At 35.7% G+C, this 230,743-nt stretch overlaps 1 protein-coding gene across 1 annotated transcript; it reads left to right on the top strand.

The window, feature by feature from the left end:
• Window positions 1–31,987: 31,987 nt before the first annotated feature.
• On the top strand, window positions 31,988–203,630 carry Snx1 (sorting nexin 1). Its single transcript, XM_090393610.1, has 10 exons — window positions 31,988–32,138; window positions 50,469–50,541; window positions 62,931–63,148; window positions 72,679–72,922; window positions 81,839–82,113; window positions 117,751–117,844; window positions 133,663–133,868; window positions 161,983–162,126; window positions 176,919–177,071; window positions 203,135–203,630. The coding sequence occupies exons 1-10, from the start codon at window positions 32,025–32,027 to the stop codon at window positions 203,183–203,185; spliced, it is 1,572 nt and encodes a 523-aa protein (XP_090249736.1). The 5' UTR covers window positions 31,988–32,024; the 3' UTR covers window positions 203,186–203,630.
• Window positions 203,631–230,743: the final 27,113 nt, after the last annotated feature.

The following is a 230,743-nucleotide window of genomic DNA, read 5'->3' as shown; positions in this document are numbered from 1 at the left end:
AAAGTTCCTGTCACATAAGTCAGCTTGTGCTCTTAGAGAATATAGAGACAAATGCAAGAATGCTAAACACTGTGTAAAACTAGCTAAACCAAAGTCATGGGAAGACTTTGGCAAGAATATAGAAAATAAATATCAAGAAGGTGGCAAAATATTCTGGAGGTTGTTGAAGAAGCTTAAGAATGGAGGAAAGAGTGCTGTAAAAGGAGTTAGAGATGATAAAGGTGACATGAAAACGGGAGAAAAAGATATCCTTAAAGTATGGAGTAATTACTTTGAAAAACTGCTAAATGAAACAAGAAGTGATGACAGCACAGTGGTAAAAAACACTGACCAGGCATGCAGTCAGGAATACATATCCATACTTGAAGTAGAAAAAGCCATCAAAGGCTTGAAATGTGTAAAGGCAGCAGGAGTAGATGATATTCGACCAGAAATGCTGAAGTATGGTGGTATAAGAGTCTTACGGTGACTGCACTGCATAGTTCAGAAGGCCTGGACAGTGGGACGAATTCCCGATGATTGGAGTAGAGCTCTCATAGTACCCATATATAAAAAGGGAAATAAAACTGCATGTGAGAATTACAGAGGTATTTCCCTACTGAGTGTTCCTGGCAAGATCTATGCAAGTATACTTGAGAAACGGTTGAGAAGAATTGTGGAAGAAAAGCTTAGTGAAGAAAAAGCTGGATTCAGGCCAAATAGAAGCTGTCAGGATCAGATCTTCACTTTATGACAAATAGTCGAGAAAGCATGGGAATATAACAAAGATCTGTATTTAAGTTTTGTCGATTTGGAAAAGACACATATGACAAGGTGCCAAGAGAGAAGCTGTTCAATACACTGCAGTTATATGCTGTCAATGCGGCATTATATCAAGCAATACTTAGTCTTTATTTGATTTGTAAGTCAGCAGTTAGAATTGAAGGAAGTACAGGAAGATGGTTTAATGTTAAATCTGGTGTGAGACAAGGATGTACATTATCCCCTCTCTTATTCATTATCTATATGGATCACATTATGAAAGAAAATAGAATTAAACATGATATATCAGAATTGGAGATGTTAATGTCAGCTCTTTGCTTTATGCAGATGATGTTATATTCTAAATAAATCCACTACAAGTCTACAAGATTCTCTGACTAAATTGAATAGCTGTTGTAATAGATATGGTATGAAGGTCAGCAATAAAAAGACAAAAACAATGAAATAGGCAAAATCATTGAAAATGTCAACTGTGTTGTGAATGGAGAACCAGTGGAACAAGTAAAACATTTCAGCTATTTAGGCACGATTTTTACTGAAGATGGTAAATTAAATATAGAAATAGACAACAGAATCAGCAAAGCTGGTATTGTAGGATGTCAATTGAATAAATACATGTGGAATAAGAGAGAAATTAGTCGGAACACTAAATTAGCTGTATACAAGACAGTGTTCAAACCAGTTTTAACTTATGGATCTGAGAGCTGGGTCAGAAGTAAAACACTTGACCAAAGACAAGAGACCACAGATATGAGAGTCCTGAGAAAGATTAGAGGCGTGAACAGATGGCATCAATGGCAATATCATATTAAAAACGAGGATATTAGGAAAGAACTTGACATTGTCAGCATCCAGGAATGCGTTAGCAGAGCTAATCTCAGGTGGTATGGTCACTTAAACAGAAAGGGCGAGCAAAGATTAGCAAAACAAGTATTCTCTGCCGGGTTGGCAGCAAAACGACCCAGAGGAAGACCAAGATATAGGTGGATTGATACAGTACAAAGTGCCTTAGACGATAGAAATATAAGATCTGATAATGTTGGAGTCTTGAAAGGTAACAGACTGATTTGGAGGAAAATTGTAGAGAGGAAATTAATAATGATGTAATTTTTTTCATGTAGTACTATCATATCCTATACACCCCTTGAGGGTACATGGCAGGAATTTGATGATGATGATGATGAAGTATCTTCAGGTCTGGGGTAAAGTGGTACAACACTGGGCAACTCCTTGCAAAGGTGGAGCAAGCTACCAACACTCCTATCTCAGTATCTCCCATAATGCAAAACACATCTCCTTGCAGATATCTATAATATTTTGCATTAAGGGAAGGGCCACTGACCAAGTGAAAAATAAACTTTCAACATCTTTCTCTAAATCCAGAGTAATTTAATAAAAAGGTGGCACACCGTTTGGCAGCTCCTATAGGAGGAGATTACCTTGCTAATGCTTCTGCCTTGGTGTCTCCACTTGGGCCTGGCTCCCACTGAAGAGACCTCTATAAAGGTCAAAACTAGTCTGGGTAGTGGCCCTTCCCTTAATGCAAAACATTATACATATCTGCAAGGATATGTGTTTTGCATTATGGGAGATACTGAGATAGGAGTGTTGGTTGGTAGCTTGCTCCACCTTTGCAAGGAGTCGTCTGGTGTGCCACTTTACCCCAGTCCTGAAGAAATTTAACCATAGCTACTTAGGTGGCGCTTTGTGAATATAACAGTTATTGTTTAATTAACATTTTTGCCTGTACTGATGATGCCTGTGATACTCAGGCGAAAATTCCACGAATAAAGAATAATTTACGTGAGTTAATTCTGTTATTATAATAGTAAGTAGATGAATTCATTTAACTACCTAGCATGTATGGTTAAATATGAAAATGAAGATATAAACCTAAAAATAGTAAAATATTTAAAAATAACAGGTGTGATTAACTTTATATTTAAACCTAACCTAGTTCAAAAACAAACCGGACTAAAAGTATACGGTACATTAGCCCTACAAGTCCTATTGTATAGAAGTTAAATCTGGACAATAAAACATAAAGACAAAGATTAATAACAGCTGAAATGAAGTTTATGAGAAAAATTGCAAAATATACTTCTTGATCACAAAAGAAATGAAGAAATTATGAAAGAATTAAACCAGAAATCAGTAATAGAAAAAAAAAAAAAATTAAAACAGAAATATCTGTTGAGTAGCTTGATATCCAGATAGTTCATGCTTAAAATAATGTTCCTTTTTTTTCTACCTCTTGAAACGAATTTTTTCAAGAGGTCTCAGGGGCATATATTTCTCAGTCAGTATCCAATGAATGATTTTATCTATAACAAGTAGCAAAAATAAAATATCATGTGGATGTGTAAGGATGTTGCATCAGTTGAGTATGACTGGTGACGATACAGAGTCCATCAAAAAAATGTATATACACACTTCAGAAAAAGAAAAACCTGTATAAAAATTGCAATACTAAATTTATACAGACATCAAGGGATGAATACAAGTTACCTTTGACTTCTACAATGATATGAGGTGCTCAGAGTGATTATCATTAGCGTTCGGATACTTATTACTACCGAAATGTTGGCCAAAGTGTCCAATGGGGATTGCTGTGCATGCCGTTTCAATTTCTTTCTGAACGGCCATCAGTGTAATTGGTTTTCTGCGATACTCTACATCCTTTAGAGTCCCCCATAGGTGGCAGTCCAGGGGTGTTAAATCAGGAGAATGTAGGGAAGGGAAGGGAACTCAACAGCACTTCTTTGTCCTATCCATTGTCCCTGTAAACTCTCATCGAGGTAAGCTCTCACGTCTTGGCAGTAGTGTGGTGGTGCGCCATCTTGTTAGAAGAGAAATTGAATGCATAAATGGCAGGTAAAATGGATGTGCATAACATGTCTAGGTACACTTGACCAGTAACAGTGCCTTCAAAGAAGAATGGTTCTATTAAATCCATAGATGACAATCCCAGACATTGAGCCCCAGTATATTGACTGCTTTGTCCACATGAACACCTGGATTTTCTGGAGCCCAGTAAACACAGTTATGCTAATTCAGTCTTCTATTAAGCTTAAATGTGCTTAAATCAGACCAAACCATCTTTCCTCACAAACTCCTCATCCTATCATGTGTTGAAACCACTCACAATACTGCATTCTTTGATCAAGGTCGTCCTCATTCATTACATGTAATAATCTTGGGATGTAAACTTTCCATTTAACTGCTTTAATAATGTGTATGCTTGCATTGCTAACTCCTGTTTCACGTGCACATTGTGTGGTAGACTTCTGTGGTGAGCTTGTAAACTGTTTCAACACCATAGCTGAGAAAGCAGGACTTGTTGCTGTGCAAGGCCTCCCGGATCTTCCCTTCTGCACATCATGCACGGTACCATGGATCTCAAACTTATCACAAATACATGCAGTTGTCAGGCATGTTGGAGATTGTGTTACAAACTCATGCCTCTATTGTTGTTGAACTTCAACAACATTCTCAAATTTGAAATACCACTTTAAAATGGTCTTGCATTCCTCGCACAACAAACGTGCCTCGGCCATTTTGTTTGACTGTCCTGCCGGTCATGTGCTGCTGCTAGTATTCACTTGAGTAACGACATCTTTTGAGAGAACATCATACTACACGTTGCTACTGTAATTCGATCCGACTTCGAAAAAAGTCCATAGATGACCTGTTAAGCAAGTGTGTATACATTTTTTTGACGGACTCTGTATACCTGACAAGAAATTTTGCCACGACACTAATTTTAAAAATAAATGAGGAGGTTGCACTTATGGAGAGAAAAATAAACCGTTTTCATGTTCACTAAGGTACTTTGCACCAAGTGTTCCTTCTGCAAATTACCCAAAATATTGTATGGATTTGCATCTCCTATGGGAAAAAATGGAAGCGAATTGTGTTTTATAAATAGAAATAAGGAGATAGATATACTGTAGAGATTTGCATCTCCTATGGAAAAAAAGTGTAAGCTATTTGTGTTTTGTAAATAGAAATAAGGAGATAGGTATAACCAGCACTTTTTGGGAAACAGTAGGTGCCAGTATGTAGGAAAAATTCAATAAAATAATATGCATCTGTATGTAGCTTGTCATTGTTAAAGGTGGCAGAACACCATACCATTGCATACTGTCCAAACAAAAAAAATGGACATAACTACTGAGCTAAGAGCTGGTCATATATAGCACACACTACGCACTGAAATAGCTGTAATGGAAACCAGTGATTTGGGGCAGTAGAATACAGCTGACATTAATGACTTGCTAACTTTGTACTAGCTAACTTCTATCCTGTAAGACAAATATACAAAAACGGTAAAATATATCTTTGTTCATATGATTTCTAAGCAGATTACAACCAACTGCATATAACACTAATCTGTTTTACTTATTATATGTATACAATTGAGCCAAAACATTATGACCAGGCTGCACAATTTTCCAGAAACATGCTAGTGATGGCAGTATCTTGGTATAGTGATTGTTTCATGGACATCAATAGGTCCTTTCATCTCTTTTGAAAACACCTTGACCACTAATTATTATCTGGAGTTTGTTTCAGACCAAGTATTGCCCTGCCTAGTGACAAAAAATGGGTCTGAATTCTTCCATCATGATCACGCCTCATGTTACAAGGCTCACATTGTGCAAGCATGGTTCGAAAAGCAAATCCAACCATTCCATATACTCCCCTGGCCACTTCATTCTGCTGATATAAATCCCATCAAAAGTGTTGGATTATGTGGAATGTAGCATTTACTGGTAGATGCCATTCCCTCATGCAGTCCCTGACTTCAAGAATGTTCTATCTAGTTAGTCAAGAATGCCTCAGGATACCCATGGTCTAGTGGAGTCGATACCAAGAGGGGTACAAGTGGTTATCCCAGTCAAAGGAGATCCATTATACTACTTGGTAGATGGGCATGATGTTTTGGCTTGTGTGTGTGTGTAGATTATTTCCTCACACAGCAGCTTGATTGAATGAAAGGTAAATGGCAATTGCTGGTTTTGTACATTGGAAATTTAGCTGTAAATTGCTGTTGTATACCTCATCAAATGTGAGCAGTATTCCTAAGTTGGGTTGAACTGGTAATTGGATATCTAAGCTTAGGTGGCCATTTACACACACACAATAAAGTTGAATGGATTGAATGCAGTATAGTACAGAAAAATAATTAAACAGGAGTGATTGTGCCAATATTTCATTTCTGACACAGACATCTTCAGGAATACAGTATTAAAATTATAACACAAAAACAACTCCATTTATCCAGGTAAAATAACCGGCTAGCCTTTTTAAAAAAGACACAGGGGCACTGGAATTATACCTACTAGTGTCCAGCTTATAAAATAAAATTTCACTTGCCTAAAACTTTCTGAATCTACAGACGCAGTAGTTTTGTTTGGAGAACAGATCGCTGTTAACTTATCGTCTATTGCTGGAGCCATTAGCTCTCCAAACTGAATTCTCTTCTATTCTTAACATTCAAACTTGGAATATTCTCTTTGATATTTCTGATAAATCTCACAAAGAATTCAAGAAAATAAAGCAAAAACATGCTGTTAAGTGTCTCCTTTGCCTCTGTCAACTTCAGTTGCTCCTTGTCAAGTTCGAATTATAATTATTATAATATGCCACGATTATAATCATATTATAATATGCCACGACTTTAGAAGTTGTAGCATATTAAGCATGGTGTTCCTAACTTACCTCCAAATATTGTCAACAACATCAGGAAAGAAAAATCTCTCCAACAGCCAGCTCTATACTCTCCATCAATTATGAAACAATAGAGTTAAGAAGGGTAATGCTGACTGTTCACAATACCAGTAACTATAATATGAAAATAAATGTGCTAATCAAAGACTGCTTTACTTATAACTGCTAAATTACCACCAATTCTCAGAAAAACATTAAAAAAGCTTCTGAAAATTGCATGTTTTGCCTCCTAAAAACATTAAAAATCAGTTAATGCCTTTTATTACCTTATAAGGGAGTAGGCGATGCCATTTTAGCTTTTTTCACCATTTCAGACATTAAAAATACTGTTAGGGCCCACTAGGCTGTGGCATTGTTAACTATCTTGTTGGATTTAGTTATTCACATGTGCCATTCTTGCACCTTGGGGTTTTGGGAGTAAAGCCTACTAGAAGAGGTGATAGTGTCACTGATACCTTTTCCACAACGTTAGTAGAACAATCACAAACATCCATGTTAGGATTCGAATTTGCAGCCTCTTGGCTGAAGAGCAGGTATGCTAACCACTCGGCCTAAAATTAGTGATAGTCTTGGGTGAGCTATCTGTGATTGGCTACCAATGGAGATTGAATTGTCCCAAGACTCACTAATTTTAAACAGCATCCATTGAAGAAACAGCTAACAAGGGCTGCCATCTCATGGTCCTTAAAAATATTTTTAAAAACTTCAGTTTCTGTGGGTGGGTGTGGTGGTGGCAGATGGATCGCTTTCTGTTCCAGAGATTGACTAACTCGGAAACCAGTTGAAAAAAGGCTTAGAAAAAGTTCCTAAGCCTCCTAAATTTGTTAGGAAGTAGCCGAGGTCTTTATACCCTATCTAGCTTTTGGAGACCGTTCAATCTCCACCAGTAGCCAATCAGAGATAGCTTGCCCATGTCAATCACTAATTATAGGCAGCCACTGATGAGACCAGCAAACAATTGCTGCCATCTCTTGGTGCCTAACCCTACCAGGATATGTTACTGTCTGAAATAATATAGGTACTACCGTTGATTTTCTTGAGTTTAGGGGACAAAAAAACCCAAGTTTTCAGGAGAAAAAACCTGCCTACCCATGCCAGAGATCGACTAACTCGGGAACCAGTCGAAGATAGGCTTAGAAACAGTTCCTCCAGTCGGCGACTAGACGAACTTAAGTCTGACTTGAGCGATCCATTGCCACTTCCACTGGAAAATTCATAAACCTAATTATCTTCTACTTACTCCTCCCCTTTAAATTAGCCAAACAGTTATCTAAATCTTTATCTCCATTTACTGGCCACATTTAATCCTGCATTTAAAAAAAATTCCACTCTTCAAATCTTTAATTCAAAATTTATACTTAAAACAGTAATGTTAGATGAGCTTTGATATTGCCTCCTTATTTACAAATATCCCCCTTTCTGATACTGAATTTACTGATAAATGTTTTTAGCTCGACATTATTGATCTCTTTAATTTCAATCCATACCAGTTACTTCACTTCGAAGGACATCTTGTCCTTCAAAGATTGGAAGTTCAGTCATGGGTTTCATTTCGTGTAGCCAGCTTGTATGTGAAACGTTTTGAAAAACATGGTCTTGATATTGCCCTACTCAAACCTTCTATCTGGCTAAGATATTGATGTGTTCTCTATTTGGCCATATGACTCAGACAGTCTCCTCGACATCAACAGCCTGCACCCCAGAATTCAGTGCACTATAGAAAAAGAAAATAACATTAGCCTACCTTTTCCAGAGACTAATCACACATCTACTCAATGGCACCCTTTGTTTCTCAGTTTAGTTTACTGAAAACCCACCCACATAGGCAGGTATATACACAAACTTTCCCCATCATTACCTCACCTCACCGATACGTTGTCATCAGAACTGTTGTCAACAGAGCCTCTGAGTTCTGTGTTACCCAGGCTTCCCTCACAACTAAATTGACAACAGTTCTGATGACAACATACCGGTGAGGTGGGGTAATGATGAGGAAAGTTTGTGTATGTACCTGCCTATGTGGGTGGGTTTTCAGACCTTTCTCTCCACTGGTTTTAATGCCAAAAAGCAACAAATTAGCTACTCTTTACATCTTTTTCAACATGCAGGGTGCAAAATAGTAATGCTATTACTTGGTATATTCTGTTAATTGGACCACTTTTTTTTAATAAGCTATATAAAACACAATGAATTAATAAAAGACCCGACAAGTTTCGTAAGTCGTTTAACTTACATCTTCAGAGGTAAAAGGTAACTGAAAGTTTAAAACACGAAGAAAAGAGAAATTATTAGTAATAGTTCATGCTATACAGTTGTAGCAGTCTGACTATTCATAAAATTAAAAATCAGAATGCAGATTCAAAGCAGTGCTGAATTTAAACAATGCTGGATGATATCACGTTCTGTTGTTCACGTTCATAATGTCCGAGCTCTGACAGGTATTTTTTTAATTAAAATTTCTATTTCTTTTTATTTCTACTGCTGGAAAAAATTTTGAGATTTCTACATCCCCCAAAACCTCCTCATCATCCTTTAAAAAAACCAGGTGTTTACAAAATTTATTATTCTTGCGGCATCTGCTACGTAGGACAGACAGGAAGATCTGGGGAAATTCGCATGAACGAACACCAAAAGGATGTGCCAAACAGAAAAGAACACAAATCAGGTCTAGCTTTCCATACCACTTCCACCGGCCACAATGTACTCTGGCAGAAAACAAACATGTCGTACAAAGAAAATAGCTGTTACATAAGGAAATTTAAAGCAGCTGCAAACATGCTTAAAATACCAACACAATGCAATAAAAATCAAGGATTAATTCTCCACCAAGTTTGGTCAGCTTTAATAAATCCATCATTTACAAAGGTGGAATCCTTTTTTTTTTCTTTTTTTTTTTGTTCACTAATTACACAATGGACAAAACAGAAATATCTACCCAATACCGTGCTGGTCCTCTAGCCAGAATAACAGACTGTATGGCATTGAATCCATCAGATGCAAGAGGATTGCTAGAGGTAATTCCAACCATGCCTGTTGCAGTATTGTCCACAATTACGCCTTAGACGTTTGTCAGGGATATACGGATCTGATATCTCGCTCTACATCATCCTAGAGAGAGATTCGATTGGATTTAAATCCAATCGAATCTAATCGGGACCTGGTAGGCTACTGGATGTTCCTAAACTCAGATGAGTGTTCCCTCGAGCCATGCCTGGGTGGTTGTGGTCCAGTGCATTTTCCTGCTGAAACAAACCATTGGTTGCAGGATGCTTGAAGGATATGAAAGTGTGTAGGTGATCAGTCAGCACATTCTGGTATTTGCAGCATTTAAGGACCTCTCCATGAAACCATCACAGAGCCACCACCTTGAACAACTGACCTGGAATGACAGGGCCGTGGCATGCTATCGATTCTACACCTGCACCCTGTCATCAGTTATACTAAGCAACGGGATTCATCAGACCATGTGCCTCTGGTCCACTCTGCAGAAGTCCAGTTTTGATGGTCCTGACACCAGGCAAGGTGCAATGCCTGATGACAAGCTGTCTATAGTGTTACATGATTATGGCGTCAGCTCCTATGGTATGCAGGGTAGACTATACAATTTGCTCACTGATGCTGCTTGACCTGACATTGAACCGATGTGATTTGTGCTACCTGTGCTCTTCAGTCGATCTGTACAAGCCTAGACACTATATGTCGACCCCTGCCACCACTTGCTTGTTGGGTGATGGTACGTCCTTTGATGGTATACTCGTAGACCCTTGATATGGTTACCCTCCAGTACCCTAGGGCAGTGCTTCCCAAACTTATGGATGCAAGGCCCCGTTTGGAAAAATTAAAATATTCCACGGCCCCCATCGAAAAAAAAATCGTAAATAATATTTAATGCAATTTATATTCAAGATTTTGCGTTTCTTATCAATATCTTTGAAATGAAACTTATATGAATATGCACATATTTACTAATATTCATTAATCGCCGAAATACGCAAGAAGCAAAATTTGTGAATCGACGGCAATGTGTGATTTTTTCCATTAAAATATAAAGAACAAAAAATAAATAAATAATAAAAATTAAATACGTTTCTTTTAAGAGTTAAAAAATCTAGTCTTAAAACATTTTAAATTTTCATTATTTCTCGGCCTCCTCAACAAAACGTATGGCCCCCAAGGGGACTGCGGCCCACAGTTTGGGAAGCGCTGCCCTAGGGTACTTGCCACTTGGGCGATATATAATGACCTATCTTGTCTTGCGCCGATAATACGTCTACAATCGAAGTCGCTCAGATCGCCATATTTATCCATGATGGTCAATTGCAGCACACCATTGGGAATCCCTGATGTCTATATTTGGTTTGGGTACGTTTCACTCTGCATGGGAAAGTCATTGTCAACTTTCCATCACCACTATCTCTAATGTTTTGTCCTTTGAGTGTAGTTTACAATTCTCCAGCTGTTGGTGACCTTTGTTATCACTTTAGACAGCACTGATCTGAGACCAGTATTGACGTTCGTCACTTGTCTTCTTTTTTGGAATTTGTTGTATATGGGTTTGGTTTCTTTGCTGTGATCTGTTTGATATTAAGGTTGATCTGATGTTTCCAGACAGCCGTGGCAGGCATGCAGTATAATGTTTGTGCTATAGATAGCAGTGATTTGCTTATGTTATTTATTCAGAGAAGAATGATCCAGGGAGGTCAGTTTTATTTTCAAGTGGTGTACTGCCATCTGGCTGAGAGTAAGGCGATGCATATATGTTGAAAACTTGCCTCTTGTGTTTTCATTTCTGAAGGTCTGTGGCTTAGTAGAAGTGGTGCTTGCATCCTCTGAGCTGGGCTGCCTGAAGAAAGACAAAGCATCTCATAAACTCAAGAAAATCGAAGTAAATAGAACCCGCGCTATTTCAGACAACATATATTGTTAGAGATAGAAAGAGATGACGTTTATATTAGTGGTAGTCTTGGGCCAACTATCTCTGATTGTCTAGCAGTAGTAACCTTTCCGAATGATTCGGGTGCAGTCTATCGGTCTTACACAGTTCAATTTGTTCCTCAAACTCATCCACACATTTTCAAACGGGACTTATCCCTCAGTCTTCGAAAGATAAAACAGCCTTACCAACTCCCTATAAGGGAATAAAAGGCATTAGCCGATTTTTTTATATATATTTTCAAGTGTTGAGGACTCGTGTAGCTTGCAAAGGAGTATTCTTTTTAGCGATGTAGTTTTAAGGATATAAGGTCATGAGTAGTGATGTTCCACTAGAGATGAAACTTGGTGAGATTATAATATGAATTATCGAAAAAAATGGTCATCTCTTCAAAAGAGAAGTATTTAAAAAATTATCTGAATTATTTGATCAGCAGAGAGGAGATATCAGGAAATCCAAGATCAACGAGAGGTCAGAAATATTTTCTGAATTGATTTCAGATTCATGATATATAATGGATCAAGGACCCTAAGCCACAGAACCTCAAGATATGAAACGCAGGATTGGGCATTCGCTATTGAGGACTATCTCTATGCACAAAGGGGTTCGTACTACAATTTTATACGAAAGAGTCATATTTTGGACAACTAAGGTGGACTGTGGCTATTTGAACAGTAATTGGCATTCACCTAAAAAGTGAAAACCGATTTGGATGTCATTGGGTGGTAGTGCAAATCATTCGAGTTGGTGTTTTGTTGCAAAAATAGTTGAAGTATATGTGGAAGAGATGTTTTGAAAGGATTGTTTTATTTTAACTGCGATGGCACTATCCGATTGAGTTCACCGTTCATATTAGGTTTCAAAGGTAGTAAAGGGAAAGCAGTGGGATGAAGGATTTCTGGTATGTACTATACCATATCTGAAATCACTGTATATAACTAACTGCTATTCTAATGGTTTGACCATAAACACTGCGAACACCACAGAGAGTTTCCACCTTCGTCATTACGTATGTTTCATATTGTTTCGTGTTGTAATTCCTCGTAAATAATGTTATTTATTGACTACTTCTGCTATTCTCAAATCTAAATTAGTTGGTTTCTATTCCCATTCACGATAAGAAGAAAAGGAATCTTCAGAATTTTCTTTTCTTTTTCTTTCTCACCTGTGTAGCTCAGTGTCAGTGGTGTTTCAGCGCTAAATCGCCGAAGAAAGAGCGTCACGAGTTCAGTTCTAGTCGCCGACTAGAGGAACGTTTTCTAAACCTTTTTTCGACCAGTTCTCGATTTAGTCGATCTCTGGCACACGTAAGCGGGTTTTTTGTTCCCGAAACTCGGGATTTTCGTCCTATAAACACAAGAAAATCGACTGTAGAATCCACACTATTTTCAGACATTAAACATATTGTGTTATGGTTAGGTTCCATGAGATAGCGGCACTTGTTAGCCCTCTCTTCACTGCATGCCGCTTAATTACTGATAGCCTTGGGCCAGCTATCTCTGATTGGCCACCAGTGGAGATTGAACTGCTACTCAGTCTCCAAAAGTTCAATACAGCTAAAATGTCCTTACTAGCTCCTTATACTGGAATAAAAAGGCGTTAGCTGGTTTTTGTTTTTTGATTTCTTTTTTTTTTCTCTTTTTTTTCTTCCCCAGCTGAGGGTGAGTTAGACATTTTAACAAGCAGAAGGAAGCGAGAAAAAAAGTATTTGCAGGTGTTCATTGCATGTGCTCTCTATCTGCTTTGCTGGAAAAATTCTAGGTCCCTGGGGAGGGGGGGGGGATAACTTGATTGCTGTTGTTTAGGCCAGAAGAATTTCTGGTGAAGCAAAGAGGCTAGTGTATTATGTCTATTAGATGCATGTGTTCTCGCCAATTCTCCTGTTTTTTCAGATTCCTCGAGATACGACGAGACTCGAACTAAAGTAGCTTTCAACAGAAGGGCGCAGATCGCGTCGTTCTTTTAAATGCCTAATTTATGTACCAAATAAAAATTAATAATGATCTTCACTGAGGAGGGAGCGAGTACTTTCAGAAAAGCGGTTGTCCTAAAGATGAGGGTGAGTTAGACATTTTAATAAGCGTATGGAAGCAAAAAACTGTATTTTGCAGGTGTTCATTGCATGTGCTCTCTATCTTTAAGTCCCTGGGGAAAAAACAACTTGGTTGCTGTTGTGTAGTCTGTAAAAATTTCTGGTGAAGTAAATAAAGCTATTAGGCTAGTGCCTAGATAGCGAACCTATAACACGCGTGCCAGAGGTGGCACTTCCAAGAATTTTGCCGGCACGTCGACGATTTACAGGTAATATCGTTTTACGCTTATAAATTATTCAACCTTTTTTTTTTTAATTGTTACAATGCGTGAAAGTTAAATTTTGTTTTACACGAGAGAACAGCTATGAAAGCGTGCATATGATTGGTGCGGTATTAACAAAAGATCGCGCGACCGAAAGACAATGACATTTGTTGAGATGAAATGCTAATTCTCTTCAACCGAATTCCATAACAACATTCACTATATATTTCTTAGTTTTAACACATTCACGACGGGTGTCGTTTATCATTCCGACGGAACTTCTCATTACCGGTGAGCTCAACTCAAAAAAAAGTTTCAACTCTTGGTTGAAACTTTGTGTGAGTTGAGCCCACCAGTCATGTAATTGAAAAATTGGACAATAGTTTTTCAGTTAGATACTGTGTTTCCTGTGCAACATATGGTTTTGCTTAAGACTATACAGCATAGATTCTGTGTGTGTGGGGGGGGGGACATGTTATTCATTAGGTCAGACAGAAAAATCCATTGAGTTACATACAGAAAAGAATATATGAGCAGTGGCGCACTCAGGATTTAATCTTGGGGGGGGACCGAGTTGGGTAGACGATTTACGAATACACACTACGCATTGCTTACGACCTATGACTGAGCATCTGCAGTGATCGCAAATGCATGATAAGTGGTATAGAAATAGAATACACAACATAAATTAAAAAAATTAATTTTAATTAGGAAAAGATTTTTTTGAAAATTTTCTAGTGTTTATTTCCTTTTTCTTTTTTTTTTTGGGGGGGGGGGGATAGGGTCCCTTGGCCACCTCCCTGGGTGCGCCACTGCATATGAGAGATATTACATATAGGAGAATGAGAGTCAGGGCACTATCTAATCACGTTTCTAATTCTACTCGCCCTGACGAAGAAGATTCTATCATTCATCCAATGATCTGGAACAAATCAGAAAACAATTTTAGATGCTACAATGAATTGAAGAGAATTGTAGAATTAACAGAAATTATCCTCAGTCTGGTCCATGTTAATAATAACATTCGCTATGACCTATTTGAATTTCGCTCTTCAGCTATCCAACATTGGCAGACATGAGAACATGCACAATAATACAATGGCATCCAGTTCGGCTTCAAATATTAGCAATATTTGCAAGTTAATTTATACTGCCTTTTGTAATGTATATTTTTGTATTTCTCCTTTCATGTTATGTACTCGATGAAGTTCTCTAAGAAAATGAAATTTAGTTGTGCAATCAAATAATTTTAGTATCTCTACTTCTAGTCATTAAATTTATTTAATCATGTCATATTGTCTATATATATATATAGTCTGTGTATTGTCTATATATACAGTATATATAGTCTGTGTATTGTCTATATATATATATAGTCTGTGTATTGTCTATATATATATATAGTCTGTGTATTGTCTATATATATTATCTATGTATGTATAGTGTGATTGTCTGTGAAAATACTAGTGGTGATAGTGGGCGGTAGATGGCGTTAGTATAGATGATGATGATGGTGGTTGTTGCGGTTCCTTATAGTTGATGGATTTGAATGGTGGAGAGAGAGTTGTAGATCAGGTGCCCTCCCTCAATGAGTCTTTGGACTCCCTGGAGGTGTCATTTAATAATAATAACAATAATAATCACAACAATGATAATACCCTCCCACCCAAAGGAACACGGCCTTGTCGTGGTGGTGGGCTTCCATGCTTCAATAATGTTGAGAGCTATTCTGGCGGTAGCATAGTGCCAGAAGGGCCACCCTTGTCAGACAGGTCTCAACTGAGGAGCCAGACTAACAGTGTTCCATCCCCCATCTTAATGGTGAAAGGAAGAAGAGATCCATACCGGATCAGTCAACGCCTGAGTCATCAAGCACTGCGTCAGATGTTGGGATCCTGGACATCAGGCGACAAGTGGGCTACAGGACTCAGTTTTCCTTGCTGGGCAATCAGGGCAGGAAGCTGAAAAGGCAATTGGAAGAAACCAAACGTAAAAAATGGACTGTAGAAGAAAACAGAGAAGTTATAAAATGTTTTTACAGATCAACACCAGAAAAATGAGATTTCAGAAAGTGTATGCATTTAATTTGGAAACAAAAATACCCAGAATCTGCAATAAGAGAACAAAGACTTATGGACCAAAAGAATTTCATTTTCCGTAACAAAATATTTACCGAACTTCAGCTGCAAGAGGAACGCAATAAACCAACAACTGCAATAACAGCAAATCATCAGGAGGTAGCTATATCAAACTTTAGAATTCAACTCAGTAAACATCAAGCTGACGACATACTTTAGAATGTTTTGACAGAAGTGCAGTATAAAATGAGGTCAGGGATATTGGAACATATGAACTCCATAAATGACCGTACAAGACTGACCATTAAAAGCTTTACAACAATCTAAGCTAAAACAGCTCCTCTTAGACGCAAATCTGTAATTGAAACCATCAACCAACAGCATAAAGGAAACAAATCAGATCCTATACAGCACAGCCTATATCATTTCAGTGAAGCTTGGTTGCAAACCGAAAGGGCAAAGGCCGAGAATGAAACAATCTGCACCATGGAAAATCCGGTTAGAACGAAAGGTCAACAAACTTCGAGCTGATCTAAGCAACTTAAAGAGTTTTAAAGAAGGAATGCTGAAAAATAATAATATTTAAAACAAACTGATTAACACGTATAATGTGGCCAACAAAACAATTGCTGAAGTTACCGAAGAGCTAAAACAAAGAATTACAGCGACTGCACAGAAAATTAAAAGATATGTACAAAATATGCAATTTCGACAGAACCAACGTCAGTTCTTTCAGTCTCTCCAGAGAAATACAAATTCAAATCATCATTCACCAGGAAAAGAAGAAACACTCAAATTTTGGAAGTCAATCTGGGATAATAAAGATAACAATAAAGATGCTTCGTGGATTAAGGAAATAGAATTAGAAATGAAACAAAAACAAATACAAAATATCATTATCACTAAAGAAATGGTCAGTGCTCAAGCTAGAAAATTAAAAAACTGAAGTGCACCTGGCAAAGACGAACTACATGGATTTTGGTTAAAACATCTAACCAGTCTACGTGATGGAATGGCAGAACAATTTAATTATTTGTTGCAGTCAGGCTCAGTGGAAGACTGGATAATATATCTGGGCGCACTTTTCTCTTCATGAAAGATAAGGATAAGGGTGCAGACCAGAGTAACTATCCTCCAATAACATGCCTACCAACTATGCTTAAGCTGTTCACTGCAATCATAGCAAATTCCATATATCCGTACTTATCAAATAATCAGATTTATCCAATTGAACAAAAAGGCAATTTTCAAAAATCTAGAGGAACAAAAGACCAGATTCTTATTAATAAAATGATTCTCAGAAACTCAAAAAGACAAAAAACTAACTTAAACATGGCATGGATAGACTACAAGAAAGAATTCGATTCCCTCCCACACTGTATCTTAAAATCACTACAAATATTTGGAATTAGCAAAAACATATGTTCATTTCTGGCAGCTGCTATGAAATCATGGAAAAGAACATTAATAGCGAATAATGAAGGATTTGGAGATATCAGCATTAAACGTGGAATATTCCAGGGTGATTTCTTGTCACCATTGCTCTTCAATATTTCTTTGATACCTTTATCTATGATTCTGAACAAAATAAAATTTGGTTATTAAATTCCTAAATGTAATATTAAAATTTCCCATCTGCTGTATATGGATGACTTGAAGTTATATGGAAAATCGGCCCAGCAAATAGATTCTTTATTGAAGACAGTTCGTATTTTCAGACAGGATATCAAAATGGAATTTGGTTTAGATAAATGCGCAATTTTATCTATTAAACGAAGAAAAATTGATGACACTAGCAATTTTAATTTTGATCAAGTGAAATATATAAAAGCAATTTCAGCTGACGAACACTATAAATACCTAGGAATATTAGAAGCAAATGATATTCTCCACTCGAATGTTAAACAACATGCAGCTCAGAATACATCAAAACAGATCGAAATATTATGAAACAAAACTAAATGGATTAAACACAATTAGAGCAATGAATTCTTGGGCTATACCAGTGATCCGATACACAGATGGCATATTAGATTGGACAAAAGAAGACCTGGACAAACTAAACCGCAAAAACTAGGAAAGTAATGACTATGCATCGTGCATTACATCCACAAAGTGATGTTAATCGGTTGTGCCTACCGAGGAGAATAGGTGGACGGGGTCTGCTGTAATTGAGACAGACTGTGGAAGAAGAAGAAATTGGTTTAAGAAATTATATCGACAATAGCTCTTAGCCAATCGAGCAATTTCACAAGAGGGCAACAGGAAACGAATCCGATTACAAAAAGGAACAACAAAATAACCGATATGCTGGAAAAATAAACCCTTGCATGGCCAATTTCTTCAAGATACTGTGGAGAAAATTGACGTGAACAAGACATAGCAATGGCTACAACAAGGATACATTAAAAAAAGAAACAGAAGGATTTATTCCAGCAGCTCAAGAATAGGCATTACAAACTAATGCAATCAAAGCAAAAATTCTGAACATCAAGAATAAAAGCAAATGCAGATTATGCGATCAGAAAGATGAGACTGTAGAACATCTAATCAGTGCCTGCAGCAAAATAGCTGAAATTGACTATAAATACCGCCATGATTAAGTGGCCGAAATACTTCACTGGCATGTATGCAAAAAATATGGCTTCCCTACTTCTTATAACTGGTGGCTGCATAAAATAGAGAAGACTGTATTGGAAAACGAAACAGCAAAAATTCTCTGGGACTTTCAAATACAAACTGAACGGCATGTGGAACACAATAGACCTGATATCACAATTATCGAACCTCTACAGGTTTGGATTATTGATATCGCAGTAATCAGTGATAACAACATTAACAACAAAGAACTGGAAAAAATTACTAAACATCGAGATCAGCCAATCGAAGTTTGCCGACTGTGGCTTAAACACATCAAAGTTATTCCAATAGTTATCGGTGCACTTGGTGCAATTTCAAAGAAGCTATCCAACTATTTACAGCAATTAAACATCAACAAAGTGACTCCATATGACTACAAAAAACATCATTACTTGGAACAGTCTCCATATTTTATGACGCTACCTTACAGACTATTCTTAAATTCTTGGGTAGAATGTGAATTATTCTGTATCACCAAAAATTTTTGTTTATATGATATCTTGTTTTGACTGTATCATTTATGTGAATAAAATAATAATAATAATAATAATAATATAATATCAGAAAAGAAATCAACTAACTCCTCTTATTCCCATATAGGGAGTTAGCGATGTATATTGTTATCGTTGTGTCAAAATTTTTGAGACTGAGGAGGAAGTTAAATCTGCACTAGTAGCCAGTCAGAGGAAGCTGGCCCAAAACTATCACTAATTATACATGTCATCTGGCTAAGAGAGGCAGATGACAAGTGCTGCCATCTCGTGGCAGCACTTATCATCATGGACTTTAATCCTTTACTCGTGGACTTTAATCCTACCACTATGCTTACTGTCGGAAAATAGTGTGGGTACCACTTGATTTAACCTGGAAATTTTTTCACCTGGAAACTCGGACTTGTCTGAGTTACCAGGATATACACTATTTCATAATACAATGGAGTAGAATGGTTTGCTGTATGTGCAGTGCGATCAAACTGTATTTAGTGATAAACAAAGCAACTAATTTTTCTTGCTTGTGCAGTATACCACCTGTTAAGGTAGAAAAGGTTTTTTTTAGGGACATTTTTATTCTAGACTTAGGAAACAAGATACATAGTAAAATGTATCTATTCCTGAATAAAAATGAATACTGCTGTGTATTATAAGAAGTTGTTGGTCTACAACAAAATAGTAGCATATGTGAGATATATATTATCGATAAGACAGAAGAGCCGCTGACACTAAATAAAAAAAATGATAAAAATATAAATAAAACTACTGAATGTTGGATTCCCGAAAGTGTGGATAATTCCGATATTGATCGGATATTATGTATTCTGAGTCTCAGTAAACAAAAGAAAATTCGTATAAAATGAAGCGAAATTTACATAAACTATAGAAATACACATAACATGCACAACAAATTTTAGGAGATGATTTGCTGTTCCATCAAACCACGCATTCCTGCCACGCCTAAATGAATCACCTGATGAACATCATTAGTTCATTGGATTAACCTTTTCCTATAGTTTTTAACTGAAGTACTGAAAGTATATAGTGGCTGTTTATTATTTGTTAGTTATTTATACTTTTCAAACAAATCAAAATCTTTTTCCCTCTTCTTGTAAGTTTTTTTTAAAATTATTCCTTCATAAATTCACTTATTCATGTCTAGACTTTATGGGATCACGTGCTATTCGCTCTACCCAACAACTTATAAGACACACATATCCAAAGGTTAATTATTAATAATTCATTTGTTAGTAATGAAAGTATATCTACTCACACTCATTCTTTCCATTACATGACTTTTCAGGACTTGAAAGTATTGTTAAAGGTAGCGAAAGAAGAGAGTGACAGAGTTAGAATGGTGAGTCTGTTGCCGCGGTATGACAGAGAGGAGTTTAGAAGGAGGGCCATAATCGCAAATGACATTATACGCAGGTTATGCAGACGGTGTGGTGTGGAATTCGTGGACGTGTGGAATGAGTTTGATGGGCGAAAGGATTTATACAAGATGGATGGCCTGCGTTTGAATGGACTTGGTGTGTGCGGAGACTGGAAAAAGTGTTGCCGAATGAAGTGAAAATGGATGTGCAGAACCAGGGAAACTAGAACTACCAAGGAGGGGGTGGGGAGTGGATATGCGGACAACGATGAGATAGTTGAGTGTAAGAATGTATATAATGTAACCGAGCCAGCACTAAGGACAAAAAATGGGAATGGGACATTTAGAATAACGTATCAAGATAGGGGTGGGACAAAGGGATCACTGCATTTCATGTATATTAATGCCATGAGTATTAGGAACGAGAAGGAAGAATTTTTGGCCTTGATGGGCTCTTCCTGGCCACAGGTTATTGGCATTAGTGAAACATGGCTGACAGAAGATGATATAATTAGTGGGATAGAATGTGTAGGATATAGTGTGTTTAGGAGGGACAGAGAGAATAAAATGGGGGGGGGGGGGTGTTATTGATGATAACTGATGAACTGCAGCCAAGGAGAATTGAAGTTGTATCGCAGGATAGTGAAAGGAGCTCATTTGAGGCTATTTGGTGTGAGATTGAGACCGGCAGAATAAAATATACAGTTGGGTGCTGCTATAGACCACGTGATGGAATAGATGGTGGAGATAGTATACATAAACAAATTGATGAAATGAGTGGGAGGGTAATTATTAGGGGGGGGGATTTCAACTATGGTAACATTGATTGGAAGGAGGAGAGGACACATGTGAGGAAGGAAATGGATTTTATTCAATTATTAAGGGATAACTATCTGAGACAGCATGTAATTGAAAATACTAGGGGTGTGAGAGTGCTTGACCTGGTAATAGCATCTCAGAATTTGACTGTAATGAATATGACCATATTGCCACCTATTGACGAGAGTGATCATAAGGTCGTGACCTGGAAGGTGGCTAAAGGTGTGGAATATTCGATTAAGATAGGGTATATGTGGAATTACCGTGGTGGCAAGTATGACAAGCTTAGGAGATTGCTTGGATCAGTGCCATGGCATGTACAACTGCAAGGACTGGACATCGATAGAGCATGGGAAGTGGTCAAGGAGCATTTACAGGAGGTTATGGCTGATTGTATAGCTAGGATCCGAATAGTAAAACAAGTTGGGGTTAAATGGATGAATAACACCATTAAGCTTGAGCTGCAAAAAAAGAAACAACTGTGGAGGGAATTTAAAGAAAGGGGTAACCTGCAGGCACACGAACGGTATAAAGCGCAGGCCAGAAGGGTAACGAGTGTGGTAAAAAAAGCAAAAGCGGATTATGAAAAGAAACTAGCTATGCAAGCTAAAGAGAATCCCAAACGGTTCTTTCAATATGCTGCAAGCAAGAAAAAAACTGTACACGGCAAAATGATTTTAAGGAATGACGATGGTAAGGAGGTCACTGAATCAGTCGATACAGTGGAGTTACTGAGCGAGCACTTTGCAAAAGTATATCATCCTGGTGGTGACATTGAAAAAATGAAGGAACCATTAGTTTATACGGGAATTGTGATGAATGAAGTGGAGGTGAATAGTCTATTACAGAACCTAAATGTAAATACATCTGTGGGATTGGATGGTATACCGACACGGGTCTTGCGTGAAGTGGCTAAGGAATTATCAGTGCCTTTGACCATGTTGTTTAATCCGTGTCTCGGGTCTGGTTTAGTCCCGAAGGTGTGGAAAGAGGGGAAAATAGTTTCACTGCATAAAGGAGGATCCAAGACTACGGTTACAAATTACCTGATATGCAAATCAGCATATCAGGAGTCGTTGTCAAGGTCTTGGAGAAAGTAGTCAAGGGAAAAATACAGGAATGGATTGATGAAAATGAGATACTGTACAGGGGACAGCATGGCTTTGTGAAAGGTAGATCATGCCTCAGTAACTTGCTCAAGTTTTATAACAAGGTGTCGGCTGAACTGGATAAGGATAATGGGTTTACAGTGGTACTGCTGGACCTATCAAAGGCGTTTGACAGGATACCACATGGAATTCTAATCCGTAAACTACAACATATGGGAATGGATATAGGGTTGGTGAGATGGATAGCTGGGTGGTTGATGGAGAGATATCAAGGAGTAGTTTATTCAGGAGTAGGGTCCAAAAGATGGCCTGTGACTAGTGGTGTGCCGCAGGGTTCTGTTCTTGGACCACTGCTGTTTAATCTGTTCATTAACGATATAGGGAAGGATCCAAGAGGAACGGTTCATTTGTTCGCTGATGATGCATAGCTGGGTAGGGCAATAGTGAATGCAGAAGATATCAAAATCTTGCAGGATGACTTGGATAGATTGGAGTTCTGGGCTAAGGAGAATGGATGTCAGTTTAATGTGACAAAATGTAAGGTTATACATTTTGGGGTGAAAAGATTAGCAGCAGTATACCACATTGGCAGAGCTGTACTCCAGGAGATTGATGAGGCCAGGGACTTGGGAGTGTTGGTGGATAGGGAGATGAAGTTTAGGTGGGACATTGCAAAAATAGCTAAATCAGCTCATCAACTCACTTGGTTGTTGAAAAATACCTTGACGAGCAGAGACAAGCAAGTTATTGTACCTCTGTACCGAGCCGTGATAAGACCTCATCTCGACTACTCTGCCCAGATTTGGTCACCTTGGTTCCTTCTAGATGGGGAGGAGGTGGAGAGGATCCAGAGGCGAGTGATCAAGATTATAGCAAGTCTATGGAATGAACCATATGAGAACAGGTTGAAGATTTGTGGGTTGCAGAAACTAGTTGATAGGCGGAAAAGGGGAGATATGATTGAGACATTCAAATTGCTAAAGGATTTCTATAGGATAAATTCAGAGGATATTTTGGAGATCAGGACAGGTGGTAGGAGAACTAGGGGACACCTATGGAAGCTTGGCAAGATTGTGGTTAGCAGGGGTGTTAGAGCTGGGTTCTTTCCTTTTAGAGTGGTAAATGAGTGGAATAAGCTGCCAGAGTCTGTTGTGGGTGTTATCACGGTGAGCGAGTTCAAGGCAAGGTATGATAGATACTGTGAGAATGTCGTATAGTTGTGTGGACATGATGTTTAGGGCCTCCCTCGATGAGTCTAAGGACTCCCTGGAGTCGCCCGAAATAATAATAATAATAATAATAATACCTTTCCCATTCTCACATGGCTTATAAATGATTGTTCACATATTTCCACCTTTAAGTAATTCAAAAATATCAACCAAATAGTGCAATCTCCTTCATTATTGTTTTCAAATATATCTTTAAAAAACACATTATGCCCCACTCAACGCAGATTTCGTTAAATTTAATTGATAAATTAAAGTATTCAAAGTTTTCCTACATTTGATTATATTGGACCAGTTAAGATAAGTTCTGATTGACTATGCACTCTTTAAATTTTCGTAGATCAATAAAAGCGCAAACATATGGTCAAATTGATGTAAATTTTCTAGCACAGGTTGCAAAGCCAGACAACAGCACACCCATCGAAATTTGGCACGCGACGCCACTGATAAAATCAGCTATCTTTTATTCCCGTAAAGGGAATTAGCGAGGCTGTTTTAGCCTATCTATAATATCATAGATAGCTAAAGCAGATGCCCAAAACTATCAGCAATTATACATGGCATTTGGTGAAAAGAGGCGGATGAGAAGTGCCGCCATATCAGTGTTCCCTAATCCTAACACTATGTTTATTGTCTGAAAATGGTATGGGTTCTATGATTGATTCCCTCGAGGTTACGGTACGAAAAATGCGACTTTCCCGGAACAAAACGTAAATTTCCCATGACAGAGATCCACAAACTCTGGAATCGGTCGAAAAACGTTTTAGTAAAATTTGACCTAGCCCGTGACTAGAATATAACTTACTAATATAACTAGAATATAACTAGAATATAACACACACACACACACACACACACACACACACACACACACACACACACACACACACACACACACACACACACACACACACACACACACACACACACACACACACACACACACATATATATATATAAGACATCCGAAGCTCAGTCAATATAGACAAAGCCCTTTGGTCGGAAAGACCTGGGTTCAATTCCCGTTCAGTTACGTAAGGAACCCTTATCTGATCTCTTTCGACTAAATGTGAGTTAGCCGGTCTGATATGGAGTTAGGGATTTTTTACCTGGAAACGTGGGTTTATCGTTCCCTCAGAACGGGCAAACCATTCCCTAAACAGACACACACATCTTCAGACATAAGATATATCTTACGTCTGAAGATGTAATAAATATATATATAAACACTATCAGGATTTCCAACATAATCGTAAATGATATAAACCATATTTTTAGTGGTCGAATAGAAGTCTTTCTATGGTACTCTTGTTACTGGACTTCTAGCACAGGCAAGTTTACCATCCCCAAAACTCGTATTTTTAATCCTAAGTCTCAAGAAAATCGACTGTAGAAATCACATTGTCACAAGTAGTAATATGAGTGAGCAATTAGGTGTGGAAATGTCTGCAGTTGTCGGCAATACTATTCTCTCTCGTAAAACTTCATTTTATTAATAGCTTGGTTTCACTATCAGTCAATTCTTACATGGAGACTGGTTTCCACTGGTCTTGAAAGTTATTCAGATATAATGAAGATCTACTTTACTTCTTCTAGTAAAATGCATCAGAGGAGACTATTTACAATCTAAACTCACAAAATCAGATATAACAATGTTTAGTTGATGCCCTACTAATAAAAAAACACTGAAACACACAGATATGAACCGTTCTCTCTCTCTCTCTCTCTCTTTGTCACCCAACCTAAAGACCAAAAGAAAATCTGAAATGCTCATATCACTTACTTCTTTAATAAATAAAAAAAAATCAGTAACGCCTTTTATTCTAACTTTTGGAAACTGAGTGGACAGTTAAACCTCTACTCCTAGCCATTCAGAAAAAGCTGGCTCAAGGCTCTCATTAATTTAATCCTTACGCAGAAAAGAGATGGCTAACCATGTAGCTATCTCATGAACCTTAACCCTAACACAATATTTTTTAATGCCTGAAAATATTGTGGTTTCGACGATCGATTTTCTTGAGTTTACTGGAAGAAAAAATTTGGGTTTCCGGGTGGAAAAAACCCGCTTGCCCGTGCTAGAGAACGACTAACTCGGGAACCGGTTGAAAAAAAATTATGGGGAAACATTCCTTTAATCGACGACTAGATTTGGACCCAAGTCTTCCTTCGTAGAGTAAAGAACGAACACTCCACTTCCACTGAGCTATCCAGGCTGTCTTCTTTAATAATTTATAATAAATATTAAATAATACTGAATCAAATGCTAATTATAAATAAGCGTCCTAGTAACACAGTTAAAAGAACAAGAGGCCATTTCGCCCTTCTACTGTCCAACTTTTCAAAAACAGTCATTGAATTTTCTTTTTGTCGTCGTGAGAAGAGGAATCTTTATTTGGACATTTTCCATTGAAGTTAGCTGATCTCATACAGAGGTAGTAGCGTTTTTTTCTTCCAAAACGCGTTTATCATCCCCACGTACAGGCAAATCGACTGAGAACATTCGCAATTTACAGACAAACAACACTGTTGGTATTTTTGGTGGTGATGGTGAGCATACATGGCTTTGGAAGTAGCATTGCCGTTGTGTGTAGTTGGAGAATTAAACTGTAGGGCAGACGGACAGATGTGTGTAGCGTAGTAGAGTAGAGTGCCCTCTTACGATAAGTCCTCGGTCTCCTTCGTGCTGTAATGTAATCATGATAATAACAATTACACAGAGGAATCCATCTCTGTAGTACATGCTAAACACTTCATATACGAGGGTGGTCTGAAACATTCGCGTCCTCGACCATAGATGGCAACACTTTCGGCAAGAATTTTTTCTAACTTGCTACATCTGTCATAAGCATCCGTGCGAAATTTCAAGTCATTCTATCAAGTAGTTTGTTTTATACAGCTGTCTGAACCAAAAGCTATCTCTGTATCAGTTGAAATGGATAAAATTAAGTATCGTACGGTTATAAAATTCTTTGTAAAAGAAGGTTTAACGCCAAAAGAAATTCATTCGAAGTTCACAAACGTTAATGGGTACACTTCTCCTTCGTTTTCGACAATTAAGAAATGGGCTGCTGTGTTTAAACGTGGCTGTACCAGCCTTGAAGATGATCCACTTGAAAGACGTCCAAAAAAGTGTAACAACACCAGAGATCATTGATCAAGTGCATGATATGGTATTTGATAACTGGCGAGTCAAAGTGCGTAAAATTGCTGAGACTATAGGCATTTCAAAAGAATGTGTAGGATATGTATTTTGCATGAAGAATTGCTAATGAAAAAGCTTTGAGCAAGATGGGTGCCACGCTTGCTCACAGCAGATCAAAAATACACTCGCATGAAAACTCTGAACAGTGCTTGGAGTGTTTAAACAAGAATAAAACTGATTTTGTGCATCTATTTATTACTATGGATGAGACGTGGATTCATCATTACACACCAGAATCCAAACAGCAGTCAAAACAGTGGACAAAAGCCGGTTGTTCAGCGCTAAAATGGACAAAGTCGGTTCCATTAGCAGGAAAGGTCATAACATCGGTATTTTGGGATGTTGAAGGCATTTTTTAATTAATTATATTGAAAAGGGTAAAACAATAACCAGGGAATATTATTCCGATCTTTTAACCAGACTAGACGAAAAAATCTGTGAGAAAAGACGCGGTTTGCAGAAGAAAAAAATCATCTTTCATCAGGAGAATGCACCTGCCCACAAAAGTGTTTTGACAATGGGAGAATTAAAGGATCTGCACTATGAATTGTTGGAAAACATCCACCCTATTCCCCAGATTTGGTTCCCTCTGACTTCTATCTCTTCCCTAAACTAAAACTCTTCCTCACTGGCCAGTGTATTACTTCGAATCAAGAGGTGATTGCAGCTGTAGATTGGGTATTTTGCAGATCTTACTGAGAACCACTACAGGGACGGGATAATGGCATTGGAGCATTGCTGGAATAATACGTATTAGTCTTAATGAAGATTATGTTGAGAAATAAAAATAATAATAAGAAGCGCCACTTCCACTGTGTAGCTCAGTGGAAGTGGCGCTTGCGTCTTCTGCGCTTGGCCGCTCGGAGTGAGACTTAGGTTCAAGTATATTCACCGACTGGAGGATGTTTTTCTAAGCCTATTTTCGACTGGTTCCAGAATTAGTCGATCTCTGGCACGGACAAGCGGGTTTTTCCTCCCGGAAACTCAAGAACATCGACCGTGGTACCTACATTATGTCAGACAATAACATATTGTCCTGTTAGGGTTATGCACCAAGATGGCAGCACTTGTTTGCTGGTCTCTTTATCAGTAGCGGCCTATAATTATGATAGAAATGGGCCAGCTATCTCTGATTGGCTACTGGTGGAGATTGAACTGCCCACTTAGTCTCCAAAATCTAGATAGGGTATAAAGACCTCGACTACTTCCTATTAGGGAATAAAAGGCACTAGCTTATTTATTTATTTTTTTTATAAAAATAATTTTGAAATTATTAATTCGTTTTTTCATTGTTAGGCCAAGAACCCTTCAGACCACCCTCATAGCTTGGCACATTAAATAGACGAATTTTGTAGAATACGATAGTTAAAGACAAAACCCCAGGACTGTATAACCCTCGAGAAGTGGGATTACTTTCTTAGGAGGGTTTAATCTGTTCTCAGTTTAAATCTAGTCGCTGACTAGATGAACCTCTAATCTCTGTTCAACAAATTTTCGAGTTAGGTGATCTTGGGGGCAAGCAAGCATTTTTTTTCTCCTGGAAATGAACTCAAAAAAAAAAAAATCGACTGTAGAACCGACACAATCTCATCATTAATATACTTCATTACAGTTAGGGACCAGAAGATGATTCTTTTCTGTCTGCCTATCTTCACTGATGTCGTTTATAATTAGCGATGGTCTTTGGCCAGCTATCTCTGACTAGCTACTGGTGGAGGTTGAACATTTTCACTCCCCATCGGTCTCCAAAATGTAAGATAGGAGTTAACGATCTCTCCTAGTCCCTATAGTGAATAAAAGACATTAGCGGATTTTATTATTGCTGAAAACATTAAAAGTAGCATCTATTATAAGATACAGTGTGGTGGTGGTGGGCGGTAGATGGAGTTGATTGGTAGTAGAGGTTCGGTGTAGTGGTGGAGACAGTTGTATAATAGGTGTCCTCCTGCAATGAGTCTTCGGACTCCTTGGAGGTGTCATGAATAATAATAATATTAATGATCTATTTACAGTCATCTGTTAAAATTAGGCTTGCCAGAAGTTCCGTATTTTACGTCGAAATTATAAAAATGAAACTCAGCTAACGCCTTTTTATTCCCGTATACGGGAGTAGGCGAGGCCATTTAGTCCGATCTAACTTTTGGAGACTGAGTGGGCAGTTCAATCTCCACTGGTACCCAATCAGAGATAGATGGCCCAAGGCTATCACTAATTAAGCGGTATGCAGTGAAGAGACACGGCTCAAATGTGCCGCCATCTCCTGGTCCCCAACCCTAACACAACATATTTAATGTCTGAAATAATGTGGGTTCTACGGTCGATTTTCTTGAGTTTACAGTTTCCGGGAGGAAAAACTCGCTTGTCCGTGCCAGAGATCGACTAACTCCAGAACCGGTCGACAGAACGCTTAGAAAAATTTCCTCTGGTCGCCGACTAGACTCGAAACCAAGTCTTCCTTCGTGCGGCCAAACGCCACATCCACTGAGCTACACAGGCTCGTACGTCGAAATTTGCTGTCCCTTATTGTACTTTTAGGGACAGCCTAATGTCCCGTATTTTAATGAAAAGATAAAATTATAAATATTATGTTAAATAGTTATAATTTTCAATATTCTTTTCAAATAATCGAACTTAAATTGATTTGTAAACCATGAAACTGATATTTTTTCGAGGAAATTAATTGTGTTTACAGTTTATGGCGGCGACGGTCCCTTTCATTGGTCGCTTTTTATTTAGTATAATCATTTTATTTATAATTCTGTACAGATATATTGCACTTGCTGATTTTCAAACAGTTCTTATTTGGACATTGTGCTGTGAGGTATCGGACCAGTACGTGGATGTTATTTCAATAATTATTAAAAAATAATATCTCGCCTTTTTCGAATGTGCGATATTTGGTTAATACATAAGATATATAATTAAAGATAAATTAATTTTCTTTATTAATTATACAAAGGTAAATTAATTATGTTTCTTTCCTTAAGCCCTAAACAATGCCAAAACAAAAGTGCGTTTTTAACGATAGTTATTCGAAAGAATGGAATTTTATTGCAAAAGTAAAACTTAAGGACGAATTTGAATGCAAAATCTGTAGACGAACGTTTAGTATTGCCCATGGGGGACGATCGGATAGTACACAACGCATTAACAGTCAGGAACATAAATTGAGCATTTCGATTTCCAAAAAGTATTGATACTTATTTTGTAAAACCAAATACCAGCAGTAAAAGTAAATTTATTGCACCCCGAATAACTATGGCATAAAGCATCATCATTCTTTTAATTCTAATGATTGCAGTAGCAAACTTGTTCCTATAATATTTTTGCACTCATCAAAATTGTCCCGTATTTGGTTTTCCAAAATCTCTCAACCCTAGTTAAAATTAGAAAAAAATTAGAGAACCAACAGAAAGACGGATGGGCATTTATTTGTATATCTGCATAGAAGGACTCGGCTCAGCTCGTACTTGTTAGACTGAACTTACCCGAAATGCAACAATATGCTGACTGGAAGACGTCAACAGCGCTGATAGTTTCAGATTGTGAGATACGTACATTTGCTCTGAAGTGATATATGGCGCTTGTTGCGGAAGAAGTGAAATCTGACGTAAGCGAACACATATGGATGGTGTTGGAATAGAGAACTGATTTTTAAAACATAATTTTGCGCTTCCCCTTTTATGGGGCCATTGTGCGGCGCACAACTGGCACACCTGCTTGCTGCTGCCTTGCGCGCATGTTTCTATTAAACAACTGGTAACAAAGGTAACTGTCCCAATCAGTTATTAATTAAAACTAGTCATACTGTGTGAATACAATGCGAGTTTTATCACCGATTTTTTCTGTAGGTTGCTGAGTTTATCAACCGAGTATGTTTTAGATCAATATTTCTCAAACTCTTCAAGCCATGGTCCACTAGTCCTTATACCCCACCTGTTACTGATAGGTCATATTTTACTACCAGAGGTTTGGATATAGAGTGTTGAGATATATAACGTGTGGCAAAATATTATGCATATTATTATATTGTAATTAAACGAATTATTATGTGACACCTCCGAGGAGCCTAAGGACTCATTGTGGGAGGGCAACTGCTCTACTTTGCTAATCACATATCTCACCATCTCCCCTACTACTTAATTCAATAAAAACCCGCAACACTACTACTACTACCTCCCGTCATCACCGATACCAGCATTATTTGTCTGAAATTACCGGCTTCGCTGGCTGAGTGGTTAGGATATCCGCTCTTCAGCCAAAAGGTTGTGGGTTCGAATCCCGCTGTGGATATGGATGTTTGTGATGGTCTGTGGAAAAAATAGTGATGGTGGTCGACGGTAGATGGAGTTGGTGTAGTTGCGGTCAGTTGGTGGATTGAGTGATGGAGACAGAGCAATAGAGCAGGTGCCCTCCAGAGGGAGGGCACCTGCTCTATAGTTCTGTGAGTGATAGCCCATAGCCCTGCTCTATGAGTCTTTCGACTCCCTGGAAGTGTCAAATAATAATAATGATAAAAATGGGTGTGTTCTCATTGGTGATTTGCCTGTACGCGGGATGAAAAACCAGAATATCCGGGCGAAAAAACCTGGTACCTCCATATGAGATTGGCTAACTCACCTCCTTGAACTGAAAAAGTCCATATAAAGATTCCTTTCGTCACGACGAGAATCGAACTCTGGTCTTTTGTAATAGAAGGGCGCAATGTTCCGCTATTATTCCTATTGTTCTATGGAGGCAATTATGTAAAAGAAATTTTTCTAATAGAATTTTTAATATATGCATGAAAAATTTCAAAATGAGATAAATGTTTATTTACTAATGACATTTTGTCATGCCTACCCCACCAGGAAAACCACACGATCCACTAGTGGACCACTGATCACTCTTTGAGACATTATGTTTTAGATGATAGGGAAAAAAATTTTTTTTTTTTTTTTCACAATATCTTTCTTTCACCGATCTAGCAACATGATGTACTTATGCAAGCATTAAAAAAAAAGTTGCATCCCCTGAAGAAAATTCTGTATCTTCCATTGAAATCAATGGTATTATTATTATTATTATTATTATTATTATTATTATTATTATTATTATTATTATTATTATTATTAGCTAAAAGCTAAACTTACAAACTAATAACGGAAAATCTCCCACAGAAAATGATCATTGAAGAACAAGCACAAAACAGGATATTAATAAATGAAGTGTAACCAGATTTTGGAGTCATTTATATTTTTCGCTATACTGGCGGCGTTACATCTCTGGTTTTCGGCGTATCTGATTTGTATGTCATTTTTATTAGCTGTCAGCAAGGCAGAATATCTCGTGAGTGTCATTTTGCAAAACGCCCCCTAATGTATGTTGATATTTGTGTTTGTTAATATGGCGGATGATAGGGAACCTCCTCCTTTTGGCGACGATGAAGTTTTAAAAGGGGATGATAATGAAGATATTTTTAGTTCGGCGTTAGAGGTAATTATGTTTTCGTATTTTTATTTGTAAACAGTTCTAATTTTATGACCGTAATAAATAATAAAATTAAATAATTGTACGTCGAGGTGTTGTTTATATTGAAATGCTTAGTTATTTAAATCCCTCTGTACTTGATGAGCATCTGGTTTACCGGTTTTCCTGTGTTGGGGAGCAGAAAACAAATAAGCGCGCTAATACAGACTTTTAATAACTTTTGGTAATCTCCATTAAGCTGAGTACAACAATTTCTTTTCAGTGCATATTAAACTATATTTATGACCTTATTTTCTTGCTTCCCTATGTAATATTCTGGTTTTCATCCGAGTATGATTGAAATTTGATGTTCCGATTCTCAAGCGTTCTTCCTTGTAATTATCAAGTAGTGAATTTCATTTTGATTGACAAGGGGACCTAGGGGGGGGTTGAGTAGTCATCATCATCATCAAATTCCTGCCATGTACCCTCAAGGGGTGTACAGGATATGACAGTACTACATGAAAAAATTACATCATTCAGAGTAGTCTAATTTTTTTAATGTTCAGCCTTTATAAAATTGAATACACGTGTCTCCTTCAGTAGATCCTTGCTAATTAAATATAAAAATAATATTAATGTAATAAATATAATATAAATAAATTATATAAATATAATAAGAATGGATTAAATGTCAATTTGATTGCTTTATTTTTAAATTCATGCAAGTTTCTCCTCCCTCCAGATTACGCAAACATAAACGAAAAATTGTAATTAAGTAGTTCTTCCCCCCCCCCCCCCCTTGATATCTTTCCTTGTTGATTTGTAAATGAAGCTATATGAAAAATTAAGGTACATTTGACCACATTCATTCACATCTACTTTATTTCTATTAATTTCTTTTGACTTACTTTTGTTGTTCGGTGACTACAATAAATTTACGTACTTCATTTTTGTATAAGTTCACTAGAATCGCTGTTGTTGGAGAATTATATTCTTACTTGGCAACATTCATCAGTCATGGGGGAATACCAAATACATCCAATAGTTTCCGTTTGTTTGGTTAACTGTCAATAAATATAGCTTAAAAAAGGGGCATGAAATTCCTAAAAAAAAAAAAAAAAAAAAAAAAAAAAAAAAAAAAAAAAGAAGAAGCTTATCTTATGATTTTCTTCAGGAATTATCATGGTTCAAAATTCAGTACTTGTAGAAAATTTATAATTGCAGAAATACTGCAATTTAAACTTACATTTTGATGCCAGAACTTGATCAACATCAGTGGATATTTAAAAGAATATTGGCTTATCTGATAATTTCTGTTTTTCATTTTTTTTTGCATATGAGATGTTTTTAAAAATTTATTTTATTTTTTAGAAAAAGTAGTTATACCATTATTAGAATAACTGGTTTAAATTGGTTCTACAATGCAACATGTAGAGGTATATGTCTTGTTCTCTAAAAATTAAAGGTATACCTAGAAATTATATTTTAGTTTCATCTTTAATCCAGTTGAAAGCAGACAAAATTCGTGTATGAAGTAAGGTCACAAATGGGCACTCTTTATATAGAGCAGTGGTCGCCAAAGGGGTCGATATGACATTGTTAGGAGTCGATTCGGGCTCGACAGAAAAATATAAGACATCATTGTATGGGTAATATTTAATTCGGTTAACTTGGATTACCTCCATGACAAAAGACATGAAGGTAATGACAACGCAATTAAGAGTGAATCGTGTGATCAGTACCTCCATCTTACAGGTCCATGAATAGGACCTGTAAGATGGAGTAAGATCATGAAAATAGTTACTGAGGCCAATCAAGTAGGCCAAAATTACGTATTTACCAATAAACGGATGTTGGTGGATCCTGCCAGCCGGCGCAGTGGGAGCGAGATTGCAACACGTGCGCGATTCTTATTTACTGATACTTACAAGTATTCGATCCCAGTCTCATTTTTGCACATTGACATACAAGTGAACATTAATGTTCTAAAATTCATCAACATACGTATTATAATTCAATCATTTTTCATTCACGAACTAAACTTCTCTATGTTGAAGAGTTGAGCAGCGCTGGTAGTAATACCAGTGATGTTAATACCAGTAGTTTATTAATGTCACTAGTAATACTAGTGATAGTAATAGTAGTAGTAATAGTAATATAATAATATATACTATATTATACATACAATAAACACTGTAACTATAAAATAAACAATCTAAAAACTCACAGCGTCTTTTTTTTTTTGCTTGTCTTATTATGATTACGTAATGGTAAAATATAGGGGGTCGATAACAAGTCAAGAAACTCTTGAAGGGGTCGATGGGGAAATAACTTTGGCGACCCATGATATAGAGGCTAATGACTTCACATCGTTTCCCTTGGTATTCCATAATGCAACACACACACATCATTATGGAAAGGGCTGCTATCCAGACTAGCTTATTGAGGTCTCATGAGTGGGAGCCAGACTGTTTGCTTCATTTGCATGTAAATGTTTATTGCTGAATTTATGATAAATCCTTGTTCTTAATTTGTGAAATCTTGTCATAGTTAAGCTTACACACTTATTTTTTTGTCATAGTCTTATTCCTGTTTTATGATTTAACCCTGGGGAGGTTGCAGTAGAAAAAATCTGAGAGATAAGTTCATTACTAGTATGTGCTAAAATGCGATAAAATTAAAAAAACAAAAAAACACTGCAAATATAATACATGATGGTTTATTTATTTTCAGTTACAATCTAGAAATTATTGAACAAAGAAAAAACAACTAAACCAATACTATACTGACTTCAGAGTTCGTGGAATTTACTATAAAAAAAAATTATTTTCGCAGTCGATTCTATCATTCTCATCATTGGACTCGAGTAACAAAATCGCTGAATCTCTTCAACATCTGATGGATTATCCAATCGATATATTTTTCCAGCCATTTTCAACAGTAAATAAAAAAAACAACTAAATCAATACTATACTGACATTGGAGGTCGCAGTATCTCTCAGATCCAATTTACTATGAATTATCACATACCTTTACATAATGTGCTAAACCAAAACTGACCACATAAACAGTGTGGAATATCATTTGTAATATATGCATGCGCAGCTATTCGTGATCTCCAAGCTATACACTGGATATTTGTAAGAATATTTATATTAAACAATTTGTTTGTATCTGTCAGATCAGCCACGACCTCTGCAGGGTTAAAACTAAATGAAACCATTTGCTAGATTTGTCAGTTTTAAAGTAAAGTACTCTTTAGACTACTGATAAGGTTGATTATTGTTTTGGCAAGTAGTAGTAGTAATTAAGGTTGTGAGGCCAGTGTATTATGTCTCTTAATTGCGTGTGTTCTTTGGGCTGCTATTTCTGTTTTGTAGGATGAAAAACGTGTCTCCTGCGAGAAACTCTGCTGCCATTAGCCCTCGCTCGAAACTGAACTCTTCTATTCTCAACTCTGAAATTATCTGAGAGAAATTCTCAGATATTTCACATTAATCTGCCTGAAAATTTCATAAAATAAAGATGAACATTAAAAAAATGACAACCTTCAGAGATAATTTTCTCAGCTGCAGAGCAGTTGTGAACCTTTCATCAAAAAAGACGTGATGAAACATCCATTAGCATGCTTATCCTCAGCCACAACTTTGCAGCAGTACCTTGTGAAGTTTCAACTTTAGACCTCACATTGCATATAGTATGGTGTCCTCAACTTGCCTTCATACGTTTTCAGTATCAGGCTCAATGTAACTAACATCGTTTGACAAGTGTCACTCCCTGAGATAGAGTTTTAGAGTTAGTACCCTCCCTTGATGAGTCTTTGGACTCCCTGGAGGTGTCACATAATAATAAAAGAAATCTCTTTAACTAGCTGTATACTTGCTTTCTCTGTAGATAATTTCTAGAGCTTATAAGGGTAATGTGACTGTGGTCCTCTGTATCATTGATTATAATCAGAAAATGAATGTGTTGCTCAGAGATCTTGCTACTTATAAATCACTTAGATTGACCCAACTGTTTCTCAGATTTAACATTAAAAATACTTCTAAAAATGTCACATCTTGTCCTCCAGAAGCAGTTAAAAAAACATTCCAACTTTTAGTTCCCCACCCAGATATAAAGCTTACCTGAAATCCATAAATCCAATAACCCTCTGTCTCATAGTAGAAAATACTGACTTCTGTCCCCTTCCTCTTTTCTAGCCAGTCAGCTAAATCTTTAACATCTACTGCAGATTTAACCATCTTTCATAGTTGAATATCATCTACTCCAGCTGCTTTTCCACATTTCAAGTTTTTGACTCATTTTTCTATCTCAAGTATTGAAAAAAATTTTAGTAAGTTTCTGTCATTGCATGGTTTGTTTTAATAGTTTTTCAAAATAATTACTCCAGACATCTAGGATATCCTTATTTTTAGAATAGTACTATAATTCCTTTTATAGTACTCTTTTTCTCCATTTCTAAGCTGCTTCAACAGACTCCAGAACCTTTTGCCACCTTCCTAATATTTATTTTCCATGCTCTTACCAAAGTTTTCCCATGAGTTTAGCTACTTTTACACATAGCTAAGCTTTCCTACATTTTTCTCCACATTCTTTTAGTGTATCTGCTGACTTATTTGCTAGGAAATTTTGGTATGCTTTCTTCTTTTCCAGGACTGCTTTCTTGTGTCTACCATGGTGTTTTTATTTTTCAATTATAAATTTTTTCAATTATGCTTGTTTTCAGTTTGTTTCATTTTTTTCTACAATTTACCCATAAAAGCTGCTCAACCTTAATTCTTTTTAAAATTTTCTTACATCTGTTCTTTCCAATGTGATATCTATTTTTATTCTAATTAGTGCTAAGTATGGTAACTTCCAATTTCAAGTACTCCTTACACTCTTGTATCCTGAACTCGCATGTTAATATCACTATTAACAATGATGTAGTCAGTGAGGCTTTTCTTATTTCTTATCTTCTCTCCATGTGAACTTTTGCACATCTTTGTTGAAACGTGGTGTCCTGAACAGAAGTCCAATAAATACTTGCCATTATTATTAGCTTTGCCCTTTTCTCCAAATTTTCCTAAAATGTTCCTATATGCTTGGCGGGATCATTTCCTACTCAGGTGTTCAAATCCCTTGTTGGGGATTTGAACACCAGAGTAGGAAATATCAGCTTTGTCAGCTCCATATTTTAATAATTCAAAAAATTCCTCCACTTTTTCCTTAGAAGAATCTTCTTTGGGACCATAGGCATAAAAAAGTTTCATTATCCATCTTCCCATTTTGAAGTTTGCTCACATAACTCTATTTGAAACTCCCTTTCAATCAAGAAGTTTATCTTCATATTTGTTATTGAATGCTATTGCTAGTTTGAACACTGATGCGAGAAATAATTAAACATATGTTATTAAACATGTTTAATTATTTCTCTGTGCTGTATTCATTCTATTAAACCTAATGAGTGTAAATTAATACCTAAGTCTTAATACTCAAAACTGTGCTATGTCTGTATTGATGAGCTTGTGATGCACATTTCCTCTTCCAGAATAGCAGTATGATTTTTTTTTTTTTAAGAAATGGAAATTCTACTGCACCAAGCAAATATTGATTTATTTCATCACCTGGTGAAACACCATCTCCTTTCTTGTTAGATGCCTGAAGTATTGCCATTTACAGTCTTCTACAAGATCTCTCCCATTCTCTTTTGTTCTTACATGAAGTACAATTACGTTACATAGTGATATTATTACCCAAGACTCCATGGAGTCAGACTCATCTGGGAGGTCCTTTTATCATTTACACACACCTCATCACACCGTGCTTTAAACACACTCAAATTCTCTGCAGACACTAGGCTACACTCTCAAGCAAGGCATTCCAATCATTCACAACTCTGCTTGAAAAAAACTTGCTTCTCACTCCCCTACTCACCCTTCTTTATACAGGGGATGACTTCTGGTTCTCCCCTGATCTCCCACTATTTTCTGTAGAACCTCTCCAGCATTGATCTTATAACAACCCCTTACTAACTTGTAGGTCTCTATCATATCTTCTCTCTTCCTCCTGTTCATCAGACTCTGCAAGTTGCATCTTCTCAATCTTTCCTCATACTCGACACTCCAGAGGTTAGAAACTACCTTAGTCATTGCCTCTGGGCCCTTTCCAACATCTCTTCATCCTTCTGAAAATCAGGTGACCAAATCTGAGCGCAATAGTCTGTGTGGCCTAATCAAAGCCTTATACAATGGAACAAGAATCTCTCTACTTCTACAAGTCAGTGTTGTGTCCTATGAATCATTCCCAGAAGCCTTTGTGTTGTCTTCTTAATTTTGGCTATGCGTTCCCTAAATTTCAGATCCTTATCCACTATCACCCCCATTTCTCTTATTTCCTCCGCCTCCGACAATATATCCTCACCAAGCATAAATTCTGCATCCCATCTTTGTTTCCCAAATTTTAAAACCCTTACATTTTGCAACATTGAACTCGCATCCCTATTCTCATGCCCAATCACTCAATTTATTCAAGAATTCTTGTAAGGCCACAACATCTTCTCTACTCTTCATGCTTTGTCCCAACTTTACATCATCTGCAAACAACTGAATATCTCCATTCAAATCTTCACCAATATCATTAATATACAAGTTAAATAGTAATGGCCCTAAAACAGACCCCTGAGGTACACCACAGTGACTTTCCTTTTCCTGGTTATCCCCCCCCCCATACACAACTTGTTGATAACATGCCATGAGTAGAGAGTAGTAGCTGACTATTAGATAATATACAAGAATCTCATGGCAAATGTACTTGATCAGTAAGTGAATAATCATATTGCTGCTTACTTTGCCAGATCATACTCAGTGCTAATTTGTTTCTAGTGATGTGTGTGGAGGGGACACTTGAGGCCACTCAAAGATGGGGAAACTAGTTATTCTCTATGTGGGAGATGCATCTTTTCTGAGTCACTGCACTGCATACCCCTACTCTGTAATTAATTTTCTGACATTATCCATCATTAAAAATTGCCAAAACATGGCAGGTCATAAAAAATTGTTTCAAAAATACAACAAACAAAAAATCAAATAACAAAAATCCCTACAAAAAAATTTATTTCACCAATATTTGTTCTTGACATGACTATACTAGGACATTCAAACACTTCACACAATTCCTTCTCTAACAAAGGTTATCACATATGCATTCCTCAAATCTAATATTCCATGTCAGAATATTCAATCAGAATCCTCCTCTTTATGATTTATTCTTGCTCATCCTTGCCATATTTCATTACATTTATTTGTCTTTATTGCTTTCCAGATTCTTCTAACCACTCTGATCTTTTGATTATTCATTTCTGATGCTTTCATTCATTGAAACAGTGATTAGCATTCATTATAATAAATTATGGAGACACCATGTTAAAGTAATAACTTTGGTTTAATATAAATTAAATGATATATCATGTGGACTCACGGAGGATCTTCAGTTGTTTGCTAATGATGCAAAGTTGGGAAGAATTAAGTAGGACTGCTGATGTCAATTCCTTTTGGTGTTAATGCATTTTGGAGTGCAGAAATATTAAACCTGTGTACTATATTGATGGTGCTGTACTGTAGGAAGTGGATGAGATTAGAAATTTGGGAGTGATGGTTGACAGTAAACTGAAGTTTAGAAGGCATAATGCTAGTGTTGCAAAGGCTGCACATCGTACTGCTGCTATGATAAAAAGTACTCTAACATGTAGGGATAAGGAAGTGGTTCTGGCATTGGTCAGGCCAGCCACACTTGGACTGTTGTGCTCGGATCTGGTTTTCAGTGTGATGTGGAGACATTGGAGAATGTCAGGCAAATGATGAAAACAATCAGGACTTTGGAATGCTGGCTATGGAGAGAGGTTGAAGAAATGTGGATTGCAGAGTTTGGTGAATGGAATTCATTACCAGAATGTGTTAATGTAAGGAGTGTTAAGGATTTTAAGATTCTATACGATATATTGTCAGTTGAATGAACCTCCCATGATGAGTCTGCCGATTCCACAAAGCATATAATAATAATAATAAACCAAAATAATCATCCAGTGTTTTGACCTTCATATCAAGGCCATCAGCTGGCTGGCTACTTATATGTGTGAGTGCACACACGTGCACACACTCAGAGAGAGAGAGAGCGGCTATATTACAGTATGCATAGTAAACTTAAGTCACACTAATTTAGTCACCCATTACTGCTACTGTCCTGACCTCTGGTGGAGAAAACACTAAGACATCAAAGTAGTCCTGTTGTCTGCTTTGCTACAGATTACTAACAGATAAATTAGAGGAACAGTATTAATAGTGGCCAGTATATGAAATGAGTTGCAATTATTGCTAATCAAAGTGAGAGTTTTCTGCAAAACTTAAAACAGAAGTTACGTGGGCTGAATGTGTGCCATCCATATTTTTGGGATTTTTAGGCTACCATTATCGTGTATTTTTGTTAATTTGATGTGTATTTTTTATGGATTGGAATTATTATTATTAGAACGGGCAACTGCAAGGAGTCCTTAGACTCATCGAGGGACGCCTAACATCATGTCAAGAACAACTATTCAACATTCACACAGTATCTATCATACTTTGCCTTGAACTCATTTACAGTCATGGCACCCACAACAGACTCTGGCAGCTTATTCCACTCATTCACCACTCTCCAAGTAAAAAAACCTAGCTCTAACACCCTTGCTAACCACACTCTTGCCAACCACACTCTTGCCCACCTTCCATGGATGGCCCCTAGTCCTCCCACCACCACCCAGTCCTATTCTCAAAAATATCTTCTGAATTAATCTTATAGAAACCCTTCAGTAATTTGAATGTCTCAATCATATCACCCCTTTTCCGTCTATCACCCAATTTCTGCAACCCACAAATCTTCAACCTGTTCTCATAAGGTTCATTCCATAGACCTGCTATCATCTTGGTCACTCGTCTCTGGATCTACCTCCTCCCTATCAAGAAGAAACCCTGGTACCCAAATCTGGACACAGTAGTCTAGATAGGGTCTTATCAAGGCTCGATACAGAGGAACAATAACCTGTTTGTCTCTGATCGTCAAAGTATTTCTCAGCAACCAAGTGATTTGATGAGCTGATTTAGCCACTTTTGCAATGTGCCCCCTAAATTTCAACTCCCTATCCACCAACACTCCCAAATTTCTGGCCTCGTCAATCTTCTGGAGTACAGTTCCACCAGTGTGGTAAACTGCTGCTAATCTTTTCACTGTACTGTGTCCAAAGTTACAGATGCAGTGGATTCATACCCCATTGAGGGACAAGGGGAGGGTTGGATAGGAATGAAGAATCCTTGAAGGAGCTGAATGTTTTTTTAATTTTGTAGTTGGTTTAAAACCCTATTACATAAAAAAAAAAAAAAAAAAAAAAAAAACAGAATGTAGTACTCTTTTTTTTTTCTGTTTTTTTTTTCAACTGAAGTCAGGCCTGTAGTGGTAATGGTCGGCCAAATTAGTATGACGTCAGCTTACTATGTATATTGTAATGTAGTTTGTCTCTATATGCGTGTGCAATTGATATGAAGTCATAAAGTGACTTCATGTGCAACCATTGTTTGCTCACACTTTGATAAAGGATGAAACAAAGATATAAATTAAAGAATTATATAAAATATAATTTCTTGGCATCTTTAATTTATAGTAAAACCAAGTGGAAAAAAACTTTAACTGTTCTTCATCACTATTTTGATGTGAGGTAACACTAATTATTTTGTCTACATATGAAAATAAAGCAGAAGTTATGTATGCTATCCATATTCTTTGGATTTTTAGGCTTTGTTTAGATTAGGATGGATAATCAATTTCCCAGCTTCCTTAAATTTATGTTCATATCAAGTTTTTTGTATGATGTAAGGAACAGATTCCTTTTCAGTCAGTTTGGTGTAGGTGTTAAGAACATGATCAGAGATGCCTGATTGCCAGAATAGTTAAATTTGATATGTATTTTTTATGGATTGTAATTGGAAAAACAATCTACCTGTTTGGCCAAAATACGATGATCCACACTGGCAAGGAATTTCATATACTTCAGTATGGTCTAAAAGCAAATGTTTATCTTTAGCTGAGCTTAGAAAAGTAGATATATTGTTAATAGGATGTTAATATATCCTACTTATTAATAGGATATATTAACTATATCCTATTAATAAGTTAATAGGATATATTGTTAATAGGAACTACATATTTCCATTGTAGATCAATGGAAATATGTAGTTTGGCTATACCTTTTGTTGATGCCTTTAACATAGCGAATGGTGACATGACAAACCACTCTGTATCACTATTTTGATGAGAGGCAGATGACAAGGGAAGAACTCAATTATTTTGTCAACATATGATTTAGTAAAACCATTAATGAGGAAGACAGGCTTGATGTGATTTATTTTTTGAGTGAGCAGCAATTCACTGGAACAAAAGAGAGTGTGCTCGATGTATTAGTCTTAATGGTGCCAGATTTTTGTTGACAATTATGATGGTGTGAAAGAGGATGAACGAAAAGTCTAGTATGTGTTTTCTTTTTGAATACTGAGAGGTGAAGGCTACCATCAAGAGTTATTCAAGATTAAACTGAATATGATGAAGGATGTTAATGTAATTGACAAATTCTTGAAGGTCTGTACTGGACCCATGCCAAACCGCAAACATCAACATTTCTGTAATATAAGGATGGTTTAGGAAGGATTGTGGTTCAGTATGTGTTGTTTAAATCTTTCCTTGTAATTAGCTAGTTTGGGAAATTCATTCTGAAATTTAATTATATATTAATTTATTTTGCTTTATTTTATTTATTTTTTAAATCTTGTTAAAATTATAATTTTACTACAACCTTAATATAATTGGACCATGATGCTTACATCATATACCTGCATAACTTGTGTCATTGTGTTGAATATACTAGTTTCTGTTCTTGTTGTTTAATTTGAAAGTTGTACCTGCAGCACACCACTAGTCACCTGTTTTCACCTCAATTCTGCCCTTCCATATACTACTTTTTACTATATATCACAGTAACTCAACTATTGTATCTTCTTCTGTCTCCTTGTGACCATCATCGCTCATTAAAGGTTAATCTTCCATAGTCATTCTTCCTCTTACTTTTCACATAACGAAAGAACTCTGGGATTTCCTTTGGCCTGCTCAGCTAGATTCTTCTTGTAATCTGATTTTTGTCACCTTTCTTGCCTGAGTCTTGTACTGTTCATGAGTTTGCTGGACACATACCCTCCACAGCCTTTCTTCTTCTGCAGCTCATTCTTAATGATATTACTCATTCATCTAATTCCTACCTGATTAACCCTCCTTACCTTGGGTATACGATTTAATATTGCTTCCTCTAGATGACCCTTAACTATATCTCATGCACTACTAACGTTATTATCCTTCAGTGTTTTATTTCATGACAGAGATTTAAGCTTCTTCCTAAGCTTGTCATAATCATAGTCTTGTAATTCCATATACCCCTTGACAGAATATTCCTCATGTTTTACAATCTCCAAAGTCAAGACTGCTTGGTCACTTTCACCAATTGGAGGCAATGCTATCACCTTGTTTATGGAGAACTCTTCTGATCCTATGACCAGGTAATCAATATTCTCCCACCCTAGTCCCCTCCATCACATTCTGCCTTAAGTTATCTCTTAGTAGGTGTATAAATTTTCTTTCCTTCCTGCGAAGTGATCTTTCTTCCTTCCAGTCTATATCTCCATACTTGAAGTCTCCCATAATAAACGCTGAACCTACTCATTGTACTAATTTGCATGTCTTCCAGATCATTTGTGGAACTTCCTGGCCTATAGCAACAACTGACTGTATATATTTTGTCTTACTGGTCTTAATTTCACAACAGACTGTTTCATATGAGCATCCACCCCCCTGCCTAGCTCTTATTCTTTTTGGTTGCAATTCATCCGTTATCATCAGCAGTACCGCTTCCCCCCCCCCCCTATCCTATCTTCTCAGTCTTCACTAAAAATATTAAACCCTTCATATTCTATCTCTGTAATTACATCTGCTGTTAACCAAGTCTTACTAATGCTCTAACTTTTTTGTGAGGTTACAGTTACACTAGCCAATGCCCCTCACACTCCTCCCTCTTGTTCCTGATACTTCTGGCATTAGTATATAGAAACTGCAGCATCCCTTTACTTTCTAAACTTACTAACCTATTCAATATTTTTGCTTGAGAGACTAGATTCCTTATTTGGTCATTATCACACTCACTCGCTTCATGGGTTCCTTCGTACAAACTCGCTTGCTTCTGCCTTAATTATTCAAGTTTCCCTGAATTTGCATGTCATCATGCTTAGTGAACAAAGCTCTCTAGACACCTAACACCAAAACCATTTAGATGCAGTCCATCATCATTGTACAACTCCTTCTTTCCGTCAAACACAGACCACAAATCCTACATCATTCCTTCTGCACAATCTACGTATACTCATTGGCTATCATTGTTCTTCTCCTCAGTTTTCCTCTATCACGGTGTAGTAGCAGACTTAGTCTTCACCTTCTTGCTCTTCAGTTTTTGCCTCTTCTCACAACTCCTTTACATCCTCCCTCATAGAATACTTGTTGCTTCTCAAATCATTTGTACCAACCAAGACAATTATTTCCTTCGACTTAACTTTTTGCATCCTGATGTCATGGCAGATTTTGTAAATTTTCACACCTAGAAAACACAACTTTGTCACATTTTCATTGAGTACTCCCCTGATCATTGGGTCTTCATACATAATTTTCTCCTTAACTTGTTTTTCTTGTATGTTCGGTCAGTCTTTATTATTCCTTTGGACCGCCTGCTTCTTTCTCTTTTCAGTCCTGCTAATCTCTTGCTGCTTCTGTAATTTTTCAATTTCACCCAGATAGTATACACCCAAATGTTTATAAAAAGGTACTTTGTCTGTAGCACAGAAAGCTTCATAAGATGTTGACTGCTTTTAATATTTTGGCTATTTTTCTTGATGTATTGCCAATAGATACATTGCCTGCCTTTCTAATTAATTTCTGGGTTCTCATGAGATGGTTTATCAGAAAATAAGTTTCTTTATTTTCTGATAAACCATCAGAAAATAAAAACTTTTTTTGAGAATTCATTTTGGAAAAACTGATTAAATAGAATTTGAAGTTCTTGTTTTCATTTAATTTCATAATTTTTTAGTATGTTTTCAATGTTTAGATTATACTTAATTTTCGTTGAAGATGAAATGAACTTTCTTGTAGGTACCTATGTGGTTTCCTTTCCTATAGACTTCTAATATAATCCTCCAGTGATGTCTAGGGAATGGTAATTTTCTGTTCATTTCTACTTCTGATAGGGATTTTATTTTTGGATGTTGATTATTCAGAAAATATACAAAATCTTTTAGGTCTTTGTAGGTGTGTGTTTCCAGATGATAAAGATGTCATCCACATATCTCCACCATACATGTGGTTTTAAGGTTGCCTGAGCTATAGCTGATTCTTCAAATTTTTCCATGTATGAGCTGGTGATTGAGGTGAGCCCATTGGAAAACTATGTATGTATATATATGGGTAAAATTTTCCTTTCCAAGTGAAGAATGAGGATTTTAGGCAATGTTGGAAGAAAAAAGTGATGTCTAGAGGAAATTTTTCAAGTATATCTATAGATTTTTCAACCGAGACATTGGTAATAATCAAACTACATCTAAATTAGCTAATATATCTGATGCAGAAATTTGAATGTTTGAAAGTTTATCTATAAAAAAGGTCAAGTTTTTCAGATAGGAATTTGTCTTATGTGAGGCTTGAAGAGGTTGAATAAGTGTGTAGAGAGAAGTTATGTTGGTGAGACATTGAGAGATGTCTGTCCTATGGACTTTTGGCATGGTATATAATCTTGGAGTGATTGGATGTCTGTATTTCAGTTTAAGTTCTGTAAATTCAAAAGGTACTAGAGATTAGATCATTAGTTTTTAAGTGTGACTATTGAGTGGGATCATGATCTATTTTCAAATACATGGAAGAATCCAATAACATAGAGGTGATCTTTGTCATACTCTGCACTATTTAAAATGGCTGTTGAATTCCCTTTGCCTGCCTTGAGTATAATTTCTTCATTATTGTGTAAACTTCTTAAAGCCTCTTTCTCTAAAGCAGTGAAATTATTTTTTGGAATGCAACTGTTTAATAAAGCTGAAGCACTAAGCGATCTTGTGGATAATGCCTCTTCCCGAGATGACAGAACACCGGTCATAATGTCTACCTTTGGGATGTGACTTGGAGTGATGGCATATTAAAGTATTTAATACTGAAGTTTCTATATTAGTAAGATTATAGTTTGAAAAATTTAATACAACTTTATTAGAATTCCAAATGGTTCTGTTTTTATGAACATAGGTATTGTATAAATGCTTGAATTTTTTTTTGATGGTATGTGTACAATCTGTCTATTCTTCTCTGCTTAAATGAGGAAATCAAATGAAAACACTAACTTGAAATCCTATCTAATCAGTTCCTCCAAAATGGACACTTCAAAAAAGGCACTAAAGAAACTTTTTCCTGGTGAACCATCCCATGAGAACCCAGAAATTCATTACAAAGGCAAGGTATCCATTGGCAATACATCAAGAAAAAATAGCCAAAATGTTAAAAGCAGTCTATCAGAACAGCCGTCAAATCAATCAACATCTTACGAAGCTTTCTACACATCCCTACAGACAAAGTTCCTTTCTATAAACATCTGTTTGTATACAAGATTGTACATTCTTGTGGAAAGATTATACATAGATCAGACTGATAGAAGTTTCAAAATCCACAACAAATAACATTTAGGCGATGTTGAAAACAAAAGGGAAGAAAAAAGCAGACTTGTAGCACACATCCTCAGAAAATATTGTTATCTGAGACCTCCAGGGAGTCAAAGACTTGAGGGAGGTTATAAATCACCCAAACCAGCCATCATCTTCCCTTAAATTCATTCACATTAGATGCACTCGCTACCCTTAAGGGCAAATTATTCCACTCACTCACTGCTCTCTGGGAGCAAAACCTAGCTCTTAGTCCTTTCTTGACTGTGAAAAAACTTAACTTCCATATAACGAAATATTTCATCAGTTGATATTCTGTAAGACCCATTCAAAAGTTTATATACCTCTGTCATATCACCATCACCCCTCTTTCTCCTGTTAACCAGATTCAGCAATCCACATACTCACAATCTGTCCTCATAATCCAAATCCCATAATCCGAATATAATCTTTGTAACTCTTCTTTGCACCCTTTCCACAGCTTCTTTATCCCCTTGGAACCCGGGAGACCAAATCTGTGCAGAATAATTCATGTGTGGTCTTATCAAAGCCTTATAAACAGGCAAAATGACTTCTTTATCCTTACATGTCACGATTCGCTTCAACATTGCAATTATCCTCTGAGTTGTATTTGCAACTTTTGCTATGTGACCTTTGAACTTTAAATTCCTATCCACCAACATGCCAAGATCCCTTTCCTCTTCAGTTTCTTGTAGTATAACCCTGCTAACGTAATATGCTACTGAAACTCTAATCATGCCAAAGTGCATAACTTTACCCTTACTAGTATTAAACTTACAGCCATTTTCGTTTGCCCAATTTTCCCATCTATTCAAATCATTTTGTTCCTGTCATTAATGTTGTTAATGTATAGATTAAACAATAATGGCCCAAGGACTAAACCATGATGTATACCACTGGTCACCTTAAGTTGGCAGATTCACACCCTCTATATACCACTTTTTGATATGTCTTTCAACCTTCCTCTGATCCAAGTCAAGAGTTTATATTCCAATCCCATATTTTCCACTTTATGCAACAACCTTTCTTGTGGTAGTCTGTCTTTATTATCCTATCAAATGCCTTAGAAAAATCCATTGTATTCATTCCCTTTATCCAACTGTCTGTAACATGTTATAAAATATGAGAGCAAATTGCTAAAACATGACCTTCCTTTAGTAAACCCATGCTGTTCCTTGTAGAGTATAGCATGTTTGTCTATCTATTTCTGTATGCGAGTTCTTACCAACTTCTCTAAAATCTTCACTACCACACCAGAGATACTGATAGGTCGGTAGTTAGACGTATCGGTTTTTGCACCACCCTTGTACATTGGAACTATCATACCTTCCTTCAATTCCTGTGGTATCATTCCTGAGCTGAGAAGCAAGTTATACAAACACGTGAAAGGCATAGCCAATTTGGCTGAACATTCCTTTAGCAAACTGGCTGATGTTCCATCTGTCCCTATATGCAAATTCTTATCCAGATTATGCAGCAGCTCTTTAACCTCATTTTCATGAACCTCTAACTCTTCATCCAATGTAGCAGTAGCACTGTGCACCATGTTACATACATCTAGTTGATATATCTTAGCAAAGTGAGCACTCATTAACTGAACAATCTCATTAGTTTCCGACACTCGAGTGGTACCATCTGCATCCATAAAGTTATTCTTCCACGTTCATTCTTTCTTTTGCTTGCAGCATAACGATAAAATTCTTTTGGATTGCCTTTAGCTTGCATGGCCAATTTCTTTTCATACTCTGATTTAGCTTTCCTCACAATACTCGTTACTTTTCTGACCTGAGCTTTATACCTTTCATAACTCTTCTCACTCTTATTCTCACAATATTCTTTCCACATCTTCTTCTTGTGGATTTCTTGTTTATTAAGGTTACACATCCATTTCACTATTATTAACCTATTTATTCTTTGAACACTAGGGATGCATTCAGATACTGCATTTAAGCACTTTTTCAAAGATTCTTGTGCATTGCTGACTTTTTTTCCATTCATTAACTGATACCATGGGATCAAAGATAGTATTCTCCTAAGTTGATCATAATTTCCAGCTTTGTAGTTCAGCATGTAATCTGTTTTAATCAGAGCATCAATACAATTAGATACTTCCCAAGAAAGCACAGCATGATCACTGTCACCAATTGGTGGTAAAATAGCCATATTCTTGACCGAGATCCCTTCTGATGCTATGAGCAAATCCACACTTTTTGACCTTGTTACTTCTTTCACATGCCTGTTGATAGGTGGAAAAGGGGTGATACAATTGGACATACAAATTACTGAGAGTGTTTTTTTTTTTCTTTTTTATAAGATTAATTCAAAGGAAATTTTTCACAACAGGTGTGTTGGTGGAAAAACTAGGGGCTATCTATGGAAACTTAGTGAGAGTATAGTTAGCAAAGGTTTTTTGCTTGGAGAGTGGTGAATGAGTGGAATAGGTTACCAGAGTCTGTTGTGGGTGCCATGACTGAATGAGTTCCAAGAAAAGTATGATAGATACTGTGCAAATGTTGGATAGTTCATGACATGATGTTTAGACCCTCCCTCAATGAGTAAGGACTCCTTGGCCCCTAATAATAATAATAATAATCAGCTGTATGAAATCATTCTTTGTTTGAAAAGTGAGTGTTTTGATGTCCTTGGGATTCATATTCAGGATATTGCAATGAACCTTTTGTTCAGAAACTCATTTCTACACCTGCTCTTCAGAAATGTATTGAACACAGTCTTGTCATGTTTTGTTTGTGGCTGTTAAGAAAATGTATCTTTTTTGCTTCTCAGTAAGAACCTCCTCCCTCCATTTTTAGATTTGAAATTTAAAGAATTTGCCATTATAGAAATTAAGTTGTAATCGATTATAATACAATGCATCTAAATCATTCCTTTGATTAGCGATAATTTAGGTGTTCAAAAATTTCAAAGTAGCATTTAGGAATTAGTGGATAAGAATACTTGTGTGGTCTGTCTGGGCAGCACAACTTTATAGAGGGTAGGTCCTGCATTGGTAATTTACTCATTTTTTATAAGTGAGAATTGTTGGATATAGAAATTCACTATCTTGAGTTTTGCAAAGGCATTAGACAGGATACTTCACAGAAACTTGTCATAAATTGGAGCAAATAGGAATGGATTTTGAAGCTGATGGCATGGATAAGAGGGTGGATGGTTTGACAGACTTTAGAGAATAGTATATTGGATGCTATAATGCAAGTGCCCAGTGAGGTGTTCTAAGAGTCTGTATTGGGGGGAGGGGCAGGGAAGGCAGTGTAGAGATCTACTGGAGCTTATGTGTAGATTAACAATGTGAGCAAAGGATAATTGATGTCAGTTTGGTATGGCCAAACTGACATCAATTTTTTGGACTGCAGGTAGTTAAATCAGTCAGCATTACTTATAACCTCTCAACTTTGCATCACCAGAAAACAGCTGAAGATTCCTGTCATTCCATATGAAATATTCAATAATAAATAGTTATGTAGAAGAAATTAACATGTCATAAGTTGTAATTTCTTTTTTTGCTTTATTACAGTCTCATTCAGTACTAAAGCAAGAGGCAATTACAAGTCATATTCCCAGGGATTCATTCCAAGAAATTATGGCAGGTAGGAAATAGTTTTTCAGTAATTCAGAAGAAAAACAAAACAATGAGATGATTTTAAAAAGTTTCATTTTGTATTTAATGTAATTCCTCCATTTAAGTAGTATCAGGTTTAAAAGAAACTGTCTTTGTGTAGTAAAAAATTTGTTTCAGGATATCATATATTTTCATATTTATTGGAAGCACTTATTTTGATAAAGCAGACATTTTACTTTTTTTGAATTCAGTAATTAAGTGAACTATTTTTGAAGTATTTCTTGCAAGTGTAGCAAAAGTCTCGTAATATTTTTTTGTTGGTTAGATTTTTATAAATATATCTATTTATAAAATAAAATAGATATATTTATAAATAGATTTATTATTTATAAAATAGAACTTCTCTGAATATGTATGATGAAAGTTAGTATCAGAGATCATCACTCTAATATGATTGGAGGGCTTAAACCCACATAAAGTTATAAATGTATAGTGCATTTGTACCATGGGTATACTAAGGATTAGATAATGTGGGCAACCTGCTATAGCGCTCCTCATGAACCACTTCATGCATACAATAAGTGAGGTGGTCTCACAGTAGGTGATAATGCAAGACATGAAAATTTTTGCAGTGGGATTCAGAATTATTTAGCTGACCAGACAGCAAATATGCACAGAAAATATTTTAAGTACTGTGCATCCATTTATGAAGTATTTCCTTTTTTGAAAAATACATATACTGAAAATACACCTGCCTCATTAAAAAAAAAAAAAAAAAAAAAAAAAAAAAAAAGCAACCCCACCCCTAACACTCATGGCTTTCACTTTGATTAAATCCAATGAAAATCATATTACCAGTTATGTATTAAAATACCATTTGTTATTTCTCGGAGAATTTTGATATTATCAACCACTTTTTACTGCACTTATCAAGACTATTTTATAATGCCTTTAAAATTGGCTGTATCTTCACTCCCTCTTAATGATTTTCTCCCGCTCAAAATTTTGTCGCCACACTTGTTGCCTTCATTTGCTAACTTTGCTGTTGAAATATCCAAAACCATTCTGACCTTTAAGTGCATTCTTTGAAAGTTAATATTCTGAGCTAATTCTCTAATTGCTAAGATCATCTTCCTTAGGCACTTCAACATTTGTAATTCAAATTGGTTTCTCTATTTTGACTTACAGTTAATGCTCTAAGATAAATTAGACTGCAATGCTTAATTGAATAGCATATTTTTTCAAAGTAAAATGAGATTATTAGGATCAGCCCTGTGATAGAGGATCACAGGGCTGAGAGATAGCATGCATCAAACAGGTACATATTGGCAGTATGAATATCTTCCATTTGCTTATACACAGTGACTCGCTTTCTAAGAGAAGTCCTCTCATTTTTGTGACATCTCTAAATAAAAACATCAAAATACATTTTAACTTATGCATTTGGTGTTCTTGATTTTAGAAAGTTCAAATAACTGTAGGCTAGATGCAGTTGCTTTGCAACTCAAGGAATAATGACCTTGTAACAACATGCACTTAGGTAACATGAGAACATAGATACATGCATTATGCATTATACTATGTTAAGCTGTATATACAGTATTTGTATGTATGGGGGTAACAGCTTCAAGAACCAGCAAACTGAAAAGTTTCTTTAGTCAAATTTTGGGGAGGGGGGGGAGAACTAAAATAAAAACTGTTGAACTGTTACAATATGTGTTAGAAAATCCAAAATTTTATGCTCAGATTAGGTATGCTAAAGAGTAGTATGTAAACAAGCATTATATAATTAAATGTTATGGTCTGTAAATTCAGACCTTATTATAACACTTAATTGTATAATGCTTATTTGCTGATATTGGTGATCTGACAAATTGGTTCTTCTACTAAACAGAATATCAGATAATTCTCATTCTCTCAACATCCTCAACCTTCACAGCTCTCCTAAATGTCCTTGAACAAAGATATGAGTTATTTATCCCCCTCATCCCTGCCCCCCAGGTTTCCTTTTTCTGTGGATTGACTTTGCCATAAGTAAGCTGTGTGCCCTCTGGCATTAGAATGGGATGACCTTAATGATTTATACACCTTTTCCATTATTTGGTTACGCTTTTTGCTCTCCTGATCCAAACATCTTCAAATGAATAACTGAATTCTTCTGATATGTGAGGATCTTTGTTCCCACTCCTGACACCTGACTACTGTCCAAACCTTGGTTTTACATCAAGTGTGCCAAAACAGTTCAAAGCTCAGCATATCTCGAATGGCTTAATTCATGTCCCCAACTTTACATTTAGCGTGTGCTATAGCCGACACACAAAATCATCAAAAAATCTTGAATACCTTTTGAAACGGACAAATGCCTCATGGTGGATGTTTTTTCTCTCCTCAGATTTTCCCACTTATGCAGGTGTGACCAGAGTTCTGTTCTTTCACTCACTCTCCTCCTCTAGTATATGAATGACCTGCTTTTCACAGACATCCAATCCTATTCATAGCTTTGCTATGAATGCCAATGATACTGCACTCAATTCCTGCTTTTCATTTGACTTTATACTGCTCAAGTATTAGGATCCTCAAGATTTACCATGACCAGGGGCCTGAACTCTGATCTCCTAGCTATATCTCAATGGGATGACAACCTTGTACACTTCTGGGCTGCCAAAACTCAGTCATGTCTGATCTCTTACAAGAAAGAGCTTGCATCCATCTCCTTTACCTTCAGTAATATTGAGATATCCAAACACAATCAGATTTCCCTTCTCAGACTGACCTACACCTCTGACCTTTCCTGGCACAACATTTCAACTATAGCTTCTGCACAAGCCAAAAAACTTGGTATACATTTTTGTCCTAGATACTACTTCACACTTTCAACAGTTGCTAACTTTGTACAAATCCCAAATGTTATGGGCTACTTTATGGAGTCTTCAGATTCATCAATGGAGGCACTAAACATAATGTTCAAGCACTATCCGACATTTGTGCAGTAGCTATTATGCTTTTCTTTGAACTCATTCACAGTCATGGCAGCCACAACAGACTGTGTCAACCTATTTCACTCATTCACTACTCTCCAAAAAGTAAAAAACCTAGTTCTAACACTATTGCTGACTACACTCTACTCAGTTTTCATGGATGGCCTTAGTTCTCCCACCACCACCACCAGACCTGTTCTGAAAAATTTCCTGTGAATTAATCTTGTAAAAACCTTTCAGTAATTTGTATGTCTCAATCATATTGCTCTTTTCTGCCTGTCAACCACCACAAATCTTCAACCTATTTAAATTATACATTTTTGGTCGTTTTATAATAGAAATACAATTTTATTAATACAGACCAGTATTTTACAATAAAAACATTTATTCAAACCTACCAGTTTCGCCAGCAGACTGTCTGGCTTTTTCAAGGCATTACGGAGATATGAAAGTTAGTAAATGCAAATTAAAAGGAACATAATAAACGTTGTAAACCAAACTAGTATCTATGGTTACACTTTTCGCGTGACAGAGATGACTTATTGTTCTTATTCATTATCACGCATGCGTGTTTGTTGTAGACTTGTAATGTGATTACTGGCTAGCTGTAGTTCAGATTGATTGAGAGAGAGGATCAAGTTTTTCCACGAACTGTTTAGAATTACACCCTGATTTCTGTTGAGGTTTCTGCCGGTTATTAGTACTATTGTGGCTTCCTTAAATACACGATGCCTGTAGTCGTCATCGAGATATGGCATGGAGCTGTTTTGTCAATCTATCGTGTGGTTAGACGTGCAGAAATTATGTGCTAAGCCGGAAGAGATGGTTCTGTTGTGGTTTACATCACCAACATGTTCTTTTTGTCTAATTTCTAAACTTCGTGAAGTTTGTCGATGTAGGCAAGACCACAGGAGCAGGGAATGTAATATACTCCTGGATATTTGTACAATGGAACTTTATCTTTTGGAGATCCTAAAACTTGTCTGATGTTGGTGGTTGGTTTGAAGACCACTCTGATGTTGTGGGCTCTTAGTATTCTTGCTATTTGATAAGAAATTGACTCGATGAAAGGTATCACTACAGTAGAAATGTGCTGACGGTGGGATTCTTCTTGTCTGGGGTTGTCATTGTATAGATATTTTTTGATGATGTTTTGAGGATATCCATTTTGTGATAATGTGTTGGTTGTTAGTGAGAGTTCATTCTGTGTATCCTCCTCTTCTGATATAAACTTTTTGGCTCTATGTTTCAACATGTGGATAATACTCAGTTTGTGTGACTTGTGATGGTTTGAAGAATAGTGAAGATATCTTCCAGTATCTGTGGGCTTTCTGTAAATGGATAATTTGACACTGTTAGGTTGTTTTTTTATCAAGATATCTAAAAAATGCAGTTGGTTGTTGTTTTCTACTTCCAGAGTGAATTTTATCTTGCTATGTATTGAGTTGATTTTATCCACAAACGATTTTAGGTTGTCTAAGCTGTCTTGCCATATGATGAATATATCATCCACATATCTCCACCATGTAGATGGTCTCGGAGAGATTGCAGAGAGAATAAATGTTTTTATTGTAAAATCTGGTCTGTATTAATAAAATTGTATTTCTAAATCTTCAACCTGTTCTTGTAAGGTTCATTCCATAGGCCTGCTACCATATTAGTCACTCACCTCTGGATCCTCTCCCTTCCTCATTGCCAAGAAACTCTGGTCCTCAGATCTGCATGCAGTAGTTAAGATGGAGTCTCATCAAGGCTTGATAAAGAGAAATAATCACCTGCTTGTCTCTGCTCATCAAAGTATTCTTCAGTAACCAAGTAATTTGATGAGCTGTGTTAGCCACTTTTGCTATGCACCCTCTAAACTTTAATTCCCTATCAACTAACACTCCCAGATCTCTCATCAGTTTCCTGGAGTTACCACACTGATGGAACTGTACTCCAGGAAACTTCATCAGTTTCCTGGAGTACAGTTCCATCAGTGTGGCTAATGCAATGGAATATTGCTCCTATATTTGAGACCAAAATCCTGTCTGATTGCTCGATTTTATCCAGAAGAGATCATTCTGGCTAATATATATATATATATATATATATATATCTCACATATCCACTTCAATTCTGCTCTCACAGACCTTCAGTTTCTGTGTTATGCCTCTTCTACAGATACTTTCATAGACAGTGCTCTGCTGAATTGGCCACTGTCATTCTGTCACTTTCCTCCAAAATCATTAAGAATAAAAGCCACTGCTGACAAATACCCTTTACAGTCCATATTGAAACTCACTGAACTAACTTCACTGCCTCCTCTTTCATTCCATCTATTTCTTCTTTGGAACAGTCTCTTCTACTCTGCCTTTTTCAAAGAATATAACCTTCAGTTGTTCAAACAAAATGTGAACAGAGGCCTTTCTTCTTGCCAACACTTGGCACTAATATGTTTAGGTCTTGTGTCCCTTCTTGTGTGGATTAAATAAAAACAAAAAAAGAAAATGTAGAAAGCTTGCTCCCTATTTAAATGGCATTCAAATCTCTGTTTCATGATCAAAGTTATTGGATATAACTTCTGCCTCTCCATTTTTTCATCTCTCTCTCTCTCTCTTTCACACACACACACCCATCCACCCTTATGGTACCATGCTAATATCATTCAGATAATACTTACCTTTTTTGGTATCAGTCTTTTCCATTCTTATATGGATAACCAAGAAAAATCATATGAAAGAGTGTTCAGCTGAATTGGCTATCCTTTTGACCAGACTGTTTAATATGAGTCTCAGAACAGGGAAGATTATGCAGGAATGGAATGAATGTATAGTAATTTCATTGCACAAGGGTGGTGCAAAGACTGATGTATCCAACTATCAACCAATTAGTATCTCAGGAGTTGTGGTGAAGATTTCGGAAAAATTGGTTAGGGCTCACATTCAGAAATGGGTTGACAGTGAAACTCCACTTTGCAATGAGCAACATTGGTTTACTAAGGAAAGGTCATGTTTTATCAACTTGCTCACGCTCTTCACCATGATACTTTTGGATTTTGCTAAGGCTTTTGACAGAATACAGCATGGTAGACTGTTGCATAAATTGGGGAAGATGGGTTTGAATTATAGAATATTAGAATGGATAAGAGGAGGGCTACTGACAGGTATCAAAAAGTGGTATATGGAGGATATGAATCTGTAAGATTTAAGTTAATCAGTGGGGTACCACAAGGATCAATCTTTACATTAATGATATTGGGAAAGATTTGATGAGCGTCACATAGCTATTTGTTGATGGTGCGAAGATAGGTAGGATAATCAGGAATGCTGCTGATATGCAGCACTTACAGAATGATTTGAATAGGCTGGAATTGTGGGCATTGGAAAATGGATGTCAGTAAATGTAAAGTCATTCACTTTGGTGGGATTATGCTAGAAGAAACTGAGGCTAGAGATCTTGGAGTGTTAGTAGATAAGAAGTTGAAGTTTAGGGCAATATAGCAAAGATTGCAAACAACTTAAAAGATAATTGCAATGTTGAAACGAATGTTCACATGTAAAGAAAAGGATGTTATTTTGCCTCTTTGCAAGGCCTTGATAAGACTTCACTTGGACTATTGTGCGCAGGTCTGGTCTCCTGGTTTCCGTTGTGATTCTGATATATTGGAGAGAGTGGAAAGGAGAGTGTTAAAAATTATATCAGGATTATGGAATACTAATTATGAAGACAGATTGAGAATTTGTAGACTGCAGACACTAGCGAACAAGAGAAAGATGGGTGATATGATTGAGACTTACAAACTTCTGAAAGGGCCATACAGGATTTCAACTGATGGAATTTTTCAATTTATGGAGGGTGGAGAAAGGACAAGAGGGGATCCTTGGAAGCTGAGAATGAATGCCTCTAAGAAGGGGTGAGGGCTAGATTTTTCTCTCATAGGGTGGTGCGTGATTGGAATGGATTGCCATTGGATGTTGAGTGCAAACAGTGTGAATGAGTTCAAGAATAAGTATGATAGCTGGTATGGTAGTATGTGGCTTCCCTTGATATGACCACATTGCCATCAATTGGTGAGAGTGATCATATGGTCTTGACCTGGGAAGTGGCTAAATGTGTGGATTCAGTTAAGACAGTATATGTGGAATTAAGAGATTGCTTGGATCAGTGCTGTGGCATGTAAAACTGCAAGGGCTGGCTGTTGATTGTGCATGGGAAATGGTAAAGGAGTGTTTGAGGGAGGTAATGGCTGATTGCATACCTAGTCAGGAGAGTAAATCAAGTGGGAGTTAAATGGATGAATAACACCAAGCTGGAACTGCAAAACAAAAAATTGTGGATGGAATTTATGGAGAAAGATGACTTGCAGCCACATGAATAGTGCAAGGCACAGGCCAGTAGGGTAACTAGTATGGTAAGAAAGGCAAAAGCAGATTATGGAAGGAAGTTAGCAAAGTAAGCTAAAGAGAATCCCAAACAGTTGTTTCGATATGCTGTAAGTAAAAGAAAAAATGTATGCAGCAGAATGATTTTAATTAATACCAATGGTAGGAAGGTAACTGAATCAGTTGAAATAGTAGAATTACTAAGTGAACACTTCACAAGAGTATATCATTCAGGCAGTGATATTGCAGGAATGAGGAAAACAATGGCTTGTACAGGAATTGAAGTGAATGAAATGGAGGTGAATAGCATATTACAGAACCTTAATGTATTCACATTAAGGTTCTGTAATATGTTCTGTAGCATATTACAGAACCTTAATGTGAATACATCTGTTGGATTGGATGATATACCAGCTCAAGTCTTATGTGAAGTGGCAAAAGTATTGTCAGTGTCCTTAACCATATTGTTTAATCTAAGTCCCAGCTCTGGGTTAGTCCGAAGGGGATGGAAAGAGGAGAAAATAGTTATATAGCATGAAGGAGGCCCCAAGACTGCTGTTGCAAATTACTGACCAATCATCATATCAGGAGTTATTGTCAAAGTATTGGAGAAGTTGGTCAAGGGCAAAATACTGGAATGGATGGATGAAATGGGATACTGTATGTGGGGGGGGGGCATGGTTTTTGTGAAGGATAGATCATGTCTCAGTAACTTGTTCATGTTTTATAATACGATGATTGGCTGAATTAGATAAGGGTAATGGGTTTACAGTGATACTGCTGGACTTTGCAAAGGCCTTTGACAGGATACCACATGGAATTCTAATCAGTAAAATGCAGCACATGGGGATGAATATAGGGTTGGTGAGATATCATAGAGTAGTTTATTCAGGAATAGTCCAGAAGAAAGCCTGTGACTAGTGGTGTGTCTGCAGGGTTCTGTTCTTGGACCACTGCTATTTAATTTGTTCATTAATGATATAGGAAAGGATCTGAGAGGAACTGTTCAGTTATTTGCTGATGATGTAAGTTGGGTAGAGCAATAGTGAATACACATGTCAAAATTTTGTAGGATGATTTGGATAGATTGGCAGACTGCTAAGGAGAACAGATGTCAATTTAATGTGGCAAAGTCTAAGGTTATGCATTTTGGGTGAAAAGATTATCAGCAGTATACCACATTGGTGCAGGAAATTGATGAAGCCAGAGACTTGGGAGTGTAAGTGGATAGGTAGTTAAAGTTTATGGGGCACAAAGCAAAAGGGGATGAAGCAGCTCATCAGATCAATTGGTTACTGAAGAATACTTTGACGAGCAGAGACAAGCAAGTGATTGTTCCTCTTTATCGAACCTTGATAAGATCCCATATTGACTACTGTGTGCAGATCTTGGTGCCAGGGTTTCTTGGTGAGGGAGAAGGTAGATAGAATTCAGAGGCGAGTGACCAAGATGGTAGCTGGTCTATGGAATGAATCTTACGAGAGCAGGGTGAAGATTTGTGAGTTATAGAAACTGATTAATAGGTGGAAAGGGAGTGATATGATTGAGACATTCAAATTACTGAGGGATTTTTTACAAGAATAATTCAGAGGAAATTTTTCATAACAGGTGTGGTGGTGGGAGAACCAGGGTCCATCCATGGAAACTGAGCAAGAGTAGTTAGCAATGGTGTCAGAACTAGGATTTTTACTTTTTGGAGAGTGGTGAATGAGTGGAATAAGTTGCCAGAGTCTGTTGTGGGTGCCATGACTGTGAATGACTTCAAAGCAAAGTATGATAGATACTGTGCAAATGCTGAATAGTTTGACATGATGTTTAGGGCCCCCTCCCTTGATGAGTGTAAGGACTCCTTGGAGTTTCCCGTAATAATAACTCTTGTCCACGATCACATCTTATTGGTTCTATATGTTGGGATTGATATATTTATAAACCACTGATCATATAGTGCTCAAATTCTCAAGATCATTTTGTTAACTCATCTGTCCATACAATATCTTCATGACAAAAAAAAAAAAAAAAAAGACCCTAAACATCGAAGTTAGTGGACTGATATTGAAAATTTTTTCACTTGGTTATTCTATTGACTATGCTACCTGTATATAGAGGCTAATGACTTCGTATCAAGTGGCTTAGTATCCCATAGTGCAATGCACATATTCTTAACGACGTGTATAATACTATGCATTATGGGACGGGCCATATAATGCATAGCTTTATATATATGCTCTTAAGGATATGTGCAACGCATTATGGGATTCTAAGGCAATCGTGAAATCATTAGCCTCTATATACAGGTGGCCCAGTCGTGAAGTGACTTTCATGCTCAAACTTCGTTTGTTGACATTTGGATATTGGATAAAACCAAGAATATAATTTCTTGGTATCTTTAATTTATAGTGGACTGATGATTTCTCTGTATAAGATATCACTAACAGGAAAGTGAAGTTTTGTTTTCACCTGTGACTCATTAGGTGCTAAGAACTTGAAAGAAATTCCTTTTGGAAATGTCATCTAGTTTTCTCATCATTAACAGAACCCGCTTACTTCAATTTTTTTTTTTCCCTAGTAGTGCAGGTTAATATCTCAGGTACTCGGATATTATCCTGCCTAATTTGAAAGCTGGAAAGTATTTTAACTGAAACTACCAAGGACTGCTGCATGTTCTGTTTGCAAATCTATTTGTTGACAAGTCATTTGAAACAAATATAATGGTATTTTTTTTTTTTAGGTTGCAACTTGTTTTTTTCTCTAAAGGGTTCCACATAATTTCTGTTAATTTAAATCATATCTCAATTTGAATAATAAGTGTTAATTTTTTATGACATGAATCACCACAATGAATTTTGAGGCACATTTCATGGCATTTGCTTTTAGATTGTATATTCTTATCCATTCGAATTTTTATTTGAAGTGATTCATATTAGCTTTGTAAAACTCAGACATTCTTGAAATGCCATTAAGTGCCTTCTTATACTTATTTCCTTTAAGTAGCTGAATTCACAACAAAATATTTGAATGCAGTCTTCTAGAATATATGAGGGTGGTCTGAAAAATTCTTGGCCTCAACCATAGATGGCAACACTATTGGCAAGATTATTATTATTATTTTTTTCTAAGTTGGTACATCTGTCATAAGCATCCATGTGAAATTGCAACTCATTCTACCAAGTAGTTTGTTTTATACAGCTGTCTGAAGCAAAAGTGTTGTTTGTATCTCTTGAAATAGATAAAATTGAGTATCGTGTGGTTATAAAATTCTTTGTAAAAGAAGGTTTAACAGCAAAAGAAATTTAAAGTTCATAAAAGTTTATGGGCACTCTTCTCCTTTGTTTTTGACTTAAGAAATGGGCTGCCCAGTTTAAAGTACCCAGTTTGCGTTACCGGCCTTGAAGATGATCCACGTGAAGGACATCCAAAAGTGTAACAACACCAAAGATCATTGATCAAGTGCATGATATGGTATTGGATGACTGGCGAGTCAAAGTGTGTGAAATTGCTGAGACTATAGGTATTTCAAAAGAATGTGTAGGATATATTTTGCATGAAGAATTGCATATGAGAAAGCTTTGTGCAAGATGGGTGCCGTGCTTGCTCACAGCAGATCAAAAATACACTCTCATGAAAATCTCTGAACAGTGCTTGGAGCATTTTAACAAGAATAAAACTGATTTTGTGCATCGATTACACACCAGAATCCAAACAGCAGTCAAAACAGTGGACAGAAGCCGGTTGTTCAGTGCCAAAGAAGACCAAAGTCTGTTCCATCAGCAGGAAAGGTCATGGCATCGGTGTTTTGGGATGCTGAAGGCATTTTGTTTATTAATTACCTTGAAAAGGGTAAAACAATAACCAGGGAATATTATTCTAATCTTTTAACCAGACTAGACGAAAAAACTCGTGAACAAAGACCCAGTTTGCAGAAGGAAAAAATCATCTTTCATCAGGACAATGCACCTGCCCACAAAAGTGTTTTGGCAGCAGGAGAATTAAGGGATCTGCACTATGAATTGTTGGAAAACATCCACCCTATTCCCCAGATTTGGCTCCCTCTTGCTTCTATCTCTACTCTAAACTAAAACTCTTCCTCGTGGTCAGCGTTTTTCTTTGAATCAAGAGGTGATTTGCTGCTGTAGATTGGGTATTTTGCAGATCTTACTGAGAACCACTACAAGGACGGGATAATGGCATTGGAGCATCGCTGGAATAATATGTATTAGTCTTAAGGAAGATTATGTTGAAAAATAAAAATAAGTTTGAAATTATAAATTCTTTTCATTGCTAGGCTGAGAACTTTTCAGACCATCCTCTTCCTCGTACCTTTATAAGATCTGGAGTTTCTATTTTCAGTCAACAGCTACCAAAAAGATTTTCTGTTTGAAAGTTAACTAAACAATATACTATTAGTCATGGTTTTCTGTATTAGAGATACTAGATCAATTCTGATCTAGTATCTTCATGTGAGCAAACAACTTGCTTTCACTGATTTAACTTGCCAGCTCTGACATGGTTAGATGTCAGCAAAAACATGGTTGCAAAGCAAACCATTTGAAATTGAAATAACATGGATAGGAAGCTTGAGATGGTTGATATATTTCATCCATTGATTGGAAAGGTGGTGATTAAACCCTGCCAAACTGCCCTTCATAAATGTAGTAGTAGTGCAGATTGTTGGAGAATAACAAATCTTATTTACAGGTGAAAGTTATATTTAAGACGTATAAAAACTACACAGAATGTTACTAATGTTCTCTTTGGAGGTTGCAATTTACACTGAAGCAGAAACAAGAATCAATGATGCATGTTTGAACTCTCAGTTTGAAATGTGTTTCTCTTAATGATATTTTGATTAATGGTTTATTTTAATTTCTGTTAATTTATTTCCCCCTCCTCACTCAGTTGCATCTGTCATTTAAGTGAAACATTTCTCTCATTAGCACAGTTTTGTCTGCAATCATAACTTCAGTTAAGGATAATAAAAAAAAAAATTAGGTAAAAACAATGAAAAACATTAATATTAAATAATTATATTATACTTTTTTTATAATATAATTATATTAGCACTTTTTTTTTAATAGGAGGTGGAGAAGAGGTAAATTTAGATGATGATGATGACGTCCCACCACCAACTCCACAGTCAAAATTGGAGTTTTGCACACCAGAAGAGGAATTTAATAAAGATATTTCAACTATACCTACTTCTATGTCCATGTCTTCTCCAGAAGCTTCATGTCCTGCAGAAATTATTCCATCCCAGCCACCTAAACCTGCAGCTCGAAAAATGAAAAGTACAGAAGTAAGTGGTAGAGAAATGATTATGAAAATTAATAAATGAAAAGAAATAGTAGATAATTTTTGTTACTTGTTGTTTAAGAAAAATCTTAAGATTTAGCATATCTATGTTATGTAACAGTTTACCTTAGTTATTAAAAAAAAAAAATTGTTTCTCTAAAAATAAGCATGTCATGGGACTTAGTTTATAACCGTAATGTAGATTAGCATATGTGTTTGACTCTTTGAGCAGTAAAGCATTATGCATACTTCATCATCATGCTTCTATCCCAAAAACAGTACCAATGTGTATATAAGTTCAGATTTTAATGTAATAAAACCATAAATTTGTATTAGCTTTTGAGTTTTTGCAAGAAGTTACTGTAATCTCTTAGCAATCTTCTGAGTTTTTTTTAAAAAAAAAATTTTTTTTTTACATATTTATACTTAATAGAAGATTTGATTATATATTTTTAACTCACTGCTCAAAGGATTAAGTATTTGTTCAGCCCACTATGAACTTAATGTAGAAATTAGAAATACGCTGCCTTGTTTTTCATCTGCTAATGATGGTTTGTGAGTACTTTATAGGAGTTAGCAAATTTTCTCAACTTCAAATTGTAGTAATTGACAAAAATGAACACAGCATGAATCATGTGAAGGATTTTTCAATTTATTTTATTTTCTAGGATTACCTCCTTCCTTTTTGATAATATTAATACCTCCAAACAAAATTAGATTTTTCTTTTGATAAATTACACTTCTAGCATTTTCCTGCCACAAACATGTTGCAACCATAACCTCTTCAGTCTCATAAATTAGGAATTTATCCATCCTTAAGAGTATTCTTACATTTGGATTGTGTATTAGAAACTTCTTAATGCTTGGTGCTATTTTGAAGAGGGCATTTCTGGTTCTCTCTCTCACACTCACTCACTCATTCTAATCACTTTCTATGAGAAAGTGATTAGAATTTCTCATAATTTCTCAATTTTGCTGTAAGATGAGAAATTGCTGAGCAACATCCATATGCTATCCAGCTTCAAAACTACTGGACCAAATTCTTTTTATTCCATCTTCCTTGATTCTTTGGAATATCCTGCTCATGCTGTCTCATTAAAAAAAAAAAAATAAATAAATAAATAAAAATAAAAAAAAACAGATGTTAAAGAAACGCATTAACAGATCTTTACTTTCTTTCTCTTGGTAAAGGTAGATTCCTACATTGTTCACATATGACACTGATGTTTGTAGGTTTTGCAATCTTATTTGTGTGCCTGATATAAAAGTGTTCTTGTTATTAATATGTAACATCACTTTTTAATTAAAATTGGCATCAACATGAGAATAAAATAGATAGAGAATATAGATTCTTTGGTATCAACTCACCTCTGTCATGCTACATCCACTCTTCCTTACTGTATACCAAAAAAAACAAAACAAAACCATCTTTTTATCGGTATTATTTCTGGGAAAATTCCCATTTTACTCCTCTTTAAAAATTACTATTTTTAGGCTATTTCACCTGCTTTCGTTTAGAAGGGGCACTCCTGAATGAAAGCAGGCAAAATAGCCGTAAAAATAACATCTTTTTATATAATTCCCACCATGAAAGGTTGTATGCCTATAGTACATTAGTCCTGTTAGTACATTATGGGATTTTATTTTTTATGTAGTTCAAAAATCCAACTGTAGAGAACTTTGAACTTTTTCCAGCCATTTCAAACCTCCAGTAAGCAGGGCAGTGATCTCACACCTATAGACCATTTATCCATGTTTATAGCAGGATTTCAATCTGACCTAAACATCCTTTCAAAAAAAACCAGGCTAGGCATCTATGGTATTTACAAATTATGGCTTTCTGTAATTTGTAATGTGTGTTGAGTGAGAGACATGGTCTCTTTCTGAACCAGATGAGTTTTATCTAGATTAGATAAATGCATTAGACTTTGAATGTTATTTTGCATGCAATAAATTGTTCCTTCATTCAGTTTTTAGTAGTTTTTTATGTTATAAATTTATTTTAATTTTTATTTTTTTAATAATCTGTAGTTCAGGTGGTAGCACTGATATCCTTTTTGTTTGGAAATATTGAAATTTTGGTCTTTTCAAATGAAAAGAATTTCAAATATGTAAACGATCACCAAAATTGTGATAGTTTACATATTTCATTATAGAAGTAGTTCCCCTTTGCTAAATTATGCATAAAGAAGGATTAGTTTAGAGCAGAGTTTCTCAAACTGTTCTGCGGAATACAGTGTTCTGCGGAAGGTGAATAGGTGTTCGGCGAGAAGTTCTGGAATTTGTCATTTTAGTTTTCTAAGCATTTTCATGAATAAATATTTTATAGTAGAAATATTCTGAAGAGAATAATATTCGTGAATATATCAAAGCTCAGACCCAGAACGCCTAAATAACATCTGTGTATCATTAATTTTCACACATCGAAACCTTTCAACATTTGGGAAAGGGAATACTGCTGTTTATGACGGGTCATAAAAATTGCCTGCAAGCAGATTATAACAATGGACACCGTATCCTCTGTTCTCAAAACTGAACGAAATAACATCTGTGTGGCAAATGTCAGTGACCAAGTGGCTAAAAACATGGAAATATTCATGAATTATCGTTAATTTTCACACATCGAAATCTTTCAACAATCGGGAAAGAGAATACCGCTGTTTATGACCGATCATAAAAATTAACTGCAAGCCTATTACAACAATGGCAGCGTGTTCTCAAAACTGAATGAAATTACATCTGTGTTGCAAATGTCAGTGACCAATCAGCAAGGAAGTATAAAGAAAATTTTTCACTGAAATTGAAGATCGAGGTAGTCTGTATCCTGTTCTCAAATCTATTAATACTGAATACTTTCTTCGCAAGTTCGTATTGCAGTGTGTAAGTGCAAGTGTAAGTGCTTGTTCTGAAACCGGAGTGCCATGATTTTTTTAAAAGTAATAGAAATACAGATTTAAATTCTAATATGAATAAGAGACAAGGCACTTTGTTTAATTTTGGTATTAAGAAATCTCTTATTGAAGGTATTTGTAACGGAACAGATAGTGAGTCATCCACCTCAAGCCTACAAAGATCTCCAGGATGTACAAAAGGAGGGAAAACTACCAGCACACAGGAGAAAAAGTCTGCATTCACTCGTAAGTACTTATAATATAAATTTTGGGTGATCAGAATAGAATGTCAATGAAAATCAGCACAAATTAATTTAATGATGGTTTAATTGATGTTTAATTAATAATTAATTATTAATTATTAATTAATAATAAAAATCAGCTAAATTACCAATTAATTGTTAATTAGTACATTACAAAATAACCAAGGTGTTCCGTGAAAATTTCAGGATTTGTGAAGTGTTCTGTCGTAGAAAAAGTTTGAGAAACCTTGGTTTAGAGTAAATAGTTTAAATAAAGTTTTCTTTTCCTTTCTAATGTTATGAAACCTTAGAAAACAATAGAGGCAATGACTATGAAGAAATAGAATTTGGGTTAAATTGATGATGATGATGACCTAGTGAGATGAGTTGGTTGATTAGATAGATGACAAGAAGTAGTGTTTGCTGTGTGTGTGTGGGGGGGGCTAGGTGGTTGCTCCTTACATGTTGTTTGAAGTAAGATACTATAGGCATTGATGTTAGAACCCATGTTGCTTAATATGTTCATAAATGGTTGCAGTTCAAATATTAAAAGTAAAATGTCTTTCTCAGACAGTGATGTATAGTTCGGTTCATTGATCAGTTTGTTTGGATGATGTAAGTTCTTTACAGGACAATCTTAAGAGTTGGACAAGGAAGTGGAGTTTAAAATTTAATGTAAACATATTCAAACATCCATTTTTTAAGAAGATAATGTTAGATGGAAATGGAATGGATAGGCTTTAGAAACACAGTTAATGGAATACAAGGAATTGGATAACAAGGAATAAAACACTTGATCTCTTTGATTAAGTGTTTTATGTATAACTTAGCTCTCAGATCCATAAGTTAAAATTGGTTTGAACACTGGCTAATATACAGTTAATTTAGTGTTTTGACTAATTCCCTTCTTATTCCATATAAATTTATTCAGCTGACTTTCTCTCATACTAGCTTTCTCAATACTCTTTATTTTCATATTTAATTTGCCATTTTCACTAAAAATTGTGCCTAAATAGGTGAAATGTTTTCTTGTTCTATAGGTTCTCCATTTGGGATATTTTTTTTTTCCCATGTTTTTGCCTGTTTTCATTGTCCTTGTTTTTTTTTTATTCTCGATTTTCATACCACATTTATTACAACAGTCATTCTGTTTAGTCAGGTAATCTTGCAGACTTGTACAAGATTTATTTAGAATGTATAGCATCATACGAAAGCATATCGAAGAAAGTTTCTACCAAATAAATTGGCAGATGCCACAAAAGAATACAGAGAAAATGTAAGAGCTAAACAAAAGTCATGGGAAGACTTTGAGGATATAGAAGGTAAATATCAGGAAGGTAGCAAAATATTTTGGAGGCTATTGAAAAAGCTTAGAAATGGAGAGCGGAGTACTGTAAAAGGAATCGGATGATAAAGATGATATGAAAACTGAAGATAAAAATATATCTAGAGTAATTACTTTGAAAGATTGTTAAATGACACAAGCAGTATCAGTATAGTGGTAGAAAACACTCAACAGAATGCTATCAGGAATACATATCCATTGATAAAGTACAAATAGTCATCAAAAACCAGAAATGTGGAAAGACAGCTAGAGTAAACGATATTCTCCCAGAAAATTTCAAATATGGAGGTATAAAAGTTTTACAGTGTCTGCACTGCATAATTCAGAAGGTCTGATCAGATCGTTGAATTTCAGGTGATTGAAGTAGAGCTCTCATAGTACCCAATCTATAAAAAAAGGGAATAAAGCTGAATGTGAGAATTACAGAAGAATTCCTGTATTAAGTGTTCCAGGTAAGAGTCATGTAAGCACACTTGAAAAAAAAGGCTGGAAATTTGGAAGAGAATTAAGAGAAGAACAAGCTGGATTCAGACTAAATGGAGGTTGTCAAATTCAGATTTTCACTTTAATAAGAGAGAAATTAGCCAAAGCACCAAACTAGCAATATACAAGACAATGTTCAAACCAGTTTTAAGTTATGGATCTGAGAGTTGAGTTAGAAATAAAACACTTTGAACAAAATCAGATCATGATTAGTTCTTAAAAAATTAAAGGGGTGAACAGATAGCAAGCAACCTTGGTGGAATCATATTAAAAATGAAGACATTATGAAGGAGTAGTTTGACATTGTTTGCATTTAAGAATTTGTGAGCAGTACTAATCCGAGGTGGTATGGTTACTTAAACAGAATGAGAGGAAAGGTTATCAGAATAGGTGTTTGATGCTGAGATGGGATTGCAGCAGAAAGACTGAGAAGAAGACCAAGATCTCTAGGTGGATTGATTCAGTCAGAATTGCCTTAGATGAATGAAATGTTAGATGCTACAGTATATCAGGACTGACAAGTAATGGACTAATTATGAGGAAAACCATAAGAGACTATAGTAATGATTTTAACTTAATTCTTAGTACTGTCATGGTATCCTGGACCCCCCCCACTTGAGTGTACATATCATGAAATTGATAAAATAAAAAAGCTACTTGAAGTAGAAAACTGAGATTAATATCTCTAATTGTAAATCAGGTTTAATACCACTTTCCTTCATTCATTATCCATGTAGATAATGAATAACAAAGGATGATGTACACACTGTTGTCTCACACTTATCATTGTATACCTAATTTAACATCAAACCATCCTCCCTGTACCTCCTTCAGTTCTAATTGCTGACTCATAATCCAAAGACTAAATATGGCCTGATATAATGTCACATTTACACCATAAATGTGACATTAATTCTGTTGACCCTGAATCCAGCTTGTTCTCCATCAAATTTCCTTTCCATAATGCTTCTTAGCCATTTCTCAAGTATGCTTGCTTAAATCTTACTTGGAACACTTTGTGAGAATTACAGAGGAATTTCTCTACTTTCAGCTTTATTCCTTTTTTTTTTTTTTTAATATATGGGTACTATGAGAGGTCTACTTCAATCTGGAAATTCAACCCTCTGACCAGGCTTTCTGAATTATGCAGTGCAGCCACCGTAAAATTTGCATACCTCCATATTTGAGCATTCTTATCAAGTTTAATCTACTTCAACTATCTCACATTTCAAGTTTTTGATGCCTTTTTCTACTTCAAGTATTGATATGCCTTCTTGATTGCATGCCTGTTGAGTGTTTTCTACGACCATGCTGTCACTGCTTCTTTCATTTAGCAATCCTTCAAAGTAATTACTCTATACATCAGGGATATGTTTATCCTCCAGTTTTCATGTCAACTTTGTCATCTCAGATTCTTTTTACAGTACTCTTTCCTCCATTTCTAAACTTTTTCAATAGCTTCTAGAATATTTTGCCACCTTTCTGATATTTATTTTCTATGTTCTTGCCAAGGTCTTTCCATGGTTTTTGTTTAGCTAGTTTTGCACTGTTTCACTATCTTACTTTTTTTTTTTTTAAATTTTCCTCTGTTTTCTCTAAGAGGACAAGCTGACTTATTTCCCAGGAATTTTTAATTTGCTTTCCTCTCTTCCTTGATTGCCTCTTTAACTTTCTGAATCTACCACGGAATTCTGATTTTTTTATATTGCCTCTCTGACTTGAATCGATGTTTTTTTATTTTTCTTCTTAAAAGCAATTTAAGATTATTATCCTTGTATTTAGTTTTGAATACTACAGCTACTCCTTTTCCCTGATTTATTTCCTGAATATACCATTTTGTATTTGTTGCTTAGAAAGATCTCACCTGTTTTTTGCTTCTTTGTTTCATTGATGCTTTTCACATTGATATTATTATTCTTGAACTGTTGTATGCAGCAAATACAACAGAATCCAAACATGAACTATTGTGGCAGTGAACTGAAATGATCTACATAGAATGCAGTTTTTACTCCAAAGCTTCTGAATAATGGTCTGAAATATTAAAATACCTTCAACAGTGCAATGGGAAATATGGCATCTCACACCAAGTTTTGACTCCTCTCATAAAACGTGGGGTGCATGCAGATGCTAGTAGCACACACACAGCATCACTACCATCAAGTTAATATGTAATACATCTACTGTTAGTCTTTTATAAATATTTCACAATATGTTTGTTACCTGCTTGTAGCTGAACTCTTTTTTTTTATTTACTATTATCTCCTGATGAAGTTAACCATAGTTATTTCACGAAACTAGTTGATTGAACAGATTGGTAGTAAAAATATTTCTTATACATACTGGGTTGGGGTTAGGCACCAGGAGCCCCCCCCTAGTAATTCAATAAAAAGCTTAGAAAGATGGGAAAAAGGAACTTAAATTACAGATAAACCCAGAAAAAACAACTGAGCATCTTCTCCAGTGAAAAAAATCCAGAAAAAACAGACACAATTACAACCCTCAAATCAATATATGTAATACCAAAATAGACAAGACAGTCTCCAAAATACTTAGGCCTAACCCTAGACACTGATAGCAACTCATATTACAAATCTATCTAATATTTAATATATAAAGCTCTTAAAAAGCTTAATATCATCAAAAGGCTTTGTGGAACAAAGTGGGGTGCAAAACCGAAGACACTCAAAACTACATATACAACACTCATATGCCCCACTATGGAATATGCCTCATCAATCTGGGCTTTAGTTTCTGCTAGCTCAAAAGAAAAATTGGACAGAGTACAATCAAGAGCAGCAAAAATTATAGGTGCAGTCTCACCCTCAAATAATTTAAAAGCTCAAAAAGAGTGTGGGCTTCACATACTAGAAGACAGAAGAAAACTCTCCACAGTTAAATTCACTAACAGGATCACATCTCGCTCAGGACTTTCGATGCCTGGACAAGAAAATCTAGACTAAAGAGATCGTCATCACATCCTTTTTAGAAAACAAATTGACTTAGGGCACCTATCCATTGAAATAAACAAAGAGCCATTCTTTTTCACTATTCTACCAAAAAACACAATGATAAACTTAAATCTCCTCGAATCTTGTTCAAAAAAGGATTCACAGCAAAAAAAAAAAAAAAGGACTTGACACTATACATCACTTAAATAATCCAAACTATGTCATTACCTCCACTGATAGATCATCTGATGAAGCATTCTCAATCCAAGGAGGTTCGGGGGGGGGGGGTCTAACTCTACCTGGAGGTGAGGAAATGCAAATCAAAACCACAGCTGGCAAAATAGCTTCAAACTTCATTTGTGAATTAACAGCCATACAAACAGCTTTCAAATTCTCTCTCTCAAATCCAGTAATAAACATTTACAGAAGGAATAACCATCTACAGCAACACACGATCTGCATTTGAGGCATTAAAAAATGGAAAAACAAAACTCACACAGGAAATTCATGAACTACTAACAACATTAAATTTGAAAAACAAGAACTGCACACTGCAATGGATACCAGCCCATGTAAATATTGAAGGCAATGAAAGAGCAGACAGACTAGTCAAAGAAGCAAGATACTTACCTCAAAATTTAGACCTGCTATCACTAACTTATGCTAACTCTCTCGCCAAAATAAGATTGGTAAAACAAACTATCAAGAAGAAGAATAAAATCAGTGAAATTAGTGAAACTAGAGAAATAACCACAATCATCACCAGACTAAGGACGGAACATTTTAAAGGCATAAAAATTCAGCCAGACGGTATTAGGAGCTATGAAACATGCAAAAACTATCCAGGAGTTGACCTAACACCTGTCCATATTTATTCTTGTCCAGCAATTGCTGCTGCTCTACAGAAAATTTGCAGTAACCCTAGAAGAAAAGCTCTACTCCACCAAAGTTCAAGAGATTGCAGAAGCAGTTCTACAGATTCACGGTCATATCTAGAAGCTCTTCAATGGACTCGACAACAACATTCCCTCTCTCCTACTGAAATTGCTAGCTTATTCTAGTGTGTTCAGCATCCAGGCACCAGACATCTTAACAGAGACTGAAAGTGTTTTAGAAGGAATAGTATTTGTATTCTCTTTGTATGATATGTGGAGGTCTGCCCTTACCCTCCATTATCTAGTTTTCATCCTTGACTGACCCTTTCAAAAGATTATATCCCTAAGCAAAATTACCAAATTAAAAGTTGAAACCAGTGGCCTGTTAATGGAAGTTTTTTTATGAATCCCATTCACAAGATTGTAAGCCAATATATAGTGCATTAGTATTATAGATTGGTTATGAATTAATAGTAAAATTTGGAAATTATGTTTGACTGGCTCAACATGCAACTCTTTCACGCTAATTCAAGCTTCCAAAGCAGAGTGGTGGCCTTGTACCATTCACTGGAAATCGTCTATAATACTGACATTTACATCAAATATCAGATTCGATCATAGTCTCTTGCTGGGAGATGTTATCCACCTGGAAAACCGGGGTGAATGGATATTATATATCACTGAAGAGAATAATTTAAAATTATATAAATTATTTAATTAAATATAAATGATGTTTGAATTTAATTACAGGTAGATGAAGAAGGTGATCAGTATTTGACAATTATTGTGACTAGTCCTTCAAAAGTTGGAGACGGTATGGGTGCTTATGTTGTTTATAAAGTTAACACTAAGACTAATCTACCATATTTTAAAAAGAAGAATTTTAATGTATCCAGAAGATTTAGTGACTTCTTAGGATTGCATGACAAACTTGTTGAAAAGCATCTACATTTGGGAAGGATAGTGCCCCCTGCTCCAGAAAAAAGTGTTATTGGTAAGTTTCTAAGACTAATTAAATTAGTTCTTAGTTAATCTTTATGTTTAAACATTAATATTTGTTGTCATGAAACTCCTCCGACACATACGCGTTAGCAAGATATATGGCCCTGAATGGCTTGGATCATCCATCTAGTGGGCTTGCATTGGTCACTGGTGTTTCAGGTAGTCTTGTTCCCCATGGTCCATGGTCAGGGTCCAAGGTTTTCTTTAATACCAATATGGCATCTTAGTTTGTCCTGTCATCCTCTCATTTAAAAGTGCATTTATTACTTTTTGGTTAGTGGGCATCCATGTGTGTCTATGGTGGAGCTCTGACATTGAATACTCTTAAGTATGAATCTATCTCACATTCACCAGGGGCTTTTACAAGGTCCCAACCATGTTTAGAAAACTATGGAAACAGCAAATGATGGAAAACGTTTACGCTGATGTAAACCCACACTGTGATACTAATTAGGGGAGAAGGTTGTTGAATTCTTGCTTGCTTGACAACTTCACAACACAATGAATAATATCTAGGTACCAGGGGCGAATATTCCGGGTGTGCTAGGTGTGTGGTGCTCATCCAAGAAATATCTGTATCACTGATATTATATTTTTGCATTTATTCTTGTTAAAGACTCCCCTAATTGTTTGCAGGCTTTGCGTGATTCCTAAAATTAAACACAATATACTAATGTTTCATTGCCCTTTTCATGAGGATAATGAAGCATTAGTGCTTCATGAAGAAGGCACTTTTCGATACATAAACATTGCGTCACATTCATGTTAATAGCCTGGGTATGCTTTCAAAATGCATATACACCTTTGTGCCCTTTGAAAATATGTAAAGAGGGCGCAGCTGGTCAAATTCTTAGCGTCATAGTATTTTTAAATCGCTGAGAAGGTGTGGCTAGATGAGCTAACATTTTGAGCTCACCCAGCACCTAGTCTCTGTGATTGGTTATTGTGTCAACCAATCCAATCGAACATTGTCACTTGTCATGAGTTGAGCACTTTTTGTATGATGGCTGTATTACAAACAGCTGTTACACATGTTTTCTGGAACTGAAAATTTGAAAGTGGTTGTTTAGGAGAAAAAAACCGAAATGTTTCTCTTGCTATGCAGTATAGTATCTGTTGAGGTTGCAAAGTTTTTTAACGGTATACAGGCATTTTTATTCTAGTCTTCGGAAACGTTGTTGATCTACAAAAAAATACCAGCAGATGTGAGATTGATAAGACAGACAAACTGCTGATACTAAAAAAAACAACTAAGGAATGTAGGATTTCTGATAATGATTGGATGTTATGTACTCTAAGTCTCAGTAAACAAAAGAAAATTATTGGAAAACGGAGCGAAATATACACAAACCAGAGAAATACACATAACATGGGCAACAAATTTTACGAAATGATTGGCTGCTCCATCAAACCATATTTATTCCTGCAATATTCTCTCTCTCTTTCTTTGTTTTTTTTTTTAATTATGCCATCATAAATGCACTTATTCATGTCTAGACTTTATAGGCTCATGCTATTCGCTCTACCCAACAACTTATAGGACACACATATCACAAATGTTAATTATTAATAATTCGTTTAGCATTAATGAAAGTATTTCTACTCACACTTATTCTTTTTTATTCTTACATGTCTTATAAATGATGGTTCACATATTTTCATCTTTGAGTATTTCAAATATACCAACCAAATATAGCATTCTCCTTCATTGTTGTTTTCTAATAAATCCTGAAACAAACAGATTGTTCTCCCACTGCAGAAGTATTCAAAGTCATCCTGCAATTAATTGCATTGAACCAATTAAAATTAGCTCTGATGCGCTATACACTCTGAAAACTTTCATACATAGATAAAAATGCAATCATACGGTCATGTGCTTCCACGGGGGGGGGACAACGGAGAACTCTCTCACCGGGATCGAGTAAAAAACTCCACTAATTATAATCGTAAAAGTGATCGAGATATGTAACCTTACACCCTCGACCATGGGATGCTTTTTCTGTCTTAAAATTTTATTATGGGTTGGTCTGTTTTGGCCTACAGCCGGGTAGCCATAGAACACATGTTTTATTGCAGCAATACAGCACATGTTCCTGTTTTTGGTGCATCTTTTTCTGATTTGTGAACAGCGACCAGAGTTCATTTGCTCTCTGTCTAGTGAATCACTGAGTGAAGTGTGAATTGTAAATTTATAGTGAATCAAATTTAAACAGAAAAATGCATTTTTAAAACATAAGTGTATGTAATTTAATATTATTAGTTTTATGATTTTTTTTTACTTTTAAACTGAAATAATTTGATTTAGGATTTTGGGATTAATTGGTTGATTTTTAATAAAATATGCCGGTCAATTTTTTTATATATGAAATTGTGCTAAATCCTGTATTAATTCCGGTTACTTTTTTTTCTCAAGAATTAAATATTAAAATCGACGTAAAATGAAAATAATGTATTTATAGTTTACATCGACAAATAGTTAAATAAAAAAAAATGCTAAAAGACTTTTATTGATGTAATTATTTAATTATATCAATAAACGGATGGATGAAATCACAGAATTTCATCCATCCTTTCACCCCTCTTAATTGCCATAGCCACATTTTCTATCATCCCTCCAGGCAAACACACCTCTGGCATCCTATCTTGCACACCAGAGTTCATCGAGTCTCCATACATCACACCTCTAACCACTCTGTTCCTTGATTGCTTGCCTGCATCCCTCACTCTCTCTCTCTCCTCTAACCCTTTCTCTGTGTGTTCCTCTACTTACCTGGTGTTCTTGCATCACTCTGTCCCTGGTTCCAGCACTCCCTCGCATTCTTCTCATTTCCTCTTTCTGACTGTTTTCATTCTCCCCTCTATCATTCCCATAACTCTCTCTCATTCCTCTTGTACTGCTTCTATTCTCTCCTCTTCTAACATTCCCATACCTCTCTATCATTCTCTCTCTCCTACTGTTCTCTCTTCTAGCATTCCCATACCTCTCTCTCCTTCTCTCTCTCTCTCTCTCTCTCTCTCCCCCCCCCTACTGTTTCCATTCTCTCCTCTTCTAGCATTACCATACCTCTATCTCATTCCCTCTCTCCTACTGTTTCTATTCTCTACTAGCATTCCCATACCTCTCTCTCTCTCTCCTATTGTTTCCATTCTCTCCTCTCATTCCAAAAACTCTCTCTCCCTCCTACTCTGATTCTCCTTGCATTTATCTCTTCCATTCTCCTAATCTCATCTTTCATACTTCTCATCTCATTCACAAGACATTCCACCTCCTCTTTCAGCTCATCTATCTCTCTCTGCAAGTCAGTCACTCTTAATTGAAATTCATTCTCCCAAACAACACCACCTCCGAAACTTTCAATCACTCATGCCTTCCACACTATCGACTATTATTTTCTCATTCATATTTTTTTTTCTTCATTCTCTCCTATCACACTACTAATCATCATCATCATCATCAAATTCCTGACATTTACCCTCAAGGGGTGTACAGGATATGATAGTACTACATGAAAAATTTACATCATTACTAACTTCCTACCTACAATTTTCTCCCAAATCAATCTGTTACCTATCAAAGCTACAACATTGTCAGACTTATATTTATATATCAATCTTCTAAGGCACTTTTTACCATCTCAATCCACCTATATCTTGGTCTTCCTCTGGGTCTTTTTCCTGCCAACCTGGCAGAGAACACTTATTTGACTAATCTTTCCTTGCCCATTCTGTTTAAGAGACAATATCACCTGAGATAAGCTCTGCTAACGCATTCCTGGATGCTGACAATGTCAAGTTCTTTCCTAATATCCTCGTTTTTAATATGATATTGCCATTTATGCCATCTGTTCACGCCCCTAATCTTTATCAGGATTCTCATATCTGCGGTCTCTAGTCTTTTGTCAAGTGTTTTACTTCTGACCCAGCTATCAGATCCATAAGTTAAAATTGGTTTGAACACTGTCTTGTATACAGCTAATTTAATACTTTGACTAATTTCTCTTATTCCATATAAATTTATTCAGTTGACTTCCTACCATATCAGCTTTTGATTCTATTGTCTATTTCCATATTTAATTTACCATCTTCACTAAAAATCGTGCCTAAGTAACTGAAATGTTTTACTTGTTCTATAGGTTCTCCATTCACAATGTAGCTGATATTTTCAATGATTCTGCCTATTTTCATTGTCTTTGTCTTTTTATTGCTGACCTTCATACCATATTTATTACAACAGCTATTCAATTTAGTCAGAGAATCTTGTAGACTTGTAGTGGATTTATTTAGAAGTATAACATCATCCGCATAAAGCAAAGAGCCGACATTAACATCTCCAATTCTGATATCATGTTTAATACTATTTTCCTTCATAATGTGATCCATATAGATAATGAATAACAGAGGGGATAATGTACATCCTTGTCTCACACCAGATTTAACATTAAACCATCTTCCTGTACTTCCTTCAATTCTAACTGCTGACTTACAACTCAAATAAAGACTAAGTATTGCTTGATATAATGCCCCATTGACAGCATATAACTGCAGCGTATTGAACAGCTTCTCTCTTGGCACCTTGTCATATGTGCCTTTTCCAAATCGACAAAACTTAAATACAGATCTTTGTTATATTCCCATGCTTTCTCGACTATTTGTCGTAAAGTGAAGATCTGATCCTGACAGCCTCTATTTGGCCTGAATCCAGCTTGTTCTTCACCAAGCTTTTCTTCCACAATTCTTCTCAACCGTTTCTCAAGTATACTTGCATAGATCTTGCCAGGAACACTCAGTAGGGAAATACCTCTGTAATTCTCACATGCAGTTTTATTTCCCTTTTTATATATGGGTACTATGAGAGCTCTACTCCAATCATCGGGAATTCGTCTCTCTGTCCAGGCCTCCTGAACTATGCAGTGCAGCCACTGTAAGACTCTTATACCACCATACTTCACACTATACCACCATACTTCACACAAAAGAATTCACACTATACACTTTTTATAAAAGTTTTTTTAACAACAGCTAAAATCCAGAGCCGTGTGCTTCAGCAACCCTTGCGCCCTCTCATATATATTTGCATATATCTTACCAGGAACACTCAGTAAAGAAATACCTGTGTAATTCTCACATTCAGTTTTATTTCCCATTTTTATATGGGTACTATGAGAGCTCTACTCCAGGCCTTCTGCACTATACAGTGCAGCCACTGTAAGACTTTTATACCTTCATACTTGAGCACTTCTGGCCGAATATCATCTACTCCTGCGGCCTTTCCACATTTCAGGCTTTTGATAGCTTTTTCTACTTCAAGTATGTATTCCTGACTGCATGCCTGGTTAGTTTTTTTGCCACTGTGTTATCACTGCTTGTTTCATTTAGCAATTTTTTGAAGTAATTACTCCATACTTCAAGGATATCCTTTTCTCCGGTTTTCATGTGAATGAAAAGTGCCTTAGATGATAGTAATATAAGATCTGATAATGTTGGAGTCTTGATAAGTAACAGACTGATTTGAAGGAAAATTGTAGACAGGAAGTTAGTAATGATGTAAATTTTTCATATAGTACTATCATATCCTGTAAACCCCTTGAGGGTACATAGCAGGAATTTGATGATGATGATGAGCAACGAACCAGATTTTTAAATCATCCAGTGAGATTAGCAAGTTCCTCTTATTCATTTTATTGATGAATTTGCTGCTATTAAATTTATTAAAGTAAAAGTTTGTTAGTTTGTCTGGTTTTTGTCAGTGTAAATTAATTATAAATTTGTTTTGTATGACAGTTTATTTTTTTTTTCCCACTGTTATATTTTGTTTATTATTAGGGATGTGCTGAATTTGCTTTGTATTTGGGTGATTCGGTGTGTTTTATCAAATATTCAGATTCATCTGAATCAGTGCAAATATTTGGTAATTGGCTGGGTGAAGCAGAAAAATTTGTTGCATGAGTCATAACAAATGAACCATTCTGGAAAAGTCTCCTCTTATTTTGTGCAACCACACACAAAGGCTTGTTTGCAATAAGAACTTTCATTGCTGTTCTTAATTTAGTTCATACTATTATTTTTACATGACACCTGCAAGGAGTCCAAGGACTCATTGTGGGAGGGCACTCTATTCTGCTACACACATCTCACCATCTCCTCTACCACTTAGTTCTCCAACCACACATGTTGTTTATATTATGTAACATTACAATTTATTTTAAATTAATGAAAAATAGTAGTTTTGGCCATAAATAACCAAAAGCAATATTTGGAAGTTCTAAGATTTATTTGCAGATTTGAAATGTACAAAATATAAAATATGCAAACAAAATATCTGGATGATACAGAAGAAAAGGAAGTACACACCTATGTATAATAAAAATGTAAGAATAGCAGTGAATTAGTAAAACTAAACAATGAAATTTAAAATCAAACCACACACACACACACACACACACACACACACACACACACATGAGGTTGGGGGCTGAAGTTCTCATAAACAACTAGAACAATAATATTAAAGCAGCTGTGATATAACCACAAAAAAGAAAGAAAACATATCTTAAAACCCTTTAACTCCCATGTTTCATCAAATTATGATTTGTTCTTTTCTTTTAGGATATATAAGAAGTTGCTGTAATATAATTTTTTGTTCTAGGTGTTTATCAGAACTTTTCAGCTCCCCCTCCCCTTGTGTATGTGTTAGATTTTGTAGTTTGATATTTTAGTTTCATTGTTTAGTTTTACAAATTCATTGCTACTTACATTTTTGCATGATTTATCATAGGTGTGTGTACTTCCTTTTTTCTGTATTACCCAGATATTTTGTTTGCATATTTTTGATTTCACATTCAAATTTTAAATGTGAAACTTACTTCCAAATATTGCTTTTTTTTTTATATCCAAAACTGCTATTTTTCAATAATTTAAAACAAATTGTAATACTGCATAATATAAACAATTTTATAATTCATATTTATAATTGAATAATCTAGAAAAAAAAAAAAGATGTAGATTACAAATAGGCAAAATCTTTACATGGTTGAAATGAATGCAGTGAATAGCAAGGCATCCTTCAAAATGAGGAGTTTCAAGGCTAATGAGTAAATACATTCCACAGTACAATTTCTTTTGGCACCAGCTATCAGCATATTCATCGAAAGAGTTTTTTTTTTTTTTTTTTCAGAATCTAGAAATATTTATGAAGAAAGGCTATTTAATACATAGGCTACTCTTAGAAATGCTGACAAATTCCATTTCCTAGATTTATTGTGAATCCATTTTGGTTATTAAATCCATAATTCTCTTTATATTCTGCAATTAAAATAAAAGATGTGTCAATATTTTTATTTATTGTTTATTTGAGAAATAAATGCAATATGGATAGGAATGGGGAGACATTAAACATCCATCTTATTTCTTAGCCTAAAAAAAGTTTCAAAGTGCCTTAGACGATAGAAATATAAGATCTGATAATGTTGGAGTCTTGACAAGTAACAGACTGATTTGGAGGAAAATTGTAGATAGGAAGTTAGTAATGATGTAATTTTTTCATGTAGTACTGTCATATCCTGTACACCCCTTGAGGGTACATGGCAGGAATTTGATGATGATGAAAAAAGTTTCAGATTTCACTTGTCTGATAGCTGTTGGTCCTCATCAGAGATGAGGCTTCAAAACCTAAAGAGCTGTAAACAGAAATAAGAGAAAGATTCATCTTTATTTCATAACCAAAGAAAAAATAGAAACCTTTGAAAGTTTCCAAAAATTGATGAGAGAGCTGTATTCTATGAGCTCTCTGCTCAATTTTTGGAAACTCAGTTATTATTTCTTTGGCTATGTGCTAAGGGCTATATGCATCACACAACAGTGATGCATACAGCAGTTTTCATAGAAATGACTAGCTGCAGACCTAGACTCCATTGATCAATCTTTCTTTTGTTTAATCAGAGTAATTGAATACAATATGAACGTATGCATTCAGCTTTTCCAAGACAGTTTCTGTATGTAATTTTAACTTTAATCATGATTAAGATATTATCAAGCATCTGAAATTTCACAAAGCTAAATTATTTCAATTACTAACATTATAATACTGATTGTATGATTACATAATGCTGTTCTAGGAGTTCAACTAGTTAACTGAAAGTTAACTAGCTTGGTTATTTAAGTTAAGATCAGATTGTTGAAGCATTATCATACTGTTAACTCATTTAAGAGATATTGTGTATACTTGAGCAATGCATATAGTTGCTTTATGCATATATTTTATGCAGTCAGCTCTTACTATAACCAAATACAGAAGAAAAAAAATCTAGCTCCTATTGCAGCAGTATTATTTTAAAGGAAAAAACATTAAACATCTGTAACAAAATTTTCTTCAGTTCTGCAGGTTTGCTTTAGTTAGTGTACTGTATTATTGATACTACAATATATCTAGTTGGGAACTGAAATGTCTTTTATAAAGACATGGCAGATTTGAAAATATATTAAAGTTTTCATTTGTTTCTCCTTATTCTTAATGGAAAAAAAAGTGAATTAAGAGTAAGGAGAAACATATAGCTGAAGCATAGATATTTAATTTTCCATAGTATGTATATCCAAATCTTCCAGATGTAAATGACATATTCATATTAAATAATTTTATATAAATTTGAAACGGAAATTAAGTTAACAGTGATAAGATACTACAAATAAAATACTTTTATTTTGTAAACTAATTCAAAGAATTTACATTCACATTTATGATGCAGAGAACTTTCATAAGTGCACATTAAATATTCATAAGCATATTTTGTAATATTTTTTATTTAGAATTACCTAAGAATCCTTCCAATTTTTTGACTTCAACATAGTAAAGCTTTATAATGTTTTGCTCTTAAATCCTGCAAGGATTGATTTGTTAGTAATCTGTTTCTAGGCATGACAAAGATAAAAATGTCAAAAGATGAGACAGTAACATCTGCAGAGTTTATTGAGAAGAGACGTGCTGCTTTGGAACGTTACTTAAATCGTACTTCATCGCATCCTGTTCTTCGAATGGATCCAGATTTTCGTGAATTTCTTGAAATGGAAGCAGATCTGCCTAAAGCCACTAATACCTCTGCTTTAAGTGGAGCTGGAATGATGAGGCTTTTTAATAGAGTTGGTGATACTGTTAATAAAATGACATTTAAAATGGATGAATCTGATCCAGTAAGTAATGGTAACACATATTTAATTTTTTTCATGTATAATTTTATCAGTTTTTTTTTCTTTTAATCTTAGTATTTAACTCTTAGGTTTCTTTCAGAATTCTTGGTATGCATCTGTTTTAACAAAACATACCTGTCTTGTATTTGTGTGTGTGTGTGTGTGTGTGTGTGTATACATACCTTTATTTTAAAAGGTTGTATATCATAAACTGATCATGAGTTAGTCATCTTTGTATTTTTTTTTAAATGAAATCTATAGTGCTTATTTCTATTGTTAAGATCTCTACTAAAATTTATCAGTTGCATTCAGTTCTGGTCCATGCTAATCAGTTTATCATTCCATTTAATAATGGCCTATTTTTGTGAAGCAACCAATTTATTCCTGTGTAACGTAAAAAAAGAACCAGATGAGTCCTTGCCAGAGAGTGGGCATCCGTATGTGGATGTCCACTCTCTCTGGCACTGATTCAAGCTCTCTTTGAGAATTGTTTCATTCTATTGTTTATCAGGGACCCCCCCCCCACAAGCCTTATCTATGTCCAGAAACCATAGAAACATCAAATGAGAACAAAATAAACAAACAAAAAAAAATCAGACAAAAATAAATGTACCAGCCTTTTTAATACCATTTACTGAAGAATATCCACTCAGGATGTCACCCTTCTTCATCCAAGAGTTGGCAGCATCTCCAAAATCAGTAAGAAATTCCTTTCAGGTGAGATTCATGTAGAGGGGGGGGGTACAGGATAATTATGATAGTTCCACATGAAAAAGTCGTGCCATTACTAACTTTCGATCAATTTTTCTCCAAATTAATCTGTTATCTGTCAAGACTTCAACATTATCAGATATTATATTTCTGTCTTTTAGGCAATTTTTACTGTATCAATTCATCTGCATCTTGGTCTTCCTCCAGGTCTTTTCCCTGACAACCTGGCAAATAACACTTGTTTTGCTAATCTTTCCTCCCATTCTGTATAAGTGACTATACCACCTGAGATTAGCTCTACTGACATATTCCTGAATGCTAACAATAGAAAGTTTTTTCCCTAATATCTCCATCTTTAATGTGATACTGCAATTGATGTTATCTGTTCACTCCACTAACAGATTACCAAATCCAGTCCACTCCTGTAATCTTTCTCAGAAATATTAGTGGACTGGAGACCTCTCATATCAGAGGTCTCCAGTCATTGATCGAGTGTTTTATTTTTCCAACACGGATCTAAGTTAAAATTGGTTTGAATTCAGCCAATTAATGTTTTGATTGATTTCTTTCTTATTCCATATAAATTTATTCAGCTGACTTCTTACCATACCAGCTTTACTAATTCTATTGTCTATTTCCATATTCAATTTACCATCTTCACTAAAAATTGTGCCTAAATATCTGAAATGTTTTACTTGTTCTATAGGTTCATTATTCAGGATACAGTTGATATTTTTAATGTTTGTGCCTATTTTCATTGTCTTTATCATTTTATTGCTGATTTTCATAATGAATTTATTACAACAATTATTCAGTTTAGTCAGCGAATCTTGCAGAATTGTACTGGATTTATTCAAAAGTATAACATCATCCGCATAAAGTAAAAAGCTAAGATTAACATCACTAATTTTGATATCAGATTCGCTTTCCTTCATAATGTGATCCATATAGATAATGAATAACATGGAGATAATGTGCACCCTTGTTGCACACCTAAGTTTACCTCAAACCATCTTCCTGTACCTCCTTCAAGTCTAACTGCTGACTTACAGCTTACATAGACTATGTATTTGCTTGATATTATGTCCCATTTACACCAAGTAACTGTAGCGTTTTGAAGAGCTTTCTTGGCATCTTGTCCAGATCAACAAAATTTAAATACAAATCTTGTTATATTCCCAAGATTTCTCAAATATTTATCTTAAAGTGAAAATCTGATCCTGACAACGTGTATATGGCCTGAATCCAGCTTGTTCTTCACTAAACTTCCTTTCTGCGATTTTTTAAAATTTTTTTTTATTTTTTTAATTTTTTTATTAAGCTTTTTCTCAAGTATACTTGCATAAATCTTACCACAAACACTCCGTAGGGAAATACCTCTTGCATTCAGGTTTATTTCCCTTTTTATAGATGGGTACTATGAGAGCTCTGTTTCAATCATCTGGAATTCAACCCTCTGACTAGGCCTTCTGAATTATGGGATGCCAATATCAGTCACAGTAAAATCATCCGCACGGTTAGCCTAGTGGCTGTGTGCTTTGCAACCATGTGCCTAGGGAAGGAGTATCCTAGGTTTGACTCCCGTCGGTGACGTGAGGACCTGAAGGATCTTCCTCAGCCATAGCAAAGTTAGCCAGTCCTTGGCATTTACAGTAGGGTTTTTTACCCAGTTTATCCTGGGGTTTTTCATCCCACAAAGCAGGCAAACCAGCCTTGAGAACTCAACACTACAGGACATAGGATACACCAGGGCGTAGGGCTCGACTACCTTATCCTGTGAACGGTTTGAGATCCGATAATTAAAAAAAAAAAAAAACCTTGACATCGCAAGGTAAAAGGGTGTAAAAAGAAGATGAGATGAGAAATATCAGTAACAATCCCAATATCATTAATATACAAATTGAAACAATCCAATCCCATCTGTTTCAGTTTATTTAACAGCTTGTCATGTGGCAGTCTATCAAGAGCCTTTGTAAAATCAAAGTTCTGTATATGCATCTCCCTTGTCCAAGACATTTGTCACCTTGTTATAGTACAAAAGTTAGTAAAACATGATCTCCCTTTAACAAACCCATGCTGACAACCATAGAGAATACTGCTCTTATCACACCATTTCTGTATCCTACTATTCACCACTATAACTCTCTAGTACCTTGGTGACAACTCTAGATATATAGATTGGCCTATAATTTGTAGCCACAGCTTTTTTAGTCACCACCTTTATGCAGTGGAATAATTTCACCATCTTTCCACTCTTTTTGGAACCTGTGCTGTTGCATGGCTTATTAAACAGTCATGCCAATGCTACTGCCAATTCCATGGAACATTCCCTTAGGATGTGTGGTGATATGTCATCAAATCATACTGCCTTATTGACATTAAGTTTATTTCCTCATGCCTCCTGCTCACTCACAATTAAGCCATCCTCTGATATGTCCTCTATACTTGGTTTCTCATCATTTCACCCTGATGAGGATGAAACACTTATAAATTGATCACTGTGTATATCAGCAATGTTGTACAGCAGTTACCATTCTACCATTTTCATCCATTAACATCATCTTATAATCACTCTTCTTTCTATTTGCCACATATCTAAAAAAAACTCTCTCTAGGGTTTTTCTTTGCCCGATTTTCTAATTTCTCCTCATACTGCACTTTTGTTTTCCTTACTAAGTCACTCTTGGCTTACTCTTTATACTTTTAATGAAACTGATTATTACTGTTATTCATCTTGTACTCCATGCCGTCTTTCAGATTTGATTCTTAATCCCCTCCCCTCATCATCCATTTTACACCCACCTTAATTCAGCCTTTTGATCTTCAGGATACATGTGTGCACATTGATGCTGTTAAGTAATTGTTAATTCCCAAGCTGCATTTATTTCCTTAGTGCTCAACTCCTCATTCCATGCTATAGCTATTCGAACTGGAGAAAAGTGCAAAACTCCCACTCGCAGTTACATCCTCTGATATGATGAGATCCAAAACTCTCAATCCTTTCATGATGTCTGAGATAGTTGTCCCAAGAAATTTATTTTCCTGCACTGGAAATGTAGCCATCATTTCATGTATCGGAGTTTTTTTTTTTTTATGAAGAAAGAGCACTGGTAACCAACAAGTTAAAAAAAAAAAAAAAAAAAAAAGCTAATGAAAACAAAACCACCCAGCGTAGGAAGTCCGATGATACCACCAGCAAGAAACAATGAAAACATTTCTACAATGGAATTGTTACGGATTCCATCAAAACATCGATGATATCAAGGCTCTCTTGCAGAAGTATAAACCAACATGTCCCTATCCTTAGGAAGCATATCTGAAACCGAGTGATTTGGCACTATGAAATGTAGCCATCCTTTGTAAGGTACATAAGGAGTCGCCATCCTTGTGGACAATGATGGTGACTCCTTATGTACCTTTACACAAGGATGATGACTCCTTGTGCCTGGCCAACTCTGTCAGCACCCTAATAACAGTGTGCTGCCTCTTCTTTCAGGATGACTTTGATGTCATATTGCAGTTTACCACCTTTTAATGGGGAATTTAAATGAGGGTGGGGTAGTGCCTGAACAAGCATCAGAGGAATAGTTGAGTGTATGCTTAACAACAGTCTCTCCCTCTTGAACGTAGGAAGCAACACTTTCTTCCATATCCCTACCCAAACATTTACTGCCATCACTTTAACTGTCTGCTCACCACCCCTTCCCTACTCTTCACTTGGGAAACTGAAAACAGCTTATATGGAAGTGACAATTTCCCTGTGATAACCACATTTTTACATGGACAATTGTGTGCTGCATCACAGATAACACAATGAAAAATTGAGCAAGCTGACTGGCCCACTTTCTGCACTTTGTCAGAATTTGATTTTCTAACAGCTCATCTTCAATCAGTGATGCAGTGAACCTTGTGACATTATATCAGACAAGCAGTGACAACTGCAATTTCTAAAACCTTTAGTCAGTTTCCTAAAGTCGTGATGGAATGATGATTGCACAGCAGCCAAGGATGTTCAGAAGAAAGCATGGAGTATCTTTCAGATACCCCACAACAACTTCATTGCTTTCAAATGTGCTTGAGCCCAAACAAGACACATCCATCATTAGAACCAGAAGGAATTCTGGATCCAATATACATCTTTCATAACAAGAGTGAATAACAATAAAGTCACGATAAAATGAGGCCAGGGATTTGGGAGTGTTGGTGGATAGGGAATTGAAGTTTAGGGACACATTGCAAAAGTGACTAAAACAGCTCACCAAATCACTTGGCTTCTGAAAAATACTTTAACATGCAGAGACAAACAAGTTGTTGTTCCTCTGTATCGAGCCTTGATAAGACCCCATCTGGACTACTGTGCCCAGTTATGGGCACCAGAGTTTCTTCGTGATGGGGAGGAAGTGGAGAGGATCCAGAGACGAGTGACCAAGATGATAGCAGGTCTGTGGAATGAACCTTATGAGAATAGGTTGAAGATTTGTGGGTTGCAGAAATTGGTCGATAGGCAAAGGAGGGGTGATATGATTGAGACATTCAAATTACTGAAGGGTTTCTATAAGATTGATCCAGAAGATATTTTTGAAAATATGACTGGTGATGGGAGGACTAGGGGCCATGAATGGAAGCTGGACAAGAGCGTGGTTGACAAGGGTGTTAGAGCTAGGTTTTTTACTTGGAGAGTAGTGAATGAGTGGAATAAGCTTCCAGAGTCTGTTGTGGGTGCTATGACCGTGAAATGAATGAGTTCAAGGCAAGGTATGATAGATACTGTGTGAATGTCGAATAGTTGTTCTTGACATGATGTTAGGGCCTCCCTCGATGAGTCTGTCGACTCCTTGGAGTTGCCCGGAACAACAGCAATAATAATAATAATAAAATCTGGAAAATGAAAGTCAGATACATCAGCTCTCCATCCTTGAATATAATGGATGTGCTATTGCCGACACTCTCAGAGATATTTTTGCTAAAATATGATCAGTATCCTTTTATCCCCCTGTCCCCTGAATTCAAAAAATTTAAAGCAGAAAAATACTTTTTTTTCCTTCAAGTAATACTGAAAAATACAACATGTTCAATGGTTTCAGGCTCGAAGAATGTATCCCTCAAAATGGATGCTTGCATGAAAGAAAAAATGAAAGCTGCTTGGCTTAATGTTGTTCAATTGCTGTTGAACCAGATAACATTCATTATGAGATGAAAAACATCTATTGCCATCCACCATGGATCAACTGTTTCACCTTTTCTATTGAATTTTCTGTGAAAATGGTTTTCCAGATGCCTGGCAAATTGCTATTGCCTTTCCTAAGCCAGTGAAGGATCCAAAATCCCAAGTAAACTATCATCCAGTTGCTCTGACCATCTGACTGTGCAAAATTCTGGAAAAAAAAATGGTTAACTCTAGTCTTTTATCGTTTCTGGATAGAAACAACTTTATTTCTCATCATTCAATAACTGATCATTTAGTCTGGCCAGAAGCATTAGAGATGCATTTCTTAAAATACAAGTACCTTAGTATCTGTTTTCTTTAATATGGAAAAAGCATCAACACTGTTTGAAGAATTGGAATATTGAAAAAACCCAGACAACTTTGGTCTCAGTGGAATTCTCCCTCTTTTGATCGATAACTTTTTATCCAACCAAATCTGCCAAGAGAGAATTGCTCTCTCCCAACTGTGTGTGCCCAAGAGTAGGAAGTCCCACAAGGTTCAGTTTTAAGTACTGCTTTTTGTATTCAAGGTTAATTGGATAACTGAACAACTTCCTCCAACTATATAAGTAGATAACTTGACATCTTCTGTCATTCATGTAATATGGGAGTAATAGAAAGACAGCTGCAGCAAGCCAGTGAACATCACTCAAAATTGGCACTTGCAAATGGTTCAGATTTTTAAAGCAGAAGAGAGTTTGTGCATTTTTGCTACAGACTTCATTCTGACATAGATCTCACTCTAGGACATATTTTAATTCTATTGCTCCAGAAGCCAAGTTCTCGGGTCTCATATTTGGCAACTTATTTCATTCCTCATATGTCAATTACAAGATAAGTGCTGTAAAGCAATGGAATAATGGAAGATAGGGTGGAAAAAACATTTTCCACCCCTTGTTGTGCTGACATTCTTTGCTTTAATTGTACAGATGCTGATTACATCAAAACTTGATTGAGTCCTAAGTCTATGTCTCTAACAGAGAGTATTCTATGACAATCAAGCCATAAGAATTGCATCTGGAGCATTTCAAACTTCACTGATCCATAAAGTCAAGGTAAATGACCCACCTTTGTCGCTTCATCAACAGCTGTCTACGCTGCAGAATTAAAATCTCTTCCAGACTTGAATACTCTGATTTTGTGCTTATTTATATTGACTTCAAAATCAAAGATCCTACTGGGGATCTGCTGTCTTCTCTAGACAGCATATAATCTGCTCAGATTCCACTAGAATGTAACAACTTTATATGTAAGATTACATTGCTACAAAAGGTATATAATATATTCAATTTCACAAAGTTCTCTATAGGCCGATGTCGAGAGCTGCAGATACATTCAGAGCTGTCTTGAATGCAATTTGCCTTTGTCAGTTATGGAAGCTGCACTTGGATGTACACTTCTGTTGGATACTAAGCCACACTGGAATTAAGGGAAATGCGAGTGAAGTGGGTCTGGCTCCCACTGATGAGACCTTAATAAAGGTCGACTGGTCTGGGTAGTGGCCCTTCCCATAATGCACAGCATTGCACATGTCCGTAAGGATATGTGCATTGCATTATGGGATACTAAGGCAACTGATGTGAAGTCATTAGCCTCTATATACATGTAGCCCAGTCGTGAAGTGGCTTCACATGCAAACTTTGTTTGCTTACATTTGGATAAAGGATGAAATCAAGAATATAATTTCTTGGCATCTTTAATTTATACCAATTTTGTTCTTATTACAGTTGCCACTTCTTACACCTTTATGACTTCAAACTTAGTAGCTAAATAAAACTATTTGCATTTTTAAATATGTGAATTTAAAAATGCAAACATGTCTCTCTCAGCTGTATATACTTTGGTAGGAAAGTCAACACTCCATAATTTGGTTATTAGTCTCAGGTGTAGTTAATTCAGTTTTGGAACAGTAGTGTGTGTGTGTGTGTGTGTGTGTGTGTGTGTGTGTGTGTGTTGTTTCATAAAAGCTTAAATTTTCATCAATTAATACTGAAGTTCATAAATTTCAGCATCAGTTGTTTGTAAACTAATTTTTGAATTCAAAGTAGTGTATGATTCTATAAATTTGCTGATTTGCTCTCTCTCTCTCCATTTTACATGGCAAATGTGTAAATATTTTCACTTCTTTTTTATTGTTTTCAGTCATATTAGAAACAAAATATAATTGCTTGATTGCAGAAAACATTCAAAAGCATATAAAAAAATATTAAATTTCTTGTTATAGCTGAAACCTTTTCCTCTGTTATTATTCCATTGATTGTGTATACAGAAACATTTTTTAAATAATAGACTTTGTTATATACTGTACTAGTTAGATTGATAAGTCCCCCCCCCCTCAGAATTGTAGTTTACCAAATTTCAAATGATGAAAATAATGGATTTGCTGCTATAAAATACTTTAGGAAACATCCCATGTAATAACTGTCTTAGTGATAAGATAATAAGAGAGTCGAGAATAGCTCCTGAATATGTGTGTGTGATATTTATCTTAGTTTTAATCTCATTCTGTTCATTCTTTGAAAAAAAAAAAAAAACAGTTTCTCTTCCCCCCCCCATTATATTTCTTTATATTAATTAGTTAACTATAATCAACTATCACGACACTTGTAGGAATTAATAGAATAATTTTTTTTATTGAAATTTGCTATAACAGATTTCCTTTATCATTAGTGTTATGGGACTTGGCTAGAACTCTAGTAGTTTGCTTTTGTGAATGACGTTACTATAGAATGTGTTCACTGTAACTGTCACCCTTCTAAACTAGCATGTTGTATATAGTGGTTATAGAATGCTTGAATTTCAGCTCTGTCAGAAATGAAATGACAAATTGTCAACAGTAAAAATTATCAAGATGGAAATACCAGATATTTCCATCTCGATAATGTTATCATCATTTAGTTGCAGAGGCTCTATTCTATAATAAAGTAAAAGCTAGTTTAATGAGGAAATGGGTGTGTCAGAATACTGCTGGACTTTGTAAAGGTGTTACATAATGTAAATTGTCCATTACATAACTTGGAACAAATGGGATGGATTCAAAGCACAGCAGTATGATGATTTTAAATAGGAAGTGATCATTTAATTTTGAGTTGGATAAAAATGAGTTTATTGAACAGAAAAATATGTACAAAAAATTAAACAGTCAAAGTTGAGCAGCTTTCAGAGGCGAACTGTTAACTCCAATATACAAATATTATTCAAGAAACTCAGTAGCAGACTCTGAAGAAAACATCGACTCTTCTAGAGAGGCAAGTACTGAAGGTGTGTGCAAGGATAGAAAAATCAGAACTCCTTGGTGAGCTCACATTATGGAAAAGATGAAAATATATTGAAAATAGGTGATATAGCAAGTATATCACCTATTCCATTGAGAAAATACAGGGGGAAAAATGCAAAGATAAATATCAGGAAGGTGGCAAAAGCTTGTGGAGGCTATTGAAAGACAGAAGATATCTAGAGTTACTTTGAATGAATACCAAATAAAACAAGACTGCCTAATGGCATTCTTCTTGAATGCCTAACTGTATTCAAGAAGAATGCAGTTAAGCATATATAAATCATTACTTGAGTTAGAAAAGCCATCAGAAATCTGAAATGGAAGGTAGTTGAAATAGATGATATTCTCCCTGAAATATTCAAATATGGTGGTATCAGTTTTACTGTGGTTACACTACATGATACAGATATCTTGGTTGGGTGGTTGAATTCCAGTGATTGGAGTAGAATTTTAATAGAAACCAATAAAAAAAAAAAAAAAAAAAAAGAAAGAAAGAAAATTCAACAATGTGAGAATTAGAGTAACTTCTTTACTTGAGTATCCCAGGTAAGATTTATGTAAGCTGGCTTAAGCCTGAATAGATTCAGGATCAGATTTTTGTTTTAAGACAAAGACTTAAGAAATTATGGCAATATAACAAGGATCTGTCTTTAGGTTTTTGTAGATCTGATAAAGTCTTATGACAAGTTGCCAAGAAAAAAAAAGCTGTTCAGTTCACTTCAGTTATGATATCCTATTTACATAGTACACAGTCTGTGAGTTGTAAGCCAGCAGTTAGAATTGAAGGAGATAAAAAAGGTGGGTTCAAAGTAATATCATGTATAAAACAGTCTCCACTGTTATATCTATATGGATCATATTATGAAGGAAAATGGCATTAAACCTGCTATCAAAATTGGAGATGCTAATCTCAGCTCTTAACTTTATCCAAATACTTATATTCTTAAATAAATCCAGTATAAGTTATTGTTCTTTAATCACAAAGATATTCATAAAATGACCTGGAAGTCTCCTAATGGAGACATCTTTAACCAAATTGATCATCTTTTAATAGATGCAAGACACCTATCCAATTTGATGAATGTTAGAACCTACAGAGGAGCAAATATGATTCTGATCACTATTGTAGATCTGATAAAGTCTTATGACAAGCTGCCAAGAAAAAAGCTGTTCAATTCCTTCAGTTATGATCTCCCATTTACATAGTACATAGTCTGTGAGTTGTAAGCCTGTTATGTTAGAATCTTTGATTATATCAAAGATTCTAACATAACAGAATGTGAATGTGTGACTGTATTAAAAAATGAGACATACAAACAAATACAGCAAAGGAACCACACTCGTAAAGCTGTGGAGGAATATTATTTGGCTAAAAAAATAAGAAAAAAAAAGTGCATAAAAATAGAAGAAATACTATGAGGATGAACTTAAGGAATTGGAACATCTCAGAAGTATGAATGAAAGCAGATCTTTCTATCAAAAGTTAAATGGTAGTGAGAAAGATTTCCACCCTAGAACAATGTTATGTAGGGATAAGGAGATATAATTTTGAATTGTCATGAAATGATACTAGGGAGATGGGCAGAGCATTTCGATGAATTATTGAATCCAAATATATCTGGTCAAATAAATTATATGGAAGAGAGCCAAGATCTAGGAGCAGTTGAACCAGTAACAACAGATGCAGAAGTGGAGGCAGCTATTAAAAAACTTAAGAACAATAAAACTCCAGGAATGGATAAGATATGAAAGCAAAATTAATTAAAAGTGCAGGTACAGAATACTTTAAGCAGCTGTCAACTTATCAAAAAAAAATCTGAATTAATGAAACAATTCCAGACAAATGGAATCTGAGCATCATATGCCCATCCATAAGAAAGGTGATATAATGATATGATAAGGAATTAATTTACTATGTAAAACTTATAAAATTTTCTCTAACATTCTATTTAAGAGACTTCATTCCTATGTAGAGAATGTTATTATTGGTGGTTATCAGTGTGGATTCCATCAAGGAAGATCTACAAATGATCAGATTTTTAATATATGCCAGTTACTTGAAAAATGTAATGAATTTGGAATTGAAATACACCACCTTTTCATAGATTTTAGAGCCACATAGATAGATCTAACTTATTCATTGCAATGGAGGCACTACAGATTCCACGAAAACTTATTTCTTTAATTAAAGCTACAATGAGAAATACTCGTTGTCAGATCAAAGTTCATAACATGTCTGATCCAATATATATAAAAAATTGTGTTCGACAAGGAGATGGCTTAGCTTGCTTACTGTTTAACGTAGTACTTGAAAAGGTTTCCAGAGATGCTGGCATTAATACAAGGGGGAACTATTTTCTACAAATCAGTACAAATTATGGCATATGCAGATATCAGTATTATAGGAAAGACAAGAAAAGCAATGGAAGAAACTTTGCAGATTAACCAAGAAAAAATAAAGTATATGCCAGTAACTAGAAAGATTTGTGATAATAATCCTTCTGAAATTGAAATTGGTTCCTGTGAATTTGAAATTGTGCATAGTTTTATATACTTGGAATCAGAAGTTAATTGTAAAAATATCAGTACTGAGATTTAGAGATGTATTCTCTCTGCAAATAGATGCTTCTGTGGACTTAGAAAGCACCCAAAGTCACATCTGATCTCAAGAAAAACAAAGATAATGATGTACAAAGTACAGGCAGCCCTAGGTTTATGCCTCAGTTCTATTCCTGAAAAAAAACAGGCGTAAAACGAACCCAATTTTAATGGGAGGTATGAAGTTATGTTCTACGCAGTCAAAAAATATACACATGAAGTATGTGTAACAGTATTATATTTAAAGCTTTGATAATACATTCATATATATTTGTTAAATTAAAATGATTAATAACGAAAACAAAATCATATTCAAAAAATATGAAATATTATATATTTCTATATTAAAGTTCCTGGTTTCGGATCACCTGCATTTTTTTTTAAAAAAGTATCCAGTGTTAACTGCCTAGATTTTCTTTTTCTTTCTTTAAGGAGCTCAGTGTAAGGTCGAATAGATGCGATTACACTCCTTTTTACATTCGCACTCTGTTCCCAATCGTGGTCCATTCTGCAGAGTTCATCAGTCAATGTCTCTATGCTTGCAAGGATACGCTGTAAATCGGCCGTTTTCATATCTTTCAGAGGACCTTCTTCTTCTTTTCTTTCTCCTCCTTTGGATGTTGACTTAATTGTTCGGCTAATTCTTTTAAGTCTTCATTGGAAAGTGGTTTATCATGGCTCTCTAAGCCTTCTGTCACATCTTCAGCTGTAATATCGTACAATCCCACCTCTTGTGCAAGCTTGGTAACATCTTCAATAACATTCTACTCTTGCTCTAATTCCTCGAAGTCATGCATAAATGCTGGAAGAAGTTTTCGCCATGCTCCTTTTAAACACTTTGCTGACACGTCGTTCCAAGCTGCCTCAATGTTGTTAATGCCCTTCAAAATATCGAATGGCTGCCAATAGTCTTTAATAGTTTTTCCTGTAGTGTCCAAGACTCTTATCATTTCCATAAATGTTATACGGAGGTAATAGGCTTTGAAGATTGATATAATTCCCTGATCCGTCGGTTGCAAAAGCGATGTTGTGTTTGGGGGCATGTAAACAATCTTGACATCCAGTGGTGTTCTTACTTCAGCAAGGTTTTGAGGCTGTCCAGGGACATTATCCAAGAGAAGCAATGCCTTGGCTGGCAAATCATTTTCTTTACAAAGCGAAGCACGGTAGGACAAAAATAATTTGTGTACCAATCTATAAAAATGTCTTGTGTAACCCAAGCTTTCTTGTTCCATTTCCAATAGACTGGCAGCATGGCTTTTAGACCCTTGAAGGTACGTGGTGTCTGTGAATGGTACACCAACATTGGTTTAAGCTTCAAAGTTCCAGAGACATTTGCACCCAACAAAAGTGCAAGTCTATCTTTTGCAGCTTTAAAACCTGGAGGGGAACGTTCTTCACAGGAAATGAAGGTGAGTGATGGCAATTTTTTCCAGTAGAGCCCAGTCTCATCAACATTAAAAATGAGATCAGGAGGATAACTTCCTTGTTCTACACAGTCTTGAAATTCTTTAGGAAAAGCTGCTGCTGCTGCTGCTGCTGCAACATCTGCACTTGCTTCCTCACCACATAATTTGACACTGTGGCACTTACTTCGAGACTTAAATCTCGTGAACCAACCTTTGCTTCCTAAAAATGTTTCTTCGCCTCCATCTGTCTTTTTAAGATCCTCAAAAATTGTTTTTGCTTTCTCAGTTATAACAGCCTGTGTCAGAGGAATGTTTTTCTGATTCAAGTCATCCACCCATAATGATAATAATTTTTCCATTTTTTCATGAAGTTTATCCCTACTATAATGTACGTGTTTTGCTAGTGCTGCCGTAGATTGTTGTGCAGACGACTGTTCTATTCTATCTGCATTTTTCATAATTGTAGTAACAGTTGATGGAGGTAAGTTCATACTTCTACAGACATTAGCATGTGTCTGCCTATCTTCCATTCTTTGAATCACTCCATCTTCTTCTTTTCAAGTGTGATTGATTTCTGCTCCTTAACACCAAGTTCTGCTAATTTTTCTGCACTTCTATTATCAGGCATGGTATGTAATTACGTACTTTATCAATTTAAATACATATGTACGTAAAAAAAATTAAATAGAACAATTAGGTAGATTCAACATTAAAACTAGGTTTGATACGTATACGTCGTAGTAGCTCGGTAAACACTCAAACACTAGAGAGCCTGCTAGCGTCATTTCTCAGTCAACTACACTTCATTAAGAAAGCACGCACAGGCAACCAGCATTATTGTGAATCTGCATAAATTGAACTGGTGTTAACTTATGCCTCTGAAAACTGGGTATTTTCAATGGCAGATGAAAGATTGCTAGTTCTCCGTTTGAAAGAAAAGTTCTCAGATATATTTTTGGAACAGTACAAGAGAACGGTGTGTGGAGGAAAAGATATAACCATGAACTATACAGATTATTTAATGAACCAGACGTTATTAAGTACATAAAATTAAATAGATTAAGTTGGGCTGGATATATTATATGTATGGATAGTAATAGAATAGTTAAGCAGATGTTTAATGCTAAGCCAGAAGTAAAAAAGAAAAATTGGAAGACCTAAATTAAGATGGGAACATGGAGTGATGCAAGTATTAAGGTTTTAGGAGTCAAAAATTAGAGGAGTTTGGCATTAAATAAGGAAGGCTGGTAGAAGTTTCTGAAGAAGGCCAGGGGCCTACACAAGGCTGTTGAGCCAATGATAATAAGTTATTGTACTGGATTTATTTAGGATTCATTAATTAAATTGAATAACTGGCATAACAAAAGTGCCAAAAAAAGACTGAAAATAAGTAGAAACATGCAAACATCAGCTGTATTATGAATAGAAAAACCTATAGAAGAAATAAAATATTTCAGCTATTCAGGCACAATTTTTAATGAAAATGGCACATTAAATTATGGAAATAGGCAACAGAATAAGAAAAGCTAGTCGAGTAGTGAGTCAAAGGAATAACTTTATATGGAATAAAAAAAGAAATTAGAATGCGATAGCAGTATACAAGATGGCATTCAAGTCAATTTTAACTTATGGATCTGAGAGCCATACCATAATGCAAAATGATGGTACAATATGGCAGAATTTCGTGCCCGCTGCCCAGTTAAACAAGCCCGCTGTTGCTTTTGTCACAGAACCAGAGCAAACAGTGAAAAGTTAGCCTTCTGGATCAAATCCCAACTCAACATCAAAGTTCGAGAATAGCACCATCAACCTAAGAAGCATTAGTGGAAAAGAAATGAAACTAGCAGTAGAATTGGATGAGTAGAATATTGACATAATATTTAGAGTAATTTTTCAAGGCATTAGAGAAAGCATCTGACACAACAAAAAATATAAAAGTTGGTGTTTGTTGGAGATTAAACAGTAGAACATTCCCAATTCTCGTGGAAAGGCTTAGACGTTAATTATACATTTTTACTAAATAGCTTAAGGAAATTACAACGTACAATAGAATATACATTAAAATAAATTTTAATACACTTCCAATATTTCGACAATGTCACTTTGCCATTATCACAGGAACTTAAATACAAGATACGTGCACGCAAGCACAACACACAGTAAATGAGGAACGAAGCAGGAAGCTATTCTTTCTCCTAAAAGTCCTGATGGTGCCCCTAGCAGGCAATGTTGGTATTCTTGGCCGATTGGGCTGAAGGTCTTCTGATGTAGGTTTCCCAAATTTGGGGCAGTCTCATGCAACCAAATTTGTTTAGGTTTGGATTGTTTCTTAGGGCTGAGGCTGATTCCATGAATAGCCTTTCATATTTTAATTTACTATGGTATGTTATCGTGGCTTTCTTCCACCGTATTCTATGGCAGGTATCCAGCGCATGGTCTGCAAGACCAGAGTGGCTGTATTGGTGAAACTGGATTTAGTCCTTGTGTTCTGAAATTGTGATATTAGCTGTCCTGCCTGTTTGGCCAAAGTAGGACAGCTTACAGCTGCAAGGGACTTGGTATACACCAGGTAGGTCTAGGGGGGGGTCACCAACAAACCCCCCCACAACAATATGGAGTCATCAAGACACTACACAACAGGGCTAAACTTATCTGTTCAAATGACAATGCCCTAACCACAGAACTAAGCCACATTCTCAACACTTTCTTAGCCAATGGCTACTCCCCCTAAGCAGACAAACCGGCCTTGAGAACTCAACACTACAGGACATAGGATACACCGGGGCATAGGGCTTGAACCTTATCCTGTGAACGGTTTGAGGTCCGATGATTAATAAACCCTCGACACCACAAGGTAAAAGAGGATGAAAGGAAGATGAGATAAACCACAATCCCCCCCCCCTTCGCAACAAGGATTACTCTAAATCCATCACCATTCCCTATATCTGAGGCACCTCGGAAAAAATTACAAAAATCCTAAATAAACATGACTTAACTTCTTGTTACAGACCTTGTAAAAAATTGGCATCCCTAATCCGCTCCACTAAAAACCAACCTCACCCTCTAGACCTACCTGGTGTATACCAAGTCCTTTGCAGCTGTAAGCTGTCCTACTTTGGCCAAACAGGCAGGACAGCTAATATCAGAATTTCAGAACACAAGGACTACATCTGATTTCACCAATACAGCCACTCTGGTCTTGCAGACCATGCACTGGATACCTGCCATAGAATACGGTGGAAGAAAGCCTCGGCCCTAAGAAACGATCCAGACCTAAACAAATTTGGTTGCATGAGCCTGTCCCAAATTTGGGAAACCTACATCAGAAGACCTTCAGCCCAATCGGCCAAGAATACCAACGTTGTCTGCTAGGGGCACCATCAGGATTTTTAGGAGGAAAGAATAGTTTCCTGCTTCCTGCTTAGTAATTTGTTACTAAGGCAAATGATGTGAAGTCAGAAACTTCTATATACGAGTTGCCCCAGTCCTGAAAATAGTTCAGGTGCAAACTTGTTTGCTTACACTTGGATAAAGGAATAAACCAAATATATAATTTCTTGGTATCTTTAATTTTTAGTTCAAGTGCTTTGATTAAAGCATGTCTTGTTTGTCATTTAACTATGCATTCTGCATAGTTAAATGCTGCTATGCATTCTGCATAGCAATGCAAGCTGATCTTTTATTGCCTGATTTTCACATACCAAGTTTGTTACATTTATTCAATTTGGAAATTTTAAGACATTTATATTCTCTTCATAAAAGCCATAGTAAGCTAATTGTAGTTGTCTCATGATAAAGCTTATAGATCAAAGGAGTAATTTGTTATAGTGAATTTCTTTTAGAATAACATTGATGCCATTGGATTTTGGCCAGGATTTTTCTTTAGTATGTATTCAATGTATATTTTCTATTTGGTTTATCACTTTCCTTAAAAATATAGTCTGTAAGTGGAGACAGTATATAATGATTTAGCATCCCACCTTTCATACATTCCTTTAAAAACTTAACTTTTGATTTAAGTTGCATGTTCTGTTTATATGATTTAGGTTTTGTATTTCAAACAGCTATCTTCTCACCTTATAGTGAGAGATACATAAATATAATTGGAAGTCTTTTTCTATTATTAAATATTTTTTTGATAAAATAGACCAATGATGAACATATTAGTGAAAGAGTTAACAAACATTGCTTTATTGTTCGTTACTGATTAATTTAGAAAATAAATGATGCTAGATAAATCTTTATCCAAGTATGAGCAACCAGAAATTTCATTTGAAGTATCTTCACTACTAGGTTGTTTGATCATATATAGGCTGTTCATTTCATATCCACTGCTCAGTTTTCTTGTCTCTTACAATTTAATTTCTAATCAACCTAAAATCTTTTCACTAGCTATCTCTGATTGAAATTTTTTAACATGGTAATACATCATTTTGTTGCTTGTATATGGAAAATTATTTCTGCATTGATTTAGCTTCCAGTTTCTCCATGGAACTTGCTCCCACTGATGAGATCTTAAAGGTTGAAACCAGTCTTCAGAACCTTTTCCATAATGCATAGCAATCACTTGCATTTGGTTGATAGCAGCTTTAGCTTCCCTTAATGGGTACTAACAGGGTGCAGGAACGAGAACCTAGCTGCTGCACCCCCCCCCCCCCAAATGTTATCACCATTACTTTTCAACATCTATGTCAATGATCTCCCCATCTTTCCAGGAACTAGAAATTTTATCTATGCTGTTGACCTTGCCAATAGCTACTCAACCAAAAAATTTCAAGTCCATTGAAACTACTCTAGCACTGCCTAAGCACATACTATACCAGCAATCAACTAAAACCAAACCCCCTTGAAAATCCAGACTGGCCTTTTCCACCTTAACAATAAAGAAGCTACAGATTTCTTGGGAGGGCTCTAAAATAGAACATTCCTGGAACCCAGTCTACCTCAGTGTAACTCTCAATCGCACCCTCTCATATAAAACCCACATAGAAAAAATAAAGGCAAAAGTGAATGCAAGAAACAATATATTACGAAAGCTTACCTCCTCCAAATGGGGTGAAGACCCTAACACACTGAGATCTTCTGCCTTGGCCCTTTGCTATTCTTCTGCCGAATGTGCCTGCCCAGTATGGTCCAGATCCTGCCATGCTGTAAAACTTGATCCAGCATTGAATGAAAGCTGCTGCTTAATTACAGGATGCTTGAAACCAACACGTCTAAAAGACCTGTATACTTTGGCTGGTATTGCACCCCCTTCAATTCGAAGAGCTGCATTCTCAGCTGATGAAAGAAGCAGACGAATAACGAATGCCACCCACTATTCAGCCAGACCACAGTGCCACAAAGATTAAGATCCCGACATAGCTTCCTGGTGACTGTTGAACCACCTAAAAACCTCCCAGAGACAAGACTTCAACAATGGCTTGCACTATATCCTGAAAATAATACTGGTATTCTAATAGCCAAACATCTTCCACGTGGTGCCCACTTGGACTGGAATACTTGGAAAAGCCTCAACAGACTGCGAATGACAGGACGCTGCAAACAAAACCTCATCAAATGGGACTACCTCACTGACCGAGACAATTTTGAGTGTGTGACAACCCAGTCCATGGCACACCTTCTTGCTTGCCCCTTTCTTCCATTACCTTGCACAGAAAGAGCAGTTGATTTGCAAGATACTGGAGGAACATCTGACCATATCTATTGTATGTGAGTTATGTATAGTTTCCTTTTTCATATTTAATTATTATTTCCCTGTATAATTTATCTACCAAATCTAAGCTGATCTCATTGTAATGTATTCTAATTTGGTGTAAATCATGCTGTAACTTACTACTTTACTACTTGTGTTTGGATACGAAATAAATAAAAATGCATAGTAATAATACATGTCTAAAAGGAAGTATGCTATGCATTATGGGATGCAAGTGAAGCAAAATCAACAGCCTTTATATATGAGTTTGCCTAGTCTTGAAAGATACTTAACATCAGTGGTGGCCAGTGAAAATTTTAAGTTGGGGTGCTACATATACAAAATAAAAAAATCTTTTTTTCCTAATCAGTAATCAATTTATTAATAAATTTACATATTCAAAAATTGCTTTATTAAAAATATTTTGCCCTCACCACGAACAAACATCAATAAAAGTTTTGTATCTCACAGAAATAACGCACGCATGCATACAATTTATCTGTAAGTGGCACTGCCCAAACGAACAGTGTCGGAATCACTTGTAACGTGTAATCACAAACGCAAATGAATATCAGCGAGTCTAGCTGCAATTGGCCGAACATGATAATTCCGACACTGCATTAGTTCGCAGTGCATTTGTTTCGTAATCTAAAGCGTTAATCGAACATTTCCAATTATTAACTATTCAATCAATGTCAAAACATAAGCTGTAATCTTTAAAATGTTGTATTGCGTTTATCTAATGTTGTAAACATTATTATTTATAAACACAAACAAAATTTAATTTTTTCATTTTCTCCTTGGGGGTACTGCAATGTTGCAGTGCTTATGTACGAGCTGCCACTGCTTAACATGCAAACTTTTTTACTCGCACTTAAATGATTAAAACAAAGTATAATTTTCTTTCTGGCCACACACAAAACTGAGTAATTAAATTTCTGATATTGAATGAAAAGAGAATAAGTTATAAGAAAGTTTAGCAATTTAATTTGGTTATTTCATGTTTTCCAACAGTTAACTTATACTTTTCAGGTTCAAGACTCACTTCCTAAGGTATACAAAGTTTAACATTGCTCCTTTCTTATTATTCTAAATTAGAAATTCTCCATTTTTTTTTTTTTATGTTTGTTTGTAATTTGTTTCATGCTACTCTGAACTTGAGGACAGGTTTTGCTTACCAACCCACAGTATGCACTCCAGGTAGGGTTCCAAATTATGCTTTTTTTTGCTGTGCTTAATATATATTGTCATATATTTATCAAACTTTATGTAATACAAATATACATAGATTTATATGCCAAAGCTTTTTAGTTCTATGCTTTGACAACCTGAATTTAACATTTACTATTTATTAAGCTTGTGGATACACACACATACTGCTTTGAAAGAAGTCAACAGACACAATAGTGTGAGGAACAAACAACCATGGCATACAACTTAATAAGATGCAGGTTCTCTTTTGCTGCGATGACTGCAGTAATCCTACAGACATATTTTTCACAAGCATATGATAGTGATCAATGGGAATTTTGGACCATTCTTCCTGTAGGCATGTAATGAGGTTCTGGACTGTTTTTGGGTGAACGTCCCTTGACCTCACTTGATGCTCCAGTTCATCTCGCAGATGCCAGTCAAGTGTGGTGACATGTCCACAAACCATCCAGTCACAGCAGCAGCCTTATGACAGTGCATTGTCTTGCTTGAAAGAGAAAATGGTCGGTTCTGCATTGTCCAGAATGTTCAGATACCTATCGGAGTTCAGTGTTCATGGTACCACAAACAGGTCAGAGGCAAAACCAGGAAAAACAGCAGGACCATACCATCACACCACCTCTGAATTTCATAGTTAGATTTATGCATTCTGGTAAGAGACATTTACTGGGCATCTGCCATGCTCACACCCATCCATCTGCTCAGTAGAGATGGTGCAACGTGATTCATTGCCCCATACCACAGCATTCCAATCTTCTGCATTCCACCATACACTTTTTGCACCACTGAAGACGACACTGCATGCTTGTTCTGGTAATGTGTTACTTGCATATTGTAGTCCTCCCCATGGAAAACTCATGTCGTGAGCATTGGTTCCAAATGTTTTTGGTACGGATTCAGGTTTCAGTCGATGCTTGCAACTTTGCATTCAACATGTTGGCCAACGAATGGCTGTTTTTACATATTATCCTTCGTATCATCCTATGGTCTCGGTCAGTGAGCATGGTAGGTTGTCCACTGGAGGCAGCACTTGCAGTTGACTCCCTGTGCTTCCATCTCTCCATTGCACACTGCTTGAAAAGAAGCCAATGGACACCCTATGGGCAGTGTGCATCGTGACACGTAAACAGGCAGTATTTGTAGCCAGTATAAATTGAAGGAATATGATTTTTGCACACCGGTGCAACTATGTCCCAGAGATATTGTTGCGACAAGGGGAACTGACAGAATTTGAAAGAGGCATTTTGTGATAGGATGCCATGTTGCAGGCCTGTCTGTTTGGAAAATTGTCCATCCCAGGTCAAAAAGTCAACAATTTGCACCTATTCACATTGCCCATAGGGTGTCCATTAGCTTCTTTCCAAGCAGTGTATAGTAGTATATGTGATATAATGGATTTAATCAGCTGAAGGACATATTTAAAGTAGATTAAATGACTGGAAGCCGAGAGATAAAAATAGAAATACTATTGTTGTCATAAGCCTATCCACACGTAGAAATACTATTATTTTATTTAAATAAAACGCATAACTAGTTTTGTCTTCTTAGAAGACTTCATCGGGTGCATTATATGAAAAGAGACATTCAAACGACACAGCTATAAATTAAATTGTCAATGTACTACTGACATTTCAAAGCATTATTACTGATGCCACAGTATTGTTGGGCACCATACATGAGGTCATGATCTTGTGAATGCCAAAATTGAATAACACTGCAGTGACAATCAGAAAGATTATAGCTGAAGTTAGTGTTCAGGTGTAACGGATTGAGGACGATTTTCTTAGCTTCCACAATTTTTGTCTCGAGTTCATCATAGCATCTAAAGATGTTCTCTGATTTGTTGCAGTTGACTGGATGAGTAATAGAATTTTTATCATTAGGGTCAGTATAATTAAGGATGTGATTAGAAAGTGTGCTAGCTCTAGTTCTGCCATATGTGATGTCTCTCATATGCTTTTCCAGACGTAATTCAATCGATTTTTCAGTCCAACCAAAATAGGACATGTTGGAGTTGCACCAAAGACGGTAAATGCCACGATATTTTAAGCTGTTATGTTTTTGTATAGGTGTACTGAGTAAGGCACGGAGCTTTGGCAGAGGAGGGAAAGAAGTCCAGATTTTAAATTTTTGCTAACTTCAGCTAACTTAGGAAAAACAGAGCTGATATACATTAGAAATATATATATAGTCATTCACATAATCTCTTATCTTCAATATGGCAAACTGTTGGATTAAATAAAATAGCCAAAGTTCTCAAAAAATTTTAAATCTGCACCTCTTTCACTCCTCTGCCAAAGCTCTATTCTTTCCTCAGTACACGTAATCAAAAACATAACAGCTTGAAATATCCTGATGTTTACTATCTTTGCAACTGCAAGATGCCCTATTTTGGTTGGACTGAAAAATCGATTGAATTACCTCTGGAAAAGCATATGAGAGAGAGAGATCACATATGGCAGAACTAGAGCTAGCACACTGTCTAATCACATCTTTAATTATACTGACCTTAATAATAAAAATTCTATCACTCATCCAGTCATTTGGAACAAATCAGGACAGCTTTAGATGATATGAACTCAAGACAAGAATTGTGGAATCTAAGGAAATCATCCTCAATCCATTACACCTGAACACTAGCCTCAGCTATAATCCTTCTGATTGTCACTATGCTGCTATTCAACACAAGATCATTACCACTTGTTCGTGCTCAACAATACTGCAGTATCCGGAACACCTTCAAATGTCAGTAATATGTTGGCAATTTAATTTATAGCTATGTTTTTTTGTATGTCTCTTTTCATGTAATGCCCCTGACGAAGTTTTCTAAGAAGACAAAACTAGTTGTGCGTTTTCTTTCAATTAAAAAAATAAAAAAAACTTTGTTTATCTCTCTGTTTCCAGTCATTTAATCTGCTTCAAATTATTGCAAAATTTCCTATATATATATATATATATATATATATATATATATATATATATAGGAAATTTTGCAATAATTAATGTTGTAATCACTAAAAATGAATTTGATAACATTATTAGTCTTGTCATTATTGTAATTACGTTGCGGTGCTGATATTAATATTTAAACATCAGAAATTTTTTTTTTTTTTTCAGAAATGTTTACTTAGTATTTGCATAATTATAATTTCACATTTATTATTATTCACTTTCCACCAAGAGAAAACCTGGAGTAGTAATTACCAATATGTACTCCACCACAATTTATCCAATTTTTACTTTCTGTCTCACTAACTCATAACACTACTAGATGTGTTGGAGATTGGTTTTATGTTTGTTGGCATAATATTCAGGCACAGTTAAATATGAAAACATATAAAACATGTTACTAGAGTTTAATCCAAATCATAAAAATATTTATAAACATTATGCAACCTTATTTTGTATACTCATTCTTTGTATACTCATTTTTATTGTAATAACCATTCTAAAGATGTTCTTTTGCATTATTGAATTTTTACTTTAGCTAGATGTGTTTTCAGGAATTGAATCTTCTGTTATCTGTATAACTAAACACTTTAAAGTGACTGTATGAAACCCACTTCTTCAATTGTCATGGGTATTAACAGGTGTTTTTTACGTTTTCCAGAATGATAGTAAAAGATGTTTTCTTTCGTTCATTATCTTCATAGTGATATTTTTTATATCACTATGAAAATTATGTTCCAGATCACATGGTGTCTAAATGCCACCATCTCTTTTGGAAACATTCATCAACGATGCACTTGCAGGCCAAGTCCTTACACTTTCTATATGTGATGAAGAGCCTAGATTTCTCATGCTTTTAACGACATCCTTACTCATTTTCCAGGGATGAGCATAAGTTTTCTTCCCACATGCTGTTTCATGAGTTGTAAAATCTTACATGTACTTATATTTAAGATAACCTTACCAACTTGTGTTTGTCGCCTCTCTCTCTTTCTCTGTTACTTAAAAGTTGAAGACCATTCCTTCATATACACAGTTCCATAGTTCCAATATTATCTTGGTTATTTGCCTCTTTTCATTGAACTTCCTCTGAGCTTAAGTAACCATATTTGAGCACAGTAATCATTGGTATTGATAAGATTCAGTGTTTTATCATAGAATTGTACAGTCCAAGAATAAGTTCCTTACTCCTGCAAGTTATTGTCCTCAACATTGCCATTATCTAATGTGATGACTTAATCACCCTAGCAGTGTATTTCCTAAATTTTAATGATACCTGCCATCACCCAGATTTATCTTTGACCATGTGTAGCAAATTACCATTAATTGAATACTCTACTTGCAATGTGCCACCCTGGTTGACCAAGTGGTTAGCGTACCCACTCTCAAACCAACAGGTTGTAGGTTCGAATCCTGTTGCATGGATGTTTGGGATCATCACACCTTGTGTATGGCTATAACCTTTGATATGGTGCAGTATGACCTTTGCTGACTTTGCAGCATTAAAAAATTATCACCACCACCTACTGTCCTCAATCCAAATTGTATAACTTTGTGCTTAGCAACACTGAACTTGATATTCATTGTCATCTGACCATAGATCCTCTGTTCAGATCAGCTTGCAATGATTCTTTATTGGAAACATCTATGCTCTCAGCTTTGCATCATTGTATGTTGCTATCCAGACCAACCCAAATAATAAAGTTAAACAAGTTCAAGTATAGAATCATGTGGTATCTCTGCTAATCACCCTCTTTCTCTTACTTATCACTAACCACACATCATGCTCTATCTGGCAGTCATTGCTCTCTTATCCATGTCACAAGCTTATTTTACAAGCCTATTCTTTTAAGCTTTTTGCAGATGACCTAGTTCTGCTTAGCTCTTCCACAGATGACCTCCAGCAGACTGTGGATAGGTTTGTAGCTTTTTGTGCAGATGCCAGAATGAAGATCAGTGTGGCTAAAACTGAAACATTTGTGGTCTCAAGACAACCACCCCAGTGCACTCTACATGTAAATGGAGTCTCAATGAGGCAGGTGGAGAAGTTTAAATACCTTGGGTCCATATTCACGAATGATGGAAAATGGGACATAGAGCTAGATACTCAAATTGGCTTAGTAAACTCAATATTGTGGGAGCTTGGCCGTTCGGTAGTATTGAAGCGGGAGTTAAGCCAGAAGGCAAAGCTGGCTGTCTTCAATACAGTCTATGTCCCCATCCTCACCTATGGTCATGAGAGTTGGGTAATGACCAAAAGAATGCGGACATGAATCCAAGCGGCTGAAATTAGGTTCCTTTGAGTGGTTGCAGAGCTGACAAGACTCGACAGAGTCAGAAGCTCTGCAATTCGGGAAATCCTCAATACTCAACCACCGCTTCTCTGTGTTGAGAGATCACAGTTATGTTAGTATGGGCACCTGGTCAGAATGCCACAAGAGACTCCCTCAGCAGGCCCTCTTTGCCAAGCCAGAGGGTGGGAGGCCACGTGGAAGGCCAAGGACTTGCTGGATGGATTATATCCAAAACCTTGGGTGGACATGTTTGGGAATCCTGCCAGAACACCTGAGCTTGGTGGCAGAGGATCGTGACCATTGGAAGTTCCTCTTGCAGCTGCTGCCCCCACAACCCAATTAGGAAAGGTGGGCCTTGAAGATGTATGTATTTTTTTAAGTTTTTGTAACGTGAATTTCACCAATGAAAGGCTGTAGATCTATAGTGTTAGTATGGGGGGGGGAACAGGCTAATTATTAGATTATCTATAAACTCCATTCTTCAGAACTAAAGTTTTTCCAGCCACTTCTGGTCGTGAAAGCAATGCAGTGGTATTCACACTGGGCAGTGAAGTTCATCCATCACCTAAAGACATTCATTTATTCTATAGTAGAATTTGAACTTACACTTTGTTGACTTGAACATGGAGATGCTATCTACTTGGTCAACTAGGCTAGTGAAATGGGACCAATAACTGGAATATCTGCAGAAATATCTTGCAGAAAAAATATTCCATAAGAAAGTGTATGTGTGTATAAAAGCAAGATCCATGAAAATGTGAGACTACCCATGGTGAAAATAAGTCTAAAGTTTCTAATAATAAACAAAACTGTCTAATGAAACATATGTCAATACACACACAAGTTTTTATTTCATTTTTTCATCTTCTCTTAACAGATTAGCATGCTTGCCTTTTTTTTTTCCCCACTCACAAAATAGGCAAACTTGCTCAATATCACATATATATTTCAACTAGTATAATATTGACAATTAGCCAGCAAAATAATTAAGTTGCTTCATTTATTAAAAATAACCAAATTTTTCACACTTATGAACAAAGAAGTATGTACAGTGGTTCTTAAATTTCATCTTGTTCAGACATCTTCAGAGCAACTGAAATTAATCAGCAGTAATGCTGCAAATCAGCAATAATGCCAGTCTTTTTTTAAACATGATAGTTAAGCATCTCTGCATGAGTTGGAGGATGTGCTCTTAATCCACTGTGAATTCAACAGCAATAAAGTAACTCTATTGCTCAGCAGATTGCCATCTTATGGTTCTGCAGTCTTATCTATAGGAGATATATTTTGCATTGTATGCCTCCTACTTTTAATAATTGGGTCATCAGTTTCTTTTAGATCAGTAGTGTTTTCTCTCTCTCTCTCTCTCTTCAGATTTCTCTACTGATGTTGGGTGTTCCTCAGAGCTTGATTATATCACCCACCCACACACTCTTCCTGATAAATTATTTTCTCTCACTGGCTGCAAAACTATTTGCTGATTCTGCTCCATTCTTTTCAATTTTTTTTTTGCCAGACCTTGTCATGTGAGCCAAACATTTCAGCTTAAAAGTCATCAGCAGTGTCCTGAGCACTGAGCATTGCTAGTAGTGTTAATGCATTGTGAACATCATAGCATTTAGTATAATCATGTAACAGCAGACTTGTACTTGCTCAGTGTGCATTTATTGCCATTCATCATCAAACACAGTGCCGTCTACTGCCTATAGTGCTATTTTTTTTTTGTCTGTAAATTGTAAATTATGTGGCTGATTAGCCTGTAATTTAAAATGCTGATATTTCACAATTTAGACTAGCATCTTCATTATAATCATTATAACCATTATAATCAAATGGAAAGAGTTCAGCATTGTAATGACGTGTGGACTACTCAGCAGCATATATTTTTGGTAAATTAATGCAGCTCATTCTTATTGAGGTTAGAAGAGTACGTCATTGCTGACTCCAAAAACAGCAGTCTTTCAGATTTATAATTGTTTCAATTTCTGTGTAACGGTTTTTCATGATTTCTTCATCCAATTCTTGTCTGTCAAGATGACTTGAGTCCCCTGATTAGGTGAGGTTATAGGCAATTAATCCAGCCAGCTTGCCATTCCTCTGCTGCATCCCCTAAAGGTGAGTATTTTATCTGAAGATATGTCCATGGGACTGGTTTGCCTGTTTTCGGCTAACTCAATTAAAAATAAAAGCCCTGATAAAGGTTCTTTGATATGTCAAAAGATGAAGTTCATTTGGTAGGGTTTAATATTTTATTTATTTTATGTGGTTGACATAATTGAGTATAGTGCTATGAAATTTTCATTAGAACAAATAGCTTTTGGCCTCCATGCCCAAGGTAGGATGATGGTATGATTAAGTATCTGCCAGTGGGTTAGCTTTTTGTAAACAGAATTGTGTTGGAAAGTTATATGACTAATATATCTAGGAAGGACAAACTGTTCTTTGTTTTCATGACTTATTTTTCATGGTATTAACAACACCACAAACACTTTTATCAACAAAGATGTTTTATTAACGCTAATATTTCGCTGATTTTCAACTCAGCATCATCAGAGCACAACACACATGTAAACGCGACAGTGAGTGAGTGAAACAATATAATTGCAAAAGACAAAAGATCTAAAGTCCAATTTTGGCACCCTCTAACGAAAAAAAAAAAACAGCAGTTATCCAGGAGTTTTTCTTAGGATAACCGTCTCCCAAATTTTTGGCAAATTAATGCAACCATATTTGTTAAGGTTGGGAGAATTCTTCAAAGCCATTGCTGACTCAAAAAATAATCTTTCAGATCTATAATGACTCCTAAATAGCACATTCGTTTTCCTCCATCTAATCCTGTGTGATGGAGTGTCCAAAGCGTGGTCTGCCAGTCCCGACTTGCCATAGTAATAGTAGCGAATGTATCTTTCATGTTCTTCCAGGCGGATGTTCACTGATCTTCCTGTTTGCCCATAATAGGCCAAGTCACAGTCACATGGAACTTCATACACTCCTGGGTGTGCTAAAGGGTGAAGTTTATCCTTTGGCGAGCGGATCAGAGTTGCCAGCTTGACATGAGGTTTGAAGGTGGTGCGAAGGCCATGTTTCAACAATACTTTGGCTATCTTTTCCGATGTACCTCTGATATAGGGAATAGAAATGGTCATGTTGTATTCTTGTGTATTAGTGGAGGGCAGAGTATTGGGCCTATGTAGTATTTTATCTATTTTGTAGGGATTGTAGCTGTTGGCTAAGAACGTATGGCGCAGGTACTGGAGTTCAGTGGTCAGAGCTGTATCGTTAGAACAAATGGCTCTGACTCTGTGTGTAAGTGTTTTTAAAATGCCGTACTGTTGGACTGGATGATGATGTGATTGTTTATGTAGGTATCTTCCTGTGTGTGTAGGCTTTCTGTAAATAGAAAAAGATAGTGATCCATCTGAAAGGCGTGTGACTAATGTGTCAAGAAATGGTAAACAGTTATTTGATTCTTTTTCTACTGTGAAGTGAATTTTGGGGTGTTGGCTGTTTAGGTAGGTGATAAAAGCATCCAAAGTGTCTTGTCCATGGGGCCAGATGGCAAACACATCATCTACATAGCGCAACCACACTTGTGGCTTGTATGTAGCTGTGGTAAGTACTTTGTTTTCAAAGTGTTCCATGTAAAAATTTGCTAACGGGGGAGAGAGGGGGGAACCCATAGCAGTACCATTAATCTGTTTGTAGAATTCCCTCCCCCCATGTAAAGTAACCTGCATTCATGGTAAATTGAAATAATTCAAAAATATCTGGGGGAAATTTAGCCTTGATTAAATCAAGAGTGTCTATAAGTGGTACATTGGTAAATAAGGAGGTGACATCGAAACTAACCATTATGTCTGAATTTTTTAGGATTAGATTTTTAACCAATGTTTTGAAATGGATTGAATTTTTTTACAAAAGTAGAGGAGTTGCCAGTAAGAGGGGCAAGCGACTTAGCTAAATGCCGGGCCAGTTTATATGTGGGACTATCTATGCTATCAACTATGTGGTGTAGGGGAATATTAGTTTTGTGGATTTTTGGTAATCCATAAATACGGGGTGTTTTAACATGAATTGGTTTTATTTTCCTGATGATTTCTTTGGGCCATGATGTCACTTTTTTCAGTAATTTTCGGACTTTTTTCTTTTGCGACATCGTAGGGTCTCGATGTATAATTTGATACGTGGAACTGTCACATATGAGATCTTGCATTTTTCTGTTATACTCTTCTTTATTCATGATAACTGTTGCATTTCCTTTATCGGCTTTTGTGATAACAATATTTTTATTATTATATAACTTTTTTAGGGCAGTTATTTGCTTACGTGGCATATTGCTTTTTGGAGGCTTAGCCTTGTTTATAATACTTGCTATGTCTAGTTGCATGTTATTGGCCATTGCTGGCGGAAGATCGTGGATACTCCGCTCTACTTTCATCATAATTTCGAGTTTAGGAATTTGTTTGGGCGCGACGGCAAAGTTATGTCCTAAACTGAGAGCTTTCTTGGCTTCTTCAGTGAGTGTTTACGACCACGTGGTCTCGTCGAAGTTGCGGTCGGGACTTCGTATGTTGGCGCTGTTGTAGTAGTTCAAATTTCTTTAGGTGCTTGCTTTTAACTTTTGTGAATTCTTTTTTTGCTGTAGCTTCGGAGATCTGCTGTAGGACAGTCCATATTTCGGGATTTAACACGTTTATTAGTTCTTGTTGTAGAGCTGTGATAGAGCTGTTTAGCTTACTAAGCTCTATGCGAGTAGCGGCGATTTGTTCTCGAAGAAGCGCTAAACTCGCCCGTCGATAAATACGATGTGCCTTTGCCGATTGCAACTTTTCTTTGAATTTCAGAAAAGATGGAATAATATTTAGGAATGATGGAATAATTCTTAGCGAATGGCTACAATCCCTACAAAATAGATAAAATACTACATAGGCCCAATACTCTGCCCTCTCCTAATACACAAGAATACAACATGACCATTTCTATTCCCTACATCAGAGGTACACCGTAAAAGATAGCCAAAGTATTGTTGAAACATGGCTTTCGCACCACCTTCAAACCTCATGTCAAGCTGGCAACTCTGATCTGCTCGCCTAAGGATAAACTTCACCCTTTAGCACACCCAGGAGTGTATGAAGTTCCATGTGACTGTGACTTGGCCTATTATGGGCAAACAGGAAGATCAGTGAACATCCGCCTGGAAGAACATGAAAGATACATTCGCTACTATTACTATGGCAAGTCGGGACTGGCAGACCACGCTTTGGACACTCCATCACACAGGATTAGATGGAGAGGAAAACGAATGTGCTATTTAGGAGTCGTTATAGATCTGAAAGATTATTTTTTGAGTCAGCAATGGCTTTGAAGAATTCTCCCAACCTTAATAAATATGGTTGCATTAATTTGCCAAAAATTTGGGAGACGGTTATCCTAAGAAAAACTCCTGGATAACTGCTGTTTTTTTTTTTTTTTTTTTTTTTTTTTTTTTCCTGTTAGAGGGCGCCAAAAATAGGACTTTAGATCTTTTGTCTTTTGCAATTATATTGTTTCACTCACTCACTGTCGCGTTTACATGTATGTTGTGCTCTGATGATGCTGAGTTGAAAATCAGCGAAATATTAGCGTTAATAAAACATCTTTGTTGATAAAAGTGTTTGTGGTGGTTAATACCGTGAAAAATAAGTCATGAATAACCATCAACACCTAAGCTTATCTGTTAGATTGTTCTTTGTTTTTTGTAGTTCATTTTTGAATGCTTTTTTGAAGACATTTTCAATCTAATTTCATGCAACATAATCAGCATCAACAGTAAATTTGAATAATTCCAAAATATTTTTGGGGTGGTATATAAGAAGTCTTTTTTATATTAGCAAACAGGTAAGGTTTTTTTTTTATGTGACTCCACAGGTGGGCTAAGATTTTTTCATATTTTTATTAATTTTATATATTTTTTGTATTATTTTAAATTTATTTTTTACATAGTCAGGAAGCTCTTCTCTAGAGACCACACATGGAACCTTTCAGATCTCAATAAGTGGGAAAGTGGTCTTACCAGGTGATGAAATTCACCTCCCACCTAAGACAATTGAAAGCATCCATGTGTGAGATTCAAAGTAATATCAATGTTGATTGTGTATAAATTTGTGGATGATATTTTGTAAACTAGTTTTACATTGATTCTCGTAGACAGGCTTATACGTTGGTTATGCATTACTGAATCACTTAAGGAATAGAACAACATAGATATGAATATAAATTAAATTACACTTTAATAAATATTTCCAATATTTCGGCAATGTCACGTTGCCATCTTCAAAAGGAACTTACAAAAAAAGGCACATGCACGTAGGCAATACAACACAGTAACTAAGAATGAAGAGATGAAGCTATATTTCTCCTAAAAGTCCTAATGGTGCCCTGTAGCGGGCTAAGTAGGTGTTCTTAGCTGAAGGTCTGCTGATGTAAGCCTCCCAAGTTTGGGGCAGTCTCATACAGCCAAATTTGTTGAGGTTTGGAGAGTTCCTTAGGGCTGAGGCTGATTCCATAAATAGTCTTTCGAATTTGTATTTGCTACAGTGTATTACTGTAGCTTTCTTCCACCGTATTCTGTGGCGTGTATTCAGAGCATGGTTTGCAAGACCAGAATGGCTGTACTTGTGAAAACAGATGTAGTCCTTGTGTTCAGAAATTCTGATAACTGCTGTCCTGCCTGTTTGGCCAAAGTAAGACAGTTTACAGCTGCAAGGGACCTGGTATACACCAGGTAGGTCTAGAGGACGTGGTTGGTCTTTAGTGGAGCGGATAAGGGATGCCAATTTTCTTTATGGCCTGTAACAGGAGGTCAGGTCATGTTTTTTTAAGATTTTGGTACCTCGGATGTAGGAAATGGTGATGGATTTAGAGTAATCCTTGTTGTGGAGGGGGGGGGGGCTGTGGTTTGTAGGTTTTAATTTTTTTGGGGGGGTAGCCATTGGCTGAGAAAGTGTTGAGGATGTGATTTAGTTCAGTGTTTAGGGCCATGTCTTTAGAACAGATTAGTTTAGCCCTGTTGTATAGTGTTTTCACCACTCCATATTGTTGTGTGTGTGTGGGGGGGAATTGTTGGTGAATGTATCTGCCTGTATGGGTGGGTTTTCTATAAACTGAAAAAACCAAGGTTCCATCAGGCTGGCAGGTGACTAGTGTGTCTAGGAAAGGGAGGCTGTTGTTTTCCTCTTTTTCCAGGGTGAACTTGATTCTGGGGTGTTGGTTGTTTAAGTGTGTTAAGGAGAGGGGGGCATAAAATAATGTCCCCCTGTTGAGGGGGGGCATGAAATAATGAAAACAAATTTTAAATGTTTTAAGACTAAGTTTTTTTTTAATCATAAAAGAAACATATTTAATTTTTATTATTTATTTTTTGTTCTTTTTTATATTTTAATGGAAAAAATCGCACATTGGTGTTGGTTCACAAATTTTGCTTCTTGCGTATTTTGACGATTAATGAATATTAGTAAATATGCTTATTCATATAAGTTTCATTTCAAAGGTATTGACAAGAAACACAAAGATTACAAATGCAAAATCTTGAATATAAATTGTATTGAATGTAAATACAATAAATATTATAATAATATATGTCTATATTACAATTTTTTTTGATGGGGCCGTGAAATATTTTAATTTTTCCAAAGGGGGCCTTGGCATCCATAAGTTTGGGAAGCACTGCTCTAGATGGTACAACAGTTAGTTGTTGATCTCCACAATTTTAGAGAGAGAGAACAGAAATGAGAATGGACAGTAGTTCATTTTATTACCTTTCTTTGGGATAGGCTGGGTGTGTGGTGTTCTTCTATGCTATAGGGTAGATGCCATTTGAAGAGAGAGATTGAAGGTGATACAGGATAAGTGTTAGCTCTGAGGAACAAGTTTTTAACACAATAAGTGTGATATCATCATGAACAGATGCCTTGATTGGGTTATTGAGGATTCTTTGGATTTCTTTCTGGTGGAAGACTATGAGTGACATGGAGAGAGCATAGAGAAAACTTTGCCTGGGTCATTAATACAGGAATTGGAAGAGAAGAGTGAGTCCAGTAAGTCAGCCTTGTCTTTAGGTGAGGTGACTACAGTACCATCTGGATGTGAGAGTGGTGAAAACTTGGGTGGGCAAATGCTTTGTCCAATGGACTTGGCAAGGGACCTGAAGAAGCAATTACCATTAGAGCAGGAGACAAGTTTGCAACATATGGGCCTTTCAAAGTTTGATTTGTACTTGATGATTCTTTTACAGATGTGAGTTTTAGTAATGGCAGAATGATCAGCTGGAGTTTTGGTCTCGAGCTGTTCATGATATGTAGAGGTTTTGCTCTCACTGGCACACTCTTTTTGAGAACCAAGGCTTGGATGGTGGCTAGGAATTTGAAGTGGAATAAGGGATGAAAGTCCTCATTCCTGTGGGGATGATTTCTTTATTTAGCCTGAGCAGGTGTTTAGATCAAGAGAACTGAAGTTGTGTTCAGATGATGGAAGGAGGAATGGAAGTCATGTAGCTCTTCCATAGGACACGAGACTAAACTGGTTGGTGAAGGTTGTTCTGTGGCAAAAGAGACTTGTATGAGGTTGTGATCTGAGGTACCAAGAGGAAAACTGACATCTACATTATACTTGGAAGGGGAGCTTGTTAGGAAGTATCAGGTGTATTGGAAAATTGGAGGGGGGGGATTGTCAGGTATTCAGGTAGGGAAATTGCTGATCTGTGATAGGTCTTTGCTAATGGCAAAGACCTCGGCATCCCTACCTGTTTGATCTGTTAAACTGGAGAAGGGATGCCAGTTTGTGGATATTGAAGTTTCCAAGGAAGATGATTTCACTATTAGGGTATTTAGATTGTCAAGCTTTAGAGAGAGAGAGAGAGAGAGATGGCAGTCAGGTGGTTGATGGAGTTTGAAAAATAATAGAGAATATGAAGAGGACAGGTCGGTTTGGTAGGGAAGTTTTGAGCCAAAGCAGATTAAACAGGACATTTGAGGTTTTGCAATCTCTGGCATGGTATGTCAGTTCTGGTGAATGCACGAGTGCAAACATAGTAGAAACAACTGTGTGATGTGTAGTTTGGCAGTTGAGATGGATAGTGGTTGTTGAGGTTATCAGTTGGGATACTGATAAAAAATAGTAATTCTGGTTTAGTTTGATTATAGGTGGTGGTTGCACATAGTTTATATTGCTGTTTGGGCCACAGATGTTGAACTGATGCAGAAACTTTTTTTTGGGGGGGGGGGTGTTCATTTGTTTTGTTTTATGGCTTTTTTCGATTTTTTTTTTCTTTTTTTGCTTGAACTATTTTTTGTGAGAATTTTGTGATCAGCAGTAGATTTGTATATTCATATGTGCGTGATCTGAACAAAAGCAAGTTCAATAGAACAAAATTCAGTAATGTAACATCAGCAATTCATTAGGAGAAAGACTGTCAGTCCAAATACCTATGCCATAAAAATACATGGAATAACATACAAACAAACTGAGTTTAGTCCATTAGACCTGTTAAGAATAGGGGATATACCTTGCAACTCTTCTTGTATTTCATAACCTTTTCACAAGAATTCTACTCTTGCAAAGGACTTTATTTCTTCTTATAAGGACTTGATGTAATTGTTATTTGCAGTGAACAGTGTACTCTTCTGATTGGCCAAAGTATGACATACCACAGGATCATGGGATGTGATAAACACCTGGAAAGGTCAGAGGGAGGTGGGGGGATGATACTTGTACTTCATTGGCAAAAGAAATGAGGTAATCATCTTATGTAAGGTCCATAAAGCTACTTGAATATTAGAGGGCCAAATACCTTAGAGATGCTTAAATGTCTTTAGAAAAATTCTCAAGCAAAATTATGAAACCTCTCAGTTTTTACTAATTCCTACTTGTAGTATAATAATGAAACTATTTCTAGTGGCTGTAGATGCAAATACTGAGAAATACCATTTTGAGCAGTCACAGATAATTTTTACTTTTTTAAAATTTGCCTGATGGCAGGAGAAAGCAAATGAGAAACTTAAAAACCATAACACTATATGTTTTGATTATTACAGTTATAAATATTTTATGATGGGAAGGGAGAGAGAAAATACTAGAAAGGGAAAAAAATCTTAGTAAATGTTCAGTGTAAATGCATTTTTTTAATTTTATTTTTTTAGCATGCAATAAGCTGCAAATTCTCATGAAAATAAAGTTGACACTTCACACTTTTTTTTATTTGATATTTAAGTCATAACGTCAAGAAAATCTGAAATCTTGATTCAATTTTATAGTGGTTTGAAGAGAAGCAGCATCAGATTGAAAATTTGGATCAGCAGTTACGGAAGTTGCATAGCAGTGTAGAATCTTTAGTCCATCACAGGAAGGGTTAGTAAAATTTTAATAGCTCTTTCAAAAGGATTAAATATTTGAGTTTTTCTAATTAGTTAATAAATGCTGTAATCTGCATTACAGTAATTGTTGTAATTATCTCCATGTTTTATTCTCAAACAGGTAGAAGAAACAGTTATGTGTTGGCAGTTCATATTAAGTTTTTTTTAATGGTTTTAATTCACAACCTAAAACAGTAAGAAAATAATGTTTATTTACTTATTTGCTGATTTCATATCCATCTATAGAGCATGGTTTGTCATAGTATGCAAACAGGAGGAACAATTAGTTAATAGTGGGAACAGTTTAAAATTGCCACAGATTGTTGAATAAAGAGAGGTTAAGTATTAATTTCATCTTAAAATGACTGCTCCCATATATTTAATAAATAAATTAATACAGCCATGATTAGTTTGGCAAATGTTTTAAAGCTGCTGCTGATTCCAAAAACAGTCTCTTGGATCTGTGTAGCACTTTTGCTTTCTTTCATTTGATCCTGTGTGAAGGGGTTGGCCATGGTATGGTCTTCCAGTCTCAACATTGCTGTAACAGTGTTGGTGAATATATTTCTGTTCTCTGGGGCAGATGTTAATCTGTCTATCCATAATAGGCTAGATCACAAGTACAGGATACTTCATATATTCCTGGATGTGATAGGGGAGAGAGTATGTCCTTAGGTGAACAGATGAAGGTTGCCTGTTAGATATGGTTTAAATTAGGGATGCACTGAACCATGATTTGGCCGAATAACCAAATATTCAGGCAAATCATACTGAATTAAATTTAAAAAAAAAAAAAAAACCTCATAATGTGTGTATATTTTTTGTTCAAAAACATTTGCTTATAAAATTTAATTCAGAATGTTGAAAATTTAATTTAGCTTTCTTTGGTCTATATATTTGGTGCTTTAGCCAAATTTCAGAATGAAGATGTGTAATATTATTTCACCTGGTCATGTAACCATATGAAAATAAAAAAACTATCCCAATTTCATAACTAAATATATATAAACTTGGAGAGTTTCGAAAAAAGACCATAAAACTTATGAGAATACAGGCTGTGGAACTGGAGTTGCCTTAGCTAGCTTGCACTACTTGAGATGAGCACTGTCCAGACACACCCATATATTCATCTTTTATTGGTGCATTTCTTGATTAAAGTTTTGCTGGCCTGATAGCTGTTTTGAATTGTTGGTTCTTATCAGGGATCAGTCAAAAAACCTTAAAATGGCAAGAATACTCATTCAGTACAAAGGCAAGCCTGTGTCAGAGTATATAACTGTGTGTGTGTGTTCAGTTATGAAATAAGCATGGATCTTTAATATCCCCTTTCTGTTTAAGTATTATTTTACATCAAAATGAACATGCTTAGGCTCTGATTATAATAATATAAAAAAGCTCAAAAATTTTTGCTTTGCGTAAATAAAACTGTCAAATACAGGGTGTCCGAAAATTCATGCAAGAAGTAATTTTGATAGAAAACACAGGTTTTTAATTAAAAATTGTAATTTCTTATTGATTCATAAAGTATACAGTATAGGGTTATGCATGGAATAGCATATCGGGTAAATGGCCTCCACGGCTTTGCTGGCATATACGCACTCTTTTGTCGAAATTTTCCATGACCGTTTTGCATAAATGTGGCTGAATTTCATTGATACAGTGCTCAATTTCCTCCTTCAAGGCGTGGGTGGTCATGGGCTTGTTGGCATAAACCTTAGACTTCAAAAAACCCCAAAGAAAAAAGTCCAACGGCTTTAAAGTCGCATGATCTGGGTGGCCAATTCTGATCACCAAAACGGAAAATTACACGACCAGGAAATGACTCGTGCAGTAATTGAATTGTTTCTCGGGGTGTATGGCATGTGGCACCTCTTGTTGAAACCACATGTCGTCCACATCCATATTTTGCAATTTAGGCACAAAAAACTGGATTATCATGTCGCGATAGCGAGCACCATTAACTGTGATACGTTGTGGATGCATTTGTTTCTCAACAATCACTCGTGGATTTTCTGAACCCCAAATGCGACAATTTTGTTGATTAACAAGCCATCAAGATGAAAATGAGCGAGCCTCATCGCGGAAGATGATTTTGTTCGAAAAATAAGCTTGTTGTTGTTCCATAATCCATTCAATGAACTCTCTTCGCTGTGTGTGGTCAGTAGGCTTCAGTTCTTGAGTCAATTGAACTTTGTAAGTATAAAGATGCAAATCTTTTGTGAGAATACGCTGTAGAGAGCTTCTCAAAATGCCCAATTCAAGACCACAGTGCTGAATTGATGTTCCTGGACTCTCAGCAACACTCTCACGAACTGCTTCGATGTTTTCTGTTGAAGGACGGCCAGAGTGTATAAGATCACTAATTGATCCAGTTTCCTTGAATTTTTTAATTAATCTTTTCACAGTTGAAGTTAAATCACTATTCCAACCATATTTTGTACGAAAATTGCAAACTGTAGCTGCCAAACCTTCATTATTTTTAAAATATTGCTCAACAATGAAAATGCGTTGTTCTTTTGTGTAGTGTTCCATTTTTAATAACCCTGAACTGTCAGCTGTCATTCTGTCTTTTTTTCTCGTTGGCAACATTTTACCGCACAAATGGTGCTAAATTTAAATCTTGCGTGAATTTTGGGACACCCTTTATTAAACAAGTAGAACTGAGATGCTGCAATTTGGCATTAGTAAGATAATACTGAAAGGAGGATATGGAACCATCCATATTTTATAGTGAAACATATAAAAAAATTTACCGGAGCTTATAAAAACATTACTTTCTCATAAGTTATGGTAAATTTTTGAAACAATAGTTTTTCCTATATTTTGCTATAAATGGATCTATAATATCCTGTGTTGTTGCATCTTATGCATTCCAACTCTTATGCAACTCTTAAGTCTCTCTGCTCTATACTTGAATATTTGATTATGCACCTACTAAGAATTTACTTGTGATTAATTTTTTGACATGAGAGAGGGTTATTGTTCTTTAAGGTTTCTGTATCATTTATGATAACAAACAGTTTGTAACACCTATCAGGCCAGTCAAAACTAATCATTACACTAATAAAGGATATGAGCACTGAATATACGAACACCTGTGCAAAGTCAAGCTAATGCAACTCTAATGGCAGGTAAATTTTCAAAACTTGAGTTTCTTTCTACATTTGGCTATAAAATATGTATGGATCATAACATTCTCCATTTTAATATAACAAAACTATTGTTAAATTTTATGGGAAACATTTATTTAAAAAAGAATACAGCATAAAAATCAGAACAATATTGCACTTATATCCTTAAATAACGAAATGAAAATATTAATGGCTAGTTATAGATTTATTAATCAAAATGAATGTGCAATAAATTATTATTATTATTATTATTATTATTATTACGGGTATCTCCATGGAGTCAGTAGACTCATCGCGGGAGACCCAAACTAGCAAAACAATATCTGTCATATCTCTTCTTGAATTCATTTACAGATGAAGAGCTCACAACAAAGTCAGGCAATGAATTCCACTCATTCACCACCCTCCAGGCAAAAAACCTTGTTCTGACACCTTTGTTAACCACACTCTTCTTTAATTTCCAGAGATGACCTCTTGTTCTTCCATCACTATCACACAGCTGAAACATTTCCCCTGCATCAATCCTATAAAAACCTTTTAGTAATTTGAATGTTTCTATCATATCCCCTCTTCTTCGCCTATCAACCAATCTCTGCAATCCACAAGCTCTCAATCTTTCAATGTAGGGAGCATTTTTTATATCACTCACCAACTTGGTCACTCTTCTCTGAACCCTCTCCACAGCCTCCTCATCTCCAAGGAATCCAGGTGACCAGACCTGAGCACAGTAATCCAAATGTGGAAGTATCAATGCTTTATAAAAGGGAATAATAACCTCTTTATCTCTGGATGTCAGTGTGTTCCTCAACAACCAAGTAATCCTATGTGCAATCTTGGACACCTTAGCAATGTGTCCTCTGAACTTCATCTCCTTATCTACCAATACCCCTAAGTCCCTAGCCTCATCAATCTCTTGGAGTACCTTTCCATCTATGTAGTACACAGCTGGTAATCTTTTAATCCCAAAATGCAAGACTTTACACTTTTCCACATTGAACTGACATCCATTTTCTTTTGCCCATTTTACCAGCTTATTTAAATCCTCCTGCAAACTTTCAACATCAGCTTGATTTTTTATTGCACTACACAACTTTGCATCATCAGCAAACAACTGAATATCTCCCTTTAAGCCATTTCCTATATCATTTATATACAAATTAAACAACATTGGCCCAAGCACAGAGCCCTGAGGCACACCACTGGTCACCTGCCTCATTCTGGACTCGGCTCCTCCATACACCACCTTATGGTATCTCTCCCTGAGCCATTCTCTTATCCATATCACCAATTTAATATCCATTCCCATCTGCTCCAATTTGCGTAACAGTGTTCTATGGGGTATCCTGTCAAAAGCCTTAGCAAAATCCAGAAGTACCACTGTGTAGCCAGTTCCTTTGTCCAACTCTGATGTTATTCTGTTATGGATAGTTAATAGATTGCTAAGGCAGGATCTACCTTTAACAAAACCATGTTGGCCTCTATAGAGTATCATATCCTGATCCACCCATTCTTGAATTTTGTCTTTAACCAACTTTTCCAATACTTTTACCACTACTCCTGAGATGGTGATTGGTCTGTAATTCAATACTGCAGTTTTAGAGCCACCCTTATGCAAAGGAACCACTTTGCCTAACTTCCACTCCCTAGGGACCATACCAGAGTTCAAACTTAAATTAAATATCCAGGTAAGAGGGGTTGACAATTCATTTGCACATTCACGCAACACCCGAGCTGATATTCCATCTAAGCCTACCGCAGTGTTTGCATTTAAGTTCCGCAATATATTTAATACCTCTGATTCTTTAGCTTCAATTCTCACATTAGGTATTGCTATAGGTATAGAGATATCCTCACTTGGGTGATAGACTTTTGAGAAGTGATCACTCAGTAACTCGACTATTACATCTGATTTTGTCACCTCAATACCATCAGCACCCACTAAGGTTATCCTTCCGAAGTCATTCTTCCTCTTACTTGCCACATAGCGGAAGAACTCTTTGGGATTACCCTTGATCTCTTTGGCTAAGGTCTTCTCATAATCTGATTTAGCTTTTCTTACTATGCTGGTAACCTTCCTAGCTTGAGCCTTGTACTGCTCATGGGTGTCCTGATCACCCTTCTCCTTGTAAGTTCTCCATAACATTTTCTTTTTTTGTAGTTCAAGCTTGATACTACTGCTCATCCATCTAATGCCTGCCTTGTTTGACCTCCTGACCATGGGGACACAATCTGATATTGCTTTCCTCAGATACCCGCTGATTTTATCCCAAGCACTGCTAACATCTTTCCCTTGCAATATGTTCTGCCATGGGATGGCTGCAAGCTCACTCCGAAGCTTGTTATAATTGCCTAACCTGTAGTTCCGTACATACCCCTTTTTAATAGAAAAATCCACAGATTTTGCAACCTCCCAAGTCAATACCACATGATCGCTTTCACCAACTGGAGGTAACGAGGTCACCTTACTTATGCATATAACCTCTGAACCAATAACCAGGTCCAACACTCTCACACCACGTGTCCCTTCAGTTACGTGCTGTTTCAAGTAATTATCTCGTAGCAGATGTATGAACTCCATTTCCTTTTTGCTACGTGATATTTCCTCCTTCCAATTGATATCACCATAATTAAAATCCCCCATAATAATCACTAAGCCTTCACTCATTGCACTAAGTTGCTGATGCATGAATTCAATATCTCCCCCTGTACTCCCTGGCCTATAGCAGCATCCAACTGTATATTTGGTTGCGTTGGTCACTATTTCGCACCAGACTGCCTCAAATGAACTCTCATTCACATGTCTATCATCATGATATACTACTTTCTTTGGCTGCAACACATCGGCTATCATCAACAGTACTCCTCCTCCTGTTCTATCTTCTCTATCCTCCCTGAAAATACTGTACCCATCACATTCAATTCCAGTGACCACATCTTCTGCTGACAGCCAAGTTTCACTAATGCCTACAACTTTTGGTGAGATTTCACTGACTAATGCCAAAAATTCTTCTCTCTTATTTCTAATGCTTCTAGCATTGGTATACAAAAATTGCAGATTCCCTCTAGATCTTGTACCGGCTTTAGAACTGATATATAAGTCACTAACTACCGTAGTCCTATGCCGATTTTTTCCCCCTCTCTTCTGCAATTTATTCTGCCTATAAGGATCAATAAATACACAATCAGTGCTAAAGTTTCTCTCTCTTACACTCAACCTTTTCAATATTAGTTTCCCTGCCCAATAACTTCAACCTGTTCAGAAAACAATAACTTCTTCAATCTCTTATGTCCTTCCATGTTAAGATGCAGTCCATCTCTAGCATACAACTGCCTTTTTCCTTCAAACACACTCCAAACATCAACAAACTCCAGACCTCTTTTTCTGCACATTCTTGCAATCATATCATTCATTATCATTGCTCGTCTACTTAACTCGTAATTGTCAAAACGAGGCAGCACACACACTATTCTCCCATTGACACTTTTCCTCTTCACAATATCTAATAATGTTCTTAAATCTTTTCCTACCCGATTTATACTACCTCTCAGGTCATTCGTACCCACCATAACTATCATCTTGTCTGTTTCATGCCCTCTCTTTATTGCTAAAGCCACTCTTTCTATTGTACCATCAGCCAAGCACTCCTCATGCATACCACTCTCCATACCCTTAATCATAGAATCACCATATATTTTACCACTATTAACTTCATTCAAGTTCACACTCATGGACTCATTCTCTACACTATTCAGCATGACTCTCCCAGCTTCATTACTCAACTCTCTATTACTTACCCCCCCCACTCTCACTACATCTCATTTCTTCTTGGCCACTTGTGGTTTTATTATGTTGACTCCCAATCACTCCCATACTATTTATTACTGAATCATTCACCAAAGACTCACCCATATGTAATCCTGTTCTAGTTACTTCAGCTAAAGTAATCTCTATAGTCCTAATTTCTCTGTTTAACACATTAAACTCAGCTTTAACTTCCAGTATCTCCTTACCGATCACTTCCACTTCCTCATGAAGAAGATGAAGGTCATTTTTCATTTTCATAAACTCCCGCCGAAGTTCTTCCGCTACGGTCCCGATGTCAGCTTCCATTCCTAAACGCTCCAGCCTATCCCGACACTTCTCACATACGTCGACATTTTCTTTCTTTTCATTTTGCCAGACCGACCACAGATCCTTCACATTTTTCGGTGCATACATGTAGCAGTTTCCGCAACGCATCCATTGCGAAAAATCTAACGCTGAGCCAGCCTTTCGTGTAGTAGTAGAAGTCCTGCGCGCCGCTGACGTACGTTTCTTGTTGGACGCCATCTTTACACGTTGATATAGTGAAACAAACGGCAGTGAAAACACAATATATACAACACAGTTCTAAACAATAATACCACTGAAGGACACTTGTTTCTAACCGATGCACAATTTGTGACAAAAAGCCACACTATATTTAACTTTAAAAACACGTTTTCTAGACTAGCTTAACTCGACCGCCACATTTACCAAGGACACTAGCGCCACCTCAATTATGGCATATGGTAAATTATGATATAGAAAGAAAATTTTCAGCATTTTTGGGGAAAGTCTACATTTGATTTCTTCATAAATATTTTCCCTTTTGAAGAAGGGAGGGGGGGAAACAATGAATATGCTAGTAGCTGGTGCCAAAAGAAATTCTAAGAAATTGTACTGCAGAATAAGTTGAGTCATTCTTTGGAAATTTTTTTGAACAATTATGATCTGTTATCCAGTGCAGCCATTTCTGCCACATTGTAATGCAATAATTTTACTTGTTTGTCATCTGCATCTTTTTTTCATTAATGTTAAAGTTTTCAGTTACTTTAGATTCTGACTGCTTACTTGTTCTTGCATCGTGCTTTGATATTTCAGTTTCATTTGTTTTAGAAACTCATCGCTATGCTTCATTTTTAACATGATTATTCCTCATGTTTAGGCTTATACACTGATTCTTTATATTGTAACATCTAATATCATAGATGGATACTTCCTCTCTACTAATTGTAAAAGTTCCAAATATTGCTTTATAATTCTATTTGTACATATGGTCCCACAGAAGGTTCTACTAAGGTAGAAGTGGAGGAATTTTTTGAGGCTTTAGAGAAAGCAACTGACACAATTAACAAATGAAAAATAAAAAGTTGATCCTTGTTGGGGATCTAAATAGCAGAGCAGGAAATGATTGTCAGACATGCAAAAATATTTTGGGGAAAATTTGGAGAAAAGAGCAAAGCTAATAAAAGCGGTAAATATCTCTTGGATTTCTGCCCAGGACGTACTATGTTACAACCAACTGGTTATTACTAACACAATGTTCCAACATAAAAATGTGCACAAATTCACATGCAGAGAAGAGGCAAGGAATAAGAAAAGTCTTGTTGATAGTGATGTTTTCTCTCTGGTACAGAACAGAGTGTACAGAGGATTTGAAATCTTGGGCTTGGACAGCAGGATTTTCCTCCTCAGTTTATCTGGTGTTTTTCCTTCCACAAGCAGGCAAACGAGCCCCATGAGCACATGCATCTACAGCAGTAGAATATACCGGGAGTCATAGGGCTAGTCACCTTATCCTCGGGATGGGTACAACTTAGAAGGGCTTAAGATAGCTCTGTAACAGGCCAGTAGGCCAGTAACATGTAGAAGGGAGAATAATAATAATATAAACTAAAATAAAATCGCCAAAGTACCTATATCAAACCCAACAAGCATTTGGGCTTTTGATATGGGTACTAATACTTTGCATTTGTTATGATGCACCTAACAGGAATTTTTCTGCTTCATCCGTCCGAATATCTGAAAAACATGCTAAAATGGCCAAATACCAAATAAAATTGAATATTTAGAGTATCCTTAGCTTAAATGTGGTGTAGATCTGATTATTTACTAAGCACTCTTGATATCTATTCAGATGCACCCTTGATGTATATGGAATAGTAATAGTTGTGCTGTGGTCTTGTATATTACAGAAGAAAGGAAGGATTTGAGAGAGGTGTTTAGTATTTTCTCAGAATTATAGCCGGCTAATAAAGTGTGTTTAAAGGTATGCAAGTTTGATTTATTTTTTATTGTGAAGTGGATTTGGGAATGTTGGCTATATACTAAAAATGTATCTAATGTTCTGGACCATGTTGCCAAATAACAAACACATAATCTATGATGTGTGTGTGTGTTATTGCAGCCAAACCACTGGTTTGAACATGGCATTTGAGTGCTTATTTCTCAATATGTTCTATGCAGAAATTGGCCAAAGGGAGGAAAGGGGGTGAACCCAAGGCTATCCCATCTAGTTCATATGTATATTTTTCCTTTCCATTTGAAATGACCAGTATATACTGTAAATCAAATGTTTTACAAGTATAAACACTTTAATGATTACAAATCATCTGTACTCAAACATTGTGCTCTGGAGTTAACACCTCTCCACTATCATCTCTTCAATCTTCTGTACCCAGCTGGCACCTATCCCATTTCATGAAAGCAAACATATGTCCAATCCATTCCAAAAAGGGAGACAAAAGCCTACCAGCCAACTGCCGTGGAAAGGTTCAGAGAAATGTGCACTCTAACCCTTGACATCTCCAGGGCTTATGATCATGTTTAGCATCAAGGCCTGCTTTGCAAACTGCCTTCCTTTGGTCTTCCTTTTCACTCCCTATAACTGGATAACCGGCTATCTTTTTAGTCGATCACTGCATGTCGTGGTTAACAGTACTTATTTGAACTTTGCCACCAATACAGGAGTGCCTCAGGGCCTCTGTTCTATTACCTACGATCATTCCTCTTATACACAAATGACTTACTCCCAATCACTAAAATTCTTTCCATAGCTTTGCTAATGATAGCACTCTTTATTCATTCTACTCTCAATCCTCTCCATAGCTGATGATGGCACTCTATACATCCTATTCCTTTGACAAACCATGTAGTTTTGAGACATCCCTTACATCAAGATCATCTGCCATCAGTGCTTAAACATTGATCTCCATACCATCCTTCAGTGGGACAAGGATAACACACACACTAGATGGAATGTGCTATCTCTGCTTGGACTGATATTTATTTCTATCTTCTCCTGGTGCACATATCACATCAGTAGCTTCCTCAACCTCTAAAAAACTAGGCATTTTTTTCCAACTCGAAGCTATGTTACAACCAGTTCAGCTATTAATCTTATATAAATCTCAAATCTCTTTGTCCTTAGAATACTGTTCATACATTTGGCATTGTGCACCTAAAATCTTAGCAATTTTTGATGTGGTCCAGAGGAGAGCAATTTGGTTCATAAATAACCTTTCCTTCACAGACTCGCTTCAACTTCTATCTTATAGACATAATATTTCAGCTCTGTATCTTCTATGGGTACTTTCATGATCACTGCCTGAGTGAATTGGAAAGCATTTCTCTACTTGCTGTTGAGCATTTTAAAACAAGAATAGTTGCTGTCCAACATCCCTTTCATTACAACTGCAAACACATTGAATCTGCTTCTATTCCACATTTACTGTCTATTTCTGGAACAGCCTTCTTCATAATGTTTCCTAACAACTTCAACCTCTACCTTTAAGAAAATGTTAACAGATTTCTTCTTTATCTGCTACACGTCACTGATGTGCTCAAGGTTCATGTGCCTCTTGTGTGTGTGGGATATAAAAAAAAATTAATTCAGTATTGTTGGGGAAGTAATATCAAAACTAATCTTTGTCTGAACTTTTTTTTTTTTTACAAATAATGTATAAGCCTGTTTGTGTAGGGAGGCTGGTAATTTAGTCAATGTTTAGCAAGTTTGTATGTGGGAATCATTCTATCAACATTGGGCATAGGGGTATGTATACCTTGCAAATTTTTGGTGCTTCATATATTCTGGGTGGCTTTACATGAAAAAAAACTTCAGTCAACAGTTTCTGTATGCAGAGAAGTGACTTTCTTCAGTAAGTTACGAACCTTTTTTTTTTTCTTTTGTGCATTAGTATGATCATGATTTTGTATGCAGAATTATCTTGTAGAATATTTTTTCATTTGATTCATTATCACAATAATGTTATTATTTTTTTGTTTTGGTTATAACAATTTTGTTATTTTATAGCTCTTTTGAGAGGTTTGGATTTGGTTAGGCTCTTAGCTAATCCAAATGAATGTTGTTAGCTAAAATTTGTTCTAGTCCTATTTCATATCTTTTTTTTTTTTAATCTCATCCACAAGATCGATAGCACATTAGTGCCATGTGTGGCCAACAGGAATAGAAGAGAGGAGTCTGTTCATATTTTGATTGAATAGCTAAGGGCTGTAATCTGTGGGAAAGGCAGAGTGGGGGGGGGGAGACTGTTCCAAAGGACAGAAGTAAATGGAATGAAAGAAGAGGCAGTGAAGCTGGCTTGGTGAGTTTCAAGATGGACATAAAAGGATGTTGGTTAGCAGTGGCTCTTGTTTTAATGATTTTAGAGGAGAGTGGATCAATAACAGTGGTCAATTCAGCAGAGCACTGTCCATGAAAGTATCTGTAGAAGAGGTACAAGGCAGAAACCCGTCTGGGAGTGAGGGATTGAAATTGATATGTGAGAAATGAATCTTTAATTAGTAGGATTGCCCTCTTCTTGATGGAATAATGCAATCTTAGAGGGGATTTTTGTGAACCACCCAAAATATGGGAGCAATATTCCATGGCTGGGTGGATTTCGGTTATGTATAGAGTTAGCAACCATGAGGGTGTGAAGTAGTGCCTTGTGCAACTAAGTACACCAAGTTTTTTGGTGGCTGCAGAAGCTATGGTCGAATATGGTTGTGTCAGGAAAGATCAAAGGTACAGGTCAGTCCAAGAAGAGAAATCTGTCATGTTTGGATATCTCAGTATTACTGAAGGTAAGGCAGGTGGGTAGGGGAGGAATGTGAGCTCTTTCTTGAGAGAGAGAGAGAGAGAGAGAGAGAGATCAGACAGAGCTGAGTTTTGGTGGCATTTAAGTTCACAAGGTTGACTTTGCCCCACTGTGAATATAGCTAGGAGATATGAGTTCAGGTCCCTGGTCGCGGTAGATCTTGAGGATTCTAATACTTGAGTACTACAAGGTTTGTCGAATGTAAAGGAGAAATGGAGTTTGCTGTTGTCAAAGCTATGGATAGTATTGAAAGTTTGTTTGTGAGAGCAGGTCATTTATATACAAGAAGAGTGGGTGAAAGGACAGAACCCTGAAGTACTCCTGCATTGGTGGGGATATCTGAGGAGAGTAAACCATCCACCGTGACACGAAGTGAGTGACCAGTGAGAAAATTGCCAATCCAGTTGCACAATGAGGAAGGCAGACCATAGGATGGCAGTGTGTTAAGTAGGCCCTCTGTGCCATACCTGATCAAATGCTTTTGAAATGTCAAAGGCAACCACGTAAGTTTTTCCAAAATTCTCCATAGCCTTATTCCATAAGTGTGTGTGGTGAAAGCAAGAAGATCAGCTGTAGATTGCGAGTGGTGTTCATCAACTGATTAGTTGATATCTCTAGGCAGTTCAAGTGTTGGACGAACGAAAGTGAAAGCAATGGATGGTATTTTATTGATTACTTTTATTACCTTTCTTTGAGATGGGTTGGATGTGGACCTGTTACTATGTTTTAGGGTAGATGCTAGTTGAATAGGATAGATTGAACAGGCAATATAGCATTTTGTTGTATAATGAAACCTGTGAAGCATTCATGACTAAACACACACGTAACCACAGTAATAAGATTTTTTAATAAGTAAATATTTCATCCTAAGTATCATAGAACAGTACAGTTAATTCAAACAAACTAGGAATCACATACAGTTAGGGCATACAGTTAACATATGCTTACAGTGGAATCCTCTGTGTGCAGTAGTGTGTTATAGAATTAAATTAAAATATATCTGGATGAAAAAAAAAATAAAGATTATATTAAAATGAGATAACATAACTTATTTTACACAATTTACGATGACAATTTCCCAGACATCAGTGATAGTGAGAACATCATTATGGTACAAATTGGGTCAGTGATGTAGGGATTCAGCACTTTCTTTATATAAACGTTCATATTTATATAAAGATCTGTGTAGAAGTTTGGTCTTTTTCCAATGGATCCTATGGTTTGGGTTTTCAATTCCGTGTTGTGCGAGGCCAGATTTCTGCGGTTTGATAAGATGGATATGGTCTTGATGTTCCGAAATGCGTTAGCTAATGGATCTACCTGTCTGTCCATAGGACAATTTACAGGAACATGGGATCTCGTACACTCCAGGTAGCATCAGAGGTGAGAGTGTCTTTTGGAGAAGATAACCAATTATAGATCTGGTCGATTGGTTTCTAGGTAGCAGCCAATTTCTATATCTTCATGATTTTTGAAAGCCGTTCGAAGATGCCTTTGACATAAAATATGGTAATCCTACAGGCTTCTTCTTGTCTAGGTTGATGTGTGGGGAAGTGACTGATGATTTTTTTTAGTTGTTTTTGGATTATATCCATTTTATATGGCTGTATTTTTGATTATTTCCAATTCTTGGTTTAAAGATTCTTCGGAGGAGCAGAGTCTGTGTGCTCTGGTTACTAATGATTTGATGATGCCAAATTTTTGAAATGGATAATGAGCAAGAATTATTGTGAATGTAGTGCCCTGAAAATGTCAGCTCATTATAGACAGAAGTAGAGATAGAACCATCTTCTTTTCTTTGTATGTATGCATCCAGGAAGGAGATACCCTGTGCAGATTCTTTTTCTAGTGTGAATTTATGATAGTTATGGCTCTACATCTGATTTGAAACTGTCTCAAAAATAAATAATTCATCTTTGAATTCATTTCATCCTAGAGGAAGAGAAAAATAATCAGCTAATTTTTCTAGATTTATTAATTCTTTGTCACCTTGATGATAGTTCACAATTTCAAAAAGAATGCACTGATGGTTTCATCCATGCTCATAGTTTGTTCCACTGAAGATGTCTATGCCAAGAATTACATTATACAAATCTGAATTTTTAAAAAATTGTTTTAATGAGTTTTATTGACAAAGAGAAATATTGACATTTAACAGATTCACAGGCACTGGATCTTATGAAGAAATCTCTTGAATTCCTCTTTAGTATATTGAGGGAACGTTTGAACGTATTGCTAAAGTTCTAAAGCATCTCAGTATCGTAATGTTTCTTTTTCATCCTGTCAGGAAGACTTCTACCTTCCTTTCCTCTCCTAAAGACAAATTTACTCCACTTATCTTTTAGTTAGTTTTATGTACTTTTTATAAAATTGTTCTACCCATTCAGACTATATTTCTAAATCCTTTTGTACAACACGTAGGAATGAAACAGTGAATAAAAACTGTGTTAATCTTTCACTCAAATAACAACAGCTTTATAATTAAATTTAAATAAAAATATTGTAGAAACTCAAATTAGTAAAAAATAAAATGCAATTTTCCAAGAGCATGACACACAATCTGTTTTAAGAATTATAGATGTTGCCCATAAATGAACAAATAATTTTTTGAAGAGAAGTAACATCAAAAAAAAAAAAGTATAATTCTGACATCATAAATGTGACCAGCAGATGTGCATTATTGCACACAAGATAAAGTAATGTATTATTTTAAGTAAATCTTATTGCATTAAGTTTGTTTTCAGCATGTGTTAGAAATCGAGTAATTTGGAGTTCTTCACATACTTGCTGTCTGAAGATGGTCTCTTAGGACAAAATGTAATTTTTCCCTCCTACACACACACACACACACACACACACACACACACACACACACACACACACACACACACACACACACACACACACACTTACTCACTCCTCTCCTTCACTTTCCATCTTGTCATCTACAGATGTCCTGCATGAAATGTCAACATGTCATTGAAAATGTGGATTTTTGATTACACTCTGCAGTGCAAAGGTAATCAAAAATCCATTATACACTTTTCAAGATGCTTAACTAGAATTGGATAGAAGCAGATTATGAAAGATGTGCATTTTTAGCAATATGTTGTCTCGTGGAAAGTTTTTTCACTTAGCTACAAACTAAATTGTCTCAATAAGAAATTATATTTTTGTTTAATCCTTTATCCAAGTGTAAGCAAGCAGTTTGCATGTGAAGCATCTTCTCAACTAGGCTATGTATACAGAGGCTATTAATTTCACATCAGTTACCTTATTACTCCATAATGTAAAGCACACTTCCTTTCAGATATTTTTCTATTTGGTTACAAAGTAAATTGTATTTAATAAATTATTCTGTACATACAAATAGCCCAGTTGTGAAGTTACTTCATGCAGAAATTTGTTTACATTTGGATAAAGGATAAAACAAACTAGTTGCAATTTAAGCAACAGCTCAGTTCCAGTCTTTGTACAGGCATATCCTTTCTACGTTCATAAAGTATTCTTCATGATGATGGTGTCAAGAATTCTCTGCTGAAAAGATATGGATAACTTCTGAAATATTGAAAATAAAGTACTTGCTACTCTGTTTTGCTTTAATGTGCAAAGTTACTTCTTTACAAAATCTTAATGAGTTTAGAAATCCATTTTAAGATTTCTAAATATCCTATTTCTACATATTCATATTTTTCATATATATTGGTATTTAACTTATCTCTAAAATATTAAAAATCTGTTATTGATTTTGATGAAATTAATAATTAATTTAAATTTTTAGAACTCTCTACTACAACAGCTACCTTTGCAAAGAGTGCAGCAATGCTTGGAAATTGTGAAGAACACACTGCTTTATCTCGAGCGTTGTCACAGTTAGCTGAAGTTGAAGAAAAGATTGAACAGTTACATAACCAGCAAGCTGGTCATGATTTTTTTCTATTATCTGAACTACTCAAGGACTATATTGCTCTTATTGGAGCTGTTAAGGTATGTAGCAATTTTTCATGTGTAAGTTAATATATTATTTCTAATAGAAACCATGTTCATTTATACCTGATCCAAACAATCTGAATTATACAGTTCATTTTATCCTTCTCTTCCATTCTTGATAGTTCATTTTATCTTGAAAAACTGTATGCATACAGTGTTTGTACATATTTTTGCAAATATATATAAATATCATCATCATCATCATCATCAAATTCCTGTCATGTACTCTCAAGGGGTGTACAGGATATGATGGTACTACATGGAAAATTTACATCATTCCTAATTTCCTCTCTACAATTTTCCTCCAGATCAGTCTGTTACTTGTCAAGACTCCAATATTATCAGATCTTATATTTCTGTCATCTAAGGCACTTTGTACCGTATCAATCCACCTATATCTTGGTCTTCCTCTGGTCGTTTTGCTGGCAGAGAACACTTGTTTTGCTAATCTTTCTTCGCCCATTCTGTTTAAGTGACCATACCACCTGAGATTAGCTCTGCTAATGCATTCCTGGATGCTGACAATGTCAAGTTCTTTACTAATATCCTTGTTTTTAATATGATATTGCCATTGATGCCATCTGTTCACACCCCTAATCTTTCTCAGGACCCTCATATCTGAGGTCTCTAGTCTTTGGTCAAGTGTTTTACTTCTGACCCAGCTCTCAGATCCATAAGTTAAGAGTGGTTTGAACACTATCTTGTATACAGCTAATTTAGTGTTCCGACTAATTTCTCTCTTATTCCATATGAATTTATTCAATTGACTTCCTACCATACCAGCTTTCTTGATTCTGTTGTCTATTTCCATATTTAATTTACCATCTTCACTAAAAATCATGCCTAAGTAACTGAAATGTTTTACTTGTTCCACAGGTTCACCGTTCACAATGCAGTTGACATTTTCAACAATTCTGCCTATTTTCATTGTCTTTGTCTTTTTATTGCTGACCTTCATACCATATCTATCACAACAGTTATTCAGTTTAGTCAAGGAATCTTGCAGACTTGTAACGGATTTATTGATAAGTATAACATCGTCTGCATAAAGCAAACACTGACATTAACATCTGAAATTTTGATATCATGTTTAATACCACTTTCCTTCATAATATGATCCATATAGATTATAACAGAGGGGATAATGTACATCCTTGTCTCACACCAGATTTAACATTAAGCCATCTTCCTGTAACAGCTTCTATTTGGCCTGAATACAGCTTGTTCTTCACCAAGCTTTTCTTCTACAATTCTCAGAATTGTAGAAGAAAAAAAGTAGGGAAATACCTCTGTAATTCTCACATTCAGTTTTATTTCCCTTTTTATATATGGGTACTATGAGAGCTCTACTCCAATCATAGGGAATTCGTCCCTCTGTCCAGGCCTTCTGAACTATGCAGTGCAGCCACTGTAAGACTCTTATACCACCATACTTCAGCATGTCTGGTTGAATATCATCTACTGCTGCTGCCTTTCGATATTTTAAGCCTCTGATGGCTTTTTCTACCTCAAGTATGGATATGTATTATATTACTGTATAATACAATATCCATACATATGTATGGATATATATAACTGCTTGTTTCATTTAGCAATTTCTCAAAGTAATTACCCCATACTTCAAGGATATCTTTTTCTCTCATTCTCATGTCACCTTTATCATCTCTAACTCCTTCTACAGTACTCTTTCCTCCATTTCTAAGCTTCTTCAACAACCTCCAAAATATTTTGCCACCTTCTTGATATTTATTTTCTATGTTCATGCCAAAGTCCTCCCATTACTTTAGTTTAGCTAGTTTTACACAGTGTTTAGCTTTCCTTACATTTGTCTCTGTATTCTCTAAGAACACAAGCTGACTTATTTGCCAGGAACTTTTGATATGCTTTCTTCTTTTCCTTCACTGCCTCTTTAACTTCCTGTGTCCACCATGGAGTTCTGATTTTTCTATCCTTGCAGACAACCTCACCACATGCCTCTCTGGCTGAATCAATCAAGGTTTTCTTCAGAATTTGCCACTGAATCTCCATTGTTTGATTCCTGTTCTCAAACTCTTGCATTTTTTCTTCAATAATGTTTGTATATTTTAGTCTACAGTTCACATCTGAGAGCTGCTCAACTTTTATTCGCTTTAAAGCTTTCTTGCATGTTATTCTTTTCAATATGAAATTCAATTTTATCCTACTCAAGACTAAATAGTGATCACTTCCAATTTCAAATCCTCTGTAAACTCTGGTGTCCTGCACAATGGAGAAAGCATCACTGTCAACAATAACGTAGTCAATGAGACTTTTCTTATTTTTTGCCTCTTCTCTCCATGTGAATTTGTGCACATTTTTATGTTGGAACATTGTATTAATAATAACCAGTCCATGTCCTGAGCAGAAATTCAACAAATATTTGCCATTATTATTAGCTTTGCTCTTTTCTCCAAATTTTCCCAAAATATTTTTGTTTGTCTGACTGTCATTTCCTACTCTGCTATTTAGATCCCCAACAAGGACCAACCTTTCATTTTTCATTGTGTCAGATGCTTTCTCTAAATCCTCAAAAAATTCCTCCACTTCTTCCTTAGTAGAACCTTCTGTGGGACCATAGGCACAAATAAGTCTCATTGTCCAGTTCCCCATTCTGATATTTGCCCACATCACTCCACTTGAAACTGCCTGCCATTCAAGAAGATTGGCCTTGTATTTAGTGTTGAATACAGTGACTACTCCTTCTTTTCCTTGATTGTCATTGTCTGAATATAACATTTTGTATTTATTGCTCAGAAAGATCTCACCAGTTTTTGTCTTTTTTGTTTCAGTCACCCCTATTATGTCGATCTGGTAGTTATCTAATTCCTCAGCTAGTTCCATTTCTTTGCAATTCAGTCTTCTTATGTTGATAGTACCGATCTTTAACTCTGGTGATGTTGAGTTGGGGTGTGCTTTCAGATTTCTTCCTGTAGCTGACTTTTCGCTGTTCACCCTGGTTCCCTGGTGAAAACAACAGGGACCTTGTTTAATCTGGCGACGCTAAAGCTGCCGCTGGCCATGTTGTACCATCATTTTGTAATTTGGTTTAAGCCAATAAGAATTACAATTTGGTCGGCTAAATCCGAAATTGCCAGCCCATCCTGGTTTGTTCAGTATCTAGGTAGATACCCAACAGGGTGCACCACTAGAAGGTGAGGATCGGACATTAGGTTAGAAGCCCTGGTCGGTTCTCCACATTCCTTTAAAGGCTATGTGGAGGTCTCCTCTCAGTTATACAGCTTTGACCCTTAAGAACCCGTATATATAAATATATATATTTTATAATGATCTCTATGCAACTAAGTGCCAAGTTTCAGAACCTATCATTTCAAAACCAAGCAATATACCAGATCTACTTCCAGAAGAAATAGAACGCGCCCTTAAGAAAATGAGTAAAGGTAAAGCCTCAGAACTTGATCATGTTAAGGTTGAAGAAATCCAACAATGGGGACCAATTATTTTCAAATTTGCTGCCAGATTCATGTGGTAATTCAAAGCAAGAAAAATTCCAGAGGAATGGAAAACCTCAAAAACCATACTTCTATGGTTTTTGAGGTTTTGGGCAAGGAAGACAAAAAAAAAAAAAACTATTGCCCAATCTGTCTATTCTCTCATATATATAAGATCATGAACAGAATCCAAAACACTCTAGAAGACAACTCCAGCAGAGAGCAGGCAAGATTCAGAAGAATCTTCTCCACAATAGATTATATCCAGGTCATTTCACAACTAGCAGAAAAATGCAGAGAATTCCTCTGTTTCCTCTTTATTGATTTAAAAAAAGCATTTGATATCATACACAATGCAGTCATCGGTGCCTTACTCGAAATAAATGTGGACCCTACTTATATCCACATGATAAAAGAAATTAACAGAAATCAGACCACACAAATAACCCTATTTAATCAACCTATAAATATAGATATAAAGAGAGGGGTCGGCCAAGGCGATGTGATCTCCCCAAATCTCTTTACCAGCACTTTAGAATATATTCTGAAAAAAAAATAGACGTAAATGGAGGAATAAGCATAGACGGTGAAAAGCTACAAATTCTTATATTTGCCGATGATCTGTTACTGATATCCCACAACCCAAAAGACCTAGAAGAAATGGGTGAAAAAGTATACACAAACAGCAGTAAGATAGGCCTAGAAATGAATCTAGAAAAAACAAAATGGATCAAAAACATCTACACAAGTGACAGTCACCTATGTATTGATAACATCCCTATAGAACAAGTTGACTCATACAAGTACTTAGGACAAACAATAAAAATGAATAACGATTTTTCTGAAGAACTAGCAAAAAGAAAGAAAGCTGCATGGCTATCATTCAACAGACTAAAAGAAATAGTTACTGATCCAAATCTTGGCATCTCTCCGAAGGCAAAACTATTTAATAGTGATATTCTACCATCACTCACATATGGATCAGAAACATGGAACACGACAAGAAAAGAAGAAGAGACTCTCAGAATATCTCAGTGTACAATAGAACGCAGGATTTGTAACATCAGCAGAATGGAACATGTTAGAAACACGGAACTAAGAAAGAGATCAGGCATAAAAGATGTGGTAACTGCCGTATATGAAATCAAGATGAGATGGGCAGGTCACATAGCCAGACTCAGCGATAACAGATGGACATATAGAATACTCAACTGGCAACCAAAAATAAAGAGAAAATCAGGAAGACCACCTACAAGATGGGAAGATCCACTAGTGAAATCTATGGGTATAACATGGAAGAGAGAGGATCGAGATCGTTGGAGGCATCTTTGTGATTTGCACTTATGGAGAAATCCTGAGTGAAACACTGGTCCATCAAGGTAAATATATATTTGCAACTACTAGAATTAACCAACAGCATATAAAGAGCTGCAAAAAATTCAATTCCCAGAGGACTCAGGAAAAACAACTGGGTTCCATTTTGGAAAGATCAACGCTATGATCACCGAAAGAGATGCCATCAACGAATGGTTAAAACAAAATAATACAGAAGAAAATAGAAGTTAATAGAATTAACTCAAAAAATTGAAGATGAAATTTCAAACTGCAAACAAGAAAAGTGAGAAGAATTCTGCAACAAACTAGATCCAAGAAAAAAAAAACATCATCAGATTATTAAACAACGCAACACTTCTGGATACTGATCGCTCTTCAAACACAGTCTCCTCGGGAATTAATGCAGCAACAAACAAACAGATGGCAAATATTTTAGCCAAACATTACTCAAAAGTTAGCAAACTGCAATACAACAATGAAGACAAAAGTGCAGGAAAATTGCAAAAGATCTGCTAACACAATCCAGAACCTATCCCTCTGAAGACTTCTTTACTCAGGATCTCTCACAATGATAGAATTCGAAACGGCAATTAGTCAAATTAACCTTGACAAATCACCCGGTATAGATCTTATCTTTGGACATTTGATTAAAAACATGGAGTAAAAGCCCAAACCCGACTTTTGAAGATATTTAACACTTCCTGGAATACAGGTAAACTGCAAAAAATCTGGAAAACATCAATCATTATACCCTTATTAAAACCTAACAAAATCCCTAGTGACTGTAAAAGCTATGGACCAATTGCTTTGACTAGCACTCTTTGTAAATTAAACGAAAGAATAATACATACTAGACTTATGAATTGGCTCTTAGAAAATAACATCAACTTCTACCGAACAGCATACAGGTCCCAACACAGTACAGAAGAACAATTATTATCATTATGTAACACCTCCAGGGAGTTCAAAGACTCATCGAGGGAGAAAACCTGCTCTACAATTCTGTCTCCACCCTGCAACCACCTTCATCGTCCACACCAACGGCATCTACCGCCAACCACCACCACTAGTATTTTCACAGACTCACAGATAATCACAAACATCCATGCCCATGGCAGGATTTGAACCTGCAGCCTTTTGGCTGGAGAGCGGATACGCTAACCACTCGGCCAGCCAGACTGGCTATTTTATCTTTGCCAATCAATGATAGATGGCTTTCAATAAAAACCACCAAAGAAGACAACAGCAATTTTCTTAGATCTTACAGCTGCCTTCAATCATGTGTGAAGACAAAAGTTAGTAAAAATTGCATACGATACTGGAATAAGGGAGAATGCATTAATTTGGATTTCAGATTTCAGGAAAAGAAGAAAAATTAAAGTAAAAGTTAATGGTACTTCTTCCAACATACATCGAACTTGGGCTGGAGTCCCACAAGATTCAGTTCTAAGTCCGCTCCTATTTTTCATCTATATGAACAGTATTCATCTTTATGTAACAAATGACACAAAAATAGCATGCTATGCGGATGATATGGCAATCTGGCACACAAGCAGCAATTTTAACAATCTGAGAAAGTCCTAAATAAATCAGTAAAAGGCTTAGAAAGATGGGCAAAGGAACTCAAATTACAGACAAAACAATCCCACTGATAGAAAAAATAGACACAATTACAACCTCCAAATCAAAATATATAATATCAATATAGGAAAAACAGAGGGCTTCCCCCCCCCCCCCAAATACTTAGGCTTAACCCAGATACTGAACTAAGATTTAGAACCCATATCACAAATATATCTAATAAAGCTCTTAAAAAGCTTAATTTCCTCAAAAGGCTTTGTGGAACAAAGTGTTTTTTCAAAACTACATATACAGCACTCATACGACCCACTATGGAATTTGCCTCAATCTGGGCTCCAGCTTCCACTAGCTCAAAAGAAAAGATTGCAGAGTACAATCAAGAGCAGCAAAATTATTATAGGTGCAGTCTCATCCATAAATAACTTAAAAGCTCAACAAGAGTGTGGGCTACGCACACACACACTAGAAGACAGAAGAAAACTCTCCACAGTTAATTTCACTAACAAAATCAGGAGTCCACAACAGGATCACATCTCACTCAGGACTTTTGATGCCTGGACTGGAAAATCTAGATTAAAGAGATCATCTACTTTACAATATGATCATGAAATTAAAACCGACTTCGAGCACCTGTCCATTGAAATAACCAAAGAGCCATTCTTTTCCACTAAATTACCAAAAAAAAGATAATGATTAACTTAAATCTCCTAGAACCATGTTCAAAAAAGGACTCACAGCAGGTAAATAAAAGAAAAGGACTTGACACTCTACACCATTTAAATAATCTAAACCAAGTCATTCCTTACACATAGATCATCTGATGAAGCTCTCAACCAAGGTGGAACAGGGGTTTTTATACCTCTACCTGGAGGTGAGGAAATGAAAATCAAACCACAGCTGGCAAAGCAGCTCTCAAGTTCTATCTCTCTAATCCAGTAATAAATATTACAGAAGGAATAACCATCTACAGCGACTCAAAATCTGCACTTGAAGCATTAAAAAATGAAAAAACAAAACTAACAGGAAATTCATGAACAACTAACAACTTTTAAATTTGAAAAATAAGAACTGTCCACTGCAATGGATACCAGCTCATGTAAATATTGAAAGCAGTGGGAGAGCAGACAAACTAGCCAAAGAAGCAACATCCTTACCTCAAAAATTACACCCACTATCAAGAAGAAGAATGAAATCAGTGAAATAAATGAAAATAGAGAAATAACTACAATCATCACCAGGGTAAAGACGGAACACTTTAAAGGCACGAAAATTTACCCAGACAGTACTAGAAGTTATGAAACATGCCAGAACTGTCCAAAAGTCGAACTAACACCTGCCCATATCTATTCTTGTCCAGCAATTGCTGCTACGCTACAGAAAATTGACAACCCTATAACCCTACAGAAAAGCTCTACTCCATCAAAGTTCAAGAGATTGCCAAAGCAGGCCTACAGGCCCATGGTCATATCTAGAAGCTCTTCAGTGGACTATATATATATATATATATATATATATATATTACTTACTCTAGCAGTACTCTGTAGGCAGTTAAGAATAGAGCACAGTTTTTTTTGATAGCTTGAAAAGTACCGTATATACTTGACAAGAAATTATATTCTTGTTTCATCCTTATTTCACCATAGCATAACTAAAGTTTTCGAGTGAAAAATCTTAAAGTAAGCTTTGACTTCCCTCAGGTTGTACTTTGTAGATATCCAATAATACAGATCACATGGCTTCAGCAGGTTATGAATATTGCTATACATTATGGTAAGTCATCTCCCATATTGGTTTCAACCTTTGAAGGCTATCATTTGGATAAACAAGTGAATATACTGAGAGGACAGTCTCAATATATTGATATACAGAGCAATTCAATATGAAGTCAACTGCACTCAAACTCAGTAGAATTCAAGATAGACATCATAGTAAGTATCAATGGAAAAGAAGTGGAACTTCTTTTCTGAGCAAAAGAAAAATATCACATTGACATAATTGGCATTACTGAAACAAAAAACAGATAATATTTTTCTAAATAACTAACAGGTGTTATATTCAATCGATAATAGTCAGGGATAAGGAGTACCTAATAGCATTTGGCACTAAACATGAAGGTAATCTTGAATGGCAGGCAGTTTTAAATAATGTCAGCAAATACTACAGTGGGGAATTGAACAATGAGACATATTTGTACCTGTTGTCCCAAAGAAGATTCTATTAAGGAAAAAGTAGAGGCTTCTCTAAAAAAAAAAATTGAAGAACTTAACAACTGAGTAGGAAATGAATATCTGATATCTGCTGAGTAGGAAATGAATATCAGATAGACAGTCTTGGGAAAATTTGGAGAAAAGATTATAAATGGTGATGATGATGATGATGATATCTGCTTGATTTCACTGCAGGATGTGGACTAATCTTTACTAATGCAATGTTCCAACATAATGATATGCAGAAATTTATATATATGTAGAAAGTATTTTTACCTTGGGTATAATATACATTAAAGAATATGCGTTATCTTTAACGTGTGTGTGTGTGTGTGTGTGTGTGTGTGTGTGTGTGTAGAAAGTATTTTACCTTGGGTATAATAAATGTTGAAGATACCAAGCAATTTTAAACCTGGTTTTACTCCATTTCCCAAGTAAGCAAACAGAAAGTCAAAGTTTGCGCCTGCAAGTGTTGCAAGTCTAGCTGATCCTACAGGTAGTGCAAGACCAAGGCAACTCATGGTAAAAGTAGAATAAGCTCTACACAAACTTGACTTGTTTGTCTGTTTGCTTACTTGGGAAATGGAGTAAAACTAGGTTTAAAATTGCTTGGTATCTTTAACATTTATTATACCCAAGGTAAAATACTTTCTACATTTATATCTCCTCCTGAGATTTTTAATTAATAAGGTTAGAACACCTTATGGTAACTTGTTCTGGTAAAATACTTATAAGCTCTGTAGCTCCCACTGATGAGACCTCAATAAAGGTCGAAACCGGTCTTGGTGGTGGCCCCCTTGCCTTTAATACAAAATATCATACATCTCCTCTACAAGATGTGTTTTGGCATTAAGGGTAAATATTAAGATTAGTGATCAGAGCTTATTCTACTTTTGCCATGAGTTGCCTTTGTCTTGCACACCTCATTGGCCAAAGGCGTTTTGGCCAATGAGGAAGAGTTTTAGTTTTGGGAAGAGATATAAGTCAGAGGGAGTCAAATCTAGGGAATAGGGTGGATGTTCCAACAATTCATAGTGCAGATCCCTTAATTTTCTCATTGCCAAAACGCCTTTGTGGGTAGGTGCATTGTCCTGATGAAAGGTGATTTTTTTCTTCTGCAAACCAGGTCTTTTCTCATGAATTTTTTCGTCTAGTCTGGTTAAAAGATCAGAATAATATTCCCCGGTTATTCTTTTACCCTTTTCAAGATAATTAATAAACACAATGCCTTTAGCATCCCAAAGCGCTGATGCCATGACCTTTCCTGCTGATGGAACCAACTTTATTTTCTTTGGCACTGAACAACTGGCTTTTGTCCACTGTTTTGACTGCTGTTTGGATTCTGGTGTGTAATGGTGAATCCAAGTCTCATCCATAGTAATAAATCGATGCACACAATCAGTTTTATTCTTGTTTAAACGTTCCAAGCACTGTTCAGAGATTTTCATGCAAGTGCGTTTTGGATTTGCTGCAAACAAGCGCAACACCCATCTTGTGCAGAGCTATTCATTTGCAATTCTTCATGCAAAATATATCCTATAAGTTCTTTTGAAATGCCTATAGACTCGGCAATTTCATGCACTTTTACTTGCTGGTCATCCAATACCATATTGTGCACTTGATCAATGATTTCCAGTATTGTTACACTTTTTGGATGTCCTTCATGTGGATCATCTTCAAGGCTGGTACAGCCATGTTTAAACTCAGCAGCCCATTTCTTAATTGTCAAAAACAAAGGAGAGGAGTACCCATTTTATCTTGGGTATGATATACATTAAAGAATATACATATCTTTAACGTGTGTGTGTGTGTGTGTGTGTGTGTGTGTGTGTGTGTGTGTGTGTGTGTGTGTAGAAGAAATAAGGATATTTCTTTTATGAAGTTCAAATGAATATCTTTTAGCGTTAAACCTTCTTTTACAAAGAATTTTATAACCACACGATACACTCAATTTTATCCATTTCAAGGGATACAGACATCACTTTTGCTTCATACAGCTATATAAACATTCTACCTGATAGAATGACTTGCAATTTCATATAAATGCTTATGACAGATGTACCAACTTAGAAAAAAAAAAATCTTGCTGATAGTATTGCTATCTATGGTCGAGAACTTTTCAGAACACTCTCGTACATGAAAAACTTACATTATTACTAACTTCCTATCTACAATTTTCCTCCACGTCAATCTGTTACCTGTCAAGACTCCAACATTATCAGATCTTCTAAGGCACTTTTTACTGTATCAATCCACCTATATCTTGGTCTTTTCCCTGCCAACCAGGCAGATAACACTTGTTTTGCTAATCTTTCCTCTTCCATTTTGTTTAAGATAACATACCACCTGAGATTAGCTCTGTTAACACTTTCCTGGATGCTAATAATGTCAAGTTCTTTCTTAATATCCTCTTTTTTAATATGATATTGCCATTTATGCCATCTGTTCACACCCCTAATCTTTCTCAAGATCCTCATATCTGCGGTCTCTAGTCTTTGGTCAAGTGTTTTACTTCTGGCCCACCTCTCAGATCCATAAGTTAAAATTGATTTGAACACTGTCTTGTATACAACTTTAGTGTTTTGACTAATTTCTCTCTCTCTTATTCCATGTAAAATTATTCAGTTGACTTCCTACCATACCAGCGTTGCTGATTCTGTTGTCTATTTCAATATTTAATTTACAATCTTTATTAAAAATCATGCCTAAGTGGCTGAAATGTTTTACTTGTTCTATAGGTTCTCTATTCATAATGCAGTTGATAATTTCAAGACAATGAAAGTAAGCTTCTGCTTACTTTCATTGTCTTGTTATTGCTGACCTTCATACCATATCTATACAACAGTTATTCAGTTTAGTTAGGGAATCTTGCAGACTTGTAGAAGATTATTGAAAAAGCTCAGAAATGGAGGAAAGAGTGTTGTAAAAGGAATTAGAGATGATAAAGGTGACATGAAAACTAGAGAAAAAGATATCCTTGATGTATGGAGTAATTACTTTGAAAAATTGTTAAATGAAACAGTCAGTGACAGCACAGTGGCAAAAAAACACTCAGCAGGTATGCAATTGGGAATACTTATCTATGTGTGAAGTAGAAAAAGCCATCAAAATTCTGAAATGTGGAAAGCCAGCTGGAGTAGATGATATAAGTCTTACAATGACTGCACTGCATAGTTCAGAAGCCATGGACAGAGGGGACAAATTCCATATGATTGGAGTAGAGTTCTCATAGTATCCATGTATAAAATGGGGAAATAAAACAATGTGAGAATTAGAGGTATTTCCCTTGAGTGTCCCTGGTATGATTTATGCAAGTATACTTAAAAATGGCTGAGAAGGATTGTGGAAGGGAAGCTTGGCGAAGAATAAGCTGGATTCAGACCAAATAGAGGCCGTCAAAATCAGATTTTCACTTTACGACAAATAGTTGAGAAATCATGGAATATAACAAAAAAAATCTGTATTTAAGTTTTGTAGATCTGGAAAAGGCATATGGCAAGGTGCCAAGAGAAAAGCCATTTAAAATGTTAGTTGTATGGTGTCAGTGGGGCAATTATATCAAGCAATACTTAGTCTTTATTTGAGTTGTAAGTTAGCAGTTAGAATTCCAGGAAGTAGGAAGATGGTTTGATTGGTCGGGTGTGCGACAAGGATGTACATTATCTCCATTGTTATTCATCATCTATATGAATCACGTTATGAAGTAAAGTGGTATTAAAGCTAATGTCAAAATTGGAGATGTTAATCTCGGCTCTTTACTTTATGCAAATGATGATATACTTCTAAATAAAACTGGTACAAGTCTGCAAGATTCCCTGACTAAATTGAATAACTGTTGTAATAGATTTGGTATAAAGGCCAGCAAAAACAAGACAATGAAAATAGGGAGAAGCATTGAAAATATCAAACTGCATTGTGAATGGACAACCTATAGAACAAGTAAAACATTTCAGCTACTTAGGCACGATTTTTAGTGAAGATGGTAAATTAAATATGGAAATAGACAACAGAATCAAAAGCAGGAATGGTAGAAAGTCAACTGAATAAACTTAATGGAATAAGAGAGAAATTAGTCAAAACACTAAAGTAGCTGTATACAAGACAGTGTTCAAACCAATTTTAACTTGTCTATCTGAGAGGTGGGTCAGAAGTAAAACACTTCACCAAAGACTGGAGACCACAGATATGAAGGTCTTGAGAAAGATTAGGGACATGAACAGATGGCATCAATGGCAATATGTTAAAAACGAGCATATTAGGAAAGAACTTGATATTGTCAGCATCCAGGAATGCATTAGCAGAGCAAATCTCAGGTGGTATGGTCACTTGAACAGAATATGAGAGGAAAGATTAGCAAAACAAGTGTTTTCTGCCAGGTTGGCAGGAAAAAAAGACCCAGAGGAAGACCAAGATATAGTTGGATTGATACAGCAAGAAGTACCTTAGAAGATAAAAATATAAGATCTGATGATGTTGGAGTCTTGACCCAACCAGTAACAGACTTTGAGGGAAATTGAAGATAGGAAGTTAGTAATGTAAGTTTTTCATGTAGTGCTCTCATATCCTGTACACCCCTTGAGGGTACATGCCATGAATTTGATCATTTATTTCCCATATATCAGTAGTTTAGCTATGCTGGCATTGCAATTTCATATCACTCGGGTTTGCAAAAAACAGGTAGACTGCAGTTTGAGGTGTTCATAAAGTTTTTTGATCTGTTTTATTTAGTTAGCTAAGTAATTAAAATGATTTGTACTCACCACTTGAATGTAAGTTATTTTTCTAAAGGAAAATATTGTTAATTTTAAATGCTGATTCTACAGTGTCAGTGTTAATGGTTACCATTGACAGCACATTGTGAAATAACCTTTGATTTTTGAGTGAGTACAGCAATTTTAAATCTTTCTGAAGTGTTTGCTTTATATGTACCTTTGATTTTTGAGTGAGTGCAGCAACTTCAAATCTTTCTGAAGTGTTTGCTTTATGTACTGTACATAAATGTTATTTTAAACATTTATTCATTTTTACTCTGCCATTTGCTATTGTCACATGGCACTTTACTTATGATCTTTGAAAAAAATTGTCTTGATAGGTGGATGCACTAAATGTATGAAACGTGCAACCAAAAAATGCCTTTTCTTCATTTTCAAAAGGCTGAATGGATGAAAATAACAGTATGGAACCAAGTTTGTATTATAGCCATGGAAAATCATATCAAGAGCTTTAAAATTTTAAAATTTTTATTTGATCCTCTCATAATTGATTTTTTTAAACTTTCAGGCAATTATTTTTAATGGAACTGCTTCATTCAAGGTGATTTTGGATATGTTTATTCCATTACATATATACACAAAGCACACATACAAAAAAAATTAGACTTGTGGATTTAGGGTATAGTTCAAAATACTGGAGAAAGAGCTCTCAACTAAAGGCAGATAGCTGCCATTTTGAAAAACATTAGTTTATCTGAAAATGTTAAGAAATTTAAAAAACGTATGTGCCTTGAGTATTAAAATTATAGTAAACAACAAAAAAATAAAAAATATAGAAATCAGACAGTTTTGGAAATATGCTGTGGTTGATTTTAACACTCTGAATTAGTAAAAATTCTATGGATCCACCAAATAAAAATGGCTGCCATAATTAATAGATGCCAGAAAACGAATCTAAAAAAAAAATATTTTCTTTAATCTAGGAGCGAGGGTAACCAGATAATTAACTTTCATCAAAATACAAAATGGTGTATCTTCAGCTTAATTTGATTTCACATGGAATGACCAAACTGATCCAGCATTTTTAAGTTCTAATAAGGCTGTGTTCAGAATTTGGAAATCACGGTTCCCTTTTTTTAGATAAAATCTACAGGTGTTGTTCTATGCCTGTGGGTGTAGAGAACAATAAATCTCACAGTACCCTTTAATTATGATAAGAGTAGGTTGTATCAAACTTTGTACAACCTAGTTTATTACAACTATTAGTAACTGTTTTGTTTAGATAAAATCTACATGATTTCTTTCTCTATGTTCTGGTATTGGTGGCAAAGCCCAACCTTTATGGTGCTTTAAGTAATAATAATAAGAGACTGTATATCAAATTTTGTGAAACTCCATCCACAAAACTTTTAGAACTTATAGTACATTAGTACTGTGAGGCAACTAAAGTTAAAATAATCTAAAAACTGCTCTATTCTTCATATGTGGTACATTTGTCTTTTAGTAAGCAAGATGGTGGCCTAACACTCATCTCATCATCATCTTATCTTCCTTTTACCCTCTTTTACCTTGTGGTGTCAAGAGTTTATTAATCAACAGACCTCAAACTGTTCACAGGATAAGCTGGTCAGCCCTACGCCCCAGTATATTCTATGTCCGTAATGTTGAGTTCTCAAGGCCGGTTTGCCTGCTTTGCAGGATGAAAAACCCCAGGATAAACTGGGGGAAAAAACTACTGTCCACGCAGCACACAGCCACTAGACTAACTGCGTGGACAGTGGCCTCAACACAGGAATGGAATTCATCTGCCACCTAATTACATTCACAAATATATTCATATCTGCAGTGGGATTTGAACTAGCAGCTTATATGGATTGGAGAGGGGAATAGTATTCATTTGATCAACTGCATTAATTTTTTTTTTTTTTTGGTAAGGTTTTTGGAGGGAATTTTATTTAATTGCAACGACAGTAATTATTTTTCTTTCTGTGTTGTTATTGTAGAAGATAGTGCAGGGGCATGCATGCAGTAAGAGAAGATTTATCACAAATTTCCTTATATGTACTCTCAAAAGATGTACTTTCCGAAAGTTTCTGGCCTGATATACAAAATTCGTGCGAATTTTAAAACACTGTGCATGACAGAGAGCACCATCTATTGGGAGGTTAGCGTACCAGTTTCAACTCTACCTGCGTCATTCATTTGGAAGCACTTGTGTGATTAACATGTGGCACGCTAAGTGACTAGAAATATAAACCTGCAAATATAAACACACTAAGAAATATAAACTCCATCATCAGAAACAAAGAGATATACAGCAAGAATAAGTGAAGCAGAAATAGGAAGAAGGTATAGAACAGTGTTAGAAAAGGAACTTAAAAGTGTGGAGAAAGAAAAAAAATTTGAATCTAAGTTGAAGAAACAGTACCAGAAGAAGAGAAGATCAAGAAGAAATGGATTAGACAAGAAACACTGAAGTTAGTACTGGAGAAAAGAATGTTGAAGATGAGAAGGGATACATCAGAACAAATAGAGGAGCAATATAGAAGAAAGTGTAATGAGGTATAAAAAGCAGTCAGAATGGATAAGATGAAATGGTTAGAAGCTCAATGCAATAATATAGACCAGTAATATGGAGAGCATAAAACATGATTTTTTTATACCTCCCATGAAACATGGGAGGTATAAAAAAATGATTAGCACCATTAATAGAAACTGGCAACCAAAACGGACGACAATTAAAGATGAAAAAGGCAAAGTATAGATGAATAAAGAAAAATTGTACAGCAGTGGACAAGATACTTTAGTGAGTTATATGAAGAAAAACTAGATTTAGATAGCATTGGGAAACTGACTGAAGAATTGAAGCAGATATCACCACCAGGTAATGAGCATGATATGGACATTTTAAGAGGAGAGGTAGAAAAAGCAATAGGATGGCTAAAACACAATAAGAGCACTGTAATGATAACATCATTGGAGATATTATTAAATATGGTGGTGAAATTATTGTTACAGAAATGCACCAACTATGTAATATGGTATGGAAAGAAGGAAAAATGCCAGAGGAGTGTGTGAAATCGATATTAGTGACATTGTACAAGAAAGGAAATAAGCTAGAATGTAAAAATTATACAACAATTGCCTTGACAAAGTCACCTTGGTAAAGTGATAATGATATTGACAGGAAGATTGAGAACACAATTTTAAGCATACCTTGCAGATGAGCAAGCAGGAATTACGAAGGATAGAACTACAATTCAACAGATTTTGACAATGTGGTTAATATCAGAAAAGCTAGGAGAAAAACAAAAACATATACTTGCTTTGTTGATTTTCAGAAAGCATTTGACAATATTAATCAGAAAGTGACATCAATAATTCTTGAATCCCATGGAATTGATAAAAAAACAAACAAAAAACTAATAGCTATATTAAAAGATGTCTATCAGAATGCAGTTGCAGCAGTTAGAATAGGTGATGATTTGGGGAAATGATTTCGAACAAGCACATGTACTAGAAGAGTGGGGGGAGGGGTGGGCAACTCAATATCAGCAAGCATTTTGATCGCATATTTAGAAAGAGCACATCTCTAAATATGAGAAGAGATGGGTGTTACCCGTTAATATATATACATATCACACTATGGAGACTGTTTTACAGCATTCTATGCTGGTTTGGTCATCACCTGGACAAATAAGGACTGCACTACCTTCTGGGACTGCCAGAGATGGTAGTGGAAAGTCTGCAGCTGGTAGTATGCAGACCCAAGAAAACTCTATAGCTCAGGAAGAGTTTTATGGTTTGTACACAGAATGTCAGAACCCTCCACAAAGGTGGTCAACTCAAGGTACTATAATATGAACTCTCACACTATAATTGGTCTGTCATGGGGCTTTGTGAGATCAGATGCTACAAGTGGGAGAATTGGTTACAGATGAGGAGAAACCTACTTTATTCAGGAACACGAGGCAGAGAAGAGAGAGAGAGAGAGTTAGTTTTTTGATTCATCAAACTGTCAAAATGGGATGGATTTTAAACCTATAAATAAGTTTCTTGTCAAAATGAAAACCAATAAATGTATCATTAATACATTAATGCACCTACATTGTTATATAATGAAGAGTGTATTAATGGCTTCTACAGAGAAATAAACTCATTTAAATTCCAAATAAAGCCCATCTCACTCTCTAAGAAGATTGGAATGCAAAAATTGATATAGATGGAAGGAATCCCACCCCCCCCCTCATTGTGGTATATTTGGTTTTGATGAAACCAGTGATAGGATACAAATTTAATGATTTTGCCATTCAAAATAATTTAACAGTTACTAATACTTTATATCCTCATAAACCATCGACATGGCCTTCACCTAATAGATCTGCCCATTGGACAACACCTAAAGTTAATCTTCCTAAGACTAGATCTTTCCCTGGATCTAATATTGGCAGTGACCACAACATGGTCATTGCTTCCTCAAATATAAAATATAAAAAAAAAAAAAAAAAAAAAAAAAAAAAAGAGGTAACCAAAACCAAAGATGGTGTTGAGAAGTTGGAATCCCCTCATAGAAAACAATATAAACTCCACTTTGCTAATTCCTTGAATACCTTCTTAGAAGAATTCAGAGGTTATTGAAAATGAATACAAACTATTTTCCAAAGCAATTTTAAAAGCAGCTGACACCATAATAGGAAAATCTCACAGGATAATCAACACTGGATTAGAGAAGGCACTTTATAAGTATGTGATTAAAGGAAAACCTTAAAATCCTATATAAACAAGGATAACAATATCAGGGGAAAATATAAAGAACTATACAAAATAAATAAAATTTAAACAGCTAAAACCAACTGGATTCTGAATATAGAAAAATTGAAAAGGAATTAAAAGAAACAACTCTAGAAGTGCTTCCAAATAAGTAGATTAACAAAACTCTTCACTAATACTAAGTGGTCAGTTGCAGATAAAAACGGCAGGCTTTTGACTGGTAAGAATGAAATCTTGCAGTATTAGCATGATTACACAGCTAACCTTTTTCTCAGAAGACAATAGCCTTAATAATCAAAACCTTGAGGACATAATACCAGTAACATCAAGTGAAGAAAACTTCCCTATTTTAAGAGAAATAGAAGCAGCAGTCAATTCTTTGATGATGGTGAAAATTGCCAGGCATTGGTGGAATCGCTTCAGAACTATTGAAAGCAGGGAGAGAACCTATCAAAAATGCCCTGCTCAAAATAAATTTGTCATGATGTGTAGAACAACAAATTGTAGCCTAAAGATTAGAGTGTGTCTGTTCTGATTCCTCAATAGTAAAAAATGTAGCAGTTATAGAACGAACTATCAGTTTAATCAGTCATCCAAGCAAAATTTTCCTAAAAATCTTATTCTCTAGAATTGAGAGGAAAATAGAAAGTATACTTTTATAGAACCAAGCAAGATTCTTAAAAACAAGGTACAGTAGATCACTTACTTACAGTACATCTCATTAGAGAAAAAAATATTATTCACAATTTTATAGATATACAGAAGGCCATCAATTCAGCATGGCATGAGACATTGTGGAGAATGCTGAATCAGTATGGAATAGATAATAAAATAGTATGCCTAATTAAAATACTGTTTCTCAGAAAGGTTAATAGAAATTAATGGCTAAGCAAGCCTTTCAAAATGGAAAGAGTGAAAGACTGCATACTTTTGCTGTTTGTAGGTTAAATAACATATTTTAACCTAATATCAAATATAGGTTAAAAAGCATATTTGGAATAGATAATCAACTTAGTCTTAGAACTAAGTTGATTATCTTATTGGAATTAGTTGGTGGCAAAAAATCGATCTCAGATTTGCTGATGACGTTGACCTAATAGCAGAAGAATGAACATGAGTTACAAGAATTAACTTTCTAAGGCACTTAGTGATTATGGATTAAAGATCAGCACTTGCAAATCATAAATGATGTCTTCAGGCAATAAGCCTATGAAAATTTCAGTTACCTTGATGGACCTGTGATTTCAGTCAGGATTTCTCCATGACTGCAGGTCATAAAGAGTCCAGCTATTCCTGTCTTGGGCCTTTCTTCTCCATTTTCTTCTGACTTTCTTAATCATTGGGTCTTCCCACCTTAAGGCTGGTTTTCCAGGTTTCCTTTTGGTATCTCGGATACCAGTTTGTTACTCTGACTGTCCATCTGTTGTTTTTCATTCTGGCAAGGTGCCTATCTTTTGCTGTTGTAGATTCCTTTATTACATCTTTGAGTCCAGACTTCTTCCTGATTTCTGTGTGTCTTACGTGGTCTATTTTATTTACATTGCACATTCTTCTTTCTATTGCACGTTGAGTTGTTATTAAGCTTTGTTCTTCTTTTAAAGTTGTGTTCCGTGTTTCACTGTCATAAGTTAATGCTGGTAAGATGTGACTATTTAAAAGATGGGCTCTTATTTCTATATCTATGTTTTGGTTGGTAATTGTTGATTTTATTTTGTTGAAGGCTATCCAAGCAGCTCTTTTTCTCCTTGCTATTTCATTTGATATGTCATTACTCATTTTTATGGACTAGCTACGATAGATGTAATCTTCAACTTTTTCGATGGTGTGGGATTATAGAGTGATTGTATAATCTTTCAATATTTGTTTTCATCCATCTTTTGTCTGGATGTATTTGGCAGTTGGCTTATGTTATTCAGCGTTGATTCTAAGAGTTTAGGTGAGTAAGATATTAATACCACATCATTGGCGAATAATAGGATATTTTACATTTCACCATCAATGTTTATTCCACCTTTCATGTCAGTTTTTTGAATGATGCTGTCCAGGGTAGATGCGAAGAGATTAGGTGATAAGACATTGCCCTGACATACTCCTCTACTTAGTTAATTTTAATCGGGTGATTGAAAAGGGTGATATTTGTTGTGCCTTCTTTGTAGATATCTTTTATGAGTTGGATGTATGCTTTTTCTACGCCTTGTTCTATTAAAGCTTGGAATACTGTGTTATGTTCAGTAGTGTCAAATGCCTTTTTAAAATCTATAAAAAGAAGACAAAGTGGAATCTGGTATTCTCCGCATCTTTCCTTAATTGTATATATCGGGTAAATCTGCTAGAGTTTTAAAGAGTACTTGTCCACCCATTTTTAGTTCATCAGATTTTATATTCAATTCCTGGTGATCAGTCATTTTTCATGTTGTGGACAGCCATTTTTACTACTTCAGGTAGGACAGATGGTATTTCCAAATTTTTTTTGTCTGGTACTGGAGCTGTGATTACTTGTTTAGATGAGTAAAGGTTCTCATAAAACGATTTTACTATTTTTTCCATTTCAGCTCTGTTTGTGTGTGTTTCCTTGATTGTCTATCAAGGCTGATGATTTAGATTTTTTTTACTTTTTTTAGGCTACTGTGGAGCCTAGCTGCTTCTACCAATTTTGTTGTTCTGTATATGTTATAGTAGTCTTTGATATTCTGCCTCAGTTGTTTTATAATAGCTTTGATACAGGAAAAGACTTTTATATTCTGAACAGTCTTTTCCTGTATCTTTCAGTATTCTTTTCTTCAATAGTTCTGTTGTTCTTGCTGATAGGCATTCCCTGGTCTTAGGAGGAAGTTCATAGAGGTTCTTTCTTTGCAGTTCATTAATTGATTATTAACGTTTGTTAAATCTTCATTGATGTCATTTTTTAATTTCCAGTTGGTTTCTTCCACATTTTTTCCAGTTTCTTCTGGGGTTTACCTGTTTGAACATTTTTTATGTTTGGACTGTGCTCGTATGCATTCTTCATTATTTTTATGTATTTTGAGAGGGCTCTTATTTGGATGGTGGTCTGAATGAATGTTGCAGGAGGTTTTCACAATGACTTCGACATTTATTATTCTTTTGCATTCTGTTAGAATGAAATCAATTTCATTTCTTGTCTCTCCATTTCGAGATTGCCAAGTCCATCTTTTTCCAGTTCTCTTTTTAAAAAAACTATTCATAATGTACAGCATTTCTACTTCTACAAATTCTGCCAGTTATTCACCTTGTTCATTTCTTTCCCCCAGTCCAATGTATTTTTTTTCAATAAATCCTGTACCAATCTTTGTTGAAATCCCTACACACTATTGTGTATGTGTTTTTTTCTGTAATGTTTCTCGTACGTGTTCATAGAAGTTTTCTGTTTCTTCTTTGTCAGCTGTTGAGATGGGTGCATAGGCTACTATTACTTTTATTGATACTGATTCTATTTTTAATTTTAGTGTTCCTAGTCGTTCAGAATGGATTGTGCAAGAAATAATATTTTTAGTCATTATCATCAAATTCCTGCCATGTACCCTCAAGGGGTGTACAGGATATGATAGTACTATATATGAAAAATTTACATTATTACTAACTTCCTATCTACAATTTTCCTCCAAATCAATCTGTGTTACCTTTCAAGACTCCAACATTATCAGTTTTGTATATCTGTCGTCTAAGGCACTTTGTACCGTATCAATCCACCTATATCTTAGTCTTCCTATGGGTCATTTTCCTGCTACCAGGCAGAGAACACTTATTTTACTAATCTTTCCTTACCCATTCTGTTTAAGTGACCATACCACATGAGATTAGCTCTGCTAAAGCATTCCTGGATGCTGACAATGTCAAGTTCTTTCCTAATATCCTCGTTTTTAATATGATATTGCCATTGATGCTATCTGTTCATGCCTCTAATCTTTCTGGACTCTCATATCTATGTTCTCTAGTCTTTGGTCAAGTGTTTTACTTCTGACCCAGCTCTCATATCCATAAATTAAAACTGGTTTGAACACTGTCTTGTATACAGCTAATTTAGTGTTCTGACTAATTTCTCTCTTATTCCATATGAATTTATTCAGTTGACTTCCTACCATACCAGCTTTGTTGATTCTGTTGTCTATTTCCATATTTAATTTACCATCTTCACTAAAAATCGTGCCTAATTAGCTGAAACATTTTACTTGTTCCACAGGTTCTTCGTTCACAATGCAGTTAACATTTTCAACGACTCTGAATATTTTCATTGTCTTTTTATTGCTGACTTTCATTCCGTAACTATTCAACAGTTATTCAATTTAATCAGGGAATCTTGCAGACTTGTAGCAGATTTATTTAGAAGTATAACATCCTCCGTATAAAGCAAAGAGCTGATGTTAACATCTCCAATTTTGATACCATGTTTAATACCACTTCATAATGTGATCCATATAGATAATGAATAACAGAGGGGATAATGTACATCCTTGTCTCACACCAGATTTAAAATTAAACCATCTTCCTGTACTTCAATTCTAACTGCTGACTTGCAACTCAAATAAAGACTAAGTATTGCTTGATATAATGCCCCATTGAGACCATATAATTGTAGTGTATTGAATAGCTTCTCTCTTGGCACCTTGTCATATGCCTTTTCCAGATGTACAAAACTTAATTACAGATCTTTGTCATATTTCCATGATTTCTCAACTTTGTCATAAAGTGAAGATCTGATCCTGACAGCCTCTATTTGGCCTGAATCCAGCTTGTTCTTCTTCAAGCTCTTCTTCCACGATTCTTCTCAACCGTTTCTCAAGTATACTTGCATAAATCTTACCAGGAACACTCAGTAGGGAAATACCTCTGTAATTCTCACATTCAGTTTTATTTCGCTTTTTATATATGGGTATTATGAGAGCTCTACTCCAATTATCGGGAATTCGTCCCTCTGTCTAGGCTTTCTGAACTGTGCAGTGCAGCCACTGTAAGACTTTTATACCACCATACTTCAGCATTTTGGGTCAAATATCATCTACTCCTGCTGCCTTTCCACATTTCAAGCCTTTGATGGCTTTTTCTACTTCAAGTATGGATATGTATTCCAGACTGTATGCCTGTACAGCATTTTTTACCACTGTGCTATCACTGCTTGTATCATTTAGAATTTTTCGAAGTAATTACTCAATACTTCAAGGATATCTTTTTCTCCCATTTTCATGTCGCCTTTATCATCTTTAATTCCTTTTACAGCACTCTTTCCTCCATTCCTAAGCTTCTTTAACAACCTCCAGAATATTTTGCCACCTTCTTGATATTTATTTTCTATGTTCTTACCAAAGTCTTCCCATGACTTTTGTTTAAGTAGTTTTACACGGTGTTTAGCTTTCTTACATTTGTCTCTGTATTCTCTAAGAGCACAAGCTGACTTATTTGCCAGGAACTTTTGATATGCTTTCTTCTTTTCCTTCACTGCCTCTTTAACTTCCTGTGTCCACCATGGAGTTCTGATTTTTCTATCTTCGCAGACAACCTCACCACATGCCTCTCTGGCTGAATCAATCGGAGTTCTCTTCAAGGCTTGCCACTGAATCCCCATGATTTGGTTCCTGTTCTCAAACACTTTCATTTTTTCTTCAATAATCTTTGTGTATTTTAGTTTACAGTTCACATCTGAGAGCTGCTCAACTTTTATTTGCTTTAAAGCTTTCTTACATGTTATTCTTTTCAGTATGAAATTCAAGTTTATCCTGGTCAAGACTAAATAGTGATCACTTCCAATTTCAAATCCTCTGTACACTCTGGTGTCTTGCACAATGCAGAAAACATCACTGTCAACAATAACATAGTCAATGAGACTTTTCTTATTTTTTGCCTCTTCTCTCCATGTGAATTTGTGCACATTTTTATGTTGGAACATGGTGTTAGTAATAACCAGTCCATGTTCTGAGCAGAAATCCAACAAGTATTTGCCATTATTATTAGTTTGCTCTTTTCTTCAATTTTTCCAAAAATATTTTTGTATGTCTGACAATCATATCCTACTCTCCTGTTTAGATCCCCAACAAGAACCAACTTTTCCTTTTTCATTGTGTCAGTTGCTTTCTCTAAAGTCTCAAAAAAAATTCCTCCACTTCTACTTTAGTAGAACCTCCTGTGGGACCATAGGCACAAATAAGTCTCATTGTCCAGTTTCCCCATTCTCATATTTGCCCACATCACTCTACTTGAGACTGTCTGCCATTCAAGAAGATTAGCCTCGTATTAATGTTGAATACTATGGCTACTCCTTCTTTTCCTCGATTGTCATTGCCTGAATATAATATTTTGTATTTATCGCTCAGGAAGATCTCACCAGTTTTTGTCTTTTTTGTTTCAGTCACCCCTATTATGTCGATGTGGTACTTATCTAATTCCTCAGCAACTCTATTTCTTTGCCATTCAGGGTTCTTATGTTGATAGTACTGATCTTTAACTCTGATGTTGAGTTGGTTTGTGTTTTCTGATTTGTTTCAGTAGCTGACTTTTTGCTCTGCACCCTGGTCCCCTGGTTCCTTCACTTCTACCTTAGTTGAACAACGAGGGCCTCCTTTAACTGGGCGATGCCCCAGTAGGCATGAAATTTTGTCATGTTGTACCATCATTTTGTATTTTGGATTAAGCCAATAAGAATAAAGTTTGGTTGGCTAAATCCCAAATTGCCAGCCCATCCTCATTCGTTCAGTATCCAATTTGATACCCAACAGGGTGCACCACGAGAAGGTGAGGATTGGACATTTGGTCAGAAGCCCTGGTCGGTTCTCTTCATTCCTTTAAAGGCTATGTGGAGGTCTCCTCTCAGTTATGCAGCTTTGACCATTAAGCACCCCAATATTTTAATTTAGCTTTTCATTTATGATGATGCCAACTCCTCAGCCCCTGTACCATTATTTGAAGCTCCCAGGAAAATCTGGTTGCCATTGTTCCACTTTGCTGTTAATTCAGAGTTTCACAAATAACAAGGACATCAAACTTTACATTTGCAGTTCTTGAAACAGGAAATCAATACGGGAGTCTGAAGACAGAGTTTGAGTTTTGAAAGAACCAATAAATATAGTTGAATTTCTAGATGTGGTCTACCTTCTGCGAGATTCTTAGCTACCCCCGCTCCTGCAGATTTCTAACCACCACCTTGGTGGGATTGCAAAATGCCATGCAGTTCTGGGGGGCCTTTTTCTTCTACTTGCTGGCATCTTTACAGTGGTCTATAGCACTTCTCCTGACCATGGTTCTGAAGTGTGCCTTTGGTCCATGGCTCCTTTTATTCCTTATTCGGAGCTGCCCGCTTGGGCTTCCCTCATCTGCCAACTGAGGAACACTTTTGGTAGGGGTGAGGTTTCCACCCCCCCAAATGATGAAAAATTGGAAGAAGTAGAAAGATTCACCTACTTCAAGCATACAACACAGATGGCTGCTCTAAATATATTAAAGCATAATTATTGCCCTTTAGAGGTTACAGCCACTTTGGAAGGACAATAAAATACAGCTTGTTACAAGACTGTCTCATCGATACCATTGTTAACTCTGTTTTACTATATGATTATGGATGTGAAGTGGACATTGCTAAAGAAAGATGAGAGAAGACTATTGGCCTTTGAAATGAAGTGCTATAGAAAATTTTTGAAGATACCATACACTGCACATGTAAAAAAAAAAAAAAAAAAATGACGATTTTAGAAGAAAAATCTGCTTCATTGCCAGAAACACAAGAAAAATCACTAAAATACATCAGAATCAGTTCTGGTGGTTAGGCCATGTGGCTAGATCAGATTGTTTACATACAATAGCACTGGAGGACTAGACTTCTGGTTTAAAAAGAAAAAAAAAAACTGTGGCTGACCTAGAATTATTATTACTATTACATGACACCTTCAGGGAGTCCAAAGACTCATTGAGGGAGGGCACCTACTCTACAACTCTGCCTCCATTACTCAATCCACCAACTATAACGAATCTCAACTACCATCATCTACACTAATGCCATCTACTGCCCACCACCACCACTAGTATTTTCACAGACAATCACAAGCATTCATGCCCGTGACGGGATTCGAATCTGCAGCCTTTTGGATGGAGAGCAGATATGCTAACCACTCGGCCAATCAGGCCGGCATTATTACCTGGATAGATATTAGAAAATGGACTAATTCTTCATTTCCCACCTTGTTAAGGAGATCCCAAGACACACCTGGGGGGGGGGGGGAGCATTAGGACTCATATCTATAGTGCCCCAATAGTCTGCATAGACTGTGGGTGAAGAAAATTATTAATGTCCTGTCAACAGTTTTTCTCCAAGCTGTTTCATTGCTATTTCACTAGCTATAACAATCTATAGAATTGAACTATTGCTGAACCCTTGAATGCAGGAGTTTTCTGAATCAACAATGTTTAGCATCTTCTTGAGGAATATCATTCACACTGTATGTAGAAGTAAGAACATAGAATCCACAAACCTTTTCACTGAAGGATCTAAAAGTGCTACATAGACCTAATTTCTGTTTTTGTGACTAGGCATTATAGATATAGGATCTTTCTGTTTCAGATGTGTTGGAAATAATCTCCCTGTACTCCAAACATTATTATAACATATTATTAAGGGTATGCCACCAAAATTACCAAGAGAAAAATCTGCTTTCAGTAGACAGATGATCAATCATATCTTGATCTCCAAGTTGGAGATTTCTTCAAATACACATTTCAAAATCAGTGAATTGAATAATTGAGTCTTTTAAATAGTTATTATGGTCATTACTTTATTCTTTTGGAATTTTGTCTGAGTTATTTTAAGAACTCTGGACTTGTAGCATTGAATTGTATATGAATGATCTGAATTTCTTTTTATGCTTAAGTAAATGCTGAGAAACAACTTTTGAAGTTACCATGGATATTCTCATAGAAAGGTGGCACAATAAGGATAATAGCCATTGCAGATGGATAATCAAAATCACAAGGATGAATGAGGGTGAAATGTATCATGTATGTCAGGGACATCCACTTGCACTTTATTGTTGAAAGATTATTTTTTACTTGGTTAGACTATAATAAATTTAGTTTAATCCTTTATCCAAGTGTGAGCAAACAAAGTTTGCACCTGAAAATATCTTCAGGACTGGGGTAAGGTAGTACAGCACCGGGAAACTTGCAGCAAAGGTGGATCAAGCTCTCATCACTCCTTGTGGGAGATACTGAGAAGGAGTGATGAGAGCTTGATCCACCTTTGCTACGAGTTGCCCAGTGCTGTACTACCTTACCCCAGTCCTGAAGTTATTTTCAGGTGCAAACTTTGTTCTCACACTTGGATAAAGGATTAAACTAAATTTATTATTGCACTTTATTGGCTGAGCAAATAAGTGTCTTGGCTTCCCTCATTTATGGCTTCATGTCAGTGTGGAGCATGAATGTTTGTGAATGTGTAGTTGTAGATAATTTTTCGTTGCCTGATGCAAGGTTACCACTCTTCCTATTGGCGACTGGGAAAAGTATCACATTTGATCTGTAGAGCAGGAATTACATTATCTGAAATAATGTGCTATAGTTTTTTGACTTTTCCTGTATGGATTAGCAAGAAAAAAAAATCTGGTACAACTGTAATGGTGTAAGAATAAGCAAGGCTTTTTTATGATAATCCTACCCACAAAGGTTTGGGAACCTTGGAGGGGGTGGGGAAGAGAGAGAGAGAGAGCACAAGCTTTTCAAGCAATTTCCATCTTAATAAGCAGATTGGTCTCACATGAGTGAATGAAAATCAGCTACCGCCTTAAAAGAACTTGGATTTACTTGGTTATAAACTGCACAAATGCAAAGCACATAAATTAGTGAGCATTGCATGCCACTTGTATTGTGATTAAACACTGCATTTGTGATTTCTTTTTCTCCTGTGTGAGAGAGCACATGCTTTCATCATGCCATTTGTTTTCTAAAAAATATTATATAAAGTTTGTTTTATATAAAATTAATCATAAGAAATATTAATGTATTTTAGATATCCTTGTATGTTTAAAATAGTAATTATATTTTGTAGGATGTTTTTCATCAGAGAGTGAAAGTTTATCAAACTTGGCAGCATGCCCAGCAGGTTCTAACTAAAAAGAGAGAGTATAAAGCAAAATTAGAACTTGCAGGTAAAGCCGACAAAATACCTCAAGCTCGCGAGGAAGTTATAGAGGTAATTTTCAGTGTGTATGTGCATGCTTGGTATTTTTAAGCAGAATTTAAAGTATTATGAAGTTTCAAATGTAAATTTTCTGTATATTTACTGTATATATTAATCTAATGTAATCTTGTTTATTCTTGAAAGAATTTCTCAAATTTGTATATCACTTTAGATTTTTGGCTAGGTTTCCTAGCCATTGTCAATACAGCTGAAAAGAGATAAACACAATAAGAAAAACACTTAAAATTGCAAGCTCGTGACAATATATGCTATTAACTGCAGGAGGAATTTCATCTACAAACTATTAAAATTCAGAGAAATAAACTTAATTATATGTAGAGTTGAAGTGAAGGAGGCCATAAAGAGGATGAAGAATGGAAAATAGGTGGGCCTTGACAGGATCCCAGTGGAGGCATGGAAGGCACTGGGGGAAGAAGGAATTGACCTGCTGTGGGGCCTGTTAATAAAAGTTTGTCAACAGGAAAATATACCCGAGGAATGCAGGGAAAGTACTCTTGTCCTCATCTACAAGGGCAAAGGGGATGCACAAGACTGTAAGAATTGCAAAGGAATAAAGTTGATGTCCCACACAATGAAAATCCTCGAAAGGGTTCTTGATGGAAGACTGAGGAAGGAAGTGGCGATTGCAAAAGAGTCATTTGGCTTCATGCCTGGTCGATCAACTACAGATGCTATCTTTGGGTTACGTCAGATGATAGAAAAGTTTTGAGAGAAACAACAGGAGCTACATCTGGTATTTATTCATCTGGAGAAAGTGTATAATAGAGTGCCAAGTCAAGAAGTCTAGAGGTGTCTGAGGGAGAAGAAGGTACCGGAGAAATATGTCAGGTTGGTGCAGGAGATGTACAGAAATGTGAAGACAAGAGTTCTGACCTGCCTGGGAGAGAGAGAGAGTTTTCAAGTGACAGTTGGCTTGCATCTTGCCTGTTTAATATCGTGATGGAGGAGGTGAGAGAAGATGCACCTTGGACTATGCTGTATGCGGATGACATTGTGCCGTGTGCAGAATCAAGAGAAGTGGCAGCTAAACTGGAAAGTACTGGAAGAGAAAGGTATGAGACTAAGCAGAAGTAAGATTGAGTATGTGTGTTGCAAAGTGGATGGCAGCCAGGAGACAGATCTGGAGCTGAAGGAAATGTCATCAGGAAGGTCAGTGACTTTAGATACTTAGGCTCAATAGTGAAAGAAGATGGAGAGGCTGAGAAGGAAGTGGGATGCAGGATGAAGGAACTAGAGAGATGGCTGGAGTGCTATGAGATAAGAGGGTTTCCATAGAATACGTCATAGCTGGTCTCACTACAGGACAGTAGTGAGACCAGCTGTGATGTGTTCTATGGAAACTATGCTCCTGAGGAAAAATAACATCAGCAGGATGGAAGTAGCAGAGATGAGAATGCTTAGGTGGATGTGCAGTGTGACCAGAAAGGATCGTCTGAGAAATGACTATGTAAGGGGAACGATAAAAGTTACAAACTTAGGAGCAAAGATATAGGAGGCAAGGTTGAGATGGTTTGGTCATGTGATGAGGAAGGAGGATGAGTATGTGGGAAGAAATCATGCAGATGGATATGCAGGGGGGGGGGGGAGGAGAAAGCATGGACGGCCAAAGAAGAGATGGTGTAGAAGGACTTGAGAATGAAGAACTAGGATGTGGTTACAGTCCTAGACAGGAAGATGTGGAGGAGACGCATTGCAAACAGTGACCCTACTTAAGTGGGACAAGCTGCAGAAGAAGATAATATTATGAAACACAGGAATGAAGAGTGTTACTTAGGATGATTTCCCAGAATTGGAAAAGTTTAAGGCAGTCATTGTTGAGGTGCAGACTGTGAAAGTGAACTTCACTTCAAGAAGAAGAAAATTTATATATGACTTTATTTTTCTGCCAATGAATTCAGTCTAGTGGATGAGGCATGGCTGGCTAAGCCAGAACTTATCAGACTCATGAAGTAAAATATACTCTGTTCTTCTAGATGAATCTGAGTAGAGTGACCTGTATGCTCATAATAACAAAGGCTGCATGAATGAGGGATCCTGTAAACTCCAGGATAAAGGCAGGGTGGGATTTATTTTATCAATTATTTTTGTATTATAACTATTAGAGATGAAAGTAGTTCTGATAAATGACAGCTCATTATTTAAGAGTCAATTGAACATAGCTTATGTACACAGTGAACTAAAATTTTAATCACTGTATATTTGACAGGGGTGATGAGAAGCAGCATTAATATATTTACCAGTATGAGTTGGTTTTATGTATACTAAGAACTGTAGACTGCCATTAGGTTGATGTAGAATAAGAATATCTAGAAAGGGGAGACAATTCTATATTCTACTTTGAGCATAAATTTACATTTACTTTAATTTAGCAATTAAATAAAATTAAATCTGTAATGTAACTACATCAAAACTGATTAAAAGATATCAATAAAAACTGACATGAACCTTCAGAGAGGTGTAAAAGATATTATGATAGTTGTACATGAAAAGTTACATCATTACTAACTTCCAATTGACAATCTGTCTCCAAATTAATATGATCTGTCAAGCCTCCAGTATTATCAGATCTTATATTTCTCTCTTATAAGGTGCTTTTTATTATGTCAATCTACCTAGATCTTGGTCTTCATTGGGTCTTTTCCCTGCTAGCCTGGCAAAGAACACTTGCTTTGCTAATCTTTCCCTTCCCATTTTATTTAAATGACTGTACATCTGAGATTAGCTCTAGTAACATTCTTAAATGCTATCAATGTTAATTTCTTTTCTAATATTATCATTTTTCAATATGATATTGCCTTTGATGCTCTGTTCACTCCCCTAATCTTTCTCAGAACTCGTATCTGTGGTCTCCAGTCTCTGGTCAAGTGTTTTATTTCTAATCTTGCTCTCAGATCCATAAATTAAAACTGGTTTGATATTCAGCCTTGTCAACTAATTTATTTAGTTGATTTCCTACCATACCACTTTTGCTAATTCTGTTGTCTGTTTTCATATTTAATTTCCCATCTTCACTAAAAATTGTGCCTAAGTAGCTGAAATGTTTTCAGCTACTTAGGCACAATTCAATGTTTTTTCAAAAAAATCAATGTTTTTTCCTATTTTCATTCTTTATTTTTATTACTTTTCATATGTAATTTATTACAACAGTTATTCAGTTTAGTCAGGGATCTCTGCAGACTTGTAAAGGATTTATTTAGAAAAAAAACTCAGATTAACATCTTCAATTTTAAACAACAGGTTTAATACCACTCCTTCATAATGTATTTCTGATAACGAATAACAGAGGATAATGTACAACCTTGTCTCACACCTGATTTAACATCAATCTTCCTGTATCTCCTTCAATTTTAATTGCCGACTTATAACTCAGACTAACTATTGCTTGATATAATGTCCCATTTACACCAAACTAAAAATATAAAGCAAGCAATTCAAAAACAGAAAAGAAAATGAGATCTTAATTGTAGCAGACACTAAAGACTTAGCAATAAGTTCAGTATGAGAGAGGACATGAAAGGGTCGTTGGAAGAGGCGAGAGTGATGAGTGAGAAAGTGAAATATTTAGTATATTACCTTGATATGATAAATTGACTAAGAAGAAGAGCTATGATAGCAAATGATCCAAGGCATAGGCTGTAGAAGGAATGGATGCGAGTTTTGGATGTGTGGAGTGAGTTTGAGGGAAGATTGGATTTGTATAAGGGGTAATGCCTACACTTTTGTAGTTTGAATTTGGCATCAGGATTCTTGAAAAATTATTGATATGACTTAACACAAAGAGTAAGGAAAATTGAATTTTGATATGTGGTGTCATGAGAATCTGTAAGAGTGACAATGTTCAGTAACTATATTAATGATGGGAATGATTATTATTATTATGGAAATGAAGAGAGAATGATTCTGTGTTCGTCCAGTTTGGATCTATCAAGCATGTGTTACAATGTTTGCATAAGTAGGGAACTATATAAGAACAGAGATTTGCAAGTTGTCGAGTTGTGTCATGCAGACAAGTGTATTAAAGAGAGAGCATGCAGGTAATTTATTATGTCTGTACACGATTGCTAGGAGTAGTTTGTTGCCTTGGTTAATATATTGGCATAAAAGATAAAATAAAATAAAATGGGAAGGTTAATATATTGGGACCATTTTGTAGGCATTAGTGAGACTTGGCAATCAGAAGAGGACATACTAACTGGTATCAAGTGCAAAGAGTATGGTATTTTTCGGAAGATAGACAAGATAGGAGAGGTGTGTGCTGCTAAGGTTATCAAATGCCTTGGATCCAGTTAAAGTTGAGACCTATGACTGCAATATTAGTAACAATTTTTCATGAGGCAGTGAGTTTGAAGCCATCTGGTGTGAGATGGAGTTTAACAAGATTACATAGTGGGGTGTTCGTTACAGACCTGGTGGATAGGTCTGTAACAAATAAATACAATGGGTGCAAAGAGAGTAATCATAATGTGGGAAATATTGGGTAGCTATGAAATTGCATGAGAAGAATGAAACTGAATTTATTGAGCTGTTGCAAGACCACTTCCTCAAGTAGCATATGATAGAAGGAACTTGAGGTCAAAGAGTGTTAGATCTGATTATAGTGGTGGTGGGGGATGGATTCAGTTAAAGATGTAACTATTCTGCCTCTGGTTGGTGATGGTGATCATGCGGTACTTGCTTGGGAAATGGCTAAGTTTATGGACGTTTCATTCAGAAAACATATGTTGAACTATAAAGCAGGAAATTATGACCACCTGAGGGGTATGGTGGATTCTGTGCCATGGTATCAGTTATTGGATGGGAAGGATATTTATAGTATGTGGGAAGTGTTTAAAAAATACTTAAATGATATCAGAATGTGTCCCAAGAGCTCCAAGAATAAATAGAGTAGGAGTGAAATGGATGTGTAATCTAATTAAGCAAGAGATTCGTTTAAAAAAAAAAAATGTGGAAGGAATATTGTGTGCATGAGGATGATGTCAGTTATAATTATAAGCAGCAGGCCAGAAGGGTTGCAAGTATTGTGTGAAAATCTAAGTCTGAATATGAAAAGAAACTGGCTCTGTAAGTTAAAGACAACCCAAAAGAATTCTATCGTTATGCAACAAGTAAAATAATGAATTTGAAAGAATAACTCTATTGAATGCAGATGATATGTGGGTAGCTGATGTAGAGGTGATCAACTAAGGAGCAACCATTTTGCTAAAAGCTATCAACCTAGTGTATGAAGCATTGAACTCAATGCTACCTCTTCACCATATGAAGAAACTTATGTGGGTGAGGAAGAAGTACTAGAGCTGTTGCACAAACTGAATAAGAATTCTGCAGTAGGAATTGATGGGATTTCAGCACAGATGCTAAGTGTGTTCATCTAAACTGGCTATCCCTTGACCAGGCTATATAATTTGAATCTCAGAACAGGGTAGATTCTACAGGAGTGGAAAGCATGTATGGTAATCCTATTGCACAAGGGTGATGCAAAAACTGTATCCAACTATTGACTGATCAGGGCTTTCATTCAGAAATGGGTTGACAGTGAAACTCTACTTTGCAACGAGCAATGGGTTTACTAAGGGGGCTTGCTCGCATTCTATAACAATGTTACCATTGAACTAGACAAGGGTACACCATGATACTTTTCGATTTTGCTAAGTCTTTTGACAGAATTCAGCATGGAATACTTTTGCATCATTTGGAGAATATGGGATTGGATTATGATCTATTGGCATGGATAAGAGGATGGCGGACAGACAAATATCAAAAAAGCGGTGGTATACAGGGTGTGTGTGAATCTGCAAAATTCAAGGCAACCCATGGTGTGCCTCTTGGTCCATTGTTATTCAGTCTCTATATTAATGATATTGGGAAGGATTTGACACATGACATATAGCTATTTGCTGATGATGCAAATATAAGTAGGGTAATCAGTCCTGCTGATATGCAGTACTTGCAGAATGATTTGAATAGGCTGGAACTGTAGGAATGTGAAAATGGTTGTGATTTCAGTGTTAATAAATGTAAAGTCATTAGATGTCCAATGTCATATTATGTTGGTGAGATTATGCTTGAAGAAACTGAGGCTAGGGATCTCTGAGTTTTAGTTCATAGGATAGCAAAAATTGTATATACAACTCTGAGAATAATGGCAATATTGAAATGAACCTTGGCATGTAAATGGATAGTTATTTTCTTCTTTACCAAGCCTTGATAAGATCTCACCTGGACTATTGCATGCAGGTCTGGTCTCCTGGTTTCTGTGGTGATTCTGATACAGTGGAGAGAGTGCAAATGACAGTGTCAAAATTGATATAAGGATTGTGGAATACTGATTATGAAGACAGATTGAGAATTTGTAGTCTGCAAACAGGAGAAAGAAGGGTGATATGGTTGAGACTTGCAAACTTGTGAAAGGGTTACACAAAATTTCAGTAGATGAAATTTTTAATCTTATGGAGGATGGGGAAAGGATTCAAGTACATCCATGGAAGTTGAGAATGAATGCTGTTAAGAAGGGGTTTAGGTCTATATTTTTCTCTCATAGAGTAGTTGAGTTGGATTTAAACAGTATTGATGTGAACACAGATTGATAAGAAAATAACTATTTATTAACTTAAAAGCTAATATTTCGCTGGCATTATATCCAGCATCTTCAGAGCACACAAACAAAGTTTGTTACAAAGAGTAGTGTGTGATTGGAATGGATTACCGTTGGATGTTGTGTGTGCAAGTAGCATGAATGAATTCAAGAACAGGTTTTGACAGCTGGTGCAAATAATATGACATCTCTCGATAAGTTCCTGATTTCCTGGAGGTCTCTTAATAATAATAATAATAATAACTGTAGCTATTTTGCGAATAGCTTTCCTCTTGGCGCCTTGTCATTTACCTTTTCCACATATGCGAAACTTAAGTGAAAATCTGATCCTGATGATGCCTAAGTTTAGTGGGAATCCAGTTGTTCTTCACCAAGTTTCCTTTCTGTAATCCAGTTTAGCAATTTCTCAAATATATTTGCATAACTCTTACCAGGGATGCTCAGTTGGGAAATACATCTGTAATTCTGACATTGTTTTATTTCCCTTTTTAGTAGATGGATGTACTATGAGAACTCTGTTCTAATTATTGGGAATTTGACCATCTGGCCAGGTGTTCTGAATTATGCAGTGCAGCTACTCTAAAACTTGCTTACCTCCATACTTGAGATTTCTGGTCGAATATCATCTGCTTCAGCTGACTTTTGACATTTCAGATTTTTGATGGCTTTTCGATCTTCAAGTATTGATAAGTATTCCTGATTGCATGTGTTGAGTGTTTCCTATCACTGTACTGTCATTGAAAAATTGCTAAATGAAACAAGCAAAGTAATTACTCCATACATCAACGATATCTTTATCTCCAGTTTTCATTTCTCCTTTATGATCTCTAATTCCCTTTAAAGTACTCTTTCCTCCGTTTCTAAGCTTTTTCAATAGCCTCCAGAATATTTTGCTGCCACCTTGGTATTTATTTTCTATGTTCCTACCAAAGTCTTCCCATGATTATTGTTTAGCTAGGTTTGCACGGTGCTTCACTTCTTTACATTTTTCTCTGTATTCTCTAAGAGCGCAAGCTGACTTACTTGTCAGAAACTTTCAGTATACTTTTTTCTTATCCATGACTACCTCTTAAACTTTCTGTGTCCACCATGAAGTTCTTTGAATAGGATAGATTAAAGAGGTGATACAAGATGGGTGTTAGTTCTGAGGAATAATTTTTTAACACAATAGGTGAGATACCATTAGGACCAGATGCCTTGTTTGTGTTCAGGTTATTAAGGATTCTTTGGATTTCTTTTGTTCAGAAGACTATGGAAGGGAGCTGTTCTTGGTGGAGTGGAGGGAACTTTGCCCAAGTCATCAATGTAGGAATTGGAAAAGAAGAGTGATGCCAGTAAGTTGGCCTTGTCTTTAGTGAGGTAACTACATACAATCTGGATGTGAGTGGTGGAAACTTGGCTGGGCAGAAGTTGCACCCAGTGACCTTGGCAAGGGACAAGAAAGAACAAATGCCATTTGGGCAGGAGTCATGTTTGTAGCATTTCGCCCTTTAAATAAAAATCTGACTTGGACTTGGTGATGATTCTTTTATAAGTGTTGCAAGCTGCAGTATAGGCAGGTTGAGCAGCTGGAGTTTTTGTCTTGACGCATTCGTGATAAGCACAGGTTTTTTCTTTTATAGCTTTGGTGCACTTTTTTGACAACCAAGGCATGAATAGTGGCTGAGAATTTGGAGTGGAATAAGGGATGAAAGCCTTCATTTCTATGAGGGTGATTTCTGTTGTTTGGTCTGAGCAGATGTTTGGATCAGCATAACTGAAGCAGTAGTTGGGGCCATGAGAAGGAGGATTTGAAGTCATGGAGATCTTTCAAGTCGGCACTCTTGTAGTGCCAAAGATCATGAGACTGTGAACTTCATGAGGAAATGAAGAGATATCGGTGCGATATACTAGGACTGGCGGAGATGCAATGGACATCATCAGGAGAGATAAATGGATATGAAGTCATATGGTCAAGGCATGACACCAAGCAAAAGCAGGAGTTGGCTTCCTTCTTAACAAAAGAGCTAGAGGCACTGTTAGGCTACAGACCAGTCAATGAACGAATCATAGTAGCAAGGTTTCAAGCAAAACTATTTAATATATCAATAGTCTAGATATATGCACCCACATCTGACAGCACAGATGAGGATATTGACTTATTTTACAAAGATCTGACAGAGACAATAGAAACAATACCAAAGCAAGATGTACTAATTATCGAAGGAGATTGGAATGCCAAAATCAGAATAGATAATGATGGTTGGGAAAGTGTCATGGGAAAATATGGTTTCAGAGAAAGAAATGAATGAGGTGAAAAAATGTTAGCATTTGCAGTGGACCACGAGATGATCTGTAACGCAAGATTCCAGAAAAGAACTGTAGAAAATGAACGTGGCGATCAAATGATGGGAAAACAAAGAACATGATCGATATGATTAAAAGAAGATGGATAACATCAGTACAGCAGAGTCGAACTTTTCAAGGAGCGCATATAGACTCAGACCATAGTTTAGTGATTGCAAACATCAAGTTGAAATTAAAAAAGAAATATAAATCCCAACATCAGAACAGAAGAGATGCAACAAGAATAAGTGAAGCAGAAATAAGAAAGTACAGAACAATGTTAGAAGAGAAACTTAAACGTGTGGAGAAAGTAAAAAAACCTCTAATCTAAGAGTGAAAAGAGTAGTGAAGGCCATAGAAGATGCAGTTGAAGAAACAGTACCAGAAGAAGAAAAGATCAAGAAGAAATGGATTATACAAGAAAAACTGAAGTTAGTACATGAGAAAAGAATGTTGAAGATAAGAAGGGATACATCAGAACAAATAGAGGAGCAATATAGAAGAAAATGTAATGAGGTGAAAAAAAGCACCAGAATGGATAAGATGAAATGGTTAGAAGCCCAATTTCAATAATATAGAACTGCACTATGGAGAGCATAAACTCAGGAGGTGTACAAAATGATTAGAACCATTAATAGAAGGTGGCAAACAAAACAGACAACAATTAAAGATAAAAAAAGGCGAAGTATTGATTAAAAAAAGATAAAATTGTACAGTGGTGGACAAGATACTGTAGTGAGTTATATGAAGAAAAACTAGATTTAGATAGCATTGGGAAACTGACTGAAGAATTGAAGCAGATATCACCAAAAGGTAATGGGTATGATATATATGGACATTTTAAGAGGAGAGGTAGAAAAAGCAATAGGATGGATAAACACAACAAGAACCCTGGTAATGATAACATCACTGGAGAAATGATTAAATATGGTGGTGAAAGTACGGTTACAGAAATGCACCAACTATGTAATATGGTATGGAAAGAAGGGAAAATGCTAGAGGAGCAGGTGAAATCAATATTAGTGACATTATACAAGAAAGAGAGTAAGCTAGAATGTAAAAATTATAGAATAGTTGCCTCGACAAGTCATCTTGATAAAGTGATGATGATATTGACAAAGATTGAGAACACAATTGGAAGCATACCTTGCAGATGAGCAAGCAGGATTTAGGAAAGATCGAACTACAATTCAACAGATTTTGACAATGCAGTTAATAGCAGAGAAAGCTAGGAGAAAAAACAAAAACATATATGCTTGCTTTGTGGATTTTCAGAAGGCATTCAACATTATCAACTAGAAAGTGACATTAGCAGTGCTAGAAACCTAAGGAATTGACAAAAAACTAACAGCTATTATTAAGAAATGTTTATAAGAATGCAGTTGCAGCAGTTAGAATAGGTGATGATTTGGGGAAATGGTTTAAAACAAGCAGAGGTACTAGATGGGGGGGGGGGGGCAATATTATCACCAAGCATTTTCATCGCACATATAGAAAGAGCAATGGATAAAATGAAGGAAGATGCGAAAGGAATATCAGTGCATGTTATGTGAATTAACAATACTGAGGTTTGCAGATGACATTGTTATTATTGAAGAAGGCAAAAAAGAACTACAAAAAAACATTGAAACTGTGAAATGAGGAAGGGAAAACATTTGGACTTGTTATGAACTTGAAAAAACAAAGACAATGGTATTTGGTGAGAAGAACATGAAACGAAAGGTACTGGTGGATGGAATTGATATAGAAAATGTAGAACAATTCACATATTTAGGAAGTAAAATGACATATGATTTGGACTGTAAAAAAGAAATAAAGATCAGGATTGCAAGAACAAATCTGAAGGCCATGGATAACATCTGGAAAAGTAGTGATGCTCCCAAACAAAACTAAGAGTACTGGAAACATGCATCTTTAGTGGTGTACTGTATGGATCTGAAACGTGAGTAATAAGGAATCGAGGAAAAGAATTTTGGCATTTGGAAGAACTTGTTATAAGAAGATTCTGAGAATAGGATGGGTACAGAAAATCACAGATGAAGAGCTCTATCGGAAGATACAACCAAAGGGGAATCTAATGCAGAAGATTATGAAATGGAAGCTGCAATTATTTGGACACATCTGCAGAATGAGTGAGGACTGGAAGATAAAGACATTCATGTTTGGTTATGGATGGTGTAAACAGAAGAGGTAGACTATACAGAGAATTGATGGACGACATAAAGGACTGGTGTGGAATGCATGTACAGAAACTGCGACACTGTGCACTGGACAAAGAAAGGTGGAAGAAGATAGTGAAGGAGGCATCGGACACCAATGGGCAGTGAACCCATGGTTCGTGATGATGATGATGATGATGATAGTGCCAAAGGACATGAGACTGTGAACTGGTGGGCGAGGTTATTCAGTGGCAAAAGGAACTTGTATGAGGTTGTGATCTGAGTTGCCAAGAAGAGAGCTGACAACCACAGTATACTTGGAAGGGAAGCTTGTTAGGAAGAGGTTAAGTGTGTTGGCAAATTGGAGGGGGGGGTGTCACTATTTGGTAGGAAGATTAATGATCTGAGATAGGTCATTGCTGATGGCAAATACTGCAGCATCCCTGTCTGCTTGATCATTGAAACTGAGGAGAAGCAAATATGAGTTGTGGACATTGAAGTTCCCAAGAAGGATGACCTCACTATTGGAGTGTATTTTGACTGCAGGAGGTCAAGCTTTAGAGAGGTTTTCCTTTATCTATATGTAATCTGTTTTGCAACAGATTCTTTACTAAACTATGCACTCGGAGAATTCCACCCAGCTCTTTTGCAAAGATTCAGTGAAAATACATAAAATAATAACAGAACTTATTCTGTAATTTTTCCCATTTATAATCATTTAGAATAAATGACATTTTTGCAAATAAAGTGACTCTGGAGTAACATTGCATTATAGAAGTCAGAACTCTACATGTCAGCTGAAAAACACATTTCAGAAGTGAACGATATAAGTTTTCAGTTCAACAGAATTAGGCAGTGACAGCTTATTATAAAATTAGATTTATACCACACATAAATGTCCCTCAGGATATACTAGAAGCAATAGATACAGAACTGTGACAAATAAGTTTCACAGAATTGTAGCATTAGCAAACATCAGAGGATAAAATAGTACAAGACCATAAAACTAAATATAGAAACCAAAAAAATTTTAATAGAATTACACCTTCGAATAAAGAAAAAAAAAAGAAAAAAAGAACAATCAAAGAAGCTGTGTTGAATGATTTGCAATTCTACTTTATTGCATAGAAAATAATTACCACCTAATATGAATTAGCAACTAAATATATGTACTTTGTAGATTATTTAAACACATAAAAATGTAATATAAATTATATTTAAAATGTTACTTGAAAACATTCACAAAATTAAAATAATTCTTAATTTGGTTCAAAATATTAGAATAATGTAAAAATAAATGCACAAAAATTAGTCAAAGGGAAACAACATAATTAGTACTTTGTTGCATTCCCCCCCCTTAGCTTTTATGACCGTTCGTAAACAATTGGGCATATTATTTACTAGCAGTTCAGTCTACAGACTATATGGGCATGTTTTTATCAAAACATGCCCATATAGTCTGTAGACTAGAAACAAGTTCATTTTTGTCTCTTGGGGCAACTTTTTAAAGATGTTTCTTCATAATTCCCCACAAATTCTCAATGGGATGTAAATCTGGTGAGTTTGCTAGCAAAGGATTTACATTGATTTGCCTTTCTAGGAGCCATCTAGTAGTGGTCTTGGAAGTGTGACAAGTAGCTGAATCTTGCTGAAAAAGATTATCATCACATAAATCTTCTGTTGCCGGTAACATAAATTGCTCAAGAATTTCTTAGTACACTTTGGAATTGACTCGTTCGTACATAATACACAGCCTACCTGGACCCTCTGCAGTCATATAAGCCCATACCATGACAGAGATTGCAAATTTCACCGAATGTTTCATGCATTCTTTATCAAATACTTCTTGCTTAAGGCTGCCAACATGTATTCTTTGATAACCATGAGACACGCAAAACATACTTTCATCACTAAAAAGTACCTTTTTCCAGTTCTCTTGACTACGCAACAGTCCTTGCTTACAACATCACTAGATGCCTTGGAAGTCATAAGTGACTTTGTCTTATGCACAAGTGATTTAAAACCCAATTTGTGAATTTGTTTCAACGTTGTAGATTTAGACACATTCACACCTAGTTCTTTCCATCTCCTATGAAAATATCTTGCACTTGAGAAGCGGTTTTTCTTCAAGATATTCTTCAATCTCCTCTCATCTCTTGATGTAGCTATTACCTTTCGACTGCTGTTGCAGCAATTATTTTGAAAAATCCAGTTATCAGAATACTGTCTCAATACTTCACTCATGCTTGCTTGAGAACATTTCAATTCCTTAGCTATAAACTGTTGAGTTTGGCCTTCTTTGTGTAGAGACACCATACAAAAATTTTAAATTTCTGATATGTCACTTGTTCAACCCATGTTTAGCAATGATTAGCTGAAATCCATGTGCAAATGATTCCTCACACACGAGTCAGTCCCGCAGCTACTGAAATATGTGATATTTCTATGTTCTCCTCAAAACCAATTGGAAAAAATTGGAATATTCTAATATTTTGAACCATGTTAAAAATTATTCTAATTTTGTGAATGTTTTCAAATAAGTTTTCTTATAATTTATATTACATTTTTATGTGTTTACATGTCTAAATCATTGTAGATTTAGATGATGCTAATTCATATATGGTAATATAAATAATTTTTTTCTATGCAATAAATTAGAATTGCAAATCATTCGACACATTTCTTTGATTATTCTAATTTTTTGATTCAGAGGTGTATTTCAAGAGGACAGCATTAGGAAGCTTTACAAGAAACACATTAGATGGACATTTGAAAATAATTAAACACTGGAAATAATTCATTGTTAAACATTTAAAAATGATATAGCACTTTCTACTAAAACATTGGATATAGGGGAAAAAACAACAACCAAAAACCAGTGAATACTATGTTTTAACATTAAAATAAAATCCAAAGGGAATAATGAAAAAAATCGAATTATATACATAAAACAATTATGAACAATATAAAAGAACATGAGTCTCTATAGTTCAATATTGATATAGCATTTTTCTGCAATCACTATTGATGATGATCATGCTTGTTGGTTGAAAAGACCTATGCTTGAATCCTCACTTGGACACAAAGAACCTTTTATACGAGTTTCAACTGAAGGTGAGTTAATTGGTCACATATAAGAGGTAGAAATGTTTTCATCATGCAAAACAGGCAAGTTAAATGTGTGTAGTCTTCCAGACTGCATTTCATGCTTGGAAAGTAGTAAGTGAAATTAGTCGCCAGAATAAGTCTGTCAGTGATTTCATTCATGGAGAAGTACGATAAGTATTGTGTTGATAGTTTAGGCTTCTCACAATGAGTGTGTGGGTTCCATAAAGATTGTCATGTATAATTTATGAAGGTTATTAAATATATACTCATTAGATGCATGAAAATTATTTTATGAGCATATCAAAATGCATGACCATCTCCTCCTCAAAAGCACTGATATAAAATCAGTAAAAGAATGGACAAAAATAAGAATAGAATAGATATACTGAAAGAATGATTGGTAACAGTAGTTTAGATGCATTAGAGAATACATGTAAAAAAGGCAATCAGTTTTTCACCTTAGGAAGATTTATATTTTTCATATTTCTTCTGAATGTCGGTTTTAGATTTTAAAGTAAATTTATTTCAAGCTTAGTATTTTATGAACTATATTAAAAATTAATTCAGTTTTAAAATTGCACTTACTTTGTTTTTTAAAGTGGGAAGCTAAAGTAGAGCGTGGACAAGAAGAATTCGAAAACATTTCTAAGATGATTAGGAAAGAGGTTGAGCGGTTTGAACACACCAGAGTACAAGATTTTAAAACTACCATTATTAAATATATGGAGTCCTTATTAGACACTCAACAACAAGTATGAAAATTGTCCATGTATATGTATCTTTCCCTCTATTATATATATTATTGAAATTTACAAGTATTCAGAAAATGTGATATTTGTAATCATTACAGTGGATGGTAATTTGTGAATGCCATTTCTGCATTCATATACACACACACACACACACACATAACCTGTCCAATTCATTAGCGAATATGATGAATTGAATGTATTGCAGAATTTTATTTAACATTTTTCATTTGATCACTGCAAAGAACTAAATCAAAAAGTTCATGTTATTTCCAGCATTTGTATTTCTTTTATTTGAAAAGTTTATAGTTCATAGTACCTTTTTAAAAAGAAGCTAGCATCATCTCAAGATGACACTAAATAGATATTCTAAAGAAATTTTATTTCTTTAGAATAAAATTCTTCTCATAATGCATCACAACATATCTGAATCATAATGTTTTATAATGTAAACATCACCAAAGTATCTACCTGGATACTGAAAGAATGAGGATGCGCTGGCAATTTGGGATTTAGCCAACCAAACTTTATTCTTATTGGCTTAAACCAAAATACAAAATGATGGTACAACATAACAAAATTTCATGCCTGCTGGGGCATTGCCCAGTTAAAGAAGGCCCCCATTGTTCTACTAAGGTAGAAGTGGAGGAACCAGGGTGCCCAGCGAAAAGTCAGCTACTGAAACAAATCTGAAAACACAAACCAACTCAACAGCAGAGTTAAAGATCAGTACTATCAACATAAGAATGCAAAGAAATGGAACTACTGAGGAATTAGATAAGTACCAGATCGACATAATAGTGGTGACTGAAACAAAAAAGACAAAACTGTTGAGGATCTTTTGAGCAATAAATACAAAATATTATATTCAGGCAATGACAATCAAGGAAAGAAGGAGTAGCCATTGTATTCAACACTAAACACAAGGCAAATCTTCTTGAATGGCAGGCAGTCTCAAGTAGAGTGATGTGGACAGATATCAGAATGTGGAACTGGACAATGAGACTTATTTGTGCCTATGGTCCCACAGAAGGTTCCACTAAGGTAGAAGTGGAGGAATTTTTTGAGGAGTTTGAGAAAGCATCTGACACAACGAAAAAGGAAAAGTTGGTCCTTGTTGGGGATCTAAATAGCAGAGTGGGAAATGATTGTCAGACATACAAAAATATATTGTTAAAATTTGGAGAAAAGAGCAAAGCTAATAATAATGGCAAATATTTGTTGGATTTCTGCTCAGGACATGGACTGGTTATTACTAACACCATGTTCCAACATAAAAATGTGCACAAATTCACATGGAAAGAAGAGGCAAGGAATAAGAAAAGTCTCATTGACTATGCTATTGTTGATAGTGATGTTTTCTGCATTGTGCAAGACACCAGAGTGTACAGAGGATTTGAAATTGGAAGTGATCACTATTTAGTCTTGAGCAGGATAAAATTGAATTTCATATTGAAAAGAATAACATGTAAGAAAGTTTTAAAGCGAATAAAAGTTTAGCATCTCTCTGATGTGAACTGTAGACTAAAATACACAAAGATTATTGAAGAAAAAATGAAGGTCTTTGAGAACAGGAACCAAACTTGAGAGATTCAATGGCAAGCCTTAAAGAAAACCTTGATTGATTCAGCCAGAGAGGCATGTGGTCAGGTTGTCTGCAAGGATAGAAAAATCAGAACTCCATGCTGGATACAGAAATTTAAAGAGGCAGGCAGTGAAGAAAAAGAAGAAAGCATATCAAAAGTTCCTGGCAAATAAGTCAGCTTGTGTTCTTAGAGAATACAGAGACAAATGTAAGGAAAGCTAAACACTGTGTAAAACTAGCTAAACGAAAGTCATGGGAGGACTTTGGCAAGAACATAGAAAATAAATATCAAGAAGATGGCAAAATATTTTGAAGGTTGTTGAAGAAGCTTAGAAATGGAGGAAAGAGTACTGTAAAAGGAATTAAAGATGATAAAGGCGACATGAAAACGGGAGAAAAAGATATCCTTGAAGTATGGAGTAATTACTTTGAGAGATTGCTAAATGAAACATGTAGTGATAGCACTGTGGTAAAAAAAAAACACTGACCAGGCATGCAGTCAGGAATACATATCCATACTACTTGAAGTAGGAAAAGCCATCAAAGGCTTGAAATGTGGAAAGGCAGCAGGAGTAGATGATATTTGACTAGAAATGCTGAAGTATGGTGGTATAAAAGTCTTACAGTGGCTGCACTGCATAGTTCAGAAGGCCTGGACGAATTCCCGATGATTGGAGTAGAGTTCTCATAGTACCCATATATAAAAAAGTGAAATAAAACTGAATGTGAGAATTACAGAGGTATTTCCCTACTGTGTTCCTGGTAAGATATATGCAAGTATACTTAAGAAACGGATGAGAAGAATTGTAGAAGAAAAGCTTGGTGAAGAACAAGCTGGATTCAAACCAAATAGAGGCTGTCAGGATCAGATCTTCACTTTATGACAAACAGAGGAGAAATCATGGGAATATAATAAAGACCTCTGAGTTTTGTAGATCTGGAAAAGGCATATGATAAGATGCCAAGAGAGAAGCTATTCAATATGGTACAGTTATATGGTGTCAGTGGGGCATTATATCAAGCAATATTTAGTCTTTATTTGAGTTGCAAGTCAAAAATTGAACAAAGTACAGGAAGATAGTTTAATGTTAAATCTAGTGTGAGACAAGGATGTACATTATCCCCTCTGTTATTCATTATCAATATGGATCACATTATGAAGGAAAGTGGTATTGGAGATGTTGATGTCGGCTGTTTGCTTTATGTGGACGATGTTATACTTATCAATAAATCCGCTACAAGTTTCCTTGACTAAATTGAATAACTGTTGTAATAGATATGGTATGAAGGTCAGCAATAAAAAGACAATGAAAATAGGCAGAATCATTGAAAATGTCAACTGCATTGTGAATGGAGAACCTGTGCAACAAGTAAAACATTTCACCTACTTAGGTTCGATTTTTAGTGAAGATGCTAAATTAAATATGGAAATAGACAACAGAATCAATAAAGCTGGTATAGTAGGAAGTCAATTGAATAAATTCATATGGAATAAGAAACAAATCTGAAAACAAACCCCAACTCAACATCACCAGAGTTAAAAATCGGTACTATCAACATAAGAAGCCTGAATGGCAAAGAAATGGAGCTAGCTGAGGAATTAGATAAGTACCAGATCGACATAATACGGGTGACTGAAACAAAAAAAAGACAAAAACTGGTGAGATCTTTCTGAGCAATAAATACAAAATGTTATATTCAGGCAATGACAATCAAGGAAAAGGAGTAGCCATAGTATTCAACACAAAATACGAGGCTAATCTTCTTGAATGGCAGTCAGTCTCAAGTAGAGTAATGTGGACAAATATGAGAATGGGGAACTGGACAATGAGACTTATTTGTGCCTATGGTCCCACAGAAGGTTCCACTAAGGTAGAAATGGAGGAATTTTTTGAGGCTTTAGAAAAAGCAACTGACACAATGAAAAAGGAAAAGTTGGTCCTTGTTGGGGATCTAAATAGCAGAGTAGGAAATGATTGTGAGACATACAAAAATATTTTAGGAAAATTTGGAGAAAAGAGCAAAGCTAATAATAATGGCAAATATCTGTTGGATTTCTGCTCAGGACATGGACTGGTTATTACTAACACCATGTTCCAACATAAAAATATGCACAAATTCACATGGAGAGAAGAGGCAAAAAATAAGAAAAGTCTCATTGACTATGTTATTGTTGATAGTGATGTTTTCTCCCTTGTACAGGACACCAGAGTGTACAGAGGATTTGAAATTGGAAATGATCACTATTTAGTGTTGAGATGAAATTGAATTTCATATTGAAAAGAATAACATGTAAGAAAGTTTTAAATCGAATAAAAGTTGATCAGCTCTCAGATGTGAACTGTGGACTAAAATACACAAAGATTATTGAAGAAAAAATGAAAGAGTTTGAGAACAGGAATCAAACTATGGAGATTCAGTGGCAAACTCTGAAGAAAACATTGATTGATTCTGCCAGAGAGGCATGTGGTGAGGTTGTCTGCAAGGATAAAAAAATCAGAACTCCATGGTGGACACAGGAAGTTAAAGAGGCAGTGAAGGAAAAGAAGAAAGCATATCAAAAGTTCCTGTCAAATAAGTCAGCTTGTGCTCTTAGAGAATATAGAGACAAATGCAAGAATGCTAAACACTGTGTAAAATTAGCTAAACAAAAGTCATGGGAGGACTTTGGCAAGAATATAGAAAATAAATATCAAGAAGGAGGTGGCAAAATATTCTGGAGGTTGTTGAAGAAGCTTAGGAATGGAGGAATGAGTGCTGTAAAAGGAGTTAGAGATGATAAAGGTGACATGAAAATGAGAGAAAAAGATATCTTTGAAGTATGGAGTAATTACTTTGAAAAACTGCTAAATGAAACAAGCAATGATGACAGCACAGTGGTAAAAAAACACTGACCAGGCATGTAGTCAGGAATACATATCCATACTTGAAGTTGAAAAAGCCATCAAAGGCTTGAAATGTGGAAAGGCAGCAGGAGTATATGATATTCAACCAGAAATGCTGAAGTATGGTGGTATACGAGTCTTACAGTGGCTGCACTGCATAGTTCAGAAAGCCTGGACAGAGGGACGAATTCCCGATGATTGGAGTAGAGCTCTCATAGTACCCATATATAAAACAGGAAATAAAACTGAATGTGAGAATTACAGAGGTATTTCCCTACTGAGTGTTCCTGGCAAGATCTATGCAAGTATACTTGAGAAACGGTTGAGAAGAATTGTGGAAGAAAAGCTTGGTGAAGAACAAGCTGGATTCAGGCCAAATAGAGTCTGTCAGGATCAGATCTTCACTTTACGACAAATAGTCGAGAAAGCATGGGAATATAACAAAGATCTCTATTTAAGTTTTGTCAATTTGGAAAATGATATGACAAGGTGCCAAGAGAGAAGCTATTCAATATGCTGCAGTTATATTGTGTGAATGGGGCATTATATCAAGCAATACTTAGTCTTTATTTGAGTTGTAAGTCAGCAGTTAGAATTGAAGGAAGTATAGGACGATGGTTTAATGTTAAATCTGGTGTGAGACAAGGATGTACATTATCCCCTCTGTTATTCATTATCTATATGGATCACATTACGAAAGAAAGTGGTATTAAACATGATATCAAAATTGGAGATGTTAATGTCAGCTCTATATATAACATCATCTGCTTTATGCAGATGATGTTATACTTCTAAATAAATCTGCTACAAGTTTGCAAGATTCTCTGACTAAATTGAATAACTGTTGTAATAGATATGGTATGAAGGTCAGCAATAAAAAGACAAAGACAATGAAAATAGGCATAATGATTGAAAATGTCAACTGTGTTGTGAATGGAGAACCTGTGGAACAAGTAAACCATTTTTGCTACTTAGGCACGATTTTTAGTGAAGATGGTAAATTAAATATAGAAATAGACAACAGAATCAGCAAAGCTGGTATGGTGGGAAGTCAATGTAATAAATTCATATGGAATAAGAGAGAAATTAGTTGGAATACTAAATTAGCTGTATACAAGACGGTGTTCAAGCCAATTTTAACTTATGGACCTGAGAGCTGGGTCAGAAGTAAAATGCTTGACCAAAGACTAGAGACTGCAGATATGAGAGTCCTGAGAAAAATTATAGGCATGAACAGATGGCATCAATGGCAATGTCACATTAAAAATGAAGATATTAGGAAAGAACTTGACATTGTCAGCATCCAGGAATTCGTTAGCAGAGCTAATCTCAGGTGGTATGGTCATTTAAATAGAATGGGCGAAGAAAGATTAGCAAAACAAGTGTTATCTGCCAGGTTGGCAGCAAAACGACCCAGAGTTAGACCAAGATATAGGTGGATTGATATGGTACAAAGTGCCTTAGACGATAGAAATATAAGATCTGATAATGTTGGAGTCTTGACAAGTAACAGACTGATTTGGAGGAAAATTGTAGATAGGAAGTTAGTAATGATGTAATTTTTTTCATGTAGTACTATCATATCCTGTACACCTCTTGAGGGTACATGGCAGGAATTTGATGATGATGGAATAAGAGAGAAATTAGTCGGAACACTAAATAGCTGTATACAAGACAGTGTTCAAACCAGTTTTAAATTATGGATCTGAGAGCTGGGTCTGAAGTAAAACACTTGACCAAAGACTAGAGACCACAGATATGAGAATCCTGAGAAAGATTAGAGGCATGAACATATGGTATCAATGGCAATATCATATTAAAAACAAGGATATTAGGAAAGAACTTGACATTGTCGGCATCGAGGAATGCGTTAGCAGAGCTAATATCAGATGGTAAGGTCATTTAAACAGAATGGCAAAACAAGTATTCTCTGCCAAGTTGGCAGGAAAACGACCCAGAGGAAGACTAAGATATAGGTGGATTGATACAGTACAAAGTGCCTTAGATAACAGAAATATAAGATCTGATAATATTGGTGTCTTGACAAGTAACAGATTGATCTGGAGGAAAATTGTAGATAGGAAGTTAGTAATGATGTAAATTTTTCATGTAGTACTATCATATCCTGTACACCCCTTCAGGGTACATGGCTGGAATTTGATGATGATGAGATCATCAAAAGAGGAAAAATAGTATTTATTAAATACTAATATTTTGATAATTTTCTATTTTCTAACTAGCATCAGAGCACAGGTATAATTGTGATAGACACAGCACTAAATTATGTAATTGAGGTTTAAAACAGTATAAATTATAACTGAAAACAGAACTGAGGTACTTACATGTGCCCTCAATGGGTCAGATAACCATAAAGTTAATCTAGAGAAGTTAACTATCAGATCTGGTAAATTAATTCATCCATACTTGTTAAAGTTGGGAGAATTCACTATAGCTGGTGTCGATTCTAAAAATAGTCTTTCAGACCTATGACAACTTCTATGTAATAAACATGGTTTCTGCCATCTGATCTTATGTAAAGGAGTATCTAGGGCATGGTCTGCCAATCCAGATTTGCTGTACAGATGATCTTGGATGCTTTTTTCAAGCCAGATGTTATCAGATGTGGCAAGGAACTTGGAACTACAGCACAAGGAACTCCGGTATGTTCAAGAGGATGCAGTTGATCTTTAGGAGAACATATGAAAGTAGCATGGAGATCATATTTTCAGAGAGCTTTGGCTTTTTTTTTTTATGTACCCTTAACATGTTGGATGGGAATGGTTTTGTTATGATCCTGTATGTTGAAAGGATAGGGATGCATGCAATATTTTATACGGGCTGTAGCCATTAGTTAAAAAGGTGTTGCAAAAGTCCCTGAGCTCAATTTTAAGGGCTGCAATATTTGAATTGCCATGCAGCCTATCTTTCCTCCAGGCTGTCTATAGTTGAGTTCCCCTCATGATAATTGCTCAGCCTGCCCTCATTGTTAATCTGCTGATGCATTGTATCCACATTTCGGTTGATCCCATGATCTATTCTGTTTCTTGTTAGTTGAAATTCTTCAGCTCCCCCCCCTCCCATACTGTCTTATCTCTTCTATCCTCCCTAAAAATACAATACCTTTTATATTCTATCCATTTCATACGTTCTATTACTTGTCAAGAATAATTTTTCTGATCAACTGGGAGAAAAAAGAACCTCCTTTGAAATCTTCAGTTTCAAATCATGAATCATCTTTCAGAGTCAAACCATCTTGATTACATAGAAGTTGTCTTAGGTCTGAAAGATTATTTTTAGAATTGACACCAGCTATGGTGCATTCTCCCAACTTGAATAAGTTTCAACTCTGACCAAAAGAAATATAATCTCAAATTGAATGGTGACATGGAAAAAAATAATTCTTACAGGTTCAAATTTTTAAGGATGAAATGATAATTCTTGGAATTTCATCTTTATAGTTCTGCAAAAGACATTGTCTTATCAGAATTGAGGAAAAGAAGTGAACAGAAACTTGTTTGGAAAAGTATGCAGATTAATAGTCATCTTTAAAAATTTAATTTTTGCCTTTGATATTATAAAATATTATCCTGATAGGTACTCCCAAAGGACATCTAGGTATAATTGTACTATATAAATAAGTTTATATTATTACCATCTTGCCGTCAACAAATTGTTTTCGATCTCAAATCTTATTCATCATGATTCCATTATTCATTTCTGAGATGAACTTCAGGTGACTATAAACTATTGTAGAAATTATCTGTGAGATATTGTTGAAAGATTTTTCACTTGGTTATATTATAAATTAAAGATGCCAAGAAATCATCTTTTCTTGGTTCTGTCCTTTATCCAAATGTAGTTTGCATGTGTAGTAACTTCATGACTGGGTTTTTTATATATAGAGCCTAATGACTTCACATCAATTGCTTAGTATCCCATAGTGCAAGGTACACATCCTTATGGACATGTATAATGGTATACATTATGGGAAGGGCCACTACTTTTATTGAGGTCTCATTAGTGGGAGCCTGACCCAGAAGAGATACCAAGGTGGTATGCAGAAGTTATTATACATGTCTGTAAAGAATGTGCTGCCTTGCATTGTGGGATACTAAGGCGATTGATGTGAAGTCATTAGTCTGTATATACAAGTAGCCCAGTTGTGAAGTTATTATATGCTACCATTCCAGCTTAGATTTCTTCCCCTCCCCATCTATTTCCATAAAATGAAATTAAGTTTGCTGTTAGTAAAAAATGTAACGTTTTTGTAGATTTCTATACAGAATTTGTTACATCAGTTATTCAGATTCAGTTGAAAGTTCCATACTTTTACTGGATTTTTTTTTTTTTTTTTTAGCATATGGTGATACAATGGCTGTGAACCCCTTTCACAGGGAGACATGGCACCATCTCCCCCCCCCCTCCCCAATTTTTATTCAGGCTTGAGACCAGCATGTAGCTGATGAATCAGGCCTATGGCTGGGTCTTAAGCCTGAATAAACTTTTCTGGGTGAAAACACCCTACCTCCATATTAGACTGGCTAACTCACCTTTCACTGAAAGAAACCTGATGAAGGTTCCCCATGTTATGGACAGGAATTGAACCTAGGTCCTTCCAGCCAAAGGGCTTTGTCTATATTGACTGAGCTACAGATGCTCTGTAGCTCAGTCGAGGTTACTGGATTAATTTAGGAGTATAACATCTTCATGAAGTGAAGAGCTGAGTCATATCAGGGTCATGATCCATAATCTTACCTGAAGACACTCGGTGGGAAATTTTTCTGTAATTTTCACGTTGTTTTATTTCAATTTTTATAGATAGGTACTATTGAGATTTCTACTCCTGTCATCTGGAATTTGTACTTCTGACCAAGCCTTTTGAATTATGCAGTACAGCTATTGTAAAACTTTTATAACTTCATATTCAAGCATTTCTAGTTGAAATTCATTTACTTTAGCTGCTTTTCCTCATTTCATTTCTGATAGTTTTTTCCCTATTTCAAATATAGATTTGCACTTCTGATTGCATCCGTATTATATATTTTATACAACTTTTTTGTGCCTGTTAATCTTATTTAGTAATCTTTCAATGTAATTATTCCAGACATCCTTTTGATTACATTGAAAAACTGCTAAATGAGATTAGCAGATACAACAGATGATAAAAAAAGGATTGTCACCTTTACATATAGTATTCTTTTTATAATTCTCTTTCCTCCATAAAAAGCTTGAAGCTTCAGAATATTTTCCACTTTCCTGATATTTATCTTCCCTATTCTTATTGAGGTATTCCCATGACTTCTGTTAAGCTACTTTTGCACGTACCTTCCTTACATTTTGCCTCATATTCTTTCTCATTCATTTTTTAAATGCCTCTAACTTTTCGAGTTCACCTTGAAGCTATAATTTTTCTACTTTTAACACTTCGCTATAAACCTCCCTACCTGAATAAATCATTGTTTTATAAGTTACCAATGTTTGATTCCTTGTTTTGACACATTCATTCCCCCCCCACCCCAGTATATTTCAGTCTACAATTCTCTTTGAAAGTTACTCACCTTTAATACCTTTCTTTAAAGCTTTTGTACATATTTCAATGTGATATTAATTTTAAAATTTAAATGGTGGTTATTTCCTCTTTCACATCATTTGTATACTCTTTTATCCAGAACAGGTGTGAAGATGTCACTATCAAGAATAACATAGGAAGACTTCTTGTTTGTTCTCTTCATATGAATTTATGAACATCTTATGTTGGAACATGATCTTTTATGATGAGTAGTCCATTTTCTGAAAAGAAATTAGTAGATACTTACCTTATTAGCTTGTGATCTTTTCTCCAAATTTTCCCTTAAACATTTCTGTGACATTATTTTTTTTTTTTCTTACCATGCCGTTTAGACTTACAACAAGAACTGATATTTTCTTTGTTAGCTGCTCTCTCTAATTATTCATCTTTTTGTCCAATTTTCTCATTTTAAAAAATGCTTACATCACTCAAGATATTGCTTGCCATGCAAGAAGTTTTTTATATTTTTCGACACTAACATATGTTAGTGTCGAAAGTGTAATTGCCCGATCATTTTGATATAAAACACATCGTCTTAGTTACTATTTAGTAGTACTTCACCTATTTTAATCTTTTCCATGTGGGTGATAGGTGATACCATTAAAAAAATGGTTTGACATATATATATATATATATATAGGAAATTAGAATTTATTCATGACTCATATATTTTGCTCACTGTAACACAAGCATCATTCAGGGAGAGAACAAAAGAATTCGCTAACATTCAAAATATTAACATAAGAATGAGGGGAGTACATGAATCGTACTTTCACATCTCAGTCGCAACATTCAAAATATTTCTTTTTATTACACAGCTATCATGGTTCCAAGGAACCAGGTCACATGTAGCTGAGTAACTTAAACAATATTTTGAATGTTGGAAACAATTCTTTTGCTCTTTTACTGAATGATGCTCATGTTATGGTGAGCAAAATACATCCTCTGTCCAAAAAGAAACCGAACTTTTCAAAAATAGAAGAAACTAGTGGCACCACCTGTTGTATCTTTTTGTTGTCAAAAGCAGCAACATTCATTAGTGTCATGTCAACTGCTTATGACATTTATTTCATTAGAAGCTGAGTTATAGTGCCAAGAGTGACAGTGTGTTTTTGACGAACAGTCGGTCGTCACGATATTTATACCGCATGTGACGAATTCTCGCTATCAATTGCTTCAAAACTTCAAGATAAACTCACCATTGACCATTTGGCCAGGCGGAAGGAATTCTTTGTGGATAATACCCTTGGAATCGTAGAAACAAATCAGCATTGCCTTTACTTTTGACTTCTCCAAGCAATTTTTTCTCAGAAACCCCTCTTCTGGTGGTCTCCACTCAGCACTCTGGTGCTTTGTTTCGGGCTCATACTCAAAACATCACGTTTTTTCACCAGTAATCATTTCAAGGAAGTTTGAGCCCTTATAAGCAGTTTTAATTAGGTCCTTGCAGTGTTCAATTCGATACATTTTTTTTTTTTTGGTCTTTGGTCAACTTGTGGGGAACAAATCGCGAATTCGGTATAAGAAGTCCCAAACTCTCGGTCAAAATGTTGTGCACAGTTGATTTTGGAATCCCCAATTCATCTTCAATCAATCTCACAGATGATTTTGGGTTTTCTTTGATGAAATTACGCGCTTTTTGAATGTTAACTTTGCTCAGTCCAGTTTTTGGACGGCCCTGCTTTTCGTCGTCCTCAAGTATCTCACTTGGAAATCACTTAAACCACTCATAAACTTGAGTACAGGATAAGCATTCATCACCATATGCTTTTTGAAGCATTTGATACGTTTTGGTAAAACCTTTACCAAGTTTAACACAAGTCAATCACATCTCTTTGTTTGAAACTCATTTTTCGACTGTTCATCAAAACGCACTGTCACTCTTGGCACTATAATTCGGCTTCTAATGAAACAAATGTCATAAACAGTTGACACAGCACTAATGAAGGTTGCCACTTTCAACAACAAAAAGTTACAAAGGGTGGTGCCACTAGTTTCTTCTATTTTCTAAAGTTCGTTTTTTTTTTTGACAGGGGGTGTATGTATGATTTAGAAAGTTTTTGCACTTGGTTGTAAAAATTAAACGTGCAAAAAAATTATATTCTTGTTTTATCCTTTATCCAAGCATAAGCAAACAGTTTGCACATGAAGTATCTTCACGACTTCACATCATTTGCCTTAGTATTCCACAGTACAATGCACACATCCATTCATGTGTGTATAATGTTATGCATTATGGGAAGGGGTCACTACCCAGACTGGTTTTGATCCTAATTGAAAGTATTGTTAAAGTGCAGTTGGTGGGGGAGGGGAAGTACCTCTCTCCATGAGATCTCCAAGATCACTCTAAATCTCACTCCTGACCTGAATCATTACAGGACAGAAAACTCCATTTTGGCTCCACTCACTCACAGGCAAAAACCTGTCGATCAGCAGGAACCAGACCCAGAAGAGATACCAATGGATAATAATGCAGATCATATTTCCTACATACCAGTAGCAAAAAGGTTTATTACCATTTTATTAAAATTTGCAGCATTAGAAGCAGTAAAAGGCTCCCCCCATCACTTGGTTGTAAATTAAATTAAACATGGCAAGAAATTATATTCTTGTTTTTTTATCTTTTATCCGAGTGTAAGTAAACAAAGCTTGCACATAAGGTCATCAGCCTTCATGTGCAAACACGATATACAATTAGCCTAGTCGTGAAGATACTTCACCCACAAACTTCGTTTGCTTACACTTGGATAAAGAATATAACAAGAATATAATTTCTTTGCATGTTTAATTTAAAATATATAGGAGTTGTAAATAAATTTTCATATCCTTTACATTTGGTAAACTGTTTTTTAAGTCATTGTTTACCACACATTTTAGGAATAGCTAGCAACTTCATAATTATTTAATAGTTCTGTTAGTTCCACTTTTTCTCTTATTGCATCTCATGTTGATGTGCTGTCTTCATTTCTGCCGAGGTTGAATTTGTTCCAGTTTCCAACTTTCTAGCATTCAATAAACAGCAGGCCTTTAACTTCTCTAACTCACCAGTTAGTTGAACATTTCATCCTGTTGTACCATCATTTAAGCCAACAGTAGAATAAACTAAGTTCATATTGCCATCCCATCATTTTTCACTATCCAGTTTGATACCTAATGACTGAGTGTACCACATGAACATTTGGATTGGATATTAGGTCAGGAGTCTGACTTGTTCTTTTTATTCCTTACAAGCTATATGGATGTCATAATCCCATAATCCTGATATAACCTTTATAATTCTTCTTTGAACCCTTTCCACACCTTCTTCATCCCCTTGGAATCTGGAACACCAAATCTGCTCACAATAATCCAGGTATGGTCTTATCAAAGCCTTATAAAGAGGCAAAATGACTTCCTTATCCTTACATGTCAAGGTTCGCTTCAACATCGCAATTATCCTCTGAGTTGTATTTGCAACTTTTGCTATGTGACCTTTGAACTTTAAATTCCTATCCACCAACATACCAAGATCCCTTGCCTCTTCAGTTTCTTGTAGCATAACCCTGCTAATATAATGTGCCATTGGAACTCTAATCATGCAAAAGTGCATAACTTTATACTTACTAACATTAAACTGACAGCCATTTACGTTTGCCTAAATTTCCAGTCTATTCAAATCATTTTGTAATTGATGAATATCAGTTGTTGTTGTTGTTGTCTTGTCCTTTGAAGAGTCTTAGATGTTTCCGTGCGCTCTTTGTACTGCTTTGGCTATGTCTGTGATTTTGTTTGTATAGAGCTGTTGTTCAGGATTAGGATCTATTTCTTGCAAGGCTGCTGTAATTGCTGGACAGGTAAAGATGTGAGTGGGTGTCAGTTCCGTATTGGGGCAGTTGTTGCAGTTTCTATATGTTCTCGTATCATCTGTATTGATCTTCATTCCTCTATAATGTCCTGTTCGTAGTCTTGCTATCGTAGTGGAGGTCCTTCTGTCAGCATTGATCTCGGGAATTTGATGTTGTATCACTGATTTCAATGGAATTAGTTTAGCTTTTGCTAGTGCATTGGCATCAGCAAGAGTTATCATATGAGTTTCTTGGTTGAGTTCTCTGGCCTCTTTTGCTAATTTATCAGCTGCTTCGTTATGATCAATGCCTACATGAGCAGGAATCCATTGTAGAATGCAACTTTTACCTAAACACTTTAGATGATTTAAGAGTTTATGGATGTCTTGTGTGAGCTTGGTATTGCCATTTTTGATTGCCTCCATAGCTGATCTTGAGTCACTGTAAATTATAATTCCTTCAGATTGTTGAGATGATGATAGATTTAAGTAGGCTTCTAGTGCTTTAATTATTGCGTAGAGTTCGCTGGTAAAATTGGAAGCGATTCTCCCAGATCCAACTTTTATTGAAAGTTTTTCACCTTTCGGGAGTAGAAGGAGAACACCAGCGCCTCCATTAATCATATTGGTGTCTGATGATCCATCGGTATAACAAATAACCTGTTTGGAGGATGAAAGAAGGTTGATGGTATTTAGGCCTTTTTCTTTAAGCATTTCTTTTGGTTCTTTTTTTGTACAGAGTTTGGTAAGGTTTAGATTTATGAAGGTATTTGAAGGTAAAGGACTGGAAAATAGAGGTTCTTTGTTTATGTGGACATTTAGCTGATCAAGACCTATTTCTTTCCTGATAGTGTCATCATATTGTAAAGTCGATGATCTGTGAAGTCTGCAAATTTGGTTCCAATGTTCATAGGTTTTTAGGGAGACATGATCACTTTGGTAGCTTCTGATATTATTTATGAATTTTATGGTGGCAAATTTTCGTCTGTCCTCCAGCAGGTCAAGCCCACATTCCTGTTGGGCTCTGATGTTGTTAGTGGATGAGACTGCACCAATGATAATCTTGGATGCTTTTGCTTGTATTTTGTCTAGGTTTTTCTTTACCGATGAAGCCGAAGGTGACCAGATAGGTGCTGCATATTCCATTATTGGCCTTATTAGTGTAGTGTAAGTGGTTTTGAGGATTTTTGGCTTTGCACCCCAATTTGTTCCACAAAGCCTTTTCAGTATATTTAATTTTTTTAGAGCTCTGTTGGAAGTGTTAGAGATGTGTTGTGCAAAACGTAATTCCTGATCAAGCGTAATACCAAGGTATTTTGGATTTGTGACTTTTTCAATTAGCTTGTTATTGATCATGACTTTGGGATTGTAGGAATGTCTATTTTTCCTGTCTGTACTAAATGTACTTAGTTTTGTTTTGTCTGGGTTGATTTTAAGTTTGAGTTCGTTTGACCATTTTTCTAATCCTCTCATGGATTTGTTTAGAATTTCCTCTGATTCTTTGATTTTAGCACTAGTGTGCCAGATGGCTATATCATCTGCATAGCAAGTTACTTTTGTGTCTTCTGTAAGGTAGGGATGAATATTATTGACATATAGAAGGAATAGTAAGGGACTGAGTACTGAGCCCTGGGGAACACCAGCCCAGGTTCTCCGCTCTTTTGATATTGCTGTATTGATTCTGACTTTGATCTTTCTTCCTCTGATGAAATCAGCAATCCAGATTAAAGCGTTTCCTCTAATTCCAATATCATGTATTGTTTGTATTAATTTTTTGATCCAAACACGATCAAAAGCAGCAGTCATATCAAGGAATATGGCAGTTGTCTTTTTTGTTGGTTTTTCCTGAAATGAGTCTATTATTGTTTGGCAGAAATGGAATAATTGATCTGTTGTCGAATGACGAGTTCTATAAGCAGTTTGGTAGTAGTTGATTTTCTTATTTTTTGTCAGCCAGTGCATAAGCCTGGAGTGTATGATTCTTTCAGTAATTTTACAAAGTATGCTAGTTAATGCGATAGGTCTGTAACTTTGACATTCTGCAGCATTTTTGTCAGGTTTCAGGATGGGTACAATAACTGATTTTTTCCATTCTTTTGGAAGTTTGCCCGTTCGCCAAGAGGTATTGAGAATGTCCAGAAGTTGTTCTTTGGCATTTTTGCCAAGGTGTTTGACCATATGACCAAAGATAAGATCATTACCAGGGGATTTATTAGGTGCAGTTTTCTCGATTGATGAATTTAGTTCACTTAGTGTAAATTCTTCGGAGAAGATGTCATTAGTTTGGTATGTTCTTGCTTGTTTTAGCATTTGACTTGTGAGTTTATTGAGGGGCTTGTCCTCTCTGTTATACTGAAGTTTGGAGTTGTTTGAATAGGTTTTTGCCAGTGTGTTTGCAATTTCTTGATCTGTAATAGCTTGTTTGCCAGCATTTATGATGAAGTTTGTTTTCTGTTGGTTCTCTTTTTTGATATTGTCTAGGATTCTAATAATATTCCAGTGTTGGCTGTCTTTTCTTGGATCCAGGTTACTGCAAAGTTCCGCCCATTTCTGATGAATATCAGTAGCATCCCTGATTGCCCTGCCTATCTTCGCATCATCGGCAAACAGTTGCACATCTGATGTCAATGTATAGATTGAACAATAATGGCCCAAGGACTGAACCCTGAGGTACACTATTGGTCACCTTAAATCTGGCAGATTCGCACCCACTGTATACTACTTTTTGATATCTGTCAACCATCCCCTGATGTCAAGAGTTTATAAGGCCATATATTTCAGTCTGAAAATTACAGACCATCTTCAGTGGCAAAAAATAGTTGATACAAGGTAGAATACAAAATATGGATTTATTTGAAATAGAATGAGCCTCATGATGTTATATTTCTGGTAACATTATGCTCTAACTGAGGAAAAGGTTAATCATAACCAGTGCACATTTTAAAAAATTTTGTTAAAGTCATATCCTACAGATCACGTAATAGATACAGCATCTTGTTAGTTTCTTTAGACCTTATGACTTCATAACATTCATTCTTGGTTTTAATAGTAATAAAAAAAAATAATGATATTATTCTAATCAGACTTTCTTATATTTTTGATAAAGATAGGCAGTCATTCTGATTCATGTTCAGGCAATGAAGCAAGGCTTCAACACTCTCCTTAAACATTCAAATTTGTATCAACAGTGATGTAGTAGGTGTGTTTCAGATCAAAGAATGTTTTGGTATGTGTCTACTCCATGTTGAGCCAATCCAGATTTATCTAATTTCCTCAATATATATGATTGATGTTTTTGTATTCTCTTTTCTATTGAACATCCAGTTTGTCCAAAGTAGTATAGACGGCAGTCACAAGGAACTTGGTATACACCAGGAAGAGACATCGGAGAGCATTTATTTTTTGAACAGGAGAAAAAAAGTTGAGAGTTTATCAATAGGTATAAAAGTAGCTACTAATTCATATTTCTTAAATTCTGGAAGTCTGTTCTGAAACGCCTGCAGTGTATGGGATTGGAACTAGACTCGCTGTTTTCTTGTTGTTTAGGTTCAGTTTTTAGGAATCAGATATTTTGTAGTCCTTTCTAAGAAGCCATTTAATTTAATATATTGTTTGATATTTGAGAATTCTTCTTGTAAGCAACAAGGAGTCAAACAATTAGTCTTAGCTTGTCAAATTAAAGACTTTAAGGATGGTGTGCCGATTGTTGAAGAACGTAGCATTCACTGGAAGTTGACTTTCGATAAACCAATGTGGTTAAATCACTTGATAGTGAGTGGATTGAAAGAACATCTAGAAAAGATATATATTTTTTTTCAATTTCCATAGTGAATTTGATACGGGGATGTAAAGTATTTATAGTATCTAAAATCATTGATAAAGTTTCTTTATTGTGAGGCCACACAGCAGAAATGTCAACATACCGAACCCAAAATGAAGTTTGAGTTGAGGGTGTATGGATGAAAAAAGGATGTCTTCTAGATGCTGAGCAGGGTAGAGTGGACTTACTATGGCAGTTCCTTCCACTTGGCTGTAGAATTTGTTTTGACAAACAAAGTAACCAGAATGCATCACAAATTCGAATAGTTTTACTATATCTTGTGGGAATGTTTCATAAAGTAGCTGCACTCTCCTTGAGAGGTGCATTTGTATATAAGGATTGTATATCGACGCTCACAATAAGTTGTGAGCGTCGATTGTCAGTGGGTTGTATGGGAACATTTTTCAATTTGTCTATGAAATCTGAAGAGTTTTTTTATAAATGAGCGTACTTGCCAATATGTTATTTCAGTAGGTTTGCTAAAAATTTGACTGTGCAATATGTGGGCAAATCATTAGTCTACAATTGGAATGAGTAGAGTGTCTTTTTTTTGCATGGATCTTTGGTAAATTATAAGAACCTAGGTGTTCTTGCAAAATAAGGGTTTAGCTTTTCTGTGGTGTCTGTATCTAAACTTATAACTTCATCTAGAAGGGAATTTAGTTTCTTAAGTTGCCTGTTGGTGGGGTTGTGATCCAGTTCCTAGTAAGTTGAATGATCTTGTAGTAAAGGAAATTTTTCTTTAATTTGCAGAATCCATGACTACTGTAGCTTTTCCCCTTGTCTGCTTTGGTGATAATAAGGTGACTGTTGCGTCTTAGGGAATGTAAAGCTTTCTTTTTGACTGGTGAGATGTTAGATGGTGAAAGCTTGGATTTAAGTAGGATGGATGAAACTTTTAAGCAGAGTTTATTAACATCTTCACTGGAAAGGTTAAACAAGTTTTGTTCAATGCTAAAAAAAGGACATCTAAATGGAATATCTTTTTTGGAACTATGGTGAAATCATGTCCTTTTGAGAGAATAAGTGTTTCACTTTCAGTTAATGGGCATTTTATCTCTCAAACTTAGACCCACAACTTTCCTACATAGTTCTTAATGTAGATAGACGCAGCCTACAACATTCATTTAATGAACAAAATCGACATCTAAATCATAAATTTGATGGCTTGTTGCTAAGCAAATCACTCCTCACTCAGTGTCAGATAATTGGTGTAATCACCATCTCAGGCTGCCCATTAAAAATGAAAGTGAAACATTTATTCTCTCAGAGAGAATAATCTGCAAAGAATAAATGCAAAAGCACATATCCTTACAGACATATAATGCTATGCATTATGGGAAGGGTCACTACATTACAACTTCTCTCGTATATAGAGGCTAATGACTTCACATCACTTACGTTGGCATTATGGGATACCAAGGTAAGTGATGTGAAGTCATTAGCCTCTATATATGAGTTGCCCAGTAGTGAAGTTACTTCATGCACAAACGTTGTTTGCTTACACTTGGATAAAGGGTTAAACCAAGAATATAATTTCTTGGCATCTTTAATTTATAGTTATAACCAAGTGGGAAAAACTTTCAAGTTATATGTATATTTAGTAATTATCTCTCTCTCTGTCTCTTGGGACTTGATATATTTTTTATTGAATCACAATTAGTAAATTTCAATATTTTACATAACTCTTAAATTCTAATTAAATGCACAACATTTATCACTTTAATGTTTATCTTCCTTTATTTTATTTCTGTTCACTCATTCATTCAGTGTCTCTTTGCATTTCAAATCTTCAGAATATAATGAAAGTTGAAGATATCACTTGACTTATATTTGCATATATCTTCTAATAAACAAGTTTCCTTAACACATTTTTCCTTCATTTTGCTGAAGGCAGCATGCAGAATAATCAGTCAGACAATAAAATACATTTTAACTGGAAACTACAAATACACTTCCAATAAAAAGAACTTTACTGTGAATTCCACCTTGCTACATGGAGTATATATATATATATATCACTCTTTATTATGCACATAGCATTCTCAGTAATCTTCCAAGGAGGCTTCATACATTTGTACTGTCCTTCAATAGTAACTTTAGTTTCTCACTTGAGAATGGATAAAGATGTATATAACTTTTCTGAGATGATGGAACTTAGTAGTTTTTTCCTCCTTTTTAGCTCTCCTCACTTGCTTACTAGTGCTCTTGTTACCCAACAACTGTTCTACAAAAAAATTTCTAATGCGCATGTCCATTACCGAGATTCAAAGCAAAACTGGTGACAATATGGCTGCCATTATTATAACAACACTTGTATGTGACAGTAGTACATGGCATAAAAACACTATTATAAATAAACATTATTTCTATGTAAATCCCTGAGGATTATAACATGGTTAGCAAATTGACTGTTTGCATATGTTGACGTCTCCTTTTGTTATGCTACTCTTAATCACATGGCAGGTGCAATAAAATACTAAGCATACATTTGCATTAGTAAATGTAAACAGTATAAAAAAACTTTCATTAATAATTTGATTATTTAAATAAATTTTCACTCCATATATAATACTGTAAAAGTGTGTGTGTGTATGTATATATATATATATATATATATATATATATATAAAATAAATAAATAAAATGATTAATATTTTTACAATATTATATGTAAGTGTGTAGTTACAAAAATAAAAACTATTCTAAGGAACATCAAAAATCACATTTATTAAATGTGATTTTTGATATTCTTTTAATTTTATGAAGCTTTTTTAATTACTAGTTTCCAATCTATTTCTTTTAAATATTGCCATTAATTTGTACATTTTGAACAATCCGTATTCATACTCTCATATCTTAATGACAAAATTAAACTTTTAGTTATATAACTAAACTTTGTTTCAAAGAATCAACTAGATTTTCAGGAAAAGGGGAAAAAAAATCAACTTTTAGTAAGTTTTATTTTCTCTAATTATGCAATAGCAATAATCATTAAGCCTGAAAAAAGATTCTGAAAACATTCTTTTCAGGATATCCTTGGTATCCTGAAAAGAAAACCTGAAAATCTAGTTGATTCTTTGAAACAAAGTTTAGTTATATAACTAAAAGTTTAATTTTGTCATTAAGATATGAGAGTATGAATACGGATTGTTGAAAATATACAAATTAATGGCAATATTTAAAAGAAATAGATTGGAAACTAGTAATTAAAAAAGCCATTTATGGTATGATTGTGATGTCTAGGCAAACTCCAAAATGATGAACGGCTTCAAAGTTTGGTATACTCCATACTGCAGTGGTCATAATTAGTTTCATTAGCATAAGTGATTTGGCAGCTAAATCTTCTTTTGCAGTTATATTAGTTAGCTGTGACCAAGTTCACATTGGTGAACTTATTAGTAATCCTAGGTATATCCTTAACCAAAAGGCATCAGACAAAAAGAAACTGTCTAGGAGTGAGTTGAAATAGGCAAGAGTCAAGGGCTCTTGCTCCTCTCAGGAAAGTCAAAAACTTTTGGTACCAGGTATTGTAAGGTAGTTTTATTACCTTGTGTAATACCACCACTTTGCTTATTAGAAACTTCAAGTGCATTGCTTTTCCATGTTTCTTTAAGCACATGTGAGTGACCTTTTCAGAATTCAAGCATCATGAAGAGAGCCAACACCCCCCCCCCCTTTCCTGAAGCATTTAATTTATTCTTCATACTAACCAGTATATCAGAGCCAAGCGAACCAAATGGGGTCTTGCTTCAGAAGACTTCTAGATCAGCAGCAAATCTTGCTGCCATTGTTCTGCTAGCTGTATTGTGGAAGGAATCTATACATAGATATGCAGGAGACATCCTAAGGCTCCCATATATTGCTAAATGAGGTAAGCTGTGACCTAGACCATGATAGAAAATATTCAAGAGATGTGCGATCAGCATTATATATCAATGCTGATTATAAACCTCAATCATAAATAAATCAAAAATACTTGAAGCTGTATCTGTAGAAGACAGCTGGAGTAGATGGTATTTGTCCAGAAATGCTCATGTTGAGATATGAAAGTTTTGTGCTGGCTACATTACATAATTCAGAAGGCTTGGTCTATAAAGTTGAATTCTAGATAATTGGAGTGGATCGCTCATGGTACCATTTATAAAAATGGAAATAAAACAATGTGCGAATTAAAGGTATTTCCTTTCTGAGTATCCAGATAAAATTTATGCAAACATGCTTGAGAAAAAAAGGCTTAGAAAAAATTGTGGAAGAGAAACTTGAGAATTACAACATGAGGTCAGATAGGATGAAATTTTTACTTTAAGACAGATGAGGCCATAAGAATGAATTTTGTAGATAAGCATTTTCAAAATGCTATAGTTATTAGCATTATACAAAGCAAATGCATAATTTAAGTAGCAATCAGCAGTCAGAACTGAATAATGTATATGAAGATTGTCAGATGTTAAATCATTTGTAAGACAAAGTTCCACTCTAACTTTACAGTTATTCATCTATTTGATTTATATTGTGAAGTAAAGTGGCATTAAACTTTGAGAATTGGAAATATGAAGGTCAGGCCTGCAATTTACTGGAAGCAAATGTTATACTACTTAATCCAGTAGTATAACACTTGTTATGCTACTAATTACATGTTCAGGAGTTATGCTACATAACAAATTTGGTTTGGTTTCATAGTAATCAGTAAAAATACACTGGAAGTAGCCAGGTACTTGGAACACATAAGCTGTATTTTTGTAAGAGAATGTACAGAAAAAGTTACATTTAGCTATATTTAGGCACATTTTTTAGTGTAGGTGGCAAATTAAATATGGAAATAGATAATAGAATGAACTAAATTGGTATGATGGGGAACCAGTTAAATAAATTAATATAGAATAAAATAAATTAGTGAAAACACCAAACTAGCAATATATACGACATTGTTTAAATCAATTTTAACTTAAATCTGAGAAAAAGAGTTGAATTGAATGAAGAACAAACTATAGTTATGGAGTTCTGGAAAGAATTATAGGAATGAAATAATGGCATAAGTTGCAGACTCACATTTGAAGATGTTAGTAGTTTTGTTAGCATTCAGTAATGTGAATAGAGCTAATCAAACATAAGCCCACTTAAACAGAGAGAGAAGCAAGGTTAGCAAAGTAGGTATTTGATGCCTGGATTGCAGGTAGGAGACCCACCCAGAGGAAGACCAAGAGCTGGGTAGATTGATGTAATTAATAGTGCTTTAGAAGATTGAAATGGAAAATCTGATAATATCGGAAGCTTGAAAAATAACAGATTAATTCAGAAGAAAATTGTTGACAGTAAACTAAGTAATAATGTAAGCTTGATTTTGTAGTACTATTATAGTATCTTATATGTTCCTTTAGAGTACATATAAAGGGATTTGACAAGCCGTCATCTCTGTAAGTATGACAAATGACTGGTTGTAGATTGAAAAAAGTTAACTTTGCTAATAATCAATCAGCAGGTTTATTTGTTAGGGATAAAACTTGTCTGTGTTGCACAATTGAATTTCCATAATTATTTGAATATGTATATCACAGTAAATAACTTGAAATATCTATAAATATATTGATTAGTATACTTAAGTCTTATAAAACAACTTCAGTATAAATAAAGGAATAATAATAGAAAGTGAAATGTGTAATAAGTGGAAATTTTTTTTTTTTTTTTTTGGACTTAGGCAGTCACAAAAATTGCTAAGGTAAACATTACTGGAAATCATTAAAAAAAAAAAAAAAAGCTATCTTACAGTTAAGGAGTGCCAAACTTTCAGAATTTGCCAACCTGATTGGCTGGGTAGTTAGCATATCTGATCTCCAATGTGCAGGCTAACTACCCAGCTAAGCAGGTTGGCTAATTCTGAAAGTATGGGAATACTTAAATGTAAGATAGCTTTTTTTTAATGATTTTTTTTAAGTCATCCAATCCTTATCAATCAATCAATATGAGACCACTGCTCTGCTTATTTTGAGGCCTGAAATGACAAAGTTAAAGTTGTCTAAAGCAGGATTTCTAGATGCTCAAAAAATGAAATAAAAATACAAAACATTTATAAAATTCATTAAAAATTAAGAAAAAAAATCCTTAGCTCACCCATGGTACAAATGCACTATAGGTTTACAAAACATTTTGTGGGTGGAATCTCCATAAAAAATGTCGTTCCAATTTTTTTTTTGGTTGATGTAGTTGATCTTCAGAAAGTAATTGTAACTCAGTTTTGATGAAGCCCTTTATCTTCATCAAAACTGAGTTATGGCAAAAAGAAAGACCTGGGTTTGAATCCTGTCTAAAACATGAACTTTCTATTGGGATAACCTTAGTAACACACCTTCCTAATGGCAACATTTCCGTCACTGTATATAGAAAACCTACTCAAACAGGCAGATACATTCACAAACTCTCCCACCACTACCTCTCTCAACAATATGGCATTATTAAACTTCTAACCCAATAGAGCCCACAATCTTTGTTCCAGTGGAACTTCCCTTTCAACTGAACTCAACCACATACACAACACCTTCCTTTCCAATGGCTACAGCGATTACAGAATTAAAAAAAGTAATCGGTTCCTCCCCCATTCCCCTGGCCATCTCTTCAGAAGGATTTCAGAAATGCCATCACCATACTCTACATCTGTGACACATCAGAAAAAATATCCAGGTCCTTAAAGTACAACCTCCATACAGTATTTAAGCCTCACCTTAAACTTGCTATCCTTATCTACTCTACCAAAGTAGAGCAGATAAGGGTAGGGGCAGTGCTAGGAGTTTATAAAGTATCCTGTTCCTGCAAATTGGCTTGCTTTGGACAGACAGACAGAGAGAGATCAGCAATCATCCATTTAGAAGAACACAAATCATACAATCACAACTATGGTCAATCTGGCCTTGCTGATCATGTTTTGGATACAACCTACAGGATCTCCTGGAAAAATACCACCATACTCCACCATAGCAAATTCAAAAAAGAAAGACTGTTTTTAGAATTTGTGGTGGCACTCAGAAATTAATCGAATTTAAATAAATACGGTTGCATAAAACTTCCCAAAATTTAGGAAACAAATATCAGAGATCCTACTTTACATCCTAGGCCACTTAGAAATGCTCATAGAAAGCACACCACCTAGATAGGACTTTAGAGTCACCCACGTATTCACTTAGTATTGTGTTGTATTTGAGTGTGTTATATGTTGCAATAGTTTTTTGTAATCCCTGAAGATGTTTCAGTCACTGACATGAAATATTGGAAGCATTAAAATCAATTTTAATCCTTTCCTAGTGCTGTAAATATTCCATTAAACCTCTAACATGATGCCCTTACAGCACTTAAGCTTCAACACATGGGTTTTGACTTTTATTGAGGTCATATCAATGGTTGCCAGACCCATAAGTGATAGGAAGGTTGAATGCAGAAGTCATATTTCCATATACAAGTAGCCGAAAGATGTCACAACTTATTACCAAAATACTTTGTTTTAGAGATAGATGTTGAAAGTTTTGTTTTCACTTGGTTATATTATAAATTAAAGATGCCAAGAAATTATATTCTCAGTTTCATCCTTTATCTAAGTGTAAGCAAACAAAGTTTGCACATGAAATAACTTCACGACTGGGCTACTTGTATATAGAGGCAAATGACCTCACATCAATTGCCTTAGTATCCCATAATGCAGTGTGACACCTTTTGACTATTTGTATATAGAAATATGACTTATGCATTACTTCAACCTTGGTATCACTTTTGGATCTGGCTCCCACTGATGAAACCCTCAAATGTCGAAACTGGTCTGGGTAGTGGCCCTCTCCATAATGCATAGCATTATACATGTCTATAATGATGTGCATTGCATTATGGGATCCTAAGGCAATTGATGTGAAGTCATTAGCCTCTATAAGTGGCCAAGTCGTGAAGTGACTTCATGTACAAACTTTGTTTGCTTGCACTTGGATAAAGGATGATGCCAAGAATATAATTTCTTGGCATCTCTAATTTATAATATAACCAAGTGAAAAAATTTTTCAAAAGGAATAGTTTGTAGTGAAATTTTTCCGATAGATGGTTTGTTGCAATGAGCAAGTTTACCATTAGTATTTGTTATAATGAAAACTGATTGTTTACCATATGAACAAGTCCCCCCCACTTTAGCTGATTAGGTGATGATCACATAATTCATTAACTTAATTGATTCATAATTTCCTACAATCTTCAGTGATATATTTGTTACTTACACTTTTTTCTCTTTTTTTTCCCCTTCCTTCACTGTATGGTGGAAAGAAATGTTAAATTTTAATTGTTTTAAATGAACAAATTTGTTTCCATAAAAGTTTAAAATTAATTTTAAGCTGTTTTTTTTTAATCTCCTATAGCTTATTCAATATTGGGAATCTTTTTTACCAGAAGCAAAGGCTGTTGCTTGAATTCCATCCATTTGTCAGTGGAAAACCGACAACTTTTCTCAGAAGTCACTTGCAGGTCTCACTGGCCCTATTATAAATCATGTCCTATTTTTAAGCATTCCTGTGTAATACTAATGTATATTTCTGAAGAATGTATTATGTACAGATAGACAACAGTAATATCTATAAATAAATGCTCAAAATGTAATATAATTTTTGACATGGAACCTCTGAATTTAAAGAGTGGTATTAAATCAGTGGACGTTTCACGTACGAGCTTTGTTTTCAACACTGTCAAAATTCAGTCTGTGATGTTAAGATAAAGTATGAAAGTACTATATTAGTATACATTATACTTTAAAGATGTTTCTTATTTCTACAAGAATTCTTGTTATAAAATTGCTTGAGATAAGCATTTCAGATGTATTTGTATTAAACAAATAAAATCCTTGTTTTTCTCTTGAAATTTGTTTGAAATTGTTCACACAAAACATTAATAATATTCATCAGTCTTTTTTATGATAACCCCACACATGAAAGAAAAATTACAAGACCTATAACACAATAGTGCCATGTGTGGGAAAGTGATTAAGGACAAAAAAAAAAAAAAAAGCATTAATGTTAAAAGGATGAGAATTGTAATAAAGTTGAATATTAGACTATCTGAACACTAAAGTCATCTGGTCCCATTGGCTTCTCTCCTGTTATATTCCATAGCTAACACCCGTCCTCTATCATCTCTTCAATCTATACTCAGCTGGCACCTATCCCATTTCATGTAAACTGACATCGAACCCATTCCAAAAAAAATAGGTAAGCGAAAGCCTACCATCCATTTAGCAACCAACTGGCCATCACCTGAATCCTCTCCAAAATAATGTAGAAAGTTACCAGCAGCCAACTTCACTACATAGAAGTTCACCAGGTAATCAGCGACTACCACTATTGATTCTGCCAATCCAGATCTATGGCTGATGTCTTAGCCTGCATCACTTGCCACTGACACGTGCCATGGAAAGGTTCGGAGAAACATTTCCAAGTCTTTCAATCATATTTGACATCAAGGTCTGCTTTGCAAATTGGCTTTCTTCTGTCTTCCTGCCATTCTCTGTAACTGGATAGTCAGCTTCTGCTCTGTTTGTTCACTGTGTGTGATGGTGGATGACATCCTTTCTTTGAGCCTTGTCACCACAGCAGGAGTACCTCAGGAGTCTGTTCTCTCTCACCTACCCTCTTATACATAAATAATCTACTCTCGATCACGACAAATCTCACAGCTTTACCAACGATAGCACACTTCCTACTTTTTCCTACTCCTTTGACAAACAATATAGTTCCCAGACATCCCTTACATTAAGATATCTACAACCAGTGCCTTTAAACACTAATTTCCATACCATCCTTCATTGGGGCAAGGATAACCTAAAGCCAGACCTGCATTTTCTCTAGCAAAAAGGATGTCAGCTCACCTTCCTTCATCCCCATAAATACATCAAAAGACAAGATGAACTATCTCTCCTTGGACTAACATTTATACTGTCAACCTATCTTAGCACATCACATCAATAGCTTCCTCAGATTCTAAAAAATTAGACATTCTTTTTTGTTCAAGAAGCTATATTTACATCCACCCAGCTATTAACCACATACAAATTCCAAATCTGCCCATTTTTAGAATACTGTTCACACATTTGTGGTGTGGTGCACCTGAAACCTCCTTAAAAATTCTTGATGCTTTCCAGAGGAGAGCAATTTGGCTTATAGATGATCCTTCCCTCACAGGCTCACTTCAACCTTTTCCCCAGAGATGCAGTGTTTCAGCTCTATGCCTCTTCTACAGGTACTTCCATAGTCATTTGTCCACTTGTTGTTAGGCTTTTTGAAACAAGAGCAGCAGCTGCCCAACATTCCTTTACAGTACAACTGCGAACTCCTTGAACCTGCTTCTACTCTTCATTTATTCCATCTACCTCTGTCCTCTGGAATAGCCCTCCCCATGATGTGTTTCCCAACAGTTTCATCCTACAGCTCTGTAAAGAATGCCAATAGGTTTCTTCTTTCTCAATCTTTATCTGCACCTCACACATGGCACTGATGTGCTATAAGTTCTTGTACTTCTTGATGGAAGTTTTTTCACTTGGCTATGCTACCAATTATATATTTGGTTTAATTCTTTATCCAAGTGTAAGCAAACAAAGTTTGCACCTGAAGTATTTTCAGGACTAGGGCAATGCGTGGTAAAGGTGGTATAAGTTTTCATCACTTGCCTTAGTATCTCTCCCATAATGAAAAGCATGGCTCCTGCAGACATGTATAATGTTATGCATTAAGGGAACGGCCACTACCAGTGGTGAGCTAGGGAAATTTTAACAAAGGGCTTGCGCATCGTCGAGTAAAAAAAAAAAAAAAAACGCCGTATTTCACACAAAAACTTTAATTAATACAGCTTGTGTACAAATTTCAATCAAAAATGAGAGGACAATCAACCTCTAAAGGTTATCATTTTTAAACAAATATTTCATGATCTACACATGAAATATTTGCAATCAACTGTGCTAATTTATCTTACAAAAAAACATTTTTCAACTCAAATATAACAAATATAAATCTTTTATAATCTTTTACAAACATTTGATTGGCTACTGGTTTTATTTTACCATACGATTGGCTACGAGAAGTAAAGATATAGCGCATGCGCTTATTTTATTTTCATACTTGGGCGTATTCGTTATAGAGGAGTTAAAACAATAATTCCAAATTATCTATACACTGCCGAATAGACTAGTTTTTGAGGTTACCGTATGAGTTTGCCGCTTAATATGTTTAAAAAAAAAAATTTGTTTTTGAAAAAATAAAGTAAACAAGAAGAACAAGCGGCTCGCAAATTTGAGAAACATTTAACAGAGGGCTCGGCGATCCCCTTATGGCTCACCACTGGCCACTACCCAGACTGGTTTCGACCTTTATTGAGGTCTCATCAGTGGGAGCTAGACCCATAGATGATGATACTAAGGTGGAAGTAATGGAGAAGTCATATTTACCTATACCAGTTGCCAAAAGGTATCATACCTTATTATTAAAATTCTCTGGATTAGAGAAGTTTTTGGAAGTCTTTTCACTTGGCTGTGCTACCAATTATATATTTGATTTAATCCTTTATCCAAGTGTAAGCAAAGTTTGCACCTGAAGTATTTTTTGGACGGGCAACTTGTGGTAAAGGTGGTATAAGCAGAACCGGCGCTAGGATCTTTGCCGCCCGCATGTAATTTCTATCTAAGCACCCCTGTAACGATCCGGGCGTGTGTGGTTCTTTTACGATAATAAAAATTTAAATTATTTGAAATTTCTTAAATAAATTTTGACAGAACAGCCACACGGTTCGCTAAATGTAACGAAGGGGGGGGGGTGTTGATTAGGCAGGATAATCGTTAAAAATCCGAATATTCAAAAAATTCTCAAAAGTTAAAGCAAATTTTTGATAAAGCCACTTCACTTTAATCGTTGAATATAATGATACAGGGCTTATAGCCTTCTCACCGCCCAGAATCGCTAACAAAATTAAAATGAATTTTAATTAAAGTTAAAATTTATTTGAACTAAAGTTTAAAAAATTCTTGCATTTTACAAATTACTAAATTCTTAGTAACTTGTAAAAAATGTTTAATAATTTTTAAAAGTGGAACTATCTTTTAGGAAAATAAAAGAAACTCAAGATAGATGAGAAAATAAGAAAAGAATTCAGAAATAATTAGAACATTTAATATACGTATTCAAAAAATAACATCTTTACAGAATACTAGAAAATAAATTAAATTACATAAATATACTTGAAATTTTTTTATTAAAATTTTAGGGTTTTTGATTTCATACTCACAAAATTAGAAATAATGGTCTTAACGTCTAATTCCGCATCTATATCATTTTCAATAGCTATTAACGCCAAACTAACAAGCCTTTTTTGTGACATACTTGTTCTTAAGTAGGTTTTAATCAATTTCAACTTGGAAAAAGAACGTTCACCGTGCGCTACACTAACAGGTAAGGTTAATGGTATTCTTAAAGCAATTGAAAAGTTAGGGGGAAATAAATTATTGGACACAATAAAATTAAGAATATCAAAAAGGTTTGGAATATTTAAATTATCCTTCAGAAAAATATCCCGGTAAGCAAATAACTCGTCATATAGTTCTATTGCCTTTACGTCTTTATTGTCGCCGTCTTTCAAGAGAATCTCTAAATTGTCACAATTTTTTTATAAATCTTCGTTATTAATTTGCAGTGATCTATACAAGAAATTGAAATTATCATAATATGTTTTTAGTCTGCGCGGTTAGCCTAGTGGCTTTGCGCTTCGCAACCATATGCCTGGGGAAGGAGTGTCCTAGGTTCGATTCCCGTCGGAGACGTGAGGAGCTGAAGGATCTTCCTCAGCCATAGCCAAGTTAGCCGATCTTGGGCGCGGGCAGTAGGGTTTTTTCCGCCAGTTTATCTGGTGTTTTTCATCCTGCAAGCAGGCAAACCGGTCCCTTGAACACACAGGGATACAGCCAAGAATACCTTGAGGCATAGGAGTGACCATTCTATCCTCGTATTTCGGTTACGAAATCCAAGCATGCTTGGAAGGTTGTGGGCCTTAAAGGCCTGTTAAAGCCATTGGGATAGATTGGGATAATATGTTTTTAGTTGTTCAAGACGTTCTATTAACGAACACATTGCAACGTCTAAAAGTGTATAAAACACATTAACTCTAAATTTATCTTCTGGCGATTGTAGTGTCGTCATGAAGCTCGTAGTCAAATTTAAAAGTCTTCTTTCGTCGTCGAACTTCCGTACCAGTTTTAAATTCTTGTTCTCCATCCACCTCTTCACTCAGTTCTTTTGCCGTTTTTAGAACTTCTTTAAAATTTGTATCTGATCGATATTCTTGTAAGAATGTTTTTAAGTTTTCGATAGATTCTAAAACGATTGTAAAAAAAAAATCAGCTAACGCCTATGTTGTTCCCGTATAGGGAGTAGGCGGGGCCGTTTACCCTATCTAACTTTTGGAGACTGTGTGGGCAGTTTAATCTCCACTGGTAGCCGATCAGAGAGATAACTGGCCCAAGGCTATCACTGATTCATCGGTACGCAGTGAAGAAGGCGGCAAGCTAGTGCTGCCATCTCGTGGTCTCTAACCACAACACAATATTTTTAATGTCTGAAAATAGTGTGGGTTCTACGGTCGATTTTCTTGAGTTTACGGGACGAAAAACCCGAGTTTCCGGAGAAAAAACCCGCTAGCCCGTGCCAGAGATCGACTAACTCGGAAACCGGCAGAAAAAAAGCTTAGAAAAAGTTCCTCTAGTCGGCGACTAGATTTGAACCACCAAATCCTTTCTTCGTGCGGTCCAACGCTGTAGAGTGCAAATACCACTTCTACTGAGCTACACAGGCTCCAAAGCGAGTGTAATATTCATATTTTTGTCTTGAAGCATTTTACTCACAGGGTTTGTTCTGTTAAGTAAATCATGCCAAGTTATAAGAGATGAAATTTATTTGATCTCTTATAACTTGGAACTTATAAAATAAAGGACTACAGTCCTTTATTTTAGCACATAATGTTTGTGCTTCATGCTGGGTTTCTTTATTAAAATGTTCATTATTTAAAATTTTAAAAAGTGCATCGTAAATTTCTCCTAACTGATTGCGTATCGGATTGCATTAATTTTACTTTCCCATCGCGTTTCTGATGGCTGTTTCAATGTTAAATTTTTTATGAACTTTAAAAGGATTGCCCAACGTTTGTAAGATAATGAAAAGAAATTGTATATTTCTTGAATAATTGCAAAGAAACTAATTGTATCTGCATTCAATTTGGCTGCATCGTTAATGATTAAATTTAGAGTATGAACATCACATGGCACGTAAAAAGCTCGAGGATTTTTGTTCAAAAGCAAATTTTGAAGCCCATATTTTTTTCCCTTTCATATTTGCCCCGTTGTCATACCCTTGCCCTCGCATGTCTTCAATGGGAATGTTCCATTATTCCAGTTGTTCCATTATTGTGCACATAAACCACGTCCCGTGGAATCTGATATATCTGCAAAACCTAAAAAGCTTTCCCTGATCTTGACAATTCCATTGTCACAGGAAACAAAGCGAATAATAATGGTTATTTGTTCTGTTTTACTTGCATCAGGTGTGCAGTCTAAAATTATGGAATAATATTTAAATTTTCGAATTGATACCAAAATTGTATCCCTGATTGCGTTACTTAAAGTTTCCAATATTTCATTTTGACTGTCTTTACTCAAATAGTGTACTCTTGTTTCGTTGTAGGGCCCTTTCAACATAATTTTCCATAACGGGATCAAACTTCGCAAACAGTTCGACTAATTTTAAAAAATTGCCGTTATTCCTTTCATATAATTTATCAGATGATCCTCGAAGAGCTAAATTTTGGCTATCAAGGAATTTTATAATTTCAATCAAGCATTCTAAAACACTCGTCCAATGTTTCTTTTCCATTTCATACATGCTTTGAGTCTGGCATTCAATAGTAGTTTTGTTATTTAAATTTTTATCGAGTTCCTTCCATTTTAAGAAATTTTTCATGTGAGTTAAACAAGTCTCATGCCTATGCAAAATTGTACTTACATTTCTCCAATCATTATAACCTTCTACAAGACTACTTGATCCAGTAGGTGCGAAAGGTTTGCAACAAAAGCAAAAAAAAAAAAAAAAAAAACAGAATTTAAGTTTCTGAATAAATGAGGCATGTTCTTGGTACGAGTTCCCCATTTTCCATTTTTCTATTATAATACGTGTCGCCAAATTTACGACCATATATATCTCTGGGATATATTATATATTTCTTTTGAACAGGCTCCATTTCAATTAAAAGAACTCGTAATTTTTCATCAATATTTCCCCATTCACCTGGATTTTTTAAATTTACAGAGACTAACAATGTGTTAGTTATCTTCTCCTAACTGTTTTTCACTTAAATCATGCGTCTTGTTATCTGGTTCAATAGTTGAAATAGTACTTTCATGAAAACTGGATGATGTGCACGGTTCTTCAACTCTGATACTGATGTATCGAGCTGGTCACAATCTGCATCAGAATATTTTAATATTTTAAGAAATTTATTAAGAGCCCCAGTTTGTTTCTCAATATCTGCTTCTTTCGCAGCATGACGCTTACGATTTTGTGTGCCAGATAACGTTTTTTTAATTTTTGATTCCATTTCTATTTTATACCCACAAGAAATTATTACAGAATACGACACAGACACGAAATAATAGTCCGCACTGCGCTACTGTCAGTAGCCTACTGAGATGAGTACCATATGACTGGTTAACTAGCAACAAATGTTTTGTACGAAAATTCGTTTCTGCGCATAAAAACCGTTCACCGTTTCACTTTAGATAGACTGCAGTAGACACAACATCTGCAGGCAAGCATTTCGCCTGCTCTCGCTGCAAAATTGTAAACAGCCGGCTGATCAAAGAGGCGGCAATATACAATTTTTTTAAAATTTTTATTCGGTGTATCCGGCCTTATTTATTTTAATATTGATCGTTCTAAGAATTTTTTTGTTTTTATGATAAAAATTTTGTTTCTTAAAAATGAACTTATGAACCGTGCCCTGGCGGCGGCGCTCCCCTTCGTAGCGGCGCCCGCATGCTTGCTTCCGCCGGCCCTGGGTATAAGTTCTCATCACTTGCCTTAGTATCTCCCATAATGCAAAGCATGGTCTGGGTAGAAACCGGTCTGGATAGTGGCCCTTCTCTTAATGCATGACATTATACATGTCCGCAGGAGACATGCTTTGCATTATGGAAGATACTAAGGCAAGTGATGAGAACTTATACCACCTTTACCACGAGTTGCCCCAGTCCTGAAAATACTTCAGGTGCAAACTTTGTTTGCTTACACTTGGATAAAGGATTAAATCTTGTACTTCTTTTTTGTAGGATAAATATATATAATCATCATCATCATCATTTTCAGCCATTGTCGATTCACTGCTGGATGAAGGCCTTTCCAAGATTACTCAAAAACTGTCTGTCCATGGCTCTCCTTTTCCATGTCACTCCTGCAAATCTGGCGATATCATCAATCCACCATGATTTAGGTTGGTGTAGTGGTCATTTTTCCTCTCGTGGAATCCAATTCAGTACTTCTTTTGTTCATCGTTGATCTTTTCTTCGAGCAATATTCCTAGCCCATTGCCACTTCAGCTGTTTCCCTCTTCCTATGATGTCAGAGACTTTGGTTTGGTTTCTTATTCATGTATTCCTTTTGTGATTCAGTATTGTCATACCAAGCATACTTCTTTCCATACTAAATTGTGTTGTTCTTAATTTCTGCATTTCCTTTGCATTTATTGTCCATGTTTCACAGCCATATGTTAATATAGGAAGAATACACTGGTTAAAAACTTTTCTCTTCAGGCATAATGGTGGTTTTTATAATTATTTTCATAATTATTGTCCATGTTTCACAGCCATATGTTAATATAGGAAGAATGCATTGGTTAAAAACTTTTCTCTTCAGGCATAATGGTAGTTGGTTTTTGAATACAATGTAATTTTCCAAATGCTTTCCACCCAAGCATCGTGCACCTTTGAATTTTGTCCATGATATTTTGCTCCATTGATATCTGCTGTCCTAAGTATATGTAATGATGTACTTGTTTAATTTCCTCACTATTGATTTTTATTATTTCTGGTTGGACATAACTATTGAACATAACTTGGGTCTTCTTTAGGTTTATCTTTAGGCCAGCTGTTTTGCTAACAATTTGGAGTTGATGGATGTGAGTTTGTAATTCATGCGCAGTTGAAGTAAAGATAACTATGTCATCTGCAAAGCGTAGGCTTAAATATCTTCCATTTATCTTCAGACCTTTCCCTTCCCAATCAAGAAGTTTGAATATTTCTTCTAAGCACGCTGTGAATAATTTTGGAGATATTGTGTCACCCTGTTTTACACCTCTCTGTATTTCCACAGTAGAGGTGTTCCCACTGAAATGAATTGCTCCTGTGGCATTGATGTATGTTGATTTGATGGTCCTGATGTATGGCTTCTCCACTTGTTGGTTCCGTAATGCTTTAAGTATTGCACAAGTTTTAAGTGAACCAAAGGCTTTCTCATAGTCAAGAATACCAAGACATAGTGGTAATTGATATTCATTACACCGTTCAGTAATCTGCTGTACAACTTGAATATGGTCCATTGTACTAAAGCCCCTTCGAAAACCTGCCTGTTCTTTTGGTTGTGCTAGGTCTAGAGTCGCATAAAGGCTATGAGTTAAAGTTTTGTAAACCACTGATAGGTCGGTAGTTTGTCAAGTTTTCCACCTCACCTTTTTCATGTATCAGAGTTAGGGTAGCCTTCTTCCATGTTCTTGGTATATAATTTTTCTTCAGGCATAAAGTAAATAGATTTGCTAAGAGTTTGTAGATTATTTCTCCACCTGTGTTTAGAAGTTCACACACATATATATATATATATATATATATTTAAAAAAATCTGTATTTTTCTCATGTTCCATATAATCATACTTATCTAACTCCTCACTTTACCATCCTTGCTTATTTCGATGTTTGGACTTGAAATGGAGCCTAATACTATTCTTAGGAGACCCACGATTTCATAATTGTTTTAGGCTCAACCTCAGTTTAAAATATTCAAACTGATGTTCTGGCCATAATGCTGAATACACAAAACTTCAGTGACCTGGGTCAGTCAATAGCAACCACATCCTTAACGTATTGTTTCCATTGGTGGATCTATAAATTAATAGGTCCACCAATGGATAATATATTAATTAATACTGGCCTTCAAATTCAACATTAACAAGTTTTTTTTCTTCTCATCCATGATAACTTACAGCTACTATAGGTTGTGCATCCTTTCATGTATAGAATTACCATAATATGTTTTATGCTCAGCAAAAGTAATTGAACCTTTTGAAGGAAAATGATCTGTAAACAATTACTGGATTTGAAACGTCCATGAAAATTAGTGATTTGATTCAAAAAAGGCCAACTATGAATGGAATGCTTTCCCCTTCTATTTCCAGTGAAAATGAAATGGAAACGCCTAATAAAACAAAAAAAGTCTTCAGTAGACCTTTGCAACTATTTCAGGATATTTCAAATACTGTACTGTGAAAATATATCATGTTGCAAAAAAAAAAAAAAAGTAATGCAGCAAAACGTGGTCATATATGAAGTGAAATAAACCTAAAATAAGCAATATGTGATAGGCATTATGATTCTTGTATTGTTTTAAAGCAACGGAAAAATGCCTTTTCTTGAATAAATCTAATTAATAGGTTCAAGCGTCCTTCAAGAAAACAACTGCATGCTTTATATGTATTCCAAAGGAGGATAATTATCAGCTGAATATCCATAAATTACAAAACCACCATTTAAGTTTATATATATATATATATATATAGATAGATAGATAGATAGATAGATAGATAGATAGATAGATAGATAGATAGATAATTTTCCTATCAGAAAATATGAATATATTACACACACACACACACACACACACACACACACACACACACACACACACACACACACACACACACACACACACACACACACACACACACACACACACACACACACACACAACACAACAGCTAGTATATACAGAGCATATTCAATGAAAAAATAAATGCCTAAGTTGCGAAGTATTACAATTGTTGCATGATTTTAAAAATTTCTAGAATTGTAACCACCGCTTTTATTTTCCCCCACTGTATTTATTCTTTAGTAAAATGCTATTTTAATTCTTCATTCTCATGATTACTTCTGTTTTTTGTTTTCAGGAAAAAAATCCCTGAGACAAAATAATACTTTGTCTCAGGGATTTTTTTAAAAATGAGCGTAAAAAAAAAATTGAAAGTTACTTTATACACAGCGAGAATGATGTACATGCACCACTCATTCGGAAAAGATATAGGCTTGATTCTCATTGTGATGCAAAGAACTTAATGCTTTTCATTTGAAAATGTTGTGTCTCATATAGAACAAGCAGGGTTATTTCCTCTTCCAGAAACTCAGATGTCGTTCTCCTGCAAATCAGGCTAATTGGCCAGGAAATACATATAATTAACATGCAAGACTACATCATCATCAATTTACTGATGTGTATCCTCAAGCAATGTTCAGGTTACCATGACAGCACTACATGATTAAGTTTACATTATTACTAATCTTCTATCCACAATTTTCCCCCAAATTAGTCTATTACTTGTTAGCACTCCAATACTGTCGTATCTAACGTTTCTTTCTTCTAAGGTACTTCTGAATGAATCAATCCACTTAGACCTTTGTCTTCTTTTGGGTCTTTTCTCTGCCATCTTGGCATCAAACACTTGCTTTGCTCATCTTTTCTGTCCTTTTGGAGCAACATCATTATGAGGTCTCAAAAGAATAAGTCTATTTCAATTAATCAAATTCATACGTTTTTTTTTTTTTAGTTTATTGAAAATAAAAGGCGACATTTCCATAATAACGTATTTTAATAAAATAAAAATGACACAACATTGGTATACGTATTTACATTTAAAAAAGTATAAAAGTAAATCAGTTGAAATTTAAATAAAAAAAATAAGAACTAAAAGTTTTTTTTTTCTGGCTTTGGTTTTAGCAAATATATCTATAATGTCATCATAATTAATCAAGTCTATTACATCTGACTCAATGCATAATAACGACAGGTGACTTGCAGGGGAACGCCAAGGGTATTTGCCACTCGGGTGCAAACTTATCGGCCGCCCCTGATACTGTATTGTATAATCCAAATTAGATATTAGCTACATAAAATGCCGCCCTATCAATGTTGTCGCTCGGGTGCGGTGCACCCCTTGCACCCTCGGGTTGGCACGGCCCTGGTCACTTGTTTTATTTTGGTACAAGATGCTTCTTAAATAATTTTCTATTCGTTTCAACACTGAAAAGGAGCGTTCAGCACTTGCCTTTGAAATAGGCATCGTCAAAAATATTTTTAAAATTTTCTACGTTCGGAAAAGTAGACCCTGACCCATCGTTTATAAATCCGTACAAATTTTTAATTGAAGAATTTTCTTTCTTTATCATTATTAAAAATTAATTGACTTCAATAAATTTTTCCAAGTCAATATCAGTCCCATAAGTTTATAAAATTTTGTTAATCCTAGTCTTGTCTTGATCTATATCTTTCTTCAAAAAAAATATCAAACATATCTAATATGTCGAAATAGCTTTTTGCTCTTTCATTAATTTCCAAAATTAGCTTATCGCAAATGACATTAAACGTATTAACAAAAAAAAATTTTTCTCCACGTAATATAATCTCATCGTCAGATTGTGAAACTTCGTCACACATTTTTTTTTCTTTCGTTTTTTTCACTCTTTCCTTCTCATCTTTAAATTTTGTCTCATCTGTTAGTAAATTTGCTTCTTCATTTGCTTCTTCGTTTCAAGGCCAATATAGCATCAGCTATATTGGCCTTGAAACGAAACTGGTAGAGATATGTTTTCTAAAGGTTTAAGAAGCATACCCCATCTTGTTGAAGATGAAAAGTAATTATATACATTTAAAAAAAAAAAAAATCAGCTAACGCCTTTTTATTCCCGTATACGGGAGTAGGCGAGGCCATTTAGCCCTATCTAACTTTTGGAGACTGAGTGGGCAGTTCAGAGACGGCTCAAATGTGCCGCCATCTCGTGGTCCCTAATCCTAACACAATATATTTAATGTCTGAAATAATGTGGGTTCTACGGTCGATTTTCTTGAGTTTACAGGACGAAAAACCTGCTTGCCCGTGCCAGAGATCGACTAACTCGGGAACCGGTCGAAAAAAGGCTTAGAAAAATTTCCTCTAGTCGCCGACTAGACGCGAAATGAAGTCTTCCTTCGTGCGGCCAAGCGCGGTGGTGTGCAAACGCCACATCCACTGAGCTACCCAGGCTCCCTTATACATTTTTAATAAAACAAAATTATTGCACTGCTTCCGGACAAGATTCCGCGGCATAGTTGCCAATTAAATTTGAGGAACGACTAGAGCATGGTATATAATGTGCAGTGAAACTAGGTTTTTTCAGCCTAGCTTGTAAACCTTGTACCTTTCATATTGGCAGCGTTATCATAGCTTTACCCTCTGCACATTTTTATATTCAAAGATAATTCTTCTAATTTTTTTAACACTACCTCTTCTAAGGAATTATGTTGTGTAAACTGATGAACCCGATAAATGGTTCTCTAATGTCAGTCAATTTCGATAACGTACCTAAATATTATAGGTAATTGATCATTATGGGCAACGTCTGGTGTTGAATCGAGTATTATTTCAAAATAAGCAGCTTCCTTAATTTCTGATACTAATATTTCTATTGTTTTATTAGCTATTAATGCTATGAATTCATCACAAGTGTGGTAAGAAAGATAATTTGATCTGCCAGAACCACAGTTGGAGTACATTTTCATGTGATGTTCTAAAAAAAATCATCAAATTCACTTAAATAATGTAAACACGATAAATATTTTCCTCAAGAATCAGAAAAAAAAATCATTTGCATTGCTTCTAAATGCTAGCCCTAGCTTTACTCAGTAACTTAATGGTAGCTATTATTCTTTTTAAAATCTCTCTCCAATAATTTTCTTCAGATTGTATTTGTTTCATTGATTCAAAAACCAATTCGACTATTTAAAGAAATTGATTTTCTTTTGCGATATGTGCGCATCGCTCGTATATGCTCAGTAGAACGCTAGTGATTATATTAGGTTTGTGTTATATTTCTGCACTCATTAAAATACTCCATTAAGTTTTATTTTACTTAGAAAACAATCTGCAAACAAAGCAGTAAATTGCTTTGATGGTTTCTGAAAAGATTAGCTCACCCTCGTTTCTCCTTTGTTCCATTCGCCTTTTTAGGGTAAAAATGTGATGTATTTACATTTCTAACATATATTCTATCGTGTTCTATGTATTAGTTTTTTAAATTTTCGATTTTACCAACATTCTGAGGCATATTTATTAAAATTTGCTCGATAAGCTGTTTTTCCTTTTCTCTGAGTCGTTTTCTTTTATTCAAATTTTCATGGCATCATTATGTGTATTATACTATCAAAAACGAAATAAATAAATAATTACGTTAAAAGCTAAATAGAAACAGTAGTATCTTGGTTTTGTTAAAATAAACGAGTAACAGTAAAATAAGAATATTAAATTCATTGAAAAATATATTCTTACCGACTGCGACAACTACTTTAACTATATAATTAGGTATAAATACTTGTAACTGTTTACAAATACTAGCCAAATAACGGTAACTGAACTATCAGTTTATATAAATCAAGCGGATATTAAATCGAGCATTATTTCAAAGCCGAATGCTGTAACTATTGAAAGTTTCGTACGAAATTTGACCAAAGAGCTTTTTTGACCCCCCCCCCCCAGCCAAGACATTTTCCTATAGTGTTTTAAAAATTATTTTAAGCGAACAATTTTTCGACACAATTATTACGTTTTAATACGTATTTTGAATAGCGCGCACTATCTACGCTTTAAATAATGCCGCAATGCCAATGTCGGCGCTTGCTGACAAGCTTCGTATTTTGTATTTTGAACAGCGCGCGCTATCTACGCTTTAAATTAAAATGCATTACCAATGTCGGCGCACGGCGCAGTTAACAGCTTCGAGGTCACGAAAACTGATTGCATTGCCGAGATAGGAAGTTCCGCCTGGTTGCTCCTTAACTTCATTTGTTATTGAATCGTGTAAGAGTGAGGTGTTTGACTTTTCAAAAATAACTTTTTAGTGTGACTTTTCGTGTTTTCATTATTTGAGTGTAGTGCAGGTAAAAAAAAGCTTTGTAAAATTGTAAAAATAAACTGATTAAAAAATTAAAAAATAAATAACAAGTTTTATTATTTATCATCTTTTAACCCTTTAGCAGGCAGAAAAATCCAGAAGTTCGAAAAATTCAAAGTACAAAATTTCATTTATTTACCTAACTTTTATTTTTTTAAAAAATTCTTTTATTATTATTTTTTTTGGGGGGGGAAGGGAAACAAATATAATTTGCCTAGGGGCCCCAACTATCCTTAATCCGCCACTGCTTATAGAATACAAGATCGCTTGCCCAATTCCATATATTCGCCTTTTGTTGGTTCATTTTGATCAGGTTTCACTGGCCTGACAGCTGTTTCGAACCTGTTGGTTCTCCTCAGAGAACAGGCAACTATTTAAGTAGAGCCCTTTCTAAAAATTAGGCGATCCCCCCAGACTACTCCCTACGAGTGACCGAAAGATCGTGCAGCTTAGCGTTGGTTCTGCTCAGTGTGATCGGCTCACCCCACCACTGAGCAAACCGCTCATATTCCAAAGCACCCACGATAAGAGGCCCTACCAGAAAATACCAGTTCCCAGAGACTCAAATTATTCTTTCAAGGCAAAACTCCTCAAAAATCTTAAGCTCCCCACCTCACCGGGAGCTGAGTAAGTAAAGGAGCTTTCTAAAAATTAGATGACCCCTTCCCCGGACCACTCCCCTATGAGTAAACGAAAGATCGTCCAACTCAGCATTGGTTCCACTCAGCTACAGGCTCCCCCTACCACTGATCAGAACCACTCATATTCCATTCCAGGGGAAAGCATCCACTGACAAGGATTCGTACGGGCCATGCCAAAAAACACTTTCCCCAGAGACTCAAATTGTTCTCTCAAGGCAACCCCCCGAAATTTTAACCCCCCCCTCAACAGAAGCTAGTCTCAGAAGCTGAGTAAGTAAAGAGGCTTTCTAAAAATTAGACGATCACCCAGACCACTCTAAACGAGTTACCAAAGGAGGAACCAACTCAGCATTGGTTCCAACCAGTGACAGGCTCACCCCACCACTGAGCAGAACTACTCATATTCCAGGAAAAAGCACCCATCAACATGGTCCCAATAGAGGCCCTGCTGGAAAATGCCAATCCCTTAGAGACTCAAAATGATCTCTCTTAAAGCAAAACTCTTCTAAAATCTTAAGCCAAATTAGCGGGAGCTAGACAATGTTTAAGTGCGGGGCTACCTGTCCAAAAACTCGTGCAATCCCTTAGATCGTCGCCCAAAATGAGCGACGTGAAGGATCTTTAAACTCAGCGGTGGCTCTGCTCAGTAACAGGCTCACCCTTCCACTGAGCAGAACCGCTCATATCACCCCCCAAAAAAGCATTCACTCTAATATCCACGATAAAAGTCATGCCAGAAAACACTCTCCCCAGAGACTCAAATTGCTCTCTCAAGGCAAACCCCTCGAATTGCCCTAGCGCGGACTTGGTCATGTCTTCTAGGTGGTCCGCACTAGGGCAACTCGTAAATGCCAGCGAATGTATTTCCGTAAGCACTCTGATCAAATTTCATACGAAACATTCGTAGTTTCTACATTCCGCTTTGAATTTAATGTCCACTTGATTTATATAATTTTGCATCGCCGAACTGAAACCTTTTGGCTCTTTTTTTTTAGTAAACTATCAGTTGTTACGCGTTTGTAAGGATACTTAACCTCTCTTCCGGCTGTGGTTGATGAAATAACCAATCCATCGCAGCATTTTTCATGGACGAAAACTACATCGACATTCTATCTTTTATCATGCAATTACCCTCTGTTAATCCCTGAACGACGATTTTAGAGCCATTAAAGGATTAACTGTGGTTTAGCGACCTCTTCCCCACTTGTCTTTACGTGTACTGTGTTACTTGGAATTTCCTTTACTGTCCTACGATATTTGACCCTTTCTTGCTGCACAAATTTTTCAGCGGCTTCTAGTTTTTCTATTATGAATTCAATATTTAAAAATAAATATATTATTTTGCAACTATAATTAGGCTGTTTATTTAAATTGCTGTTTGTGGGGAGTAAGGTTATAAAATGTGGGACCCATAGAGAGTGAGGCCCCAGCTGGCACTGAGAGTAACAGCTGAGTTGGATAAAGGAAATGGCTACATGATGAGTTTGCTGGATTTTGCAAAGGCATTTGACAGAATATCACATGAAACTGTTAGAACGAATAGGAATGAATATGACACTGGTTATATGGATAAGAGGACAGCTGCTGGAAGGATGTCAAAAAGTGGTATATGGTAGAACAGAATATCAAGGAGAAAACAGGCGAGAAGTGATGTGCTGCAAGGTTCAGTGCAAGGACCACTACCGTTTATTTTGTACATAAATGATATAAGAAATAAAGGAAATATTCAGTTGTTTGCTGATGAAATTAGGAAGTAATAGTTAATCAAGGTGATGTCGAGTTTGCAGGACAATTTAAATCGACTGGCAATATATGGGCAAAAGATAATGGTTATCAGGTTAAGGAAGTTGTTATTCCTCTATAAGGTCATGATACGTCCACATTTGTCATGTCTGGGTTTCTTGGGAGATGAGAAATCAGTGGAGATGATTCAGAGGCAAGTGAAAAGATAGTGAGTGGTCTGTGGAATGTTCTCTATGAGGATAGATTGAGTGAGTGTGTGTGTGTGTGTGTGTGTGTGTGTGTGTGTGTGTGTGTGTGTGTGTGTGTGTGTGTGTGTGTGTGTGTGTGTGTGTGTGTGTGTGTGTGTGTGTGTGTGCGCGTGCGTGCGCGTGCGAAGATTGCATAAGTTACTTGATAGCAGAAAAAGAGGGGGATATGATAGAAATATTTAAGTTAAAGGTTTTTATAGGATTGATGCAGGGGAAATGTTTCAGCACTTGGCTAGGGGGATCACAACAACAGGTAATCCCTGGAAGTTGAATAAAGGTATGATTAGTAGTGGTGCGAGGATTAGATTTTTGCTTGGAGAGTTGTGAATGAGAGGAATGGGTTTCCAGAGTCAGTTGTGAGTGGTGCTTAGTTAATGGGTAACGGATTGTGGGGATAATTTGGGTCTCCAACAATGTGTTTTAGGACCCCATGGAGGTGCCTGTACAACAACAATAATAATATGTCTGATCCACACATGAAAGATCTCAAGATCTATAGCACATTAATGCCGTGTGTGGGAAAGAAGAGAGGAAGAATCTGTTCACATTTTGTTTGAAAAACTGAAGGGTGTATTTTTTACTGAAGGTAGCGTGGGGAAGATTGTTCAAAGAACAGACGTAGATGAAATGAAAGAGGCTGCAGTGAAGTTGGTATGGTGATTCACAAGATGGACTGTAAAGGGTGTTGTTTAGCAGTGGTTCTTGTTCTAATGATTTTGGAGGAAAGATTGTAGTAGTGGACAGTTCTGCAGACCACTGTCCATGAAGGTATCTATAGAAGCAAGGAAGGAACTGAATGTCTGTGAGAAGGATCGTTTATGGCAGATTGCTCTCTTCTTGATAGAATCGAGCAATCTTAGGGAGGATTTTGGTGTATCATCCGAAATATGGGAGCAATATTTCATGGTTGAGTGGATTTGGGACTTGTACAGAGTTAGCAGCTGCGTAGGTGAAATAGTGGCTTATGCGAAAAAGTACACCACGTTTTTGAGAGTTGCAGAAGCTATAGTTGAAATGTGTTTGTGCCAGGAAAGATCAGAGGTGCAGGTCAGTCCAAGGAGGGAAATCTGGTCATGTTTGGATATCACAGTATTATTTAAAGGTAACGGAGATGAATGCGATCTCTTTCTTGCAAAAGATGAGACAGGGCTTAGTTTTGATGGAATTGATGTCTACAGGGGTTGTCCTTGCCACATTGGAATATAGCTAAGAGGTCAGAGATCAGGCCATTGGTAGTGGTGGACCTTGAGGATTTTAATAGTTGATCACTACAAGGTTTATCAAATGAAAAAGGAAGAATAGAATGTATGTTATCAGCAAAACTATGGACAGGATTGGAAGTCTAGAAGAGATCAGGTCATTTATATACAAGAGGAAGAGAGTGGGGAAAGAACGGAGCCCTAGGATACTCCTGCATTGGTTTAGAAATCTGAGGATAGGAAACCATCCAACATGACACGTAGTGAGTGGCCAGTGAGAAAGCTGGCGATCCAGTTGCAGTGTGTGGAAGGGACGTCATGGGATGATAGTTTGCCAAGTAGGTCCCCTGTGCCAAATCGATCAGATGCCTTTGAAATGTCGAGAACAACCGCGTGAGTTTCTCCAAATTTTTCCGTGGCTTGAGTTTATAGGTGGATGGTGAAAGCAAGATCAACTGTAGATCACGAATGCCGGAATCCATACTGCTGGTCATTTATTAGTTGTTTTAGGTCGCTGGGTAGTTCAACAATTGGTTGTTGTTCTTCATAATTTTAGAGAGAAGTGAGAGCAATTAGACGGTAATTTGTTGGTTGACTTTTCACCTTTGGAATGGGCGAGATGTAGACCGCTTCACATGTTCTAAGATAGATGCAAGTTGAATAGGATAGATTGATATAGGATAGATATTAGATCTGGGGCACAAGTTTTTAACACAGTATGTGAGATACTGCCAATACCAGATGCCTTGTATGTGTTCAGTCTATTACAGATTCTTCGGATTTCTTTCTAGCAGAAGATTATGGGAGACATGGAGAGCGCCATTCTTGTTGGACTCGAGGGAACTTTACCAATGTCATAAATGCAAGAATTAGAAGAGAAGAGGATGTCAGTAATTTGGCTTTGTGTTTAGGTGAGGTAGCTACAGTACCATCGAAATGTGAGAGCGGTGGAAACCTGGGTGGGTAAAAATTGCGCCCACTGGCCTTTGCAAAGGACCAGAAGGAGTGACTGCTATTTAGGAAGGAGGCGAGTTTGCAGCATTTGGCCCTGTCAAAGTGTAATTTGGATTTGGCGATGATTCTTTTACAGTTGTTGCGAGTTGCAATATAGGCAGAATGAGCTGTTGGAGTTTTGGTTTGCAGCCATTCGGGATATGCAGATGTTCTCCCCCCTCTTTTTTTCTCTTTTGAAAACCAAGGCTTGGATGATGGCTGAGAATTTGGAGTGGAATAAAGGATGAAAGCCTTCATTCATGTGAGGATGATTTCTGTTATTCAGTCTGAAGGTGATTGATCAGAAGAAATGAAGTAGTAGTCTGACCATGGGAAGGAGGATAATCACAGTGGTCGTCCCATTTGGCGCCCTTGTTGTGCCAAAGGACAGGAGACAGAACTGAGAGGTGAAGGTTGTTCTGTGGAAAAAGATATTTGTATGAAGTTGTGGTCAGTGTTATTAAAAGAAAACTGATATCCACAGTATACGTGGAAAGGGAGCTTGTTGTTAGGAAGAGGTCAAGTGTGTTGGTAACTTGGAAGGGGTTATCAGGTGTTGTGGTAGGGAAATTGCTGATCTATGATAAGTCATTAATAATGACAGAGACCTTGGCATCCCTGCCCGCTTGGTCGGTGAAAATGGAGAAGTCAATATGAGTTGTGGACATTGAAGTCCCCAAGAAGGATGACTTCACTGTTGTTTTTATTTCAACTGTACGAATTCGAGCTTTAGAGAGATAGTAGAAGAGGTCAGAGTGCTAACGGAATTTGGAGAGCGATAGAGAGAGCATATGAAGATGGCAGGTGGATTTAGTAGAGAAATTTTGATCAAAATTTCTGGATGCATACAAAGCATCTTATGAAAAGTATGAGATGCTTTGTATATTGCCATTAGATCTATGTGGACGATAATTTCAGCTCTTCAGTTGTAAGTTTTACTCACTGAATCATTATTATACATTTCTTAGCAGTCTGATGTAAACTATGACACGAGATAAATATTTCCCACTATTTCAGATTATTTTTCAACATTAGTACATAATATTCGATAACTGAAAACTTTAAATTTACTTTTAACTTGAAAATATGATAAAAGATATCCTGTGATAAAGCGATTAGTCCTTAATGTATGGTTGTGGTCAAATTTCTCAAAAAAATTAAAAGAAATAAATAAAATAGCAGCTTAAGCTGTTTCTTCTAATTTATATATAGTTATTTACTTTTTACTAAGCTGGGATTTGCTTGTTTAGGTCAAACAGTGTATTGGTGGAAATTCAAAGAGAAGAGCACAAAGGATTGTCACCCGTTTCTTACATAATGACAATACAGATGTTGGCGGATATCACTGTGGTTTCTGTTAATTTTTAATTAAAGCAAATATGTGTGATTAATTATTGAAAACCTAGATTAACCTCCTCAGTGGAAATCTTGAGTTAGAACTACCTTCACTTACGCATGAAATTGAAGTAGCAGTTGAGCATAATAACGCCCTGAGTTCAAATGGAATCCGGGAAAAGTTAAGACAACAGAGGATGAGGGATAAGAGATTTTCATACATTGATTATATGGTATCCTTTCCTCGGGTAGATCATTGAGAAGTATATAGAGTTTTATACGGGGTCGTCACCAGATTAGATCGCGCCCTGAGGCAAACAGTTAAATATCGCCTCTGAAGGATTATAAGACAAAAATATAAGAAAATCTCCAATTGCTATTTTGTTTTTATTACAAGAGAAACATTAATGCAAAACGATTACATAATAATATTAATTAAATGTTTGCTCTACCAGGATATCGCACAATAAAACCGTTTATAAATTCTTCTAAATTTAAATTATAAGCAATGTCCGCCTCTATCGATATATTTGCTAGACCAACCAATCTTTCTTGGGTCGCTGCTGTTCGCAAATAATTTTTAATCAGTTTAAGCTTGGAAAAACTTCTTTCCGCACTTGCTACATCGCTACGCAAACAGGAATTGTTAGCGTAGCGATGGCGCCTACCGCAATATGGCTGAAGGAGCGCCCTTATTAAGTCGCGCCGTAAGGAAGGCTGCCTCTGTGCTACATCCTGTCAAAGGTACTGAGTTTATAGTTCATTTGATAATATGTTTCTCATCCATCTTGAAAGAAATATCGAGAAGGTCCTGAGAAACAAGTGCACCTTAATGGAGAAATTGAGAACGCTAGCAAATTTCAGTAACTGGGATTATTAATGTGAGAAACTGTTGTTCACAAGACATCAAATCAGAAGAAAATAGGAAATTAGCTAGGACAATTGTTAGAGACTTATCTAAAATCTAAAATGATAGATCTATCAAAGGACAAAGTTGAGGATTTTAAATTCAGCTGATTTTTTAATAGCCACCTATGGAAATGAAACTAGGACTAAAGAAGGCTGACAGGAAAATAATAGCTGCTTTTAAGATGTGGTTAACAGAAAACTGTTCAGAATCTTATATATGGACAAACGGACCAGTGAATGGACGCTAGAAAAGATTGGTAAGACTCATTAACACTGATGACAGAAGAAAATTGAAATACTTTAGTCCTCAAAGCAGTAACAGTGGCTAAAGTTCTTTGAAAAGAAGCAGTAGATCCTCAGTGAGATGGATTGATGGTAATTCATTTGTTTTCTAAGCGTTCAAGCCTCAAGAAAAGCCCACAACAGACCACTTCGCGAACACTCGTCAGCATATCCTGATGTGAGGGATAACCATACGTCATCTATTGATGTCCAATGAAATTATGGATGTGGAAAAAATCCAACTTATTAATTGCATGTCAGTAACCGTCAGTTGTTTTTCAGATGAAGTTTCACCCTATTAGTTGCACGTTTTAAGGTGGTTCAATCCAGGATGATTTCAATAGACCTGTGTAAGTGGGAATAAGCATAGAGCTATCAGTTTGTTGCAGAGTGTAAGGTCTTGAAATTTGGTTGGTGAAAATCTAATGCAGAGTATACAATTAATGAGACATTTTGAAGGAGATGGTAGATGACAGACATAGGCGTCCGCAGAGGGCGAAAATGGGGAACTCTCCCCCGGATCTGCTTGTGAAAAAAAGCTCAATAAATTAAATAATTAAATAAAAATGTATTGATGTAATTATTTGTCTCCAAGTTTTTCCCTCTCCCGGAAACGTTTGCTTTGCCCCTGGAAAATTTTCTACGGATGCCTATGATGCCAGATATGGAAGAGATGGCAGACAGAGACTTGAAGTTTTGGAGTCACATTGTTAAAATTATGAGGAGATATCACAATTGATTATGGTAATAATGAGGATAACTTTGACATGTTGAAGCAAAGAGGTATGGTTCCATTGTGTAAGGTCTTCTAGCCAGAGAAGACGGAATGAGGAACATTGTATCGGTGGCCGCTTTAAGAAGTGAGGTATCTGGGGTGCGTTAGTGAATAGTTAGTCAAAGTTCAGGAGACATTGAGAAAGTTATAAGGTTACCCAGATGTTTGGGTAACCTGCCATAATGAGTTGGATCCTTAGTGTATGAATAAGATGGCGATCGTGTCACTACAGAAAGCACTAAAAGCCGTTTTATATATAGATCTGTGCATAGAAATGCAGGTGTATCAGACCACATCTACAGTTTTATGCACACATTCGATCACCAAATATCGGGATGATAAGAATACATTATAGAAAGTATAGAAGCAAGTAAGACCGTGGAATGCCCCGATCTCACTTGCTTCTGGACTTTCCAGAAGCAAGTGAGATCGAGACTGTGGAATACTCGTCCTCGTCTTGTTGTTTCCAATTATTTCCACCAATAATTCCTTCCTTAAAATTGTGGAACATTTTTCAGTTAGCCTACGATATTTTATGCACAACACATTCGGATATCGGAGGTTAAATGGAAAAAGGCTTCAGGTTATCTCTGATATCAAGTCACTTTAAAATTATACCGACTCAATTTATTGCTGAAATTTAAATTCCACCTCTGTGTTATCATGTCCAACAGGATTAAGGATTTGGTTGACAGGCAACTTTGAAATAAGCATGGTGAAGTCAGAGAGGATAGAGCCTGAGTGTGGGCCAAATATTTTCACTGGGACGAAACCCTGAAAAATGTTTAGAATTCTCAATCCTTCAGGAAACAGGTAAGTGGTGTCGTACAGGAAGGTGAAATCATGTACCACCTATATAAGCATTTACATGAATTCATGTCATAACGAGACTCGAGCCCTCAGATTGGTAGTTTCCAAAACGAACATTCTATCCATCTATTCACCTTAATCGTTTATCATTGGGATTTCTTAGTGCTTATCACTGGATTAATTTAGAATGCTTAATGAGTTGAAATTCCCCTTTTATTTTTTATATACTGGTATATTTTCAATGTTGTTTCTCATTTAAGTTTACTTTTCGAGAAACCAGAAGGCTGGAGAGTTGCTGCTGTTCCCTGTGGTGAATGAAAAGACGCTCACAGTTATTTTATTTTTATTTCGGAGAGAAGTCATCTAAGTGAACATTTATTATTACCTAACGACAGTTTATTGAGAATATTTTCTTCGCTATCTCCATAAAAAGACACGATTTATCGTTCAAGATTATTTGTTATCCAATTCCAGTCTTTTCATGCTGTCAAAGGTGCGATATAATCAAAGAAAGAAGCCCGCACCTGTTCGAGACACATGAAGACTCACAGATGGAATTTTAGCCAAATCTCTAAAAGATTAAATTAATCAAGGCCACGCTTTATCTCAAATACTATCTTAGTACAGCAAGAAATTTGTGTTTTAAGACAAGGTGCACAGTCAGTACTAGTAAAAAATTAATAACATAACATAACATTGACCATTGTCTCACGAGCGATAAAAGTATTCTGTCTATCACTGCTGGATTCAAACCGACTAGCCAATAAATTTAAATATGATGATACTACCAGAACTAAAATATATCATTCGCTATTAGATTTTTTTAACTCAAATCTCAATTTTTACAAGTATAATTATTGAAAATAAACATATATAAGCCTTTTGAGTCTGTAATAGTTTATTGTTTATTAAATTTATATTCTATTTCACATCGTGAAGTAGAAAACTACTGTTAGAAAACTGTTTGCTATACTAAGAAAAAGCTTTAGTATGACTACACGCTTTTTTTTAATATTATTTCCTTTAATTTGCACTAATGTTCTTCGATGTTTATGTTCTGTTTTTGGTAGTTCCTTCAGGTTTTTATCTAGTTCTAGTTGATATTTTCTTAGAATATTGTTGTCTTGTAGTTTTTTTTACATTCAGTCTCCTTTTGACTCTAAAAATAAGTAGCACATAATGACTGTTATTTGCTGTTAACATTCTAGTTTGAATTTTCTTAAGAATTTTAATAAGTAAACTCATTCTCTCGTCCCGGCATTTCTAAGAGTTTAAACACTTCTATCACATACTTCCCAAATAATATCGATATCATCAGATCATTCAACATCTGCAATACTTTGTAAAAGTAATCCATATTGTTTCTGTTCTAGAATATCTAACTTTCTCCAAAAGAAAAAGACGATGAGCATCTTTTCTTTCTGACTAGATCTTTATACAACATATATTCCCTTACATCGGGAGCAATGTTAACGTATCAAGTAGATGGGATTTTAAAATTGTTCACAGTCATGCTTTCTTACCTGTTGACGTAGTTATAGCTCGATTTAAATTTCTACATACAGTTGGTGTGCACGTATGTTAAATTCTCAACTTTTCCCTAATATCTGCTGGAGTGCAAAAATTTGATCTACAGTAGGTCTACATCAGGACCAAATTCTCATTAGTATACCACTATACCACAGTCCATTTTTATTCATATTGCTTCTTAAGATCAAACAACATGATGAAGAATATTTTATAGCTATATTAAATAAAGTCATATTTGGGTATGAAATAGCATCTATTCCCAAGCTACTCAACAACTTGCCACAACATTCAAAACACAGAAATTTGCCGAACATTAAAACACGAACTGTGAAACATATAACAACACAGTTAACATGGCATTAACACCTATATACACTTCGCAAATCACTAGCATCCAACGCCTACATTCTATCCATAAGTACCAAACAACATAGTGTATGCTAATCCTACTCTCTCTCTCTCTCTCTCTTCATGAAAGCTAACCATAGCTTGGAAGCAAGTGAAATTAGCACTCCCTTCAGCACGACTTAATCAAGTAATCCTTATAATCTCCATTATCATTATCATAGTTGTTATTAATATAGCTATTATTTCACTTAACACTGAACTCTTCGAACAGATTGCAATGAGTTAGCCATATAATTGTAAATAGCCTGAATGATAATAACCTCTCGGTGAAATGTATATTTATAAAAAAAAATGAAAAATTGAATACATTCAGAATTATACACTTAATCCCTGCAGTGGCCAAATACGCAACAAAAATTTAGTTATATATAAATCATGCAAGATGATGGGTTTTATATGATATTATGCAAATAACAAGTATTTATATGCACGTGTGCACATGTATATATTGAAATACTGAAATATATATATTACAATATATATATATATTGTATATATTGAAATATTACGCATGAATTACGAAGATTGAATAACTAATTTTTTTAAATTATTATTATTATTTTAATTTACATGTACTAATTCTACTTATTGTAACAAAACGTAAGTACTCAACATTGCAATTTTTGTATCATGTTATTTTTATTTATCTACTTATGTGTACATTTCTTTCATAGAGAATAAATCTTGAATTGAAATTGTATTAAAAATATTATAGTAACTTTCATTATAGAATTCTCTCTCGATCAGTTTCTGATCGAGAGAGAATTCTTCTGCATGCAACATACGAGTGTCTATCATACCGAAGCCTTAACTTATTCACACTCATAGCACTGACGACATAATCAGGCAATGCATTCCACTCACCATGTAAAACAATACTTCACAGTCTCCTATTCACCACTTCCTTGCGCAATTTCCAAGAAGGGCCTCTAGTTCTTATCCCTTCCTTTTGTTCAGCCATCTGAAAAATCCTCGTCGTATCCTTTGGTAAATACCTCTCAAGGCATTATTATTGTTATTATTAGACCTCCATGGAGTCAAAATACTCATCGCGAGAGGTGATATCTCATCTGACATTTTTCTATCCTAATCATACTACTACTATTACTAACACCAACTCTTTTTGCTTGCTTGTCCTTCATTATCCAACACTTCAATCACTGCTCGTTCTAACTGCAGGAAACATATCTTGTGTACTACCTTCTCATTCACTTCATAAACACTTCTAATCGTGGGAATCTCAATATCTATCTATATATCTATCTATATATATATTCGAATCTCCAGGAACTAAACCCGTGAGACCAAAGTTGACTTATACATACCAAATATATATATATATATATATATATATATATATATATATATATATATATATATATATATATATATATATATATATATATATATATATATATATATATATATATATACATACCAAATATATATATATATATATATATATATATATATATATATATATATATATATATATATATATATATATATATATATATATATATATATATATATATCAATCATCAATCATAGTTGCCTTATATTTATATATTCGAATCTCCGGGAACTAAACCCGGGAGACCAAAATTGACTTATACATATCAAATATATATATATATATATCAATCATCAATCATAGTTGCCTTATATTTATATATTCGAATCTCCGGGAACTAAACCCGGGAGACCAAACTGCAGGAAACATATCTTGTGTACTACCTTCTCATTCACTTCATAAACACTTCTAATCGTGGGAATCTCAATATCTATCTATATATCTATCTATATGTATATATTCGAATCTCCAGGAACTAAATC

This window comes from Typopeltis vanoorti, chromosome 6 (assembly GCF_054136105.1).
Source record: "Typopeltis vanoorti isolate ZY-2024b chromosome 6, IOZ_Tvanoo_1.0, whole genome shotgun sequence".
NCBI lineage: Eukaryota > Metazoa > Arthropoda > Arachnida > Uropygi > Thelyphonidae > Typopeltis > Typopeltis vanoorti.
The sequence above is the reverse complement of the archived record's forward strand: the minus strand, read 5'-3'. Positions and strand labels throughout refer to the sequence as shown.

What these genes read in the sequence shown, in the direction of transcription:
- Snx1 (XM_090393610.1), top strand. Translation starts at nt 32,025, where the DNA reads ATGTTGATATTTGTGTTTGTTAATATGGCGGATGATAGGGAACCTCCT. An exon ending in AAATGGATGAATCTGATCCA is followed by an intron (nt 82,114 to 117,750) that starts GTAAGTAATGGT and finishes TCAATTTTATAG; the next exon opens with TGGTTTGAAGAGAAGCAGCA. An exon ending in TTTAGTCCATCACAGGAAGG is followed by an intron (nt 117,845 to 133,662) that starts GTTAGTAAAATT and finishes TTAAATTTTTAG; the next exon opens with AACTCTCTACTACAACAGCT.